At 40.8% G+C, this 288,358-nt stretch overlaps 12 protein-coding genes across 14 annotated transcripts; 9 read left to right on the top strand and 3 right to left on the bottom strand.

Annotated features, from left to right (window-relative positions):
• Positions 1-16,097: 16,097 nt before the first annotated feature.
• On the top strand, positions 16,098-17,424 carry hs3st1 (heparan sulfate (glucosamine) 3-O-sulfotransferase 1). Its single transcript, XM_083890704.1, has one exon. The coding sequence runs from the start codon at positions 16,125-16,127 to the stop codon at positions 17,040-17,042; it is 918 nt and encodes a 305-aa protein (XP_083746830.1). The 5' UTR covers positions 16,098-16,124; the 3' UTR covers positions 17,043-17,424.
• A 38,675-nt stretch (positions 17,425-56,099) lies between these two features.
• On the top strand, positions 56,100-63,838 carry clnk (cytokine dependent hematopoietic cell linker; the record flags this gene model as incomplete). Its single annotated transcript, XM_083891407.1, has 9 exons — positions 56,100-56,132; positions 57,241-57,367; positions 60,204-60,214; positions 60,281-60,349; positions 61,053-61,077; positions 61,440-61,534; positions 61,613-61,690; positions 62,530-62,685; positions 63,686-63,838. The coding sequence occupies 9 exons, from the start codon at positions 56,100-56,102 to the stop codon at positions 63,836-63,838; spliced, it is 747 nt and encodes a 248-aa protein (XP_083747533.1).
• A 2,498-nt stretch (positions 63,839-66,336) lies between these two features.
• Positions 66,337-68,784, bottom strand: znf518b (zinc finger protein 518B; the record flags this gene model as incomplete). The annotated part of the gene is made up of 1 exon (XM_083891406.1): positions 66,337-68,784. One exon carries the CDS (start codon positions 68,782-68,784, stop codon positions 66,337-66,339), a length of 2,448 nt encoding a protein of 815 aa, XP_083747532.1.
• Positions 68,785-71,985: 3,201 nt separating this feature from the next.
• On the top strand, positions 71,986-78,974 carry gsr (glutathione reductase; the record flags this gene model as incomplete). The annotated part of the gene is made up of 13 exons (XM_083891535.1): positions 71,986-72,047; positions 73,707-73,869; positions 75,093-75,119; positions 75,212-75,300; positions 75,560-75,629; positions 75,749-75,896; positions 75,995-76,049; positions 76,144-76,243; positions 76,337-76,591; positions 77,423-77,534; positions 78,146-78,277; positions 78,384-78,517; positions 78,662-78,974. The coding sequence occupies 13 exons, from the start codon at positions 71,986-71,988 to the stop codon at positions 78,809-78,811; spliced, it is 1,497 nt and encodes a 498-aa protein (XP_083747661.1). The 3' UTR covers positions 78,812-78,974.
• A 712-nt stretch (positions 78,975-79,686) lies between these two features.
• slc30a9 (solute carrier family 30 member 9) lies at positions 79,687-88,814 on the top strand. Of its 2 annotated transcripts, none has more exons than XM_083891198.1 (18): positions 79,687-79,867; positions 80,141-80,384; positions 80,970-81,161; positions 81,276-81,323; positions 81,405-81,504; positions 82,153-82,245; positions 82,358-82,440; positions 82,969-83,027; positions 83,556-83,626; positions 84,587-84,745; positions 84,946-85,081; positions 85,166-85,205; positions 85,300-85,371; positions 85,724-85,831; positions 86,029-86,194; positions 86,561-86,690; positions 87,272-87,385; positions 87,506-88,814. In XM_083891198.1, the coding sequence occupies exons 2-18, from the start codon at positions 80,276-80,278 to the stop codon at positions 87,548-87,550; spliced, it is 1,725 nt and encodes a 574-aa protein (XP_083747324.1). In that variant the 5' UTR covers positions 79,687-79,867; positions 80,141-80,275; the 3' UTR covers positions 87,551-88,814. The 2 variants fall into 2 exon arrangements, with proteins under 2 accessions (XP_083747324.1, XP_083747323.1); XM_083891197.1 differs by having other exon boundaries at positions 79,687-80,058.
• A 5,447-nt stretch (positions 88,815-94,261) lies between these two features.
• grxcr1a (glutaredoxin and cysteine rich domain containing 1 a) lies at positions 94,262-99,461 on the bottom strand (the record flags this gene model as incomplete). The annotated part of the gene is made up of 4 exons (XM_083891223.1): positions 94,262-94,441; positions 96,684-96,749; positions 96,845-97,084; positions 99,057-99,461. 4 exons carry the CDS (start codon positions 99,459-99,461, stop codon positions 94,262-94,264), a joined length of 891 nt encoding a protein of 296 aa, XP_083747349.1.
• A 6,265-nt stretch (positions 99,462-105,726) lies between these two features.
• On the top strand, positions 105,727-197,832 carry atp8a1 (ATPase phospholipid transporting 8A1). Of its 2 annotated transcripts, XM_083891713.1 has the most exons (37): positions 105,727-106,025; positions 117,388-117,502; positions 123,010-123,109; positions 124,074-124,172; positions 127,670-127,715; positions 127,934-127,974; positions 130,771-130,844; positions 132,444-132,513; positions 132,593-132,720; positions 133,243-133,354; positions 133,601-133,766; positions 136,763-136,890; positions 138,093-138,170; positions 138,254-138,342; positions 141,350-141,394; positions 144,313-144,385; positions 148,232-148,337; positions 150,137-150,219; positions 151,629-151,678; positions 152,108-152,177; positions 152,823-152,907; positions 154,362-154,501; positions 156,084-156,222; positions 160,162-160,226; positions 164,447-164,619; positions 166,319-166,502; positions 168,410-168,520; positions 173,876-173,950; positions 175,234-175,356; positions 179,369-179,447; positions 180,528-180,589; positions 180,815-180,871; positions 180,998-181,105; positions 189,400-189,488; positions 189,767-189,859; positions 191,575-191,666; positions 195,441-197,832. In XM_083891713.1, exons 1-37 carry the CDS (start codon positions 105,977-105,979, stop codon positions 195,536-195,538), a joined length of 3,495 nt encoding a protein of 1,164 aa, XP_083747839.1. In that variant the 5' UTR covers positions 105,727-105,976; the 3' UTR covers positions 195,539-197,832. The 2 variants fall into 2 exon arrangements, with proteins under 2 accessions (XP_083747839.1, XP_083747838.1); XM_083891712.1 differs by lacking the exon at positions 195,441-197,832 and having other exon boundaries at positions 191,575-192,389.
• Positions 197,833-202,071: 4,239 nt separating this feature from the next.
• shisa3 (shisa family member 3) lies at positions 202,072-204,833 on the bottom strand (the record flags this gene model as incomplete). The annotated part of the gene is made up of 2 exons (XM_083891545.1): positions 202,072-202,646; positions 204,563-204,833. The coding sequence occupies 2 exons, from the start codon at positions 204,831-204,833 to the stop codon at positions 202,072-202,074; spliced, it is 846 nt and encodes a 281-aa protein (XP_083747671.1).
• Positions 204,834-208,318: 3,485 nt separating this feature from the next.
• Positions 208,319-215,607, top strand: bend4 (BEN domain containing 4; the record flags this gene model as incomplete). The annotated part of the gene is made up of 6 exons (XM_083890959.1): positions 208,319-208,823; positions 211,976-212,536; positions 213,541-213,632; positions 213,784-213,810; positions 214,113-214,353; positions 215,375-215,607. 6 exons carry the CDS (start codon positions 208,319-208,321, stop codon positions 215,605-215,607), a joined length of 1,659 nt encoding a protein of 552 aa, XP_083747085.1.
• A 3,157-nt stretch (positions 215,608-218,764) lies between these two features.
• On the top strand, positions 218,765-229,134 carry rab11fip5b (RAB11 family interacting protein 5b (class I); the record flags this gene model as incomplete). The annotated part of the gene is made up of 6 exons (XM_083891097.1): positions 218,765-219,144; positions 221,307-221,860; positions 221,988-222,597; positions 223,264-225,681; positions 226,924-227,062; positions 228,874-229,134. The coding sequence occupies 6 exons, from the start codon at positions 218,765-218,767 to the stop codon at positions 229,132-229,134; spliced, it is 4,362 nt and encodes a 1,453-aa protein (XP_083747223.1).
• A 2,943-nt stretch (positions 229,135-232,077) lies between these two features.
• Positions 232,078-254,632, top strand: sfxn5b (sideroflexin 5b; the record flags this gene model as incomplete). The annotated part of the gene is made up of 14 exons (XM_083891737.1): positions 232,078-232,134; positions 248,465-248,533; positions 249,006-249,083; positions 250,304-250,330; positions 250,427-250,481; positions 250,586-250,611; positions 250,775-250,828; positions 251,021-251,077; positions 251,164-251,229; positions 251,438-251,528; positions 251,796-251,911; positions 252,611-252,696; positions 253,769-253,886; positions 254,225-254,632. 14 exons carry the CDS (start codon positions 232,078-232,080, stop codon positions 254,300-254,302), a joined length of 978 nt encoding a protein of 325 aa, XP_083747863.1. The 3' UTR covers positions 254,303-254,632.
• A 1,383-nt stretch (positions 254,633-256,015) lies between these two features.
• On the top strand, positions 256,016-264,655 carry smyd5 (SMYD family member 5). Its single transcript, XM_083891800.1, has 13 exons — positions 256,016-256,114; positions 257,113-257,221; positions 257,346-257,485; positions 258,027-258,148; positions 258,901-258,970; positions 259,955-260,059; positions 260,281-260,343; positions 261,082-261,152; positions 261,245-261,351; positions 261,556-261,612; positions 261,699-261,793; positions 262,682-262,752; positions 263,265-264,655. Exons 1-13 carry the CDS (start codon positions 256,022-256,024, stop codon positions 263,413-263,415), a joined length of 1,254 nt encoding a protein of 417 aa, XP_083747926.1. The 5' UTR covers positions 256,016-256,021; the 3' UTR covers positions 263,416-264,655.
• The last annotated feature ends 23,703 nt before the right edge of the window (positions 264,656-288,358 follow it).

The raw sequence follows: 288,358 nt of genomic DNA, 5'->3' as shown, positions 1-288,358 counted from the left end.
TACCTTGGCAGAAAACACACTAAGGTAATCACTGTTATAAACAGAGCTTTAATTAGGAAACAGCTCATGACTTTAAGTTCTCTGTGTTAGTTATCCACTTGTACTTGTTAATACCTTGTTTATTTATTTGTCATGGAAAAGAGGTGTCTAATCTCAATTGGGTTTATTATATTATTTATTAAATAATAAAAACATTGTGATTTTTGATAGTACACAATTCGACAATTTGATATTTTTACAAATGCATTCAGCCTCAGACGACCATCATTTGTCCACATTAATGTAAACACTGTATGTGTAAACAGTGTGGCAGACAGAAGTAAATGTGATTAACAACAGAACGACAAACAAAAACAGGTCAATCATAACATGGAATTCACTCGCAGTCAGGGGAACAACAGCAACACAATATTTAAACAATATTTAAACGACTCATCATCAACAACAATAACAACAGCAGCTGCTGCTGTTGTTACTGTTACAGCAGTAGCAGCAGTAGTAGGTGGTTCTTACCTGTGTGACGTAAAGCTGAGATCACCTGTGACGTATCCTGACAAAGAGTCCCGTGATTTCAATCAACTCCAGTAGAAGAACCAACAAACAACAACAAAAACAATTCAGTTCTACCGTGGGTAATGTTTTGTGTGTGGGTTTTTTTCGGTGTCAGCCGTAAAAACACTCAGGAACTGATCTGTTAGCAGGTTAGCTCCACTTTGCGCAGGCTCTTCTTCTTCTTCTTTTTTTTCGGAGGGTTTTTATGGCGGTTGGCAAGCAACGATTCTGCATATTACCGCCACCGTGTGGTAGGGAGTGTGATTCAAACTGTTGGCAATTCTACTACTGCAGAAAATAAATCAATCAATGATATATAATTTGACTGAATATTCTGTAACAGTCACTCAGGTTCTTTTGTATTATTGTCTTATTAAAACAAATTCTATTTTAATGTCGTTTACTTTTTGATCATCATTTCTCTTTATCTTTGATATTTTCACCTGCTCTCACATTTTCCTTTGGATTTAAAAAAAATATATAATATATATAATATATTAAAAAATGAACACATTAATTAAATCAAATCGACTTTATTTATATTAAATTGCAGTGTAATGGGGGGGAAACATTATTACTACAATGATGAAATAACAGATAACCATTGAAAATTAGTTGTCTTTTTTTATTACATATAAAAGACTCATTCCATGGTAATGAAAAATAACAATTCATACTACAATTATACATTTATATATAAAAATTGTCATTTTAATATTATTTTTATCTTAAATTTCTGCCATCTGAAAATAATTTGACCTACATTTTACATAGTGGATGTTTTAAAGGAAATAAAATACATAAATAATTGACAATAGTAAACATGATTGGTTTAAATGTAAAATTCTATCAATAAAATGATGTGAAATAATAGAATAGATAAGGTTTTCATGTGACTTCTTGTTGTTATTACCTATTATAATAATAATACTGAAAACCTGATTTTAGTCTATTATAATAATGAATATTAGTGTCATTATTAGTATTATTATTGTTATCATTATTGTTATCTTTAGAGGTATTTTTCCACACGTCCGCCCTTATTTTGAAGCCTCAAACCAGCATCAACTCAAGGAGTTTTTCTTTTTACTTTCGTGAACTGTTTAAAAACTGTAATTTCATGGTTTACTGGGACACTTTAAAAGTGAAGAAGGGAGCCATTGTTTCTGTGATCAGTCACCAGCCCCTGTGCCCGCCTGCCTCTGCCGACGATAAGACACAGATAAATCAAAAGACCTGGTTGTCACGTCACGTGTCCTCGAGTGACCTTCACGCTCCTCCTCAGACGCAGAGATGAAAGGTCTGTGCGCGATCAGTCAAGTTGCGTTTGGCCGTGAGAAGGTGTAAAATAGCAATGTCTCAGGTGACTGGCAGAGAGGCAAAGTAAACATGCAATTATTTTTAAGAGGAATCACACACCACCACCACCACCATGAACAAAAGGTCTTTGTTTTTACAGTCCTGCCAGTGTCATTCCAGGCTTATCTGTAAAAACACATACAGTATAAAATGAAAAATGTGCTTCTCAGGACCTGTGTCGACACAGGCTTTTTAATTTTTTAATAATTAAATAATAAAAAACACACAGTGTGGATCAAAAGAAAAACAAAATAAAACACTATAGACAGTTGGATTAACGTGGATTATTTGTATTGGCTTCCTGCATGACTATGAACCTGCAGAGAGTTTGAATGTTCAAACCAACTGAACAGAAGGTATTTGCTTTGCAGTCCTGGCAAACACGAGGGCTTCTCTCCAGATACATTAAATCAAGTGTCGACTACTGCTTCATCCTCCACATGATATCTACGCCGGTGCCAATCCAAGCTGACATATAGGGCAAAAGGCCCGGGTCAGAGACTGGACAGGTCGCCAGTCCATCACAGGACACACACACAGAGACAAACAAGCTTTAACTCTCACACCTATGGTCAATTTAGAGAGTCTGGTTAACCTTTGTATGTTTTTGGACCGTGGGAGGAAACCAGAGAACCCAGAGAAAACCCATATACACACGGGGAGAACATGCAAACTCTAGCATAAAGGCCAACCGTGTCATAAACCCAGGTCAAAACAAAACAATATCACTCAGCACTGAATAGGTACAGTATTATTCTCTGTGGTGACATAATGGTGACATAAGGAAACTTGAGTAAAAGTACAAGTATCTTACCAGAAAAAGACTTTGGTAGAAGTTTAAGTCACTTTTTTTGATTACTAAAGTAAAAGTATTAACGTATATATGACATTTACTGTACTTAAGTATCAAAAGTAATTTTCCTGATATGAAATGTATTTCAGTTTTACAAGTAAAAGTATTAAAAAAAAAGGGGAGGATTTGAGTTGTCTTTCAACTGGAAGGTTGTGGGTCTTCTTCTTCTGATTTTATTTGGTAGTAACGAGTAACAAAGATGCTTAGAGGGAATGTAGTGGAGTAAAAGTACACAGTTTCTTTAGAAAATATAGTGGAGTTTCGTATTCAAGTACAGCTACAAAGTATTTGTACTTACTCTTAACATTACAACACTGTATATATTGTGTGTGTTTCCACCAAGTGGAACAGTTCATTGCAGCAAAGAAAGTAAAGATAATAAATAATAAATAATAAAAATGCATTTCCAAGAAAGTACAATATAGAAAGATATTAACAACAAGACTATATAAAGTACAAATAGAAATGTACATTATAGACAGATTCCAGAATATGTACAGTATGGGCTTGATAGTTACAATTTAAACAAAGATTGAACTTGGTATATTATTATAATGTATATTGCACTTGGATGGATGAGTAGTGGACGAGTAGCCTGATTATATGTGTTTCCATGAGGAATAGTACCACAATAATAGGCCTCAACCGTTTAATTTTTCAGTACCCTTCCCTTGGTACATACCAGGTACGGTCAGGGTGGAGCTAGACCCTCGACAGTCAGCTGACTGGGCGACAGAAAAGTGTCACTCCCTTGCGACCGGTGTTTCTTCAACGCCCTCACTCTATTCTTAAACAAAGCTCAACGACTTACAAACAGCCACAAACCAAGCAGAAGAGAAGAGCTGCTGGATTCCCTCCTTTGTTGTCCAGTGGGTCGCGTTTGATGTTGTCAACGTCACGGCATTACACGAAGACTGAGGTAATTATATAGAGTTGACATTTTTCCAGTGAGATAAAAAAAAAACATTTTACAGCTGACCTCGTTTACTTTAGCATCATTTGTGGTTTCCACCTGACGGGTCAGCTCATGTTTTCAGGAATTTACAATGAAACTCAACCATCTGTAAACACATTTCCAGATGTGTATCCACCTTTTTTTTTTTTTTTTTTAACACATTCCAAGAGGCAGCAAGTTATTTTTCGGGAAATGTACATGTTTTTTTTTTTTTTCTTTACAGCGAAACACTTACACGGTGTTTAATTGCTTCAGGTACAATAACCTTCACCCTGACACCTTTAATTGTGACAGAACCTTTATCACTTTTCTTTTTTTCTTTTTTTTTATAATGAATACATAAGAGGTTCAACAAAAAGAGCTGGATATGAAATAGAAAATGCTTTCACTGGCTCCAGGATCACCAAATGCCCACATGTGAGACCCGCTGCTTGAATGACTGTTGTTGTGATTGCAGAGAGTTTTAAAATGCACTCAAGTGGAGTTTCCAAAAACATTTTTTTTTTTCACACCAAATAGCCACTAATCCTTCTTTTCATATGCTTGAAAGCTTACTTTTAAATGGAAAGAGCTTGCTGATTCAGACCTCACAGTAAACCTTGGCCTGTCTTGGAGAGGAAGGGGAAGCATTAGCCCTGGTGAAAAATGAGAGAAGATGAAAAATGTATTTCTTTTATTATTTTTTTTTTATTATTTAAAGCCACACACAAGCTCCACTCACATTCACATACAAACACATCTGAGCATCCAATTCCCTTTCTGAGGTGGAGATAAAGGTAACGGTTGGTTGCAGTGTAGTAAAAAAAAAAAATAATAATTCAACTGCAGCTGTGTCAGATTTTTTTTCCCTCCCGCTAATCTCCTGAGTTGAGGTTCTTTGAGTGGGAAACTAAATATCTGTGTCTGAGGCCTGTCACATAGCGCCGCATCACAGGATGATCAAAAACCCCTTCGGCAAGCTTTTACATTGTCTGTGGAAAAAAAGGGGGCTTCCTTTGAGGAGCGAGGGATGAGGAGCAGAGGGGTTGGCTGGTGGCGGCTGTGGAGGAAAGGCTTGGAGGAAGAGGGGTAAAGAAAGTTAAATACAGGGTTAATCCCACACTGTCATTATCCTCACTTCTGAGCCGCAGTCTGTGACTTTTTCCCCATAATGAAGACCATTTGCAAGCGTTTTGCACCTGCACAGGCACTGAATTACTGAAAAAATTGTCAAGTATTTGTTTGGATTTTTAAATAATGTATTTAAGCCTTAGAACACAGCATTTAGGCTGTTTTTTTGTTAGAGAGGGGATAAGAATGTGCAATATAGAGTGTCTTATATCCTTTTTTTCAGCACAACCTCTAGCAATTATATATATTTGTATATAGCAACAAAATATACAATTGGATTGAATTTGTGAAACTTGGAAATACGTTAGTTTTATGAACAAAAAGAAAAGAAAAACGCTCTAAATGTGTGACTTTTGCACAATTATTACTACTTTATATCTACTACTACTAAAAATGAATCATAACTGACTCAACAACACATAAGAAGATGCAAAAAAGCCACATTTTTCAAGCCTGAATATGTGACCTATAAACACACACCCCCAGGATGTCCATATAAGGAGTTGTGTATTATTCCCAAGGATTCGTGCTGCGTAAGCACTAGGTTAAAATATAAAAGCCCAACTAGCAAAAGCTATAAACTCTCTAGCTTCCATGCTATATATCTATATATTAGTGCTGGGTTACTGATTATTATTCCTCGTAATAACGCACGTTACCACATGATGCGTTCCCATGACGACTGACCGGCAAAAGAAGCGCACGACGTGCCACGACACCGGAGTCCAGGCACGGTTTAACAGTTAGCTCCGTTAGCTGCATTAGCTACTTTTAGCACCGGTTATCACGCCTACAGACGAACTGGAGCGGTCTGTTTATTAAACGAAAATAATAACCAATGTACCTGTGTACTGCGTATGCGAGCCTCTGTTTTTAAAGTTCAGCGTTACTTTAGAGACTCATTTTAACAATCCGGAGTCACGTTAAACATGACGTCACGCGCGTCTTTTTCCAGTCAGTCGTCATGGAAACGCATCATGCATTAGCGCGCCCAGCACTACTATATATCTATATTTAAATTGCATAAATAAAAATGATAAAAAATAAACAAATTTCCTCCTGACTGGTAATGACACAGATTGTGTTACTGATCAACCAGTTTGGCCTCCGCCTTCATCCACAGATGTAAACAAACACATGAGACTCATTTGTTCGACTCGTCATGGTCTATTTGTTCAACCGCTAATCATTTACACACACGAGACAGAGCGTCGACGCGGGTAAGCGTGAGAAACGTACGACGCGTTTATGTTCGTGTGCGTGATGGCAGCGGTGGCACCATTGCCGTGTGCAGTTTGTGGCAGTTGGTCACCTGCATGTGTGTGTGTGTGTGTGTGTGTGTGTGTGTGTGCAGAAGCCAGATGAGTCATTATGAAACACTCCTGTTTCCTGTGTTGCACCATGATTACTTTCCCATGACTTAACGTCACTGAGCACGCTCAGGCATGATGATGATGATGATGATGAAGCCCCAAAAACAACCTCCTCCTCCTCCCCTCCCTTTTTTCGTTTCACCCTCACAAAAGCCAGTGTTTTCCACCCCGTGGTGCACGGGTGATGCAAAAAACGACAACGGGGAAAGAATTTCCTGCCGGGAAATCGACCAAATTCACCCGAAATCACACAGAACTCGGTGCTTAAGTTTGTCTGCTTGGATGATATCTGATAAATGTTGAACTATATTTGTCAGCGCGTTTGTTCTTCAGTTTGCACGCAACTGGTTTGGCAGCTTTACTGAAAACCGATAATGTGATCTTAATTACTCCAACAAAATAAAACCAGTAATTTAGCTCGGCTGTAATTCTTAATCCTGTCAACTGCTCCCAAACAGCCTGATACTTGGAACTGTTTGAGTTTTTTTTTTTTTCTTCTTCTTCTTCTTCTTCTTCTTCTTCTTCTTCTTCTTCTTCTTCTTCAGTCAGATCTGGAAACAGTTCTGTCTCTGTCTGTTTAGCCACAGCGAAGCTGCATCAATCAGCAACAACACGTCCCTGGGTAATCTGTCTTTATGAGAACTGTTTACAGCGCATGCATCAAGGAAATTACATTCAAGATGGAAACCCAATACCACACACACACACACAGTGTAACATAGTGTATATTCTGAGGACATCTGCTCAGCATTATCTCCACTTCAGCTGCAGATGTCCGGATCAAACATAATGTGCTTGTATTAAACTTACTGTAGTGGCCTAAACCTAATCAGCTGGACTTCCTAATTCACAAATGAGCTCTTTTATGCCTCCGCATCGTACGGGAAATAACAGCAGAAGCAGAATATTAAAATGACAATAACAAATGCACCGACAGCAACAGATTATTCAGAGTCGTAAAGGGCTCATAACCAGCGTCTTTATCGAAACTCCTCTTCCAGTCGTCCTCAAGCACATCTTAGAATGTGATTATTCAGAATGCATTGCTAAGCAAAATATGATATTATGATTAAAAGTCTGCATTTTTTGGGATTTGAGAATTAGACATATCTTTTGATGACTAAAGCCAACGGTGGTTTGATCAAATGATATCTGGAAGCATTAAATGCTAAAGGAATGAAATATAATGCAAACTAGAAAAGCACTCCGAGAGCGCAGATATCCGCCAAGGCAGCTCAGCCCCCCACAAAATAGCGATAAAAATAGTGATAGCGTCTACGGATCACCAGAGGCGATTCTAGAGTCTGTAGGGGCCCTAAGCAAAAATTCCCAGGGGGCCCTTCCTTCCAACCAGTGTTCATCACCATTATGTTATAAATAATCTGACACCAACGAAAAATGTATGAGTTCAGTTCAGTTTTTTTTCCCCGTAATGAGTGAAATAACATGGAAAAACCTTTCAATTAAAAAGTATGTAAAAATATAAATGTAAAGAACAATAAAATACTGTAAATAGCTTTAAAAAAATTATATCAACTTAGCAAAAAAATACATGACACTGTAAAAAACCCACATTATAAAACAATGTAAATATATAGAACAATAAAATACTGTAAATAACTGAAAAAAAACTATATAAACTTAGCAAAAAAATACATTACACTGTAAAGAACCCACATTATAAAACAATGTAAATATATAGAACAATAAAATACTGTAAATAACTGAAAAAAAACATAAACTGAGGGAAAAGATATCATAAAATAAATAAAAGAATAATATGCAAATAATGCTCATTTTCCAACTTGCAGAACGGTAACTTCACAGAGTGTCGGGGGCCCCCTCTCGGCTCGGGGCCCCAAGCAGTTGCCTGCCTTGCCTGTTCACCAGCTGCACCTCTGCGGCTCACGCCCCAAAATAAAAATCACTTGTTCCTGGTTCCATTGCGGACAGAATCAAATCTTTGGATTACACAACGGTGAAGACGTGAGTCATTCCTGTTAATCACAAGCTCTTTTTCAAACTCTTTCCCTCCCCCCCCCACCACCAGTTTGATTTAAAGATTAAACAAGTATTAATGACTGCTGCGCAGCAAACAGTTCACATGGAAGAGAGTTTGTGTTGATGTCTCTGTGAAGGACAAAACCATCAGTCATCCGCTGCATCAACACCTGCGCGGCTTTCCTTTTACGCTTAAAGGGATAGTTCGGAATTTTGGACATAAGACCTATTTTCCAACTCAGCCGGTGTGATGGAGACGTCTGGAGACGTTTTTTCAAGAAATTTCATTCAGTTCTTCTAGTTGCCGAGTTCACTGATGCTATGGCGAGCGCAAGTCAATGATACATGTTAGCATGGCATTAGAAACACTCATACCGACTCCACAGTGCACCCGAGGCAAATTGATTGTAACGGCAGACTATCGATGTACATATCTGTGTTGATAGAATAATATTTGAAACAAAACTAACGTCGCATCGCATGAATTTTTGAGGGACTACTTTCTCAGCACTATACTTCCGCCGCTGCCGGAATTATGACGCGCTGCTGCTGCTACTGAGACATAAATCCTTCAAATTGCAAGGTTGGTTTTATTTCAAACATTCTATCAACACAGATATGTACATCGATAGTCTGCCGTTACAATCGATTTGCCTCGGGTGCACTGTGGAGTCGGTATGAGTGTTTCTAATGCCATGCTAACTTGTATCATTGACTTGCGCTAGCCATAGCATCAGCGAACTCGGCAACCAGAAGAACTGAATGAAATTTCTTGAAAACGTCTCCAGATGTCTCCATCACACCGGCTGAGTTGGAAAATAGGTCTTATGTATTATCAAAATTCCGAACTATCACTTTAATTCACAGTTCAAGTCACATTGGGGTTCGTGTTTTTTTTTGCCGCGTTATCCGCGGTCTTGGTTGTCATGGAGATACAGTCACTTACACGTCACTTTAGTATCACCGACAGTATTTTTAGGAGCTCGCATCGAGTTGACCTTACAAATTAGTAGTAGCGCTGCACTCGCAGGTCCACTTAATCAGGTGCTTTTGACTGTGTTAACATGAACTTTCATCAGTGAATAGATTTCTATTATATAGTTGAATCTCTTGGCCTGCAAACTCTTTCTTTCTTTTATTTATTTATTAATTTTTTTTTAAATAAACATAGCTGTTGATGATCTACATGGCAAACCCCATTGTTTCATTCGATGTGTGAAGCTGTAGAGCGAGCTCGATGACCTGCGGCGTGACACAAGTGGGTGTTGTGGCAGGCAATGATTCACAGCGCATATAATTAACAATGGAACCCGGTGATAGAAAATAAAAGCTGTTGAGTGGAAAAGTAACTGTAGCTCCGCTGGTGTTTCAAAGAGAACCATGATTGAATACATTTCCACTTCATAAAAAAAAAAAAAAAAAAAAAAAAAACACTGATTGAACAAGAGATTCTCATTCTTGATTAAAAATTGGAAATATTCATTCGGAGAATAAAAGACAAACAATATTGTTGTAGCACAGAGTGGTGCATGTGGCCCGAGGCCGTGATGTCGATGTCGTATCAAAGCAATAAAAGGAAAATGGCTTTGTGGGAAATTTATATGAAAACCAATATAATGGAGTGAAATTATTTACTGTTACACGAGTTACAGAGCCCGCAGGAAAAGTGAGGAGCGCTGCCTTTGCGTCCATGAGGAAGATGGACGCAAAGACACCGAGTGTCACTTTTTATACGAGCAGGTGTGAGCTTTACAGATGAGTGTTTGGACCATAAATTATCAACAGGAAATCAAACAGATCTAATCATTTTCATCTTGGACAAATAGAACGATTGATTACATTTCATCACTGCCGCTTTTCTTTTTTTTGTGTGTGTGTGTGTGTTTTCAAAGCTTTTCATCTCTTCATTCCTGCCAGGATATGAAGAGGATTTCAAGACATATGACAACAACAAAAAAAGCGTCGGAAATAGATTGCCGACCCTGCTTTTAAATATTTTATTAAGGTGAGCATGAGTATAGGTAAACATTCAAATAAGAGGAGGGAAAAAAAAGAAAGAAGCCACACATTTTCAGGTCTGACTGTAATGTTTCCAAAACAGATCGGTATCTCATCACACAGAGCGCCCGCGTATCGTATATATTTATTAAAACATTAAAACGTCTTCTGTGCCCATTTGTAATATGATAAGCCTGCCCGAGCCAAATAAAACCTGTTTTTTGGCACTTGTGATAAGATTTGTTTGACTTACAATAGAGGTGAAATGAATATGTTCTGAGTTAAAGGAAACACATTTAAATGTTATTTAAATCTATAGATGATCAATACTTTATAAGAATGTTGTAGTAAGAATTCTGTTGATGTTGCGCCACCAAAGCAGCGGAAATGTTACAATTCAGGTTTGCAGGTACATTTTTGAAATATTTGCTCTGTACTTAAAGCGGACCTAGACCAAAAGTTCCAATTAAAGCTGTTTTTTTGGTGTGTATCTGCATCATTACCTCGTTTACAAAGCCCTGAAGGTTCGAAACAAACAGTTCAGCCATTGCTGAGAACACTGTGTTGTATTGTAATCTCGGGCTCAGCGAGATCTCTGAAAAAAAAACCTTCTGGTTACGTAACCAGAGTTTCTCCTCAACAGCGGATCCTCCTGCTCCGGGCACTAGTCCGGGCACATCCGGTTGCGTACATTGTACCGCAGAAGAAGAAGAACATCCGTTGTGGAGGTGTTTCACGAGCAACAATGTCTTCTGACTCCGGGTCAAAGTCATAAAAGGGACTGCGTCGGGGAATCGTAACAAAGCCATTTTTAAACACTGTTAAAACAATGTTTTGATAATGAGTAGCAGTGCATCCACCGTTCCAGAGGGGGGAGCTGCGATTCTGAGAGCTGGTGTGCTAATTATGTCACTTCCGGGTACTGGCCAATCACAAGACAGTTGGGAAGGCTCTACGCTGGCTACCCAATCACAACACAGTCTGTCTTCTGGGTGTGAGATTTCAGTCTGAAACACCACGGCCGAGGAGAGCGTCAGTAAGGAGAGATTTCTATCGGCTCGTTTACAGCAACTAGGAGGTTTTTGACCATAAAAACAAGTTAATGTATGTATAAAATAAATGTTGTCACAGAGATGCAAAATGCATAGAAGTCAAATAATTACACACATTAGTGAGTGAACTGGTTAAGACTAAAGAGGAAGTAAAGAGTACAAAGGACATAAAGGAAAAAAGATACATGCATTCACACATTAATGTGTTAAATGTGTTTTTCTGCTTATACTCTCTGTTCCATAAATTTTCTTGTAATGTAATTGTGCAGAGGTCACAAAATAGATTGTTTTTCTTTTATTGTAGCTTTATAAAAACATGCCAAGTGAATGCTGAGATGTGACGTATCTCTTCCTTTCACAAATTCAATATAGGCTGTGCAGAAAAAGGGACATAAGACACTCTATAGTGCACATTCTTAAAGCCTCTGTATATAGTGTGTTTTGACATAATGGAAGCTAAATGCTCTGTGCTCTAAGGGTTAATAAAAAGCACTTCTGATTTCTGTGGGTGAAGTCTCTGAGTTTGTGGGAGTGTGTTTAAATTTTGTCACGGATCCTTGTGCTGATCCTCAGAAGTGGGATTACAGTAGACGGTGTGCATGACTTCGCTGAATTCACACTTCTGTGCCATAAAAAACGAGGACAGAATCTGAGGATTTACTTTAAGTGCGTTTTAAAAAATCAGCGCAATGCCACGTCAGCGCCGATCTAGCGTTTGCACGCCGAATAAATTGAACGCTCTCTGGAGGAAACAATGTATTTAAGAAGTGGTGTTGACCTTTCGCCGTGGCACCCAAACCTCCTCCTCCTCCTCCTCCTCCTCCTCCTCCTGCGTGAGAGCCCCGTGGTACACGAAGAGCACCGCTTTAATGTCCGTAATGGCCTTCAGTTAAAGAACTTACACAGCAGAAATTTCTGCAAACAAGACTAAAAATCATATTCATCCATATTCAATTGGAAAGCCCTTCAGCCAGCCATGGGTTTTGGAGACCATCTTTGCCTCCACCGACCAATTAACACCGACACGGATTTGCTCCGAATACGACAAACAACGACGTAAACAAAGTAGATGTTTGCATATTTTGTCACCGTCGTGTTTCAGTTCCTGTCACTGCGTTCTCATCTCCGTAGGACAAACGTGACACAAACTGGCAACCGTCCTTTGACATGAGCGATGATGACGCGCCGCTTACTCACTCATCTAAAGTCTCCCAACTCTCAACTGAGTTTCTCACACTGACTGTACACACACCAAGGTGACTCACAGAAAGTTTCGCTTTTTTTTCCGATTCAACGTCAGTAAATGTGCAGTCAGGGGTGTTGCAGGAGGGACAAGAAGCACACACACACAAAAAAAACCCAGGGGTTCCAAATTAAAGGGGCCCCTAGAGGGGGGGGGGGTGACGAATGACTTACTTTAGTCTAAAGCAATGACCGTTTAGATAATGTGACACTACAATGACGACACAACAAGGCTCCAACGGGCAGCTTCCTGCTTCGCGATTTCAGAGCGGCGACGCGTGAGACTCGGTTGTAGAATATTTTTGGTCAAACTGTTTGGCTCAACAGGTGGTGGGATTGTGCAACTTGGACTCGCTGTGGCCACTGTGGACAAAGGAGAGGGAGATTGCCAGGAATGAATAACTGCTCTGTCTCTTTTTTGCCATTGATTTCCCCTGAAAGCAGAGAGTGGACAGAGAGTGAGAGAGAGGGAGAGAGAGAACTCCTGGAGACTTGGATGAAAAGCTCTTTAGAATCCAAATCCTGAGAAGGCCCTCGCTCTTTTTTTGGGGAGCAGCTCATTTTCTGCACGTAGCACCTCAATCGCCGCGCCAAAACACAATTTCACCACACAACGGTGGAGTTCAGCAGAGTTCGGCGCGTTTTACGCTCGTGAAGTCACCCAGAAGAATCTGAACTCTGCATTAAGAAGCTTCAACCGGCACCGTGTGGAGGTTTTTCACCCATTGGACGATAGCGTCCACTCATTATATATAAGTCAGGAAAATGTTATAAATCATTGTACCATATACCGTATATTCATAGTTTCACCTGAAGAAGCTGAAAGACCATGTCCATTTTTTCCCATACAGTCTATAGATACACAGTTATCTCCATTTTGATTGTCAAAAGTTTCAGAATGTACAAAAAAAAACAGTCCATATCGTCCCCGTCGAGCTAAATTTGCTACGAACCAACTCTTGTTGTCTCTTCTACTGATACGGTGCCGTTTTGCTCTTAATTCCTCGCCGCATCGCTTCAAAAACCTTTGGTTAAATTATTTACTGACTGTATGTTTACACGGTCACATGCTTGATTTTCTCGGCAAGCCAGCCTGACTCCAGACTCTAATAAGCTGTCAGCCATGCAGACGCTCTACAGTCGGCGTCTGCAGAAGTTACCAACAGTGTTTAGCAGTGAATTTTAAGAATTTAGTGCTGCACTGTTGTCAGAAATCACACGGGCGTCTTTCCTCGGACAACACAGCGACCACGAAGAGAGTCACGAGCCGTCTAAACTGTACAGCACGTACGAAAACACTCGCTGTTTGTATCTTATCTTATAGCTAGTGCGCGTAGACAGGCGTAGATAAATCGGCAAGTTGTCCGATCCTCAATCTTAGTCAGACTACGGCCTTAGCTGGATTAAACTGTGCATGTTAAACTGTTTATTTAACCATTTTCTCTATAATAATCATTTACTATTATTTATTAACAGTTTTGTTATGTGTATTATGCACATATTATTCAATAGTATTTAATAGTCTTTATTATTTCCTTACCTTAGTTCTGCTTTTCTACCTTGTTGTGATTGTCGGCAGCTGTAGCACATTTGCACATTTCCCCATGTGGGGGAGAATAAAATATTATCTCATCTTATCTTTTTTTTTTGCAAATTTTGCTTGCAGTGCATCATTCCTCTATTGTAAACTTGACTGTTGACAACCAGCGTCTACTATTGTGTAGTGTTTTATGACTTGTTTATCAATGCAGGGACTGTCTGACGATCACAAGCATGTTTCACTTTTGGATTTATTTTGATTTTATGGCTGTAGAGTGAGTGAGTGAGTGAGTGGGTGAGTGAGCTTCTGACCCCCTTTTTTCCAAGATAGCTTTCACTTTCAATATCTGGCTGTTATTCAACCATTTAGGTGTTTACCTTACTGAGAAACTTAAGCTGGTGAATCTTATCTTTGATTGGACATTGGTCGTTCCGCGGGAAGTCCCGAGATGCTACCGTAATGATGAGTATGTGGGTGCAAAGCTCTATTTTCTCAGCTTTTTTTAGTATCCATCCATCCATCCATCTTATACCTCTTTAGGGCGAAAGACTATAGTTTGGAATTTTCTAGATATCACAAACAATCTAGGAGTCACGGTAATTTAAAGGGTTAAAACTGTGCTTCTAAAAACCACGGTTGTGACAGTGGACGGAGGGGGGCACTGAATCCCAATCTCGCCAAGGGCACCAAAATGCATCTGGCCGGCCCTGGTTAAGGATCATTTAAATCCAGTTTTGTAATGGAATAAATATTTGCAACAAATAGATGCAGAAGTTATCTTTTATTGGCTGAAATTTGTCATGATTTTGTATACGACTGTACATAACTAGACACCACCAGAATTTACTTTTCGCCCATTTCACACACACATAAACACACACACACACCAGCAGCGTTATCATTGTCCAACAACAAGATATTTTCAACAGTCTGAGTCACGGGAGGGGGGGTGGGGGGTGGAGGGGGGCGTGTCTGTGCAGGAGCGTGATGGAGGCGTGGGCTTCCACTCAACAACAGCTGACAGTCAAATACCGGCAGCTCTGCGTGTCTGTGTCAGACACAGCGGAGTGGAGCCTCTGTGGAGAAGTTACGCGCTTGCTTGGAGGCGAGTTTTTTTATTTTGACTGCGCGCTCAAGGGGGGGAAGAAAGAAAACTGCACGGACGGAGACGGTGCAGGAGGAGCTGGATCACAGGATTCATCCATTCATTCACTCATCTGCTCTTGTGGAAGTATCGGTGCTGTGCGGAGGACGAACAGGAGGCGAGAGAGAAAGAGAGAGAGAGAGACGCGCTGCACGGAATGAAATGTTCGTCGACCGGAGGAGGATTGTAGTTTGACCGAGGTGAGGCTTTCCACGCGTGGAGGAGACGCACGGCGCGTAACGGCCGAGCATGGAGCCAGACTGTTGTGACATAAAATATGTGCAGTTAAAACAGAGGAGCGGGTGAAAACACATGCTTCTCTGGTGTCTACCCTGACATTTTAGGTCTCTATAATTTGCAGTGTCAGCAACACCTGCCTCATGTTTTTACAAGTAAATGTTTTCCCTGCTCTGATGTTTGAACCATTTCGCCTTTACCATGTATTCACTAAGGTATAATATCCACACATGGCATTACATGCTTTAATATGTTAACATCTGCTTTTAAAAAAATCAGTTAATGTGTGTTAATTGCAAAGTTGTGGCTAAATAAATGAATTTCTGTATTACACGACATTTGACTCATGCCATGTTATTCCTGTTGTAAATGTTGATTGTAGTTTCACAACCTTTTAATCCCACCTTGTGGATTATATGCACAATTTGCATACGTCAAACGTGCACCTGAGTCATAAAAGTGTCATTTTTTTTAAAGCGTGAAGGATTGTGAGCCAGCATGTGTTTTGGTCTTTATCAGGTATCCTCTGTAACCACAGCTGTTTTCTCTCTCCCCCTCTCCTCTCGCAGTCACCGCTGACGGCAGAGCAGAGGCAGCTCTGTTGCTTTCCAGTTGGACCATTGTTCCCGAGGCAGCTGCTCTTTCGATGTGGGATACAGTTTTGGTTCTTTCGCCAGGCTGAAATCCCCCAGGTTCAGGACCTCCCTCATGGCAGCCGTGCTCCTCGGGCTGCTGCTTTTTGCAATGCAGTCTCCCCCCATCCCCTCAAGACCCACGACTGACACGGGGCCACCTTCGCCTCCCACCGCGACACCCACTGACAACGGGACCGCCGCCCACCCGAACGGGACTCTCCAGCAGCTTCCTCAGATCATAATCATCGGCGTGAGGAAGGGGGGCACGCGGGCGCTCATCGAGATGCTCAGCCTGCACAGCGCGGTGGCGGCGGCGCAGAACGAGGTGCACTTCTTCGACTGGGAGAGCCACTTCCAGAAGGGCTTGCCGTGGTATCTCAGCCAGATGCCCTACGCCTTCCCCGAGCAGCTGACGGTGGAGAAGACGCCGGCCTACTTCACGTCCGGCAAAGTCCCCAAACGCATCCATCAGATGAACCCGGACATCAAGCTGCTGCTCATCCTCAGAGACCCCACCGAGCGGGTGCTCTCGGACTACACCCAAGTGTTCTACAACCGCCTGCAGAAGCACAAGCGCTACCAGCCCATCGAGTCCATGCTCGTGAAGGACGGCAAGATCAACCTGGGATACAAGGCTCTCAATCGCAGCCTGTACTACGTGCACATGCAGAACTGGCTGCAGTATTTCCCCCTGCAGAACATTCACGTGGTGGACGGGGACGAGTTGATCAGGGATCCGTTCCCCGAGGTGAAAAAGGTCGAGCGCTTCCTCAAACTGGAGCCCCAGATAAATACGTCCAATTTTTACTTCAATAAAACCAAGGGATTCTACTGTTTGAGGGACCACGGGCGGGAGAGGTGTTTACACGACTCGAAGGGCAGGGCGCACCCTCGCGTGGCGCCGGACATCCTGCAGAAACTCTACCAGTACTTTCACGAACCCAACAAGAAGTTCTTTGAGCTGGTGGGTCGAACGTTCAACTGGAAGTGAACGTTTGAGACGCGTTGTAATCTTGGCGCAGAGTCGCTCGGGGGGATAATCTCCGATATACTAACAATGTCGACGACGGCACGAGGCTGGTGTAAATTTGAAACTAAATCTATTTTTGTACCTTTGTGACGGGAATATGATTGAGCCAAATATCAGGGCAAACTGCAGCTCATGACATGCTCCGTTATTGCATGTCTTGTTTGTTTTTTTGGAGGATCTTTCCGTCTCTCTCAGCTCGTCGGATCAAAGCAGGAGACTCACTCTGACTTTTAGACCAGTTACTCAAAGACAAGCACCAGGCTCTATTTGGATATTGTCACACTTTCTTCGTTTTTCCTCTTCACATAATAATGACGTGATTTAACCTGTAACCACTTTTCTTAGGGACCTGCTGCTATGATTTTTCTCCTCGGTCACTTTACTGAATATGTACGTGTTGTTCCTTTCTTGTAAGAGTCAGTCATATAAAAGCTACGAGAACATCATTATGAGTCATATAAAAGCTACGAGAACATCATTATGATGGACTGTAAATAGAGTTTTTTTAAGTGAAGAATTAATATCATAATAAAAGATGTATTTTATTTTTAGCATGTCTGATGGTTTTTCTTTTTTGGTCCATCCCCAATTTATCTATTTCCTTCGTGCTCGGATCTAATCTGAACAGGATTACAGGATGTGTCTATAGGTTGCATTTACAGCTGTGGATTATTCGATCACAGCTCTAATTTACCTTTATCAACGAGGCTTTTGTCAAACCTGTACGTGCGTTCTGTCACATGCACATTAAACAAAGGTGCGGTAAAATCGTTAAGGATCTTCCGCGGTGTTGAATTTCCTGTTTGTCAAGTGGCAGAGACTGTGCTCTTTGTCCATCTGATGACACAGTCCACCGTGAACAGTTTCGTCAATTTGGTTACGCACACACAGATTAAAATACGCTCTCCTGAATTGGGATTAGTGTTAAATTAAGAGCACACGAGCACAATCAAAACCAGGAAAAAATGTCTGCGTTGTTTATGCCCAAGGGTGCGATCTTCTCACTCCAAAAGAGGCAAGGGATTATTTATTCCAGTCTTCTCACTGTCTCAAAGACATTTAGCTCCAGAAACCCACAGTCGCGAATTTCATATTTGAACGTGGCCTAGATTCACTCTGCAGCTGAGCTCGTGTCAACCTCAGTGGCCCCGGAAATGCAGACCAAAGCAAAAAATCTGTCTTACGCTTCTCACCCTCAGAGCTAGGATGAATAAAATTCCCCTCATCTTTTTCTACTATTTGCATCTGCACGCACTTTTTTTTTTTTTTTTTTTTTTAATAATAATAACGATAGTGTCGACTATCAGCAGTCAGGAGAAAAAACAGGTTGGGCTACAAAGTGTAGGAGGAAATCAGGAGACAGAGTAAACAGAAACGAGATGTGTGGAGGTGAGTTATGAAGTGCAGCTTCATCTCTTCTCGTGTTATTTGGAATGGGCAGAGATAAAATAACACTGGTATGTTCGTTTTTTCTTCCTGTTTTGACGGTGTCATGTCTCCAGATTGCACTTTAGAACAGTGACCTTTGGACGGGTGCGCTTGGAGTTACTTACTCTCTAAAATCAAGAAAATAAACTGTCGTCTTTCTTTAGGGACTGGACTAGATCCAGCTCTTTGTTGCTCTTGAATCAACTTTGTATTATAGACTTATATAAAAGAGACTACATAAACTTTGTTTAACCCTGTAGGAAACAATGGATGTGGTTGTGGTGAAAGTTAGTGGTTTGCTGGTCCGTGAAGAGACATTTCCTCTTCAAACTTGTCGGATGCTTTCATTCCTCCTGTTTATAAGATCATTCTCTAACATTCAATCAAAGATTCTCTTAAGAAAATCATCACACATTTCCATAGCAGAACTTCTTCATAGAGAGGACATGACCCCCAGATTGAGAACCACTTGACTAAACTATGCCGCTAAATCACCGATAATAGATTGCTGCACCCGCACTCATCATTTTATTCATTTAACTATTGCGACACATTATTTAAAAGAGCCATTGTCTGTGGTGGTTTGGCTCCACCCCCTCCCATCCCTCCGCTATCCTTATCCTGTCAAAACTGCTGCTGGAACTGAAATTTCAGGCTTATTTAAATATTAGAAACCACTTCTGGAACTTCTTGTAGGTTCTTTTTTACTCTTTGCTCGGCGTTGCTATCGCGCTTCTGCTTTGCCTCCCATTGGTCGGGACGTGAAACAAGTCACTTCCTGTGCACGGTGCATGGAATGTCACCGGGTGACATGAGATCTGAGAAATGCAGTCCCTTAATGAGTCCCTTAATTAAGCAATGTGGGAACTCATTTAGTAATAGTGTGAAAGTAATGGACATTCATTTATTTTGAACAGTTTGGCTGCTGGGAATTTATTTTTATTTTATTTTGGTGCGTCGTCCAAATTTGCCTATGAGATATAATCACATCAGAAAACTTTTATTTTTAAATGACCTTGAGTGACTTTTTGTTGACACGTTCACATAGAAGATTCTACTTAATGCAGGCGTTTTACTTACATGTATTAGTACTGCATAAATACATGCATTAGAAGCAACATAGGCTTTGACTTTGCGGTTTTAAATATGCACTGCTGCAGTATCGAGATCAGTAGTGAAGCTGCAAGCCATGAAAACAATGGAAAGAACTAATAAGAACAGAATTGCTGTAGCGTGTATTACATTTACAAAATTTAATTTGATCTCCAACTAACTTTTATATATATATATATATAAGATATCGATCACAGCAGTAGTATGGAATCCTTTCTGATGAAAACACTCCCCGCAGCCCTCGCTGTTATTCTGTCTGTGCTCAACATCAGAGTAGCATCTATTAAGAGTTCATGAACGCCCCATTAGTCTAGTCAGCTGTGCAGCCCTCTAAAGTTTTACAGTCGCAGATTTCCCTTAACATCACCTAATTAATCTCAGCCACATAATTAATTTGCCTCCTCGCCCCACACGCAGCGAGCGCGGCAAAGTGGGGGCTGCGACGAGGATAAATCGTCCTCCTCCTCCTCTTCCTCCTCCTCCTCCTGCACCACTACGAGAAGTTTCTGGACCATCATGGAGTCGGTCGGCCTCCCCCACACTGCTCCTCCCCCCCCTCTGCCTCCCGGCCCACACTCGTTGTTCCTGAAGGGGCCTGTTTCCTTCGAATCACAATCAGCCATTCTGGGGTGTTTTCTAAGGATGATGTGAACCGATGGAGCACGGCCCCTTCCTGCAGTCGCCCGGGCTGCAGCTCACTTTAATTGGAATAGATTGTTTGTCCAGTCACTGTGTGAAACCCAGCAGAAATAACACATGCATCCACTCTTTCTTTCTTTCTTTCTTTCTTTCTTTCTTTCGTCTCCTTTTCTTTTTCTCTTCCTGTTCGCTGAAATCCCCCAGTTTGTACCTCGCATGTAAAATTTACAGTCACAACATTATTATTTCAGGTGGTTGTGGTGCCACTTCCTGACTATAAGCACCAGAAGGTTTATTTATGATAAATGCATAAGTTATTGAAGCTTTACAGCTCAATTAGAAGCCTTAGTGTTCATGTAAACAGCTTTTTCTGAGGTTGCCAGATTGTGGGAAATCCTCCTCCAGCATGATTCTGAATAAACTGACTGATCACTTATCTTGTGTTTAGGGGCTGCCGGACATGGATTTTCGTATTGCTGGGTAATAAAGACACACAGACAAAATTAAAATATAGATCCCTTGTTATTTTGTGCAGCGTTCAGCTCGCCATGGTACAGTTTGGCACGCTACGCGTTTCCAATGTAGGGTGCGTGTGGGCCAAATACGTAAATTAGCTGTTTACTACACAGGTGACTAATGTCACACGGTGTTGCACGCCAATAAATTCCAAAAGGAAAGAATAATTACACAGTAAACAGAAAGAAAGAATGGAAGACATCCAGTTGTTGTTACTTCTTCGCATGTGGCAACAAGAGGACAAGGTTTGTCTGAGAGAAAACTTCAGGCTGCTTGGAAAAACACTCCCTACCGTTGCACATATACAATATAAAAACATTTAACAAGATCTGTGTGGGGAAAAATCATAATATAATTTAAATTAAAAAATCAGAACAATGTAAAAACACACTTAAGAGAAACTAGTTACACTATACATATGCCAGGAATATACACAATAATAAGAGCACAAAGCGTCAATAATAATAGAAATACAAAGAATAAAGATTCTTAAAAACACAAATCCTTCTGAGACAAAGGTGAAAACTCACATTTATTATACAATTGCACACAGAATAGAAAAATGTGCATGAACTACAGGCCTCTATTTAAAATTATGAATGAAATGTGGGTTATTTAGAAGAAACTCGAGGTGTGACTGACTTTAACCCACTAATTTCATTAGAGTTGCCGATTGTATTGTCCCCCATTCCCCCCTTGCCTATTCCAGTTGCCCAGTAACTCTCATATTCGTTGACCCAGAGGCGAAAATGGACCTTCAATACACGAGAGCCTCAAAAAGGCTGAATTAGCACAAAATCTAGATTTCAATTTTCTGAAATCTCATGTTTTCAGATAAATTTAATACTGCTTCTTGTTGCATTTTGCCCAAGTTACCACAGGTTGGCTTTTACCGTACTGACTGCTGCCAGTACATCCATAAAAGATGAAACACTAAAGATAACATGTAGCTTTGCATCACCACACTGGCGTTAACACAGAGTCCCACATCAGATAACGCTGCTTCTTTATGACGAAAGTAACCTTGAAAACAAGCCATAACAGGTAAATAGATAGAAACCTTCCCATTCCCATGTTATCTGCAGCATCGACATCAGCCCGTTGCAAAGAGGAAAAGAATTGAGCTCTTAACAGGAACAGGTCGCCAATTCAAATCCCAGGAATGGAAGGAAGGGTTGAGGGGGCCAGAAGTTAACTGCTGTCTTCTGTGTTCACCACTAGTGTGTAATAAGGATGGGTTAAATGCAGAGGTCAAATTCCCTTTCACTAATTTAGTGTGTGTGCAAAAAAAACTGTACAAATTCTTTAATCTAACCTCAGCAGCGAGCAATGATTTGAAAAATGCATAACTGCACGTCGGTTTCCGGCAATGCAATTCAGCTTCAAATGGGTAACTGCTGGAAGTGAACAGGTCTGAAAAATGTTTTAAGGCTTTTGACTCCGTCGTCCATTCATTACCCTTTCAACGCTGAAGTGAAATGAAAGAGTCTGCGGGGCGGAACCGTTTACTTTGTGGTTTATATGAACGGCTGCCTGTATCTTTATCTGAACACCTTGAATCTCAGAGCTCAGGTAACTGTGAGATTTTCAGTCTCTGACAGAATGTGTATATTTTTTTTGTATAATGGCAGATGTATTATGCCTTTTTACATATGATTTTATTTATTCATTTAATTGATAATAATACATCTTATTTAAAAAGGCACCTTTCATAACACCCAAGGACACTGTTCATTGAAATTATTATCACTGGACATCTATCTATAAAGCAAGTTGCGTCTTCTGTGTGTCTGTGTGTCTGTCTGTCTGTGACAGGCATATATCACTGACCGTCTTAAGGAATAATTTTTATGAATTTTTGAAATTCAGGAAATGATCCATTTGCCCTGATGGACTTTGACGGTGAGCTGACTTTTTTTTCCTCAAAAACAAAAGGTATCTCAGAATGACTTGACATTTACCATCATAATAGTCGGCATCACCCTGAACAAGGATCCATTGAAAATATTTGTAAACCTCTTAAGGAATAATTTTAATGATTTTTTTGAAATTCAGGAAATGATCCATTTGCCCTGATGCACTTTGACAGTGAGCTGACTTTCTTCTCAAAAAGTATCTCGGAATGACTTGAAATTTACCATCATAATAGTCGGCAACGCCCTGAACAAGGATCCGTTGAAAATATTTGAAAATCTTTTAAGGAATCATTTTAATGAATTTTTGAAATTCAGGAAATTATCCATTTGCCCTGATGCACTTTGACAGTGAGCTGACTTTTTTCTCAAAAACAAAAAGTATCTCGGAATGACTTGAAATTTACCATCATAATAGTCGGCAACGCCCTGAACAAGGATCCGTTGAAAATATTTGCAAACCTGTTAAGGAATAATTTTGATGATTTTTTGAAATTCAGGAAATGATCCCTTTGCCCTGATGCACTTTGACAGTGAGCTGACTTTCTTCAAAAAAACAAAAAGTTTCTCCGAATTACTTGAAATTCACCATCATAATAGTCGGCATCGCCCTGAACAAGGATCCGTTGAAAATATTTGCAAACCTCTTAAGGAATATTTTTTATGAATTTTTGAAATTCAGGAAATGATCCATTTGCCCTGATGCTCTTTGACAGTGAGCTGACTTTTTTCTCAAAAACAAAAAGTATCTCGGAATGACTTGAAATTTACCATCGTAAGAGTCGACATCACCCTGAACACGGATAAGTTGAAAATATTTTCAAATCTCTGAAGGAATAATTTTAATGATTTTTTTTGAAATTCATGAAATTATCCATTTGCCCTGATGCACTTTGACAGTGAGCTGACTTTTTTCTCAAAAAAAAAAAGTATCTCGGAATGACTTAAAATTTACCATCCTAATAGTCGGCATCGCCCTGAACAAGGATCCGTTGAAAATATTTGCAAATGTTTTAAGGAATAATTTTCATGAATTTTTGAAATTCAGGAAATTATCCATTTGCCCTGATGTTCTTTGACAGTGAGCTGACTTTTTTTCTAAAAAAAAACAAAAAGAATCTCGGAATGACTTAAAATTTACCATCGTAATAGTCGGCATCGCCCTGAACAATTATCGGTTGAAAATATTTTTAAATCTCTGAAGGAATAATTTTAATGACTTTTTGAAATTCATGAAATGATCCATTTGCCCTGATGCACTTTGACAGTGAGCTGACTTTCTTCTCAAAAACAAAAAGTATCTCGGAATGACTTGAAATTTACCATCGTAATAATCGGCATCGCCCTGAACAAGGATCCGTTGAAAATATTTGCAAACCTCCTAAGGAATAATTTTAATGAATTTTTGAAATTCATGAAATGATCAGGAATTTATCATTTTTTTTATTTTTGCCTTTACTTTCCTTATCATGCATTACCATAACTGAAAAATCTTCTTCAGCTCCCACTATAGGAATACATACTTCCTACGGGCAGGTGGTACAGAGTTTCAGAGCTGAAAGCCCTGATCCCCATGATGGCGAGGTCGGTGGAGAGGACAATAACAATGAAGCATTTAGCGACTTACAAAAGAGGAATAAGCTATACATAGAAGACGTCTTGAAGAAAAAAATATAATAGATGAACGGTGGACTGACAGAGGGTGAGCGTGCAGAGGTAGATGTGGTGGATATAGGGGGGTTTTTGGTGATTAAACGGGCTGTCGAGTTCTGAACCAGTTGGAGCATATGGGGTGATTTAGCAGGAAGACCAAAAAAGAAGAGAGTTACAATAATCGATGCGGGAAGTGATGAGGCTGTGAACCAGAATGGCAGCAGTGCGGGGGCTGAGGGAGGGGCGGAGACGGTCTATATTTGTATTTAAGTAGAAAGAACATCAACATGTTAATATAGGTCACGTTGCGTTTTACTGTTGCCTCATAGCAAAAAGGTTGCAAGATCGAATCCCCATTGCACCTTCTTGTGTACAAGTGGGGTTTCTCATGTAAATATGCCAGATATAGACATTGGCTAAATTATATCTGCTGTCCTTAGACAGGTTGATGATGACAGTACACTAAAAGGCAACAAAGGCAAAAAAAACAAGTTAATCCAATCCAGACGTGCAAGTAACCTGCATTCTTTTGAATGGCCATCAGGGGGCGGCACTGTCAGTTTCTAAAAGTAGTCTGTTTTTAGCAGAATATTAGCACATTTCTTACTGAATTGATGAATCACTACGTTTAGGGTTCTTCTCAATACAGGATAATATCCATTTTGTAAATTATGGTCCCGTTAACAGTCAAACAGATGATGAATTAGTGAATGCTTTATAGGACGGGACTATATGGTGAAATCAACAGTGGGTGTCACTGGTACGATGCATCCCATTGCTTCTTCCTCAGCTCTAGCCCTTCATCCAAATATGGTCTCCTCCTGTTTTTACAGAAAACTAGAATGGCATCAGTCGAACTCCAAAAACTGGCCAAAAAAACACAACATTTTCACCTCGATCCATGTAAAATGATGCAGAAATAAAGAAATCAGTCTAAAATTAAACATTCACGTCTAACCCTACAACCTTTTAGGTTCAGGACTAAGCAGAGTGGTAAATCAAACATTCTGTGTATTTGTGCAAATTCAGTATTTCATTTGAAAAAAACTAAACAAATTAATCTTTTGGCTATAAAAGAAAATGAAGGATTTCAGGATCCTTCCCATTTCCCCCCGTATACACACAGAAAGCAATTCTGGTAGTAAATGACGACATTACAGGGAATGAATTGAATCAGCTAAATAAAATACCACCAGCGTATGACTCAAAGTTATGATTCTCTCTCAGGCAATTACACATGTCATCAATTTCTCCGCATGCTTATGAGCGTTTTTTTTTTTGTTTTTTTTCCCTGTGCTACAAATAACATTTATAATATTAGATCAGGAAAAATGTGGGTTTTACCTCAGAGTCAGAGGCTACATCAGTTTGTGTGTTTCTGAGCTAATGGGACATAAATACGCGTGTTATTGGTAAACTAGACTAAAGCCGGCAAAACTGGTGCAGCACTGTGTGATGTATGTACAGTATGTGCACATTTCATCTTTGGCTGGAGTGCTGCTGCTGCTGCTGCTGCTGCTGCTGCTGCTGCTGTTGTGTGTCACTCATCTCTGTGTTCCGTTATCACTCATTTCCTGGTATGGATTCCTCTGGCAGAGGGATAAGTCTCCATGGCCAAAGACAACGCTCACTGCTAACAGACACCTCTTCGTGGGTGATGCACGACATGGATCAAGGCAGGCAGATGGTCCTCCATACATGTGTGGTCCTCATGTTGTGGGGACCACACATGGGTGCAAGGTTTCAAAAAGGCCATATTAAGTATTGTGTCATAAAAACCCAGCAAAGGATGCCATTTTAAATAAAAAATGTAAACAGTCGACGAAGAAAGTACAGGCTGTGCACGATGTGCGTCATTCTCCTGAGGTTGGATGCAGTTAATGTGAAAGGTAAGAATATATAGGCAACAGACAAAAAGACACACATGAGCATAACATAAATAAATAACCTTCATAAGACACATGACATTGTTTGTGAGCCTGGATTCTCAGGAACTCAATCTGAAGAACAACATGAGCAATTCACTTAGATGAACCAACTCAACCCAATTCACTACATAACAAATATTGTGTTACTATGAATGAACGAAAGTCTCAAATATAACCTTTAAATACAAATTGCCGGCAGAGAAAAAATAAACACACTTCATATGAACCCAAAAGGATTATGAATGAAGTGAATTTACAAAGACGAAGACTAAGCACAGTTTCTTTGAAACTCTTGTTTGTTTGTTTTTTTTCAGTTGACGAAAATGTTCTTTCAATTTTAGTTGTAATTACTTTTGTTTAATATAATAACCTTGGAATGGAACCCACAAAGACAAATTTCTATGTACTCCTGTACTCTTGCCTACGCAAGAAGACTCAGGTTCACGACCCAGTTAGAACAAGGGGTTTCTGGGTTTTCTCCGGTTTCCTCCCACAGTCCAAAAACATGCAGATTAGGGGATTAGGCAAATTGGACCCTCTAAATTGACCATAGGTATCTATGTCCAGAGTGTACCCTGCCTCTCACCCTACGTCAGCTGGGATTGACACCAGCGCCCCTTCAACCCTCATGGAGGATAAAGTGGTCTAAGATGACTGAGTGAATAAACTATGGTTGGGTTTTTTGCACATAAAGCACCGAGTTAATTCCCTGCTCGTAGAGTCTGGCTCAACGAAGACTTGTCTGCAGCTGTCGTCGATCACGTTAAAAACGTAGTTGTATACAGATGTTGTACACAGACAACATGTCTATGTGCAACATCTGTTGCTGTATGCTTCCAGTGTTTACCAGAAAAATAAACAGCAACATTTTTTTCCGGGGCTGTTCAAATTCATCCGCCATGACGTTAACTTACAGCTTATGTGGACACGTTGAGTAATGTCCCAATGTAAGTTTTGCTTCAAAGAAAACATTGTCCCTCTCTCTCTCTTTGTCCAAAAAGACAAAACTCTGCTCGTTCTCCAGGCATTAAAACAAAATGTTCTTTGCATACATGTGGCAGATGGTTCACATCAAAGCTGAACGACATGCAAGATCACTCATGGTTCACGTTACATCAGTGCGGTTTGCGGTGTGTGTGTGTATCTGGTATTCCTTATGTTGTGGGGACCTGTTTACACAGTCACATTATGGAGACGTGTCTTCCTTATGGGGACAGAAATCAAGTTCCCATCACGTAAATTACAAAATTTTAAGGTGAAGACGTGTTAAAGTTAGGCTAAAGTTAGTCAGGGTTAGGTTATGGTTAGGATTGGGGGTTAGTAATTATGGTTAAGGTTAGAGTAAGTCTCCAGGAAATTGATCTAAAGGTCCCGGTAGACTTCAATGCGCAAATAGCACGTTTACGCTGCAGAGCAAGAGTCTGTTAGCGTAACTGTTAGCCAAGATGGCAGACACCAGTGTGGAACTTGCGTTGTGGTTTCGAAGGCTTGTCCACCGGTGACGCGCAATCACGTAAATAGCGTCATTTCGCGTCATCAGTGATTGGCACATGACAAAAAAAAGATATTTATATAGATAGATATAATATAAGATATTTCTCGATTGGCGCAATTTTTCGAAAATACTACTGCTATTCTAGTAGCTAGTAAAAGCTAAACGCTAAATGTAAATCGGTATTCCTTTAAGTCAATGATGTAAATAAAAGTACGCCAAAGTATGACAAAAAAAGAAGGAAGATATTTCTCGTTTGGCGCAATTTTTCAAAAATGCTATTCTAGTAGCTAGTAAAAGCTAAATGCAAATCCGTATTCCTTTATGTCAATGGGATGTGATGTAAATAAAAGCACGCTTAAGTATGACCAAAAAAAAAAGAAGGTATTTTTCGTTTGGCACACATTTTCGAAAATGCTATTCTAGTAGCTAAAGAAGCTAAACCCTAAATGCAAATCGGTATTCCTTTAAGTCAATGTGATGTCCCCTGAAGTCCTGGAAACCAGAGAGAGTGTGTGCTGCCTTGATCATAATAAGTAAAGCTGCTGCACATTGAAACCATGTGTTGGCTCGTCCCCTGGTTCTGCACCGTGTTGTGCTTCTCAACGCACACTCCTGTTTTAGGTCAGCGGAAAACAACAACAACAACAACACACATTAATGATGCTGTAATTAAAGCGAGGCTTCGCTCATAAAGAAAGAAGGCGATGACAGGGGCAGGAGCACGGGTGAATCGTATCTGTCAGCCCCGAGGAGTCTGACCCTCCCGTTCAACCTTCTGAAGTAAGCTTTTTTTTTTTCAACGCTGGGTGTGAGATTACATAAACACGGTTAAAATGAATGAAACAAAGGCTGCTTTACTCACCCAAATGTTGATTTGATTTGACATTTGGCATACTTTTATTTTCCTTGCAACACTCCGGTGAGAGAAACTGCAACAGTCAAGGTTAAAGCACACTTCTTCTTCTCTTTTTTCTTTACGCGGTTCATATCATAATGTTTATATCATATCCCCAAATGTCAACCCAGGAAAATAGAAAACAGGTGGTAAATGTGCTCGCTGCCTACGGACAGAATTACATTCAATCAGCGCACCCAGGGAGGGAAATTTCACTCCGCCTTGTGCCAGGTTCTGCAAATAAAGCGAGGAAAATCAATTGGCTGCTTCATGATTGACCAAATCCCTTCACCCGCGAGTCTTGAAATCCAATGACCTGCGCGGCTGATCTATTGCTTCTCACCTGGAGAGGGAATGATGCAATCTTTGCGCTAATTGAAACGCAATCGTTTCAAAAATCGCCTGTCATTCCAGATGCGTTGTACTGTGTAAAACCTGAGGCGCCATATCCGTGGATTCATTTTTGGCATGTCTTGTTCTTTTGGGGTTTACTGTGAATAAGATACAGCGTGGTCTACCAGAAAAAAAAACCTTTTCTGCAAACCAACAATTACATTTGAACACTGTGCACTGCGAGAAAGTTTGAATGTTATGTTTCGGCAAATTGTTTCACACCAATTTGAGGTCAAAACCTCACACAGACGCGGTGTTTAAGGCGAGTTCAGTGATTTTTAGAGACCAGCAGCAGCAGAAATACACTTTGTGACCATGTTTCAGAGGTTTTTTACAGCAGCATTTCAGAAACCACTGGTGATATTTACACCATGAGGGGAAAAAGCAGCCTTGGCCCCGGAGCAGCAGGTGCTTTGTATGCTTTATTTTGTCTCGGAAACATGAGCCGTTTCAAGTATCTGCGGTTGCTCATCAACTCTAATCAGGTTAAAAACAGGGAAACATCCCAGTAACTGGAACCTGATGAAGGGAACAGAGTAAACAGGACATTCTGGACAGATGGTGAAAAAATCTGGAGATATTTCCACTTCATTTGTGTTGCACTGTCTCTGTGACATATTAGGAGGATTTTATGGCCAGTTTCTTTAGATTTTTTACATAATGCACCTTTAACTCATCCTTATTACACACCAGTAATGAACAATCACAAGCCGGGTGAGTAGCACTTATCAGACCCCTGACCCAGAAACCTTCCGGTCCCGAGCCCAATTCCTCTCCTCTTGGCCGTGGGTTGTCCAAATACAACGATAACGGAGTTAAACACCTATAAAGACTCTATTCAAACTGCATCAACTGACGTCCTTGTTATAAATGCTTTTTATGCTTAACGACAAATAGACTGTTATATAAAGCGATCTTGACCAGACACAAATGTTCATATAACACATAGAATCAAAGATTCACTGAAGCGGCTTTCTATAAGATATTTTTCACCTGCTGGCCTTGGTCACAGCACGGAAATGCACACAAAAATACAAAAACGTCTGTCGGAGGCAGAATCTGAGCAGGAGAGCCTTCTTTCTTTCCCCCCCGTTTCTTACATTCCCTTTATTGTCGACAGCAGCCGAAACCTTGACTCGTCATCCGTCAGCCTCGCTGATCATAACACACTTACTTAACAGTCCTGAGGAGAAGGGGACTTTCTCCACAGAAGAACCTTCTCACACAATCTGTCAAACGTCTACAGGTCGTCTGTCTCTGCGTTGGCCAACGAGAACGAGCGTGAGCTTTAAAAGTCCCCCAGAGAGACAGGTGAGACGGGAGGAAAGAGGCAGCGTGAACACGGCATCGATCCGGTTGTGTAACACGGCCGCCGTTTGCCATAGGTCAATGAAATTCCATCAGCTCTTTCGTCCTTTTTGTCAATATTAATCTGAAAAGTCTCTGCAGACATTGTCTTCCCCCGTCTCCCTCGGCCGCTCGTGCTCATCTTCAGAGCAGGGCTGCTTTCAGTGAGGACACAATCACGGTGGAAGAGGAAAACACAGAAAGAACAAAACAAAAAAGAGAGAGAGTGAGAAAACACTTGATGAACATTGCATGTTCCTGGACAAATTGAACAATGCATTTTCTTCTGGTGTCCTCAGGATTATAGTGATTTTAAACTACCTAATCGCTTATCTCGCTTATCGGGATAGTTTAATTACACTTTTTCTCGATTAGCATCACAATCGCTTTGATTAAAAAAGTAGCACTTTTGCTTTTCCCCTCTCTCAACTTTAACTCCTCAAGTTAAATTACAGTTTTTTAAGGTCATTTAGGTGAGCAAAGCGTTTAAAAAAAAAAACATTCATTCTAATGAAGAAGAGGGCACCTTGTGATCGGTTTTATTCACTACACCATGTTGTTATTGGATCCTCTGGAATAAGTTCTCCTGCACTTGTTTAATATCATGCATCTGGAACATTGGTTTGGTTGTTTATTGCTTTTAAAGGTGCCATATGTAAGAATGTGGCCAAAAACAGTTACTACATTCAAATTCAAAATACCGAGGTCTTTTAGGTTTCGTTTTCTGACGTAACTGGCAACCCGTGGTTGCTCGGCAGCTGAGACTCTACTGATTGCAATGATAGGTAGACGGCGGTAGGTGGCGCCACATGCAAAAAACATGATTTCAAAAACATAAACATGATTTGCAGTCTGCAAAATATATTTTTAATGCAAATATTTTGTCTGTACTGTTGTTGTTGGTGAGTTCAGTTTGTTATATGAACATTATTCCTGAGTGTCTGTGACATATTAGGAGGATTTTATGGCCAGTTGATTTAGATTTATTACATAATGCACCTTTAAATTTTAATAATAAACAGCTGTCACGACATCTACCGTAATACCGTTAGAATTGTGCATCATATTTTATAAGATAACTGTTAACATAAACGTCGTTGAATAGAAATTTGGGTATATACATTTGAAGTAGCATAGGAAATATTGAAAAATGTCCTTACGCGCAATTCTGTGCCGTATTTTGTCGTTACATAACGTTCATTTTATCGTTTTATTTTGCAGTGCAGAGCAAAAACACACAGGCTGCTTATTTCCTGTCCGCAGGACTTGCTTCAACTCCTCTTGTCTCCATTTTGTAGGCGGTTCTCATAGTTTAACGCTCGGAGTCAATGAGGCCGTTTTGCATATCCCCTTGGCAACTGCCGTCTCCATCATTAGGCTACTGTTCGGATTTTTACTTAATGGTAGTTTCATTCAGACCAGACATTTGGTATGGAAATGTGGCTCCTCCCTGCTTTTGACAAAGCGAGGCTCTCGGCAGAAAGGGTTTTGTTTCCCCCGAACTCAAAAACAAGATCCGCATTAACATTTCAAGGAGTCGGGGGGGAAAAAAGGGAAGATGGGGAGATTCTAAACCACTTCCCAGTGGAGATGTGACAATAGATCGTCTGGGTTTTTGTTAGACTTGCACTTCAGACATGTGGATTTAAAGCACGTCGTGCTTTCGCTTACTTCTACGCCGTTTTAATCCTGTCGTTCAGGTGTCCAAAAAGTTTTTATTTGAATGGCACCGACTGCATCTGTGTTGTTTCTTGTCTCACATGTGGAAAACACCAGACAAAGCGGTGCCATGGATGTTTGCGCTTCCATCCCTGCAGGTTTAATTAAACCTGTAACTCACTCGGTGTCATTTTTTTTTTTGTTTGTTTGTTTCTATTGTCTTATTTTTGAAAAAAATGTTTTGTTTTTGACGAGCACACGACACAAAAAGTGCTGCTGCTGTGATTGCAGCGTCTGTGCCGCTGGGTTGGTGGTGGGTGTCTGCAGGAGAGGCGTTATGTCTGTCTACCTCTGTTTCCTTCTTAATTTCACACACTGTTGAGTCAGCCTATTGACTGACTGCTTATGGTGACGCTGGCGGTCCACCAACTCTGTGGCGGAGGCAGCGCGTATAACTCTTCCTCGCTGCTCCATTTCACCATGTCGAACCTCCACTTATTTAATAAGCCGGTGCGAGGCTCATTCTCGCACACGCGTGCATGTGTGCATGATAGAGCTCCCTCCCACACGGGGAGTGGGTGTCGACAATGCACTTATCAGGGTTGTAGCTGCGGGGATTCCCACAAGACCCGCATGCATGCTGCATCTTTGTGTGCGAGAGACGGCGAGAGGTGAAGTACATGCAATGTGAGGGGGGGCTCTTAGCACATTCGTGTCCCACGTGTGCTCCAGCCTTTGCATCAAAACCCTTTTTAGTCTTTTCCTCCCCTAAAAAAAAAGTGAAGACTATGACTGGAGAGGACTGTTTTTTTTCCACACGAACACAGAAGCAAGAGAAACTATTCTTATAATCTAAGGATGGCAAAGCATCACGGTTGCAAAGATTTAAGTCGGATTACGGGTTCAGCAAAAAGCGGCAAAGAGAAAATTCCAACATAATATTTCCCTGACCTGGGTCTTGCTATGTGGGTCATGCTGACTTTGCACCACCTCCAGTTTCCGGGGAGCTAACGGTGAAAAACTGAAAAGCTTTTCCAAATGACAGACACTTGCCTCTGTGTCTGTGATTGAAAGCTGCGGCTCTTGTGTGAGAGGCCACATGTCTATTTATGGTGCATTAAGTATGGTGTGCCTTCAAAGTGAAATACTGTTGGCTTTAAAGCCTGCAAGTGTAAAACATCTGTGGAAACTTGGCACGGGCGCTCTGAGCAATGTTTCACTTCCATTGTACGAAGAACGCCACAAATGTGTCCAACAGCATGAGTTATGCATTGTAATGACATTTTTATAATGGTTTTTGAATGTGTGGAGAGACAGAAATGGACGGACACTTTTCTCTAATGACGTGCACCTGCAGAATCTTCTTTGACTCTTAATTTCCAGCTGTGTTTTATCTTCAGAACGTCTCCCCGATGTTCTGTTGACTGTTTGATCTGACACACACTGACCGCCTTCCATTTCTTCTCCACCTGTTGTCCTCCTTCGATTCGCTTTCACACTGGAGTCAACGCTGCATACTTTGAGGGAAATTTGCCGTTTCCCATTCGATACAATCCGAACAATACCATATATCTGTTGCTGCAGCCAGACACCTCCAATTAGAAGACATGTTCTGATTCTGGAGGCATATAATGACCTATTCGCTGGACAGTTTGGTTATAGCCCATTTATTAGCCTTTCCAACGTGTAGCACGACCTCTGTTTACCAAAGTTATTTCTAGCAGTGCAGTGTTTGCAACTGCCAGATGCTGTTCATACCGGTTTCGTGGGTATAAATGCAACTGGACACTACTCGTAAATTGTGTGCACACTGCAAACGATGCGTTCCGCGGAGCAATTGCAACCTCTAGGCCGCCTCAGCTCGGTCGATTTGAGCCCGAACAGAGTGCGATTGTTGAGTTTACACAAACCTATTAAGGCGGATTTCCACCGGGCGCGTTACAGCAGCGGCACATCATCGGGGGCGGTTCTGCTTCGGACCTATGCCCCTAGCGGTATTCACGGAAGATCACGCGATAATCCCGAACGGACGCGAGTTTGCGAGATCCCGCGATAGACTGTGTGTATAAAGGAAACAACAACAACAGCTTCTTTCATTCTCCGACGTGGAAGAACAGTTGATCTGGTGTCATAAATGATTTTATGTTTCTCCACTTCAAAAATCTCTCGTCGTACATTATGACTCTCAGAGACTGTTGACCTGGTAGCGCCGGTGACGATGTAATGTTGATGCGAAGTTGCGATAGGCTACATGACCTGCGTATTGTGTTTTATTTTGAAAGGGGGGCGGAAGTGTTTTACTTTGATTCTGTGTCGGACTTCCTGTCTGGTGCGATCGTCTCTGTTGAAATTTACGCGGTTCAGCAGCGGCAACGGCAAAAATAGAACTGCTACCTATCGAAATCGATTCGGCGCGGCAAGACGCTGCTGAGACGCTCCGTAGCGTGCCGGGTGGAAATGCTGCAACGGCGACCACGGCTGTAACGCGCCCGGTGGAAATCCGCCTTTAGAGCCGATCTAAGGCAGAAACACTCCCAGTTTCAGAACAACAAGCTGGGCACCCTTTAAATATCTTCCTCCTTAACATAAACCTAAATGCAGTGAAAATGAACAAGCTGATCGCATTGATCGAGATTATAGAACGTTAAAAAATCTGGTGATTCTTTAAGATCTGTCCAATGTGAAGGGACCGCGTATAAATCAGGCTTCAACGTACCGAGATGAAACTGAATTGCAGATTTTATCATTTTAGAAAGATACAATCATTAGAACAAGAAAAAAACTACCACAATTTTCCTTTGAGATGACAACAAAATAAGAAAATTAGACCCTTTCTAAATCCCCTCAGAGCTGTGAGGTTTCAAAAATTGTTTTCTACGAATCCGGCGACTCTCACCTCCTTCAGTCTGGAAGCCAATCTTTTCTCAAATCACAGGAAGTTTACTTCTCAGAGGGAAGATTCAATAAAACAACATAGACAGTAAATTGAGTCTGCCACGGGCGGAACAGCAAAGTAAACCGAATCTGCTCTTCCTTTTTCTAGGTCACCGGAATAAATAAGGGGAAAAAAATCGGCAACTCGTAATCTGCCTGCTGTCACCTTGGACCACGACTAAAAGCCCTTATCGGCCACGTCAGTGCGGGAGCCGCTTTGTTTACGGCGTGTGAATAACGTCACACCGTGGTCATAAAAGTAAAATAAGGTGTTGGGTGAGAAACGAGCCGTAGATTTTTTTTTGACACGTGACTGATGCACCACGGGGGCTGATTTGGTTCGAGGGGGGGAAATGAGGTGCGGGAATATGTTCTGAGAGATACGAGAGGAAAATGGGGCTGTCCGTTTCCTTACCGGTGACGCCGAGGGCATCGTTGATAACGATGTGCATGTGCGAACAGCAGGGAGAAGCAAGCGACCGACTGTTTATTACACGCAAGCTTCATTACTTTTTCCATATAGCAATAAGTGTGATTCACCAAGACCGTTATCAGCAGACGAAGAGTGAGGAGATCAGGTTTTTCTTATGTTTGGAGGTGTCGTTTCCAAAAAAGCAGCACACACTCCCTGTTTGTCCACTCCTCTCTCCTTTTAATAAAACCCCTGGTGTTACAGGCCCTGTGGGGGAAGCTCCTCGCAATAGGTTTCTTGAACAGGAGAGAAAAACCACGTCTGCCCTCACGATTTGTTATTCAGTGAACCGCGTCTCTGGAGAAATGGATTTACTGGCGTGCCCTCTGCAGAGGAATGAAGGTCGATCCCCTACCTCGGAGATGTCGTTTGTTGGCGCAATGCAATTGTTAATGTGCAGCTTTCAGGCAAAGTGGGCAGGGGATGGGGGAAAAAAAAAAGCATTCATACCCATTTGGAATTCCAGTGACGGAGAGCGATGAATAGAGGTAGGGTGGGGAGGGGGATTAGAGGGGGCAAAGGCAGAGTTATGTCTTGCAGGTTATCTCTTTCCCAGTAGTGCGTCACAATTTCTGAGGCTAAATCCATACCATATGTTTAAAAACGCACACATTCTGATTTGTGTGCACCTGTGGTCCACAAGACATCTGCGTTTAAGAGCCCCCAAAATAAAGAAACAACACTCTGTTACCTGAATCCTGGCTATCAGCTGTTTTACTTTTAGATTAATCTCTTATTGGCCATTATTGATGCCTGAAGTGTACCTGAATGGTCACGTGGACATAGGTTTATAGGCGTGTTATGATGGATGCAGATTATGTTCATGTAAAATGAAAACACAGCGGTGTGGATTCTCCTCGCTGCTGGAACATCACGACTATAACACATTCCTGTTGTTCTCCCATCACTCGAAGGAGCGTTTCACCTTTGACCCCCGAGAATGTGAGAGCGAGAGTGGAGGTGACGCGTTTGTGTTTTTTTTACAGCCGTGCTTCGCCGTTTCGTGCTTTTGCATTTTACAGCGAACACAACCGGCTGCACGATGTCGACAAAGTAACCTACGCGCAATGTCACCGAGAGGCAACAAAGTCAGATTATTTCCATAGCGGGGGAAGAGTTTGATATGAAGAGTGATATGTTATGCATTCATTTAAGATTAAAGACAGCCTGAGTGGAGATAGTAGTCGTATAACGGTGTAAACAAACCCTAGTTTTGTCCAAAGTCATAAAATAAAATTGCTGCACCAATCACTTTATTTACACTTTGAGGTAGGTCCCTAGGATTAGCTGCTATTGGTCATCATGTTTGCTTTACTACTATACAGCACTGTGTTGTTTTAAATGAAAATCCCTCCCATTTTTAAATTAAATTAAATTTGGTAGCAACAAATTCATTTAGTTGACGTTTTCATGCGTCACAATCACAAGTCACAAACAGGCACACGAATCTGAATGGAATGAAAGTGGGCTGGTATATATACTCAGAGGGACTAATGAGCAAATGGACTGCAGGTGAGGAGATGGGTGGAGGAAAACCAGGTGAGGGAAATGAGTTGATCGCATGGCATGAAGGAAAGGCAGGATCTGAAACGACAGGAGAAGGAATGACAAGACATGGACACAAAATAAACTAAGAGTGAACAATTATTTTTTACAGCATTTCCTTTTATCTCAGAGCACATTAATCACCGTCCCAACTAATGATCGCCTGTGTATTTGTAAGTTAAAGGGCCAAAAACAATTTTTTTTTACTAATTTCCAGAGAGAAAAAAATTATTTTGTGATCAGACAGTAGATCTGAGACACGTGTCATTCCCACAACAACAGAGGAAGTTGGGATTGAAAAGAAATAAAGAAAATTGACAAAAGGTCGATGACCATGTCACTTTCCTCGAAGAAAATACACACTACACTGATATTTACTGTGTTTCTGTCAAGTTTTATGAGTAAAAGAGCTGGAAAATAAAATAAAATGAATGATAATAATAAAAAATAAAAAAAGATCAAAATGTATCAAATTCTGTCGACAAAACCAAACAAACAAAAACATACGTAATGGGGAGAACAACCTTGTCATCATCTAAAATTATAGCTAAGTTGCTTATTAGATAGTTATTAGTTTGCTAGATATGTAGCTTGCTAGCTTGCGAGATAAGTAGCTTGCTAGATAAATAGCTTGCTAGAGATAGATAGATAGATAGATAGATAGATAGATAGATAGATAGATAGATAGATAGATAGATAGATAGATAGATAGATAGATAGATAGATAGATAGATAGATAGACTGTGAAATTAGCGTCTTTGTCACTAGAGAGGAGAGAGTTGGAAAAGCGCCTTTCCTTTTTTTGTTTTTGGACATTGAGACAAAAACTCAAACAAATTTATTTTAAATATGTTTTGTACTGTTCAAATTTCACATTTAACAGGCAAAATCTGGTGTTCATGTACAACTACAGTGTTTTTTCTCTATAAAACTATTTTAACATGCAGTAAATTGTAAAAAAAAAACTGCCAGATATGATTAAAAAAAAAAGTCCAGACGGACATTTTCAGGCTTAGGTATTAAAGGGTTAATGTTCTCAGTACAACACAAGAACATGTCTAGCAACCATTTCCATTAGCAGTGAGTCACACAGTGTTGCAGTGGCTAGCATTGTTGTCTTACAGAAAGAAGGTCACCGGTGTGGATCCCGATTTGACCGAGGGCCTTTTGTTTGCATGCTGTGTGTGCATGGGTTCTCTCCGGGGTTCTCCGGCTTCCCTCCACAACCCAAAAACATGCAACATTGGGGTTTTTGGTTCACTGACTATAGGTGTGTGTGTTGGCTTTGTGGTGGGCGATCTGTGCAGGGTGCACCCCGCCTTTCCCCCGCTGGAGGATAAAGTGGTAGAGAATGAGTGAATAAAAGTCGACACCCCACATCCTCACCATACAAGCAGAAATAAGAATCAGTGCACCCTGATGTCTCAGTTTGATGTAATAATTTCACGGCTTTACGAGATGTTTTAAAAAATCTAGGACAAGTTTTTGTATGGATAACACAATGCAGTCAGTTTTTTTTTAATACTTATTATTCATCTTGTTGTGTGCAGATTAGGCCACAGTAGCATTTTCTTTCTTTTTTTTTTACCCTATTACATGATTGCTACACTGTTGCTACACTTGAGTCCCACGAGAAGCAGTGAGGAAACTGGTGAAGTATTAATCCAGGAGGGGGATGTATACTACTTTCAGATACTTAATGTGTCACAAATGTCGGAATCGGAAGAAGACGAGGTTTGCTGCTTTATCTTGTCATTAGACGTTTCTCTTCCGTCTGAAGTTTGTGTCGCTTTGCAAACCGGTCACTCCCTGCACTTAAGTCTGTGGAGAAAACGTGTGATTTTATACCATGGAACACAGTCATTGCAGCTTTTTTGTGGCTGGTGTTTGAAATCCTTTCCCAAAGAAAGGGTTTTTCAAAGGTTCTTGGTAACACTAAAGGTTCCAATAAGAACTATTTTGATCCAGAGAACCCTTTAAAACCCCTTTCCTGAATAAAGGGTTTTAAAAGGGTTCTTGGTGGAACCCTCCAAAAGGGTTCCAATTGGAACCTTAATAAAAAAGTTTCTACCTGGAGCCAAAAAGGGTTCTCCTATGAAGACAAGCCGAAGAACCTTATATGGTCCTACTCAACACTTTTATTTCTAAGAGCGTATGGACTTTGGTTTATGTTTAAGAGAGTTATCCATCCGGTTAGAAAAATCTGTCTAAGGTTTTAATAAGTGAGCCTTTAGGGCCAAGTGTAAGGGACTTGGGCTCGTAACCGTTCGCATCAATGGTTCAAATCCCAGAACAGGGCTGTGGTTCCCCCAAGCGAGATACCCGACCTGCATTCCACCCCAGGTGCAGATAAATGCTGCCCAGTGCTCCTAGTGTGCTCAGTTTGTGTCAATTATCATTATCACTAATTGCTGTGTGTGCAAATAAAACTAATTCTGCTTGTTATTAATTTATTTAATGGCTAAAACCCTGTTTACTCACATCCCTGCTGGCAGAATGTCTGTCTGGACGCACCGGAATAGTTCATGGTCCGAGGTGGGGGGATAAAAAAAAGTCTAGGCAACGCTCAAAGGACAATGAGACACAGGTGCAAGTAATGGAGAGCAATCACACAGGTGGGAAACTTGACAGGATGTTGGGAATGAAAAGAGATTACCAAATTAAAACAGCCACACGTAAGTAAATATCAACTAAAATACGACAATAAGTGCTCAGCATGAATCCTTTGAGCGTGTGTCCGATGTATCTTGAAGTTTCTGACATCCTCGTCATTTTGTATTCCGACACGGCCATTATCAGAGTTACTGCAACCTGTCTGTCAGCTCGAGTTAGTCTTCCCTGGTCGCCTCTGACCTCTGTTTAAAACACGGCCTTTCTGTCTGCAGAACTGTCACTCGCTGGATGTTTTATTTTTTTTTTACCCCTCTTCCTTTGTACTCCGAGTAAACTGTCGAGACGCTTGACGGTGAAAATCCCAAAGAGATTGAGAGTTTCGCTTGACAATCTCACTGCCACAGTCAAAGTCAGTGAGATCGTATTTCCTGCACATTCTGATCTTTTATTATGAAATAAGGAATTTGATTCACTAATCCCCATTTTGCATGTTTTTGGACAGAGGGCGGAAACCGGAGAAATCTGTCCACCATGGGGACCAGAGCCTTCAGCTTTCCTTGGAACTCCTTCCCCCCATTGACTGATTTTCCACTTTCAAATCCCATCTGAAAACCCACCTTTTTAAACAGTCCCTCTAACTCATCATTTACATTGTTACAAGTGACCTTGAGTTGACCTTGAGTGTGTGTGTACGTATATATATATATTTACTTTTTGTAACATTAGGTGTAATCATTACATCATGCACAGTTTATCAGCTCTTACAGGGCTGATCTGACTATTTCAGGAGCTGCTGATCCACTGGGACTCTTCACGCACGAGTGTATACAGAAAACGTGAGTGAGAAAATAAAATAACAAGTTGAGCCACTGTTTTCTGGGCGAAAAAAAATACACTGTCGATGCCAGAGATCAGAGGAGAAATGTCCTCGAATAACCACTCAAAACAACCAACGGTACACAAAGGATCATAGCTGAACCCCCGCAGCAAGTTAAATCTTGAAGCAGTTGGACGGCAGCCACGGAAGACCACACCGGCTGTGTGTTTGTGTGTTAGCGACTCTGACCCTCCTGGCTCCTGGTTCCAAACTGATTAGACACATCTGCCTTACATCAAGCTCATCATCCTGCAGTTTATCTACTCCAGCCCCTTCACTCCCTCTTCACTTTGCCAGATTGTTGTTTCGGCCTCAGCGGTGCAGTGAACGCTTCAGGCCTCTCTCTCTCTGACGTCCTGCGTGAACTTAGTGTTGTTGTTGTTGTTGTTGTTGTTGTTGTTGTTGTTGTTGTGCTTGGATATTTATAATCTGCCGTTCTTGTGCTCGAGGATCCATAGTAATGCTTTTGCTTTCCTACTTAAACTCCGTGTCACATGCTACCTCCAGCCTGTCCACCTTTTCCCCCACTCGTTCATTCAGCCTCTCCTGCCATCCCTCACTGGCCTCCTAACCTTTGCCTCAGTCACTTAGCTCTCCACTCTTTCCTCCTCCATTTCCACTACCATTTCAATAAATCATCGTCATTCATCAAACTCCAAAGCCTCGCACTGCATCGGCTGGATTGGTTTTTTCACCTCTCAAGTGCTTTGAGAGGTGAAAAAACACTATATACAACATATATATATATATACATATAAAGAGAAAATGTTCACTATAGTATACTATAATCTGACAGTGTCTGTACCAAGTACAATTAAAATGTTTAATTGTTGTATTATCAAATTGCTTCCCTAAATTTCATTGCCTGTAATTTAACTCCATTGTCTTTGTATTTATGTTGTGTTTTGATGTGGAGCCGCTGTGGACAATAAAGTTTAACCTCGTGTCACCCTGAAAACAGACATGTTTTACTGTTTTTGCATGTGTGTGTGTGTGTGTGTGTGTGTGTGTGTGTGTGTGTGTGTGTGTGTGTGTGTGTGTGTGTGTGTGTGTGTGTGAGTGCGTGCTACAGCCGTCTGCAGGTACACCAGGCAAAAATAAAACCCTCCCATCCTATTGTTATATTTTTCTTATTTTGACTTTATGAGAGTCCACCATAAAAGCTATAGTCATAAAATCCACTACATTTACAGAGCAAACAAGGAGGAAGTGAGAGATGTGTGAATACTGGCGCCACCAAGTGGTGAGTGGGGGGAAAAAAAAACATCTCTGAGAGGAGAGACACCGGAAAGAAAAGGGATCTTCAGTGTGCACAGTTTGATGCTTCCTCTTAAAATGATGACAACGTCTAATCTTGTCAAATGCACTGAGAAATTCAGACAGATTACCAGATTAACAAGCGTGAGAAAACACGAGTCACGAGTAAAACAAATACAGTAAAACAAAGTTGTAAAACAGTTTAGTCCTACTGATTGTAAACGTGTAATCTCTCTAATTAGAAATCGTCTTTAAAAATCTGCTCATAGTCCCATAAAACACAGAAAGTAGAGCGACGCGTACATATGATAAGCATTTTAACTGAGAATATACAAAACAAACAAACCCACACTTTTTTGGGCTCAGAATGCAAAATAATGGGACCATGCCAGACGAAGGACATTAAAAGTGTCAGAATGTTTACTGTGCTGCTGTCAATCAGTCTGTCACAATCCCCAAAGGTGACGTCTACGGGAAGGGAAAAAACAACAGCCTGTTGACATTTTGACTTCATATTTAACCACTATTTTTTGCTAAAATGTAAGATTTCTGGTGTTCCCCTTAGACATAGACTTGACTTTGTTTTCGAGGCATTCTTTGATGCCCTCACTTGGACACCTTGGGTGTTTCCGGTCTTACAAAAGACACCAGGTGTCTTGCCTGTGTCCAAGTGGCGACTACTAGCTCCACTTCTCTTTAGTCAGAGCCTGATTCTGATTCCAGTTATGACCCGGGGTTCCATAGGCGTTGTTCAGCCATCCTTTTCTCCGACAACCCTCCACCCAGAGGCGATTCTAGAGTCTGTTGGGGCAAGCAAAAATTCCCAGGGGGACCTTCCGACCAGTTTTCATCATTATTATGTTATAAATAATCTGACACCGACGAAAAGTGTATGAAGTCAAAAGGTTTTTTATTCCAAATGAATGAAATAACATGGAAAATCCTTGTAATTTTGAAAATTAATAAAGTATGTAAAAATTTATAGGTAAAGAATAGAATACTGTAAATAACGTAAAAACCTATGTAAAGTTAGTAAAGAAATATACATTACACTGTAAAGAACCCACATTATAAGACAATATAAATATATAGAACAATAAAATACTGGAAATAATAACTAAAAACCTATATAAAGTAGTAAATATATATATATATATTACACTGTAAATAACTTGCAGAACGATAACTTCACAGGTTAACGTGAGGTGGGATCATGGGATTGACGTGGGGCCCCTTTAGGGAGGTTTCCTACTGAGATGTCATTGCAAATCATCCATTGTTGTTTAAGGGGGACGGGGATGGGTCACTGATGCATTTGTGATATATTTCAGTAAAAACAGCCCTCAGACTCCGAGTGTCGGGGGCCCCCTATCGGCTCGTGGGCCCCAAGCAGTTGCCTGCCTTCCCTGTTCACAAGCAGCGCCCCTGCCTCCACCACCTCTTGATATTTCTCCCTCTTCCTTTCTCGAGCCTCCTCCATCCTCTCCCCCCAGGGCGCTATTAGCTCGAACAGTATCCGCTGCCTTGTAGCCTCTGAGACTAAGTTCAATTACCTCTCCTATCGACAGTCATCACCCAGCCTTGGATTGGAGACGCTCCATCAAAGGTCATGTGATTGGCGTCACCAGAAGAAAGCAAACCCTAACCCTAACCCTAACCCATTGATCTGTCTTTGCAAAGCATTTTTAATACAAATAGAATGTGACGCAAAGTGTTAAAGGGGTTGTTCTTGGGTCTGCTTGTAAAAATATCTTCCGTTTGCTCGTCCACACTAAGAGCAAGAGTCAATATTTTCAGTGCACCAGAAAACCATCTCTTTTGTATTCCCCGTTAGCAGCAGCGCTAATTGCAGCCGTGGAGCTCACAGTCACAGTGCGGAGGATCCGATGACCGCGTTCACACTCTTGCCTGGGATCACATCATTACAGTCATCGCACAGTCAATTAACTCCCATTCTCTGCCCCGTCGTGTCCTTTAAACCACTTTAACCTCACGAGCGGGGGGACACGGCACAACGACTCGTGTGTGGATTACGCGAACGGAGCGGGCTGTCGGACTCAGGTGCTGAGGGGAACGAGGATGAAATAGGCGCCTCTCGCTCAACGTTTAATGGGGATGAATTGCGTCTGAGGTGATGTAGAGCCACATTCACCGGAAGGGGCCGCAGCCTGAGCGAAGACCTGAGCTGTGAACCTGCAGCCGCTCAGGGAGACTGATGTCTGGTCCTCCAACAGGCTGAATGTGACCAAGGAGCTAAAGATCAAGGTTCAGTGCACAAGAGGTTGTATTAATTAGACTTGACCATTGTACCGCTCATCAATTATTCCTGGTCCCATTGGTTGCAGTAATGACTGTATATGTGTACACGTACAGTATATATTTAAATGATGACCTGAGGATCACGTTCCTTCAAGTTTTCTTCTGCAAAGTTCTCTGAAACTTTCACGTATTTCGACACAGTCGTGTTTTCGAATGATCAAGCTGATTCAGTGACCCTCTGGCAAGAAAAACGTGTTCTTGCGTCTCCGTTGACCTCCATAGTACATCATACAGCAGTTTCATTTCTTTGCTTTTGTGAAATAATGATTTGATCAACTGAGAATTTGCAGGAAACTAATTAAAAGATTAATATTTAAAAAAATAATCATCCAAGTCCACTCTTGGGGAACATGTCCAGCCCTTGGTGCGTGCCAAAACCTTCCCCAGGTCTATGTAACTTTAATGTAATTTTAATAAGGTTTAATAAGGTGATTTCGGCTCATTATATTGAGGTTAGATGTGTTGGATGCACAGTGAAGATGCAAAAAAAGGTAAAACCCAATGTTGGTACATACTTTGAACTACATTGGAAATTGTCTTCTTCTATGGCACAAAGAAAACAACACAATTTGCAGAAAACTACTGTAACATACATGCAGCCTCATCACCAGCACCAGCTGCTGAGTTTTAATGCCCACTTCCTAAGAAAAATGGAGGAGCTACAAGCTAAATAAGACCATACACAGCAACAACATTGCAGCTGCTTAGTGATGTTGAGTGTATAACACAGTGTATACCTGTTTTATCTTATTTTACCCCCAACACACAATGATGCTATCAGTGCTGATCATGATGAAGCGCTGATGAAAACGGCACAAACGTTAGCCAGGCTGCAAAACCTCAAACAGGAAATGAAAACACGAGATAGAAGTTCTTAGAAAAATGAAGAGTTTTTATCTGTTTGAACCTTCTTCTTTTTTGCATATATATATATATATATATATATATATATATATATATATATATGCATGTATAATACACTGTTCATGAAATTACCCTGAGATACCTTTGTGTGTTTTCTTTTAAATCCGTTTCGGATAGTGAATCTAAATAACAACATCACAACATGTACATGTACGTTTCACTTTGGAACAATAGAGTCCAGAGTATAAAACTTAAAACTTAATTATACTTCTCCGACTGCGTAATGCATTATCCCGACTGCGTAATCATGGAGATCCGCCGAGCCTTCATACTTCTCCGTCGTGGTGCCGGATACGCACTGCAATTTCCCGCCCGATCCGTAGGGGTCACTACGCAAGGTTGTTGTGCTTTTAGCTACAGTGAGCAATGGCGTCCGAGAGAGAAAGACTGTTGTTGTTGTTGTTGCAGCTGAATAACATTGAAACAGTGGCCGTTTCTCCCCTGAAATAAATATTTTTCTTTGTCCCAGAACAAAGCATTAAGATTATTTGAGGCGAGAAATTAGCCATTTAGAGTCTAAACATGTGCTGTGTGTATTAAGATATGACGTAATTATAGTTTGGGAGCGACGTTGTCGGCGGTGATCAGCTCCGCCTCTGTGGACGCTCGGTGCGCACAGTGGCCGGCACAGAGCAGCATTATCTCGGCCTGTCCTGAGGACCAATCGCAGCCCTTGATGTCCCTGTTGTCCCTTGACGGAGTGACGGACACTTAAAAAATATTTTGTGCAGCCGGAGACGACGGAGAGGCTCTCCGACAGGCTCTGCGGCGACGTAGAGCACCTTACGCAGGAGTATAAATTGGGCTTTAGGAGGGTGAATTTGCAGAATTTGACTATACGACACATAAAAATGCAAGAGCCCAGCTTTACGGTGGCTACCATCTTGTGCCGTTGTGCAGGACAGATAGAAGTGCATTTGGTATTATGGAGGAGTCCTCCTTTAAATGCACTCTACATTCTTACCACTAGAGCCATGTCATATTTTTGCGTATTTTACGCTAACCCTCTTGAAATTGTGAAGTGACTGTACCCTTCCCAGACTCGTGCTCAGTTTCATATGAGATTGTGATGCAGTCTGGCATTAGCCAAACAAGTTTACACACCAGATAATCTATAAAGTAAATGACACTGCAAAATACAACGTGAGTACGCTACGTGAGCCTTTATCAGATGCACATTTGGGTGTTATGTCAACATAAACAAGGCAGCGAACGCCTCGACATTAGCATCGCAAACATACATATTCCACCGAAGGAGCTACTGTGCCGGTGATTTTTTTTCTTCTGAGCGAAACACGGCTCCTTCCTCACAATCAGCAGGCAGCAGTGCTCAGCTCATTAGCCTTGGTTCGTCTCACTCAGACACACATCTCCCAGAGACTCAACACCACAGTGGGGGGAATGACTGGGATAAATAAGGAATAATCAAGGAATCATTCTGGCTGTGAGTTGACCTGAAAATGGGGCTTCGTTGCCATTGTGGAGGCTCCGGTGACACACTGCTACCATTATAATGAATGGAGCGGTGGAAGGAGATGACTGCGAAAGAAACCTGCCGTGTAAAATCACACTAATGTTCTGGGAGGAGGAGGAGGATACTCTTTTGAGGTCGGGTTCATACAGAGGCTCGTTTCAACTTCTGCACACTGGAGCCATATATATATATATATATATATTTATATATATATGGAGCAGCATCATTTGCAAGACAAACGGTGTGAATTTTAATTTTCACCTATTAATAATATTGAGTGGGAAGTAGCAGATTGCAGAGGGACTGATTTATCATATCAAACACATCATCTTGCAAACTTGCACATCCAGGGCTCAGTCAGTGAGCAACAAGAAGAAAAGAAAAACGATGATATTAGAGAGGTGAGAGGACAAGCAACTTTCCATCCTTCCACGTAAAACAATCAAAAAAGTAGGACAGGAAGTCACATTTGTGTCGAACTTATCTACAGTGTACAGTGCTTCCTCTGCTAATGAGGATACAAATGCATTGCTTCGCTCCCACCTCTGCTCGTCACAAACCGAAATTTCCATCTAATGGACGACGTCTTCTCACAAAAGATCGCAAAGCCGTGACACGTTTTGCTTCAGGATCAGATCGGGTATCTTCCTCTACGAGGATAATGTTTCATGTACCGGACATTCGTTTTCTCGTCAAAAAGGCAGCGGTGATTCACCGCCCCGGTCCTCGTCCCATCCGTCATCTCCTGACCTTCAGCTTTGTGCCCTGGCGGCTGCCTGGGGGCACGGAGAGAGTGACTAATGTCATCGCAGCCACCACCTCCCTGCACCAAAGCCCCCTGATATCCATCCAGTATTATCCGAGGCCTGGCGTCTACAGATTCCTATCAGTGCTCCCAGCTTTAATTATTCACGCCGCTGAATCGCACTCTCATCAGAGAGATAGCCAGACCGGCCAGACTATACCTACTCCTCCCTCTTTGGGATCTTATCTCACCATATGACACTATCTCATCCTTCTCTTATAAGCTTATAGATTAGAAAATACAACTGCTACTGTGCGCTTCTACATGCAGTTCACCAAGACACAAGTGGCTGTTATTGCATCCATAAATAAGTGTGTGTATTAACATCTTACAAATAACTTAGAAAAGCTGTGTTTAGAAGAATGTCCACATTGTGATGTGACGACCAGGTATTATAGTAAAGTGAAAAAGAGAATGAAAGAAAGACTTCCATTTTTCTCCATCGTATATCAGGCACAGAACTGCGGTTCTGATTAACAGTGACCTGAGTGTTATCCCATAATTAAACAATTATCACAGCTGCAGACTCACCGCGGTGATAATGCTGAATTCTCATTTTCACCGGAAGAAAACAATCCCTTCCCGATTCACCTTTAGCTGGTGTTAATACGATTACAATTTGCATGAGTCCTCTTAATTCTTAATCCTTCCTCTTTACTTCTACGGGGACTTGATGTTCGAAATTTGAGGAGACAGGCAAACCAGGCCAAGGTTAGCGTCATATATACATCATTTGAACTGCAGAGCAAATGCTCACGCTAACGCTAGCTATGACGAAAACTAACAGGCAGATGTTTAGCTGACCATGTTTGCTATCTTGGCATGTTAGCATGCTAGTTAGCTGTCAAATAGGAGGTCAGTGGGCGACCTGAGAAGAAAAGTCATCTATTGTGGGTAAAGTTGGTTGCCAATTCAGTGAAATTTGAAGCGGACCTAGACCGGAAGTTCCAATCAACGCTGTTTTTTAGTGTGTATCTGCGTCATTACCTCGTTTACGAAGCCCTGAAGTTTCGAAACAAACAGTTCAGCCATTGGCCACAGCATTTCTCCTGAACAGCAGATCCTCCTGCTCAGGGCACTAGTCCAGGCACATCCGGTTGCGTACATTGAACTGCAGAAGAAGAATAACGTCCGTTGTGGAGGTGTTTCACGAGCGACTGTCTTCTGACTCCGGGTCAAAGTCATAAAAGGTGTGCTAATTATGTCACTTCCGGTTTTCTGGCCAATCACAAGACAGTTGGGAAGGCTCTACGCTGGCTGGCCAATCACAACACACTCTGTCTTCTGGGTGTGAGATTTCAGTCTGAAACACCACGGCTGAGGACAGCGTCAGTAAGGAGAGATTTCTATCGGCTCGTTTACAGCAACTAGGAGGTTTTTGACCGTAAAAACAAGTTAATTTTTTGTAAGTAGACCTCCATAACTAACATATAATATATGTTAGTTATATATATATAATATATATATTATGTGCAACAGGACCACTCTATGTGAGCTTTAATAAGAACATAAGGAAATGATCACATAGGAAATGTCCATCCACGCGTTTCTTTCTGTGTACGAAGGGCTTTTCTTTTTGTGCCACTGCAGCTGTTTGACACGTCATCGTCTTGAACCTAGCGTGGTTTAGGGGGTGATGCAGCCTTCCTGTGGAGAATTTAGACACTATGACTTAAAATGCAATACACAAGACACCCATGTTGAATGTTGTGTAACTTGTGTCGATGTTGTCGCCCACCTGTTTTAAGGTTGTGCCCACAGTGATGGGTTGTAATGAGTGCTATTTTGAGATACTGCTGTGAGTTACTCTTTCCTGTCAATGTTTTTGAACCAGTTTGGTCATTCGCCGCCGATTGCTGGCTTTAAATATTGTTAACATTTTTGTTTCAGGCCATTCTCTGTAATCCCTGGAAGTAGCTGTGGGTGGAAAATCTCAACAAATACTCAACAACCAACAAGTCCCTCATGTTTCTCCCCCATGATGTTTGCACTCCACCAGGTCAACTTGGCCATGTCTGGCTTGTTGTATTGAGTTGCCATATGAATGGCTGATTAGATGTTATTTTTATTTATTTTTTTAAAGCAGTAATAAAGTGGCTGGTGAGTGGATGGAAATCCTACAGGTTTTGCCACACACCATGCACACACACACACACACACACACACACACATATCTCACCCATATCCATATCCAACTCCATGTTCCTCACCCCCCAGGGTGAGACTCTGGATGTTATTTCTCAATGACAGGTCCGAGACGGAATGGGGGAAACTGTTCATTTTGCCTGCTGAGAGGAAGACACAGGATGAGCTGCCAGATTGACAGGCTGATGGGGGCTGTTGCCTTGGGGGAGGGCCAAGGTGTCGAGATGTTCGGGGAGTTGGCGTTTTGTGGCTCGAAACGATAAGCATCAGTGAGAATATGAGAGGCGAGATGGTAATCTTTTCACAGGAAGTCAAGCTATACCATTGCAGAAGAAACCACAGGAGAGAGGCTGACCTTGTGTGCTCGTCTGCGCTCAGCTGCTGCATCTCTTTTTTTTTGAAAAGGCCCTGGAATACAACCGAGACAGACAGGCGAGAGACAGCGTTCCGCTTTACAAGAAGACAAAAGGCATGTCAGCTCAAGAGTTTTGTCATAACTATAGCTAATAACAGCTGTGTGTATGACAGATTGTACAAATCCTCCTTAAGCTCCTGCTTTTATGGGCCTTTTCCTCTTTTGGTCCTCACATTTCTGTACATCCAACTGGATTTTGCTGGATTCCAACAAATTCTTGTGCATTTTTAACTTGTTGTTGTGCTTATATGTCTACCAGGTTCATCATCATTTTGTCCAAATGACTCCCGTCTGTCCATTCTGTCCAAAATCAATAATTAAGCCCATTAGAGTGCAGGTAGCTCAAATCCCAGATTCTATTGTAATCGCTGTTTCCGCACAGCAATATACTTATACATACATATATTTTGTCAAAACTGAGTTTTTTGGGCCCCAAAAACCAGAGGTGGAAAGTAACGAAATACATTTACTCAAGTTACTGTATTGAATACTTTTTGTGTGTATTTTGTATTTTTTAAGTACAATTAGGATTTTGTATTTTACTTGAGTACGTATTGACTCAAGTGTTGTACTTAGTTACTTTATAAATCCTATCCGTTACTGAGTAAAAAATAAAAATTCAGCACAATGAAGACCTACAGGGGGAAAATATACACCGGAACCAGACGAATGATGACGCATTGGCGCGTGAAAAGAGAGTTCATAATATTTCTTGACGCAGTAACTAAGTAACCTTTACTTAAAATACATTTCAAATGAGCTACTTTTTACTTCTACTTGAGTACATTTTCAGATAACTACTTTTACTTCTACTTGAGTAATAGTTCATCAAAGTATTGGTACTTTTACTTGAGTACAATATTTTAGTACTTTTTCCACCTCTGCCAGAGACACACATTGTCAGTTAATTATTCAGGTTCGAAACGTGGTTGTTTTAATCTGAGCAGAAAGACAACCACTGTGCTGTTTAAACACCCATCACATAGTTTATAGACCAACTTCCTGTAACAGTCGTTTCCGTAGCTGTGCACACTCAAGGTGTCCCTGCACACTGTCGGATCATTACAGCTGCTCTGTCCGATATAATACGTGTGATTCTCTGACTGCAGTGATTTTTATGCTGATTTCAAAGTCGCAATTTTTGACCCCAAAAAAACAACCATACATATATAATACATTTCTTTATACTGTCGTTTAAAAAAAATGACGGTAAGAAACCGTGACCAGCAGTGCTTTTATTATCGAAGATCACGCCTTTTTGAATATTAGAGGAGGATGCTTTTAAGCAGAACATCACCTGGACTGGTTTGAAACTCTTCACCGCTATAACTGCTGTCACTGTGTCCTCTACACCGGCCAATAAAACGCGGCCTTACGGTCCAATAAGAAAATATTCTCAGCATGATTCAGCAGATTTTCTGCCCCATTTCAGATGTTATGAGGGCTAATGGCTTCAGTTAAATGTCCCTCATTGTCTGCATTTTTTGGTTTATGTGAGTGTAACCCAGCAAAGTACATATGATTACCCCTGATTCAATGGAGTGCTGAAAAATTGGCTCCTTTAACTGTTTGAATTAGGAAATGAAAAACTAATATTAAATGTTATTTAAAAGTTTAAGCTTGAATAAAATATCAGACTTAATTAAAAAGAGAAAATGTCACCCTGCTTCTTTTTTTTTTTTTTTTTTTTTGCACTCGGGAGAGCAGACGCTGAAATGTCACCGTGTTCCTCTCTCTTTCTCAAACTTGGAGAAAATACCTAAATTCATTTGACCCTGATTCTCACAAAGATGAGGATCGTCTTTGCATTTGTTTGCTCCGCGGTTTGCACGAAAACAAAAGGTAAAACAGGAAACAATGATCTCACACCTCAAGGACTTCTAAACTCTCAAAAGGTCGAGGCTGAAATTAGCCCCGCGAGCATTTTAAACAACAAACTGTGTTTGTGCGTGTGTAGTCCGCGCACTGTACTGACATGCACAGAAAAAACCTATGAAATCCACGCAAGGATGCACAAAAAGAAGAAGAAGAAAAAAAACATTAACAAACAAAACTGTTGAGACATGTAATAGGCCAGTTATTCACCACACAGGAAGTCATTTTGGGTTACTGCAGTGGGCTGTTTGACTCTGACTGCAGGAGTTTAAGTGTCTCTGTAAGAGAGAGAAAACACAAACCGTATCCTCGTCACCTCTGTAACCAAACCAGACAGACACTTCTGGACACGCAACGCCGCAGATGTGCTCGCCGAGCGTCTTCTGAGAAAAGGTAGGTCAGATTAGGAGCCAAAAAGATAAAGATGCTGCTTTGTAGTCGTAAAAGTAGATGGAAAAAAGGCAGAAAATATCAAGAGGTGATTGAAATGTTTCATTAAAATTCAAGAATAAGCCTCAATTTGCTGTTTAATTTAATTTAATACACTAGATATATGCGACATTAGAATTGGAACACATGAAGTGGGTATTGAGGAGGCATCTTTTTCGCCAAGTCTCTAAATCGAGTGAAAGTAAAATTCTGATGGACTGAATTGGGTAAATTGGCTGTTGCTGCCTTTACAAACAATATGAAACGTTTTATGAAAGTCAAACACGTTATGTGAAGTATTTGAGCCCTTACAAACTAAAATTTAAATTCGTTCTCGATGCCCACAGCAAAGCCAGGTCACAAATCTTTTCAGCAGCGCGGTGTTCCGCGTTTGCCACAAATCTTCCGTACCCAGTTTCCAGTTTTATTTTCTACACTAGTGACTGCTCAACCTCAGTCGCTGGCTCCGTGCTCCTAATCTAATTCTTCTTTGTACGTCTCTTCCAACACCTCTTCCCATTCGCCGTCTAAGCTCAGCAAAGTAAACAGACAGCTCTGCTGTGTGTTGGAGCAAAGAGCCAAATCCAATAGTGACTTTGACTCTCCCTGATGGGACTGTGAGTTGGTAGCCTGTAATGTCTTCTGGCATTTTTTTTTTTTTTTCATTTTTCCCTCAAGTCTCAACTTCTATTTTTGGGGCAAGTTTCCTTCCTGCTTCCTGTTTTGCTTTCCTTCACAGTCGAGGCGGATTCAAAGTCCATAAATATGTCAATCAAAGAGTGATTGATTGGCCGTGACCTTGCGCTTCTCTTCCTTTTTCGTGTCCCTTTCTCTGGAAACAGGATTTTAAAAAAAAGAAAAAAAGGATCCTCAGTGTTTGACAACTGGAGGATGTGACTCATGTGTCCGAGTCGGCATAGTGTAAATATGGAAGTCCATTTTTCATATTATATTTATATTTTATATATATATGCATGTATATATGTATATGGAGCCTTAATTTGCTGCTACAACAACTATATTTTAACTAGCAAATAATGCATTTGACTGTTATTTATATGATATTTTTTGCTGTTATGAATTGTTTCTTTGTGCTGCGTATTCTGTCTAATGTGGTTAATGTTAGTGTGTGATGGCATCTATATGAAAATGTATTTCTTATACAACAATAATACTAATATTAATAATAATACTTTTAGTCATATAGCACTTTACAACAAAAAAGTTTGCATAGCACTTTGACAGGCAGAAAGCAAAAAACACAGTACACGCACAGCATAAATAATAATAAGAACAAATGTCAAAATAAATCAAGGCAAAAGAACCACACACACAAAAAAAGACATCGCACAAAGCAACAAAAGAAACCTGGTTATAACCAAGAGTGTGTGTGACTGTAAAATTCCTGAGTGTTTTGATTTGAAAAACTATGCTTTATAGACCCTGAAATTAATGTGGGAGTAAAAACAAATATTATCATTATTATTATTATTATTATTATTATGCAAATGGAAATATAAGCCTAATGGAAATAAAGTTTCCAAAAAATAAAAACTGAAATAAAAACTGACTAAAAGAACAGTCTCAGAACTAATTTTATTCTGTTCCTATTAACAATTAATCTGCACCTCGGGGATGTTATAGGGATTAACCAGTGATAATCTCATAAAAGTGTAAAAACAAGCATCCGTGTGTGTTTCTATGTGACACTGTCTTTCATCTTTGTGTGAAGTGGAAAAGGTCCAAGGACAAAGTGTGTGTTAGAAGGCCACGGTTTTCAGTGACTCCCTAAAACTAATGATGTTTCCCGTTTTTGTTTCCCCCGCTCATTAGCTGCACAGAGAGAGAGAGAGAGAGAGAGAGAGGGAACAGCCTTGAGTCGACGGTGATAATGGTGAGTTATTGCTGCAGCGTCCACACCGTGTTTCCCCTGCCGGTTCCACTTGAACGTTCCCTGGGGGGGAACTTTGGGAGTTTGTCGCCCAATGATAATGACCTTTTTAGTACAGAAATGAGCAAAGAGAGAGTTTCTGATCTGTCATTGTTAGTGTGCAGCCACAACAACACACTGGGACACTTTTATGATCATTCACAAGTGCAGGTTCTGGCTACATTCAGAGCTAAATAGAAAGAATCATTCAACATAAACCACTTAGACTGCACGATAATCACCTCAATAATCAGCTCGTAATGTAAATAAACTGTGAGTGAAGGAAGGTTGTTGTCACTGGAGTCTGTTCATTCTATTTATTCTATTTCTATGAGTAAATAATGAAACTTCACATACAAAAAAACCCATTGAAAAGCAAATTGTCAGCAAAACTCATTCATCTGCTTTCTTAAAATAAACATCCATGATCCGTGCAATAAAACACCAATTTACATTAGTTTTTTTACAACATCTAATAATAATAAGATACATTAAAGGTGCCATATGTAAGAATGCATTCAAATTCAAAACACAGAGGTCTTTTAGGTTTCGTTTTCAGACGTAACTGGCAACCCGTGTTTGCTCGGCAGCTGAGACTCTACTGACTGCAATGGTTGGTAGACGGCGGTAGGTGGCGCCACGTGCCAAAAACATGATTTCAAAACATAAACATGATTTGCAGTCTGCAAAAGATTTTTTTTAATGCAAATATTTTGTCTGTACTGTTGTTGTTGGTGAGTTCAGTTTGTTATATGAACATTATTCCTGAGTCTCTGTGACATATTTGGAGGATTTTATGGCCAGTTGCTTTAGATTTATTACATAATGCACCTTTAAGCAAGATTTAACTCCAAAAAATTTAAGAGTAAAAAGACAATAAACCCTCAAAATAACTCATAAAGGTCATCGACCCCTGGCTTTGCTCCCGTACCCCATGAAAACCAATTCCTTCCACCCTTCTTTAAACTGACGTATGTATTCTTAAACAGCCCATAATGAAAGTAGTGAATATTTGATGTCGCCTCTTTAATCTGACGCTTTCACTGTGTTTCTCAGTAAAAGCTCTCAGCGCTTTGCAGGCAGGGTGCTGTAAATTCGGCCCGATATTGTTTTTTCCTGCCTCCAGGGACCGTGTCACGCGTGACTCTCTCAAAATAAAGCCATTTGGTGCCGCGTCCTTGTAACAAAAGATTAAAATCCCACGCACAGCAGACACAAACACTTAATGTGAGGCAACGCAACTGCGCGCCCCTGTACGGCTGCGATGATACGTGCATCTAAAAGCACTTTGAAGAGTTTTGAAGGCCGAGCGCGCGGCGTAATTAAACTGTTAAGTGACACGTTAATGTGAGTGTTAATGCGTTTCCCGTAATTGGACTTGGTGGTGAGTTGTGACAGCTTCCTAATGGAGTTAAAGGAGCATAGTCAGAGGAGTTCTGCCGTTATAATGAAAAAATAACACATGAAATGAAATGTCTGCGCTAAAAATGTAATACGTTTAGCTGGTTAGGGAGATGATTAAATCACATAAATATTCATCATGAAGTCAAAAAAATCAATGTTGACACACTCAAATTATAGCCTCTGCATTTCTCTCTGAATAATTCTGAATAATAACCTAATAAATATGGAATGGTTGAGCATGCGGTTACTTTATAAACTGTTGCGTCTTTGCACGTGGGTGTAGACTGAGTCAAGTTGCTCAGTTAATCCAGGAGGTTTTAGTTTGATTGGCCATGACTTATAAACCCACTGATAACACAATTCATCCTCATCTCATCGCGTAATCCAGCCTCTCCACGGAATATTTGACAGATTTTTTTTTAAACTTTAAAGATCCTGTGTGCAGATTTTCCTCCTCCTCACACGTTTTATTAAAACCTTTTTTATACCAAGTACCACCTGAGAAAATATCAACACCATTAGGAGGCAGATTTATTCCCTATAGGATAATTTGCTCTCTCGTCATCCTCCTCCTCTTCCTCACATATACTTCACACACTGATATAGTGACATTAGGTTAAGATGGAGCGACAGATAAAGTGGCCTTTCCTCCAGGTACCACCAGAGGAACACATGGAAAAAACTGTGAAGTAAAGAAGGAAAACTTTATCGACTCTACAGTTGTTCCCCCGGAGCCATAGTTACTGAAACTCCTCCTCAAACACCGTAGCGTTCTTTATCAGTGGTTTATTGTTCACTCGTGAGTAAATGTATTTTCTTTGCTCAATATCCGAGATGTCTTTGTCTCGAATAATGTGTCTCACCTTGGGAACAAAAACACAAAAGAAAAGCTCTGCTGCTTAACAAGTGCTTTAATACCCGAAGCATTTATTCTGTGCGAACAATGAGAAACAGTGACGTTCGGCTGCTTTGGTACCCACTAAAACGTGTGTGTGTGTATTGGCGATTTTCCACTATACAGTTTCCACTATACGGCACGGCACGGCACGGCACAACTCTACACCGTAAATTTTCTATATTATAGGTCGTCATAGCATGGCTGCACGAATGTAACCGAATCATTAGAATCAGTGAACTACAAAGATTAGTTCAGTACTTCCTGCATGACCGTCACTGAACTAAGTCTTTTTTAACCGATCCGCAGTTCGGTTTGATTCCTGTGTCGTATACGTATCGCGCTCATGTCGCTCTCTGACCAATCGGTGGCCGGCAATCTGACGAGGTCGCATTTTAGCATCGGCTCAAGTCGCTCAAATAAAGTACCAGGTATCACCAGGAACTATCGCTAATGGAGTTCCTCCTGCAGAAACACACACACACACACAGACACACACACACACCGACACACACACACACACGCTTCATTGGGAACCAAAGCAGCTGAACAGGAACAGGAAATTTGATAACATTTACATGTGCGACTTATTTTAATCATTCAAATTTGGTTTCCTGTCACAGAGTCGTCTTCATCTGCTGTGCACGTCCTTTGTAGTATTTTTGTGTTGTTTTTTCCCCCCATGTCTGACTTTAAACGCGAAGGCGAGCAGTGGGTTTGTGTTGCAACACACACCTCATAGTCGTGCCCTAAGCCAAGACAGTTTATTACAAGTTATGCACACACAATATGAAGTGAAGAGCCAGTGAGTGATCTCCTGGTATAAAAAACATATTTGTGTTTTATGTGTGTGTGTCCTTCACACAGGATCGAACACTCAGAAGCAACAACCAAAGGTGTCTCAAGGAGCATAAATACGACGTGGTGGACGACCAAGAGGAAGCGCTGACGGTGCGCATACTTCCTGCGAGGCCCATGAGCGAGGACTACGCGGGTACTTTATTCATAGCGACTTTCATTTCGTTTGAGTGATTTCAGTCTCACTTCTCGCGAGGCTAATTGTGTTTCTCTTTAATCGGATGAGGTTTGGTAGGTTTGTTTAAAATAGATTGACATCAAAGCTGCATTAGTTTGTATTCGCACCTGCAGAACAACAACATGATTACGGTTTTTAAAGTAATTTATCATTAAAAAAAAAGAGCATTTTAATAAGCATGCAATGTTTTATATACTTGCCAGCCAATTTATTAGGTACATCTGTTCAACTGTTTGTTGCTGAGTTCAAACTTGAGCACCAGAATGAGGAAGAAATGTCATTTCAATAACTTTTGCATGGTTGTTGTTGCCAGATGAGTTCAGAAAACTGCCGCTCCGTTGGGATTTTCCCCAGCATAATAATATACAGAGTTTACAGAGAATGCTCCACAAATGAAGAAATATTAAGTGAGCGGCTCAGAGAGTTCAGAGATCAGAGAAGCACCAGACTGGTTCAAGATGATAAAAAAATAAATTTAAATAACCACTTGTAAGGATTGCAGAGAAGAACAGACACAGCATGCAGCCTGTCTGCTTATTAAAAGCAGATAGCTGCCACTTTGTGTCCTCTGTGCATCATAAATAGCCTTTGAATATTCTGGATTTAAAACATGACCAAAGTGTAGTGCACTTCTCAGAAAGGTTTGCGGGAGGCATAATTGCAAAGAAGCTGAATGAAGGAATCGTGAAATAGAAGAAAACCCCCACAAACTGTGATGACAATGAAAGCAGTGGTGGATCTGAGAGCTGGAGCTCACGCTGAGCGACCATGATCTGCCAGTGGGTCTCCAGAGCCATCTGTCGGCTGAGTCAGACAGCGGGAGATTACAATTATCCAGGAGCTGACGGCAGAGGGAGGGAAGCATGTAGTGTGAACAGACCGGCTTTACTCTCCTGCGTGGATGTGGCCCACAGCCAGGAGCCCCCTCACAGCTGCACGTCTACACAACTATACATACAGTTGAACGTGGGTCTTAAATGGGCTCCTAAATCTCTCTCTCCGTCTGTAATCAATACATTCTGTAGTCTTCAGCAGGAGACCGGCAATTACCAAGTTAGCAGGAATGACGCAGAGTGTGAAAGTGTGAATTCTAACTGTTTGATCAACATTTCTTTTGCCTTCAAGACCGAGATCCTCCGAGGTCGTCGTCGTCGCCACAGAGCCTGTCGTCGCACTTAACTGTGAGGTTTTCCTCTTTTCAAACAAAGGCTCTAGAACTGGACAACAGTCAATGTCTGTGTGTGTGTGTGTGTGTGTGTGTGTGTGTGTGTGTGTGTGTGTGTGTGTGTGTGTGTGTGTGTGTGTGTGTGTGGTCTGCTCTCCTCTCCTCATGTGAAAGCACAAGCTTCCGCCAAATCTTTTGCTGTACAAACACATTTTTAAACACTCGCTGACGTGTATCTGTCACGGTGCATCTACAGCACAATGTTCCTTTTTCATTGAACTGCTACATTTGGCTGACACTGTCTATTGTGTTGTGTTGACGGAGAAAGTGCTGCAGGAAAATGAAAAGAAAAGAAGATGAATACAGGCTCTCATTACATGACACGGCAACAAAAAATGAACATGCTTCAAATGTCTTTTCAAAATAATGCAAATAATTCTGATTAACTTCCAATTATCGTTTTAAGGCAAATTGGCGACTGCAACTTTAAGTCTTTTTTAAATCATTTATAAATCTATATTTAATTTTAGTTTTTCCCCTGTCCGTATTGATTTTTCTCTTTTCTGCTACTTCTGCTTTATTATTATGTATTATTGTTCTGCAAATATTTTCATATAAACCTATGCACGCCTTTACACTAATGTGTATGTGTATAATTAATATATAACATGTTTTTCATTTTGTTATTTAGTTTCCTTCATCTTCTTCTGCTTCTTGTCCTCCTCTTGTCCTCATCATTTTATTTGCATTCTTTATTATTAGGTTAAGTCCAACAACCTCTGTAGAAGTCCTCGCAGAGAAATCCCTCAAATTGCAGGTAAAGTGGCCAATTTTATCAAAATTTACTGACTCGTGGTTGTGGAGGAGGTGCTTAAATATATCAGATGAAAAGTTAAAAACACTAGTAATACAATCCACAGCAATTTGTTGTTGTTTTAATATGATTTGGCCCATCAGAAGTAGTATGAGGTGACTCACATGAGTGAACTTTGAATAGACATTGGCTCATTTCATTGGACGGATCAGCACCCTCTAATGTTGCTGTTTTTTATGCATGGTTGAGTCTTTTAACCTTATTCAAGCAATGAAATATTGAAAATAAGAATATAATGACAAGAAGAACAATTGTTTCATAGTATTATCTGCAAATGTGTAGATTATTGTCGTGTTTTTGTCTTTGTCAGGTGACCAGAAACACGAGTCAAGGCAATTGCTTTATTTATCCTTGTACATGTTTGTCATACTTTGTACTTTTTAATAACGTTGGTTATTTTTTTTAACAGGTAGACTTAGGAACATATAGTACTTTTATACCATGTGATAATGGACAAACATCTCACTCTGCGTTTGTTCTTTTGAATTCACAGTGCCTGCTGTAAAGAGAGACTTGAAGCCTGGCAGAAGCAAGATTACTTTAGGTAACATTCAGTAAAAAAATACGCAGATTTGACCACAACAGTATGACACATGTTAACATGCTGATTTTACAGACGCGAGGTCCGTAGCTGTGCAGGCAGAAGAGCGGGTAAACACCTGTAGTTGTACCATGTAATGTTTCTGTGTGTGTGTGTGTGTGAATTGCATCGATTATAATAACGTCTTTTTCTTTCTTTTTTTCCCCCCCTTCAGCGCCCACGCAGGTAATCACTACTATTTAAGTTATACATCATCAGTGGATTATAAAAGGTCTTGGGTTGTTCTTCCAGGTGTTGTCCGTCACCTCCACCTTCACCTACGCTGGAGTCAGTGACTCCTCACAAACCTTGCTGGAGAAAGTGAGTGCTGTTTCATTCTCGTTTTTGTGTCAGAGCTGTGATATTGCTCTATATTCTGTATCTGACCACAAATAATATCCGTTAAATGAAGGGTTAAAGGTTAGAGGATTCCCCTCTGAGAGTCCAGATTGTGCTGTGCAGCTATAGCACCATCTGCTGGATAGAAAAAAACAATTACAGCCAAGGCTGAGGCCTGTGATTTTATTTTTATTATGTACATATTCTCTTTTTTTTTTTTTCATTTTTCTATTTCAGTGAACAAGAAAAAAGCCCTCAAAAGGTAAGGAGTAAAAACAAGTCCTATCTTTGTATATCCTGTTGTGAGGCTGGGAAGCAATCGGGATTCCATCATTGTGACAGGACCAAAAGAGTTGAGCTGGAGGCCATCACATACACACGCATGGAATTAATTAGAATAAAACCTTAAAAGGGGGGAGTTAACGAAGGGACGCTTGGATCTGATGGGAGAGAGCCCAGGTGTTTCCTGTTTTCTGGAGTGTGGGGGAGCCAACAAACATGACGCCATTGTCAAATTCTGTTTATTTGACTAAGACTGTTATCTTTGATTCGGGGACGGTCGTTCATCTGCCCGAATAAATGTTTAAAATGGCGTTTTTTGCTGGGATTTTATGGCACAAACAAACAAGAGGTATTATTTCAGGCTCTCATGTCACGTCTCATGTCCTTTCATTACTTTCGACAGGACGGGTTCAGCTCACAGGCCACGGGTAAGAACTAAACGCTAAATATCTGAGCGTCATTTTGCTGATAAATGTCTTTAACGGTCGTGATAATGTCGGCTTTCAGGTCCACAGAGCGCAGAACCCGTTCCAGACCTCCACGTAAATCATAAAAGACACTTCCTGGATCAGGATACACGTCATATATCAAGGTGACGCCTCCATTTCTCAGGATCTTCGCGTGGGTAGTAGCAGTTGCGTCGTGTCACGACATGTATGGATTTACACTGTGCCCCTTTCCACCTCCGCTCAGGTCTCGGCAAAACCTGGGTGAGTACCGTTACAGATCACTGGTGGTGTCAAAACACAGCTGAGGGGTTTAATAAGTCACCACTGACGTCTCCTTAAAGAGAGGCCGCCGTCGAAACATCATCACCACGAGTGGCCTCAAACCAAGAGAGACTTTGATCAGCATGACTTTGTTCCAAAGGAAAGGCCACAACAGGTAAACACACCTTAGATACTGTACATAAACACGTTTTCTCTTCGAATAAAGTCACTAATCGTTGAACTCTGCTGGTAGATGTATTGTGAAGAAGACTGGTACATCGGGCCTTGTAATCGAACAGATGCTGAACATGCCTTACACCTGGTGAACAAGGTACAGTATCTCTGGATGTATCTTAAAGTCCTTCATCAGACAACATGTTGACTGAGGGAGTGTTTGTATGTATACAGCAGCAGATAGCCGCACGGGCGGGGTCAAGAATCTTACTTACTTAAAAGTGCAAGGTATCTTACCAGAAAATGACTTTGGTAGAAGTTGAAGTCACTCTTTGAAATATTACTTCAGGAAACGTCTTAAAGTATATTACATTTACTGTACTTAAAGGTGCCATATGTAAGAATGTGGCCAAAAACGATTACTACATTCAAATTCAAAATACAGAGGTCTTTTAGGTTTCGCTTTCTGACGTAACTGGCAACCCGTGGTTGCTCGGCAGCTGAGACTCTACTGACTGCAATGATTGGTAGACGGCGGTAGGTGGCGCCACATGCCAAAACATGATTTCAAAACGTAAACATGATTTGCAGTCTGCAAAAGATTTTTTTTATGCTAATATTTTGTCTGTACTGTTGTTGTTGGTGAGTGCAGTTTGTTATATGAACATTATTCCTGAGTCTCTGTGACATTAGGAGGATTTTATGGCCAGTTGCTTTAGATTTATTACATAATGCACCTTTAAGTATCAAAAGTAATTTTCTGAAAAGAAGAAAAAGTATTAAAAAAGAGAGGATTTAGGATTGAGCCATGGTAGTTCAGTGGTAGGGTGAGTTGTCTGACAACTGGAAGGGTATGGGTTCAATTGAATGGGTGAAAACTGTAGTGTAAAGCAGCTCATGATTTTATCTGGTAGTAACAAAGATAGTTAGGGGAAATGTTATGGATATGCATTTATCGTGTCAAACTGCTGAACTCCCTTTTCGTCGCGACATCAGGACGGGGCGTTTTTGGTGCGCGACTGCTCCGTCAACACCGACAGTGAACCCTTGGTCCTGTCCATGTATCACGAGAAGAAGGTTTACAACGTGAAGATTCGGTTCCTTGAGAGCACCGGCAAGTACGTACTGGGAACAGGACAGCGATCCAATGACGTGAGTGGACAGAGTCGTCGCGCTAATGTGCGTGTTTCCACCGGCTCGCCTCGCCTCTACGCGGCACGGTTAAGTTGCGTTTCCACTAGCGGACCAGGTACTTTTTTAAGTACCTGCTTTTGCGAGGTTCCAAGCGAGCTAACGGCGACGCTATCAGAACGCCGTCACAGGAAGAGACAAGAATCAAGCCGAACAATGTCGACCTCTAGATCAGTTAAAATGACTTAACAATCCTAAACATGTGGGTTAATCTCCAACAATTACTAGGGAAATATATTTAACGGAGGAGTCTGATGTATTTAGCGACGGCACCGCTGATCGCGAGCGGCATCACAAACCCTACTCCGGTCATGGAGGAAGTACTGAACAAATAGTTCTAATTAGTGCTGTCAAACGTCAACGGCGTTTAACTGCGTCAACGTTAACGCACTGCGCTTTTCCATGACGACTGACCGGAAAAAGACGAGCGTGGCGTCATGTTTAAGTGACTCCGGGTTGTCAAAATGAGTCTCTAAAGTAACGCTAAACTTTAAAAAAACAGAGGCACACATACGCAGTACACAGGTGCGCTGGTTATTTGTAGCGCTGCTCTTTTCTTTTAATAAACAGACGGATGCAGTTCGACTGTAGGCTCGCTAACGCCGCTAAAAGGAGCTAACGCAGCTAACGGAGCTAACTGGTAAACGGTGCCTGGACTCCGGTTTCGCGGCACGTAAACATAACGTCATGGGCGTCATTTTCCGGTCAGTGGTCATGGAAACTGAAAAAAGCTGCTTTACAAGTTACTCATCACTCGTTTGGGTGTGTCGTGTGTAAAAGGAAGTCACGGCTGACTCCGCCCACGTTGAGTAGGTACTATTTTGCAGTGGAAAACCAACTTACACCGTGCTGAGGCGAGGCGAGCTGGGACCGTATTGGAAAAGGGCTATTATTTATTCAACGACATTCACTGTGGCTAACATACATTTTTTTACTATTATTATTATTATTTTCTCACTAGAAGTTTGACTCGGTGGCAGACATCATCAAGTTTCACACCATATTCCCCATCATACTCATCAGTGGCAGAAATCTCCCTGGGAGCAAATCTGCAGAAAACTGTGTGCTGACGTACGCAGTAACAAGGAAGGACGTGGACCAGCTTCTGCAGTAACATATCCTGTTTGTTCACCCCGGGCACTGCCCATGCCACTTTATTAGGTTTACCTGTTCAACTGCTTGCTAATACGAATATCTAATCTGTAATTGGAAAATCTAATTTGTATTAAGGTATTTAGACAAGAGAACATTTTGAATTTAAAATGAAGCGACTTAGCTGTTATTTTAGTTTAAATTGACTATATTTACCAATATTCTGACACGAATCGTTTTAAACAATAGTAAGAACATTAATCTGTGACTAATTTAAATGAATAAATGGTTGTCAATTGCGGTTTATGTCATAGTTCATTTGGACACTTTGGATCAGGAAGTTCTTATATAATACGCTGAACACAATCGACGACGTAGTCGGTGAACTTTTCAACCATATTTACTTTGTTTTAATAGAAAAAGGAAAAGTTACACAACTGTTTTTATAAAAACATGAGAACACGGTAATAAACACGGTCAATCAAATGAAAACAAAAGCATATTTAAGTGGAACAAAACACAAACACACACACACACACACAAATGAGGGGCGAATGAAAGGCAAAAGTCAACACACTTAAGAAATATTGTACATGAAGGCTGTAAAGCAGCTTTAAACACTGCGTGAGTAGAAATTAAAGCACAGCATGAATGTTGCTGCAGAAGAAGAAGGAATATTAGTCATTCCATTTCCGAGAGAGTTAAACAGGTCATTACGTTTGATACTCTTAAGTATATACACAATAAAATCTGCGGGCAAACCAAAACCTATTACTTTAATCATAGGTCTAGCACCTGCGCCTCATACATTATGATTACATTATGAACAAAAACACACAGGTGTAATAACGCTGCCAGATCTGCAAAGAATCAGGACAGAGGTTCGCTTACTACAACCCTCTAATGTTTCTTTGGACGACAACAACAAAGTGTATGAGCGCCCAGGAATCACCACAGTCACCGAGTATGTTCTATACGTGGCAAGGAAATAAAAATGTAAATAAAAAAATAAACACATACACATGTGTATAAACAAATAGTACAGTGCATGGCATTCTCAAAAATGGACCAGTTTGATTTCAGGCCAATGGCTGCAAACTGTTATGGCATCAACGCTCGTTTCTAGGGCTGACAAAGAACAAAAACAAGCCTAGGATAAATTACACATTCTCATCTAGTAATATGCATTTGGGTTTATAAAAAGTATATATATTTTAAGTGCAGGATAAGATGAGGTGTGGGACGGGGGTGAACATCAAAATAAACATTTACAATTTTATCTGTAAGATTCTGCTGTTTAAATCTTGAGGTGAAATGTGAGTTATACAGAAGGAAGCCTTCACTGAGGTCACTTTTCTATTTCTTTTCTTCTTTTTTTTTGGATCAAGCTTTTCAGAAACCAGACCCAACAACAGCTGCATTCAGACACTCTCAACTTAGTGTTAACTTCCAAAACTTTGAAGTTTGTCATCAAGAGCCAGAGAAATACTAGTGGTCAAGTGTGGCATTTAACCTTTTTTTTTTTTTTACAACAAGCGATTTGACATCTGGTAAAACTACCATTTTGGAGAGGGAATGTAAAGTTTAAGGCAAAAAAAAAACAAACATAGGAAACCCACACATGCACACAGATGTATTTACACATTAAGCTTCTACTGGGTTTGTCATTGGTCCAGTTCATTTCATGGACCAATTACTGATGTAATACTTCTGAAGTTTGCAGAGTGCCTGACTGGAATGTGCGGCCAAAAAGTTTTGAAGGTCACTGACGGACATTCTCCATGTAAAACACTGACTGACTGATGCTGTGCTACAAGGTCATGAGCACTGAAATGTTGGCCCTTGAATTGGGATGCCAAATAAACATCTGTACATGAGGGGAGTCAGGATGTGCTCAAAGTTCATACATAAATCTGATATGTGCTCACTGAAGACAAACAGGCATTGATATTTGAACAAAACCTTGTTGTTGGTGCATTTTCTGAGCTGCATGTGATATTTTGCCACGCAAGAGATATTACACAAATATCACCACAAACATTCAATCATGGCACATAGGGATTTTAACCATGAATTAAAAATGACTAAATCCATGGCCTTCCTTTATACTGTTTGTATTTTTGAAGTGACTCTTAGATAATCTGGGTTTGCAGCACATATTGTATAGCAGCTACTTAAGCTTGGATCGTTAAGGGACCAGATGAACCACGAGACATTACGGATGCAACGGAAAAAAATAAATTAAGATATTATTTTAAATAAACAGCATGCTTGAATGCCTAAACGCTGGCATATCTACTGGTTTCCCAAACTTCTGACGTATCGGTCTGTCACAGACTGCTATCTACTACAGCATATTCAAATAACCCCACACAGTCTCAAAAGCATTGCACTTTATCAATCCATATCCCAGGCCATCCATAGACAAACGGAGAACAAAATGAAGTATTTCCCGATGGTAATACTACTTAGTTTCTCATGAATATACACATCCTTCCTCCGCTACACCGTCCAACACATTCACGGACAGACTCGAACAGTGCAGCCCTTCACCTCATATTTCTGCCCCATCACTTTACTCAGCTTCATTTTGAGGATTTGGCACTTTGGAACCACTACAGAGGCTCCAGTGTTGGCAACAGTGTCCGCTCCGGTTTCCTGTACAGGGGCCCGGGGCTTTGGGTGGTTGAGTACCACCACAGGCTGGTTCAGGCCTGGTCTTTTCACCAGCTGGTCCACCTTCAGTGGCATCAGGTAAATAACTGCACAGTCCGTTACACTGGCCACAGGTAAATGAGTCTTGCATTTGGACATATGGAAATCTGATTCTTTCGGTCTTTTCCTGTTGTTTTCCCACACGCCTACCTGCACCCTTCTCAGCGAGACGGTGAGGAACTTTGAGGGAACGTCATGCTCACTTTTTGCAAATTGCCGTAGATCGGCTGTAGACACAGACGCATCCATGTGCGATTTTTTGATTTTGGAATCGGAGCCCTCATCAGGGGAACATTTTGGAGCAAGTGTTGGACTGCATTTACTATCATTGTCTGTTGGTGTACTGCTGTTCTTTTCCACCTTCACATGGATATGGTGGCTGGTCAGTACAGGATGGTGCTGGACACCCTTTTCCGGCTCTTCTACTTTTACAGAGTCGATGGACCACACTTTGACGTCAGAGGATTCCACTTTGGCAGCCACCTGAGCAGGCCTGGAGGTTGGTGCCTCTCTCATCTGCTCCGTGCCGTTTGTTATCTTGATGTGGTCTTGAGGGGAACCGTTGCTCTTGTCCATCACTATGCCACGCAGAGCCATCACCAGTGGCTGAAAGGAGGTTTGGCTCATTTGTTGACTTAATGAAAACACTGAAGAAATAACGGGAAAACTCTCAGGCTCCGTCACGTGTCTCTCTCCTGCTCTCTCACTACATCTGACATTATGGCTCCAAGCGGAGACCTTTGAATGTGCAGGATTAGAAAGTGCATGGCCATTAGTTGATGGCGGCTCATTTAAAGTCCTGTGTGCTGGAAAAGACTGACTTACAACAACACTATTTTTACCTGCCGAAACAGCTGGAGGTCTCACTTGGGCAGCAGTGGTCACGGGAACACTCAAAGGAGCAGGAGCTGATTTCAAACACGGCTGATTCAAGCTCACTGTTTTAAAATCAGTGTTTCTCCTGGGGTGGATCACTGTGGATTCCTGCCTCAAAGCTGCCAACGCATCTCGATGAATGCTCTTTGTGTCACTTGCCCTCTGGGGTGGAATACTCTTGGAATGTGCTGGAATGAAGTCTCTCCTGTCCTCCACTGTCCTGTTGTCTGGATGCAGGTTGTTAGACAGCCTGTTGGCAACCCTGGAGGAGATGCCTGAGGATGAAGATGCATTAAGATTCACAGGTTCTCTTTGTGCAACTCTGATCCCACTGGTTCCTTCACCAACAGGTTTGATGGTGATTTTGGGAACCTTACTTGGAATGACCGTGTTAGAATCCAAATTGATTATTTCTTGCGATATTCTCTTGAATCCACTCTTTTCGTTGCTCACTTGACTCGGGACGTTTTTGGAAACGGGAAGCTCTACATTCACTGTCTTTGTTTCAAACTGTCTCCTGTTAACAGTGCACCTTCCCATACTCCCAGTTTTCACTGTGCCGATCCGGTGATTTAGTGTTGAAGACAGTGGCTTTCCCAGTGCAGCGTTCTGAGAGACTGTGGTCCTCGCGTCTTTGATCACCGACTTGTTTTCCTGTTGCGAGACAAGCCTCAGTTTCAGTTCCTTTGTCCCGTTTACAGTTTTCACTTCAACAAGTTCAACCAAGCAGCCAGCAGGGATTGTGGCAGATACTTCTTCTGGCAGAGAAACCGTTAAAGCCCTGTTGTGCTGTATGGGTCCATTTAAAGGGGACGAATGTTCTGTATGTCCATTGGTGGCGTTTGAAACATTACAGTCTAGCGCTTTCACTCTTGGTTCATCTTTATTCAGTCTTACTACAGGTGCCCTCTGGACAGGAACTGACATCCGAACTGCAGGTCGAAATGAAGACGAATCAGCAGTGGACACACTTGATAAGGCACTGGAGACAGGCACGTGAGACGTTTTCACCACGTCAGGCTTAGCAGGTCCTTGACTGATGTTCTTATGGAGGCGGTCAATGTGCTTCACAAGGCACAGCCTTCGCATGTAGCCTTGTCCACAGTACTGACATTTGAACGGATAATTTGTAGTGTGCTGCTTCAGGTGAGCGTTCAGGTCGGCTTCGCTGTAGAACATTTTGTTGCAGTAGAAACAGTAAAACCGCGTCCCCATGTGCTCCAGCATGTGCTTCTCAAACGCTGCAATATCCTTGGAAGGAAATCCACATTTGCCACAGAACATCACATCCGACTCGCACCGCACACGATCCAGACCCAGATTCTGGTGTCCGCCGTTCACAGACGGCGGGACGCTGTGATAGCTGACGGGTTTCATGTTGTGCCGTGTTGTCAGGGGGTCATCTGGGTCAGCGGGGGGGGGGGGGGGGGGGGGGGGGGTCCCACAAATGCAAAAGCTGCAATCACGTTATTGTGTAAACATCCATCTCCGTCTGTCCTCCATTCGCCAGGGGAGTGAAGAGTGGGAAGATGGTGGACTGAAAACAGCGGTGTTTTGCCCCCCCTGGAAGAAGAAAAATGTGAGGGAAAAAACGCTTTATTGACATGTCTGTAAATGAACACAACACACACAGAGATTGAGGCCCATCGAATTCCCCGCCCCCCCCCCGCACACACTCGGTCGCTTTGATATACGCCTGCAGCCATATCCACTGCACAAAACGGGTTGTTTAATAAAGCTAACAGACAGTCTGAGCGGTTAACTAGTCTGCATTTATCCACCTCCTTTAACATTATTCCTCCTAGCCTCCTGTGAGCGCACAGGAAAGGCCCTACCTGACCACAGCGAAGGGTCGCAGACACGACGGCCCGTATTTCAGCTGGAAAACCTACAAAACAGACAAACCTCACACGCACGTACCTGCTCGGGGGACTCAGCACGGGCCGCTGTGATATGTTGTTTCAATGTTTTCGAGGCAGGAATCCCTTAAAAATCCTTTATTTGGACGTGATAGTAGTGCTTGTCAACACTACCAGCAAAGCCGTTTTTATTTTAGCTCAGAATTACCCCTCTGTGCTAGCGACGGACGGCGATTCCGGACATAGCTGCTGCCGCCTTCAAAATAAAATGTCAAAAAAAAAAAACACGACCGTTGAACCACAGCAATGTATCACATTCTCCCGTTTTATTGTAATAATATTGTGAATTTCAATTCCCTTATGAAAGTACGGAAGAGTATTCGGGCCACATGTAAAAAAATAAAAATATTCTGAGATCAAAGTCAGATTTCTGACTTAATTTCAATCTTTTTTTCCCCCCCTCAGATTTCTGACTTTTATCTCAATAATTCAGATTTTTCTCAGAATACTGATTTGTATCATCAATTCATGCTATTTTATTTTATTCTTTTTACATGTTGCCCTAATACTCTTCTGTGTGTATGGGCTTTGCGGCTACAAAACAACAAACTGTTTTTGTGAATGTTGTTAAGAGAAGGAACATTTGCTGCTGGTGAACTTCTACCGCTCTTCCATAGAGAGCCTGCTGCTGTACTGCATCACAATGTGGTACGCCAGCTGCACTGAAGCAGACAGGAAGGGTCTTCAGAGAGTCATCAACGCAGCACAGAGGATCATCGGCTGCACTCTCCCCTCCCTAAAGGACATTTACCACTCTCGCTGCCTGAACAGAGCGAGGAACATTGTTAAGGACAGTTCCCACCCCGGCTTTCATCTGTTCGACATGCTGCCCTCTGGCAGACGCTACAGGTGTGTCCGAGCTCGGACAAATAGACTTAAGGACAGCTTCTTCCCCAGAGCCATAACCACACTGAACATGGACATGCACTGACCATCCTACCTCTACCACATACTCTCACACATTCTGGCATGTGCAATACTCTACATTTCATGCTGAAATGCTTATTTATTTAATAATTTACTCCACACTAGGCAATACTTATATACTGTGCACTACTTATATTGTATATACAGATTTTTTATCCTGCTTAAATTACATTCCAAACTGTGCAATATCTATATTTTTAAATGGTACCCTGCTAAAATCACTTTCATACTGTGTAAATGTTTATATTTCTATTTTTATATACTGCAAAATTACATTTCACTCTGTGATATTTATATTCTATATGCTGCTAAAATCATATCTCTATTTATATTTCTATATTTCATATACTGTTAAAAAAAAAAAAAAAAATTACATTTCATACTGTGGAAATAGTCTTATTTATTATTTTTTATACCCTGCTATGGGTCACGTCTCATAGAAATGCACTTTTTATATTTAAACCCTGCTACAGACCTGCTATTTCATATTGTGCAATAAGAATTTGATGGCTGTATATCCTTTTAATGTAGTACGCTGCAACTGAAAACCCACCTCACGTTAACTAGGGTCACTTTTTCTTTTTAATGTCCTTGACCCATACTCTGGTTGTTGTTGTTGTTGTTGTTATTGTTCTTCGTTGTTAGCTGTATGCACTTTCAAGGTGAAGTCAAGTAAATCTCGTTGTACAACTTGTATAATGACAATAAAGGCATTCTATTCTATTTAATCTGAAATCTGTATGGATGTTATTTTCTTGATAGGTGATAGAATAGAATGTGATTGATTGTATATGTATATGTATATAATATAAACGTTTGTGTCATAATATAAGATTTCATATTGTTTCCTTTACATGCGAGAGCTATCAAGAATTTTTTTTTTAATTTTGCAGGTTTCTACTATGTATACATGTATTCATTGTAACGTGTTGTTGTTTTTGTATTATAATGTTTGTTATTTTATTATTTAGTAAGTGTACATATACATAATACATTTAGTAGACGACCAGCCAAAGCCACAGCTGCCCTAAATGAACAGTAATGGTAATTATCATATCGTTTGTATGTTTATATAACGGTTAATACACCATGTGAAAATGTAATTATTATTGTTGTTATAATCTATTAATTTTGAAATGTACTGTTTTACAAAAATATGACGAAAATGATGAATATACTGACTGTTTCATTGTTGTCTTCTTCAGTTTAACAAGTTCGGTTAATCAGTTTAACACGTCCTCCATTTTATGAAATGTGCCTTTAACAGTCTATCGTGTCAGTCGAGGGAAAAACACGTTCATGTATTTACACTCCAATGCAGCAGGTGGCAGTAGAGGGTGTTAACGCTCGTGCCAGCCGCTTAAGGTGGGGTGAAAAGTCAGACAAATGTAACGCCATGTCATTATATTATTTTGTGATTTTACGTTGTTAACCCTCTGGAACGTTCCCACCTCCCGCCAGCAATGTATAAACTACTATGTGCAGCTTTCTCAGTAATCCGTCAACACTGTGCTCTTGTTTTGACACGTACCGGAAGCTCGGGTGACTGTGTCTCCCGTTCACCCATGGATGCACCAGGAAGGTACCAGGAAGGCGTTGAAAGCGGTTGTAGTTGTGGTGAGAAAAAGACACCGCAGGCGTTATTATACCACAGTGAGGGTGAGACAGACAGACAGACAGAGAGGTGTCAACAAACAATTCATGCCGATTAAAATGTACTAAAACAAATAACATGCTGTTAATAAGAACCTGCAGACTGAAGCCCACTGTGTCAGTGTTTCTGGCTTTGCAGAGGTGAGTGATACACATGGTGCGAGACTTTTAGACACGTTTTGATGTTGTTAAATGTCACTAAATCATTCTTACACACTGAACCTGTTAGAGTTTATGTGTGTAAGTGTTTAAAACAATGACTGTTGTATGGAAATGGATGTAGACTTCCAGTTTGAAAAGTTAAGAAATTAGCAGTTAGCAACAAGGGGATGACCCCCACTGGTTGTGAAAAAAGAAAAACTACAGAACAATATTTAAATGTAATTTGATCTATAATATCAGGGAACATTTTCCTCAAGTCTTCTTTAATTTAAATTTGGTACAAAATTCTAAATTAGAATTTTTTGACTTAGATTTTTACAGTCTATGGTTGCAGTTTGCAGCCTCACCTTTAGATGTCACTAATTCTCACACACTGAACCTTTTAGGAATTATGAATTCAAATAATGAATAGTAGTAGTCATTTAATGTAATTAGAATGTTGTATGTCATGGTCTAATTTACAAAATTTGAAGACTTTTACTCCTTGTTTTTTTATTTTTTTATTTTTTTAATATACCGTCTATTATTGTAGTGTGCGGCCTCACCATTAGATGTCACTAATTCTCACACATTGGACCTTTTAGAGATTATGAATTAAAATAATGAATAGTAGGAGTCATTTAATGTGATTTGAAGTTTGTAAGTCATGGTCTGATTTACAAAATCTGAAGACTTTTACACCTTGTTTTTATTATATATACCGTTTATTATTGTAGTGTGCGGCCTCACCATTAGATGTCACTAATTCTCACACACTGGACCTTTTAGAAATTATGAATTCAAATAATAAATAGTAGTAGTCATTTAATGTGATTTGAATTTTGTAAGTCATGGTCTAATTTACAAAATTCTAAGACTTTTAGACCTAGATTTTTAAATGTACCGTCGATGGTTGCAGTTTTCCGGTCTCTCCATTAGATGTCACTATATAGATTCTCACACACTGGACCTATTCGGAATTATGAATTAATATTCTACGGAGTCATATTTGCACACACACACACACAAATTATAGATAGTGAACTTGACCTCTGCATTTACACCATCATTTTTTACACATTAGAAGTGACCATACATAAACCAGGCTCGGATGCCTTGCTCAGGGGCACCCCGGTCCTTAACCCGTCCTAGGATTTGAACCAGCAACAAGGCCAATTCCCTTTCTTCTTGGCAGTGTGTTGCCCTTGTATATGTTTTTAAAAAACATGCATCAAATGTTGATGTTACCATAGTCGAGGGGGAAGAAAAACATTTTTGCTTAGTCATGGTGTTGTGAGCTGAGTCATGCTAATTTATCATCTTTTAAAAGTGGTTGCCTAGCTAAAAAAAAAGTTAGACGCACAGCCTTACAATACGTTTGTAATCATTTCACCTATTACATAGTGCCTTCGTTTAAGTGCCCTGTTGTTTGTACGTTAAAATGTGCTTTAAATTTACCGAAAAGTTTCAAAAAATTATTATTGCAATTCACAATGACACAGCAGTGGGTTTTCATTGACCCTCCCATGGTCTGTACGTCACACACACACACACACATACACACAGTGTCAGCTTCCTGGTAATGGCAGTTTTAGTCCAGTTAACCAGACGAACACAGACTCGTCGCCGGTTTGAGTCGCTTCTCTCGTCCTTTTGCAGACAAACGGTGCTTCGACGCAGCAAAATGTCCTCAGACGCGACGACCCGCTTCGACTTCCTGGTTGTCGGCGGCGGCAGCGGAGGTTTGGCCGGAGCCCGGAGAGCGTCCGAGCTCGGAGCAAACGTCGCCGTGATCGAGGGTCACAAACTCGGAGGTACCTGCGTGAGTACCGGCCAAAAACAAACGCACCGCTGCTGTCCGAACACTTTACTAAACGTCAACGGCGTGGGACAAACATGCCTAAAATGTAGTTGGGTTTTTTTGTTTAATCTCAGATTAGTACATTTGAATGTGTATGTTATTGTCACATTTCTGTATATTAATCATACAAAACATGTTTGGTGTCGCCCAAAAAAAAGTTGTAGCAAATGTTGTATAGTGTTATGAAAACATGTCAGTGTCTGTAACATGTTTGTGACATTACAAAGTTAGTAATAATAATAATAATACTAACATTACAAAAACGTCAAAACAAACCCCAAAAAAGCAGCTTAAGCCAATAAGATGGTTAAAAATCATGAGCTGCTGCCTTGACTATAAATCAGGGGTCTTAAACTGGCGGCTCGGGGGCCACATGGGGGCCCCCCAATCGATTACATGTGGCCCCCATGTTAAAATGAACAGCTGCCAGCGAGGTGATAGAATATATAAATGTTTGCTAGCAATATTTTTTATAACAGTAATAATAAGACATTTGGTCATAATTATACCATTATTAAATGTATCATATACAACATTCAATTACATATATAAATAAGCTTCTTAGGGCCCGGGCCACGAATGGCAGTGGCCGAAACGGCTCCTGGCAGGAATTGAAATTACAGTTGTCCACACTATTATTTATGTAATTAAAAAAATAAATGTCTGTTTTTGATATTAATACATTAATTTTGCAGGCCCCCCCTGTGGCACTTCCAAAAAAATCACTAGGACTGCATACTGGCGATCAGTGTTTTTTCAAATCAGGAAAATTTTTATTTATTAAAAATATTCACATTTAAGAAGCTGGAAAAAGTCACCACATCAAAATAGTTGACGATAATTTCAGTCATTGCACAGTTCACTGTGGACAAAGCAAAGAAGCAAAGAGCAAAGAAACCAGAAGATATTCACATTGAAGAAGCTGAAACCTCTGTTATTATTGTGTAATAATAAAAGTGTTTTTTCATGTAATTATTGAAAAAACACTCAATCACTTAACAACTTAATCAACGATTATTTTGGTAATTGATCAGTCAAGTAATTGTTTTAGCCCTAGTCTTTATGTAAGTTTTAAGCTGTACATACTTAATCAAAACATTACATTTTCTTTTCTGTACAACATACAGTTACTGTTTGGTCACATTTACACTGAGCTAATTTGCTGCATTTGTATGTTTTTTCAGGTCAACGTTGGCTGCGTCCCAAAGAAGGTACATGATGATTGTCTTTTCTCTCCAGGCATAGTTTTAATATTTTGTGTTGCCCATGCGGTTAACTCCCGTACCTGTCGCTGTCTTCGCAGGTCATGTGGAACGCAGCGGTTCATGCTGAGTATCTCCATGACCACAGCGATTACGGCTTCGATGTGGACGTTGTCCGTTTCAAATGGGAGTAAGTTACCGTTTCTTCTCTTTGTCACTTTTTTTTTCTTTATTTCACTCACAATGAGCTCTTTTGTAACATGTTGGTTTCTTGTTCCTGGAACAAAGATGGATCCATTTCACTCACTTCCTAGTCTATGACATCTTTTGTTGCCTCACTCTAGTCTTTGTGAACAGCTTATTTCAGTCTAGGGAGAGAATGTTTAGATAAGACCATGGAAGGAGTGGCCGCATGCCTGTGACGATCTTTCTTCTGTTTGTGTTTGCAGAACTCTCAAGGCCAAAAGAGATGCTTATGTGAGTCGACTGAACCACATTTATCGCAGCAATCTTGACAAGGTAATTTCAAATTCATGTGTCTCAATCTTCTTTTTTCCACAACTCTCATTTCTAGACCAATAATTGACTTTCACATTCGAATGGATAACAAAAATAACGTCATATTCTCCTTTTTACAGGCTAAAATCCAATTCATTCAAGGTTTTGCCAAGTTCACAGATGACCCTGAGCCGACTGTGGAGGTCGGTGGGAAAAAGTACACAGCGCCGCACATCCTCATTGCCACTGGAGGGCAGCCTTCTGTTATGAGTGACGCTGAAGTTCCAGGTCAGACTCTATGCTTAGTTAAACAGCAATCGTCTTTGTGTTAAACACTATTTTTGTTTTATTTATCATTCTAAAAAGCTATTATTTAATAATTTCAGGGGCAAATCTCGGTATCACCAGCGATGGCTTTTTTGAACTTGAAACTCTGCCAAAGTAAGCTTATGTTATATTCTCTGTTCGTAGGGTTTATTGAAAACCATTTATTCGGAGCATTTGTGTATCTTAACTGAAGTGCTGTTTCCAACAGGCGCAGTGTGATTGTGGGTGCTGGTTATATCGCAGTGGAGATGGCAGGCATCCTCGCCACGCTGGGCTCCAAAACATCGCTCATTATCCGTCAAACGGGGGTAAGAAATCACAACACCAACTTTAAAAAAAACACTGAGCTTTGCGATTTTTCAGCAAATCATCATTTGCGCTCGTCTTTCTTATCTCTGTAGGTCCTGAGGAACTTTGACAGCTTCATCAGCGCAAACTGCACCAAAGAGCTGCAAAACTCCGGTATAGACATGTGGAAGTACTCGCAGGTGAAGTCCGTGAGTAAGACGGACAAGGGACTGGAGGTGACGCTCGTCACCAGAGACCCAGAAAAGAATAACGGTGAAGAGAAGATCAGCACCATCCAGGAAGTGGACTGTCTTCTGTGGGCCATCGGCAGGAAGCCAAACACCTCGGGCCTCAACATCGGCCAGACGGTAACTTGGCTGTTAGCGAGACGTTTTCAGCATTGAGTGTATCGTTAGTGTTTCGTCATAGGACCATCTCTGGTACGTTGCTTGTCAAAGGTGACAACATTAGAAGTTAACGATGGATTGAGGGGACAGTTGACAGCATTTTGAAGCCTTGCATATGTTTGATAATGCTGCTGTGGAGCATTTTTAGTCTGAACTTGCTGAAAACGTTGACGTAGTTGCTTGTATTCACTTAGTTTCTGGTAGCTGTGAAGTTTTTGTTTAACCTCAGTATCGGCCTTGTACAAGAAATCCCTGGCGTCTGTCTCCTCATTGTTAGTGCTTTGTGAAACTAAGTAAACAACCGGGCCCAGACATGCCCAGTGTACCTGAGTGGTCACACAGTATGAGTTTTTTGGTGTGCTAGTATGTACTTCTGATACAGAGCCCAAACTTTCACCTTCACACAAGTCGTTTTTATCTAAAATACTTTTATGTAATCAAATAAAAAACACAGTGGTGTGGATATAGACATTGATGGCAGCAGAGAGAAGTGAGTGATCGGATTGTCTATTAAAAGGAAGTAAAATCAAATAGGCTTTTTTAACTGATGCATAACTACCACATTAAGGGAAACACTAATATGAAGTGATATGACCTGTTATTGAGTATTTATGACCAACACCATAATTTTGTTGTTAAAACTAAGATTAATGTCACCACTGTGTTCAGCGAGGAACCGTTTTCCTGTGTATTCTGGTTCATATGAGCCTCTTCAGTCAGCATCGTGACTCACAAATTCATTCAAATGTGCACAAATTAATCTCCATGACATATTTCCAACTCGTTTTGCAGGGCGTGGATACAGATGCAAGAGGTCACATTGTTGTGGATGAGTTCCAGAACACTAATCGATCTGGGATCTACGCGTTAGGAGATGTTTGTGGCAAAGCTCTTCTCACACCCGGTAGGAAGATTCAAATCATTCTGCACACTTTAAAACCACACGTGTAGCAAGTACTAAATTTGAAAGCTGATGCTGAGGTTTTCTCTGATTAATTTTTGAATAAATTTTACATTGATTATGCAAAAAAATACAGTGTTATTCAAGTGGCCTGCAGCTCATTATTAAGTTATAATTAGTTCTCTGTTTTTTTTAACTAATGGATTCATTTTGCATCATAAATACCTTTTATATTGTGGACTATTTATCGTTCCATATCAAAATAAACACTTTTATTTTGAAATTATGTGAAATATCATCATGAATATTATTTATTTTTTCTCAAAAAGTTGCACTTTTTTTTCACTTGACTGGCCCCATACTGACTAAACTAGACACTCAGTGGCCCCCAGGTATTTTGATTTTGAAACCCATGTTTTATTTAGTCAAAAAACTAAATATTAAACAATACTGGCTCCCTTAGATTTAGAATTAGTAAAGTAATTTCTCACAAAATACTGAAGATTGAAACACTTGGGATTAGGATTAGTTTGAGATCATTTGTAGGCAGATTAAATGTTTTTTATGCCATTTATATGAATTTGGTTTATTCATTATGTCGTATGTGTGGGCAGTTGCCATTGCTGCAGGCAGAAAGCTGGCACACAGGCTGTTTGAGGGCAAGGAGGACTCCAAGTTGGACTACTCCAGTATACCCACAGTGGTGTTCAGCCACCCACCCATCGGTACAGTGGGCCTCACAGAAGGTGAGATCGTGGCTTGGTTCCTCAAACCGATCAATGGACTATCAAAAAGGCTCATGGAAGCGTCATATTTTTCTCATAAATGTTTGTGTTTGTGTTTGTGGAACAGAGGAGGCCATCAGCTCTTGGGGAAAGGAGAATTTGAAGATCTACAAGACTTCTTTCACTCCAATGTATCACGCCATCACAACCAGGAAGAGTCAGTGCATAATGAAGCTGGTGTGTGTGGGCAAGGAGGAGAAGGTAGGAGTCGCCTGTTCTCCACATAACAGCAACTATAAAGAGAAACTGTTAAACCTTAACACATCAGAAAGGGTGTCCATATGTTTGCCTCTTGTACACAACAGCAATGAAAAATACAGAATTTGACTTGTCTTGTGTCCTCAGGTGGTGGGCCTGCACATGCAGGGCCTGGGTTGTGACGAGATGCTGCAGGGCTTTTCTGTGGCCATCAAAATGGGCGCTACCAAAGCAGACTTCGACAAGACTATTGCCATTCACCCCACCTCATCTGAAGAATTTGTCACCATGCGTTAATGCAAACATTCCTCATCGCTCTCACTACAGCTTGACAAAATACCTGTATACTTCCATTTTCTTCATTTGTGAACACTGAATCCTATATTTCTAAATGGACCAAGAGTCATGGCCTCCTTGAACTGTAAATTTGAGTGATTGTGAAATTGTGAAGTGGTGGATCTGCCGGTATTGTTGTCAAGTGAATGGGAAGTCAGAAGACCTTCCTTATATTGTGTTATGTGTTTTGTGATTTGTCATGTTTGAACACTGCTGCTTCTTGTGGCCCCTATTTACTACCAATGAAAGGTCATAATATATCTAATGCACTGTTTTCAAGATTCAATAAACCTGGCAGGTTTTTCTTACTTATCTAAAAATCTTTTATCCTCTTGTGTTCGACTTGGCTTTTTGTTGTTTTAACTGTGTGGTATGTTGCTATGGCTATCCCACAACTGCCCCTCCCTTTCTGAGTGGGTTGGGAATTTTGCAATGATTTAAGTATGTGGACAGAGGGAGCTGTGACACCTGGTTAAATTCAGTACAAGTGTCTATAAAGATACTTAAAAGTCTTTTAAAACATCTTGATATTTATACATGAGTATGTGCAGTCTGTGAGGGCTTTACAGACACTTTAAATATCTAAATATAGTCTATTATGAACACTTTATCTTTGTGTTTAGTCATGGAACAAAGGTGACCCTTTCGCAGCGGTTTATCTAATCTCGCGATATGAGTTAACGTTCTAATGAAACGTGATCGCAACCCATGACGGTCTCACGAGAACAGCGGCAACGTCAGTTACGTGTGTGTCACTGGTCACGAAAGCTGAATTACCCTCGATTTATCAACAAGAATGAAGTCGCGGGCAAGTTATAATCGCATATTTGCACTCCAGAGCAGAAGGCGGTGGCCTTGCGTCTAATACTTGTTCTACACCGTTAAAATTCGAAGAAGAAGAAGGAGGAAAAAAAAGGTCACGTGTGCGTGTGTTTATAGCCGAGTATTACCCATAGATTTGGTCATAGATTCACAAAATGGACTCATACGATGCGGGACATTCTTCACAAACATAAGGTAATGTTTTTTTCCGAATAACTTTATCTTGCGCTACACAATAGTCGGTGACAGGTGTTTTTTTGAGTAAGTTAAATTGTTAAAAACGGCACTTGTTAGTTGCGGCGGCTAACGATGTTAGCATACTGAGCTAGGTAGCTGTAGCAGCGTCTGAGGCGTCATTAGCCGAGCAGCAGCGGGACAGATTTCAGGTACAGAGTTTAGTGTCAGCCGTGTTGAATGTCCGAATTTGCTTGTTGTCGTGTTAACGTGTCTGTTTTATGGTGCTGTCAGGTGTGGAGAGGCGAGGTATGAACCGTCTCTGAGTGACATGCGAACTCATGCTAACGCGGCACAGTGACCGGCGGCTGTTTGTGACTCTGTCCAGCAAGTTCTTGCTCTTCGGAGCCGAGCTCCGACACCGCGAGGATGTTCCCGAGCCTGGCCCATAGACCGTGGCATGTCTTCTGCAGGGTCTCCATACAGAACAGGGCGTTCCTGTCACAGCGGTGCCCGACGTTTCCCCAGCTGTGTCACGGTGAGGACGCTCACATCCAGCGGCTACAAGACCTGAGCTACACATTTGTGACACACTATGTGATGCTATTACCCTGCTAAAGTTATTACGTTTTTATAGTGCATACTTTTTTTTATAATTGACGACCAATTCAACATCTTATGGTCGTCAAATGTCTATGTTTGGAATTGGAACATTGCACTGAATTATCTCTTAATAACAGTGATTTATCAAGAGATTCACCAGAAATGACAGTCATGTTTAGTATAGCCGCAGCAAGTAATCATTTAGAACCGTGAATGAACAATTACATAATTTAACAAACAAAAGCAACTTCTGATTTGAGCTTTTGAAATGCAAAGCTCTGGTTTCTCTGTTATGACTGTAAATTGAACAAAATTGTAAATCTTATGATTTAGAAAGCATGGTTATGAGCAGCTTAGGCTTTTAGAACATGTGACAAAGATTTTTTCTCAGTGTTTGTTGTTTTGTTGACTGTGATTTAGCATGTAATGGCTAGTTAATTTTATTTAGTTATTTAAAAAAAAAATATTATTATTAATCACCAATTATCGATTCACTGAAGTTGAGTGTTGTGTCTGACAGGATGGCAGAGCAGAGGTGTACACTGTCTGTGGTTCAGCCTTCCAGACTGTCGAGTTGCTTCTTTAGGACTGAGCAAAGTGCAATACTACTCTACCTCCTCTGGCGACAGCAAAGATGGTCCTCCGAAATCCACATCAGATGGTGCTCCATCAGCAGAAAAGATCTTGTCCAGTGCTGCAAAAACTCCATTAGGTAACAAAGATCTGTTGGTTAGTTCTGATGGTACTACACCAAATTACCGTAAAATAATATTTTATTTACAATTTTTGCTTCTTTCTATCTCTTTATGATTGTCTCCCTGTGTAGGTTTCACACCGCAGGGCTTGACTAAAGCTGAGCAAATTCAAGTGAAAGGTATTGAACAATGCTTTGTACTTTCACACTGAGGGTAGGATTTTCGGGCTTGCCTCATTTTCCCTCTGTTTTTCTATGCAGTTCGGGCAGTGCTGAAAAAAAGGGAATATGGAGCCAAGTACACTCAGAACAACTTTATCACAGTAGTCAGAGCCATGAATGAGTTCTGCCTCAAACCAAGGTAATACATGTGAAGTTTAATGTGAATGGAAACGCTGTAATGTCAGTGCCTAGATGAATGAAGAATATTAAATACTGTTTGCATGCACAGTTTAATTTCTGAGGAGAAAATCCACTTGGCTGTAGGTATCTCTCAAAAGCGTTTCCAAGTGGTGAGGTGGATGTTTCGTACCTGCTGTGCATGTTAATCGCGATGCAAATTAGACGGAGCATGGCTCTTGTGGTTGCTGTGTTGTCCGTCAAAAGACGCCACCGCAGTATTATTTTTTCGGCAACAGTACTGCAGTTTATAAGTCGTCTCCTTCTACTTCCGGGTCAAAAACCGGGGACTAAACAGTGACCAATCCTGTCTCCAGTCTCCTAAGCAAATACATGCAGAAGTAATTGGATTATGAATCGCATTATCCATTATTTAGTTGGACTAACGTGTTTGCATAACAGTAAAAAATATTGTCTTAATCCGACTAAAATTGGACCACTGTCTCTTTAGGTTTGCTAAGATGCAGACAGCCTTCAACCGTAGAACACATTCCTGTAGTTGATCAGTAAACATGCTGCTTATATTAACTAATGAACGACTGGCGAACATCATTTAACCAAAGTCTTCCTGCATCTTTGTTCCTCACCCCCTCTGCTCATGTGTTCACAGCGATCTGGAGCATCTCCGCAAGATCAGAAGACGCAGCCCCCACGAAGACACAGAGGCTTTCACTGTCTTCTTGCGGTCGGACGTTGAGGCCAAGTTAGTTCTGATTGACCTCTACCCGCACACAGAATACATATTCCATACTGTTATTCCTTAAATCAACACTTTCCACTGCTGTTTACCTTTTATTACTCTTTGTGATTATCAGAGCACTGGACGTTTGGGGAAGCCACGAAGCTTTAGCCCGAGAGAAAAATGTCAGGAAAGAGGTGGAGAGAGAGTATCACGAAAGTATGTCTCTTTTCTTCTCTTCTCTTTCTGGCTGCATGCACCTCGTTGTGAACGTGATTAAACATTTAGAGAAACATGTCACAAAGTCAGATTTTGATGTGGATTATGCTAAACTGAGGTAATTGGATGTATGCATGAGTGTATGTTGTTTCAATCCCATCCAATTCCAGGCCACGTCAACTCACTGACCTTGACTGTCATTGTAGTGACGGTCAATGTTTTTGTGCAGCTTAATTTCACCTAAACCCCCCCCCCCCATATTTTCCTTTTGCTAAACCCTTTAAATTTGTTACTTACGACAACAAGAACAATCGAAACAAGGTACAAATTCTCCTTCCTTGAAAAATATCTCCAAATATTGATCAGCTAATTATTTTATTGTCTAGTAATTGCAGCAGAAATGCTATATATTTTCCTTACCGCATTGTTATATAATGTCAGATTATAGTGTGTGTGTTTTTTGCCCCACCCCCGTTTTTGTTTTTTTTGGCGAATTGTATCATTTGTATTTCATTCTCTGATCTCCAGACATTTTTCGCAATCAGCAATTGCTGAAAGAATACAAAGACTTCTGGGGAAACACAAAGGTGATGACTTTTGTTTCTTCCCTGTCAGTTTGGTTTTTTTTGATTATGTGATGAAGTCGCCCTAAGTGTTTTTTTTTTAAATGTGAAAGGGAAAGTAGTGAGGTGGGTGGTCGTGTTTTGTGCTCTAATTACAGCAGGTGGTTTTTGTATGTGACCTTTGTCCCTGTTGCAGAGGTCACTGCTACTGTATGACAATGGCATTGTCTGCTGACATTCGTGGACGTTCCATTCTATATAGGCTGCAGTTATTTCTGTGTTCCTCTGACATGTCATGGTTATAGCCTTTACCCTGCTGGCTTGTTTATGCTGGCTTGAAATTCCCAACATCATAACTATTAATTAATTCCAGGCCCAAAGGGACTAAATTAGGACTTTTGCACAGTACAGTTTTACACTCAATAGTCATGCAAAAATGTTTTTGTTTCATATGCATATTGCTCTTTTCATTTTGTCAATGCAGAGTTTATTCAGTCTGAATTTGCACATTTGCTCCACATTTTAATTGTCACGTTTCCTTGTTTCCTAAAGCCTCGATCAGGCGGCCAACGGGCAACATTTCTGCAAGGACCAGGGAAGGTGGTTATGGTCGCTATTTGCATGTAAGTTTTGTAATCCTCACACCAGTTTGCCTGAGTGCTTTTTACTGAGCTTTAGCTGTGACACACACATAGTGGGGGAGGTATTGGATTAGCGAGAAAGACAAGTTAACGATTTTTAAACTTGAATTGGGAACCGTGTCAGACTTCATCTCACATGAGGTCTTGTGGCCTGTCGGATTAGGATGATTGCGTTAGTGGACATGTGCAGTCACATGAACAGCAGACGAAGACACACATGACTTCGTTAGTGAAGATCACATTTCAGGAGATGCCAGGTCTGTCTGTAAGAGCTGTGAATGGTTTTTCACAAATTTGAATCAAAAAAGAAAAAAAATTGTTAGTGTAAAAAAAAAAGTGTTAAAAATTTAGTTGTTTTCAGTGCAGATTAGGCTACATTCGCTTTTTGTATATGGTCCTCGATCAGATTTGTCTTTTGTTTATTAGTATCCGACATTTGCTATTGCACTCAAGCATCTTTTATATCCAACGTCCACAAACAACTTAGAATATAATCATATTGTACAACAATAAAACACAAACGCACATTCTTTTACAGCATTCTCAGTGATGAAACTTATCACAGCTAACCTCTAAACTTTACCATATCCCTAACCTAAAGTTTATTCTCTAATCCTATCCATAAAACCAAATCCTATTACATGCGTGTACACACACAAGCTCCTGGTGTTACATTACTGTAATTAATGGTTCAATTTGATGTCTCTGACATTGTTTACTAAAACTCAAGATATAAGATGCTGCCTTTCTTGATACACCTAGGAAGTTAATGACATTCGTGCATAGCTCTGTACATAACCATTAATCTGATCACATCTGGGCATGTACATAAATCAGAGAGAGAAAAAAATCTGAAGCTGCTCTGAACCGCTCTTAAAACATGAAATGTTTCTGATAACAAAACCCTGACTGCTCCATCCTCTCGTTTTCCTTTGTCCTCAGCAATGGGCTGAACTTCTTCTTTAAGCTCCTGGCTTGGGTCTACACCGGCTCTGCCAGCATGTTCTCTGAGGCCATCCACTCTCTGGCCGACACCTGCAACCAGGGTCTGCTCGCCCTGGGAATCAGCCAGTCCGTACGCAATCCGGACGCTGGGCACCCGTAAGCACCACACCTTACTTTTTTTCACTACTGGAAAGACGATGAGTAGTCTGTATTGTCTACTAGGGCGGAGCAATGAGATGGTGCAATTGTCAAATTGTAAAAAGCTGCAATTTATTTCTTCTATTTTTGATGGTTCACATGTAGCCCCTTTAATAAACACAAATAATATAGAGATGCTTTTTGTGTGTGTTTTTCAGGTACGGATTCTCCAACATGCGTTACATTGCCTCCCTCATCAGTGGTGTGGGCATTTTTATGATGGGAGCTGGCCTCTCGTGGTATCACGGTATCATGGGACTGCTGCACCCAGAGCCCATTCAGTCGTTGTTATGGGTGAGTGTGTGTGTGGGGGCCGGCTCTGGTCTATCGGAGAACATCTTTGACGGATAGTAATGATATTTGTTTTTTGTGTTACAGGCTTACTTTATTTTGGCGGGTTCTCTGGTGTCTGAAGGAGGTGAGTTATCCAAGATGAACTAACTGACTTTTGATGTACTGAATGGGCGTGTGCAGAGTTTTAATGTCTTTGTTTGTTTGTTTTCCTTTCTCAGCCACGCTACTTGTAGCCGTCAATGAGATAAAGAGAAGTGCCCTCCAGCATGGGCTGTCTTTTTATGAATACGGTAAGAACAACACAGAATTCTTTGTGACATTAATACCTGCAATGCTGTGTCAACGAGGAGTTATCTGTAATGGTCACGTTTCAGATTACTAAGGTGCAGGAGGCATGAACTGAATTCTAATTGAGTTGAATTACATGTGGCATTGTTTTTGAACGACCTTTGCATATAACAAGATGGCTGTTAAACATTTTTTTCCTCTGTGCCAGAAGTTGCTCATGCTTTGTTGAAAGAAATATACATCCAACAGCTCAGGACACAATTCTAACAAAAATCCTTGAGTCTTGAAACGTGGACACAAATTGTTTGCTATTCCAGGCGTGACTGTGTCCTTGTGTTGTTTTGTTATGTGCAGTGATGCAGAGTCGAGACCCCAGTACTAACGTTGTGCTGCTGGAGGATGCTGCTGCTGTTATAGGAGTCATCTTGGCTGCTGGCTGCATGGGACTCACCTCACTCACAGGTAAGATCTTTATGTTAAATCTATACCCACTGGCCACTTTATTAGGTACACAATAAATCTTTTGCTGCTGTAGCTTTACTGTCAATTCAGACCAAACAATTACGCCACATTGACTGTCACTTAAATGCTCTTGCTTCCTCACTCTGATGGTCTCATTCTCATTTCTAAACTTCTTTATTCGTCGTGCGTTTTCTCAGGTAACCCGTACTACGACAGCTTGGGCTCTCTCGGCGTGGGCACGCTGCTGGGCACCGTCTCAGCCTTCCTCATCTACACCAACACAGAGGCTTTGCTGGGACGTTCCATACAGCCCGAACGTGTACAGAAGCTTACAGAGTTCCTGGAGAACGACCCAGCTGTAAGGTAGATAAACACACACATGCTGTCACGGCTATAAAACAGGGACAGCTTTCAACGGGGATTAATGCCTCTGTCACAACATGACCGGGTAAACAGGTCAACACTTTATATTAGAGTAATCATTAATTATATTATTAAGTAGCTACATGTAAAAAATATTATCATATCATCATAATATGCGCCTTGCGGCTGGCAATTTCTGTTTACTTTGGGGGAAAGGGGAGTAAATGTAGCTCTTTGTCTCTCGGGTTTGTGAAACTCAAACTGCCTTACCCCAATCTTTTTAATTTACCCGTTTTAAACTATTTGCATATTTTCATATATTCACATTTATTGTTATAAACTCACGTTTTCTTTTATTGCGTGCAGAGCCATCCACGATGTGAAAGCCACTGACATAGGACTAAGTAAAGTGCGCTTCAAGGCTGAAGTGGACTTTGACGGCCGAGTTGTGACGCGCTCGTATCTGGAAAAACAAGACATTGACCAAATCCTTAATGTAAGTGTTTTTTTCTGAAGTCCAGACATTTCTACATATTCTGCTGACAAAAGCATCGGTGTCTCTTTCTATGTGGTTGTGACTTAAACCAAGGTTTCCTCTTTCACTTTTGAAGTTTGATGGTAAACATTTGTTCAAGAACTCTACAAAGTACTAAAGAAAACCATCTTTTTAATACAAACCTCCTGTATTCATATCATTTATAAAAACGTTGTATTTAGGCTGAAATTCACACGTGAACACTTTGTTGACAATGTTGATGTTTGTGCTTCTGCTGAGGTTGAACAATCTGCCCAAACACTATCAGACGTCTCTCTCTTCTTTACCTTGAAGAATCACTTCGAGACTCCTCTCTATTGAGAGCACGTACTCTACGAACACTTACTGTGCACTCTGGGGTGCACCGCTTTGCCTGACCTCCTGCAGTTACACACATTTAGCACTTAATACTCACTTCACTTTACTGCACCGAACGCATTGGATGAACATCTAACATCGACCGAATATTCTGTATTTGGAAGCAAAGTTTAACAGCATTATTGTATGGAAGGAAAATGAATGAAATCAGGTTGTCTCTACAGGAAATCCAGCTGGTCAAGACTCCTGAGGAGCTGGAGAACTTCATGCTGAAACACGGGGAGAACATCATTGACACTCTGGGAGCCGAAGTGGACCGTTTAGAGAAAGAACTCAAGGTACTGAAACATAAACCTGAAAACACTTGATTTTGTTGGAATTTTGTTTGCATATCAACGTTGTACTTTTAAGCATTGTCGGATACGTGCACATCTTCTTCCACTTTGCTCCTTTCACAGCACCGTAACCCAGAGGTTCGCCACGTAGATTTGGAGATACTGTAAATCCTCCCTGGCGTCTGCTGGGGGACACTTCCCGGTCTATGAGAGGGGGAGGAAGGAAGGAGTCCACCTTCACAATCTGCGACAGCCTTGAAACAAGCATCTGTCTCTGCACAAGTCATCATGTCCTACTGTTAAATAGTCTACAACCTCCGTTCCTAAAAGACAAGATCTGTTACTTCATCTTCAGTTAGCTACCACTCGAAGTTCAACCTCACGCATTCAGTGTGGGTGCGTCTCAGACTGAGAGGACTGTTAGTCGTCTCCCTGGATTTTAAGAGAAGTGTAAAAACTTTGCATCGCTTTGAACTCGTGTTCCTCCATGAATGTGTCTGGATGTGGTGGAAATGTGTTGAAATCTAAACCAACAAGGACCAGTAATCACGCATTAGACTTTATCTGACATTAAGCTTGAACTACACTAACAAGGTTCTCTTCATTAGAACAAAGGAAACCTGAGAGCTACCTATTTGTGCTGAACTATTTAATTACTAGACGATATTAGATTTGTTTTTCTTTTCTTTTTAATGTAAGAAGTGAGGTGCTGACAGAATTTACGATGAATAGATTTTATTGCCGTTACAGGAAAAAGTATGCAAAGTTGTTGAGATTTAATTTGTGTAATAGAGGTAAGGACTGAACTGATGTTTAATACAGAAGCACTCCAACGACGAGCGTCTCAGCTTATGCAGAAACAAACAAAAAAAAAATGGAAGGTAAAAGTTAAAAGTCAAACTAACCTAACTGTTAAATGAACACGTAGTGGTCGTCTTTATCTTTGCAGAAGTTGAAATCATCAGTCTTTCAATCCCTCATGACATACCTATGATATACAGCAGGCAGTTGAACGCAGATGTTCTCCAAATTTAGACGTCTGGTCGCTTTTTCCCTGGTTCTGGTCGGCTGCTGATCGACAGATTATTGAGTTAATGAAGGATGCGCTCTGTAAATAAGCAGCCAATGAACACAGTAAGAACTATAGCAGGCAAATGGACCCCCCTTTTAATCAATGAATGCCATTTTCCAGGGCGTCACAATATGTACCGTAAAACCAAAGTGTTTCTGCTGTTAAACACGCACACGATTCTGCTCTGGTTTCTAAAACATCAAACGACAACAACAACAACAAAAAAACTTAGCTAAACATCTCGCTCCAGGAGGTGGCCCCCTGAGTCATCTCAGTGTTACTGGAAAGGTGGACTTGTATTTTTGAAGGTGTGAATAATTTCATATTTACCTTTTGGGTACTACGATGTTGCCACTGCTGAAGGACTTGGAATAAATTTGAAGTAATTTATTAAATTATATTGCTTTCCCTCACTGTTACTGACGAATTTCTTTCTCCTGTTTTTGCACTCATAAGGTTTTAGGTGTGAATGTCAGTTCGACTTTTGTCAGATTGGGGTTTTTGGACGCATGTAGGTCTGCTTGGCGTCCTCTTTGTGGCCACAGGGGCCCGAGGCAGCCACGTTGTTTGCGTACGTGTTGGTGCTTTGGTTGTTTTCTGTGTTGACCTTGTGATAAGATGATGGTGACCTGTGTGCCGGTTGTACCTTGGCTCTCAGCTCCAGCTCTCTCCATTATTTGTCTGTGGGGCCATCCACAGGAGATTCCCCTTTTTTAGACATCGTGGTTGGATAATATAGCCTAAGGGGCCCTTTAATGACATTACATACAGTAATAGCCTGTGTTATATGACTGAGAGGCCAGATTAAGCTATATCACATGATATAACCTTCGTTATTTGACTGAGGGGCCCCTGTCAAGGCATCAGTCGTAGATAACATAGCATAAGGGGCCCTTTAAAGACATCACATACAGTAATCGCCAGTGTTATTCGGCTGAGGGGCCCCTTTAAGACATCAGGGTTGAATAACAACCTGTGGTATGTGACTGAGGGGCCCTATGAAGCTACATCACATAACATAACATTCGTTATTTGAGTGAGGGGCCCCTGTCAAGACATCTGGAGTTGATAACATAGTCTAAAGGGCCCTTTAATGACATAACATACAGTAATAGCCTGTAGTATTTGACTGAGGGGCCCCTGGCAAGGCATCAGGGGTGGATACCAGCCTGAGGGGCCCTTTTAAAGGCATCACATACAGTGATAGCTTGTGTTTTCTGGCTGAGGGGCCCCTTTCAGACATCAAGGGTGAGTAACTTAACATGTGTTGTATGACTGAGGGGCCAGATTAAGCTATATCACATGATATAACCTTCGTTATTTGACTGAGGGGCCCCTGTCAAGACATCAGTTGTAGATATCATAGCCTCAGGGGACCTGAAAAGATGTCCCATCCAGTAATAGTCTGTGTTATTTGGCTTCAGGGCCCCATTGAAATATCAGGATAAATAACATAATAGATAGTAGTTTGGGCTTCCGGGGCCCCCTGAGCTCTTGGCCCTCCCTTCATTAATCCATCCTTTATGACCACATGTGGACACCCAGTGAAGGTTTTTGGATGAGACTGGGATGTAAAACCCGAGTCCATTAGATGGTGCAGTTGTAGAGAAGAGAGAGAAAGAGATGGGAGGGATGAAGAGGAGGAAGAGGAGGAGGAGGAGGAGGGGACTCGCCTGTGCGCTGACGTCAATAAAAAAAACAGTCATTTCCAACCAGTCTGCGCATTGACCGACCATTCAAAACATTACGCACAGGCATCGCGGCCGGACCACGCTATAAACCACTCGACTGAAATATGCTTTTGTTTTGGTTTTTGTTTTTTCGCCGACAACCCCGGAGCGCGGAGACGGTGCGGACTAAAAACAGCAGTGCAGGTTTTTGACCATTCCGTGTTGTCTGGTTGTTGCACGAACATTATTCTCAGTGTCATGTCTCGTCATACCATTCCCGAGTCAGTCAGTCAGTCAGTCAGTGCCGCTGCCCATCTCGTTTCAGCTCCATGTCTCCACACAGGAAACCAAAGGGCGCGCGTGTGTGTGTGTGTGCACGTTCATTTAATAATAATATTTGAAGAAAAAAAAAAATCACAAAATAATCAGCTGATTTTTTTTTTTTTTTTTTTTGCTTCATTATTATGATTATTATTATTATTAATATAAGAGGGAAACGCCTGACAACACAACCCACTCCGCACATCACATCACCCGCTGTTTCTTTTTCACATTTTGGTAAATAAAGGAAAAACAGACGTGTTTTTCGATCCTCTTTCTGTTTCTTTGTGTCCCCCCCCCCCCTCCTCCTCCCTCCATCTCCAGTGTGATGGGATGAACCTCCAGCTGCACACGGATGGGGGCGCAGTGAAGCTGCACAGTTGGGGACTGAGATTTTTTCTTCCTTCATCATCAACCCTGAACAAAAAAAAAACCCTCTTGTTTTATTGTTTGCTGCAGAACAAAACAAAATCTCGAGATTTTCCACAACGAGATTTTGTGCAGCGGTGTCACACACATCCCATTGTCCATATGCACAAAACATGACCTCAATCACCTGTGTGTGTGTGTGTGTGTGTGTGTGTGTGTGTGTGTGTGTGTGTGTGTGTGTGTGTGTGTGTGTGTGTGTGTGTGTGTGTGTGTGTGTGTGTGTGTGTGTGTTCTCCTCTTAAGGACAATTTTCTCATAAACACAGACCATGTCAGGACCAGTAGTCTTCAAGGAGACCAAAACCTGGTCCTAATGAGGTAAAACCTGCTTAGGTTTAGGACTAAGATTTGAATTGATCGTGGTTAAGGTAAGCGTTAGTCATTAAAGGCTTTGTTTAAGGCTGTCCGAATGAATGGACGTCAATGCTGTGTCCTAAGAAGAATAGCTACACCAACCGTGTGTGTGTGTGTGTTAAGGACCTTTTCAGGATTAGTAGTCCTCATCGAGGCCAAAAACCTGGTCCCAATGAGGCAGAACCTCATTTGTGAAGGTTCAGGTTAAATGTAGGACTAAGATTTTGATTGTGGTTAGATTAAGGGTTAAGGTTAGGATTAAAGGGATAATGCTTTGTTTAAGGCTGTTTTAAATGAATGGAAGTCAATGCAGTGTCCTCAGAAGAATAGCTACACCAACCGTGTGTGTGTTAAGGACCTTTTCAGGAGCAGTAGTCCTCATTGAGACCAAAAACCTGGTCCCAATCAGGCTGAATCTCATTTCTGAAGGTTCAGGTTAAGTGTAGGACTAATATTTGAATTGTGATTTAGGCAAGGGGTTAGGGTTAAGATTAGGATTAAAAGGATAATGCTTTGTTTAAGGCTGTCCTAATGAATGGAAGTCAATGCAGTGTCCTTAGAAGAATAGTTAAACCAACCATTTGTGTGTGTGTGTGTGTGTGTGTGTGTGTGTGTGTGTGTGTGTGTGTGTGTGTGTGTGTGTGTGTGTGTGTGTGTGTGTGTGTGTGTGTGTGTGTGTGTGTGTGTGTGTGTGTGTGTGTGTGTGTGTGTGTGTGTGTGTCTGTTTCTGATGTGGTTTCTGTGTTTTTTTTCAGTCACAGGTTCAGGATCAGGTTTAGTGTGTGATGGCAGAGAAAGTCTTCATGGCAGATGAGCATCCTCCTCCTCCTCCTCCTCCTCCTCCTCCTCCTCCTCCTCCTCCTCCTCCTCCCAGCTCTGTGCTTTTAGCCTCTTTACAGTGCTGCCTTGTCTTATCATGTTCAAGCAGCATTGTACAGGGCTATGACAGCACAGAGAGCTAAGCTGCGTCCCCCCCCCCCCCCCTGACTCCCTGGTACGGCAGACAAGCGAGATGACATCATCCGTTTCAGAGGGGAAGCGACGACTGTCTGTGATCTTCAGGGACTCTGTGCACACTGCACTGACTTTGGTTCTGCAGTCCAACACTGAGAATCCACTGAATCCTCTCTTCTTCTTTTTATTTTTAAGGGTTAAAAGAAAACGGGAGCACATGAAGTTCCCCCTCGGATTGAATTATTCAGCGCAAAGCCACATCCCCCTTTTTGCAGCCACTACATTATTGAACCGATTAGTGACACTGCACTGTGCTACTTCGGGATTAGCCGGCGTGAGCATCTCATGTCACAGAACAACACTCTGACATTTTAAATAAACAGGCTTATGTCTGAATAATCCACACAGTCTTCTGAACACATCACATCGCTCTCATTGACTAATCATCTGGATTTAAGAAAATATTCATTTTTTAATTATTTCCCCTAAATTGCAGCCTTAATCCAAACAAACGTATCCCTTAATGTGTCCATGAGGAACTCAAATCAAGATGTTTGATTTTATAATGATTTATAATGTGTAGTTAATGCTCCTGTGTGGTCTATTAAAAATGTGGTGTTTTTTTTTATAGCTGACATTTTTATGTGACAATCATTCTATCACAGTAGTTAAAATGAAATAATGAATTATTCCATGCATCTGTTAGTGAAGCACTTGATTACTTGTTTGAAAAATGTAAACAGTTTTTTAATAATTTTATTTTACGGTCGCTGATCACTGATCGTGTTCAATATCAGAAGAGTAATCAGTGTTTTACTTGCATCGACCAAGTAAACTGGATATTTTTGAGTTTTTGGATCAGATTAAAATGTTATTTGAGAAATTACATAATTAATAAATTTAATAAAAAATTATTTCAGCACAGATTTCCACCTATAATTGTATCATTAAGACTTTTGCAAAATTTAGATTTCCCCTTTTATTTATTGTTCATCTGTTTAAGTGAGTATATGTGTTAAGACAAATATCTATGTACATGTCTATAGGTTTAGTTACTTTCAAAAAGTATTCTTCCCACTTTTCAGATCATTGGTCCATGTAAGTAAACTCTTAGAAATAAGGGTTCCAAAAGGGTCCATCTAAAAAGGCTAAGGTTCTACCTGGAACCATTTGCTTCTGAAAATCCCTTTCCCCGAAGAAAGAGTTTTTCAAGGGTTCTTGGTAACACTAATGGTTCCGGTAAGAACCATTTTGATCCAGAGAACCCTTTAAAACCCCTTTCCTGAATAAAGTTTTAAAAGGGTTCTTGGTGGAACCCTCCAAAGGGGTTCCAGGTGGAACCTTTATAAAAAAAAAAAAAGGTTCTACCTGGAGCCAAAAAGGGTTCTCCTATGAGGACAAGCCAAAGAACCTTAAGTAGGTTCTACTTAGCACTTTTATTTCTAAGGGTATAGAGTTAATATTGAATCCAATGACTGTCTATGTTTGTTTAAAGAGCTATTAAAAATATCTGAAATAACTCCTATAACCTGATTTATTATTTATTATTTACATGTGTGTGTGTCACACTACTGTACAATTGATGCAACTTTAACATGAATGACTCCAGTCTCCACTTTCAGGCCTTCCACCAGCTGCAAATTGAGCTCTTGACTTTCCCTCTCTGTCCTGAGTGTCCTCTCTCTCTCCGTAAGTCTGTCTGATATGGGATTAGTGATGAGAGCATTGTTAACGAAGGAGCCTCGTCACTAATTCACAAACAAGCTGCAAGGTGACGCTACAGTTCATGACTCCTCAGAGTTTGACGTAATATTGGAGAAGAAGGTCAAGAAATGACCCATTTATATAAAGAGACAGATTTTTATTACAAATGTGTTTTATTCTTCTTTTTTTTTTCTTTTTTACTAACAATGGCCATGGAAGAAGAGTCCTGCTGTGTGTGTGTGTGTGTGTGTGTGTGTGTGTGTGTTTCGTGTCTCTGCCTGTGTTGCAGTTCAGTTCAGTTCTCCTAAGGTCCCAGAGAAGTGAGGGTGAGTGACTGAGGGATTCTGGGGTTCAGGCACATGACAAAAAAAAAGTCTCACTGGCTGCAGCTCACGCAGGCCTGCAGACCGTTCTCGTTGCAGGAAGTGCACTTGAGGGCTTTGAAGGAATCCGTGAAGCAGTTGCGGAATACGGACATTTTGCTGCCATGGCACATCGGGCATGGGATGAAGGCGAAGCCCCCACAGGTCTGGCACGTCTGGGGATGCTGTACCCTCTGGGAAAGTAACGAATAAATATCCTTTATTTATTTTTTTTGACGATTCACAGTAGAAATCCAACAAAACACAGGATTTAATTTTGTCTGAATGATTTAAAAGTTAGGTGAGACGATCGGTGACTCTTGAATTTCGGCACAGTAAATATACATGAACGTACCAAGTATCCAGTTAAGTTGTAAACACCTCATAAAAAGCATAACCCCGCCTTTTTACCACATTTAAAGGTGCATTATGTAATAAATCTAAAGCAACTGGCCATAAAATCCTCCTAATATGTCACAGAGACTCAGGAATAATGTTCATATAACAAACTGAACTCACCAACAACAACAGTACAGACAAAATATTTGCATTAAAAAAAATCTTTTGCAGACTGCAAATCATGTTTATGTTTTGAAATCATGTTTTGGCATGTGGCGCCACCTACCGCCGTCTACCAATCATTGCAGTCAGTAGAGTCTCAGCTGCCGAGCAATCACGGGTTGCCAGTTGCGTCAGAAAACGAAACCTAAAAGACCTCGGTATTTTGAATTTGAATGTACTTATATGGCACCTTTAAAGCCCCAAAAATGGTAAATCAAAGTAAAAATCAGAAGTCTTTCATTTGCGGTGGTGTTACGACCCCAGGGTTGGGTGAGTGTGAGATGGGTTGCAGGTGTGCATGTTTGACTGAATGACATCTGTGAGTGTTTAAGTGGATCATGGGAGATAATTGGTCCTCATCATCATCATCATCATCATCATCCCAGCTGCAGAGGTCTTCCCTCGAATCACTCACAGTCAGACTGCCAGCAGACATTTTGTCTTTAAAACAGCTTATTTTATATTTTCCTGGAGTTTTCTTGGGAGTTTGGACCTCACGACTCAACTCACATGTATCCTTTTTCTCAAGTCTAAACTGATTTCTTTTGTTCAGCTGTGACATCCTTACTGAGACTTCATACTGTGTATAAATTGGGAGATAACCCTCAGTTTTAACTAAATTTAAGGTTTTGAGCAATACAAAGTTAAGCACAACAGAGGTTTATGCTATGGCTCACTAGCATTGATTTGCTCTGTTTAACAGCACTTAGAAATACTTTGAAAACAATAAATACTAGTCCTGCACAGTTTTTGAAGTTAACAATTCAAAAAATATAGTAAAACATAACTTTTAGTTTCTTGTTTACTTATATTATGTTCCAACACATAACACAAAAAAGTAAGATACCTACGCAATGATGCTAGCAGCATGCTAACGATGCTACATAGTAAGCTAACGGGGTCGGGCCCTTAGCTAACCACACTCCCAACTCAGAATAACAGGATGTTTTGTCTTTTCTTTTCCATATTGTTGGCATTTGTGTTTCCACACTTTGGTTTTCCATTAATAAAACAAAGCGTTTATTAACTATAACGTGTTTATCAAGTAGCTTGAAGGTTGCTGGTAGATGAGCTTTGTTGTTTTCATCTTTGTGCTAAGCTAAGTTAAGCTAACCGCCTCCTGCAGTAGCACATTTAAGCAGACAGAGAGCAAGATGACATCTAAGTATGTTAATCTGTGTTACTTTCCAAAATGTCAAACTGTTGCTTTGATTTCTAACATTGCAGAGATACTGCACGCACAAATAAAGCCATGTTGCACAGATGTAGACAGGACTAATTAGCGAATCCAATGACCTTTCACAGCTGCTTACGTTAACAGGCTGCAGTGAGTTAAATGTCATCACATTGTTCTCCCTTATTAAGACTTTTGTTGGATCTAAATACCAGATTAAGAAGTGAAAGCCACAGAAAATGCCAGTGTTTGTGATTATGCGACTGGCTGAAAACTCGGTTCTGTTCCGCAGATCGATATCACTGGAGTTTGGACAAATGTGTTGCAAAGCGCGATCAATAAGAGGCCCTCCATTAGCGACGGTCACGCATTGATGTACGTGCATGTGTATTTTGCTCATGTTTTATGGATGACACGATAAGTGCGTGGGAACGACTGCTCTGCCGTTCGCGCCGTCTTCATCTTCATGGCTTTGGGCGAAGTGTTGATTTATTATTACGACCGTATAATCACCTCACGGCTTTAATATTACATGTGCTGCCGAACAAACATGACGTCCGGTCAGTCTGACGGTATGAATAATTGAACGTGAATATGTGTCAAACCAAGTGCTTGACTCGACCTGATTCACGGGGAAATCGTACGTTTAATAGTCGTGAATTATTCAGGGTGTGACTTCCAGTGCAAACACTGACACCTACCTCAATTTTCGTCAGAAGGTCTTGAAGTTCTCCCGATTCATTCATACCAAGTATTTTCTCAGCACCCTGCAAAAACAAGTGCAATCCCATAATATGTCGTGAACTCGCTTAGACAATGGACTCATAACAAATATCGTAAGGAGGGCGTAACGTTGACCGACCCCAAGGTAGTGTCCATCAATGAACACGACCGGTAGTGAAGGAGGTTCTCCCACCCGTTTGCACCGCTCCTCCAACTCCTTCCCGTACTCGATGTCCAGAGCGATGTTCCTCTCCACAAACTTGATCCTGTGGTTCTGGAAAATCTTTCTGACCAGCTCGCAGCGCTCGAACGTGGTCCTGACCACGCGGAAACTGGTCGTGTAGATCACAATCCGCCCAAACTCAAGTGACAACTCCACCTATATATATTAAAAAAAGGGTCTTCCTTTAATACAGTTATATCTGCACATATGGTTCAGATTATCCAAGACTAGATCATTGTTTTTTTTCTTCTTCATTGTGTAAATTTTTTTTACGTTAATTGACAAAATAATAGTTTAATAGGAAAATCCCATAGAAAGTTCACAGTGAGCGAGTGCCCTGACTACAGACTACTTAAATCCAGACACTATAAATATTCTGGAAATGTCCTGCTTTTGGAACGTACTATTATCTGACCCAGACAATCTCCTGGTGACAGGAAAGAGACAGTTCTTTTAGGCTGGTGGGTATTTCGTACCTCTGCTTATATTAACCTTATATGGTTCTACTTAGCACTTTTATTTCTAAGAGTGTAGACTGTATTCAGCGTGTTGAATTGTTTGGAGATTGGACAAGAGAAATTGATCATATAATTAATGTTTTTCAGAGGTTTATCGTGATGTCAGACATGGACTTGACATTAAAAAGTAGACATTGTAGTCTTCCTGTTTGCTGGTTGAAACCAAACAGGAAGTAAGATACTTTTTATAGAGGCACCAACACGGGGTGACTCCCCTGGTTACAAAAAGTTTGTTTGAATACAAGTCGGTGAACATTTTTCTTCTCAGTCACTAGTTTCATGTCTTCAAAGGAAAATGATTTCAAGTTTGTATATTATGTTTCCCATTTATAGGAGAACAAACAATAAAGAACAGCATGATCTGCAAGATACTGTCGGTTACACACCTATGGTCCGAAATCCCTATGTTACGAAAGCCCTACGGAATACAGAACGCTCACACTTACCCTAACCCTAACCCTAACCCTAACAGACGTTGACTGATGCCGGGTCCATCGGGAACATTACGCTGGGGATAAATCCGCGCTTCCCCCAATGCGTATGGCTCGTTCCGCCCTGCGAAACACTTGCCCTCCACTGTAAAATGCCCTCCACTGAAAGGCCAGGTCAGTATTTGAAATGTGGAGGTTACTACGTTGTAATCTCAAAGCGCTGGTCGGAACAGGGCAAGGAGGTCAAACCTCACGGTGCTTTCGGAACATAGGGCTGTCCCCGTTACGGTCAGTTGGTATTGTCCGCTAGATGAAGCCTTCCAGTAGATCTTCCTGTTACAAAAACTTGTCGCTGGTCAAAATATCACAAATCTCAAGGCTTCAAAACAGGAGTTCACATCTTCATCTGTGTTGTCGCAACAGATTGCCAGATTCTATCAGTGTGGTAAAGTTATATTATTTTAAATATAGCATAGAGTAAGAATGTTTCTACAACAATTTTCTTTGTCTAAAGTATATAACACACTGGCTTTAGCGTTTAATGTTAATGTTCAATGTTCGTATTGAACACTATTGCAGCAGGTGGATGAGTGGATTAACTTCGTAAATATGATGGCCAATATAAGTTGATTAAAACATTAACGCGCGCTCAACTTTTCCACTGAGGCCAGCTGACGCTGCTTCACCTTGATAAGCATTCGAACTTCACCCTTAAAGAAAGATAATCTGACTTAATCACGATGAGAAGCTTTATCTCGTCTACAAAGCATCTCCACCTCCTAACCCTCAGCAGAGGAAGTGTTTCTTGGCTACGACCTGTTCCTCCACCTCTCCGTAAGCGTACGGGCCCGAGACTTAACATCGGAATAACAAACAGTTCTTTGTCCGCGGACGGTAGAAAGCGAAGTGCTGAGAATTCATTAACCTGATTAGTTTCTCTTGAAACTCGGAGCGAAATGCATCATTAATCTTTAATTGCTCTGCGACCTTGTCCTCTATTGTGAGCTTTTATCTCAGTCATTCCCGCTTGTAAGTCCGTACCTGTAACTAGACTTGAGGACAAGGACTCGCACTGACGGGAACTTCAGGAAAACAAAAGAAGGTGATTTCATGAAGCAGATCATGTTGATTTAAGCTGAATTAGATTAGACAAGGTCCAGTCAGGTGTAAACTACTTACACTGCTGCAACTGGGAAGGTTTTCAAACAGCGTCTGACCTGCGCTGACTTTGTGCTTGACCCCCCTCACGGTCCCATTTTTACTGAGTATGTTGACCCTCTTTGTGTTGAACATCCAGTCCTTGGTGGCCCCTGCGTACGTGAGTAGCTCATCAGGCTCACACTCACTGTCATCCAGCTCCGAGCCCAGGTATCCGTACAGGTGTCCCTGTGGATCTCCGCTTGTGGATGGGGTGCTGGCCCGTTCGGCGTCCGAGCTGCTGGTGCAGTCGGACTCCAGTGAATCCGAAGGCCCCTCATCCTTGAACATCTCCTTCAACACCCGGCCACTGTTCCCCGAAGCCACGCGGAACCTCACCCGCTTCTGTGGCTTCTCCTGCTCCGCCGTCAGCATCGTCTCGTCCATTGCGGGAAACCCCCTCGGCCGTTTTACATGGTCCACGACGCTGCTCTGTAGCTCCCTGCTTCTCGTTCGGAAGTGAGCGCACAGCTCAGACACACGACTTTGTTTCCCATGGATTACAACTATGTTTAATCCTGGCTGCTGCTGCTGCTGCTGCTGCTGCTGAGGGAACAGATCTAAAAATGACTTGAGTGTCAGTAAGCTGCCTTACAGTCAGACTCACACTGCCAGTAAATAATACATGCATTTCCACCATGGCAACCCGGCAAGCTAAGCTCAAGTAAAATGATCGTTGTCTTTGAATTATTCATCGCAGTTTACACAGTTTTTTTTACCTAAGCTAAAGCGGAATATTGCTAGCGACAGAAGTTACACAGTGATGCTTTAAAGAAGAAATAAACAGCCCATAACATGACACAGTTAAAATGCTATTGCTGCTTTTTATTTATTTATTTTTTATTTATTTATTTTTAACATTACATTGATATTTAGGGTTTTATTATTCTGATATGCAGTTATTTTTTTATGATTATTGTATTGCTTTAAAAAAAAAAATATGGTGAATGAATGTGATTTTTGTTTTCATTGAAAACAAAAATCAATGAATGAGATGTCAGATATAAATGTATATATGTATTTGTATATATATATACATATACTTACATATAATATATGTAAGTATATGTATATATGTATATATATATGTATATATATGCGTACATATATATATGTACGCATATATGTCAGAGAGACAAATGTTTGCATAGATATACAGAAAACAGCCCAAAGAAAAGTAAACGCATACAAAACTAAGACTAAACTAAAAAAAACATTTCTCCACTAATTCATTTTATGACGATTAAGGCTCTATCTTCAGTGTTGTTGTTGTATGCAAAAGCAGCCAGTGACCTATTTGTTTTTATTCTGACGTGAAAGTGTGACATCTTCCACGTGTCGTGCATGGATTCATGACGTAAGTGTGTGTGTGTGTGTGTGTGTGTGTGTGTGTGTATTCCCTGACTTAACTGCTTTACTGTATTACACGCAGAAGAATGGGAGTGCAGGTGTTCGCCTGGGCGTCGTCACCGAGCAGCAGCAGAAGAGAACCAGACCGTATAATGTGTCACACTGACACAATACAGACACGCCTCAGCCCCCCCCCCCCCTCTGCACCTGTGTCACAGGTGATGAAGCAGCTTCCTGGAGATGACAGCAGCACGTAGCAGTGACACTGCTGCTCTGTGTGAGTGCTGCAGTTTGTCTCCTGGGTAAGACACACACACACACACACACACACACACACACACACACAGAGAGAGTGTTTACATCACCCCACGCTGATCATTAGACAAAATCCATCTCAAGTGTCCGGCTAAGATTTAGTGACATCGTGAGGCTGTAGTGGTAATATGAGTCTGGCTGCTGCTCCAGGTTTTATTGATCCACGGTGACCTTAACTCTCCTTTAAAGTCTCTTTCATTTTGACAACTTTTACAGCAGCTATTACACTGTGGCCTGCAAAGGCTCACTGTACATTAGTGCTGCCATTAGGTAATGATAGAAACCATTCTGGTGTCTGGACTTTGCAAGGACTGTCTGAGCGGCTGAGTGGCAAAAGTTGGGATGTATTTACCTTAACTAGTTTTCTACACTCTTAGAAATAAAAGCGGAACCATATAAGGTTTTTTTAAAAAGGGTTTTCTAGATCAAAATGGTTCTTCCTGGAACCGTCAGTGTTACCAAGAACCCTCAGAAGAACCCTCAGAAGCAAATGGTTCCAGGTAGAACCTCAGCCCTTGTAGAAGAACCCTTTTGGAAGATTTTGTTGATCTTATAACTTTCCTATGTCTTCAAATGCAGTTTTTGGCACTATTTCTGCCAAAAAACATGAATAGTTTTGTTTTTTTCAAGGCTTTATGACACAAATGTCCCTGCACTGATGAGGAATTAGCATAATTTGGATTAAAGATAATGAAGCGTTGGTTAGTTCTTCACTTGAAAACAAAGTTTAACTAAATTAAATATACAACTTAAATAACTTGTTAATTTAGTTGATAGTGATATTTTAATATTGTATAAGTTACACTCGCTGGAAACGGATAAAGAGTTACAAATTTCATATATAACAATGTTATATCCCTAAACATACTGTTCTTATAATTGGAATACAAATTAGTAACTGGCTTTACATATTATTTTCATTTTAAGTCGTTTTTTAATGTCATGGAGGAGCAGTCTCTCAAACATCCATCTCCCAGAGACCTCATCGATTATAATTCCTAAGTATATTTCTTCACTTGTTTCAGTCAACAAACGTCACACGAACACATTGACGGCGACACAACAGATGAGTAGATGAGTAACGATGCATCAAATATACATGAAAACAAGCCCGACATGTGTCTGCCCTGCTGTAAACACACGACAGGCTTATCTAGGCTTTAGGGGGGAAACACACCCATTCCTAACCCTCATATTTTTTTATCTCATTTTAGCACATTCAGACACCAGATCACTGCTTTCACTGTTGTATTTTCTTCTGTTCAACATTCTAAATAGTCTAATCAAGCGCCAGAGTTTATCTCTCAGTCTCCTCATCAGCGGTGTTAATGTCGCCTCGCCCCGTCGCCTCAGCTGCCATTAGAGAAGCCATTTGAAAAGATGAATTCTTTCACTGCTGTTTGTTTTGCGCGGCTGAGTCGAAGAAAGCAGGCTTTGATTTTTGTGCAGCTCGAGCAAAGGGACGTATTTAATGGATTGCCAGTGCGATCTTTATGTTTACCTCATGACTCATTTGTCACCTCTCAGTTGTTGCAATAAGACAAAATCACACTGAATATATAGTCAACCCTTCTTGTGATTGGCTATTTGTGATTAACTGTCCATCAGACTCAGCCTCATGCTTCCCTGACCATGGATCAACATCCACAAGGAGGCACAGTATACAGACAATTCAATTACAGCTGAACGACCTGCTGCCCGATCACTCCCTGCAGACAGAGGGAGGCAGCTGCCGGGCCTGATGACTTGGGTTTGATCAGTCCTTACAAACAGTGATTCATCAATCATGAAATGCTGATTTTGATCTGGGTGCCACTCATGGATGCTTGTGTTTTTCCCACATGTGGTCCTCCGTGGAATGGGGTGGGCCTGGTGCTGTCACTCATGGGGTTCCTGAGGGTGTCCATGGTCCTGGTGTTGTCCCAGAGCTGGACCAACTTGGCCTCTCCTTGAGTTTGGGTATGTGGTTCACTGCTCAGACAGGAAGCTGGCACCCTAGATGTGTGGTCACCCCATCCACCCTGGGGCCTATGCTTCAGGGCCTGCCCTTCTCCTGTTCCCCTGGGACTCCCCTGGCTGGAGGGCCCCCTGTAGGACAGAAAAGGTACAACAAAACCAAAAAAAAGAATAAAGACTCTACACACAAGGACACATTTGATGACCAAAAACGGACAAATATTATGAGTTTATTAGCCATTTTTGAGCAGTGCTGAGCCATCAGTCTTCCTGCAGCTCTGCCTCCACAACAATTTTTGCATCTCCAAATGCTTTTGAATATTGTAATATAATGCAACCAAACCACTTTATGGCTATAAAATGATATTTTCTCAACCTGTGAAAGAACACTTAGTCCTTCAGTTTCCCTGTAGGGGGAAAAAAGCAGCTGAAATCCACAGATGGGGGTTTGAGAGTTGCAAAACAAAAACAGAGAAAATATTTGCCGACCTATAAATGCATTTAAACTCTTATCCTTTTTTTTTGTTGCACACCACATGTAAGAGTCTAATGTTGTTTATATTTGAAATGTTCTGTGCGCAGAAAAAAAAGGGAAACGCTATTGTACTTATGAAGTACAATAGCAGCTGTATGCGTAGGTCTTTCACATGCTTTGCAGCAGCCAGCCAAAGTAAATGTTGACAAGGAAATATTATATCAAGGAAGACTAACAATGGTGAGAGAGGAGATGATCGGTGTGTTGTTCTGATTTAAAAAAAAAAAGAAAGAAAGTCATGCTGCGTGTAATTGATCCATCTTTCAACAGATGTAGAAATGTGTGCAGCCGGTTGAACGAGTCATTGTCAGGTCTGGATATGCTACAAAACACAACAACCAGCGTGCGCACACACACACACACACATACATACATACAATCGAAGAGGCAGGCTTCTTGCCACTGTTGCTTAGCAACGGTGGGAGCTACAGAGCCAAATCCCCATGATGGTGAGCTGATGTTGAATTAGGTGGAGTGGGGGGAAAAGAAAGGTTTTTTTTTCTTTTTTTTCTTTGGTGAAGATGAGTCTGTAGCAGACACAGGAGGAGGAGGTGTACATGTTCAAATCTTCATTTTTTATTTCTGGATGATGCTATGTAACACGAAACCAAACCAAATCTCTGTGTTTATGTTTACATGTTTTTTCTTTTTTGACTCAAAGATTCAAAGAAGTAGGTTTGTTATTGTAAAAATAAGCACAGATATCCCATTTTTCTCTGTCACACCAATGTTATATCCCTTTATAATATAAAAGGGATATAAGAGATTACATGTGCAAATAAGGAATCTACCTGTGAATAAAAATGCAGGACACGCAGCATTATGAAAACCTGCCAGTGCAAAAATATACACATGAGAGAGAGAGAAAAAAAAAGTGCCGTAAAACTGCACTTCTCTCAGGCAACTGCAGTGGTGCTGCTGCTGCACAAATGCTGTCTCCATGTGTCATTTGCATTTCAACTGCAGTGGCTATGAGAACCCCCCCTTTGATTTATTGAATGCACATTGACAGCAGTGCAGAGGAGAAGGCTTTTTTCTTTTCTTTTCTTTTTGCAGCTTCCTTGTTTCGATTTGCACGTATGTTTGTTTTTCATGCGTTCTATTTTTGGACACCTGTGTGAGTGACACACACCGATGAGGGATGAAAAGCAAGTCACCCTGGATTAGACCTGCTGCTGAGCTATTCTCTAGACTATAATCACATAATAACACAGTGACTGATCCAAGTGTCTACTTACAACTGCTCTATGCCACTGCAGTGGCTACCCAGGCCTGTTTTCATATGTTTTTGAGTTTTTATGGGCAGGACTGATCATTTTATTCCTTAGTCTATAGGCACCTTAAGAGGCAGGTGTCATATTTTTCCCACATTTTATATTCAGAAACACCCCTAAACAGAAAATGTAATGTAGAGTGACCCCTTTGAGTAACATGATATAGGAGTTTTGATGACTGACAAACACATTTTAAACCCCAAATAGTCAAATTGAGGTTGCTCTAATGTGCCTTTGTTGTAACTCTGTGGTCAATAAAGTCTGGCAAAGTGTAGATTATGATGTTATTAATTTAATTTGACCATATCCCACCTTTACCATGTAATTTAGTCATACAATGTCAAGAATATTTAACTCACATTATATTGTAAATATGTGCTTCGTAGATTAATTTATACATATTTTATTCACTTATTGTGTTTTGCATGCAATGTCTGAACCTGCATTGTAAATAATCGCTATAATAGGTTTTATTTACCTCTTCAATAAAGTGGTGTAAAGGTACACATTTGCATTAAATGGACACACTTAAGTATCTCAAAAATGCACCATACATAGTGAAGAAATTTGTTTTAAATGTATCCCCTCCAAAAAACATCACTGCATGGTTTTACTTGAAGAAATAACAATACCTATAAATAGTATATCCCAACAAAAAGGGAGTGGTTAGAAAGGTAGAAAATGAAAGTAATTCGAATCAACAAACGTAGAGGAATTGATGTCAGTATACACGTATTTCCTGCATGAAAACTAAGTGTTGTCATTTTCTAACACCGCAGTAAGTATTGAACATTAAACTACATTTTGTATATTATATATATACAAAGATTCAGTTGTGGTAACCCTACTCCCACCCACAGAGTACTATTGTTGTGTCTTCGACCCGTGAACGACGCGTACTGCAGAGGGGGGATTCACACCGAAAAATAAATTGTTTGTCGCTTTTAAAACCTGTACGCGTCTCAGTCGTTAATGGACTCATTAATAACCGATATATCACTGTAATATGTTTGTGTGCATGAAAACAAAATTCCCCAGCAGCGGTGAAATGTCGATGTATCTGTTTGTTCGACACCCCTCTCGCTGCGGTGAATGTGGTACAGTCCATATTGTGAATCGGCACCATCCCTCTCTCTCTCCAGTGTGTGGTAAATCCGTATCCACTCCTCCAAAGTGACGGCGTGTGTGAACTCCTAACTCGGCCGTGTGAACCGGGATGCAGGGGAGGGGAACCGTGATGCTGCTGGGCTCCTGAACATGGTTGTCTTACCACCGGGAAACCAATGTCGGCTGTATCTCTCAAAATAGCAGTACAGCCCGCATGATAGAGCTCCCTCTGCTGAATTTTTGCCGGTTTTCTTTTGTTAATATAAAAAAACCCTGACGTCTGAGTTGGAGCAGCAGCAGCCCCGCAGGGAGAGGAGAACTATCGGCCGCTTGACAGGTGCCGTCGCCCGGCTCTGCGTGGAGAGATGCCGCCCGTCCAAAAAACCGTGTCCGATATTCGCACGCGGGCGGAGGGTATGTAGACGCAGTTTTACTTGGGTGTTTATGTCTGAGTGATGTTTGAAGACCACATTCACCATTTTACCTTTGTTATACGGGCTTATAACAGAAAGAGGGCCGACCGGCAGGTCACTGGAAGTACACTAACTTGCTAGCTAAAAGCCGCAATTATAAACGGAGCAGGGGTTCAAGGAAACCCCGAGGGCGGAAGCTTTCTAGCACGTTTTCCAGGAAAAACAAACAATCTCCAATTTTGTCGTCGTTTTATCAGACGGTGAATCACAGGGGCTTCCCCCAGATATATGCCCTGTTAGAGGGGCATCTGCAGCCTGTGTGAAGCTTCGTGGACCTGCTGTAGGTTATGGTGCTCCCTGGCCAGCAAACCTGGTACCCATAATCAGACTGGGACACCCCACCCAGCCGCTGTGCCCTGCCAACTACGAAAGATGGTAGCTGATAAAAGTGAATAGGCGTTTAGTTGCAGGAAAACAGTGGTGACATGTAGAAATGTTCTGTTACACATCAAATTGATGTGGTTTTTTTAAAGCAAAAGCTGTAAAATTCTACTAGATTGCCTGTCTAATGCAATAATGAATTTCAATTAGTGCATTTAAATTGAAATATCGCATAAGAATTTAACGCTTGAGATGTAAATATGGCATTTCGATGAAAGCTAAATTCCTATAAGAGCAATAGAAACATTCAGTGGGTAATATGTGATTTACATTTCATTCATGTGATGCATCACTCCAGCTTTTGCATTTCACTACACAGGGAAAATGGTGGATTTGGCAGATGAGAGGATGTGCATGAGCTCCAGTTGAACAATGTCAACTTTGGTGCAAACTTTCGCCTGTTGCAATGATGGGGAAAACCAATCAGCATTGAGATTCTCCGACTGATGTCACGTGATGTCTGTGTACGGTGGCCTGTCGGACTCAGTTGGTTCTGTGTGTTCACACCCGGAGCTCTACAACACAAGTTTTTTAGAGAAAAAGCTTGGAATAGTCAGCGAGAAAGTCCTTCTACCTCGTAGACGCGATGGATGTGAATGCACACAAGAATACCACAACATGATCTTGTGGTGTGAATGAAGATCTTGTGGTGTGAATGGCGCGTATGCTGAAAATTCACATTCGATGTGACTGCAGCATAAGTAACAAAGGTTACTGGGATATTTGATGAAAATTATCAGGAACTGTTGCTTTTTATTTACATATTTTGTGGTGAACCGGGGTTGAGACTCTGCCGAAGGTTTGAGAATTTGGTTGATATTTACATTACATTGTAAACGAGGCTTGTAATGCACTACTAACTGTTATCATTTTGCTGAATGTTAATTTCAAAATAGTATATATGTACATGCTAAACCTATGCATTCATTGTTGTGGATCACAAGATGATTTTCCTCCACTGACAATAACAAGTGTCCTGGCATCTATGGTAGCAAGGATAGAATAATCTGTCCATTGTCATTCTTCTGGGTCCTTCTCCTCTTCACTGCACCAGTAACTTTCCACTGCATCTCCGTTGTTTGCCAGTGAAAGTGGCTGCGGATACATACAGTATATTGTTTAAGTGATTTTAGTACTCATTCCAGGACGTGTTGATTTTATGGATTAAAGGCTGGGATGCAGTTTAAAATGTTAAGGTGTATTTGTTTATCCAGGAGAGCACATATGGCTTGACTCATGCGCAGCCACGGCTTATTGCAGGCTGCAGGTGTGCAGTCTGCCAGTGTTTCTTTATGAAGTCTTTAAATTGCTCCTCTCACTGTTTTGTGGCTGTCCCTGACCTTTGACATCTCTGGATATGTGAAATAATTTATCAACATGGATCAGTAACATATCACAATATTAAATATGATGCCCACTGCATCCTCAGTCTCTTTCTCGCCACAGTAAATTGAATGGCGCTTGTGTGGTTTGATTTTAGATGGTCTGGATTTGATTAATTACAGCAGGGCTCGGTGCTAAATCCCAGTCTTGAGTTATAGCTCGTGAGTCCATATTTTCTGTTGCCAAAACAGGCAACCTATCATCTTAAAGTGAATTAAAAAGAACTAGTTGATTTACGTTGAGTAATGCAGCAACTTTGCTGTATGGGACACTCCAGTATGTTTCCTAACAGGAAGTATTTCTGACGTTTGACAGTTGACTTGAGAGAGAGAGAAAATTGAGACAGATGCAACAGGCATTTGTTATCAGAATGACCCACCCATCATGACCCAAATAGGCTAATTAAAGATGAAGTCAGTAACTCTATAGACAAAATCAGAAGGAGGTTTTGTCAAGTAAATAAACCCTAATTTAGCAGCTGAATATGCCTGCCCAGACAAATGTTAGTTATTGCTGATCATATCAAAACATGTAATCAATCAGTTGATAGGGATCTGTGTTTGTCAGGTCATCTTAGGTTATCCAAACCAGTCAGTATTGATCATTTCTACTTGTCATCCATATTTCCAGCACATGGCCTTGTTTTCATCGTCCCAATTACTTCCAACTACTAAAAATATAGCAGTGATTTTTTTTTTCTTTTTTTATGTGACAGAAGAAGTTACGTGGTGGCGAGATCATTCATTTCTAGTTTATAGCTACAGGACAGTTATGTGTGATTGGTAATCAATATCTCGTTAAAAGGTATGAAGGAAAAACTGTTTACGGTCCAGGGTCGCCCCTTGGTCTGTTAGTGACATACCTACATTTAAATACAGTAGATGTTTGTGCTGGTAAGTTGAGTTTCTCCTGAAATAATTATTTGTTTATAAAAGGTGTGAGCTGTGTGCAAGTCCGAGTAGAGTAGTATGTCACATCATCCTGTCATTGCACTTGGTGGTGTGTTGGTTTTTAAAATGCTACTTAAGCTCTTGTACATATGAACACATTTGTCGCCCAGTGCACCACGGGAGAAATCCTAGTGTTATTCCAATGAAGACCCACATATCCACCTGCTTGAGATCTAAATAATTAAACACGAAGATAGATTCCATTGAAAACTGTTGATCAATGTGGCTGCTGCATTCACAAGAGCAGACGCATGAATTATGCAGTAGCTAATACCGTCACCCCAACCCCCAGCTACCATGCACAACCTTTTAAGATTACAAAGAGCAAACCAGTTTTCCATTTGGTGTTCACCATCGTCCCATCTTTCACCACATTTTCCTCACAAGGATCTTTCTGACGACAGGTTTCGATCACATCCTTTAGCCTGCCAAGTTCATGACCTATGCTAATGCTCCAATATCAACATTTCCGGCCCCATGGCGCCATGTCCGTATTTATTTGGCGGCTATATTATGTCTTCTTTGCAACATTTCTTTTTTTGGCTGTTTTGATAACAACCCAAGCGACCTTCCCACCTTCACTTTTATTTTTTAATCACCACAGTGCATCAGGCAGGCTTCCATCTGTAAAGGGCAGTCCTCTGCCAGGCTTACCACTTAATCCATCAGCCTGACTGTCGGCTCTCAATGCTGCACACTCCCCAATCTTGCCCACCACGTCCTGCTCCAATCCTTGTCACCCTCCACTTGTTTGCTGTGGAAACATCTGACATCACTGCCAGCCTCTGCCTGTGTGTGTTGCCAAAATAACCTTATCTGGGACACTTGAGTTCGCAAGCAGGTGACATCAGTAGCTATCATCATGTTTTATGTGTGATGCTTCTGTGACAGACGGGCACCTTTAAGACAATGATGACAGGCAGGAAGGTGCCTAATACTGGCTTCCACTCACAAGTTGGGAAAGCTGACTGACAGAAGCCCCTCAAGTTAATGCTAAACAGATGGCTGCAAGCTTCCTGTTTGCTGTCTTAGCTTGCGTATTTATCCAAAGACAGATCAAATCCCCTCTCACAATTGACACTTAAGGTGAAGATAGGCAGGTAAGCCTGTCCGGTGAGAATATATCTGTCTCGTGATGGAATGCTTGTCCTTTTATGTCGGCAGATGGTAGAAGGTGTTCTTGAAATTCTGATTGCACACATACAGGTTTCGAAAGACACCAGTCCGCTTCTTCTCTTGGCTGTAGATGCATGTCAGTCATTACATGTGTATTCCAATATCGCCAGCTAAGCCTCAGTCTGTCTAAAGAGTGGTAACAGCATTGGGAGGGAGACTGGAGGGGATAGAATGCTTCCTTCTGAAGGGATTGAGGGCTGCCCGTGTGCCTGGTGGATCACTGGCTGATAATAATGTGGCACAAAAGCCCAACACACCACTAAATCCCCTGTCTGGGGCTGCCGGTGTGTAATATCAAGTCCCCTTAGGCCTCTCTATTCTGTCTATGTGCAGGCATGGGATATCTCCTCTGCTATATTTTCTGCCTCCATCACTTACCTGCAGCCATTCTAATATGTGTAACTCCAGACACTCATTTTCCCTCGCCTCAGTGATTCTGCCCTGTCCTGCGAAGCAAAGTAGATGTGGCAGGTCACCACGAGGAGGGCGATGTTAAAAATGCTCTTGTGCATGTGTCTATACAAAGATGGACAAAGCATTCCACTCAATCTCATCAGAGACAACGTCATGAGGATTACCAAAAATTGCATTGCCGTATTCAGGGCTGCAAGAAGCGATTCTTAGGGAAGCCCCAGCTTTATGTCTTGCCAGTAACCTAATATAAAGCCAAAGAGTCAAATATAATATAGGCATTCATTGGAAGTGATAAGATACTCTGGTCTGTAGGTCAAGTGGAGATCCTCAGTAATGTTCTTTGATGCATTACTGTCAAATGAAAGTGTGATTAGGCATGGAAGAAGCCCTAGGGGCTGTTCATGTGCAGCACCCAAAAAGGCATAGAAGCCAGACGTGTTTTTAACCGAGGTGCTTGAGGGATGTGCTCCTCCTGTTGCTTTCATCATTACTGCGACCCAAACCGAGGATCAGAATTAACTTTATAGTAGACCCGTTTGACCTACTTCTCACTAAGTCCTCACTGTATTCAAAAAGTTGAGATATTTCAATCTTGATGAGAGTGTTGTGGCTGTGTTGTTGTTATTTGTGTGCACATCTGATGCCCGGCTCCATAGAAAATAATGTGTTTGTTCACACAAAAGATGCTGTATTTGCTGTCTTGCATGTTCCAGGAAAAAGGTCAGATGGAGAGAGGTTATGTGCTTCTCGACAGGAACACCTTTGGTGGTTGGTAAGATGAAACTCTTGCTGCCCTTCACACCTATAATCTCAGGTTTTCTATAAAACTGAGGGGGGGGAATATAGAAAACCTGAGATAGATGGATAGATCTTAAACTTACATCTAAGACATCAGTGTTTCTTTTGGCTTCTTCCTTCGGTGGTCGCCAAAGTGGATCATCTGCCTCCATCTTACCCTATTTCTTGTCCTCATCAGTGTTTGACATTATGCAGTTGTGTAATAATGTAGTTTCCATGCAGCTCTTTGAAATGATCGGAAATTGTATACAATCATACCTGAAACCATCAAGGAGTGGTCAGAGATGGTGCATCACTAATCCACGCTCTGCTTTTGCTTTTTATCTGACTGAAAACCGATCGATGTGGTGGTACTCTAAATATTTGACATTCGTCTTTTTCTAGTGGTTGTGCCAATGAAACAGTACTTTCATCAATGCCTGTGCTCCTACCATGCAAGCCATACAGTAATTGATATGGCTTTTAATAGACGGTCCAAGCACATTAATGTTGTTCAAGACTGGGGCCTGAATCAATAACAGACGAGGATAGCATCCAGGATATGATTTCCTCAGGGGATATATGCTGTGTGTGTTGGGTACATGTTGTTCTGGAAGATGGAGGTGCTAGTTTAGCCTGTTATGCTAACACGTCAAACATGTCAGATCAGGTCAGTGAGCATCACTGAAACACTAGGACGGATTAATTGTCATTGCTCAGCCATTTGGATATTGCAACAGTTTTGATAGAAATTTCTACAGTTTTTCAGTGTTGATTATTTGTCTTCATTAGGGAGTTTCCTATTTTGAGTTTTGTCGGATGTTTTAGTTGGATTTAAAAAAACAATTGCACATTAAAGGACTATGTCAAAGCAGAATGAATATTTAAATGTAGGATGTATCAGCCTTCATCACAACAAATGGGTGATTTGGTTACTCTTCAAAATCTCCCTGTCAATGGGTCGCCACAACGGATTACCTGCTCAATGATCGACATATTTGATTTGGCAAAGAGAGTTTAGGTCGGATTTATCCGGGCTTCCGACCAACCAGCACTAGGAGCACACTGTATGTGCCTCAATGTTGACATAACACTATGAATGACTGATTGACTGCTATTCACAAGATCTATTTCCTGTTGAACACCACCTGCCCTTCCTATCTGCCATTCATAAAGTTGCACTCCATAGAAAGATTTAGGTCCCTGCACATCCCACACCAAACTAAACCAGGTCAGGCCAGTTCGTGATGTCACAGCAAGCCCGAGCCCTGCGTGTTGTTGTCCCTGGACTGTCCGTCCTACTGTAGCCCGCCTGAGCCTATGGGGAGCAGGGCAAGGAGAAGGATTAATTCCGCAGCTGTCCTGTTGTTGTGCGTACTGCTTACAGAACTGTGATCTCATAAGCGACTTATGTTACTGTTGCTTCGGAATCCAGATCCTCCACCAGGTATTCTCCCCATTCACAAATGTTGGGAAATATCTCTTGGATTACCACAAGTAGGCTGTATGTTTTCTGTCGACTTAAATATTTATTCGAAATAAATAAATCATATACAGATCTTTCTTTGATGGCGATGAGCAGATATGAATGGTGGATTGTGAGATTGAAAGACCCCTCTCCCAATATTTGGATGGAACTGAGATGACAGGAATAAGTATATGAGATAACCTAAAGGTGAACACTGACGTTGCTGGATTTCATCTTATGTGTTGTGTGAGGCTTTTCAGTGTTGAGTCGAGGCACTCGATATTCATCCACATCAAGTACTTGGTGCAGTTTTCTTCACAAGCCTCTTCACTGTGGTGTGGTTTCTATCCATTTGTCCATGATAGATCAATGTCAACAACCCCCAAGCTGTCTGCCCCCACCCTCCCTGGTATTATTGACCAAATCACATGGCAGCACAGCTCTGGCCAGATCACATGCCTCCTCATCACAACCCTTTACTGGCCAGCCTTCTGGCACTCTCAACACTAACAACAATAAGCCTTCTTATATATTGTTTCCTGATGTACTTCATGTGTCTTGTTATAGTGTGATGGCCCTGAGGCTTAGTCATGGAGCCAGTTGAATCTTTACTGTGTAATCATCAAAAAACACAGACACTAACCCAAAGAAGTTGTAAAATGCAGCCAGCATGTGACATGGTATATTTTATGATTTGCCGTAAAATCCTTTCTGATGTCACATTCTGTGATGATATACTTTGTGTAGTGTTGATCTGTGCCCTCACAGATGTTTTAATCTGTTTAATATTTAATCCTATTACGTCATGTGCTAGGTAGTATTCTTGAGTATCGGGTCAATAATGTTTCTTTTCCTGCTGACATTAGAGGTGTTAAATCTTGTTAATGTCGATGGCAGCTATAATTTTCCAACCCACCACCTCTGTCTGAGTTGACATGAATGAATGTATTACTACCTAGAATAGTAGATCTACAGAGGAGGGGGTTAGTCTTTATTCAGTGTAATCTTTATACTACGACTGTATACTAGATAAGCTTTATCTATTTATTTTAATTTTTGGAGACAGTGCTGGCTATACGAAGACACAGAAATTGATGATGGAACAATGAAGTTCTAGTCTACAGAGATGCTGTAACGGATTTAAAGATAGACCCGGGGAAGACCGACACTCCTCGTCCAATGCCAAGCCATGCTGGGCCGAGTTTTTTCCCACTGGGCATTGTCTCCCCCCCAAAAAATACGTGTCCCCTCGTGACTATTGTTCCACCTGTCTCTCTGTTGGCTGACACGAGCAATAATCTGACACTTGGCCTGCATCCAAACTCATTACAACACTTGGTGGCATTAATCCCTTCCCTGGAGTCCTACCCTGAAGAGTTTCTGTCTTCCACTGCTACTAAGATTTATTTGTTTGCTTGTTGCTCTTTCCATGCCTCTTAGATAGTTTTTATACAGGGAGTCGGTATGGATGATGTGGTGGGTCCATTAATAGATGAAAGATGCTGTTGTTGTGAAGCCTAATATAACACAGATTAAGAATTGTGTTGGCAGTGAGTATCGACATAGTTTTCCATTCTTGTCCTCTGTATTCATGTCAGGGTAGCCGAGCCTTGAGAGGCTTGCAGTTAATGAAATTAGTGCAGCGAAAATGCACAGTGTCCACCAGGGAACATTAAGAGTAAATCCCAGTGAGACATTTGTGGAAGTGGCTGAGTACATCATCCAAACAGTGTGTTAGTATCTGGAACTGGATACGGGGGGAGGGAAATCCATGAAATGCTTCTGTGGGGGGGAAACGTGGAGGCTATTTTGATGATGGAAACTCCTCCAACCACCTCTAGCCTCTTGGACTGTGGTGTTACCCCATCAGGTTTGGCCTTGTGTGCTAATTTTACATTTGGATACAATTACAGGAGGTTGCACACGGAAGGTTCTGTTGTGTTTTGAACTTTGTACCTAAACGTTATGAGCGGTTACCATAAAATAATTGTCGTAAAAGTTGATTTTCAAATGGAAACGTGCCAAGATTCAAACTGCTACAGCTAGTTTGGAATTGTATGTCACAGTTATTGTTTTGTGTCACAGTTACCCATTTTCAGTCGTAAACCAATAATCTCTCAAATGTTATAGATGAATGAAAGAGTCAGAGAAAAATCTATTTGTTATCTATTTGGATATCAAATATTTCGACACCATACTAGCATAGTGTGTATTAAAACACAGAGCATACAGTTTCCTTTGTCACCAGCGTTACATCAATCCTTACAAAGCAGGGAGAGACACAGGACCAAGTTCAGCAGTAGCATGAGTAGCTGCAACTGGTGCATTGCAGCACCTGGCCTACCCCAGCATCAAGTCTCTCCTGCTGCGAGGGCTCACTCTCAACACAGAGACGCAACATCAGTCACAGCTGCTTATCCTGCTCCTCTGGCCTGTTGTTTTCACATGGGCCTGATGCCGCAATCTGTCCCCTGTTTTCATTTTTGTCATAGCAGACACTTATCCCTTGATTACTCGAGCATCATCAAGATTTTGTTTTTCTGGCTGGCGTTTCTTTCATGGCGACATCCCTCCTTGCATGCCCCCGTGTTGGTCATGTGCCTCCAATTCAGCATGTTGAATCACGTCTAGCATCTGTTGGTGAGAGAGCTCACCAGTAATCGGGCTGCTTGGCTCGAGATAATCAGAAGATGAGAAGGGACATGGAAATGATATGGCAGGTAAACAACTTGCAAACATGTCACGCGTCGCATACAGTATGTGAACCTTTTTGACATTTGGGCAACTGTCGGATGTGTCCCAGGCTTAAAACACTGGCCATACTGCAAATTCTAAAACATCACACCTATCTTTGTCTTTCAAGATCATAAAACCTAATACTTTATGTTGTGGACGCGTATAAACAGTAGTTTGATCCTTTATGAATAGCACATGTCATAATCACCAGCAGCATGGTAGGTTTTCCTACCTAAGCACCAGTCATCACTGTTTAATCCCCTGTAGCTGCCTGGATCCACTCACCCTTTTGCCATCATGCTAATCCAATAAACCCCTATACTGACGTCTTGCATAACAGGACCAGGATAGCCAGCCTATGTTTTCCCCGGTGACCAAGTGACTGCAGGGTGCACTTTAATTTTAGCCCTGGAGCATGTGCTAAGGAGAGAAGCTATCCGATGCTTGAGATAATGGTTGGAAGAAGCAGTAACTCTTTATGAAGTCGAGTAGATCATTAAAATAACAAGAGCTGTAATTTCAAGGTTTGTGTAACACGAGTTACTATGAGCAGAGAGTAAGGTGAGAATAAAAAGAGCAGAGAAAGTGTTACGCTGAAGCCAGCCTTCTACTTTGTTTCCTCTTGACATGACAAGAGAGCAGTGCTGTGGGCACGGGGTCAAGGTGCAGGTTGCAACTGGGGCATCCGGTGGAGCTTCTCGTTACACTATCCCATGACACTGTGTTTTGTTGTTGTTGATCTTTCCACTCTCCCCCCCCTCCCCCCGTGCCTCAGAATGGACAGTCGTTCAGTTTTTAAACTCCAGGATTTATCTGTAGACGTGGAGGCTGTGCTGTGTCTAACCTTGCCTCATAACCCCAAACACCACCACTACTACTGCAAGTTAAGAAAGGCCATCCGGCACCCACTTGATCACATGCATGCAATTTGAGACCGTAGGTATCCTGATGAGTTATGGATTTTACAGTAGTGCTCTCTTGGCAGTGCGCTTGAAGGGCATAATCTAGACGTATAAATTAAAACAGGACAAGGAAATCATGTTTTTTACCATTCCTTATCTTAAAAAACGAGGTGACGTCTTTTGGCCTTTAACTTATCTTGGAGACTGCTAGCTCATGTACATTGCTGTTTACTGAGTCTTAGTATTTCTATTGTATTTTTTATCTGTGTATACTTGGGTAGATTATGCCATGTACTGTGTAAACTTTTGCCCTGTGTATTCTACTGGATCACGTCTAACCAGTCTGTTCACTGTGTTTTTATAAGATTGAATCTTTTGTGTGTTTCATATTTGCCATGCTGCACTGCAGTCTGCAGCTACAGTCAAGGTCCCGAGATATTTGCAACATCCCCTGACATTCTTTTCACATGACACAGCACCTCTCTCTGCAGCATGGAAGGCAGGCATGCGATTGAAGAAGCGGAGCTGGACAGGGCACATCCCTGTGATGTTGTTGAGTTGACTTTTGGCAAGAAAGAGGCAGGAATGCATATGATCTGTCCAAAAAATACTGAGGGTTTGTCATGTGAATTCCTCTTTACTCTAGTTCTGACTGCACACTGCTGCTGCTGCTGATCCCCACAGATAGGTTCTATCCTCTGCTGCCAGCAGGATGTTTCTCTTTACAGGGAATTCCCAGCTTTAATCATGACACATTTTCCAGTAAATTTTTTGTCCGGGAAAATTCTCAGAGGAGGTCCCTGAAATGTGAGCTTTTAAATGTTTTAGATAATCAGACTGTGAACTGCACCCTTTCCACTGACAAAGGCTTGTTATATCACTGTAACAGAGTTGCAGTGACACACATTAAATACTTGTGCTGATAAACTGATGATGAACTGTTCTGGTTGTCAATGGGTGAATGGCAAAAAGCAGCTTTGAGGTGTCATGAAGATGAGCAAAGGCCTATAAAAGTATGAGGACATGCAACAACTCAAACCGTTTTTCATCGTACTTTTGTTTGTGTTCAAAGCAGATTTTTGTCCCTGATTGAACTTCTTTTCTCCACATCTGCAGGATATGAAAAGACAGAGGACACATCAGAAAAGACGTCCCTAGCTGACCAAGAAGATGCCCGACTAATATACCTCAACCAGACGCAGTTCACAAAGTTTTGCTGCAATCGAGTCAGGTAAGGACATCTTATCTATGGAAACCAGGGAGCTGCTGTGTGAACTGGACGTTTGTAAGTTTAAAACTGTTTGAGGAAGAGCCACAACATGTGGTCACAATCAAATGGGAAATGCCGGCGGTGCAAACTCTCGTGCTGGCAACAGCCTTGTATGATGTAACTCAAACCCCATTTTAGCCCTTACACCCCCTCCTATCTTGGTGGCATTTCTACTGGAACTACTCACTCTGAATCTTCTGCAGTGAGGTATTTGTTTGGGATTTTTTAGTTTTCAGTGTCTGAGTGGTTAACTGTCACATGTACATGTGGTCTGTCGTTGATTTGCAGCCCTTGTAGTAAAGGTTTTGTCCATATTTAGGTTTAAACCTAGAGTGCCACCCAAGCAGGAGCAACGTGTGTGACCCTGAAGAGTGTCTGTTGTGGTCTGCATGAACTTTGCCTTTCTAAGGCTGTTCGCCTCCACATCAGTCTGCCTTGACAGTTTCTTCCTCCACAACAATTTCAAATGACTACAGCCATATCTTTGCCCTCTACCAGTGACCAGAAAGGAAATGACACAATGGACTCTTAGATTTTGTCCACATGCCTTGAAATCTCTAGTCTCCTCATTAAATTAGTAAGGGATAAAGTGAAAACCTTGGGGAGAATAATGCAGAATATCTCGTCACACCTTGACCTGTATCATTAATAATAGGACGAACAAGTTTTCTCCTAGTTGATCTGTGCTAAAATTTTATCTCGGTTGCTTTAGATTAGTTCACATTTAACTTTTATAGCCGCACACTAGATTTTACTGCTAATGTGAAATTAGCAGTAACAGCAGTCCAGAAGCTGTTTTCATGGTGACCCCACATTAATCTTCAGAGTCAAAGCTGCTTCAATATCAGCCCTGGTACAATTTTGTGAAAGCAACAATTTAACAGATACTTTTTTAATCCTTATCGTGTCTGATTACAAACAATAAACACAAGACCTGCTGTATTTTATCTTCTCTTGATCATTTCAAATTCAGCATCTTTAGATGACTTTTGATCGTGCTTTATAGTCAAACACTGTGCAGTGCCATGGTTGCAATGTGGGCTATTATTATCCACAACTTTTGAAGGCTGCACTCTGGGTTCTGCTGTAAAAGCATCCTTACCTCAACCATATCATATTGGAAAAGTACCTTCCAAGATTTGCATCACCTGAGGTGCATTAGTCCAGATCCCACAGTTTGACCTCTTTATCCTGTTTTTGTCTTTGAAAGGACTGCAGTGCTTTTAGTATTAAAGGTCAGGATTTTTGCATCAGGCCCATTCTCTGTGTCAGGATATCATTGTTGGAATTGTTGCTGCATGAGCAATTTGAGACCCATATTCTATGTGCTTACAAAGCTATAAACTAAACGGTAATAATAAGTGAATATATACACCATACATGCAAGTGTGCCTTGTGATGATGCCTTTTGTGAAGTCAGCTTTGTGTATCGACGTGATGAATAAAGGACACGGGAAGTGTACAAAAACAGGTTTTGCTGCAGTTTTTTCGACTGTAAGAAAATAAGTAAGAGTTAAAAGTTTGGTCATGAAATATTAACAGGCCCTTGTCAATGAAATGGTGCAATCAAGCGTTTTTGAGTCGGTTTGGAGCGCCAGATGGTTGATGTTTGAATTATATTGCATCAGATTTTAGGTTAGATTGCATCTGCTCTGCTTATTTTCCAAACAAAGTACTCTGTAAGTCTGTAGTTGCTCTGCCTCTGCTAAAAAAAAAAAAAAGTGACGACAAGGAGCACATAAGTGTTATACAGCTGAAGCTCATGTTGTAAATGTGTCAGATAAACAAAAGGCTGATGATATTAAATGTTCTGCAGTTATCCATCTACTGTCACAAGGTGTGGCAATACGTGTGAGCTAGAATGTCACAAGTCAGAGACACTGGCCTTTGTTTACCAAGCAGTCAAGTCAGTCAGTGCAAGTTATTATTGTACACAACATATCTCTTTGAATAATTTATTAAAAAATTATAATGAATATAATGTTTAAATGCCTGCAGCACAGCCTTAACAGATAAAAACTACAGCAGACATAATGGATGCTGGCTTCTGTGTTAATGTCCAGTGCATCCAAGCGGTGTCTTTTATTTTAATGATTTCACAACAGTGATGCAAAAGTGTTACTGCAGTGTTTTAGCGGTGGCGTGCGACAAAGACTTCCTCTTTCATTTGTCCTTGTGGTTTTTTTGAATTCTGAATGTGCCCAAACATTGGCCTCGGGCCTCAAAGGCACAGGCTACAGGCTGCTCGCGAGATCTAATTTGTTCAACAGGATTGCTCGCTGTCTCAAAGTGACCTGTGGAAGCCACTAACAGCAGCCCCGGGTCTGTGATAAATGGTGAATCTAATCTTACAAGAATACAGAAAGCGTTCACCTCTGCCTTTCTTTCATTCGATCTTATTCTCCCTCTTCGGCTTCAGACCCGCAGAACATGTCGGTGCTCACATAACACAGATGCGCACACGTGACTCCTGCCTCATAACACACACATGCACCTTGATTGTTCTATTATCTGTACATGGATCTCCATGTGCATTGTTTATTCAGCTGTACTGGTTTCTGGCCGATGTGACTGTAATGTAAATGCGATTATTCGCTGTGATGTTGGTGGCCTTTCGAATAACGTTAGCCTTGTGTTGCCGTGAAAAACTGATAAAGCATGCGTGTTGTGTGGTAAACGAGGGACAGCTGACATGCACATGACACATGGACACTACAATTGCACTTTTACCAAACTTTATCAACACTTTTTAATACATTTGCCACCGCGTATTGTAGCCTTTTAAAGCACATTTAAATTTCTCATTATAATGGCAGACAATAAGTCGATGCAAAATCATGCTGGTGACACACGTCACATATTTAATAACTGATATAATAATTAACTGGTGAAAGCAGCACAGAACCATCTTAAAAGGATGACAACTTTCAGGCCCAACCGACTTAGTTGAAGGTATTTGTCCACATGTGGACACTTGCGCACCGCGATTGTCATCACGACAGTCATTTAATCATTGCAATCTGTTGCTTTGCAGCGTTCCTGCAAGTTTAGCGTGTAGCGATGCAAAGCGAAACAGACTGATTCCTTTACGGAGTTCCTTCAGGTTTGCTGTTGTCTTTCTAAGGGTAAATGGTGATTGATTTCTTATGTTTATCATTTTTGATAATGAGAAAAATCAAATAAATTACCAACGCACACACAGCTACTCATTCACACATTGTAGTTCACTGTCAGGAGAGAAAATGTCAATAGGTGTGGCTGAAAAATGACAACTTGGCAAACACAGATGCTTTGTCGGCTTTGTCTACTTGAGAGACAAACCATAACAAACCTGTATATGGACAATTTGACATACTGTAATGTCAAACGGTTCCTGCTACAGTGTTCAGTTCTTCCGATCACTGCTGCATTGCTCTAATCTGGAGAATTGTGAGCAATCAGGAGGAAGTCCTTCTCTCACAATGTCTTGGTCCTCTGGGCACAGCCAGGAAATGAAATGTAAGAACCATTATCATCCATTAAGACGAGAGTTAAACAGGCTCTCTGTGGACGAGAGTAGGACGCAGCATGCTTTACTGTTTTACCCACATGAGTTTAGAAGGACGGAGAGAAGGAAAATAAACTAATGAGGAGAAACAGCGGGGTCATCTCAAAGACGAGATGACAAAGGAAGGCCAGGTCTTTTATTGCCTGACCTGCATGAGAGCTTCCCTACTATTCTTTGTATCTCAGGGAATAGACTGAGCCAGTAACTCCACAATAGTGCTACCACCGGTGTCTAATACCCAGTGGGGCCACTCTTTATAAATGCAAATGCACCGAGCTGACATATTTAATTGTGTCGAGACTGAAGATAAAGATAAATTTGATTCTGCCCCTTGTTTTTTACTTTCTTTCTTACTATTCCACTTTCTGTCGTGGAATTGGTGCAGCAGTGGACCAAACTACAGGTGTGGTGTTATGTGGTAATAATGGCTATGTATTTGGCACTTGTCTAAACAATATTATAAATATAGTTTTGGTCAGTAAAAGACATGAGTCTAAATCAGGCCTTAAACTTCCTTGTAATTACATAACTCACTAAACATGTTTATCAGCTTTCTCTTGTGATGACGACGATGTATTGTACTGCAATCATAATTCTAAACACCGCATACAAACCCATTCATTGTGATATTTCAGGCTGTGCAGTTTTAAAATCGCTTGAGAATTCCAGAAAGGAAAATAAGCAGAGCTTCATAAGGAGTGATTAGACCTCTCTTTTGTTCTGGCTGTCGGTTAATTTGCTTTCATAAGTAATAATAAAAACAGGTTTGGGGTTGACTGATTAAGGTTTTTTAAAATTAGTCAAGACTAAAGTCTAGACTTTGTTGAATGAACCAAACCTGTTCCATTGATGACCACTGTCCTGACGTCACTGTTACGCTGTCAGAACAATGCCTTTCCCTTTCTCGCTTGCTTTCACTGTCACAGACCCGGGCAGCCATGGCGACAGCTATGTCATGTAAACCTCGTCATTTTAATTAACTCAAACTACACATTTCCATAACCTGCTGCCATTGTGCTTGCGAATGCGAGTCGAATGGAAAAAAAAAATGCTAAAATGCGCTTGTCAAATAAGATTCGGGCCTTTCAGGTTGTCTTCCATATGCTTTGCCCCCTTCAGAGGAGTTTGAGGCTACGTTCTCTGAAACTCTGCTTGTGTGTATGTGACAGCTTTCGCGCACGTTTGAGTAAGCAATGCGCTGCCAGCGGCCTGGCATACATCATGGCATATATCTTCTCCTAAAGTGGCTGTTCTGACTGGCCCTTTAATGCAGCTGTAAATCAAGACTGCTGGAGGTCTGGATGTGAAGCTCCACCAGCCTCATTCTCCCACCATCGCCACCCACCTAACCTGCCTCCCCCCAACACCACTGCAGCACAGGCAGCATAGCTCATATCTGCCAGAGCTCTTTACTTCCCCTGCTGCCAGCTCCCTTCTTCCTCCTAATGATTTTTTATGATCACCACTAGTCTCTCGCTCTCTCTCTCTGCTTTTCATCAGTAGTACACAGGTGTGTCTGCAACAGCAAAGGACCTGATAGAAAAGATGCACTAAAGGGGCAAAGTAGATGTTTATTTCGAATATTTGCAAGGGATAAGCCGATACGATACACGGTATCGGTCCGATACTGGTCAAAAAAAAGAAAAACAATCATGGATTGGATATCGTAAAAGCTAAAAATACAAAGAATATTTGGAGAATTAGTATGCATTAGCACACATTTGTTGGTGTAAAAGGTGTAAAATGACTATCGGCTTGATATCAGTATCTTTAAATACTTGTGGTTGGTATTGAGACATGACGTTTGCATTTTCTAATGTCAGTGGATTGTATGATGACTAACCATCATGTTTCTTCTCTCTTTCCTCCTCCTCCTCCTCCATCCATCGCCGCCCTGGTCTGCTGCTCGATCCGTCTTCAGCACGGCTAAATATAATGTCCTCACCTTCCTCCCCCGGTTCCTCTACTCACAGTTCAGAAGGGCAGCCAACGCCTTCTTCCTCTTCATTGCACTCTTACAGGTAAGATGTAGTGTCGTGTTGTTGTTTTTTTGGACTGCTAGTTCTGACAAATTACTCGATATACATTTATATGTACTGATAATGAATAATACATGTCATATTATGTGTTCCTCCTGAAAGTAGACTTACAAATGCAAAGGTAATTCCACTGGTGGGGAAAACACGGGCCGGGTTGGGAGGAGGCAGGGTTCTGAAGTGACAGCAGATTAGTGCATGTAAATAACTGGACTGAATAAATGAAAGGATGAATGAGCAGGCTGAAACTCAAAACCACACCAGGAACGGGCTAGCTGGCTCTCGCTCTGCTGTGACCTTGAAGTAGCTGCTTTGAAAAGCAGCCACTGTGAATCTTCATTACCTGCCCTGTCAATTCTGCGACCTTGAATAAAAGGGCTATGCAGATGAGGGAGAGATCTATGTCAGTCAAGTTTCCTTTGAGCTGCTTTCCCTCGTTTTATGGCATATATATTCACAGTATAAAGAGGTAATGTCATGTCATAGAATAAACAGGTGAAACGTGTTGCTGTTGTTTGTACTGGTCACTCTCATGGTCTGAATGGGTTACTGGCTCGAACATGAACATTATGAAGTTGGAATTTTCCAGTCAATGCGCCCTTCACACAGCAGCCATTTCAACAAGTTCACGGGGAGGCTAAATGGAACTCGGCCATCTTTATTTGACTGTTTTACCTTCGGTGAGCTGTCAAAATGGCTACTGATGTTCTGTTATTTTAGTTTTAGTCAGCAGATGTTAAGTTGAATAAATCTCAACTCAATCCTATACATTTTGTGTCAAATAAGCTCCCAAGTCATTTAATTCAGGGTAAGGATTAATGTGTTGTGGAGCTAATGTCATTCCTTAATTGCAAACGCCTTGGGCAGCATTATTGCGTTGGAGGAGTACCAGAAAATATTGATTCTGCTTTACAGAAGTCAATTTTCCCCTTGTTTGGTCTTGTTTTAGCAAATCCCAGATGTGTCTCCTACTGGGCGCTGGACCACACTGGTGCCGCTGCTCTTCATCCTGGTGGTGGCCGCCGTCAAGGAAATCATTGAAGATCTGGTAAGATGATATTCAATCAAATTTAGACTAGCATTGTGAAGAAGCATGGTCTCCCTCAATTTTATTAAATTTACGTCATGTCATCAGTCAAGTAACTGCGTCTAACTGTCATGAACTTTAATTTAAAGTAAAATTTAAATGCTTTGTGGACTATTTTATTATGCCATTTAAAGTCTTCGGGGTGACATACATTTACCGTCCTCCTGCAGAGCTCGGGCTTTTGTTTCGCCTCTCGCTGTACAGCATGTCCTCTTGAGTGCTGAACTGTTCCCCGTGGAGCAGACAGGAGGCAGCAGTGATGGTTATATGACCGCAGCAGGACGCTCTCCGAACATATAGACACAAGAGTCGGACACAAACGCATTCATACACGCACTGACTGATTTCAGAGGTCACAGCTGTGCCTTCTGCACCCAGGGTACTCTCTAGGTCAATTAACCTAGATGCTGAATGCTCATATACAAAGGCAGTTTGTACTAACAAAACAACTACATGCCCTCAAGCAAGTCTGAGCCGTTATACAGATGCATGTGCAACCCATTTAAAATGATTTGAGTCTGCTTTTATTGAATTGTTCGATTGTATGAATGGAATTCTTGTTTGACGGCTTTGTCCACATTGAAATGTGCTTTAAGTCCGTCTGAACTAAGTGAAGGAATGTTTTCTTTTTCTTGCGGGACTTCGAGAAGGAGATGTAGTTGTATACTTGGTCGCAAACATGCAGATAAACTGCATCTGTACACACAGCTATTGAACCAGAGAGCACTGAGTATCACTTTATGTTCAATAAACAGACAAAAAGTAAACTTGAATGACGCACATGCTATGCTTAGGTTGTTATACAGCGGGATTCCCCAACTACCGCCCATATTTATAGTGTTTTCAGTCTTAAATGTCATTCAAGGTGGCATTAAAAGGTCTTTAAAAGTCTTAAATTTGACTTGCTGAAACCTGCAGATACCCTGTGCAATGTGCATTCTACTGTATTGCAGTGACCCTGCAATGCGATCCTCTGTACAGGTCCCAGTGGACAGTTACTCTATACTATAAGCTTCTGTCTTGTGCCAAAGGGACCAGCGCAGCACTTTCTTTTTTTTCCTTTCTCCGAGCTTGTTGTGAAAAACATGGGAACAGAGTGGCGACGACGACCCTGTCTTTATTACTGAAGGTCACCTGCGCCCACGTCTGTTCCCTGCGCTGCACTGTCCCTCACAAGTCTGAGCTGACGGGTCAACATCGACCCCTAACTTCATGAATCATGCACCATGGACACGCTCACTGCACCATGTGTATCTTTACCATGTTGCTGCTGCAGCACGTCAAACCGTTTCTCTCAGCTAGCTCTCGTTTTAAACATGTTACAATGTGTGAATCAGAAACTGCTGTGAATTCTCACGCCAGTACTACAGGAAAAACAACACTCAGAGTGTCAAACTGAAGCGATGAAAGTGCGCGTAGGCTTCTTTGCTCACTGCTCACTCTCTCATACTGAAGCTATATAAGCAATTAATCAAGGTGACGTTACAGATGCTGTACATTGTTATCTCTTTTTTTCACGCTATAGCTGAAGTCTACAAAGGCCTGATGCTGCAGTATTTATGCATACTGCTGTGAGCCACTTGCTCTCCACTGCACTGTGATTACACTCATCATCTAAATACAGTACGTCTCCTCTCTTTCACGTCCATCGGGACAGAAGGAGCAGAGAGGGAAACTGTTTTTTGTCTGTAAGCAGAATACATTAAAAAGTTAAGGAGAAGTTTTTTTAGGGGATGTAGGTTACGGCCAAAAGAAAGAAAAATCTACAGTGACACTGAAGAAATTATTCAATTTTTGGTGGTGAGCCAGTCACAGATTGAGTGCACGGACACTAAAACTGAAACTGAACAGCCTTGGCAGAGGTTTGCGCTATCCGAGTGCTTTCTCTAGTTTATTTTTTTTAATGGAGCCGAAAATCAATTGAAGTGTAAACTAAGAATAAAGTGGCATTGAACCAATATCGTACTGTATCATATGTGTCGTGGCGGCTCGAGAAATCTGGCCTCTTCTCCTGTTAGCACGCGTGTATTAATGCAAGGTACATGCATTTGAGGCATATCCTCAAAGTAAAGGAGCAATGAAAGGAGATGCGTCTTCACTTTAAACAACCGCACAGTGGTTGTTTAAGTGCGACGGACTCTGCAACACGTTATTACTCAGCATGATGCCAGTTGACAGGCTGTCCCTTGGAATCAGGGGCTGAAGTCGCAGTCGAGCGCATCACTGTGTAGCAGACAAGAAGGACACGAGGGGATTTTATATATATGCTGATCTGGATTTTGATGCGGCCTTGCAGAGTCCCAATAGTAAAGCATGTTGTTTAATGCAGTACACGACACCTCTTTTTAAAACACAAAGAGGTACAACTTGACTTAACTGTATCTGAGGTCTTTACGGGTCATAATACTTAACCGTATTCTGTAACCGTTCTCACCGTTTGTTTTATTTTTTATGAATTTTTTGTTTTAGTGCGTCAGCAACTGGTGGTGATTGAAAGTCTCAGCAGTGGAGAAATATCACGTGATGAGAGGCGACAATAACAGACTGTATAAACATAATGTACATCAAATATTCACCGTCAATGAAAATACACGTCTGGTATTAATTATTTTTCCATCCATCTTATACTGCTTTATCCTCCGCATGAGGGTGGCAGGGGGCACTGGTGCCAATCTCAGCTCACATAGAGCGATAGGCAGGGTAAACTCTGGCCACATACACTTTTAGAAATAAGGGTTCCAAATGGGTCCTTCTACAAGGGCTGAGGTTCTACCTGGAACCATTTGCTTCTGAAAAACCCTTTCCCGAAGAAAGGGTTTTTCAAGGATTCTTGGGTTAGGGTTACCAATGGGTAACCATTTTGATCCAGAGAACCCTTTAAAACCCCTTTCCTGAATAAAGGGTATTAAAAGGGTTCTTGGTGGAACCCTCCAAAAAGGTTCTCCGATTGAATCTGTAACTCATCATCAGCAGATGTGGTTTGACTCATCAGCTGTTGGATTTTAACTAAATGGGCGGTTTGGGATTCGGCATCGGATCTCCGTGATCTCATCCTCATGTAGGGTGTTCTGGATAAACGCCATACCACATGACATTAATCTGCAATCTCTATGTGTGTGGGGGGGGGGGGGGGTCATAGTGAGACGTATTAACAACCACTGTGGAGTCAGTGCAAAGGTGTTATCCTTCTCCAGCTTGTAACGGCAGATTTAGATCTGTCAATATCACTCCCTCGCTGTAGTTAAGTCGCGCGATAACGTGTCAAAGTCTTCACGCTATTTCCTGCTTATAAAATCGGTGGTGGAGGCTCCTGTGTTGCAGCACAGTCTTGTGTGTGTGTGTGTGATTACTTTGTAACTGTAATTCACTTGTAATTACATTGTAAATGTACTTTTTAAAGTAATATACGTGTATATCAGTGGATGTGACTCTTGTTCTTTATTTTCTGCCCCACACAGAAACGTCACAAAGCTGACAATGTTGTCAACAAAAAGGAATGTCAAGGTATTGAAAACCATTTCAAGTCTGTTTTGTTTTGCCACAGTCTTCTTGTTTATTAAGTGTAGCAGTATGACATTTGCCCTGTGAATGAGTACACCTTAGTAAACAGGAACAGGACTAAAGCAACATGGATTTGAGTCAAAATTTGTTTTCTAACAAGTCTTTTTTTGTCTCCAACGTCTTATTATTATAACCCTCCCCATCTCTTTCACTACTGACAGTATTGAGGAACGGTGCCTGGGAAATCGTGCACTGGGAGAAGGTATGTTTGCAATAATTATGTCACGAGTCGTAATTTTTATACCAGTTCACATTCGTTTGTTCTTCTTTTGTCAATAAGGAGAAGAAATCTCGCACACATTATACTCGACACACACATACATACACTGTCTGACCCCTCAAGTATCCAGCTACTCATTAATCTGGTGTTTTTGTGTGGATGGTCATTACACGACAATGCTGCAGGACAAAGAGCAGCTTCCTCTCTTTCCTCATTATGAGGCTTCTTCTTTTTTTTTTTTTATTACTGTGGAATAATTCAGTTAAAAGCAGCATGTGTGGAGACTAAAAACACACCAGACCAGTGCAAGAAGTGAGGTAAATGTCTGCCGTTACATAATTATTCATGCATTATCATCCATCAAATGGGAGACTGTAGCAGTTTCTTCTTTCTACTTTTAGAAAAATGAGCCATGCAAGGAAAAAAAAAAAAGATTTATTACAAGACACTTTTGTTGCTTTGTTCTTGTGAATTACAGTAAATTAAAAGCAGGAGATGTAGTGGCTGTGCAGACATGTTGCCATTTCAACTCCTACTCTGATAAGTGCGCTCGTATTATTTCGGTGATGAATTTATTATACATTAAGACGTAGAGATGGATGGTAGGAGTTAAGGACGCACAGTATTAGCTTCATTATCGGAATCATAGATCGACTTAGCTCCTGCAGGAAGAAAAAAAAAAATCACTTTAAATAATTCATACTTTTACATCTTCATCATGCATTTTGTAAGAGCAGCTTCTCTCCCACATTTCTGTTTGGTCTCCATGTTCTTTTAAGTAGTAACATCTTGAATGAGGCTAAATTTCTTGAATTGTTTGGTGTTTTGGCTATAATTCATGTATTATAGACATAATAGAGTTTAGGCTGCAAGGCTAGCTCTAGAAACTCAACCACTGATGACAGTCAGTTTGTTAACATGGACTTTAAAACTCTGATTTTAGTCGGACTAAGACAATAATTCAGTTTTAAAAATGTCATATAATAGTCTGGCTAAAATCGAGCTAGTCTTAGTCAGACTAACATACCTGGATAATGCACTTAGTCATACAGCAGTCGGATTTCCTCCCCAGTCTTTGACCCGGAAGTAGAAGGCTATGTATAAACTGCAGCACTGTTGCCAGAGAAGAACAAACAACGCAGTGGCATTGGCGAGAGTGATAGCTACGGAGAAAAGCTACACTTTTGGACTGACAAAGAGACACATACAGCTTCATGGTCCATCTCGCCATTTGCTGTTTGTTTTTCTGTCACATAAAGATCAACAGGAACCAGTACGCACTAGCTTATAGAGATGCAGCACATCCTACAGAGGCGGAGTCAGAAGTACACGGCCAAAACATTGATTTTCTCCTCCTCATGTATACACTATGCAAGTGGTCCGGTTGCCTGTCTTAGTCCTACTGTGGCCTTAGCTTGATAAACTGTGCATGTTAATGTACTGACTGACTGATTGGTGTACTGACAGCTGTAGTATTTGCGCGGAGTAGAAGAAAAACAAATAGATTAAGGGCTGAAACCTGCAGACGTGTGGACAAATGCTTATTCGCGTTTGTCATCATGTGCCACGTAAAACCTTGTTTGTTGTGACTTAATGAACCGAACCTACTGTTCGAGTTTGAAAACAGGTCCTGCCAGAAAAAAAACCATACTCTGTTTTGAATAAGTTAATCTTGAATTATGTAATGAGTACGTCATCATTTCTCACCATTAGTGGCTACAGAAATACAGTATGGAGTATATCTAGCATGGAGTTGTATGAAATTAATTTATGAAATGTTTTTGATGTGTGTATGCTGATTGGCTACATTTTTGTGCAATGAAGAAAAAAAAATCCAGCTGTTTCCTTTACGCCGTTTCATCAGTATTATACAATGTGCAGTATTTTGATGTACTTGACTTCTGTCTTTCCAGCTGTGCATTTTAACTCCCAGTGTTATGCTCATATTTACTTCTTTTTTTTAATGCTGTTTTATAGCAGTGCACAGCAGTAACCGTTTATTTTCGCAGGTTGAAGTGGGCGAAGTTTTTAGAGTAAATGCCAGTGGTTTCGTTCCTGCGGATGCGGTCATTTTGTCGTCCAGGTATAGGAGTTCAGTCCACCCTGCTGCCAGACTGTGGGGGACATCTCTTCATTTATCCTTACTCTCTCCCTCCTTTTCTTTCTCTCTATCAGTTCTCGCTAAAGAAGTGATGGTGATGGAAAAGAAATATTGCGAAAAACATGTATTCAAAATGTTTGTTCTTAATTCGTATGAGAGTCCAAACAATGTGCTCCTATGAATCCTTATGTAACAGCCATCATTTCTTTAGGTGGGACAGTGGTAATGTGGATTTTTGATTAGAAATGACCGACCATGTTGAGCATAAACCTACATACCTACCGACCTCCTTCACCTTTTCAAAAACCATTTGGACCTGTGGGTCAGGCATTACACTGGCTCCTTGTCCCCTGTTAAGGAACTTTTTGCTTAAAATCCAATCACTATTATTATTGTTATTATACTTCTCTGCAGTGATTTCTCTGAATGGTTTTGTGAAAAGGAGAACAGATGACCAAACACAGGACTGATCATTGTGCTCTTCTCATTTCCCGAAAACTGAAACCGTTGTCTCTCTTCCCTCTCTCCCTCCCCCTTATGTGTTTGCTGTCCGTCTCTGTTTTGAATCCTTTTTACCTCCCCACCTTGTCATTCTCTCCTCCCTTGCTCCCCCTGTGCAAACAACTGCCACACTTCCTCTATCTCGCCCCCTGCTGGCGTGCGCTTGGTAATATCAGGTGGCTGTTGGCGAAGTAGTCAGAGCTGCAAATGGGGATCACCTACCGGCTGACCTCGTCATTCTGTCATCCAGGTCAGGAACCAGCGACATTACCAACAAAGATAGGGGCTGTGTGTAGCCACTGGGACTAGACATTACAACAATTATTCTTATTCTTCACACTTTAGCAAAGGAAAACAATCGGTTATTTAAATGCCACAGTCACAATCTTCTATAATGTGCTTCCGCAGCCATTTTGGCTTTACAGTTTTACAGTACATTTTTTTGTGTCATGTTTTGTTTTTATCATAACATTTAACATGCATGTACAGTAGTCACCTATAGGCTCCTTCTCTGAGCATGTCTTTAAGGGTGTAATATTAATTCCATATAAACTCCCCTTGCATGGCTTGTGTGACCACCTGAACGCCACCGTTTTATTTGACGTGACCACATGCATGCAGTCACGTCCCAAGATGACCTGGTGAAGGTCATCTTGGAATTATTGTTTGTTCAGTAGTTTCATTTTAGTACTTTTTTCCCCTCATTCCGTAGATGAATGATACAGATTGTGATTGGGTTCCAGCATCCAGATTTCACTTTGAATTTCCCCCTCTCCTCGCCCCTGTTTGTGTTTGGACCAGCTTTCTGTATTAATAAATCACTCTTTTTAAAGAGTAGCTAACCAGTGGCCCAGCTCACCTTAATCACCAGCATGCTCTAACTCTCTGTCCCTGTGCCCAGAGTCTGTCTGAGGCCCATTTGTCTGCTCTGTTTGTTGTGCTCGGCATGCCTGCTTGCTCATGTCACCCCATTTCTTCTCTCTGTCCACTTTCTGTCTGTAGTTTGCACTATTTATTCATTTATTTAAAAAAAAAAAAGATGTTTTAATTCTGGGGTCACGGCAAACAAAGATGATATCAGTAAAACTTTAATTATAATTGAAAGATCCTGTAAAGCTAATTCTTGTCTTCACACATTAGAAAATTGTTTATTTAAAATGTTTTAGGCGCGTCTAAAATATGGCTTCACGATCCACAGGAGAGTAACACCTCCTCAGACACGGTGTCTATATAAAAACTTTAAATGTCTTTTCACTGCAGCCATGAGTCACTGCACCTCCTCCTCCACTACTGCCTTTGTTTTGCTAGCTAACTAGAGGAAGCTATAGCTGGCTAGCTTAGATGTCTTTGTCGCACGTGTGTCTTACCCAGGTGTAAAAACGCACAGAAAAGCTCTGACGCTTTATCTAAAATTCCTAAAGATGAGGAAATTAAGTAGAGAAGAGGAACAGAAAGAGGCTTCAGGTGCTGTTTATAAAGAGGAAGAGGGAGAGGGGGTCGAGGACTGCGGCTAAACTAGCTCTGTTTATGTGCAATATGTCGTTAAAGTAGCACTAAAATGGCGTTATGTAGTTTCTCTACATCTTACCACTTCTTGAATCACTCACAATGTGACACATTTTCCCGTGAGAAAGTCGGAGCTGATATTTTTGTATTACTTTACAGGATCTTTAATGTCCCTGAGTGGACTTCAACATCTTTGTTTGCAGTCCTCTAGTCTTATAATATAAAGATAGTTTGTTTTAGAGAATAATCAGTAACATTTGTTCTAGTAAGTTCATAATAATGTAAAATTACAAATAAATTACGTATACTATAGAACGTTTCTATATCCTTTCCTCTACAACAGTGAACCACAGGGTATGTGCTACATCGAAACATCGAACTTGGACGGAGAGACGAACCTGAAAATCAGACAGGTGATTTCCTTCATTTGCAACACAAATGGATGAATCATTACAAATTGATGCTTTAATGGAGCTGTAACTGTATCAACAGGGTCTCCCAGTGACCGCAGACATAAAGGACATCGACAGCCTGATCCGTATCTCGGGGCGGATGGAGTGCGAGAGCCCTAACAGACATCTCTATGAGTTTGTAGGAAACATCCGCCTGGATGGACACAGGTCTGTTAAAGTGCTCTCTGTCCCTCTCAGCATCTCAACAAGCCCTTAAGCCAGGAGCACTTGCCAGTGTATTATGAGATTTTAGGGATTTTTTAATCTTCCTGTTGGATAAATGGAAGCACCTGCTTCGATGATAGTTAATTATGAAGTAGGTCGAAGGTCATCGCACTGCATGCACTTTAAGTGCTCTCAACTTACAGTAATCCATTCAGTTTGTGACAAATAAACACCTGAATAAACATTGGTACCTTGGGTTTTAGTCGGTTTTTATGTGTATCAGCAAGTTATTTTCAGATAAATTAAAAACTTTTTAAAAATACTTTTGCCACAACCTTTGTAAGACGATAAGTGCCATTTTATTCACTATGTTAATTGCTTGATTAATTGCATATTTAAATATGTCAGCAGTCACTTTCGACCACTGACAACATCAACAAATAACAGTTTCATCACCCCCTCTCAGAACATTGTCACTCTTTATAACTCTTCCATTTTCATATTTTCTATTTTTCTATACAACAGCACTGTACCACTGGGTCCAGACCAGATCTTGCTGAGAGGAGCGCAGCTGAGGAATACGCAGTGGATCCACGGTGTGGTGGTTTACACTGGACATGACACAAAGCTCATGCAGGTAAAAACATGAAAAACAGAAAATAAATCTGATGAAACAGATTTCTTTCTTAATGTCCAGTATGTTGTCAAACCTTCATATAGTTTCTCCGTAAGGTCAAAAGAAAGAATAACAAGCGATTTTTTTTGCAGTCACACATATATTTTGTCCTGTCATTGTGTTGACGCCACGGAAAGAGAATTTCACGGTTTGTCGCACTTCTTTATTTTCTTACCCTCTACCGTCTGGTCACGTGTTTCCCCCCAGAATTCCACACGGCCTCCTCTGAAGCTCTCCAATGTGGAACGTATCACCAACTTTCAGATCCTTGTGTTGTTTGGCTGCCTGCTGGCCATCTCCCTGGTCTGCTCCATTGGTCAAACCATCTGGAAGTACCAGTACGGCAATGATGCCTGGTACATGGATCTCAACTGTAAGAGTCTCTACAGCTCATGCTGCGACACATTATTCCTCATATTTTGTCTCACTTGTCCATATCAGCTTATTTATTTGTCTTTTTACGTTCTTAAATGCTGGTATGTGTCGTCTCATTTTTACTTTGCCTCAGTTAAACAATGTTTCGCATTACAAGTGAAATATGTGGCAATGTGGGAATAAGTCAATTCCCTGTTAACTGAGAAAAGTCAGCTGTGACATGCAAAGATGTGTTGTGAATGAGTGAAAAAAAACAAAAAAAACACAAATGGTTGAATATCACTGCGCTGCTGTACTTTTTTGTTCATTTCTAATGTTCTGTTTGATTTTGTTGTTTTCTTTGTTGTCGTTTTTTAACAGCTCCAGGTAACAACCATTTAAAAGCCTTGGCCATCCGTGAATGACCCTCCCTTACTAACCCCTTACTGAAGCTCTGCCTTTGCTAAGCAAATGAAGCCCCCTACCCTCGCCCCCTATATGGTTGCCCTTCTTTGTATGGGCCCATGCCATGGACAAGCACATACCAGGGATCCAACAATAGGTTTTTCCCCTCCAGCTCTCTTATATCTTCTTCTAGTTATTTTCAGTGCCTGATGCAAACAGTGTCTCACTTTCCCTTCATTTTTTTGTGCCACGTTAAACGCTTTGCAATTCCCAAGCTTCAGACCCTCATCTTGTTTTTGTTTTTTTCGTCTTCCCCTCATTCTTTATAAGAAATAAATTGCAGCGTTTACTTTGGCTGCAAGGGAGATTAATATTATTATTATTTTTTTTTTTACATAGGAAGCTTTTCATAACAGGAGGCTTATATGTGTTTTATTGCTTGACCATAACATGTGATGCACGCCGAGGGGCAGGAGCTGACATTTTCTAAATGCCTCTGCTGTCCTCTTTTTCTGGTGTGGATTTTTTTTAAAGGACAGGCAAAGAAGGGAGGGAGGGAGAAGAGGTGAAAACCTGTTTATTTTTACACATACTCGTGGTGGAAAGCAGCTCTATTTTAAGCAACCATTACAATACAGAAATAAAAAAGCCTAGGCTGCTCTATTTTTGTCTGATACACTTTGTCTGATACGATGAAGCTCTGAACCTGGTATGCAAAGTACTTATCGTGACACTCTGGCCATTACTCTGTTCCTTGATAGGCCTGTGTAGGAGAGGTTGTGCCCTGGTCAATTTCAGCCCCGCATTACGACTTGCACTTCCCCTTTAACACTGGATGTTGTTTCGGCTTCTATTGGTTTTTGCAAGGGTTTTGATACTTGTCCACAGAGGCGACAAAACCCTCATTTAAAAGACCTGACATTATACCGACGAGGGGTGTGCAAGTCATAAAGCAGGTGTCCATCTTGAGACTGACTGTACTTCCATAAGGAGTTGTTGAGACTCTGTCGAGTGCATATTATCCAACCTGTGTCAAAAGAGAGAGGTGGGGAGTTTGTCGAATCTTTAAACGTCCGATTCAGTCGCCAACATTTGGACGGTAAATGTCGTTACGAGCAGAAGAATCAGTGTTTAGACCACCACGCATCGCGTAGGCTCATATGTCACAGAAGCCTGTGGTTATGCATGCCCAGTGAATAATTCATGTGACCTTGACCCGTTGCAAAACGCTGACACTGCTCATTGCTGGCATTTAGCCTATACATTGTGTAGCAACTTAATTTTATGCAGATTGAGAGCAACAAAAATATGCCCCCGTTTCGACAATTTATTCCATTTATTACAGGTGCTTTTTTTTGTGCAGTTATCTCCATATCATTGAATTTATGCTGACTGTTCATAAACTGCTGATGTCTTCATTGACATCACAGTTATCACACGATTGATTGTGAAACACTTAAAATCATACAAAGCCAACCAATCTGCAGTACAAGTCCTGCAACAACTTGAAGTGAATTCATTATTAGAAATATTTTAATGCTCACTTGCTTGATTATAAATATATATATATGGCTACTAGCGCATGGTTATTTTGTTTTTTGCTGGTACATCACAGTGATCTACACAAATATCAAGTGTACATCTGCACCTGTGTGACTTGTGCATGTCCTGGGTTGCTCCAGTTTGAGTTTGAGTTTTAATGACTCTCAACTGATCCAACATTGTGTCACCCTCTCATCTGAAGAAAAACAAAAAAAAAATGCTTTAAGTCACATAACAAGCTGGCTCATTGAAAAGTGTGAAATAAGGTGATGGAGTGATCATCAATAACACCCAAACATTTCTGCTGGCATAATCCACCCACTCTTTTCCACGTCTTGTTGGTTGAGAATGTGCCCTGGACTGACTCTCCCTCCTTTGTCTTGAGAGCATCCTTTGTCTTTTCTTCCCTCATCTGAAAAAAAAAAAAAAAAAGTGTTCCCTCCTCTGTCTGTTGTCGTAGAAGTAGCTTCCATTCTTTTTAAGCCATTCCAGTTTTTTGTTTTTCGCAAATTGTTCTATCATGGGGAAGGGCTCTCCCTCTCAACTGCAATGCTAAGATCAAGGCTTGGGTTGAGGAAGGTAACATTTGCACCTCCTGCAAGCTGAGGAAAGGTAAATCACATCCCTCCTGTTTTCATGTTTGGTGTCAGTGGGGTTACATGTTGATCATTGTTTGGGGCTTTTTGGGGGGGGGGGACCAGCATCATTTTTGCATAGTGCTTTGTGGAACTCATTGCCTGGATCATGCTGGATGCCAAGGCTGCTGCTGTGACACTAATGACATTCAAGATACCCAAGTCCCTGTTCGCCACTTTGAATCTTTGGGACATAAAATTGGACTGCTAATCGGTTAAGGATGAGGTTGGCTGGGAAGAAGTGGTTAATTCCAGCTAATGTACAACGTTGGCCCAAAACATTCTACTGCATTGGGATAATGTTGAACAATGGCTGGAAGTAGCTTTGGGCATTTTTTATTTTATTTAACTCACCGATACTCACCAACAGTCACTGATGAGTCCTCTGTTTATCATTCCCCCTCTGTCCATAACTCGTTCCCGACTTTGACAGATGGCGGGGCGGCTAACTTTGGCCTCAACTTTCTCACCTTCATCATCCTCTTCAACAACCTGATCCCCATCAGTCTCCTGGTCACACTGGAGGTCATCAAGTTCATCCAAGCCTTTTTCATCAACTGGGTGAGTTGAAGCTCACAGTCTAGATGTGTGATAGATGTGCTAAAAAAGTCTTCTTCAATCCTGGTCCTGGGGACCAACTGCCCTGTCAAATGTTCAACTCATCAAGAAGTTCTGCAGACGCCTCATAATTTCAATCAGGTGTGTTGGAGCAAGGAAACTTCTAAAACATGCAGGGCAGTGGGTCCCCAGGACCAGGATTGAAGAACCCTGGTCTAGTTCCCAAGTGCATCAGGAAACTACGGTGCATTTTCTTTATTGGTTTATGTATCAGGTTTATATAGACGGAGCCATTCCTTGTTTGCAGTATAAGCTTTCGCTTCTTGCTGCTGTAGACACAAGGCGGCCTCCGTAAAAGCATGGACCTTGCCTAAATAACATAAAAAATGCTTAATCTAATGCTATACAAAATACTTACGGATAGTCTATTCAATACATGCCAATAAACCACCCTTAATGTGTCACACTAGACCTTTGAAGTGTGTATTTTAACCTGTGTTTACATGAGTCACACGCAGGCGTTGGTGCAGCACAGTCGATGAACCTTGATGGATGTTGTTATATCCTATAATCACAATTTCCTCATGGGTGGTGACGCACTGTTCTGTCATTGAAGCAACTATGTCTACACATGCAGTATCAAATAACACGGTTATAATACTTTTGGTTTGCTTTTAAAGCATCTTGCAGCTAAAATGAGTTAAAAGGAGAGGGAGAGCCAGTTGAGACATTAATAACCACATCACTTTTCTACTAGGTGATCATTTGCTAGTTAAATGTTTACAACCTGGAAAAAACAAATTGGATTAAACAAAAATACATATTGTTGAGCAAATAACGTGGTTACGATTAGCCACAGACTATTTTTTAAGACACCACAATGTGTAAAGAGATCTGTAACTGCATTGTCAACACGTATGTGAAAGTGAATCCAGACTGACTGATGAGATTACTGTGCTGTTTTATCTATTAACACAACTAGGTCAACCCCACTGACTGTCAGCTGAGGAATTGTTCTCTCTCTTTTTTTTTTTTTCTTGCCTGAAGTTATTCTGAGCCCCTTTTATTCATTCATTTTTAATTAATCTTTGCGAGGAAATTTTACACTTCTCCTCTCACATCCTCCCACAGGTCCAGTGTCTTCTTGAGGGAACATTGACCCAATATGACCTGTCTCAGCAATTTTTTTTATGATTTGTTTTTAGGACACTGATATGCTCTACGAGCCGACAAACACACCCGCCATGGCTCGGACGTCCAATCTCAATGAAGAATTGGGCCAGGTGAATTATACTTCATATTGTGTTATTGTTGTGAGATCTTTCTCTTACGCTAAAGCCAATGTTCTGCGTTTATCTTCAAACAGGTGAAATACATCTTCTCTGACAAGACTGGGACTCTGACTTGCAACGTCATGCAGTTCAAGAAGTGCACCGTAGCGGGCGTGGCCTACGGGTACGTACCTTTTTTTTCCCCCTCCTCCTCCTCCTCCTGTTTAATATTCCCTGCCTCCTCCTCCCCCCATCACCTTCATTAACTGCAGTGTATGCATCGCCGTACATCTGGCGTTTCTCTCTCTCTCCTCCCTCGCCTTCTCATTAGCAGCTGCATCAGAGCTCTCCTCTCAACATAAACTATAAATAAAAGGCTAGACGTTTGCAAGCAAAGGCACTTTGCTCTCTCTCCTTCACGATCTTCCGTCCGTCATTTTTCAACGTGAAGATGTTTGTGAAAACAGATAATACATTTCTGAATGGACATGCACTTCCCCTCAGCTCCTCTGACATTAAAGCAAATTCTGTAGCGCTCTAACATTTTTATTCCATGAATACAATCACTTTTCTTTTCATGGAAGTGCCTCAGTGGATGCAAAACAAGTGGGAGAGCAGAGTATCTTTTTAGAACCAAAGCAAGTGCAGGCGTGACAGTACATGATTAATCCCATTAGGATTCAATTAAAAGCCTGATTGATGAAGTGCAGACTGAAGGACAAAAGAGGCTATTTTATCTTCAGTTCTTGGTACCAAAGCTCTCAGAAATATAGTCACTAAGTAGTCATACATATACATGCTGACGATTATGAATATTTCATTTTTTTTAAACTACTGCTGTTTGCCGATGAAAGACAGAAGCGCCAATTTTTGGTGTTAAGATGTTTTGTTCTGCTGTCTTTTTTATGTAATTGGGTCAGGCCTGCTGGTCATCAGGGACACACTCCTCCCTACAAACGATTGAAGTTAGACAGCAGTAGTTTCTCTCTGTGTGCTTCATCCAAAGTGAAGATGTTTTCCTTTTGATTCCGTGAAAGCGTGAATGTGTTAACAGCGAGGTACAAAAAAAGCTATTCAGTTTTTAAACGGTGTATGTTGACATTATTGGGTCTTGAATTATCATGGCTACACCTTTATGTATTGACTTGGAAATTTGAAATCTTTTTATGAATTTATATCACATCAGATTGCAATTGCAAGGCCAGTTTTGGATTGTGTTTTCTTAATAATCTCTAAGTATTGCACAAACAGGGACAATCCTAGTATTCCTTTTTTAATTAATGGCCTGTGTTATTTCTGTTGAGATTAAAATGATTTGAACCCACTAACAAATTCACATCTGTAGCCAAAAACGTGACCGGTTTTCTACCTCTTTGTTGTATTCATGTACTGTTGTGAAAAAAAACAAAACACGAATGCGTCACACTGTTTGGCGTTAAAGTGGGTTATATATGAGAGTTTATTATAAGCTTCGTCCCAGTAACTCGTGGCTGAAAATACTCTGCAGCAAATGCCCTGTTTGCTATTGTTGGGAGTTGTGTCTTTTAAAAGCAAGTGAGCACAGCTGTTTCTGAAAAATATTCTTCCCCTTTTAGAACTAAAAATATAATTTCTTTTTTATTTGTTGACAGTAATATACATATAGAATATCTCCTACCTCATCTAGTCAATTTATTTTTATGTTTACGCTTGACTCGTTTCTATGACAACTGACCGGAAAATAGACTGATGTGACGTCATGTTTACGTGCCGCGGCACCGGAGTCCAGTCACTGTTTACCAGTTAGCTCTGTTAGCTGCGTTAGCTTCTTTTAGCGCCGTTAGCACGTCTACTGTCAAACTGGAGCAGTCTGTTTATAGAGCAAACTGTTTAAAGAGTAGCGCTGTTTTTAAAGTTTAGCGTTACTTTAGAGACTCATTTTAACAATCGGGAGTCACGTAAACATGACGTCACGCGCGTCTTTTTCCGGTCAGTCGTCATGGAAACGTGTTAATGTGCGTTAACGTTGACGCCATTAACGCGGTTAACCGCCGTTAACGCACATTATTTATTCCTTGTCATCACATCGATGCAACAGTAGAACAACAGGAATCTGTCTGATAGCTGGTACTTCCTCCAGTCTAATCAAGATGGCTGCTTTATTAATTTAGTGAATGTATTTTTGAAGCAGATGTTATGTAATTACATGTTGTGTTCACAGAATTATAACTCTCTCTTTTTGGCACTTAAACAACACGAGCAAAAGCTGATTGTTTGAGTGAGTCAAGGGCACAACATTCTGTCCTTAAATGCTAATGAATGAACAATGACCACACTCTGCACTCAGTCAGCAGAGAGATTTGTAATGGGTTAGGGTTAGGGTTAGCTAACCCTTTAGTGCCAGTGCACAGACAAAAATCCCCCCCCCTCCCATCCACGACAATGCCACCTACATTTGCCTTTCACCACAAATTAAGCGCTGCTGTAATTAATATAACCAACCCCAAGGGTGCATACATTAATTAATTCCACTGGATTGGAGTCCAAATCTCAAGATGAGATGTTGGTCAGAGATTCTGATCCACAATCCTCCTGGGTGTTGTTTGTTGGGGGCCAGAGTATAAGCATTGCTCTTTAGATGGTCCTCAAGTGACAAAACGAGGAAAAAGAAGCATTGTTGAACTCTGTGTTTATTATATTTCACCATAAAGCACTCTGACAAAATGTCCTCAGTGTGTTATCTTTAATTTATTATTACCCCACTTAGATTTTACAACCAGAACGCTTACATTTTACAAATTAAATGTATGAAATAAAGGTTCTGCTAAGTCCTCTGGATGAATTAATCGGATGAAAAGTGCTAATGCTGAGTCACATTTTTCTTAAAGCTAGTTTAATGAAAATACTTTTGCTATTTTTGTCAGGAAGTAAGTTTGTTTTGAATTTTACACGAAAAGATCGTTGTCATTGATGACTGAAGGCGTTTGGCAAAGTGCATATTAAGTGCACAGACATGAGAGTTACAGGAGAAAATGGTTGTCGGTCCTTCTGCAATCACTGCTGTCACCGTAGCTACCGCTCTTCCTTAGCATTTTGAGTTGCCATACACCTCATAAGCAATCCCCCATCTGTACTCCAATCCCAGCACATGTTAAATGGTAGACTCTGGCAACCCCACGATGATGTTTGTTCTCCACCTTCGCTCCCAACAGTCACGTCCCTGAGGCTGAGGAGGGTAGTTTTGCGGAGGACGACTGGTAAGCTTACTCGGTGTGAAAATGGTGGTTGTTTTGTTGTTTTTTTCCGCTCCCCGCTTCTGTGATGTAGTGCTGCCTTGCCCTTGTGGAAAATCGTGACTTGTACTCACACAAATACTTACAGTATATATGTCGTTTGCTGTGTTTGTGTGTGTTCCTTGCATTTTGGATGTGTTGTATGTGGCTGTGGCTTGTGATTCAGGATGTATACTTGTGTGATAGAGTTTTTAAAACAAATGGTTATTTGTTGGCCTGTATTGTAATAGAAATGTCATTGAATTGTTGGCTTCCTAACAGGCACTTGTGCATTTAAGCATTTATCAACTTTGATTGAGCATTGACTTGTGGTGTTAGATTAGGGCTGAATCTGTGCACCATGTTCTCCTAACTTTGGAAATTGCAGCTACACACACACACACACACACCCCCCCACACACACACACACACACACACTTTATTGTCTGTTTGCACGCAACACACACTTACACAGTCATACATCTTAGAGCCATCTGCTATAGTGTGAAGATATTCAGTAACAGCATGGGCAATTGGGACCTTTCTGTTAGTGCCTATTATGACACAATGGTTGCTGCTTTAAAGGAGGTTTTTAGCCTATTTTTCCTCAACAAAACAACTGAATTTGAGGCTTTATTTATACAAAAAATGGATCAAGGATACGTGACTAAATGAGTACAGTATCGTCTGTTACTGAAACAGAAAACAAGCCGATGTTTGTAGAGCAGGGAAATAAATCTGTTAATAATAAACGAGTTAAAGATATAGAGACATATAAAGATCCAAAGATATTTGTGTAATTATAAAGAACAAAAGTGAGTTTTTAAGGATTGACCCCCATTCAAATGTCTTAATTTTAAATCAATATGCACTATTCTCCTACCTTGGCACAGGGCAGATGTAAATTAATTATTTCCTCCTTCCGAGTGGACAACACGGTGCGTCTGGAACCAGGCCCCGCCTGTCGACTGTGAACAGCCAGCACCCGTGTTCCCATAGTGATAGGACCTTTGTGCGCTGGCAGATAATCAATCACTGATCGTCCTCCACAGGCGGCCATGTGCCACAGAGATTCACTCCTGCAGCAGAGAGGAAAGCTCGGCACGCTCTTATTCCTGTGCAGGATTTGTAATGTAATAAATTAATGACCTCATAGATCGACATCTGAAAACTAGCATTTGCAGCCTTTGTTGCAGGATTTTGTATACGTTTGTATGTGACGTATAACAATAGCTTAGATGTGTGGATACGTAGAAACCATGCTTGGACACACCCGGCACATTGTTGCATGGAAAAACACTCCTACATACTACATGTACAGTATTTTGCAATATATAATGGAAACTATGCTGTAGGGCTGCAACAATTAATCAAATAATCAATCACTAAATTGGCAACTATTTTGATTATCCAGCTTCTTACATGTGAATATGTTTAGGTGTCTGTGTTCCTTATAGCAAAAAAACTGACATTTTTTGATCAGATTTTTTATTATTTGAGAAAATATTCATCATTAGTTGCAGCCCTGCTAAGCTCAGTTGAGGCTTTGTTTACCAGTTTCTCCCCGAACGTATCTTAATAAAGCCTTTGAGTGTGATAAATTGAATAAACCTTCAGTGTGCGTATGAAGGTGTAACACAGTATTGATTGCAGCCCCTGGTTTTTAATTGCACTGCTGCTCTTTCCCACTCTATTCGCCGGCAGTAGATGGAAGTATTTTTTGGGGCTGGCCAGAGTTGGTCGGCTTTTGGGTGTTCTGGACAGTGCGTCTTGTGGGATTAGGAAGACTAAATGCTTGCTAATGGCAGCCTGGGTAACACTTCTATCAAGGCTCGAGTGCCACAGACACAAAGCTGCCGTCTTCCTGATCTATCGAACTCTATTTATCAGAGAATCTTGAGTCGATTTCACTTGGACCAGCAGTAAGCAGCTGACGGCAACGTTCACAACACAATCACTGCACTGAGCTTTCTGTTAAAAGATGAAATCAATCCTTTTCCTTTATCCATTAAAAGTTGTTCTACGATTCAAAATCCTTTTCGTTTTCCTGTTCAGCATGACTTCCTATGCTAATGACTGTTTGTGGCCTTTTTCTTTTGCAATGTCCCCAAAGGAATTTGAGCTATTTAATTATTTTGCATCTTGCCAGTAACATAAAAGTACAAAGGATTAATTGTATTTTCATTAAAAGTTGTTTTTTTATTTGGTGTATGAGTCATGTGGCCTTTTTTAAATTCAGCCTGCCTGCTGCATCCCTGTATGAGCACAGTCCCCTCACATTGTTTTAATTTCTTAAGCAAAGAGAAACTCAATTTATTATTTATGGCCCAGACGGAACTCAAGACAACGTGTTAAGTGGAAAATAGATAATTTATGCATCGTAAACTAATGTCCTGTTTCAGGAGGTCTGCGTGTGCCAGCATGGAGAGAGTCCCAGTGTCCCACACATCACATTTACATTCACATTTACATTTTCTCTGCATTGCAGTCGGTTCTTTACTCGACAAATGCCGGTAGTTTTGGCACAAAGCATGGCTGCCTCTGTTAATGCCACTTTGAGACCTGTTTGTTGTGCCAGTTTTAAAGTAGAAGATTTATTGGGTCCCAAAACTGTTGACAGGTGAATTAATGATTTGGTTCTTTACAAAAGAAAATGGATTTATAGCTTTTTCAGGAAAATTATATTTATGACATTGTATTTTGGTGTATTTTAAGGAATTTGAACAATAATAGGCTGGGTATATTCTCGTTTTTGTCTGCATTGTGGTTGATACTTTTTCCCCCAACAAATGTTTACTTTACCAGTCCGACGGTCACCAGTCATGACGACAGTGCGAGTGTTGTGCTGTTTGTGTCCCAGTGTGTTTCTGTGTTGTTTTGACTGTTCCGTCTCTCATTTCCAGGCACAGCACACAATCATCGGAGGAGGCTGGATTTAATGACCCGAGCTTACTGGAAAACCTCCAAAGTAATCACGTAAGTAATGTCAGGGCTCCCCGTCGCTTGCCTGCGGTGATGGCTGCTGTTCGGGACAAAATTAAGAGGGATTTTTTAGATTGAAATGTGTGCGGTTACATAATGCCTTCTTGCTACTTTTGGTAGACCTCACAGTAATGGTGTGCAAACTTGAGTGTTGGTTTGGATGCTGTGTCCTTCAGTGCACTTTGTGTTACATGGTTATTTTTGCTTCAGATTTAAAATTTTGATATATATAAAAAAAATTCTCTCTGCCACAAGACTTCAAATGGAGCGTTATGGGTCACCTGTTGAAATGAAATGGGTGAACACTGTGATTGATTAACTGTATGAGTCACTCAGCTGCAGAAGAGTGTGGGCGAGCCAGAATGTCACATGTCATCACGTACAGGAGCGCTGCCCTGGGGGGGAAACAGTCATCCATCCCACTTTGATGTTTGCTTTATTCTGACAGTAGAATCTCTCCACACGTTGAGTTTGTCTACACTATTCCTTTACTTTCATATTGATAAGTCCGCTAATTATGCTGCATAACAAACTCCTCTTTAGAAAACCACAGCCTCTCTACATCTCTGGTAATGTGACTGTGGTTTTGATGAATGTGCAGGGGTTGCAGTTGTGCTGTTGCTTTGCTATTGATGGATATATTTGTTGTATCATCTTCTGTGAGGTTAATGCTAATGAGAAGAATGTTTAGAAATGATTTTTTTTGCCTTCTTCCAAGAGGTAAAGGACTCACATTATACCCTATTTCTCCAAGTTAACCTCACTCCCTGTCTGTGACATGCTTTGGTCAAAATACCTTAAGGATGAAGCACCACAGCAGTTCAAGCAAGCTGCCAAAACAGCCCTGTTCGGAACGCTCGCTTTTGAGTGCCTGTCTTTTTCAAATGCAAATGAGACACAGTGAACTACGTCTGCGTCGCTGAGGCTCCGGCAGCTAACAGCAGTTAGCATTTGGAAAAGCCATCATTGCCGTCATATATAAAATGTAGCCACTGGACACGTAAATCCTCTGAGGCTGGAAGATTGTGTAGAACTCTGTGCTGCACAAGAATAGAACACAGTTCCGCTCTTACTGATACTTTTGCCCTCGCCTGCACTCTCGTGTTTTTTTTAGGGACAAAATGGAGCTCTGCGAGACAACAATTCCAGGAATTTGTCTGACGTCAGATACTCTGTGGAGGTCAACGTCGCATGTTTTATCTCCTGTACTTAGACGGCGGCAGACCACAAAAACCTGACCGAGTCATCTTTTTTCAAACTTTGCCTACTCACAGGGCCTCCAGAGTCTCAAATATAACTATTACTTTGATTAAAAAAAGTTGATTTTGCATAATATATCCCCTTTAAATACAGTAATGTCACTTGGGTTATGTGGAGCCCACAGCTGGTTGGGGTGAAATCTAAAAACATGTGGAAACACTTAGCCTGGCTCTGAGCCAAAGGTTACAAAAGTCTCCTACCAGCACCTTCACAGCTCACGGATTTACCATGCAACATGTCGTTTGTTCATAAAACATCACATTACTAATTTTAGGAATGAGCCGGACTGCATCTCACATCTCACTGGACCACATCTTAGCACCTTTAGAATACAACCAGTGGAGGTATTTACTTCACGAGGCTGAGAAATAGTTGATATGACACGTTAGATTAAATTTAAAAAAATTGACTTGGGGTTTGAAATATGAAGCCTAGGATGGACGTAACACGTAGCCACTAGGGGGCAACTTTGCCATTTGCAGAAAGAACTTTGTTTCAATGGAAGTTAATGGGAAAATTTGCTTATTCTTGCTTGATTTTAATGTCCGTCAACATTTTTTTTTGATGATTTAATTTCTCATTTGCTAGTTTCAGCTCTTCTTCAATAGCACATAACTTCAGATGTGTACATTTTCCATTTAAAGGGGGGGGGGGATATACTATCAAGCATGTGCCATGCCTAAGGAGCTCTCTGTTGACCCTTCCACTTTAACAACACTGGTCATGTGTGACGTGATGAGTGTCCGTCACTGCTGCTGTGACACTGATTACTCAGGAGTTAGTGGGTATAATAGTTGGCCGCACAGTATTAGCTGTCACAACTCATTCAGCGCCATCGGAGTAAAGGTCGCGACACGGCCTACAGTGTAGTCTCCACACTCTGCCGATGTCACGGCACACGATTCTGTCTGCGTTAAATCATCCCGTAACATTTTTAAGACTTTGCAATTACTCTTTAAAAGATTAAGTGTAAAAGCAACTTTTATGAGGGTTTATTTTTGGCTCACCACATAGATTTACTATATAGGACCTGTTGTATATGTCCTGTCATCACCTTAAATAGGTTTCCTGCCAAAAAGTGGAGACCACCAGAATGTAAAAATAAACGAATAACCGTATCCCTTACAGTAGAGTAAAAATCAATCAAAAAATCAACACATACCACTAAAAAAAACATGTTTTTAAAAAATAACACTCAATCTCATCATGACGTGAGGATTGGCCAAATGTTGACGCCTAAATATCACTTTGTCTCTAGGACTCTGGGTCTAAAAAAATGCATGTGAGAGCGAGAGAACACACACATCTTTCAAAGGGATACCTGTCAAACTAAAGCAGATTAGCATATTGCTAGCAGGCAATAGGGACCGCCTCGGCCTAGGCTGTAACAGACTCTTTGTAATTTCATTTATAAAAGGTCGTTCGATTTGCCCTCTCATTCCCATTCATCCCTTCCTTTGTTCCCCCGTTAGATCTCCCATCACAGCAGCCGTGGACTGACTGACAGAGCGATTTGAATAAAACTATCTTCGTGTGCACAGCTTTTAATGTCGGAAAATGGGGAAAAGCGCTCACATTGTTAACAACTGCAGTTCCACTTCACGCTGCTGTATCGTATAGTGTAGTCGAGGCCTGTCATAGCCCTGCAGGCGGCAGATTCCTCGGCATCAGCTGCAGACGAGGAGCTGGTGGTCCTGCAGTCTCAGACGGGAGCCTCAGCAGATGCCTGTCAGAGTGTTCCCCGTGGCTAGTTAGTCATACGTTTTCCCCTCATTAATTTGAAATGCCCTCAGTATATAGGTTAGGTTCTGTTTTTTTTTCCATTAACTGATGCATGTTTGTATGGAATGAACACGCATGAGTAAATGTTTCAGCAGCTGGCAAGTTGTGAGCGATCCTCCTGGCGCGTTACCAGCAGTCGTTAGTTTGGATGAACCTGACGGCTTAACACTGGAGCCACCTGTGATCCACAAACTGACGCACGCTCGCTGATTTAGCAGCTATTTAAAGACGAGTTCAACCGCGTGAGAGATGCTTTTGAGGAAACGTCCAGGAATATTTTCTAGAGCTGCAACTAACGGTTATTTTCGTAACCGAATCAGTGAAGTTTGTCAAATCTGGAAACAACGTTGACGTTGTGACGATGTTCTCGAAAGTCCACAAACCAAATTGACTTTATGTGGAGCAAAGAAACAAAGAAAATCTTCACATTTAAGAAGCTAATACACTCAGAAATCTTGTTTTGATAATGAAAAAAAGCTTAAAACCGATTATCGATTATCAAAATAGTTGACAATTGATTTAGTAATCGATTAATAATCGATTAATCCTTTCAGTTCTAATATTTTCTATAAATTTGAATAGAATTGTTTTGATTTTGATGAAAAACAGACTTGGATAGGAAACTCTTAATCAAGCTCAAATAGCACATAATGTGCAGGATAGGATATCAACACTAATTTAATAGTCGGAGTCCGTCTTTGCTCTCTCTGTCTACAGTATCACGAAGAGCTGTTGTGTTGTTGTTTTATTTAAAAAACAAAACAATAAAAGTCAAAGTGCCCTATCCTCTTACTATAGCCTACAGCTGCTGTCATCCTGGAGTTCATGACCATGATGGCCATCTGTCACACTGCAGTCCCGGAGCGCACGGAGGACAAAATCACCTACCAGGCAGCGTCTCCAGGTACTTCACACACGACTGCATCATAACATCATGGTATGGATAGAAAAGGGTGTGGCTGAGTGTCCTCTTCTGTGTCTTTTCACAAGAAAACTTCCATTATTGTATAACCCTGTCCACGATTTAGATAAGGTGACTACCAGTTAAGGGTGAAAAGTATTTCACCCACAAACGTTTGACTATTCTAAAAGCACCATCTGGGTACAAACAGTGTGTGCTGCGCGTTGATATGAATGTCGTGTACACGCTGCTATTTAAAGCACACAGTTCGTCTTAGTATTCAGAAAATATGATGATAATTCAGGTAAGACACTTGCGTTTCGCAGCACGACAATGTGAAAACCTCAATGAACACACACACACACACACTCTCGCACCAACTGCAGTTCACTGCAACACAACAGCAGGTTTACCAAACTGCTGCACCTGTTACTGTTGTTGTCGGTGAGGTGTGAAGCACGTCGGATGAAAGCTGCAGGTCCTGAGTCTGTGGATTTTCAAATTGCTGGTGCGGCAGCTCTGACTAGACCTTGATCCAGGTGCTTTTACATCAGTGATGCTGCGTGTCCTTGATGTATTTTTTTTCTTCTCTTTGTTGAGACATTTAATTTTCCATCCAGGGAATGGAACACACACACTAACTACCACAGCCTCCAGGCACCGGTGCTTCATACAGGCATTTATATAATCACCGGTGCGTAGAGTAGCAGCAGTCGTATTTTTGAAAATGAAATATCGTATTCACACCTTGCTTGGTAGATTATATGGTATATATCGCTGTGTGACTGGGGGATCACACTTCAGTGGAGAGAATATGGCCTAAAACACATTTTGTGGATGTGAAATTAACTGTTTTCTTTAAAGGATACTGCAGCTTAAGGTGTGCTCACATTTTTGCCTCAGCGTTCAGTCTCTTGTTGCTTCATGGAGCTGAAATACACACCAGATAATTAGTTGTTTTTATTTTGGACACAGATAGATAATTCCTAGTCTGCAACTCGGTGTTTGTTAATGTTCAAGTACAGATTTATTCTGCTTCTTACAATTATACAAAGTCATGCTGCTCACATTTTGCTCTTTTAGAAGTTCATCTTTTTTTGTCTGATTGCATAAAACAATCATGTTCCCTTGGGCTTTAAAGCAGAGTGGGGTGGAAAATGGCTGCAAAGCTGAAGCTCGTCAAGTGAACTGTAAAAAACAAGCAGAGAGCTTTTTCTCTCTCTCTCTCTGCAGCAGCAGCCTCATGCAACTTGTAAGTTAGTTGTGGACATGAACTACTTTTATACACCAAATATACCTCTCTTTTTTTTATTATTACAACAAATCTGGATTGTGTTTTCTCTATAAGTGTCTTTTAGTGTGACTTGCTGAGCGTTTCAGTCATTTTTCTGTATAAAAGGTGAATTTTTCCCATTTCTCTTGACACTGATCCTCTCGAGTCCTTATTTTATGACTTAACTGTTCCATATCATGTATTTCAGTCACACTTTTCAGCCGCTCTTCTTGTGTGGGCGGCTCTGCTGTGCTCCCATCTCTTCGTGATGGCTTTTTTTTTTTTTTTTTTTCTTACAGGCTGCTAATAAAAGTTTTAGTAGATATCTATCTGTCTCGTCTTGACACAATACCTCCTGACATATTACCAGAGTACAGTGTCATACACGACCTTGGTATGTCATAGCAGGAGTGCAGTTTTTGTCACACGTGTCAGAGTCAGATTCACAGTTACGGTGTATGACAGCAGTGCAGGATGTGTGTCTTGTGTGATTGTCTGTGATAACGCTGGCTTTCTGTTTGCTTTCCAGATGAAGGTGCTCTGGTGAGAGCAGCACGGAACCTTGGCTTTGTGTTTTCGGGCAGAACCCCAGACACCGTCATCGTGGAACTGGTGAGTTGGGAGCTTGTGTCCTGATGAATGGATCCGCTTAATCATTATGCTAACGCTGTGGTCGTCTCAGAGGCCCTTTTAAGTTCCAACAGCTGTGATTGATGATTGACATTAAACAAGGATGTTTTGGTCATTTAGGAATTAAGGAAATGCAATTGCAGGTGTAATGCAACTATGTTGAGGAGAGACATTGTCCTCTTTTACAATAAGCCACAACTTCTAGAGAAGATTTTTTCAGATATGTGGCCAGCCATGAGGGACCTTTTGAGTTATTTACAGATACTGAAAGTGTGATTTCTAAGCTAAGATCAGAGACTATTTGAAGAAGATATGGTCATTTGAATGTAGGCACTCCTCAAACTGCTTTAGGGAGAATTTTAGCCTCAAAGATTTACATAGCGATCAAACAACCCTAATTCAAATACAAAGTTTATGGTTTGAAGACCCACAATACTGTGGCTTCTATAGTGGCTTCTTTGAAACTTCAACTTGAACAATTTAGAAAAGAACGAAAATCATCATTTTGGGAAAAAAACTTTTTTCTATTTTTTCTTGTTTTGTGCTGGCCTGACTTGTGCACCCTTTAGCCGTGGCGGGCCACATATACAGTAATCCTTAAGACAAAAATTGTTGTAACAGAAGGTATCGGACAAGATGGAGGCACCTAAAGGGAGACATCAAAAGAAGAAGAGTGTGGTTCATAAGCTGCTTTTATAAACTGGTAGATTTTGTCAATTTTAATGTGAAGCAAAGCAAACCTAACCACACTCTACGTCCCGTTTATTTCCTTCCCCCTATGACGTGAATCTGCACTCTGTGGAATATCTCAAGGCTGCAACTTTGCTAATTGATTCACTATTTTGTTATTTTGTTCCCAAACAGACCTTGTAATAAAATTGGAATGCATACTACCTCAGTGAACTCAGCATTTATATATTCACATTGACTGCCGTAATGGAAAACAGGAAACGCCACACTCACTGTGATTATATCCTGAGCTGATGCACTGTGTCCTCTCCAAAGCCGCTCTTGTTGCCATAATTGGTTAACCTGATAATTGTGCATCGAAGCGGGGGCAGAAAGGCCACATCCATTTTTTTTTTCTTTTTTCCCCTCTGCTGAGAACATGTCCTCTCCAAGACATTTGTCCAATTTCTTAACCTTTATTAGGTTCCCCAAAGCTCTCAGCGTCTATTTAATCACTCGGCCTTGTACCCGGCAGTTTCTACAATTAAGGAAGTTAATTGAATTCTACCTTGTTGTTCTCCCTACATCGTCTCAGTGCAGCCACCTGATAAACAAATTGCAATCACGCCTGATTGAAGTGGGGGTGGCGGGTGTTGGCGTAAGATGAAGTTGACTTGGAAGATATTTCTGAGTTTTTCCAACTTGTCTTTTTGTTGGTTTAGCTCGGAACTGAGGAGAAGTACGAACTGCTTCACGTGCTGGAGTTTACAAGGTAAACTTTTTCTTCACTTCTTAGTAGGGATGAGTATCATTTATTGTTGATTATTACTTGTACTCTAACAGATGGCTTCTATCATTGTTTACTTTCAAAATAAACATCAATATTGTCCAGATGCTGGTTTTCAATACTTGTCCCTCCTTAATAAATACAGTAAAATCCATAATTTTCTTCCTTAAATCGAATCATTTGCTTCATCATCTGACTTTGTCCCTTGTGAATTCTTCTAATTAACCGTGGGTCTGAGGTGTGGCTTATTCTAACCCACCTCGTTCTAATTTCAGACATATGCCAGCTCCAGCAGTACACGATAATTAGCTGTAGCGGCTGTAACACCTCGTGATGTGATTTCTCTCACTTGCTTAGTCTCAGATGTATCACCCTCTTCTCTCTTTTGACTCTTTTTTTTTTTTTTCCTCTCAGTACGAGGAAGAGAATGTCAGTCATCATGCGCACCCCATCTGGGAAGATCCGTCTCTACTGCAAAGGAGCTGTGAGTGTCCGTCTCTCTCCATGGCAACGCTTGACAGCTCGTCGCCATTATTGTCGTACACAAAGGACGAACTTTCTACTCCTCTTATTGCCTTTCTATCACTCTCCTGTCAGGAAATTATTTTAATAAGCAGCATTTCACACACACACACACACACACACACATGGGTGGTGTTTCTCCAAAATAAGAATATATTTCATAGGCAAAAAGGCACTCCACTGCTACAGTTTAACCAACTGGCCTCATTTCACAGCTGGACGTGCATCTAGATCTCTGCTGGATGTCGGGGCAACATCTGATGAATTTTTGATGACGCGTGTTTTTCTGCATTCTATTTTTTAATGAGCTAATAAAATGGAGTAGTTTGAAAGATAATTGTTGCATATTTAGCTCGCCTTTTGAAGCGGTATAAACGGCACCTAAAAAGTTATTAACTGATTTAGTTCTTAAATTAAAGGCTATTGGTATCATGATACTTAACAATAACCCATCTCTGACTCTAGATGTACTTTCAGAGCTGTAAAAGTATATTATCATTTCAGTACACAGCCTGCGCTGTTTAACTGCAGTTGCAGTGCAGGAGGTTTTCTTTTCTTTCTTTGCCTTCCGTTGGTCAGTAATCAGTGACCGTTTGTTTCTCTTCAGGACACAGTGATCTATGATCGCCTGGCAGACAGCTCGCGGTACAAAGAGATCACACTGAAGCACCTGGAACAGTTTGCCACTGAGGGTGAGTGGACTAGTGTCGCCCCCTGTCTGTTTCAAGTAAAACATCTTTTATTTGGATGCTTGTGTTTTCCATCATTTCTCTCCGGTCACTATCTCTACTTCATCACCAAACTGTAGCAGAAGTAATAAGTGCATTTAAGCCTTTTATTTGACGAACAGTCGGTCAAAATGCACAATTACACTGGATGAATATTAGCGTAAGGCAGTGGTGCTGAAAGACACTGCATCAGAGACTCTCCTTCCTTCCTGTGTCCACACTGCCCCCTTGTGAGACACATGCAAAGTGATGTCATAGGGGATATTTGATACGGGGGCTAAAAATAGCATTCAGGACAGATTGTGAAGATGTTCAGTTGCGGTAATTTCGGAGGGACCTAAATAATAGATTATAACTTATTTTAAGCTTCACCCAACAAGGAAACGACACACAAAACTAGGCTCTTTATTTGATCTCTGTGAAATAGGTTTGCTCTGATTTAAACGTTGTTTGCACTGAACACAGAATCAGAGTTACAACAGAGAGCAGATCTACTGTGTGTTTATGCCGCAGATACGAGTACTGATTAAACAATCGTATGCATAATATGTGTGCACTATACATATTATGAATATGATTATTTAATACAGTTCACCGGTGTCAGAATTTGTATTCAACCTCCTCGACAAAATGTCAAAAAGAGTGTGCATTATGCTGCATTAGCATCGTATCACATGCTGCTGGTGAAAGAAATGATAATGAATTATTCAGAGTTGTTCTACAGTGATAACCAGTTGTCATCTCTTACCCTCAGTCCATTGTGGACAGGATGTCTCAAAAAGTGTATACAGTGTGTATGACAAATGATGCACATGATAGTACATCATTTTCTGTTTTCTCTGGGTTCTCCGGTTTCCTCCTCCCACAGTCCAAAAACATGCAGATTTGGGGATTAAGCAAATTGTACAGGGTGTACCCCACCTTTCGCCCTATGTCAGTGCCAATCCCAGCTGATTCAAAGTCTTGATACTGTTAGGAACTTGCTGCAATCCTCATGTGGAGGATAATGTGATAGAGAATAAATAAATAAATGAATAGTACATCATACTTTCACCCAAAAGACACATAATCGTTCCATCCATCGACTTCCATCCATATTGTGTCTACATGGGAAAACAGCATCCAAATTTGCACATAATTCAAAAGAGCAGGAGAAATAAGTATTTTTTACAGAAGCTATTGTCAAAACACAACATTATTCATGTGTATTTTGTATTTTTTACATTATTTTATACTGTGTTTTGTATTGTTCCATGATGTGAATGAGAACCGCACAATAATTCCAATGCATTTGTACTTGAGCTTTTGCAAATGGCAAATTAACTACATACTTGAGTCTTGATACTGTTAGGAACTTGGAATGAAGTGAAGAAATTGGAATATTTCACCCCTCTTTTGTTGTTGTTTTCTTCATCCAGGCCTGCGCACTCTGTGCTTTGCCGTGGCTGACGTCAGTGAGTCGTCCTATCAGCAGTGGCAGGAGCTCCACCACAGGGCCGGCACCTCTCTGCAGAACAGAGCCCTCAAACTGGAGGAGAGCTATGAACTGATAGAGAAGGTTTGTTAGAACGTGACATACTGACATATACCGTGAGATATTAATCGAGCTAAAAGCTTTTGTGGAACAAAATAATCACACCTGGAAAACTGAACAAGTTCACAAATGTGTTAGTGTGTGTGTGTGTGTGTCAGTACGTGTGAGCGATTCAAGCTCTGACCAGCAGGTAGGTTTGCTTTTCTGTGAGGTGGGCATATGTGGAAGCACTAAGTCAAACACAGGAAGCCACAGTCATAAATCAAACTGCTTGGCATGTTCTCCGTGGCTGCTGCTGCTTGTCCAAAACAAATGGGGGCAATCAATCATCAAATGAACACAAATGCTCTCCGAGAGGTAAATGTAATGTGCGTTGCCTAATGAGCAGAGTGTGGCACTGGTGCTGCCAGGGGTTCTTGCTTTTGGGCAACTTGAAAAATGCACACGGCGCTACTATGCCACATGGGGGCACAATAGAGTCACAGTACAAATTAGGACTCATCTGAAGTTACTCTCCCAAACAACATACTAATAATAATAATATTTAAATTATAAGACACTGTTAAAATGGCATTAATTCCTTCATATGTTGCCTTCATATAACCTTGTTAATTAGTTAGGATTACTATTCCTTTTGTATTTAAAGTGTGTTAATTTTATTTTATTTTAAATTGTCAATGAAGACTTTGAGTGTACCAGTGTCTTAAAAACACAACTGATTTATCTAAGCTTCAATTGACTATATTTGGACTAATCTCAATTGGGCTTAATCTTAGCAGTCATTTTACTAGACAAGTGATATAAGAAGCTACCAGGAGTCTTCTCTCCCACTGTGCAGCCCCAGATCTTAAAGTTGTAACATCATACACGTCAGAAACTGAGCAAAACTTTCAGTAAACACCAGACAAAGTCTTCACCCGTGAGGCTTGTCATTGATGTTATCCTTCCGCCTTGGCTAGAGGGTTGAAATCCTGATCCAAGTGTTTTTTTTTTGTTGTTGTTTTTTTACATACCTCAAACAGCAACAGGGACGATAGAACAATTCTGAAAAAGAAATGGCAAACAGGCCATCCGATACAGTCATGTTTTTCTGTGCTGGTTGGTTTCCTATGATTAGCGAAGACAGAGCTACAGACGCACAGGCAGCACAGCTCAGGTCGCTTCCCCTGCTTTTCCCTTTGCTGCTGGCTCCTGTCTCCTCTCTACCACTGGGTCTTGTCAAAATCGTCGGCCCTGTGATGGGCCAGCCTGAGCACACCACAAGCAGCCCCAACAAACCGCTAAGTTTCCTGGGAAAAACACCAACTGTATTTTGTGGGTGTGCTTGTGTGGGTTGTGTGGATTTTGTCTGTGGATCCACACATAAACAGGGGCAGTGTAACTGAACCAAAACCCCTCTTAAGCCTGCGGTGTGGGCTTTTTTTTTCTGGGTGTTAAACAAGAGCAGCTGATGAGGGAGGGGGGGAGGGAGGGGGGGGGACATGGCAGAGTGAGTGACACAATCCCGACTCACATGTTTCTCTGACACTTGACATTTTAAAGGCCTTCCTCTATTATGGTCACCACTTACTGACTTTGTTTTTAACTAACTTTTACTCTGATGCAGAACCTGCAGCTCCTGGGGGCCACGGCAATCGAGGACAAACTCCAGGATAGGGTGCCCGAGACTATAGAGACTCTGATGAAGGCTGACATCAAGATTTGGATCCTGACCGGGGACAAACAGGAAACGGCCATCAATATTGGTGAGTAGGAACAGTAAGATGATTGTATGGTCTCATACACGGTCTCACCTATACCCTATTTTTTTGAGTTTCCCATTAAAAGTCACCCTTTTATTCATCAAAATAGTTGCAAAATGAATAGAAAATATAGTCAAGACATTGCCGAGATTAGAAATAATGATTTTTATTCAAAATAATAATTTTGTCAAAGATCCAGCAAAGCTGCTGTGCTAGCATAATTGCACAAGGGTTTTCAAGAGTTTTCTAATCATCCAATAGCCTTCTAACGCGATTAGCAAGCACATGTACCATTAGAACACTGGAGAGATGGTTGCTGGAAATGGGCCTCTATACCTATGTACGTATTCCATTAAAAACCAGACGTTTGCAGCTAGAATAGTCGTTTACCACATTGTATAGAGTGTATTTCTGATTAATTTAATATTATATTCATAGAAAAATGTGCTTTTCCTACAAAAATAAGGACCTATCTAAGTGACCCCAAACTTTTGAACGGTATTATAAGTAGTAAAAACAATGGTGAAATTGCAGTCCTGGAGGCTTCGAAAAAAAATGCCTTCAGTTTGAATCCAAGCATATTATAAAGTTTATTACAGATTGCGGTGTTGTGACTGACAGATTTGCCTCTTTGCCATCACAAAGCGCACCAGAGTTATTATAAATAGTCATGTTGCTCAGACGACATATTATAATCCTGTGTCTTGTAGACACAACGATGGCTGAAGCTATTATTAAGCAACCGTCACTACCACCCACTCCTGGCAAGAAAACGCGTTCAGCTGCAGATATGTGATATTGTGTATGCAAGCAGAAAACTTAAATATATCGTCTCTAAATGGTCACTTATTTTAAGCCCCATAATGCCCAGCTTGCAATAAAGGTTTCCTGTTAAAACAATGAAAATAAAAAAAACTCTTCTGATGATTCAGCATTGCAAATCCTAAAATGATTGTAGGACGGTGAAGTCTGTTAAAAATTGATCACAGCCTCGCAGCCGGACACTTTTTTCTTTCCAAGAATTGAAAGATTTGCGTGTGCTACACAAGGTTTTTGAGACACTTAAGACTTGTGTTTGCATTTGAGGTAAAGTCACTCGTTGACCTGATGTGTGAACTGAGATAAGTTCAGATCCTGGAGCCTGTTTCGAGTATTCCAGTCACTTCTGTGCTCTGTCTTCACCCAGTGAGACAAACTACTGACAGGCTGAATGCTTTTCCGTCACACATATCTAGCAAAAGCATCTGTCGCAGAATGCACGATGATGTATGAGCATACTGCACTGACGTGAAGTAAATAACATACTTGTGTACATAAGCAGGCACCAGCTCATGTATCTAGTTACCACAGAGGTTGCAGATGTTATCACAAAGTTGGATGTCTAATTCTGTTTTTATATCCTTTTTCTTCCATCAATAGCGCTGATATTACTGTTCTTAGATGTGGCTAATTTTGGTCAAATGGATCCACAATAGAGGCAAATTGGTAACATAAAATCCAGAAAAACACATCTCCATTAGTGGCTTTTACCTACCACTGTGGCCTGACTGAATCGGCCCTTTGTGCCCACTGTGCCCAGATGTGAGGCGGCTCTGCAGAAGCACAAGTATTTTTACAAGTCCACGATTTGACTGAGTTGCTCTGTAAAAATCCGTGTTCAATATTGACTTTGTTTTTTACCATTTTCCTCACTGAAAGACGATATCCATTTCCAGGGTTAATGGTGCTGCTTTCTGACACGTTGGAAAGGTGAATTCAGCCCATCCTAGTTGGGTTTCTCTGCATTTCCAGGTGGCCCGAAACCACCCAAATGCTGTGCTTGGCAGAGAGTGTGGGACATATTACATTATGTATTTATGATATTCAAGTGTGCAAGTTCGGTTTGACCTGACGCTTGCGAAGATTGTTATTGTTTTAGTGCGCTCGTAACGTTGAACTATCATGACATAATGTAGAGTCGGTGCCTACTCTGACACCACGTCTGTCTGCCTGTGGGGGAAAGAGCAGTGTTTGCTCTGGGACGTTCTCCCAGCGCTGTGAGGTGTTTGTTGAGGGGAGTTGTGCGTACGTAATGTTTAGCGCAGGCTCGAGCCAGAACTCAATGAAAGGACAGGAGTCTACTGAGTAACTCCGTTGGGTTCTCGCTTCACTGGAGGTACCACGTACGAGAAAGCGCACAAATATTTGGTGTGTCATTTTTGGCCAGAGGATGCATCATCCTCTTAAGCAGGGATAAATGAAACAGTAAACACAACCCCCTTATACCGTAGCCTCTGCACATACAGCATGTAAGCCAACCTTTCCACTTTGACATTTTGAGCAAAGCAAGTGTCAGGTCTGTTGGTCTTAAAATTAGGTTTAGACAGACAAAGTATAGGTGCGTTGTCGTCTTAAAGGTCCACTGTGTATGATTTAACATTTACATCTAAGGGTGAGACTGCAGAATCCACTCACACCTCTCTTTCCCCAAGCACATCAGGGAACTATGGTGGCCTTAACATGCTAGAAAGGATGTTTTCCTAATTTACGTGGTAAGCTTCTGCTTCGAAAAAGTGAAGCTGGTGGTTTGTCTGCTGTTGGAACGTGGAGGCTCAAATGACATGTCCATTTTTATTTATAGTATATTAATTTTCTAAATAACACACTGGTCCTTTTAGGCAGTTGTGCGACTGACGAACAAAAGCCTGGTCTGAAGTCGAGGGTGCAGCATGTAATTGCATGCACGCACTTTAACCTTTCACCATTTTTTCTCCATACAGACAAGTGTCTATCCTTGTTATAGTAATTCACCATGATGCAAGTATAAATGGAAACAGGAGATGCACTCAAAAGACACTCATGATTATGAACCATGCGTCCGGTGCAGTGACCTTTCTTTCCAGCATTTGAACAAAGACAAAGCGAGCTTGGACGCGCCCTAAATGTGCTTCTGCCAAGTCGGAGATCATTAAAAAAAACGTTTTACTATCCTTAAATTTGTACTTCTTAATTGTTTCATGTGAGACAACAAGTGTCGCTGTTATAAATTCCTTGGTTCCTGTGGGAGCGGTGTTTAGTTCGGCCTGATCTGGAGAAAGCCAAGGAATCTAACTTCCTCTGATGAGAGGCTGTTCAGCTGCACTCGAATGAATGTAAGATAAACACATTAAGCGGAAGGGCTGTGGCAAGAATTGACAAGGAGGGGGGATAAAGTGGGGGTAAAGACAGTGTTCAGATGGGGGGACATTTTCCATACCTTGGCAAGTTTTTTTGCACCTTTGCACTTAAGAAAACACTCTGCCAGATCCCAGACCCCAGCCCTGTTTGGTTTTGACTCTGGGGGTGGGTGAGCCCGACTCACTTCCTCGTGCAAGTTCTCCCGCCATATCTGTATACAATTGAATTTGAGCGTGTGTTTTGTGCATTATTCTTATCTTGCCACCCATGTATTTAGTAATCACGTGCTTTGCGGTGACCGCCTTAAAGAAACACAAAATCTCTTTCCAGACAGAAGCAAAGTGTGGAAGCCCACAAATATTTGTGTGGTTATACCACAGATGGCAGCCTGTTTTTTTTTTTTAATACAGCCACCGTATGAAATCGAGGGCTTCATTCTTGGTTCATGAAACATTTTTGTTTTCCCCAATGAGAGGCTCGCTCTACCACCTTGCTAGTGACCCTGAGCATCTGTCCCAGCCAAGAGCTGAACGGAACGCTCCCCAGGGAGCCATGTTGGGTAACACAGAGTTGTAACGGCCTATTTAAACAGGAAACTGACAAACCCTTATAAACCCAAGTCATTAGTCATGTCCTGAGACACCGGCTCTGAGCTGTAACTTTTTAATTGGAATCCATTGCTGCATCCTGTAGTATCCTTTATTTTATTTTTTAATTTTTTTGTATGTGTTTTATGTGTGTATTTGTTTGCTTATATGCTTAATGTTTTGCTCTATTTTATTGTAGGACATTCCTGCAGACTGCTGACCAAAAACATGGGGATGCTTGTGATTAATGAAGACACTCTTGATGTAAGTATTTAACATTTCATGCTACTTTAATAACAATAGCACACTCGGTAAATCAAATGTTTAACAGACAAGATGCTAGGGTCGGAGCAGTTTACTGAATTCCTTTAACTTATCACTGATTTTAAAGGTCAAAACACGACGCGAGGACCCTCCCGAGTATAATCATCCCCTTGCATAATCCCCATTTAGAAACTGAATAGATACGTCCCGAGGAAGCCTTTTCACACTCCTGGCCAACACACATCCTTAAATCCACCTTCAGTATCTTTAAGAAACCCAGCAGAGAAGTCTGTTGACCCCCTGGCAGGAGGCCCTTGTCTGTTGTTTCTTAGACTGAAAAGAGAGAGTCCCTGCACTTCCATGGAGGAGGAGAGCTAAGCAGGGTGGACCGCAGATGGAGGAGAAACCCAACTGGTTTCGTTTGTCGGACAAGAAGGGGCCAAATAGCGAGAAAAAGTGGATAGAGGAGGGGAAAACAGCGGGAGGTTGTTTGGAGTTGATGACGGACGGCTGTCACTCTGTCAGCCACTCGTTAAGCTTGATAAATAGAGCAGAGGTCGAATTTTGGGGGCCGGTGCCTTCGCGAATGCACACGAACCGGTGCTTTGAAATGTCAGCTCCCATTCTCCTGTAGTTGAGCAGATGCTTACACAAGGCAGTTTGTTAAAACATGGCGGGAGAACGCTCGAACAATGCACAGCGGCTAGAAGACCAGGCGGCAGAGCTGCTAATTCTGAGTGCCCTCGTGCTACGAGTGAGAGAGAGAGAGAGTAATTGGAGCATGTCGTCGTCCTTTGCTGTGTGGTTATCAAAGGGTGGACAAAGTCTTAGACATCCTCTGCACTAAATCTTACTTGAACTACAATTCCCAAAGTGAGACCCGGTCTCAGAGGCAGGATTAGGTCATTATTGAAATGCTTTGTCCTACAGTCAGTGTTTAATCATCAGGAGAACTAACAGCACACAGTGAGCAATAGTATATTAATCATTAGCCCCAGATTAATTGAGGTCATTATTTTCATATTTTCCTCAAAAAAAAAGTTTACAAAAATACAAAAATCCATAAATTCTAAAAAAAATAATAATAAAAAAGGAGCATTTTAGTGCTTTTGAATGTTCATCAGTGAGATGGAGTTCAGAAAATCGAAGAACATATGATGTGGTGGAAAATCCGCCCCTATGTTTAAGACAAGACGATGACATTACATCCACACAAAATGTCTAGATTCCACATCATGTGTGTCATGTCCCCTTGGCTATATCACTCAGGGCCTATATCAACAATGGAGCTCAGTCTTTATGGGAAACTCCTGTGGATTTCTGAATGGATCCTGCACCCCGTTCCAAAACCAAACACTAGCGAGTCACATGGGCTAAACTGCTCATTATAGCCATAACAAAGAGGTTTTAAGGGGAGATGTTTAGCACTAGCGCGGAGATTCCTCAGTGGAAATTAGGGGCAAAAGGCTACTTTATTTGTGGAAGTGGTAAACTTAGCTTATCACAGTGTGTGATTAATAGATTGTGCCCTAAACAGGAAAGTCTTTCCCATGCAGATGGTATAGCAGTTTATACAAAGCACACACATACCCAGACTCACTGACACTGTGATGTCATCTGAGATAGAGAGGTTTTCTTTTTCGTAGGTTGGTGCAGATGTTTTTAAGGACTCTGTATAACTTTAACCATAATCTCTCACACTTATCTAGCGCTGCAACTAACGATTATTTTCACGATTAATCGAGTAATCACTTAGGTCCATAAAATGTCAGAAAATGTTGATCAGTGTTTGTCAAACCTGGAAACGATGATGTTCTCAAATGTCTTGTTTTGTCCACAAACCAAAATGATTCAGTTTTTAATGATTTCTTTGTTTATATGGGGCAAAGAAACCAGAAAATATTCACATTTAAGAAGCTAAAACAATCAGAAATCTTGATTAAATCATGAAAATAGCTTCAAATCGAGCAAAATTGTTGACAATTGAGTAATTGTTTCAGCTCCACCCTAATATTAACCTAACCACAATTCCCAAATTGCACTAGTTCATCAAAAATGAGTCTCATGGTTCTGGTCTCCAGAAAAAGTCCTATAGAGGCAACACACACACTAATATGATACTGGCCTACACTAATTATTACCTACAAACCTGCATAATCTTGACCAGTCATTTCCAGAGACTGGGTTTGTTGGGTTCTCACCAAATACATTTGCTGACATATATCTTTTTGGGAATGGCTGCTTTATCTATTCCAGCTTTTATTAGGTGTGACAGAAGTGGCAATAAAATGGTCCGAAGCCTTATTTTATGCACAAATTTGCACTTGACACGGTTTTACTGCACATTGTGAATTAAGTACTACCTGTCTAACATTAACCCTAACCTTACCTCAGCATAACATTTTAGAAACTTTTATGACATATGCTGTGGGGACCTTTTTCTTTTTTCTTTGTCCACATTATGTGACCGTAAACACATTTAGGTTCTCACGGCATGAGTAACACCTAGACCACACAGACATCGGCGCACATTAATACTCGCTCCCCATCTTGCGCTGCGCTCTGCGCGCCATCGGGGATGGCTAAGTCTCCGCAGCTGCTCTCTGCTTGTATCCTCTTGCTCAGTCTCTCTCCTCCGTTAATCCATCATCTCTTTTCCTACGTGTCTCTCCGTCTCCCGCTCTCGCTCGGTGAAACATAAAGCTCCTTTCTCCAAATATTTCCTTTAAGCTGGGGTTTCAGAGTTTTGTTATGCCAAGCGAGTGGCTGCGTGGTCCCCTGGAACAATCTAAATGCTTTGACATATCTGACCTTGACATCAGGCCGTGCCCCGCTCCCTCCACCATTCCTGTTAATGATCACCATTTTTTTTTTTTTTTTTAATGATTACAGCTGTTCGAGCATCTGCTTTGCACATTGTGTTTGTTTCCCTGTATTGTAAATAATTTTACCCAAGTTTTATATATATATATTTGACAGTATTTACATACAACTATTAAGCAAGGATTCAGAACCAACTTTACCTGTACACTTTATTAATAGTGCTGGGCACATTAATGTTAACGCACAACGCGTTTCCATGACGACTGACCGGGAAAAAGACGAGCGTGACGTCATGTTTACGCGCCGCGGCACCGGAGTCCAGGCCCCGTTTATATATTGGCATGTGGCGCCACCTTCGGCCGTCTACCAATCATTGCAGTCAGTAGAGTCTCAGCTGCCGAGAAACTACGGGTTGCCAGTTACGTCTGAGCTAAAATGGTGGAGAAAACGAAACCTAAAAGACCTATTTTGAATTTGAGTGTAGTAACCGTTTTTGGCCACATTCTTACATATAGCGGCTTTAAACGAAAAGAGCAGCGCTATAAATAACCAGCGTGGCTGTATACTGCGTCTGTTTTTAAAGTTTAGCATTACTTTAGAGTCTCATTTTAACAACCGGGAGTCACGTAAACATGACGTAATGCGCGTCTTTTTCCGGTAAGTTGTCATTGAAATGCGTCATGCGTTAACGTGCCTTAACGTTGGCGCCGTTAACATGTCCACCACTATTTATTATTATTTCTAACAAATGCTCCTCTTTTATTTTTGTGCGTCAGAGTCCGAGTCAGAGATTTACTGTAACTGTCCACGTAGTACGTCAACCTATACCTCCAAAAATGACGCCATGTTAAAATTAGTTTCATCTTCTAAATGGCTTCACCATCTGTGGGGGAAGATGATTGAATGATGAATACAAAGATGATCTCACCACTCGGTCCACACGACTGTATACCGGACACTAAGTCTTCACGTCAGTCTCATATTTACAGATTTTCATCATCAATCATCGTCGTAGCTGTGTGTAAGTTTATAAGCAAAATGTGATCCTTTGTCAGAGCTTGGCTGTGTTGTCACCTTATGGTTCGAGGTTTGACTGTAATAAGCGTGAGAAACATAATAAATGTATAAAAAGCGAGAGCAGCTGTTCGGCAGCATTTGGGGGATTAGACGTGGACAAATCTGGCTCCATCGAGATCACGTAGGAGCTCAAACTATGATTTTCTGTGTAGAGATGAATTAACTTATACTAGTTAAAAGTCCACCTCTAACATTATACATAATAATAACACTACATATCTCATTAAGTCATCCAAGTATAAGATTATGGGTTGGAAATTTTAATGACCCATCACACAAGTCATTTTAAAATTTAACTAATGTTTTTTATTATCACACAGGGAACAAGGGAATTACTCAGCCACCACTGTGGAATGCTGGGAGATGCCCTCTACAAGGAAAACGACTTTGCTCTCATTATCGACGGAAAGACTCTCAAATACGCGCTCACGTTCGGAGTGCGACAGTACTTCCTGGACCTGGCCCTCTCCTGTAAAGCTGTCATATGCTGCAGGTAAGATTTACCCCTGAAAAATCAAAATAAACTTGAAGTAATGATGGGAGAATGATGTAAATAGTAAATCATTGTCCTTTATACATCTCAAGAGCCCAATCTGAAGTCATCTAATTGCTCATTTTGAGAAACTATTCAACCCATAACCTGAGTAGTTTCATTTTAAAGTGATACTAAACCGAAAAGCAGCAAAACCTCAGCAATGTTCAACATTTTGGGGACTTTAATTAAATCATAAAAGCTTTATGGTTGAACTATAATGCCTTTGTTACAAAGGTCAACTATTACATTTATGGAAATAGTTGGTGAAAAGTTGGGAAGGTTATGAATTTCAAATGGCAAGTTTCAACATTATGAGGGAAGACTGTTGACTTGCCCAGGCCACATAAATAACGAGAGGTACTTACTCAAGCAACCGTGAAGGGGCCTGGGGCCAGGAGTCAGGACTCAGCACCGTGTTGTTTTCAGACTCGCAGCAAACCCTCAGGTGCCACACCACGACACGAAATGAAATGAAATGCCTTTGCCCTGAGCACACATGACGGACACTGAGAGACGAACAGTTCCACAGCCAAAGACGGACATGCAGTTTACAACATTGTCTCTGGGGACAGTCTGTACTGTACACTCCTCCCAATTTAGTGGACAAAGAGGAGGCTCCCCCCCGTGTGTGGGAGGCCAGGCCTCATGCTTTTACTCTCTGTAGCTCCTTTAATGTTCGTGTTTTTTTTTCATTCCCATAAAAATCACTGTGAAGATTTCAGCTCAACTGTTTACACGGGATGTAATTTAATATAATCTGGTGTTTACATGCACGGGTGCGTTTAATTAAAAAAGGCCGAGTTGAATGCACAAGCGATGACGTTTGTCACGTTTTCATTTTAGTGGGTGCTGTCGCTCTTCATTGCCTCATGCTGAGTTTTTTAAGATTATGTGTGATAAACAGTCTCTGCATAAGATTCAGCTTGTAAACTTCCCATAAATCATATATTGTACATTTATACTCTGGATTTTGTTAGGAAAAGGTTAGAAATTCTACTTAATAATAATCTAAATATGAAGCTCCAAGTGCTACATGTGCTACAGCCACTACATAATGACTGGGTCTGCCTCAGAAAAGTCTTATGGTTTCCTGAGAGGAGGCAAAAACAGGGGGAAGTCGTCTCCCAGACTATGACAAGTCGTTTTTCTGGGAGCATTTCCCAGTTCACACAGCTCACTCCTTGTCACCGTCAACTCTGAACTCTACATGGCACATAGACATTCATTCCCTTTAATAGGACACTCCTAAATCATGATGTGTGCAGCCTGTTGTGTTTAGTTAAATGGAAACCACCTGTGTTGAAGGTTTTCATCCCGGCATTGTAAAACGGTGGATCCTTTTGGTGAGTCCGTGTCCTGGATTGGGAATGAGGATGAGGAAGGAGTCCTAGCAACTGTGTAACTGGTGATGCGCACAAACATGTGTAACCTCATGTACAATTATCATTCTCCCTGAGAGATGATACAAGTATGAGACCGCCGTCGGTGTGCCTAAAGCTGTCTCAAAAACTGACCAAGGACCCTACAGAGTGCTGTACGTGCAGAGATCGCACATTCGTTCATGCATTCATTCAACACGGAGACTCGATATCACTGACTGTATTACTAGTTTGATAACTTGATTAAGTTCCTGCATGTTACTCCTCCCCCTTTTCAGAGTATCCCCCCTTCAGAAGTCAGAGGTGGTGGAGATGGTCAAGAAGCAAGTGAAGGTGATCACGCTGGCCATCGGCGACGGCGCCAATGACGTGGGAATGATCCAGACGGCTCACGTCGGAGTGGGAATCTCGGGCAACGAGGGCCTGCAGGCGGCAAACTCCTCCGACTACTCTATTGCCCAGGTGAGCAAGACGGGAGGTCCTTTCAATAACCAGGTTTTTGGGCTAATGTAATGTTTAAAGCATTATTCAGAGGGCAACAGACCTTTTCTTTTTCACACAGCAACAGAGATGTATGTATTGTTTGAATGCAATAGAATGCAAGGGGATAGTGTTTTTTTCCACCCTGAAATGCGGTTTCCAAAAATAGAGTTTTAGGGCTCCCTAAAGGCTGCTTCCGTGTGGATAAAAAGCAGATTCTGTACTAGCTTTTGCAGATTCTACTAAACTCATTCTTGTGTGTATGGGCCTTAAATCTGATTTAAAAAAAATGATCAGATGATGTTTATTTGCCAAAATCCAGATTGCACCAGTCGTCGTCAGTCCTGTGACTGACATCTCAAGTGTAAATACGTGATTATGTGTCAGTGATACGTTGGCAAATTGTTCCGAGTAACAAAAGATCTTATGTCTGCCAGGCTATTAGCTTGTACAGTGAAGGAGTAACACCTGTAAAACAAGCATCTGCTGACACCCAACTCCTATTATAACTATACAGGTTTATATCCCGACAAAATGCTACTTCAGTACATTATGTCCCGGTAACCAGTTTGTCTGAAATTCTGTAGTGTTATACTGTAATGAGATACTGGTAAACAACAACTTGTACACTTGTCACGCTTCTTCACCGCACGCCACTCACTCAGTGCAGCATTTTTTCTTACAGCCGCAGGGTTTTTTGAATAAAGGAAACCAATACTGGACTAGAACATGGTCCACTCTCCGTTCTGCAGCATGCAATTACCATTCAGGAGACTTAGATTTGTCTTAAGTGCCCCCTTCAATTCACATGACATGAAGAATATGCATGTCTTTCAAAGACAAACAAGTGGCCTCTTATAATCCATTTAAGCCGTGTCCCTATATCAAATTAAATTACACCTCCAGACTCGCAGTTGTGTTTTCCATACGTTTCGGCGTAACGGTACATTAACTGTAATTTGCAAGGCTGCAAACTGAAATCAATCCTCAGAAGGTGTGTAACATTCCCATACATGGTTTTAGATGCTGAAAACCAGATGAGCTCAATGCTGTTGGAGAATATTCGAGAGCTCGTTTCTTAGATTCTGTATAAGAAAGGTTGGAATTATCTGTCGAAGCGAGAGGTCAGTACAGAGACTCTGGGCTGAGGCACCTCTGCTGTCCATCTGTCATCAGCTCTGGTCAGTGTTAACTGATGTTTGAACTAAGCGCTCGAAAGGGTCAGAGAGATGCGGTGCTGCCACTGTGCTTTCATTTTTAGGAAATAATACTGCAGTGCTACTGAGAAACAAGCTGAGTCCAAAAAATGCAAGTTTGATTCTACACGCTCTATCTCCTACGCCACATCAAGAGATTATTTTGAGAGCTTTTCCTTTTGTCACATGATAAAAGTATTGGATGTAGATTGCGTGCTTTTGTTTTATCAAGTCTCTGACAACCAAGATGAAGAGCTTACTGTACAGCGACTCCGCTGCAATCACACTTATCAGCCTGAAATTGCACCGAGTTCACCACAGGCACTAAATGGTGCTGTAATTATAAAGCAATTTAACTATTATTCAAAGCCCTTAGAGACAAGTACCACCATATGAACTCCCTTTATTTTCGGCAGCTCAAAGCTTGGGTCTTACGATCCTTGAGTCGAAAATCTCTGGAATGTGTTAGTGAAAGCTTTGGCCACAAAGCCTCATCAGTCTTTAAACGCTCTGCTGAGGAATGACCAAATACTGTTTGCTGGCTTTAATCTTGAAGTGCCTGCAACTGCTTTAGTGTTCAAGCGCTGATCTCTGATTATGAGAAAGCCATTAGTGAGTGTACTGTACACAGACGTGGATTATTCATTCATCTTGTCCTTTTTTCTTTTTCTTTTTTACTTTCCTCCCACACAGTTCAAATACTTGAAGAATCTGCTGCTCGTCCACGGGGCGTGGAATTACAACCGCGTCGCAAAGTGCATCCTGTACTGCTTCTACAAGAACATTGTCCTCTATATCATTGAGGTAACTCTCACACAGTGTGTTTTTTTTTTAAAGATTGTTGAGTTTTTCATGAGTGACCGGCCTCTCACATTACCTTCCACATTGTCCATCTCCTGGGTGAGTGGTTTGAGATTTGACATGCGTGGACAGAATGTACCCAGAGAGAGAAGCCTGTTTTTAGGAAATCAGCCAGTTATTTAACCCAAAAAACTCATCTGAATGACAATTAAAAGTTAAATACGATACTGTTCAAAGGTTTGGGGTCACCAATACAATTTTCTTGTGTTTTCCATTAAAACACACACTTTTATTCATCAAAAGAGTTGCAAAATTATAGTCAAGACATTGACAAGACTGTTTTCAGCTGTTTTAACATAATAGCACAAGGGTTTTCAAGGGTTTTCTAATGGGCCTCTATACACCTATAACTTTTTATTCCATTAAAAACCAGACGTTTGCAGCTAGAATAGTCACATTAACAATGTATAGAGTGTACTTCTGATTAATTTCATGTTATATTCATTGAAAAAAAAGTGTTTTTCCTTCAAAAATAAGGACATTTCTAAGTGACCCCAAACTTTTGAACAGTTATTTTCCATTTATTTCATTGCAATTCAATGTTTTTCTGCTCAAGATTTCAAATGTGTTAAGCTCTCATGAATGAATAGATTTTGGGCAATTTTTACTGATGTATTTTATTATCAGTAGACGAGTGCCCCTCTCTGTAGGCATCTAACGTCACTCTCTGCATATCAATGGTGTGTTGGTGTGCGGTGGGTACGATGGCATTTGACAGACACCAGACCCATCCCTGATTGCCGGTTCAGAGCTTTGACTAAGACTGATCTGACAGGTTAAGTGCTTCCTATCAGCGGCAGCTTTATCACTGGGAGTGCTCAGATGTTTTTTGAACCACCGACCGTGCCCCTTTCTCTAACGCGGAACCAGAAACTTTGGTTTCTGCGTCCTCAAAGCCTCTACATCCGCCGCTGCCACTGCTGCGTATGAGGAAGCTTTCCCTTCAGACACGTTTGCTGCTATGACTAATATTTAGTTTAACAGGGTTTTACCACAACCTGCCCAGGGTGTAACCTGCCTCGCACTCCCGTGTCAGCTGGAATTGACTCCAGCTGCGGTGAAGAAAGTGGAGAGATGGAGGGATAAACCCAATTTCCAAGGTGTCTTAAGGTGGACTTAGTGTTGGCTGCGTATTTCAGTTACAGTATAAGTCCTGTACATTTTATGTGTTCATAATTGTTCTTCAGATTCTGGAAGCTGTTTAAATTAAATAAAAACTATACACGCAAACACGGAACATAACGTAACACAAGTGGAAAGAACAAAAGACAAATAAATCACTTGCTTTTCTCTGTGTCCAACATCCACAGAGAGCAAACGATGTTCAGGAAGCACTTCCTCTGTGTTCCCTCTGTGAAAAGAGGACAATGTGGAGAGATGTAGTGGCAGCAGAGGGTCAACCACATGTTTTTAAAATATCATCACCACATAACCTGTCGAGGATATATGACCACTTAGAATTCTCTTTTGTCCATCGTCTTTCTGTCACACTTGACCTCTGATCCCCTTTTCTCGTCCTCATTCTACTTGATACGCCATGGATAATCAGTCGACTACCTTTTTACATTCCAGCGTGTCTGCTCCTGCCTTATAGTGACCTTAAGTGAAAAAAGGCGGTTGGTGTCTGTCCAGGTTATAACTGCCATTGTAGGCACTGCAGCTTTTTGATCATTTCCCATGTTAAAATACCTTTTATATATCCCACGTTCAAAATATAATTGAATTTGCACCAAATTACATTTTCTCTTGGCAAACCTCTTGAGTTCACTAAAAATTCTAAAAGACGTGACGACGATTTAAGACGACGTCTGCCTTTTTCATTCTCTTCTCTGCCCTTTATGTGAACATGTGCTGCAGACGCATCAAAACCTGGTTACAAATTCCTTTCCATGTGTCTTAAGATCCTCTTTGAAATACACCAGGTCCCTTTTCAAAGCAGGTCCTTTTCCTACAAGTGGAACTTAACATCTATAGTTCTGTCTTCAGGGCAAGCTTCTGTGTCTAGCACACTTTTTGTTACTCTCTGAAAACATAACCCATAAACCCCCCTCCATGCTCAGTCCTTCGGGGGATCTAAGGGATTCAATAGGACATTTTTCCCTCTGTTTGGCTGCTTCAATATTTCAAATGTCCCCGTTTTGTTAGACCCTGACATGTAACACACCAGCAACCCCAGGGTACGGGTAAAAGCTACATTTGTTCCACTAATAGGTTTACTTTTGTGCTTGCATGTTTTTCTCATCGACTCTTGGGTTACCTTGCACAAGAATTTTACCTTTTTTTGTTCACAGAACCATTGTCAGCAACAGTGTGTGTGTGTCACAGTCTGAATGCCGGGACTGGGAGCCTGTGTTTAAGCCTCTTTTCATCTCCATCTTTTTCCACTAGGTCTTTGGTTCCTCTTGAGAGACATAGAGTAGGAGGGTAAAGGATTCCCCAGCTATTATAGGAGAAGTGAATGTGAGCACAGCTCGGCATGGAACAGTTGTGATAATTCTGGATTTCCTGTGCCTCACACCGGGTTAATTTTAATTCAGACAGTAAGGTTTTAACCCCAGTCGATGACTGACTGGCAGCTGGTGGTGCTTTACAGTGTTTCTTTTGGCTTCCCCGACAATAGTGACTATATTTGACGTTCTTATAGCTAATCACCTCAGCATGATGTCCTGTGCAATGGAAAAAGAAAGTTTAAATGCTAAAAAAGCTGGTGTACAATGTCGTTCTCTGTGTTTGGAAACGCTAAGCAGAATACAGCGTTTTCAACTTTGTTATAAATCATGCTGTGAACCAAAGAACTGAATTCAACCACATTAAAGAAAAGAGAACTTCCCAAATCAATCCATAGCAACACGATTCAAATGAGCTCTCCAGCTGGCCAGTCATGTTTGACAGACACATTGCCAGGCTGCTGCAGAGGGGCCTGATGGACAAGTGGCATTTATGAGGCAATTACATGAAAGCTCATTCAGCGTGGCTCAGAGCAAAGCTTGCCGATGAGAATCGTCCCTGAATGAAACCTCAGAGGCCGTGCGTGGCATTGTAAGACGGCTTGTGTTTTTGTCGATCAACATATTCCCAGCATATTTTTCAGCTCCTTCTTTATTATGTCTTTGCTTTATTCTCCGCTAGCTTTGTGGATGAATTCCATTAGCAATTCTGCAATGTTAAGCTTAAGCGTATCAGGGTTCACATTGTTGGCTACGAATGGCATGCACCCCCCCATCCTAATGCCACAGCCACTTCTTAACTTGATGGAGCAGCCTTGGAATCAATGATTTTGTGATTCACTGATGAATATGCAAAAAAGGCCTTCTTATCGGCGAGCCACTGCCCAATCCCTCTTTTCTTGGCTCCCGCTCTCCTCCATTACTGGTTTTCATGATGTGCAGTCGGGGAGAGAGGCCAGCCACACCCCTCTGCTGAGTGGCACTCAATGAGGAGAAGAAGAAAAAAAGGGGGAAGAAAAAATCCTGCCTGGTACTTCCCCTAATGAGCAAATCAATGCATCTGTCCCTCAAGAGATGGGAGAATGAAGAAAGAGAGTGAAGCTATTGGGAGCCCAAGGACCAGGCCAAAACACTTACACAGAAGCAGTTACCACATGCTATGAATAGGAACCCTTTTTAACTGGGCACAACAATATATCAGCCCAGAGCCTCTCATTGAGCAGAGCTGTAATTAATTCAGCAGTTTGACCTACCCGCTAGCCGCTCATTACCAATGCTTGAGCCACATTAATAGTTGAACCTGCCTCATGGCTTGGGCTCCTTCTACACATAACCCATAGCAACTGCATCTGAATGTATTTCTCAACAAGCCAAGACCCAAAACATCCAAAACTATTATCATACTGCCAATAGATGTACCGTCCACCTTCTGATTCTCATGACTGGGCCACATGGTCCATCCATCCCATGTGAATTTGAAAATGCCCCCCCACCCCCTGCTCAATAATATAAAAGAAACAACATCATGGTTGAGTGCACCTGATGGAGTGTAGGTTGGTCTCTGATTGGTGGGTGTCACAGGGAGGGGATGTGAGGGGCAGGGTTTAGGGGCGCATTCATAAACACAGGCCTCCTATAGGCACCCACCCTCTCCTCCTTGACTGAGGGAGGGGGGGTGGTTGGCAGACATTGTTTTTCATACATATGCTGATAAGTTTTAATCGGAAATGCTATTAGCAGATTGGTAGTGGTCGTTTAGACTCTTTACAGAGGTGGCCCTTAAATAGGCTTTGTCCCAGTCTGAGAATTTGTAGCGGTCCATGTCTACATAATGAAATGAAATTAAGCAAACTAATGCTCAGTAGGACATAATAGCCATAATACACACCCATGATGTTCTCTAGACAGATTTGCTGTGAGCGAGAACTAGTTCTGAACCAAAAGTGTCAGAGATAAAACAATGGCCAGGGATATTTATGATCTGCAAGCACTTTTCATATTGTTCATGCAATTTGGCTGCAGGACGTGTCAGACTATTTTATTTATGTTCCAGTTTTATCCATTAGATATACAGTAACTCATTCAGACTACCTGGCTTCTGCCCATCTCAGAGGCAATATTTTGTTCAGATTAGTATGACTAAACAAGATATAGTGATAAGCCTCATCTCCACCCAGCATATGGCTTACATTACCTCCGTCTCCCTTTGCTGACACGATATATCAAAGTATCCATCATTCAGAGTCCCACAGGCCCGACGGCCCCTATAACTAACCTTCTCTGTCACCCACATGTCTTCAGGTAGATCATTAAGGGAAACAGTGGGCTTGATAAATGTTTGTAAGTAATCCTACTATAAATCCAGGGGACAATTTTGCATCACAGAGGTGACATCTGAAGATCTTGAAAATTCCCACTGTCGCCAATATTTCCTTCGTTTTGCCTTCTGCGTCTCTCCTCGAGTTGAAACTGGACAGCACTTCAAACAAACGCACATAATTATAAGGATAATCAAGTTGTTGTTCTTCACATTGACAGAAAACATTTGTTTTTCCCTCCCCATTTTTACCAAAGTATCTATTATAGCAAGATGCATCGCCTTTGCAATAATATATTAGCAGGAGCTGTTTCGCTCTCTGATTAGTTTGTACAAGACTGATAGATCCTGCTGTTGTGAGACAGTGAAGAATTGAGTGTGACTGAATAATTGAGGGTTAGTCTGTAGACAGTGTTGGTTTTTTTTCTCAAATCAGATAATGGTAACCAGTCTTATTCAAGAAAGTGATATGACCTTTTTTTCCCAGGCCTGTTATTACGGTTTCTTAATTCTTGTATTTTTTGTCTCCCTCAGATCTGGTTCGCGTTTGTCAATGGCTTCTCTGGTCAGATTCTTTTTGAACGCTGGTGTATCGGCTTGTACAACGTGGTGAGTGTTATTAAAATGTGTTTTCATAAGAGTCCATTGTACCCCTGTCATTCGTTGACGCAGCATTCATTTGCCAAGTGACCCCAACTTTAAAAGAAAACCCTAACGAATATGAAATCAACATCCTGAAAAAAAGGTTCTCCTTTATTTATGACCTGTTGTCAAGTCCTTATTCCCTCTGTGCTCGGAACTATGCGCTAAATGTGAAAGAACAACAGCGTAGCTTGCCCCAAAGAGTGTAGTTAGCATGGGCAGCTAAGTTTGAATGATAAAAAAAACAAGAAGCCTGGAAAAGCAACTGTGCTGGCTGCTGATACAGGGCGTCCCACAGGGCTCTATTATGGGACCACTCCTAATGAAGCCATATTTCATCTGTCGTGAACTTAATAGAACAGAAAAATATGCGTCTGCATGTCTGATCTTTCCACCACACAGTGAAGCCCACAAGGAGTTGATATGTGGTTTTAAACAGTTTGTTAAAATCAACTCAATTGACCAAACTAAATCAAATAAGAGAAGTGTGAAGTGACGTTACCCCATATTCCCACATGCAATTTATGGTGGAGGCGTCCTGTTAAGTCAGAAGGACATTTCCACAGTCATTCATTTCATAATAAAACACCACCTTAAAGAACCAGCGCTGCTTTGGGGGTGGTTTCGCTTGTACCTCATCCAAAAACGGTGAATTCCTCTGGATCAGTGGGAGTCTGTGGAAGCCAGTGGGCTGAATCCTCCCCTCAATGGAGATCTTCCTTGGTCTGGCTCTGAATGAGGAAGGAGCCCACTCAAGCATGTCCTGTGGCCCACTGGTCCTGTAGACTAAGGCTTGCAGACTCCCACTCCAGATGGGCCCACAGGGAACTCACACCAACTGACCCACTGAGCCTCCCCCCCCCCAGCCACACAATACCACCGCTGCTCTCTCGGCAGCTGCAACACAAAACAACATTACAACACCACTTAGAAATTACACTTCAGCAGGCTTAAATACCTGCTTCTCAGTCGAGAGTATCGCAGATGTTCATCGGAGATGGGTTTTGCATATGAACGGACGTGAAGCATGACAAATCAAAATAAGTAACCCTGTAGGGTTTTAAGGTCAGTGGTTGCGAGTGAAGTAAAAACACAAGACGGGAACAAGTGGAAAAACGAAATGAAATGTACACTGTGATAGAGACGCATGAATGCACACGCGCAGATAAACATACATATATGTTTACAATTTCATTTTGTTGACATTTATATTGAAAACTAAAAGGATGTTGTTGTTTTTCCTCTTGTAGCTCTTCACTGCTCTGCCTCCACTCACTCTGGGGATATTTGAGCGCTCGTGCAGGAAAGAGAACATGTTGAAATACCCAGAACTCTACAAAACCTCCCAGAATGCCATGGGGTTTAATACCAAGGTAACGCAAGTCTGTATATGCATGCATGCTACCATTTCACACGCTGTAGACTCGACTTCTATACTATTACGTGTCAGTTTTATGTATATTTTCCAGTTTCTGTTTTGTCCTTGTTTCTTCAAATCTAGTGCAGTATTACAAGCAAATGCCCCTCGGGTTGTAGGAACCTAGTTATCTATTTCTGTCGCCATGGCCTGTATTTTTCTGTTTACAAACTGTATATCATTTCACCACCTCTGGAAGAAGATTTTATAATCAAACTCTAAAAGGTGAATATGAGTACCAGCTGCTTTGGGAGTTTTCATAAAACTCAGGGCATCAAGTTTCAGAAAACACTCACAAAATAGGTTATTTTCCATTGTATTAATAAAAATTGAGAAATCATTTTGTGCTCTGCCACACACACACTCAAGAAAGGTCAAATGTTCCAGCTATTATAACCAATTAACATCACGTTAATGACACAAGTCGCTGTCATGTTGATGCCAGTGACTGATGTGTCTCTTGTTTCAGTGACCTGGCAGCTGTAGTCAGGAGGTCTCCACTTCTAGGTTTGGTTTGGCCTGGTTTGACCTATTCCGTCTGCTTGTGGAGACTATTTGTTAGCTTTCTCCTGCTGGTAATAAAGATGTCGCCTCCTTTTTCCACGCAGAGCCAGGGACTCCTGGACCCACCTCTTAGGCGTGGTGACCTGGTTAGCACTGCATGGAGATGGATTAAAGACAGATTGGCCATGGCGCTCAGGGGCAGGGAAGGTCAGATAGGCTGGGGGGGATGCAGCAGAAATAATCGAAGAAAAGGGAGAACAGCGAGAGTGTGTGCTGTCATTGTGTGACGGCATTTGTTGCGGGAAATTATACAATTTGTTTAAGTGGGAAAGTTGGTTGTTCTCCGAGCGAGACTGTCAGATAGAGTTTAACCCACACGAGATCAGACCGAGTGACAGTCCAGTTCCTTGAGATTCCACTCCAAAGTGACAGGCGTCGGTTTCCAGATCAACCAAAAACAATGAAAGTTGAAAGTTTATTAGTCACAGGAGTCAAACTTTCCTTATCCTAATTGTACGTGTCACAATGTCGGATCAATTATTAGGTAAATATGTGAAAAATGATTTAATTCTCAGGCACTGGCATCTCATATTATGGGAATCTGAAGCCTCTCTTTTGTTATGTGTAATAGTAAACTGAATTTCTGTGGGATTTGATTGTTATCCGAGCAAATCGTTTAATTTAAACATAATCACCGTGGGCTGTAGAAAATCACAACAGACATTTTGCTTATTTTTTTCCACGTTTTATCGACGTTATAGACGAGGGAAATTGGTAGATTAATCTCTGATAATAAAAAATAATCTCAGCCCTCTGGATATATCAATAACTGTTTTATTAACGATAAAAATGTGGTAGAACAAGCCTGTGCCAGTGCTAATAAAAAAAAAAATGAATTGCAGATTGTGGAATGTGAATCCATGAAAAATGCTGACAGCTGATATGCTGTACCAAAAGTGCTAATGGTTTGTGCATACAAAACATTTTTTGAAGTGCTGATTGTATCAGGTGTTTTACTTATTCCAGTACAGACACTACAGAGAAGATTAGAGACATTTATCCTCCCAACTGCTTATTTAATCATCCAACCTTTTGGCAGAACTCAGCTTAAGGTGCGCTTTCTCCTCATTAACCTTTTCCAGAACACAATTATTGCCAAAAAAGGGTCACAAAACTATGCGTTTGATATTTAGAAGAAAATTAATCTCAATTTTGTTTGGGCCACGTTTTCCAAGACCCATAAATGATGACTCGGCCAGGTCAGCAGGTTGTTTTTGCTGGCTTGTTCCGACACTTTTCCCGAGATATTTTCCTTGCAGCTGGCCTGAGGCGAGGCGAGAAAATCCAGCAGGAATTTGGCCCCTCAAAGCCTGTCTTTCTGCACGCCTGGCTCTTTTGTACACAACAGATACTGTCTTTGTGAATTAAAGCTGTTTGTGTTGAGGTGAGAGGAAGGGAGTGACCGAGGGTTGTTAGAAACAGAGGGCGTGGCTTCAACAGTCGCTTTACTTTTAATTACAGATTCCCGACACTTAAGTCACTCGTCAATACAGTCGTTTACCCTCAATCAACTCTTTATTTCTTTATCTTTCGTTCTCTTCTTCCCGTTTTGCAAAAACGATGCAGGAGAGGGGGTTGGGCAGCACTGGAAGTAGTTGGCTCGATATTAATTACTGGCTTTCATGCGTTTCTTCTTCTTTTTTTTTTTTTTCTTCCTCTTTTGGCAATTAGGACTTCCTCAAAGAGCTGAATCTTTACAGGACAGTCTGGGCATTCATTCGGATGGGATCCTTAGCAACTCGCTGGGATACACGGGGGGGAAAAAAAGAAAGAGAGCAGGGTGGCTGCAAGGGTGAAAGGGAGGATCCCACTGTGACAAATGATTATGAACATTTATTGATTTCATTAGCATTCATTATTGTGGAGGGAAACTTGATGTCTGGGGAAGGGGGAGGCTGATAGAGAGCTGAGCCTGTCAGTGGGAGGCTAATTGGCATAAATGTGCGATTGTTACATTAGTGATAATTAAGTTCACATTTGAGTTAGAGGTTTGCTTTGGGAAACCCCTCAGTCAGTGTATTGGGCTTTGTGTACACAGTGAAGGGGGTGAGGTAATCCTTGGTGAGGGGGGGGGGGGTGGGGTTGGTTGGTGGCTGCAGCAGGACTTTGTTTGGTCTGTAGTGAAGGTGAGGAGGTCGTGCCACTGAGGCCAGGCCTATATTATAAAGGCTCACAGACTGAATTAAGAGTTTTTTTCTCTTCCACCGTAGTCTGCCTTGCTTTCCCCTTTACTCAACTGTTTCCTTTCCTGGCAGGATACCTGCATAAACCACGCATAAAGAGAAACTACATTAAGTTCTCGCTTGACACGGTGTCCACTTGGTCTTAAATAAGTCATGTTTTATGTTTTAGTGGCAGGCTTTTAAAGTTGGTGAAAAGGGGTGTTTTAATTGGGGGAGAAAAAAAACATGCCTTCAAAATTGTCATCTGCCAAGATTCAGTGATTAAAAGAGTCTGGAAATTAAAATAGTAATGTTTTTCAGCTCTCAGAGTTAACACCAGCGTCTGGGTCAGCACTGAGGAGGAAAAGGGAGCACAAATGTGAAGTGGTTTTTGGCAGAATAGATTTCACGGCTCTTTCATGCTACATCGCCCATTAGTGTTTTATTTGGCTTAGCTGTTGCATAATGTAAATTTGAAACAAGGTGCTTTTTTGGAGTTTGGGAGTATTGATTTAAACAACACGTCAAAAAGTCTGCATGCTTTTATACACTGGCCCAAGCAGACTGTGTTTCACGGCACCTTTTTCCAAGCCTGGAATAATTAACATAAAAACACTTTAATCTCTGTCAGACCTGTCAGTCTCCGTGTGTGTGTTTCTAGACTGATTTCTGCTTGTTTAATCTCTCCTGTCATTTATTTCTAGACCAGTTAGAATTCTCACTTGAAAGCAGCGAGGCTTAATGAAATGTAACGAGAGAAAACCCACACTGCCAGCGCATACTGTATAATGTTCTCGTTCTCAAGGTGAGGACTTGTATTTCGCAGTTTCCTGCGCTCATTTATTTAAATGATTCTCCTAAATACAGTTTTATATTCCCCCCAAAAAATAGACAGACACCGTGGACTAGGCTTTCACTGCTCTTACACACAGTCGGCAGCCTCTCTCTCTCCCCACATAACACACACAGAGGATATACAACGTGTCTGTCAGCGGGGTGGCCATTCAGCGAGGAGGCCCCAACAAAACCGCCACTTAGCCTAGCACTGGGATGGCACAAAGGGCCCAGGTCAGGGGTCACTTGGAAGACTGGAGCTCCCCACACCCTATTTAATGCCTTTTTTCTCTCCGTCTCTCCTTCTCCCTTGGAATCCCCTGCCACCACCCACCCCTTTCCCCCTCTCCTGCTCCTTATGCCTCCTTCCCCTCCATCCTTCGCCACTCCTTTTTTTTTTTCTCGCAGGTCTTCTGGGCCCATTGTCTGAACGGCCTCTTCCACTCCGTCATTCTCTTCTGGTTCCCCCTTCAAGCCTTCCGGCATGGTAAGTGTCTCCCAGAGACTCCTCGACGGGGCTCTCAGTTGGATGAAGAGGGAAGACAGTCAAATACACATACTTTGTCTTAATTAGTTCTCTCTTCAGCCGTCCCAGTCATGAATTGCAAACATGTGTGCGTTGCTCTCCGACAAGAGCGACGCACACTAACAAGCGTGTTTTCGTGTTTGCATCATTCGCACACGGTGATGACCCGATGAAATGCATTTGCCAGCAGTTCTAGTTCTCATATGCACACCATTTTTCGTCCTCATACACGAATAACTGAGTAGTTTAATTCACAGTGACTTTATTTGACTGCGTGTTTGTGCGCATCGAGATGCAAGGCTTCTGTGGGCGCAGGCACAGAGAGAATAGGGATCTTTTTAGCTGGTAAGTCTTGGCTGGACAGAGCTGAGGACCACACAAGCTTGGGCCTGCTCTCCAAACAAAGGCACCGAGACCCATCACTCTGACTGACAGGCTGTCAGCAAAGCCTCAGTGCACACAAGACATGTGACCAGCCGGAAGTAAAAGGAAAGGGAGCCTCTCTTTCTTTCTTTAGAGGCAGTTGCATATTGCTGATACTTTAGCCTAAACTTATTTTTAAATATTCCTATTTTATTAATTCTGAAACTTTTTCTCATCTTCGTGGTAGGGGGGGAAAAGTGGTTTTCAAGAAGTTGAATTGCCTTTTAATGGTTTAATTAATAACAATTTTGTAAGGGAAAACAAATCTGTTCTATTGCAGTAGTGAATTAGCCGGATATTTAATCTCTGACGATGATTAATGCACATCATTTCTGCCCCTGGATTTTTCATATAAACATTGTTAAGTAATTTTTCCAAATGGCAAAATGAACATTCCATTCCATTCCAATGTGGCTTTCACATCATGTACCCAGGTCCACTTTAAATCCAGCACTCAGAAAAGGGAGTTTTACACCCAACATCGTGCTGCGATGAACTTAAATGTGACGTGTGGTTGTTTACTCTTCACATCACCTAATGGAGACTCTGTGTGAAACGTAACAGCTGAAAAGTGACAGCTTTGGCTCTAAAAGCTCCTGTTGTTGATTCCCTTCACAGATACGGTCTTTGGCGACGGAAAAACTCCCGACTATCTCCTCTTGGGCAACATGGTTTATACAGTGAGTATGCCGGTCCTTCCTGGCCAGGAAGTGTTTCTGCTGCGTTAAACAGTTCTGGTGTCCAGTTTCTTTGAGTAAACATCCATTATATGTCTTGTTCCTTTGTGCCGTTCATATTTTCTGCTGAGCTTTTCAAATTTTATACCGTATGTAAATTCAGACGCGAGGTGTGCACTTCCTGTGACTTTTGGTTTAATGTCCGTCTGATTTTGTGTGTGTTCGCAGTTTGTAGTCATCACAGTTTGTCTTAAAGCCGGACTGGAAACCTCATCCTGGACCATGGTGAGTTGATGGCTCTTTCCTCTCCTGCTCAGGTTCTATTATCTTTTCCCAGTTCCTCCATTTTGACGTGACCACATTATCTCTGAATGTGACACGGTTTCCTCCCTCTGGGGTTATTTCTCACAGTTCAGCCACATCGCCATATGGGGAAGCATCGGCCTGTGGGTGGTGTTTTTCCTCATCTACTCGTCCCTGTGGCCTCTCATCCCTCTGGCTCCCGACATGTCGGGCGAGGTAAATACACCCGCAACCACACGAGCTGTGTTCACACCAGTGCCATTTCAATTGAAACCATGATTGATTTTAGCTCTGTTATCGCCGTTCGTACCGGCATTGAGTTACACTGGGATTCTGTCTTCTTCTTTCTCTCAAAACTGATAGTCGAGTCGTGGCGGATAGGAAGCAATCAGGCAGTGAATGAGGGCAACTGCATCTTTGTTTTTACCCATTCAAATGAAAACACGGCTTCTCAGTTTTAAAACTAAAGTGGAGTAAGTGACGTCATTGAATGTATCAATTCGTGGCTCTAAAGTGGCAAGAGGAGCATAACTTAAGCGTTTTAAAACAAAAAAATGGAGTAGAATGGATTGGATGCAGCCAAAGGATCATGTGATAGGAGCTTGTCGAATTGAAGGCCGATACATGAAAGTTTCTGTGTCATGGTTTTCTGAAAAGTCTCCATTTCCACCCGTCATGAGTGAAACACAATTCGTGAATTTCTAATAATAATAATAATGATAAAACGAAACAACATCATAATGGAGTCAGCAGTATTTTTTCAACGATCTCCATTTAAGGGGAATGAAAAGCCTCCAGTAGTGCGGATGGGAAGCTAAGCGTAAACATACCGAAGGTGATTTGTTTTGAATATTTTAAACATTAGAGGGGATATAGCAACGCTGACACAAATACACACACACACACACACACACACATATGCATTCACTTTCACAGCAACAACTTCCTCCAGTACTAAAAGAAATTGATGATATAATTGTCAATCACTGACAGACGTGCGGTGCCCCATAATTTATTTTCTTCCCAGATGGTGGTGGGAAAAAATTCCGAGTCGAACTTAACACAGGTCTTTTTTTTTTTTTTGAAGGATTGCCAGAGGAGTGTAAACTGTCAAACCTCTGGCTTGTGTTGCATAATGACTTAATTGAGCCAATTAGCCCAGTGTTTGTGTTACATTGCCCTCCCTCAGCTCTGAGTATCCACAGGTGACATGGAAACAGTGAGGTAGTCAGGAAGCTAAGCAAAGAAAGTTTCAAAAGAGTCAATCTGATTTACAAAAAAAAAAAAAGAAATCCACTCAGCAATTGCAAGGATTATACAGTAAATTGACCTGATTTCCTGATTTAACATGTTATTTACATGTGAATAAAGGCTGCTGCTTCTATGGGTCACCGCAGGCTGTCAACGGGAGTCTGTTAACCACAGGCCTGCAGTGCATTCTGGGGATAAAAATGCGGCATCCTTTCTTCAGGAAACAATAACTCGGCGGGATGTTAATAGAAGACAGAAACTGCACAGCCAGTGCAGTTTCCCTACTAGAGTACAGTGCAGAGCCATATGCAAAGCACAAATCAAAAGAGACTAACGGGCAGATTTTGTTCGACGTCAATTCACGTGAGATTTATGAATTTTACAAACGGTTTGACATTTTGTGTCCAGTTGAGGGTTTGGGGAGAGATTTGATACCACTAACCTCTGTGTCTGTCCGTTACATTGAGGGCTTCAGCTAACAGGCTTTGGCTACATAAAAAGGCAGCATATTGACCTACCACAACTGCTGAAACTCAATTAGTTGCATGTTATATGCCAGATTACAGGATGTAACAGATTATTGTTTGACTCAGTTTGAAATAGTGGGGCACATAGTAGCTTCATCTAAAATCATTTTTACACTTAGGTTTTTGCATAGATGAAACAAATTAGATTATTCCTGTTTTATATTATGAGAGAGCCAATTAACAGAGTCAATATCACCCTGTTAACACCCCGATCTTTCCAATCTTTATGCTAATCCAAGATAACTACTACTAGAAATTCTGCTAGAGAGCAAATAATGATAGTTTTCAAAAGTAAGTAGTTATGTTAAAATGTACCTTATTGTCATCGGTTCTTGTGGTTGGAAAACTTTTTTTTTTTTTTTTTTGTACACACACCGATGCACACTCACACAGTCGCACAGGCCACAGGTTTATTAGCGTCATCTCATCCCCTTGTTTGTGCGCCCGGTGCTTTCATCCACGCCCTGCAGCACTTGACTGACAACAGTAATGGTGTCCTTTGGGTAGCTGGTAACCCTATGCCCCTGCTGCAGCTCGGGGATGCCAGTACATCATCAAACGGGAACACATCTCTCTGAAACCTTAGAAGGCATCAGAGACACAATCTCCACCTCCAAGACCTCGTAGCCTCTGAAGAGTAGAGCTATTCTCAACCCCCGACGAAGCTCCAGCGCTGCAGCCCATGTCCATGTGCACTCGAATCCTGAAATATTTCTGTGCTCTCCGTCGTTGCCTCTTTTTTCTTTCACTCCTTCCCTTTTACTTGATGAATCAGCCTTTTTTTCCTCTTTGTTCTCTTTTTGTTCGGAGCCCCCCCCGCCCCGCACCCCGCACCCTACCCACCCACTCTGCCAGTAGAAAAACTGCCGGAGGGCCAACAACATTAACAGACACCAGAACTCCCCTCTCCTCCTGTTTCTGTTCTCACTCATTACTCAGCTCAGTGCCTTTAACAAGAGACATCAAGTAGAACTCGGCTCCATGCGAACGCATTCATCAACGTCGAGCAGAGATATTTTTTTGGACAACTGACAACAGAGGTCCGCGATCCGTCCATAAAACTCACCGACAAAGTCAGTCTGATGTCTTTTCCTCGAGGACTCCCACGCTGGCTCGATTCCAAACCACATATCTAATCACATATTTTACCCGACAAGATTCTTGACACACAGATATCAAAAGAAAACGTCAAGATTATTCTGCCGCAGTGGTGTAATCTACTACGGTAAGCAGCTTTGCTTCACCTCAGGAGGCGTCTCATGTAGCATCTGTCACACTGACCTGCTCTGGTCGGCTCGCTCGCCCCTGATATCAACACAGCTGACTCCAGTACAGTTGATCCCCGCTCGCTCCTTACTCCTCAAAAACACCTTTTGCTATTTTCCAGTTTCTGCTACTGCTGCTGCTGCTGCTGCAGCAGCTCTCACTCTCACACGGACTGACGAGCTTATCATTGGCACATGGGCTTAACACTTGGCGAGTGTGAGTCTTCTGCTGTTTCTGCTCAGTGATAAGAAACATTTTCTCGGAAAGGAATCTTTTTTTTTTTTTACCAAGGTGAGATTGAGAGCAGGAGGAGAACGAAAACGGGCATAGACGGTTTGATTGAATGAGTTGGCGTCAGATTGATTTAATATAGCTTGTGTTCACTGACAGAATCGTTGAAAAACAGGGATGAACCGCTTTCTTCAGTGGTCCAACAGGTTTCATTTGGACTTTCCCAGGCAGTGGAACATTGCTACTCAGCATAGGCGCCAATAAAATATCAACTTTTGCAATTCGGTCGATAAATTTGCTTGAAACGGATATTAAAAAACGTCTTTGATATTGCTTTTCATAAAGGACAACACCACTGATCTTCTATGTTTTACTCCATTACAGTACTTAAGACTCTTTTCCAAACTACACGGTTGTTGTTTTTTTGTCTGGTTTTACTTTTGTACGCCCTCCAGGCAGTTTAGAAATTTGGAAAACAAACTCAACGGGTAACGTGAAACTCGCTTTAGACAAGTAATCTATCAAAGTGAACAAGACATCTTTATGTTTCAGTCACATTTGCTTACTGGTATTTGCAACGGTCTTGAAAAGGCATTTAGATTTTGAAAGTCTTTCCCTTTTTTTAATGTTGTCTTCAAACTAAAATTTGATGGAGATAATGTAATAGGTCGACAAGGAAACTGGAGGTCTGGCTATAATCTCTGTAGTTGTTATTCTCCTGGTTTGAAGGAAGTTAGGCTCCCTACCAGAAATAATCCTGGTGTGTACACAATACTTCTTCATTATTCTAGTATCTAGAAGGTGCCCCTCATCATTCTAAACCCTTGTATTCAAATCCCTCCATTCTCTCTGGACATGACTGATAATAACACTTGGTTAGTGTAGTAACTGATCATAGTGTGGGATCGGTTTTAATCTGCTGTAAACACAACGTAAATCATGTGTGTAGTCATAGCTGTGAGCTATGAGTTATACGTGTTTATGCAAAGCTTTTATACTCCCTCGTGTTTTCTAGTGCACGTTTTGTTGTCTTTGTGAGGTAACACATAAAGCGGAAGAAGTTTGTTTTCCTTTGTGGATGGACTTTATTTTAGTAGTGTTGTACGTAGGTTTCTATTCTCTGTCTCTAATGGAGTACACTCCTGTCATCCTCACTCATTGACTCCTTAACTGTTTCCCAGCTCTTTATCCATAATAGGCTCTTAACTTGTATCCAGAATAACGGCTGCAGGTTGTTGCAGCCCCATTTGGCCTAATTTACAGTTTCACCTTCAATTTCCCACCCCTGCTTGAAGCTGACACCGTTGTCTGAATGAGCCAAGTAAAATCAGCCAACTGGAATTCTCTCAGTTTATGTAATAAAAGGTTTTATACTAAGAAGCTCTGGGCATTCAAGAACCTATGAATAACAGCATCATACACAGCTACTGGAATATTGGATCCCCTCAACTCATATTTATAATTACAATAATTCAATTACTATTAATGTTATGGCAGCCATTGATGAAGTATTACCAGTTGGGAAAAAAACGCAACTGGTACAAAGAGTAGTTATCCCCAATGTTTTCCTCAATCAAGTCCTGACCTGAATTTACTTGTCTTGAAAGTCTCTTATTTTGAAACCAGGTTTTTCTAGGACTTGCACCGGCTGGTCTTAAGACATCTACCACCCCATTCTGTTGTGTTCCCACTTGTCCCTGAATCAAAGCCAAGAGACACAATGCAAAACCAGCATTGCATGATCATCTGTCCACACATCCCAAATAAAACAGTCCTGTTGCATTTTTCTCCGTCGTGCTCTTGGTTCAGTGATGTTTAAAAGACCACATTCACCAGCCACAGTCTGCTATATAAGCAGTGCTATTGTTCGTGGGTTCTTATGCGAGGTATAGCCACAGTAAAATGGTTTGAACCATTGACTGTGTATAAGAATGGACATCGTCTTCCAAAAGTCAAACCTAGAAATTATGACAGAACTAGCCATGGAGCTCATCCTCTACCGCTTTATCCTCCACATAAGGGTCATTAGGGGTACAATGGTGCCAATCCTAGCTGACATAGAACCAAAGGTTGGGTACACTCTGGACAGGTCACCAGTCCATCACTAGGCCACACATAGAAACAACCATTCAATCTCACACTCAAACCTATGGTCAATTAAGAGTGTCCAACTAGCCTAATCCACAAATCTGCATGATTTTGGACTGTGGGAGGAAACTGGAGAACTCGGAGAAAGGACCTTGTTCAAACCGGGTCATGAACCCCCCGGGTCCCGAGTGGGCCAACTACACTGGTTGCAAAAAGAAGTTTATGAGGAAATAAGCCCTTTCTCTCTTGATTTATACGGTCAGTAAACATTTCCCTGAGGAGTTCATGGTCTCAGATGCTAGTTTCAGGTCTTCACGTGTTCGACGTGTTGTCAATTGAGTAAAGGATGTTCCCATTTAGAATAAAATAGATGATAAAGCATGGTACCTAAGGTTCACTAGTGTGATCGGCAGCTACCGTCGTTCAGGTCAAATTGAGAAGCTTAAAGCTTTAGAAAAAAAGACCATGTCCACTTTTTTATACATGTCTATGATGCAAACAGTGGTGACATTCTTATCAACCACTGATTTATTAGACAACGTAATTTACAATTTTGGATGCACTAGCCGGCAGTTTGCTTGAATATACTCCTGCGACTAATGAGTGCTTCTGTTGTACTAGCCTTGTGTCTTTTGTGTGTGTCTGTGTGTGCGCGCGTGCATGTGCGGCCATGAAAGAGGTCAGTCGTCTGTCAAAACACACTCCTCCATGCCATCGGACACTACTGTCTGTCCAGCCAGACAAGTTTATTAGTTTGTCCTAAAAAATACAGCCTTGCTTCCCTGGACCTCTCTGCCCCTGACCAGCTCCCAGGGGCCCCCTGGTATGAGACATCGCTAACGTCCTGGCCCAACCCCCCCTGCGCTCAAAGTCATAGAGGCTGTCCAGATGCCTGAAGACAAACATTTGTTGATTGTAGCAGGTCAGATTTGTTTGGATTGCAAAACTTTGATGTCAAATTGAAGAAAGTCTAGTTTTGCATTGAAAGTGTCATACAGTTGTGTAGAGCTTTCACAGATGTGCATAAATTATTGTTGCCTAATTTCAGGGCCATTATTACCTTGTATGACAAGTTGAGTTTTTAAGTATTGTGTTGCTCAGACACTATACAAACATTTGTCATAGATGAAACTTCTGGAAGACTAAAAATTTTTTATTTTTCATCTCATTTGACTCTCGATTTGAAATGTAGAGTGGTTTATTTTCCAAAGACTCTCAAGACAGCTTAAATGTGCCCATTAAAATGTATCATACACTGGATGAAAACAAAAATAATTAAAGTGCAAAAAAAAAAGAAGAGGCAAACGTTTCCATCGGGACTGCGTAATTTCAGAAACTGACATGAAAATATCCCCATGCTTCGTTGCGATTTTCCCCTCCCTATGTCCTACATTTTCAGCCTCCGGGGGCGACACAGAAAAGCTCTATTCATGCACGTTCCATCGCTAACTGTAGGGGGGGCGGGGGGAGCCATTTTTGATTTCCTGTCATTTGGGATTTCCTCCTCGACCCGGTGTTTTGTCAGACATCAAAGTCAATTTACAGGTAATGGCGAACAGATTAGCTAATTTGAGCAAACCTGAGCGCTTTGATAGTTTTGACACTGATCTGTGTGTGTGTGTGTGTGTGTCTGTGTGTACATGTGTGTGTGTGCATCGTAAGAGCCCTGCCTGTGTCACATTACAGGAAGGACACTGTCGAGGGGGGCCCCAGCAGTTTAAACAAGGGGCACATTACAATGCTAGGAGCGTGAGTTTTGCACTTTGACATGTAATGACAGATAGTTTCAGTGCACCGAGCCAAAGCAAACATTGTCCTCACACACGCAGCTGAAAGATTTCACCCCCACCAGGATGATCCACTGTTTCGTTTTGCCTCTGTGGACCCAGAGCGGTCTTTGTGATTTCTAATTTCAGTCATTACAGGCAACTGTCTTGTTCTTAATGAATCAACCGACATAAATCTGCATCGGATCACGTCCAAATGTGTTCTTCCAGAGTGATGAACGAGTCTCACAGAGGTTCACATCTGTCTCATTCGAAGATTTATTTTCCCCGTGAACTCGATCTGAACATTTGTGAATTTGAAAAATAAAACATGAGCATGTTTTTTCATCTCCCTCTCGAAATTCGTGATGTTTCAGAATCTCTCATAAGTGTTTTTTCACCTTCGCCAGGAGGTTTATGTGTTTTCGCCAGAGTTTGTCTGTTAGCAACATAACTCGAAAAGTCACGGACAGATTTGGATTAAATTTTCAGGAAATGTCCGCAATGGGACCAGGAACAAGTGGATACATTTTATCATTGTTTTCATCGCTATTTTGCGGGGGGCTGAGCTCCCTTGGTGGAGGTCTGTGCTCTCAGAGTGCTTTTCTAGTTTTTACATTTTAAAAATATAAAAACAACACAAATAAACAGGTCATACAATTGAACTATAAAAAAAATACATAATGACTGAGTACAACTGTAATGTTACATTTTATATACTTGGATCAACTAATTATAATACAATTAAATCTGCCTTAATCTGTTCATGTAAATAAGATCTAGTTAACTACACTGACCTACTGACAACTTAAAATATTGACTTTAAAAACAAACAATTCACGGGTTTAAGATAATTTTTTACTGCTCAATCAAACATTAATAACCATTAGTGTTAAATCTAAATGACAAATCTAATTACAGCGTCTGATGCTTGATTTAAAGCACCTCTCAGATCATCGGCCCCGTGGCTCCTGTGATGTATCGACAGGACAATAAACAACACACGGTTGAGGTGTTTTCCTGTGAAAGAGATACCACTGTCTAAACACTTCACAGGTATTTCCTCCGCCTTGAGGGGGGGGTGAGGTATCAAAACAAAACCATGGTTTCATTTAGTCACGGAGGATTAGCCCACTTTGACCCGTGTTATTTGGACCCATCTCCTCTCCATTTCCACAATGCGACTGTTTGTTTTGGCTGCTTTTGTCATGTATTGTTTTTATGATGTGGCCACTACAGAGGCGGGATAATGACCCCCTTCTTTATCAGGTGTTTCTCTTCTCAAGAGCTCTTCTTTTTTATCTCGACACTCTATTGTCTGCGGTGACCTGAGAGTAAGTGTATATGTGTGTGTGTGTGTGTGTGTGTGTGTGTGAGACAGGCGACCACGATGTTCAGTTCGGGGGTCTTCTGGATGGGCCTGTTCTTCATCCCGATCACCTCGCTGGTCTTTGACGTGGCCTACAAAGTGTGAGTGTCTTCTCTTTGCTCTGCTCGCTCATCACTCCTCTTCGTCTTTCAAAGAAGTAAGGCATTTCCAATTCTGTTAACACTCCATTGAAATCGTTGCACCCCAACCTGAGTCTGGTCGACATCAGCTCACAGCAGATTCAAGGCGTCAGGAGCAATTTGCAAAGCACAAAGTAAAATTTCCTACTTTGAATCAGTCCATCGGGGTTTCTTTGGAGGTTCTCTTATGGGAAAGCACCTGTCATATGGTTATGATTTGGTTTTTATGTCATTCACAGGGTGAAGAAGGTGTGTTTCAAGACTCTGGTGGACGAGGTGCAGGAGCTTGAGGCTTTATCCAAAGACCCAGGAGCAGTAGTGCATGGAAAGAGGTAAAGGCGGACATCATTTCACCACTTTTACTTTCTTTACTCCAAAATTATATACACTACCGTTCAAAAGTTTGGGGTCACCTATACAATTTTCCCAAGTTTTCCATTAAAAGTCACACTTTTATTCATTAAAAAAATAGCAAAATGAATAGAAAATATAGTCAAGACATTGACAAGATTAGAAATAATGATTTTTATTCAAAATAATACTGTTTTCAGCTGTTCTAACATAATTGCACAAGGGTTTTCTATTCATCCAATAGCCTTCTAACGCTATTAGCAAACACAATGTACCATTAGAACACTGTAGAGCTGGTTGCTGGAAATGGGCCTCTATACACCTATGTACACATTCCATTAAAAACAAGACGCTTGCAGCTAGAATAGTATATATTTATTTGAGTATTTCTGATTAATTTAATGTTATATTCATTGGAAAAAAGTGCTTTTCCTTCAAAAAATAAGGACATGTCTAAATGACCCAAAACTTCTGAATGGTAGTGTGTATATAAACTACCTGAAAAGTTATAATTTTTTTCCTCGTTTAGTTGCATGAGTAAAATAAAACTAATAGGAATGTCCTCTTCTTTTTACTTTTTGATTGAATACTTTTAGCTGCTTGTTGGGAAAACAGTGTCTCAGGTGAAGTCTGCTCTGAGAGAAAAGCAGAGAAGCAAGTAAAATTGCATCTCCGCCTCGTCTCGGTTTTGGGTGTCTTAATGAACCCGGGCCAGATTTCTTCATATGAGAGCTGCTTCGTCTAAACTCTGCCAAATGATCTACAAAACCCCACATTGTTTGCTGGACACGGCCTCGACAGCCAGAGGTGAAATGACGCCATGCGAGCGATTCATGTCATAACTGGTCAGATTCAGTCCAAAGAAAACTTACCGAATCTGATATTGTCGTTGCGTATTGGGTGCGCGGCGCGTACACTGATCCCCAACGTTCGTTCTCTAACCTAACAAATTGTCAACCATCTTGGGAGAAGAATCCATCTGTAACCTCCACAGATTCTTCAAATAATCACAGTTTCTGCTGAGAAAATGTTCAAATTGCCGCTAAATTGCTGGAGTTTCAGTGTAATGTCAGTAATCATGTCATGAGACGAGATCCCCACCCCCCTTTTTTCTCCCCCTTCCCAAATACTGAACATTTCCTTTTAGAGCAGCAGTCGTCTTATATTAAAGCCATACATTATTTAAAAAAAAAACGTATTAGCTGCTCTGCTCTCTGGGGTCTGAGGCCTGCAGCAGGCACCGACACGGAGCAGATCAGTGTGAGATCTCCTGCCGGCTGAAAGTGATCCTGCTGCCTGGCCACTGTCCCAGAACCAACACACACACACACACACATACACAGAAATAAAACACAGATGCACGGGTGAGTTTTGCATATTTGCACGTAAAGACATGTAGGTATGTGCAGTGGATTCTCGTACATGTTAGCTTTACTGTACCTGAATGCCTTCTGGTTACCATGCTGTTTCTCTCACACACACACACACACACACACACACACATGCATAGTTTCTCCCGTGGAGTCTCCAGAGTCTTGACTGCCCTACGTGGTGTTTGTACCAGCAGGTAGAGCCGTTTGGCAGGTCCTTCGACTCCGGAGGTGCTTGGACAGAGTCATGATGTATGGGTCATTAAATCTGCCTGTGGTGCTCAGTGTGCCGCTAACACATGCCCCCTTTTTGTGTTTGTGTACAGTTTGACGGAGAGGGCCCAGCTCCTGAAGAACGTCTTTAAGAAGAGCACAGTCAGTTTGTACCGGTCCGAGTCCATGCAGCAGAACCTGCTACGTGAGTTTTCCCCCCCAAAAAAGACTTTTGCTTCTTTTCTTTCTAACCGCGCTCTCCAGGTGGAGACAGTTCGTTTATCCGCATTAGATTCACTCCCTTGTCAGGGGGAGCACATCATTATTCCTTTTTTTTACTGCTACATTCTGTATCTCCAGAGTAGCTCATCCTTCAGCGGTTACACTCTGCCCTCATCTCTCATCTCTTCATAAATACGTTGAGCTTTGACAGGACTGGATATCAAGTATCCACTTTCAAGTATAAACGAGTGTGAGGTAGCAACGGTTGACAGCGAAGTATCTCTGAGAACGAGCCAGCCTTGTTCTCCACTTTTATTTTCTCAGATAAGATTTTAAGGATAAGGGACAACGTACCAGTGAGTAGGGTTGCAAAATTAAAAAAAAAAAAAGTTGGAAACTTTATGTGAGAATTAACTCAATATACTAAAATTATTATTTCTATTTGCTAAATGCTAGAATAATGAGGGAGATAATTTTTTTAGACCGTTTTTTAATTACTTACAGTATTGAAAACACACATTTGAGCCAAAAGGGAAAGGAAAGCTGCTGTAATTTTACTTTTTTTTTTTAGACGGGATTGACATTGATTCAAGAATTGAGTGTTCGATGAAAGAATGAAGCGTTCTACGAGTTCTACGTACAAATAAATATGACTCGGTTTCTTTAAATGATCCCAAATTCCCAGTTAATTCTCATTAATTCCCATAAATTCCGTAACAATTCCAGAATTCCTGTGGAAAGTTCCCAATTTGGAACATTTCCAAATTCCCAAACTAAAGTTTCCATGGAAAGTTTCTGGGAATTTACCAGGAATTTTCCACCCCTTTGCAACCCAACCAGTGAGCGACAGTGACTCTCACTGGTTCGTTGGTTGTCTGCTAAAGTCTATGATAGCTTAAGAATGTGTTCACTACTTTCTCCCACCATTAGACAACCTTTTTCCACCTGGAGACTAAAGTTTGTAAACTGCTCGCTCTTCCATACCCGAATCCCAGAGAGAAAAATCAAAATTTTTCGCTGAAAGCCAGTTTATCAGTGAGGACGAGTGTTTTCCGGGCGGGTTCACGAAAAACAGCGGTGTGCTTGGCGAAGTCAGTGTTGATCATGTATCAACAACACTGACCTTAAACCAAAAAACATGAGTCATTACATATTAAATATATCAGCGTCTTAGTACGTCGTAGTACGGCACAGTTTAAATTCCGGGGAGTGCTCGCAGACGAAAGGCAGGAGACGTTTACAGATTTATAACGTTGGTATCAGCCGTGCGTGGACACACGTCATTTGCATGGGTTTGTTTTTCTGTTCATTTCTCTCTCTTGTTTGTTTGATCAGTTTGCTTTTTTGTTTGTCTCATAGGTGGGAGTGAGACCTTTGTTGTGTGATTTTTGTGATTTCTTTATTTTCACTATTCAAACCTCACCATGTTTACATCTCCGCCCACCCCCCTCCCTGTAGCTCCCTCATAGATGCCCCCCCCCCCCATCTCTCTCTCCGTTTTCTGTTTTTCCCCCTCTCGACTTCCTGTCCTCCCACTCGTGTGCCCTGAGTTGAGTTGAGTAGAGCGAGATAACGGTGAAAATGATGAAAATGTTGCGCTGTTATTCCCCTCACTATGCACTCGCCTCAGCGGGGTCCTTTGAACTTGCCCTCTGGTCTCCAGGTACTGACCGAGTCATTTGACACCTGAAGGTGAGTCAGGAGTCAAAGGTCAAGAGTGGAACCCTGTAGGGAAGTTTAGGTGGTAGATCATAGAAGTTGTTTTATACTTGTTCTAAAAAAAAATTGTTTATTGTTTTTATGTTAACTTCTTTTTAGGCTGACATTATTTTTGAGAAAATGTGCTGGTTTGCTTTCTTGCGTTACATGTCATGACTGATGCCACTCTGGTCAAGTTAACCGGCGCCAACTTTAATGCAAAACCTAGCTTAACGCACGACGCGTTTCCATGACGACTGACCGTTAAAAAGACGCGCGAGATGTCATGTTTATGTGCGGCGGCACCGGCGTCCATGCCCAGCTTACCAGTTAGCTGCGTTAGCTCCTTTAGCGTCGTTGGCACACCTACAGTCGAACTGGAGCGGTCTGTTAATTGAACAAAAAGCAGCAGCGCTACAAAAAAACAGTCGTACCTGTGTACTGCGTTTGTGTGCCTCTGTTTTTAAAGTTTAGCGTAACTTTAGAGCATTGGTTCTCAAAGTGCGGCCCGGGGGCCAATGGCAGCCCACAGAAACATTTCTGGCGGCCCACAATGAATTAGAGTTGATAGTTTAAATCCAGGAGCGACTAAGCTTGTGAAATGTTTATTGGACATTACTGGATACAGACCAATAAGTGTAAACTGTAGAACTGCAATCTGGTCATTAAAATTATTACAAATGGGATTTCTTGCTGTTTTTTTTTCTTGTTTTTTTCCTTTGGCGGCCCTCAGTCCAACGTTGGGTTCCTAAATTGGCCCTCAGGTATCAAAACTATGAGAACCCCTGCTTTAGAGACTAATTTCTGCGTTGCGTTGCACATGTATTTAACCGCCGTCAACGGGTAAGCATGCCCAGCACTAGAACGAGCAGGTGTATGACAGTAAAAACCAAGTTGTCGTTTTAGTGCAGCTAAATCAGACTTTTTAAAATACACCTCAACATTAACATTTTTCAAAGTCTCAAAGAATCTACCATTTTCAGCATGTTACTAACTTGTCACCACCTCAACCAGCCTTATACCAACAACCTAAAAAGAGCTGAGCCCATTTGTGGAGCATGTACAAACTTTGTCAAATTAATGGATTCACAGATACGGCTTGTAAACAGGGACAAAGACAGTAGTCCAATGAAATGGTGGCGTCCAACTGTACATGAATTATTAGCTTTTCCACAGTCTGAACTTTGTGCCTCTCTCTTTCAATATACTGAGACATACGTTCTTGAAACAGGTGGTGGCTGCTGATCACATCTTGGAAAGTTTTTTTGTTTTTTTTAACCTTTAAATTCCCGTGTTTTATTTTTATCCAGATGTTTAGAGGAGTTTGGGGGGGATTTTGTGTTGTTAAACCAACATCTGGGTTTTTCCAGTAGTCGGAAAAAACCCAGATGGGAATCTTGGTCTTTCAGAGAAAATAGTGTAGATGCTTGATGCTCTGTGATTGGAATGTGAAGTGTACCCAGTTTTGTCTGCGAGAAACAAAACTGGGTAGTAGCAGCGGCTTTAGCGTCCAAGCTAGCTCAGTTTAGCGTGACACTTATTTTTTGTCTATATTTAGCATAGTTCTAATAGAGTGGTGTCAATGTTAACGAACTTTAACGCACGATGCACTTCCACGACGACTGACCGTAACAAAGACGCGCGTGACGTCGTGTTCACGTGCCTCGGCACTGGAGGCACCGTTTAGCAGTTAGCTATGTTAGCTCTTTTAGCGTCGTTAGCGCGCCTACAGTTGAACTATAGCGGTGCACAATCACTGCTGTAGTGCTATTATTAGCACACTATAGTCCTGTTATAATATTCATTTGTTCATTTATTATCCACGAGGTTGCTGGTGCTAATCCCAGCTGACAAAGGGTGAAAGGCAGGGTAGACTCTGGACAGGTAACTTATTTAGCGTAGCTCTAATAGAGTGGTGTCAATCATCTAAAGCAAGTAAGCACATTTTCCCAAAAATTTTACTATTAAGTGTTTTATTTGTTTTATTTGCACATTTTCTTTGATGATCCGAGCAACCGTATTCTTGTTTTTTTAAAACCTGCTTCGATCCTTCTTTCAGACGGCTACGCCTTCTCTCAAGACGAGAACGGAGTGGTGTCCCAGTCCGAGGTGATCCGAGCGTACGACACCACCAAACAGAGAACCAACGAGTGGTGAGCTGACGGCCTTCTCGTTCCCGGGGCTGTCCAAACTTGGAGCCACAGCGGCCTACAGTTTTACTGTGGCGGTATTTGAATCTTAACAGAGAGAGAAGCAGAGGTGCGAGCGCTTGCCTCCACCTTGATGGGGATTTTTTTGGACATGAAGAGTGACTTTTTTTTTTTTTTTTTTGAAAACAAGGAAAGGGGAGAAAAAAAGAAAAAAAAACAAGGAATCAACCGCGTTCACTATCGGCTGTCGTTGTGTTTCCAGCAGACGTGAAGAGCACTGTGCTTTCTTAGCAGTCTGTGGTTTTAAAGGTTCTTCACTGTTTTTCTCACTCGCGCTCGTCACCGAGCACAGAATCGCTTAATCCAATTGAAATCAAAACACTGTTATCGACAAAAGTCAAATCACTGGACGATTATTATTATTATTATTATTATTATTATTATTCGTTTTTGAAAACTTGTGAAAGATTGCCAAAGAGCAGTCGTGTATACAATCTTCCAAGTACTCGTGAATTGGGAAAAAACTCCAAACCAAATGTAATCACTCCTGAGTGTTTTCCAGCACTAAACGGACCACATCAGAGCCGATCAGTCATAATTTAAACGTATTTTAATTTTTTTTGCACTTACTGAAGCATCGCTTGTGTAAAGCCTTACATTTTGCTCATGCCTTCGTCCTTCGTAAAAAAATCTATTTTTAGGTTCACATTTAAAAGTATGTAGATATTGTGCCTGGTGTTGTTTACATCTTCTTCTTTTCTTTCCGGTTAGACGCCGTCGTCCCGTGTCCTGTGTCGTTTCCACCGTTTTTACAGCAGAAGCGTTCGCTTTTGACTCTTGACAATGGCATTCCACACGTCACCTCTGTCTCAACTCTCACGATGGTGCCTACGTAGAACTACTTCTCCCTCCCCCACATACGTAGCCAAGAATAGTTGAACCATGCTAGTTTAGACCAGTCGCTCCGCAAAAATCACCCCCACCACAGTTATTGCACTCGTACGAAGTGAAAGCTGCAGAGTGCGTCACGTGGCACACGTTTAAAAAAATAAAAATAAATAAATAAACAGGTGACGATGGTCTTGTCGAAGCTTAAAAGTCCTGATAGTGTTTTCCCTTAAAATTTTATCCTTATAACATAAGTGCCATTATCTTAAGGGAGAGAGACATTATTAGCCAGATTAAAAAAAAGCTCCACGACATTATCAAAACTACTTTGTCTCTATAGTTATTTCGTGGATTTGTATTTTTATATTGGAGATGTATGGATTTTTTGCATCGACTGGCTTTGTAATGACTCGTCCGTGTAAACGTTCTGTTTTATTATTTTTTTTTCTCTTCTGACAAACTTGCAGGTTAGTGTAGATCGAAAACGAGGAAACTAAGCTTTCGTAAAAAGAAAAAATGTCTCTTATTATTATTATTGTTATTGTTGTTGTTGACATTAATATCGCTTGATTTATTTATGATTGACCACTTAATGTAACGTCTGCGTGATTGCGTTCCTTCTCCCTATGGGAGATCACATGTTCTGGGCAGTGCATGTGCATGTGTGCGTGCGTGCGTGTGTGTATGTGTGTGTGTGTGTGTGAGACCTGAACAAAGGACAGATTCTGTGTATGCACTGCATGTCTGACAGGGAGTTTCTTTTATGTGTGTGTGTGTATGTGTGTGTGTGTGCGCTTGCTCCAGTTGTTTGTCTGCACGACTCCAGTTATAGCTATGGTGTACTACTGTGTGCTGCTGATGCATGGTTTTTATGGGAAAGTGTGTGTTTGTGTGTATGACTGTGTATGTATGTATGTGTGTGTGTGGTCAAACTCCCGACTGTGAGAATTTCTGACGCTTAGCTCGCTTCAACAAAAGGAGATGTTGCACAATGCACTCAATGTACCTTTTTCCAGTAGTGGATGTTTGGTATAATCTGGTTTTTGGTAAATTATTTCTTTTTCTTTTTTTCTTTTTTTTAGTGTACATGGCTGTTTAAATTTCTTTATGCACTGTTCCTCTGCTTCACAGGGGAAGTTCTTTTGTGTTACTCCGTTCAGTGAGGGTTTCTTTTCTCTGCTGGTCTTTAATGTTAAAACTTTACTGGTCGTCATCTTTGTCCAAAACTTTCCAAACCACTGAATGTGGATGTCGTCGTCGCCGTCGTTTTTCGTCGTCGTGGAAGGCTTTGACTGTTTTTTTTTTTCTTTTTTCCAGAAAACATGAAAAACACACACACTGTTGTTGTCTGTGAAAAGTGGTGGGGCTGCATGAATGGATAAACACAGCAAAACTGTTCTCTGGAGTGTTAACTGTACTACTTTTGATTCTTTTCTCGAGTGTTGATCACTTTACTAAAGAGAAAAAAAAAAAAAAGAAGAAAAATTGCACCTTTTTAAAAACCTTTTTTTTTGTTTGTTTTCGACATTCTTTTTTTCTGTCGTTTCGTTCGATGATTGTTCTGCATGTTGGCGACTGCAAACTTGTAAGTGTTGTCTTTTACTGCCATGAAGGACAATGAAATAAACCTTACGACGATGGAGGAAAAATACATGTGAACATCCTTTTTTGAATTCTTGCGTATCGGAGTAATCGTCAGCCGTCATCTTGTCCTGGTGTTTGGCGACAAACAGGACAGAGAACCCTAAACAGGAAAAGGCAGGGAGTGACGCGACATTCCTTATTTATTATTATTGTGACGATGTTTACCTTCCACTTTCATCCATGATCCTGAACAGACACAAATATGTTCCTGTGTCTGCGGGCGAGATGAAACGTGAACCACGTACACGCTGACTTCACATCCATATGGTTGTGATTAATAAAAACATTTGTTTTTGAGTCATTTTGGAAAATACATCTTCCCGATCGAGCCAATTTTGACAATTTTTTATCAAGAAAAACTACCGTTTTCTGTTGATATCGTTGTAATTTATACGTCTTTGGGTTTTGTGGACTGTCGGTTGTAAACCAGAGGAGCATCTGCGTAATCCGTTTACATCCAATAAAGACGTCCGTCAAAAAATAACTGCGAGCTCGGAGCAGCTGCTGGATCTGTTTGCCCGCCGTTTCATCCCCCTCGTGTCCCTAGGCTCCCTGCAGAGAGGCCGTTTTCTTGTTTCCGTGATGAATGGTAGCGGTCACGTCTAAACCTCTTTAATGACGGACACTCGCTGCGGCTTCACAATAAAAAGCCTGCCCGTGTTTGGCCGTAGTAGAGCTTTTATTGTGAAGCAGCAGAAATATGAAATGCCAATTTTGGATTCGCAATGGTTTGCAGCTCTCGAAAACATGCTGCATGCAAATATACAAAGGTTTGATTCGTAAAAATTTAAAGCTGCAGTATGCAACTTTTGCTGATTGTTGTTAATATTATTTTGCCTCGATTTTCGTCAACAGAAACAACGCAATATTGTTTGTAGGCTGCGTTCTTTATCTGTAAACCACTTTTGTCATGCAATACTATCAGACCTGACTGGGAGCGTTTGTGTGTATACAGCAGCAGTGCAGGAGCGAGGGAAAGTAGTGGCTATGCCATCAAGACTTTCTGAGCAGTAGAATTAATTTCTGAAACTTTTGATGGCTGCTTCTTTTAGCCTTTAGGTTCCACAATCTAATTTAGAACCTAAAAAGTTGGTTCTCAGCTGGTAGTTTGTTCTCCCTCACAAACGGTGGCATCATCAGTGGGCGTGTCATACTCTGGGTCGTGAGGACAAGTGGTAAGTAGAAGGACTATTGAGACTTTGCCAGTGTTGCGTTTACTTCCACTGGCGTAACGCAGAATAACGTCCTCCCACTTTGGTTCCTCTTAATCTGGCGTGAACGTGGGCTGCTTTCTCGGAAAGAACCAAGGTTCTGAGACTCAAGAACCAGAAACTGTGTCTGTCTGAAAGCACCATTTGTGTTTTCAGTTACACTCCAATCTGTTTGCAGCCGCCTCCCTGCTATCTTTATATCACTTCCTGTGCGCAGCGTGGGAATCTGAACACGGCTTTACGGAGTCATGTGGAGCTGAAGGTGTGACGTTTGATTAAATTTACCAGTTACACACTATAAAACTAATAAAAAGCAGATTTTTTTTCTTCCCCCGACAAGACAAAAGTAATGACTGCATTAAAGTTAAAGTAAAGTGAGAGCCTTCAGTGTGAGGAATAATAACCACAGAGACTTCCATCTTCCTGGATAACCGGGGGAACAGAAATGCGAGACGTCTCTCGACGCCTGGCAAAGACATAAAAAAGATTAGAGCGGTGCGAAAGATTTAGGAAGTGTCACGGAAACATGTTCGCGAGTCGTGTTTTTTTTCTTCTTCACGAGCAGAGCGTGGAATGCGACGCTCGGCAAGTGTTGACAAGACCCGAGGACGTTAGCGCCGCGATCTGATGAACGCTAAATCACAGAGTTTGTGTTTCTGTGATGGAGCAGTGACTTTAAGAAAGATTAAAGGAAATCTCTGAAAGTTATTGGACCCCGACTGCCAAGTCGAGACGATCATAAAACAGAACCGTCTTTGTGGAGGTTTTCTTCTACCTGTGTCGGTGCAACCCAAACCTCTGTGTTCTGGGCCCGAGTTGTTTTTAACACTGTGACCATGCCATGCTCATTGAACACTGACAATGACTGATCTCAGCGCCGCATTCCTGCTGTGAAGTCTGGCGCGAGACTGAGCGACAGGTAGTGAAGCTGCCGTTCAGACCCCCGGGGCCGCTCCGGTTTCCTGTCTGTCCGTCAGTCTGTCCGTCTGAGCGACAGCGAGGCGTCCTCCTGGACGTGTGCGTGTCATGTTGTCGAAATGTTCTCGTCACAGTTTACCAGAGCAGCAGAGCTACATTTATCAAGAGACATTTTATTTTCTTTAGAAATTGTACCACATGATATAAAAGTCCACATCTCTTTTTTTTTTATTTTTCAAAAATAAAATTACAGTTGTATATAGGTCTTTGCTATTTATGTGTTTTTGACTGAACTTAGGGCTGGGTTTTAGAACTTCAAATGCAGTATCACGTTTCAGAACTAGCGCTGGGCACGCTAACGCGCTAACTGACCGGAAAAAGACGCGTGTGACGTCATGTTTACGCGCCAGAGTTCAGACACCGTTCACCAGCTAGCTGCGTTAGCTCCTTTAGCGCCTATACAGTCGAACTGGAGCGGTCTGTTTATTAAACGAAAAGAGCAGCGCTACAAATAACTAGCGTACCTGTGTACTGCGTATGTGTGCTCTGTTTTTTAGAGTTCTGCGTTACTTTATGTTTAGGCAGAGTCATGTTTATGTGCTGTGGCACCGGAGTCCAGGCACCGTTTACTAGCTATCTCTGTTAGCTGCGGTAGCGCGCGTACAGTGGAATTGGAGCGGTCTGTTGATTAAACGAAAAGAGCAGCGCTACAAACAACTAGCGTACCTCTGTACTGCGTATGTGTGCCTCTGTTTTTTAAAGTTTAGCGTTACTTGAAAGACTCATTTTAACAAGTTTACCAAGTTTATCGTTACTTTATGTTTAGGAAGAGTCATGTTTATATGCTGCGGCACCAGAGTCCAGGCACCGTTTACTAGCTATCTCTGTTAGCTGCGTTAGCGCACCTACAGTTGAACTGGAGCGGTTTGTTTATTAAAAAAAAAAAAAAGAGCTAGCGTACCTCTGTACTGCGTATGTGTGCCGCTGTTTTTTAAATTTTAGCGTTACTTTAGAGACTCAACGTGACGTCACAGGTGTCTTTTTCCGGTCACGCGTTAGCATGCATTAGCGTTGACGTGCCCAGCGCTATTTAGAACCTAAAGAGAAGATCTCATCGGCGTCAGTGAGCCAATTAGCATGTAGCATGTTGTTTTAATGAGATCTAACGTGCAGGAAGTTATAACTAAATAAGACTAAATGAAGGATCTTTAGTGACATGACAAATTTAAATAAAAACTCAATGGTGAGAGCAGAAAGTTGGGTGTTCGACTGCAAAAAAAAAGACGTGTAACGTATCGTTGAAGAATCAAAGTCCATATTGTGGCTGTATTGAATGTGTTTAATAAATACCCAGCCCTAGTTGTGTATCAGGACTTTGCGATTGTCAAAAAAAAAACTAAAAAATCCCTGATTTCCAACATCTACGGTAAAATCTCTCCACGTGTGAGAAGAGTCAGTGTTGCAGAGTCTTGTCTTTATGTCGGAAAGGAAGGTAACGTGATAAACCGGCGAGATTTCGGTCATTAGAGACCACACAATTCTGTTTACAAGACGATATAAAAGTGCGTTAGATTGTTGCCGTCTCTAATGGGTTGCGCGTTTTGAACTCTGAAGTGTTTCCGAGCTGCTGCTGCTGCTGCAGAGGCAGCAGGAAACGTTTCACAGGCCACATGTTTGGACCACAGCCGCAGCAGCGTTTGTTGCACTTAATCGCTCGTCCTGCTGTCGAGCCGCTCGCATGTCCCGCTCTCGGCCCCCGGCTTGCGGTCTCCACCCAAACACCACCGGCTGTGTCACGGTGTGTTCGTCTCCCTCGCCAGCTCACGCTCTCCAGCTAGACATGTCGTAAATCCCTCCACTTCCTCTCGTGGGAGAACTGTCAGCTCTGGCCGAAGTCGGCGAAGCCCTTGGCTGCAGCGAAGGCGTCGGGCTGCAGGGGGAAGAAGTACTGCTGAGGCAACAGGAACCCGGCGCTCTGGTGAGAGGGCTGATGGAGCTGCAGTTGTGCGTGGGTGGAGGGCAGCGGGTGCTGCATGGGCGGGGACGTGTAAGGCGGAGGAGGAGGTGGAGGCAGAGTCTGAGGCGCGTGTGTGGGTGTGGAGGCCGAGGAGGAGATGGTGGCAGACACCAGGCAGCTGTGCTGCTGCTGCTGCTGATGCTGCTGCACCTGACCCCCGAGAGAGAACCTCCGCATGGAGCTGCCGCCTCCCGCCGAGCTGGAGCTGGTGGTGGCCGTGCTGGACTGCCGCGACGGGGCGCGGAGGCTCGGGGGAGCCGCGGTGAGGATCATGGGGATGGTCTCGCCCTGGCAGCTGCGCAGGGAGAAGCGGATGGGCTGCTGCGTGGGCTGCTTGGGCCTCAGGCAGGTGCAGCAGTAGACGGCCACCAGGGAGCCGACCACGATGAAGGCGACGAAGATGCTTCCCACCATCAGGAAGGGCACGTAGATGGGCTCTGAGGGGAGGTCAGGGTCGACAGGGAGAGCATTAATGACATTTTCGTGAACTTAAATGCACAGTATGTCATTTCTGGGTCTCAAAAGATCTAGTTTGGTGACACTGCAGCAGCGAAGGATCATGGGAATTGTTGTTTCAAGTGGTACTGCTGTGTTTTTTTAACTTCAACAGCAGAATGAGCAACTTTTTGGGGAAATTTGGGGGGGAAAAAAAAGTATTTCTTACCTCATTCTCATATTTTATCAGGGATTTGCCTTGTAAATTATAGATGGTTAAGCTTATGTTGTCCAAAATTAAACATAAATAGAAATCTGATATGGTTTAAAAGAGTGTTTAAAGAGACATTTTGGATCACGCAAGTACACTTTTAACAAAATATATACAACATACGAACATCTTTAAAGGCTGAAAATGTGCAGATTGCAAATCAAAGCATGTTTTGCGTTTGAATTTTCAAGTATTTAGTTCAACCAAAGACATTTTATAACATTACAACTCCACAGGAGTTGTAGTTATATAAATTTGTATACATTTTAGAAAACGCAACATTTCCGCTGAAAACTCAAACGGCTCCGGTTACAACTTGATGAAGCTATTTTTTTTTACTCTCTTGAGGAAACTAATGTTTATTTATTTTAGAAAAAAATAGGAAATTGTGTGCACGCAGTCCATTCAGCTACAGACTTAAGAGCTTAACCATTCGGGAAATTGAAAGAAAACTGGTTAAAGTGACTTATTATTGGTTTGGCGCTTGTTGAATGAGCTTCTGTGGATCCCTCACTTGGCTGATAATCGACACGGCCACATGAATGTGCTTTCCTGATATACTTTAGCCTTGTGTGAGGAAACTTTTTTTTTTTTTATTGTGATGCAACTTCCATTTTTGTGCATTTGATTGAGTGACACTCTGTCTGTCAGGAGAAGCGCCTCCATTTTCCCCTTTGGACGCTGATAACCATCTGCAGTGAGCCGAGGAGGTCAAACGACGCAAAGCGAGATAAAGTCTTGACTCTGGAAACTGGACACTTGATTGATTAATACTGGATGGACCTCAGACCTCAGACATTTACCGAAACACATGCACACATTTAGGCACAGAGGCAGTGGATTAAACAGTAAAATGTTGGTGGTTGATTTTGGGCACTTGGTTTTCTCATTTTAGGACACATCAGTCATATTGTCCTACAGAGGAGACAATTGCTGCATTATATACATCATATTAAAGTTGTTTCCCAACATTTTATATGGTGACAGTTTTTTTAAGATGACAAGCCAATTCCCAAATTACATTTGTGAGTAAATTTGTGCACAATATAACATTTTTGACTCATTTACTGCTTTTTCTGTAAGCCCACATGCTCAAGAGATATATTTGATACATTAAACACAACTTCTTTTTACTAATGTGTTGCAGCAGATTCTTTTGGAGACCCATCTGTGGCTCTTAAGTGCCAGTGAGCAAGGCATTAAAACCCCCCCAGTCCTCTTTCTGAAGTGTCTTTGTCTCTGTCTGTAGAGGACAACTTTCCTAGAGTTCAATCACATCAAACCTGACATAAATCGGATTGAATAATGTGAAAATATGGTGCGTTTTTTGATGGTTGCATGATCCATATTTGGTGCTTTATTCCCAAAGGTTTTGCTGCAGTCAGTGTTGCTCTTCATGGATACCTGAGCAGATCAGCTAAACATATTAATAATAAACATTACATACAGCACATTTGTGACTGTAGTTGTTGTCTGCCAGGGATGAGAATAAAAGTGCGCACAATTTGGTGCGTTTTTAGGACTGAACATTCATTTTGTGGTGCTTTAAAAAGACAAGTGTGACCCTTTGTTGCAGCGACACCACAGCAGAACACTTTCAAGAGGAATTGAGTAAAACAAAATTAAAAACAGTGAGTGGAAACCTACGCGCAGCAAACTCCGTGTTCTCCACCTCCCTGTCGTTGGTGCAGCTTCCCTGGTCCAGTCGCGCGTCCGCGGCGGCGCAGCAGTAGCGCAGCGCGCAGGAGCCGCAGCACACGGTGGCGTCCATGGTGTCAAAGTCCTCCGGACACTGGAAGCCCTCGTGATAATTTCCATTCGTGTCCAGCCAGCCGTGGCAGTATTCTCCCTGCGCGTCCGATATCCGCAGATTCCAGGTCAGATACCCGAGCAGCAGGCAGCTCAGCAGGCGCACCATCCCGGCGAGCCCGCTGCAAAGTGGGCTTCCACCACCACCACCACCACCACCACCACCACCACCACCACCCGGCGTCCTGTGGACTTTTAACACCGTGTTAAACTGCGTGTCAGCCCGGGTTATTTTCGCTCACACGCTCTCTTCATGGAGATAAAGTTACTGCAAGAGGAACTCTGCGCAAACTTATGTCACCTTCATCCTCTCACTCTTCAAAGTTGCTGCGGTGCACGTGACTAAATCCTTCATTTGGAAGCGTTTCCTCTGGTCCAAACTCCGCAAAATAAGACGCAAACAGCGCCTTGTTTCACCCTCTCTGTGGCCGTGGAGCAGCAGCAGCAGCTGTGGTGTTTGTGCCGCTGCAGCAGAAGTTGTGTGCGTCCACTCCACTGGAGATTTGCTGCTTTTGTGTGTGGCGCGCTCTCTCTCTCTCTCTGTGGGTGTTTACGCGCGCACGTAACCCCCCCATCAACAGGACGTGCGCGCTCACGACGCGCAGCGGTAAGTGATGGAAGTAATTACTCGTCATTATAAACCGTGAAGGTGCCCGAGATAACGTGCGTGAAATATCTTAATTCGTCACGTTTAAATCAGAGAGATTATATTGCTCTGGAAACACAGAAGCGACCAATCTGAGGAAGTGAGTCACGATTAAGATTAACATACATTTGTATTCCATTTTGAAACATAAATGTCTACTTTTATTTCATATACTGTTAGAATGTGTTTATTTATTTCTTTCTTACAGTGTGGTTTTATATTAACTGGACATCCAGGTGATTTGGAAACTAAAAATAATTGTATTTTACTTGGACAAGTATAATATACAGAACCAACATTATACATTGATACAAAACAGCACATTGAAATACACAGACTGATCAAAATATCGTATAATAATAAGATTTTAGGGGAAAACTTGTCATAATGACTCAGTAATGTTGTTGTTGATTATCAAATTGAGAGATTTACACAAAGAATGTTAGTTCCACTAGAAAATGATCGATCTTAGTGAAAAAAAGTGTTTCCATATTATTTTCCTTTTTACTCATTCTTTTTTTCCCTATTTACTCACTCGCTATTACGTTGTTGTTTTGTTTACGTCACTTCCGGTGTTTGGCACAGAGGGGGTGTGGCTTTCATTGATCGCGTCACCTGTTCACGGAAGTTTCGAGAAAGAAAGACGGCTAGCTCGACTCTGTAATGTTCTGTTGACTGTTAAATACATCTTTATTTTGTGTATCCTATGATCCTTTTTTCAACACTTCTACTTTGCCATTAATAGTTCGATTTAATAAACTGCATTAACTTCATTATGGACGTTTTGTTATACGCACGCGTCACAGTTAGTGGTGAAGTTAGCTTCGTAGCAGCGTTTACATTTAGGCTTTATAGTCGCTACAAATGTTGTTTTTTTGTTGTTGAAACAACCCAACTTCTTAACTACGTGTGTGTTCTAATTCCACAGGTAAAGATCACCTTGACTGCTCAAGTGAGTAAATATAGAATTCTTATTGTACTTGTGTCTGTGGACAGCATTGTTTTTACATTAGGCGAATTAAGGTGTGTTATAGTAAATGTTAGCATTGTATATTTAACACCTGGTGGATGAGACTACAGTTAAAGCAGGGGTGTTTCCACAGACGTTGGGACTCCAGATCAAAAAGGACCTATTTCTGTCAATAAACTCCCCTAAATATCAAACACTGGGCCTTTAATAAAATGTATTTGTGCGTATTTCCTTTCATAAACATATATGTATTTATTTTCTAAATACGTCACATTTTTCCTATCATATTTTACTACTATCTTAACAGCTTCTGAGTTATTGTGATGGATAAATGGCTTGTTATGGGCAGTTTGTGTGGGGGGGGGGGGGCTGTCTCCACTGCCCCCTACTGTCTGTTAGAGGATTAGCAGCCTTGCAAGATCAGGGCCACTCATATTATGACACTTCACTCACACCCTAGCTAGCTATAAGATCAAGGCAGCAATATCGTTATTTTAGACGTTCATGGCAGAGTCTGTGGAAAAGTAGCAGAGAAAACTGTTGTTGGAGGAAGCGATGCAAAAGAAAAGACCGTTTGATCAAGCGAGGGGCCACACACAACAGTAAATCACTTGTGAGGATAAAACTGTAGAAGATGGAGGGATGGATGGATGTTTACGGTGGTGTCGTAAGTTTTTATGTTGTATATTTTAATGGTTAATGAAAGAGAGGAAAGATTAGGAAACATCTAAGTTAAAAAGGGATTTACAAAAACAACAGGACACAGATAATAACAACATTAAATCTATTTAGGTGTTTTGAATCCCAGGAAATGTCCTGCTTTGTCCACTGTGTTAATTCTAAAACCACAAATACAAATTATGGCAAATAAATAAAGTCTATAAACATTGTTGTGGCCATTGAGCTCATTTTAAATTGTAAATAGTCGACTGTCATGTGTCACACACACGTAAACTTATTTCCAAAGCCACTGACCTCACACCTCCACACACTCCTTCATAGAATCAGCTTCAAACTTCCAAGTTTCAATATTTATTCACTTATTCAGCCTTTCATTATTGGCTCGCTGCCACGTTTAAGTCGGCTCTCAGAGGAAAAATATTGACCCAGCACTTGCACGTGTGTTTTCAAGTCACACGGCTGCAGAAACCTGTTGAAGAAAAAAGAAAAACCACAAACTTTTAATGGCAGCAGGTTACTTTCCTTTACAGCCTCAATAATAAAAGCCCTCTGTGGTTGCATTTATAACCCATAGATGTGGCGCCCCCTTGTGGCGCTGCAAAGTTCTGAGCCTGTGGGCAACAAAACGGATTATGATTTCACATGTAAGATCAGTTTTAGCTAAATTCTTGACATGGCATTTATAGATTTTGTTTTAATTCTAAATTCCAAATGTAATTTAGCCTTTTGATTCCAATGTTTAAATCTGATGTGTGGGAAGTCGTTAGTTAGTGGTTAGTTAATCACTAATATGACATTATCATTGCATATGCCTATTATTTATTGGTCATTTATTTGACTCACTCCATAATGAATTAGTTAATTAACTACTCGTTCTTGCCATTTATTTACTCTGCATAATATTATTATTATTATGTCTAAAGCTGTATAATTTGTGTTATTTTTTTCTTATTCTGCTGCTAAAGTGCGCGTTGACGGCTGCGTGGACGTGGATGTGGGCTACAAAGGAGGCAGTGGCGCACAAGTCCCGCCTGTATTTTCCTCTGGAGGAGTCTCAGTATCTGGGGATTGGAGCTGCGGCATGTCAGTAGCTGAAATGGCTCATCCTTAGCTCACACACAAACACACACACACACACACTGTGTGTGTATGTTCATGTGTGTGTGAGAAACCGAGCCAGACGGTGACGGATCTGATCTCCCTGCTCTCGTTAGCTGCCTGTCACACCGCACAGGCGCGCAACAACAGCCACCTGCAGCCATCCATCCATCCATCTATCCGTCCATCCGCCGCCGGGATGGAGAGAGAGATGCAGCCGGCAGATGAAGGACCGTGCGCCCCGAAGATGTGCCGAGAGGAGCGCGGTCCGTTCAGCGCTTCGAAAATCTTCCAGAGCAAACGCTCGGCGGGCAAGTCGCGCTTTGACAGGTCCGCTGTGGTCGAGGCGCCTCTGTTTGGCGACGGACATCACTTCACTTTTCACCCCGAGCAGCCTCATCATTTCCAGCCGGTCCATGTCCGTCATCACCACCAGCAGCAGCAGCAGCAACAACAACAGCAACAGCGCCTGCAGCCGCTCCACCAAACCAGCGTCGCTATCAGCAGTAGCAGTCAACAGCATCACCCGACGCCTCAGCAGCAGCAGCAGCAGCAGCGTTTCCCATGTGAGGTCAGGCCCAGCAGCAGAGTCCCGACATCCACCTCTGTGGTTGCAGCGGCGGCAGCGTCTCCCAGTGCTCAGCAGCGACGCGGCGGAGCGGAGCCCAGATTCTCTCCAGACTGCACTCACGGTATCAGCTCAGGTGGGTTTTCAAACTTGTGCACAGTGGGTGTGATGAGAGTGGGGATTCTTCTTCTTTTACACATGTCGTCACATTGTCCCGATTCATGTGCGTGTTTTTGGGCTATTTTGCTGCTAAGAGTCAATGAACTTGAATGGAAAAGACATCAGTGTCCAATTAGCAGAGGCTGTGTCTCCTTTGTTTTGTCAAACAAAACGTCACCTGAGATTTGTGTTTGTCTTCTGCCTTCTTTCCTCTTTTTCCTTCTTGTCAGCAGTGATTGATTTGCTGCTGTAATGAGAGCAGCCATGATTGAATCTCCAGTGTGCATGTGCAAAAATTACAGTGGGTAATTGTCTGTCCATAATTGTGTTTATGTGTGTGTGTCTGCTGTTGAAACACATTAGTCCCTGCTCATTTTTTGTTCTCCTCAGCTGCTGCTGTTCATTAGTAGGCTGTATATCTGTTGAGGAGGTGGAAATGTGTTCCTTGTGTGCAGGGCATGAGTCGATGGGAACATGAAAGTACTGAACCCTAAATCCTGGCACTTTCAGAATTAATCCCAACATTATTTATATAATCCTCTAATTAGATGTTAATCTCGTTATTGTTGTGTTTTAGCGCCGTCTCAATTTGCTGCCACTTTAAGTGTTCACCGTGAGTTAGGTTTGCACTGTGGCCCTTCCTGGAACTCACCTATACACAGATGTGTGCATTAGTGCTTTAATGGCAGTGCAGTCCACTGTAAAGCCCATGTTTGAGTGGAAATGATTTCACCTGTGAAATAACAACACAAACTCATATTTCCCCTGCTCCTATTACACAAGACGTAATCCCTATACCAAACACCCCCATCGCTCCGTAAACCAGTAAATGACACATTAAAGTGTTTTGTCTGCAAGGCACGAGCAATATAATATCACAGGCTGATGATATTTGCACCCAGGTGTCTGTAGGTAACAATGTTGTTTGCTTGCGGGGGAAAAAAGCCAATGTTTTTCACGGTGTCTGTTTGCACCCAGAGGAAAATAGTCACATAGCAACTATTTGGCTTTTTACACCCAACCACTTTGAGAGTGTCTTGTTTTGTTAGTTGTTATGGAAGCAATGATATGTAACACACGCAAATGAAATCATACTGCCAGCTATAACTTTACTGACTAGTTTATCTTCTATAAATTCAGTTCTTAGTGCCAGTTTGGTTTGGATTAGTCAAAATATTCCCTTTTTGTAATGTTATTTGCCTGAGTTTCTTCCATGTGACTCACTGAAATGGTCCAAGAGAGTCTAAAATGTGGGTGTAAATGCCCACCTTGGCCGCCTGTCTCAGGTGCAGACAGCATTAATGGCTTCACACACCTGGGTGCAAAAAAACACACACACACACAAAAAACCCCATTGATGTCCTCCTCATGCAGAGAAACATTGGGGACTTGGCAATCAGTTGGGCACACAATAGCACAAATTGCTTTGAAAAGCCGTTCCCAAAGAGTTGTGATTAAAATAAATGGGGCTCATAAATTTGCCTCTGCAGAGCGTGTTGTTTTTTAATGAAATTTTATGAGGCTCTCAGCTCACAGTGCCACAGAGCTGGTGAGACAGGAGGGGGGGGGGGGGGGGAGCGGCAGCAGCGGGGTGAAGGGGAATGATATCAGATACATCTCCACGGGTAAACAGAGACGGCACGCATATTAATAAATGCGACACATCTGCACCAGGCAGATAGACACGTCTGAGCGAGTGGCAACGCAGCAGTGGTAGTCGAGAACTCATTTTGTCTGTGCGTGTGTGTGTACATTTGTGTGCATTTGTGTAGACTAGTGGTCTGATAATCAGTGTATGGAAGTATGTGTGAGATCATCTCACTGAGACGTGCCCAGACTGCCAGGGGAAACCATACACAGAGGCATGTTTTCTGGACAATGGCTGCACACACACATTTTCTCCGCTTGGCCGAGTTTGGTCACAACAGATAATTCCGACTTCACAGTTTATTGACATCTGAATGAATCGACACAATCAGGCCCAACATTTATATCAATAAACACCAGAGCGCACTGAACGCGTTGCTACTGTAATGGAAAGCTTTTGCCTCAGCGAGACGCGGTTAAAAAAAGAAGAAAAGAGGAAAACAGAAACTAGTGAAGCATAAAAAAATAATTCACATTGTCTCCATCACTGTGCATCAGGGCTCCGCTTGCCTTTACCCCGTTTTTCATTCCACCGTACATTTCACAGGAGAATGTACTAAATGTTTGAACCAATCTACATTTATTTACCAGCTTTGGCTTCATTCGGTTTACTTTTTGATTTATATGCAGTGAAAACATCGTGAATAGTTCAGAGATGATAGATGGAGGAAGAAAAGAGCAGCAAGAAAAAAATCTTTCTATCTAGCTAGATAGATAGATATAGAAGAGACGTTGAGAGATGTTGATATGTAAAATACTGGACATTATTCATTCATATCCGGATAAGAAGATGACTTAGTCATGTTTTATGTCTGCACAACAATTGAGCATCTGCTAATGAAGTTAGCTTGCCATACAGTTAAAACAACTACTCACTGAACCAATCAGATGTTGTGTTTTGCCCCTGAAGAGTGCTGTTTTTAAACTTCTAATGGGCAAAAAACAATTGTTAAAGCACAGAAACATTTATCATATCTGAGGGGGAAAAAAAACAACTTGCATCACTTATTCCTTACATCTCAAATGGTGTTTGCACAGTGCATATGTTTGTTTTGTTGATATTGAAGAAATTCGTATACATTGTTACTGATTTATTGCCCAGACCTCGGTGAGCGTTTTGTCTTGCTGCTGATTCCAAGGTTACATTTGAATCTTTTCATTACCCTTATCATTCAGGAAGACAACAGGCCAATGTGATTATAGCATGACAGAAAGCACTCAGAGAGGGCTATCCTGTGTCAAGGCCACTTAGTTTCCCTCATCACTACCAAAATGGTATCATTCATTCCGTAGGCCCTAACCTACATTCCCAGAAAATGTAATCAAAATCTGTCTTTTTTATTTTTTGAGTAATGCTGCTCACAAATAGAAAATGCACCCAGAAACATAACCTTGTTGGTGGAGATAATGGCTGACATCTAGAAAAGAATAATTTTGTTTCATTCTCACAGCATCTGACATCTTCATTTCTCTTTGCCACAGAAAACCGTCTCATCTTGGATGCCTTTGCTCAGCAGTGCAGTCGCGTCCTCAGCCTCCTCAACAATGGCCGTCTCCTGGATCCTTCGTCCTCCTTTACCTCCAACATCAAGCTGGAAGACACTCAGGGGCTTCACTGCTCATCACTAGGGAAGTCCAAACCTGAAGAAAGCTCGTCCACCACTGACCCAGAGGAGGAGGCTCAACCAAGCCATTTCAACCAACAACAGACCTCTGCCGTCCTCCGCATCTTCACAGACTCCCTACAGAACTACCTCTGCCCGAAACCTCAGCAGCAGCAGGTGCAGCATGAGGCTGCAGGTCTGGAGGACGAGCAGTGTCCATTAGCTGAGCCCGGTTCTGGGGCGTCTCCTCCGAGACACACCATGGGAGGCTGGGGCTCTCCGACTCCATCCGAGTCCTACGGCCACCCGTCGTCCACGCTGCCCGAGGAGGACGAGGAGGAGGAGAACTGCTGTCCACGTTGCCTGGAGCTGGAGCAGGAGGTGCTGTCTCTGCAGCAGGAGAACGAGGAGCTCCGCAACAAGCTGGAGAACATCCCAGGTGGAGTATTGAAAGCAAAGACTTCGCAGGGTTCAGGTGTTTTATTAACTACTCAACAATGCTGTATTGTGGGTGGATATTCCAGATTTTAAACTTTTGGTGGGTTAAAAGCTACACGCTACGACAATTTGTCAAGTAAAATCACTCCAATTAGAAATTTCTATATCTCCGTTTACAGTGACAAAAATAAGTAATCTGATTGTGACATACATCAATTGCTAATTCAGAAAAATCAGTAGGAAGTTTCAGTTCTGTCTGTTTTGTAAAGAAACACTGTTGCTGCTGTTTGACCTCAGATATGTCTCCTCTTCTCGTCCCCTCCTTCTATGTGCATCATTGTTTTAATTTCCCTCTTCTCTCATGTCTGTGACTTTCATTTATTTCCCCCCAGAAATCAGTGCTTTGTGTGAAGTTCCTGTTTAACCCGGGTTTAATATTTTATTTTAAAAATGTATTCACTGAGGCGGTTTTCTTTCATCTACAGTACATCTGACCTACTTATTTATATATAAATATTACTAATACATCTTTTAAAGATTTTAACCTTTTAAATGCCAGGTTTTTGTCATGATGCCACCATGTTTAAAAAAACCCCAAAAAAAACCAATCATTTTCATATTTTCAATTATTACAGCCTGGGATATGTCAATGATTAGCAGCAACACTTAACACCCAGTTATGATCAAATGCATGTGTTATGCTTTAATGGAAGTGAGATTAAAAACAATTTGCAGGTTGAAAGGGTTTCAAAGGCACGAGTGTAACACTTTACTCAAAGAGCTAAGCTCGACATAAGTAAGGTTACAACTTAACATGAACAGACAAAAGCAATCAAACTAATAATGCATAACTAAATGATGCCTTCATTTGTTGTTTAACTGTGTATCAGATAGGTTGTATTTCTGCTTGTTGCAAACTTTAACGCTGTGTTTGATTTCCTGGTCACATCAGCTTGTTTTTGTGTGTGTGTTGTTGTTGTTGTTGTTGTTGTTTTTTAAACACAGTTCCCTGTCAAAATGTTCTCGACTACTTCAAGACTGTTCTGGATTTTCACAACCAGCTGATCCCGCCGATGCCAGAAGAGCAGCTCACAGAGGTGAAGAAACAGCTTCCTTTACAACAATCACACCTCACACTTGTGTGTGTGTGTTATAATTACTATGATGTTAAAAGTGTGAAATAATATTAGTAATTAATTCATTTCTTGAGTATGTGGCTTATGAACTTAAAGAGAACTGTCTCTGCAGGAAGAAGAACGGCAAACAGTCTTCGAGGTTGGTGTTTTCATTTAAACCCTCATACAAATGTTTGCATGTCATTTTGTTAGATTTTCGCCACATTATGAAAATTGGCACTAGATGTGTCCTGCACAGCCTGAAAGAACAGTCACGCAACATTACGCGTCATTGAAAAGACTAAAAGTCAATTTCAGAGATGATAAAACATAAGACGCTGCAGTCAGGTTTAGAGTGAACATGAGGCTGCATTGTGAATTCAAATTAGAAGCTTAAAACGTGGTGCGGTAAAAATCACCGACATGGCTGAACTGTCCTTGATCCTCACATCCTCTCTGCAGGGCAGTAAACAGCTCCTGGAGAACTATCCTCTTTTCATCACTAATAAGCAGTGGGACGAAGCTGTCAACTCCTCGAAGAAAGACGGCCGGCGGCTGCTACGTTACCTGATACGCTACATCTTCACCACAGATGAGCTCAAGTTCTCCTGTGGTTTGGGCAAAAGGAAGCGTTCAGTCCACTCAGGGGAACCGGGCCTGGAGAGGCGACCGCTCAACCCTGTCAAAGTCAGCTGCCTCAGAGGTACGATGTCGATCCCAGTTTTACTTCAGTCTCAAAGTGTTTGGATTATTTGAACTGATTTAAATGTCCTTTATTTGTGGCCCCCCTTTTTTCACATCCAACAAATTACAACTCATATTTATGAGCTCATTAACTTGAAACAGTGGTTTGACAATAATCAAATAATGAAACGTATGTGGAAATAAGTTGAACTTGTTTACATGTGGACTAGGATCTGATTGAAATATAGTATCAGAGATGGGAGTAAGTCACACATATGCAAGTCTCAAGCAATCTGAAGTCATTCTTGTTAGAGTCAAGCAAGTTACAAGTCAAGTTGTATGAATAAAGAACATGAGGATGATTTCCCAGATATTCCACATTTAAATATGCTAACAGTCATTTCGAGTCATTTTACTCAAGTCTAAGTCAAGTCTAATGTCAATTTTCCCAACATTAGTCATCAAGTCTCAAGTCCTCAAATTTGCTTCTCACCTTGTGTCCTCCAAACTCTGGGACTGGAAAATTTTTACCAAAAAAAATACACAGACTGGAAAAGCGCTATATAAATACAACACCATTACCATTTTCTGGACCAAGATCTCAGATTTTGTTCCTGGAATGTGTTGGAGCAACTCTCCCAGTTTGAGCTCCTCATGCTTCTATCACCACAGGGACCACAGTTGCTTTTACGCCCCACATCGTCTCTTGCTCCTATTCTCTTAGCCCTTTTGTTTTTGTCAATCTGGATACTGGGTTTCGAAGCATCCATAGGTCCCACATTCTCTGTATGTGTATCCCTGTCTTCCTTCCTTCTCACCGGGGTTGATCTTTTAGATTCCTATTCTCTGCTGTCGTTCGTCTATGGCATGAGACTACTTCTCATCAGGTTGGCCTGGTTCCTCAACACCTCACACGGATCTTGTTGACCCGGGCCACGTTCGAGACAATTTAGACCATCAAATCTAACTTTCTTTAATTTGGAATATACAAAAAAAACTATCTGTAATCTTTTTTTTTTAATTCAACCTCTCTTTGTCAGAGTTCATCCGGATGCACTGTGCCTCAAACCCAGACTGGTGGATGCCGTCAGAGGAGCAGATCAACAAAGTGTTCAGCGACGCCGTTGGTCACGCTCGCCAGGGCCGAGCGGTCGGCACGTTCCTGAGCAGCAGCTGCAGCAGCACCAGCAGCCTCTACATGGACAGCTTTGACGGACATTTGTCACAGGACGAACTGTATCTGAAGGGCTGCCAGAACGGTCAGTCAGACTGAAGTTACAGGGGGAAACGAAGAGACGAACGCCAGATATGTAGCTGTACAAACAAAAACAACAACATATCCCAAAATCACTGACCTTATTCTGTCACTTTACACAGTGAAGAAAACATTCCAGAGGACGTTATATATATATATATGTATATGTAGAATATAACTATAGTCCTCTTTTCAAACTGTTTTGTAGCCATTTTTACAACAAATATTTTCTTTTAGTGTTTTAAATTTAAAACATTTTAAGTCTTCCATTTGCTGCTTTTTTTTTTGTGGTTTGATGTAGGGTCACCATCAGAGGAATATTTTTCTTCATTTTATTTAGATTTTTGCGGGGTTGGAGAGACTTGACAATGCAGCCTCCATCACCTGCGTCATGGTTCGTCAGCGTCTCTGATGAAGCACCTTTTACTTTGAAGCCTTCTTCAGTGAGTGCCTCTGGGAAAGTCCTGTAGTTCTGCACTTTGTATCCTCACATTTATCTTCATTTGAACTACTTTTGTCTATGTTTATCACTTAAAAGGCACATTTTAAATATTTTTCCAATGTGCTCAATAGGTTTTGCACAACGCTGGTGTTTTTGGACTTCCTGCAACTGATATTCATTATATTTTTAAGGGCCAGTGTGTAAGATTTGGTAAAAATTATTTTCATTTGTTGGAAGGATCTAAAAAAAAAATCTATCAACAGATACGCATTGAGTGTACAATTACATTTCATCCCTAAACACCTATTGCGTTTTTTTTAAAACTAAAGGGAAGGGTGAACCTTTCAAACCCAGTTCTTAATTTCCTCACCATAAAATTGAACCAAGCTTTTCATCATCAGCAATGACATCTCTTCCACTTCTATATGTGACAGTAACGTAAAACCGAGACCTAAAATCATGTCATGAATAAGCACAGACGTGAAGAAAAGACTCAAATTAATAATTATACAAAAACATTTGTAGAAATACCCCAAAACATTCCACATAGCACTCAAAAACAAACTTTGTAGGCCTTGTATTATTGTTGGGTTTTTTGTGTTGAAGGCAGCTGCCATATAAAATGCCTTAACCATGTAAAGTGTTAAAAACCGTGTGTTTCAGAATTCATGTAACGTCGGTCGTTTGGTTAGGTTTGACTTTTGGAAAGTTTCCGTTCCCTGATAATGCCAGAAACTTTGTACCAGCTATATTTTGACCCCTAGTTGGATTACAATTGAGCACGTTTCTTATTGAAGCTCATATTTGCACTTTCGTTTGTGTGTGTGTGTCTCATAGCAGCTGAAGCTGTTCTAGAGGTGAAAAAAGTCCTTGAACAGAATTCAATTTTCATTCTTTGACTTTGTATTGGTTTTGTTTCACACTCGGTGACCTCCCGACCCCACAGCATTGTTTCCCAAGTTTTAAATGTAGCAGGTTTATTAGCTCAGTTTTGCCCATGTTGACTGTGCTGTGTACATGTGTATTATAAAGTACAGTAACTGTGTGAGGTGTTCCTCCCTCTTTTATCAGAAGCCAAGTAGAAAAAAAAGTGCCACAGAAACCTTAAGAAGGTTGGATTCTGTTGTTGTGATGCTGTTGCTGAATGTGAGCGTTTGTTTGTTTGTTTGTTTTTACTCCTTTACCCTCAAAATGGCTGTTATCAACACTGTGAAACATCAGTCTGATTTTTACACATATAATAGTTTATGTTTCCTTTTTTTATGAATAATAAATAAAACAAGCACTGAAGCTGGAAAAGTGTTGAACAGTTTTCTACTCCTGGACTCTTGTGACTCTGCATTATACATTATTTCATGAAGTAATCGTGTGTTTTGTTTGTAATCTGAAAAGTGACTCCAGCTGTCAGGAAACTCCACTGCAGGAAAGAAGTACAGAACATTTGCAGCAGTAACTTTGATTCTGTGGCAGATGCAGCTGCGTGGGAATTGAATCAGCCGAGTTCTGCATGTGAGTCCAATATTCACTCTTTTAATTCTCTTTTCAAAAATGTTGCTTTTGATGTTAATGCCTATTAGAGCTGCTGAACTAATACACATGTTCTGTGTGACATTTTAAAACACATTAAAAAAGCTGCTGCTTTAATTAATAACACACTAAACAATATATATATATATCAAAAAAAGTTTTTTAAATTTAATAAGAGTCAAGTGTTCGCAGAATTCTTGCAATAATTCACAAAGGGAACAAAAGGCTATTTAATGATTTCCTCTGTGCTGTTGCTGGTTATTTTCCACCAGATGGCGCTGTAGTTGGGAGAAAGTAGTAACAGTAACTGATGCAGTCATTAAAATATATTAATATTTGAATTTACCAGACCTGACAATGAATAGGAGCAGTCACATGTGCTCAGATATTAATATTTAGAATGAAATTACTCATGAAAAAGTAGTAAAATAAGAAAAAAAGAACATATAATGACTTCATTACTTAATATATACGTATATATAAAAGTGTTACTTGCACATTCACTGCATGTTGTTGGGCTTGAGGAGAACTGACATTTTTGGAATTGGCTGCAGTTCATGAAACAAAAACAAGATCTGTGAAGGTTCCGCCCAGAAACTTCTGCAGTTTGTGTTTGTGGACCAGGATCATGAGCAGCACCAAAACCAGGACCAGCAGCTGAACGTGTGTCTTCAGATGACATGCAGTAATGCCCACACTCCTCCACAGCATCAGCGCGCGCGTGTGTGTGAGTGTATATGTGTGTGCGTGTGTGTTTAAGGGGAGCAGCAGCAGCAGCAGCAGGAGGGTGTTTCTCTTTAAACTCTGCGGCATCTGCCTCACTGTATGCGGGCCTGTTGTGGTGGTGGAGGGCGGGCCGTGAACAGCTCGGACAGTAACACACTGATGCAGATCTTGCTCTAACCAGGTTTGCATTGATTGGATTTGGGAACGTCACGCAACAGAATGAGCAGCAGAGCCTGAAGTTGAACAGAAAGACCAAACAAAAGCCCGTGTCTGCTCATGTGTGTGGAAACTGACCTCGGCTAAACTCTGCGCACTTTGGACACATTCTGCAGAGGTTTTTTTTTTTTTTTTTTTGCGCAGAACGGAAACTCTGGCGCAGCGCGGATTTTTGCGTGTTTTTTTTGTTGGAATGATCAAGTGACAACGACAGCGAGGCCACATCTGTTCAGGGGGAAACGTTCACGACACCACGGCGCCACAATGATGTCGTTAATAGACCTGGATGATGACCAGCGGTGGGTGCCCACGCACGTGAATGTCACCGTCCTCCGCGCGAGGGGACTGCGCACCAAGGGCAAACACGGCAGCCGCTATCTCTACACCATCATGCAGGTGGCGAAGGAGAAGTTCACCACCGGGCTCGTGGAGAAGGCGGCGGTGCCACAGTGGAACGAGGAGTGCTGCTTCGAGCTGCTGCCCGGGATCCTGGAGGAGGGAGGCCGGGGCGACTACCCCCCGGGGAGCGGGGACCTGGTCCTCACGGTCATGCACCGGGTGCTGATCGGACTGGACGTGTTCCTCGGTCAAACCGTCATCCCGCTCGATAAGATATTCCAGGATGGCGCGTGTCCAAGAGACGAGTAGGTTGTGTTTACGTGTTACTGCAGCCTGTGCCTGCATTGTCATGTCTGAGAACAATAATCATCATAATCATATTCATCATCCAGCAAATCAGCGCCTCCCAAGGTTAAAATGAGACATAAAATGCTTATTATCAAGTCATATATAAACAAACAATATATAGAAGCACATTATAGAGGAACTGAGTCAGTACTTATTGATATTGGTCCAATTATTGCCAAAATTACTGAATCAGATTCAAAGTATGTACAAAAGAAAAATATATATATAGTAAAGTAGCAAAATCTGGTAAAATCCACAAATCCTACCATGAATATAGGCCCTAGGTGGCGCTCATGCACACATTAGTGTGTGGGTTATGGAATTAAATGAGTACTTAATAAGTATAAGATTCAACTACTGTATTTAAAAGAAAGAAGAAGAAAAAAAAACATTTATGAAGAGGGCCTTTTTCCACTTAAGCCCCTGGTCCCTGAAATATCTGTGCGCGCCACTGAACCCTGTATACGATGTTAATGGTAAATGGTCTGTATTTAAAAAGCACATTTCTCATCTTGATGACCACATAACAGCATGTGCATCACATATCTTTCAAGTCTTCCATCTCAATTTCAAACACAATATTCAGTACCATGCCATGCGTTGAAAGTTGATATTGTTTCTTATTGAGTTGCAGCTACTATTTCTGCCACACTTTTATCTAATTTTAACGCGTGTTATAGAACACTAAAGACCTTTCAGAGGGACACTGCGTCCTTTCTGTCTTGAACCTCTTGTGTTATGGTGCTCCTGTATCCAGGTGTGGCTCTTGAGAGTGAGTTAAAAATACACATTCGGTGTCTCAGCTCAGTTATAAATAGAGCTGTCGGTGCCACTATAGTGATGTTTCAGCTTTGTAAACTGCAGGTGAAATAGAGGGGGAGGGGGAGGGGGGACATGTTAACAGCATTGATTATGAAAGGTCAAAGTTCATTGGAATTTGTGAAGTGAATTAATTTGAAGGAATTTTGAGCCAGTAGACAAGCAGCTTCAAACTTCAAAAAGCTGACACGATGACTCTGTGTACAGACAGAAATCAGTACCTTTTAAATATCGATCTCACTTTTAGCTTTCCGGCTTTTCCTCCTCAACAGAAACCTCACAGGCTCAGGTGACTCTCAGACAAACACAGTGAGTCTGGAGATGTAATTATAGACCAAACGCAAGGTGAGCAAAGTTAAGAGGCAGAACTCTTTTATTATTGATGAAAGTTTCCTATCAGATAAGTTGCTCTAAAAGGTTCGGTGTGTAATATTAATGGGGATTTGTTCCCAGAAATCGAATTAATGACCCGAATGCGTGTTTGTTTAAGTGTAGAGTCACTTTAGAACATTTATAACTTGATTTATGCAGCTTTAGAAAATACTTTTCATGTGTATTTTAGTCCTACTTTGTTGCAATCTGCAGCTTCACCATTAGAGGCCACTAATTCTTACACACCAGACCTTTAAGTATTTTCATTGGCTGAAACAAATATGTCACACACAATGTGTAGCAGGTGTGTTGCAAGTAAATATCTGGTCAAGAATCCAGCAACTACACCACATAACATTTCTGCTATTTACTACAAGTACGTGATGGAGCTACAGCTTGTTGTTTACTTCTCTGTGCGTCTTGAAAATGTGCCTCCGAAGGCCTCGGCGGTGACATAACGGTAACTCGCCAGTAACATGTGAAACATCACCACTGTGATCAGTTGAAGAGCAGAGTAAAGCAACGCAACACATCTGGCTTTAATTCTGGCTTGTCCGCCCTCTCGCTCTCTCTCTCTCTGCCTCTTCCTCCACACACACACACACACAGTGGAACTCGCACTAAATTCCCTGCTGTTAGCTTTGGCTCTAACACTTTCTCTGGTCCACTCAGAACACACAGGGGGCCGAGTTTTCATCGCTAATACTCGTCTCCTGTAGCACATACATGCCAGGTGTAGGTGGGCGGACTTACAGGAATATGGCTTTTGTTTTCCTCCTTGTAAAAATGGTTTGTTTTCAAAGAAGTATAATCCCTGAGCATTTCTTCCAGATTATGCAATAGAGTGTGTGGAGATCACTGTGGGGGGTTTGTCGCAGGGAATGTCCAGATAACAAGTCTCGTCTCCTGTCTTTTTTTATTCCTCCAGATGGTTCAAGCTCAACTCCAAGGCAGGACGGAAGGAGAAGGAGCGCGGCGAACTCCAGGTGACGGTGCAGTTCACGCGCAACAACATGACGGCGAGCATGTTCGACCTCACCATGAAGGACAAGCCCCGCTCTGCTTTTGGGAAGCTGAAGGATCGAGTAACGGGGCGGAAGAGGGGCGACATGGAGTCGTCCTCGGCCATCGTGCCGGGCCGGTACGCCGCCCTGTCGGGATCCGTGGGCCAGCCGTTTGGAGACGAGGGCGGAGGAGGAGGAGGAGGAGGAGGAGGAGGAGCGGTGGAGCCGCAAGACGTGGAGGTGCCAGAGGAGAAGAGGAGCAAGATGAAGGATTTCTTCAAAGGGAAGCTGCGCAAGTCGTCCGACACCAGGTCGTGCTCGTCACTTGCGTCAGATAGTAGTATGTCTTCCGTGGCCAGTGATAACCCCGGCCCTCCACCCAGTCTGGATCTGCTCTCAGACCCTCCCAGCTCCCCTATCTACACTAGCAAAGTGAGAGTGGACACCCACTATGGAGAGACGGATCTCGCTAAGAAAGGTAAGATTACTTAAGTGTGTGAGAAATCAGCATTCCCCACAGCGTTATTGTGAGCTAAAGATTACTGAAGAAACGGAGGTTCTATTTCCACCCATTTTCTAACTCAGCTCTTCCTTCTGTCCGACAGTGCTCACCAGCCAGCACACCACAAAGGTCCTCACCCACAAGCGAGCCTTGAGCGACGAGGCCAGCAAGATCACGACAGCGCTCCCTCGGACAAATCTGGCAGTGGATTCCCTCAAGGGTCAGACCATGACTCAGTCCAAGTCGTCGCTGTGCATCAACGGAAGCCACGTCTACGACTCCGAGCCGTCCGTACCAAAGAGCTCGGGTACCCTCCCGTCCAAGCTGGTCCTGCTGGAGAAGTGCTCGCCGCTCTCGCGTTCCCTGCAGAACCTCACCAAGAGAAGCGAGGACAAAGGTTCCTTCTCCGAGGGCCGCCGCTGGTCCTTTGATAAGACGAGGAAAGAGGAAAAGGAGGCAGAAAAAGAAGCTGGGGCGTCGTTTTCTCCCGTTCAGCAAGCTCAGACGGAGGGTTGCACCGCGCAGACCACAATGCCGATCGTCTCCTCTGGTGTCGGTTCTCCTGAAAAGGGGAGAAAACTCAGAAAGACATTATTCTCTGGAAGCAGGAGTGAATCTCTACCTGTGAAGTCAGACCTGAACCAGGCTGCGTCCACATCTGAGGGGAGGCTCAGAGGGTGGTTTGGCTCCAGTGACTCCCAGAACAAGCCAAGGTGAGTCAGGGTCATTTGCAGGATCACCTCTGGGCTCCAACCATGATTGATTAATGTCGTTTATCCAGAAATAACAACAGGCTCATGAGAGGACTGTATTCAGTTGGGTGGGTTGAGTTTTTTGTGTTTTCTCTCCTTGCTCATTTGAAAATGGAAATTGATTTAATGCATATTTTTCTCCATTTTACCACCACACCGTGTCATTACCTCACTCAGCACTACAGTATTTGTATTTTCTTTTCCAGTGTGCGTCGTCTTTACTTGATAAAAGATGCAACATCGCTGCGGTTTAGAGAATTGCTCTTGTGAGAGGATGTAAGGAAACTCATTCCATGCTGATATGAGCTCACCCAACAGAGATGGTCTTGAATGGCTACAATGCATCATTACTATTACTTTGTTTCTTTTGCTTGATTATTTTGCAAATGTGCTTTGCTTTTTATTTTTTATTTAATCTGTTTTACTCTTTCCACAATTCTATTTTTTGTTTTTTTTGGCCAATCTTGTTTTTGAGACTAAAGTTGGTTGAGCAAAACACTTTGTTGTGAAATATCAGCCGTTTTTTTTCAGTTGTGCTTTTGTGTTTGTGTAAGAAAGATGTTCACCATTCGGTAACCTGGCACATCATTAACTAAGAGGACTATTGTGCCCTATTTTCTTTCACAGGCTGGAAGTTTCTCCTAAGGTAGAAAGCAGCTCAGATGTACCCCCTCACTCCCTTATTCTCCCCCCTCAGTGCTCCTCTCCCTCTGCCTCCCCCTGTGGTCACGTCTCACCTGATGACTGCAGTCAGTCTCATCCCTTCACTCCCTCCAACTCTCCTTCCTCAAATCCCATCTCCCCCTCCAATCCTTTCCTCTCACACATGCAGCGCAACCCCTTCTTTGAGGAGCTCATAGCGGAAGAGTCGCAGAGATCCCCTACCTTTGCCCCCTGTTCCTCTTCTGGCTCATCCCCCTTCCATTACACCACCCTGCCCTCTGAGCCTCACACACCCAGCCCTTCTCTTGCTGCAGATATAGCTTCTATCAAGCGGGAGCGCCCCAGGCCTGTAGCCAGACAGATATCTCTCCCTGCATTATTACCTAAAGCACCTGCATCTAACTCCCCGAACCACACAGCCCATCGATCCATGTCAGAAAGTGCAAGAGAGTGGGACGACTTTTTCGACGCCTTTGCTTCGAGCAGACTCAACACACCGAAAGGGAATCTGCCTCAAAAAAGATTGAGAACTAGTCCAACGTCATCTCACAGATGTAGCTATCCGCTTAATACTGTAAATCATGCACAAAAGCTTCAAACACATGAAGGGCAGCCTCCACCTCTACCTCCAAGGAGGTTGTTAAGAACTCCTGTGAATGAGATTTACTCCGACGGGTGGCTGCACAGAGGTCAGGAGCTAGCCGTGCACAAAGAAGCCTACCTCCTCTCACAGACCGGCGTGGCCTCGCTACAACACGGAAGAAGCAGCGTCTCTCCAGACCTTCAAGCACACAGTGAGACCTCGGACTCGCTCGGCGTGACCCCCGAACAGCAAACAAACATTACAACACCGGGATTCACCTCTGAAGAAAAGCTGAAAAAGTTCAAATATGAACCTTTAGAAGACGAAGCCGACCGATGGGGAGGGATGCTGTTCGAGCAAGACTTGTATGGACGCTTGTGCAGAGTAAACTACGGAAAACCCGTAGAAAAAAATCATCGTTTGTCATTAAACACAAAGGAAACTCCCGGAAATAACGTCGCATTAATGAACTCCACACACAAAGTGCTGCTTGAGAACGAGAACTCTGTTCAAGACATTTTGAACATGTCTACCACTTCCCCTGACCCAGACGTAAATGTACTAGATGGTACTCCTGGTCCAGGAGAAGAGGCAGTTGATTCTAATCCAAATGAAACATGTATAAACAATAACGTGTCTTTCTCACAAACGTTAGGAGACCTGAACATGAATGTGAATAACCTGGACTTTGGATTTATTGATTCCGACGGCTCCTCTCAATCCGAGGTACAGGATACTCTCCGAAGCATCGTCAGTTTGGATGGGAACTCCTCACAACCAACAGAAGACGCAGTGGCGGCTGTTTGCCACAAGGAGACCACACCTGAGGACATGTTCCCTTTGAAGGACACCTACATACCAGAGATGAACTCCTCTTTTGAAATAACCGCTGCTTCGCGGAAACTGTGCAGAGTGTCTCCAGTTTGTCAAGGCAGTTGCCAAGAGTGTCAACACGAGCTTACTGAGTTTGCACCACACGGTCAATCCAGGGTCAACGGCAGTGAAGTTGCTGAATCTGATTTTAAAACGGAATCCAGTGAAGATACAATGGCAAGTAGCAATGGTTTTAACAAAGAGACGCAAAGAGACACTGACGATAACGGCAACCCACAAGCTAATCAGCAAGCCACAGTGACGCAGACGGAGCCGTTTTCCGGAGTGGTGAGCGCGCGTTTTAGACCGAAAGGCCTGTCCAGACAGAACAGCAGCGGCAGCCCGAACAGCCAGAGCAAAAGTGGAGGAGACAAAGAGTTTGAGCAGCTTTTGTCCCTCATTCAAAACTTCACAGAAGTTTGCGAGGGACCGATGTCGTATCAGCCCACCAAATCTTCCATGCTGGCGTTAGATAAACAAACGGACGCGCACGTAGTCGTAGACAGAACCAAAACAACGTCGCAGGTATCTTTCAAAGAGGACATGTCGCGCCTCACGAAATTCTGTCTGACAGGGAAACCCTCTGCGCTCAGTTTTCAAGACCTCCACGACAAAGTAGCGCCAGACTCGAGGAGCCCTTCTACGTCAAAGATTGCACAATCTTTGCAAGAGTCCTGCTCTCCCTCCATCCCCTCCACGCTAGAGGCTAAGCTCCATCCTCCCCCTGTCTGTTGCCCCTCCATTAACCTCTCAAACACGGCGCCCCATGTCGGTGCCAGCACTACACTGGTCGTGGCCCCCTACACCTCCTGCACCTCCTCCTTCTCCACCACCTCCACCACTGACCAGCACCTGGTCGATGCAGGGCACTCACTTTTGCCTGAGGAGACACAACCAGCTAGCAGCCTGCCCCATCAGGAGAGCAGGTGAGAATCCTCACACTAGGTTATTACTTATAATCTGTAGTCGCAAGAAAATATTATTCCCCCCCCATACACACAGTGATTGTTATTTCTTTTACATTTTGTTGCTCTTGTTGCTTTGTTTATTGTTGCCGTGGCTTGATTTGGCGTAGAATGTATTTGTGTATCTCTAAGTTGTGCCTTTTTTTTTTTCCACATCCAAACGTTGGCTGGTTTGGATGAGAGCTGCTGTGTGCACTGCTTTGCATTTATGTTCTCCATCTCATGTTCCAGTGTCTCGTCGGCTGCTGTACTTTGTTGTTTTCTCACGCATTGTTTCAGCTACTTCTGCTGCTATTTGACCGCCTGCTGACAGCTAATCTTATCTATACGTATATATATGTCCAGACAGCTGTGATGTTATATCACTAGAATACACAATATAAGATAATTATCAGGTGAGGTAGTGTATAATTTAAGATGATTTGCAGCGTAATATTAGATACAAAAGAATGGGTTGCAGAGATGCAGGAGCATGACTCGGCTAAAGAATATTACTAAATACTAAATTATTCAAAAGACGCAGTGCCAGTTCACTTTTTAACATTTTACGATGGATGCAGGGCAGAACTTTTTAAAAATGTAGTTTAGCAAAGTGCTTTTAGTACAAATAACAAACAAACAAAGAGTCATTCAATCACCTGCTGGGCTGTTCTCACCCCATTTTCAGTGTTGCACTAATAATTGCAAAAAGAAACTAGAAAATGTAGTTAAAGTGCAAAAAAATCCACCTAAATATACATCGCCAGAAAATGCAATTAAGTTATTGCAGTAACACAGCTTTTCTTCCTGTTGTACATTTAAATTTCAGATTTGTTCTAATTCTCTGTGTCTAAACATTCCCTTGTTGTTGTTGTTGCTGTTGTAAAGTGAACCCTGTGTTCCTCCCAAGATGTTTCCCCTCCCGTTCTCAAGGATAGGACGGAAACAGGATGTTCCAGCACTTTAAAATGCACCAAATAACAGAAAGTATGAGATTTAAAAATGTGCCTGCAGTGCTCGCTAAACCATCCACGCAGAATCAGCATTGTTCTGGTTTCGTCAAAGCACACGAGCAACTCGAGATGTCGCAGTTAACGGCAGATTGCACCGAAACGCGACGGTGACTTATTGTTGTCACTTGACCGTATACGCCGACTGCGCTCGCGGCAAACATACCGTACACGCGTGTCGAAATGTGCGAGGCCTGACCTCTCTGCTTTGCAGACCTCATCCCGTGAAGCCGCTGACCTCCAGCCAATCGGAGAAGAAGGAGGGCCGCTCGGTCCTGGAGAAGCTCAAGTCCACGATCCACCCGGGACGCTCCGCTGCACAACAGGCCGTAGCTGAAGCTGAGAAGAGTCAGGTAATGTGTGGGGGGGAAGGAAATCTTTAGTGCACACTGTCAAGCTTTATTACTTATTGCACTGAAATGGTGATGGAGACATAAACTTATAAAGTCCACTAGCTGAACAAGAAGAACACATGTAAGTGTGCAGCTGCACCAGCTCCCTGTTAGACCGAGGTTCCTACTTTCAGCACCTGGGAGAGAAATGCTGATCCCATTACTCCTCTGTAGCCTGACACCATTATCTGGCCCAGAAAAGAGTTTCCAGGTCCTAAAATGATGTTCTACTCCCCTTCATTTCTCTAGCACTTTGGACTCTTTGGAGTTTCCACATTGCAGATATTTAATATGCATAATTTTGTCATTTCTGGTTATGAGCAGGACTAGGTTTGAGCCGTGTGCGGGACAAACAACCATTTCCCCTTAATTGTGGTGCTTTTCAACAAGCAATAAATTCCATAAAGAAATGTCAAATGTTACCCATAATGCTGTGTTGAGTCTCGCTGTGTGAAACAGTCGAGAGAAGCTATTACGGCGTCGCTCTAAATCACAGAAAGCTGTTAGGTTCGATGTTCATATTTGCCACCTGCGATTGAAAATCTGCCCGTTTCACTTCCTGACAAAGTGAGACATTTAATCTTGCGGGAGTAGAAACTCTGATCACAGCTTTGATTTGGAAAACACATGGATTTACATGATATTACTCTCTCATAATAACGCTATACTGTACTTCCAAGAGCTATCACTGATCTACAGTGTTACTACGGTTACAGTAATGTGGTTTTCTCAGACTGGGACAGAACATCTTGAGGAACATCTTACAGGAATAACACTTAATTCAATCAAGAACCAGAACTCAACAAAGAGTTGATTCTTCTTGCTCCATTAATGTGTCTATTTATATTAATCGAGTAATCGTTTGGTCCATAAAACGCTGCTGAGAAATGTTGATCAGTGTTTGTCAAACCTGGATGTTCTCAAATGTCTTGGTTTTGTCCACAAACCAAAAATGATTGAATTTCTAATGATTTCTTTGTTCATATGGAGCAAAAAAACGAGAAAATATTCACATTTAAGAAGCTAAAAAAACAATCAGAAATCTTATTTTAATCATAAAAAAAAGAGTCAAACCGATTAATCAATTATCAAAATGGTCAGAGGCGATTCTAGAGTCTGTAAAAAATTCCCAGGGGGCCCTTCCAACCAGTGTTCATCACCATTATGTTACAAATAATTAAAGTATGTGTAAATATAAATGTAAAGAACAATAAAATACTGTAAATAGCTTTTAAAAAACTATATAAACTTAGTAAAAAATACATTACACTGTAAAGAACCCACATTATAAAACAATATAAATATATAGACAATAATAACATATTGTAAATAACTGAAAAAACATATATAAACTGTGTAAAAAAGATGTAATAATATGATAGATATGCAAATAATCTTCATTTTCCAACTTGCAGAACGATAACTTCAGGTTAAAGTGAGGTGGGGCCCCTTTACGCAGGTTTCCTACTGAGATGTCATTTGTCGGGGGCCCCCTATCGTCTCGGGGCCCCAAGCAGTTGCCTGCCTTGCCTGTTCACAAGCTGCGCCTCTGAAAATAGTTGCCGAATAGTTGTTTCAGCTCTACTCATAATTGTCGGAATGGCTAGATCAGGAGCAAAATTTGGCCAATTGTCCACTTTAGGCTGGTTCTCAACATGGAGGACCAGCAGGGGGCGCACACAGCTCAGGAAATGCTGACTGTATGTCAGTAATGCATTCAACCTGAACTATAAAGCCTTTAAATGACTCGCCTTCCCGATTCTCTCTTGCAGGAGGCGACTGTGGACAACTCTGCTCAGTACCAGCACCTGACCAACATGGAGCTGATCTCCCTGCTGCTGCAGCAGGAGATGGACATGCAGAAGCAGCAAGCGTCCTCCGACCAGCAGGGGGCGAAGCTCGGCAAGTGCGAGGCCGAGCTGAGAAAGGTCAAGGCACAGGTGCGAGACCTGGAGGACTACATCGACAACCTGTTACTGCGCATCATGGAGCAGACGCCGACGTTGCTTCAAGTGCGAAACCGACACAAGTGACGGCCGACGTGTGATCGAAGACTGTTTCCTCACTGTGGAGGCATCAAAACACAGGGTTATTCTGAGGGAAGACTGATAAACACACTGTTAAGAGAGTAAGTTACAGTCAAACAAATGCTCCACAAATCACCCAGGTCTTCTCACTGCTAATACTGCCCTGTTGATGTAGACACAATATTAGCCGACATGCATGCACTTTCTATTTGGCACGCAAAAAGAGCTTCAATCCACGTTAAATGCAAAGAATTCTTTTTGCAGACGCTTACTAATATAATTTCAGGTAAATCATAATCTTTTGCAGTTTAACCTCATCGCTTCAACACAACCGTAAAATAACGCACAGAGGAAACTGTTAAAGTTTGTTTTTCAACTCAAACGGTGCAAAAAAGTGCAAATTCGAGCTAATTCAATATAGGAAAATGCGACATAACGTGCATCATATAATGTGAATACGACAAAGAGAGATGATTCTGCGTTAACAGAGTTGCTGTATGATAAGCAAAAATAAGAAAACACAAGAGGATGGAGTTTCAGTATTATTATTATTATTTTCTCAGCTCCTTAACTTCCTGATTGTTGTCACGTTAAAACCAGAGAGAATGTTTTTAATATATATTTTGTATGTTTTTTCGTCCATCCTGGAAAAAAAATTAAAAATAACGCAGCATTTTACTGTAGAAAACAATCCGTGCCGTAAAAAAAAAACCAAGAATATAACTTATTTCTATCAAAAAATACTTTTGTCATGATAATATATTCTCTTCTAATACCACTCCAGTACCACTGTAGCTACACCCGCAACGCTTTAGATGACCGCTGTACTGTACTGTTATAAAAAATAATAATAATAATAAAGTACTCATGGATCAAGCGAGAGGTTCTGACTTGTTATTATGGACCTGACATTCATTCATCTATTCATCTTCTACCACTTTATCCTCCAATTTAGTGTCTAATTCCACAAATATGCATGTTTTTGGACTGTGGGAGGAAACTGGAGAACCTGGAGAAAACCCACGCACAGACGTGGAGAACATGCAGACTCCATGCAGAAAGGCCCCAGGTCTGAGTGCTGACCACTACACCAACCTTGTAGCTCCTTGACCTGACATATACTATAATTATACTGACTTACTGCAGCAATGCTTCCTTCTTTCCACTAGAGAGCGCTCCTCACATCAGTGTAGGTTGCACAGCCCACCGACCTTTGGTATGACTTCACTAGAGGTTTATGGCTCCACAGAATATTATTATTATGTGCCTGAAATAATGCTGAAAAAGAAGTTTTCTCCTGTGACACGTCTTCTCTTGCATATAAAAAGATTTAATTACTAAAAAACAGCCAAATCTGAGGGATTCTCGGTGCCGAATGCTCTCCATATGTTTGCTTGTGTCCTTCTCAAAACAGATCCGTACCAGATACGGGATGTACATCCAGCCTTTTAGCCTCTGGTTCTGGCAGTGGACGACATCCGGCCTAACGTAAAACACAGGTCCACAACCTCAGATCAACACACCAGACGCCTTCTACTGCAGCTTCACGATAAAAGGAAAAAGAAAAGAGATGCACATACAACAACAAATCACAACACAGGGTGGAGGGTAAAAAGGAAAAGGCTGAGTCAAGGGGTTAAAACCACTGTTTTAACTTTAAAATCAACAAAACATGCAAATGAAACACAACACAGGGTGGAATAAAAAGGAAAAGTCTAAAGTCAGACAGTTTTAAAGGTGCATTATGTAATAAATCTAAAATCCTCCTAATATGTCACAGAGACTCCGGAATAATGTTCATATAACAAACTGAACTCACCAACAACAACAGTACAGACAAAATATTTGCATTTTGCAGACTGCAAATCATGTTTATGTTTGAAATCGTGTTTTTTGCATGTGGCGCCACCTACCGCCGCCTACCAATCATTGCAGTCAGTAGAGTCTCAGCTGCCGAGCAACCACGGGTTGCCAGTTACGTCAGAAAACGAAAACCTAAAAAGACCTCGGTATTTTGAATTTGAATGTAGTAACAGTTTTTTGTTGGCCACATTCTTACATATGGCACCTTTAAGTTTGAAATAAAACAAAAGATGCAAATAAAACACAGGGTGGAATAAAGATAGGAAAAGGCTGGAGTCAAGGGGTTAAATCCCCTGTTTTAACTTTAAAATCGACTAAAAATGCAAATAAAACACAGGGTGGAATAAAAAGGAGCTACAGTAAAAAGTTATAGGTTCTGTCTTCTTTTAACTGCTGTGTCTCCTACAGCATTTCTTTCAGGTGTTCTTTTACTTTAATGTCTGCTCAAAAAACAAAACCTTTCCACATTTGAACTTGTTTTCCTCAGGGCAGCAGAGTGACAAGTTGATGGTTGATGGATGAGGAGGAGGAGGATGAGGAGGATGAGGAGGAGTAGGATGAGGAGGGCTGTTATCTGTCATGATCTTCCCGGCTCCTGCAGCGCCACCTAGAGCTTTCACAATAATAACACGCACCATCTGTAACAGACATCATAATGTTATTAAACATTGACGCACGTTTTCCTGGTAAAGTAGTCCAGGTCCAGAGGCTGATCATTACTCCTCTGCAGACACCATGCACACGCTCCTCCTCCTCCTCCTCCTCCTCATGTAATTATTGATCACAGCTCATGGGCACATCAGCTGTTATCTCTCCCGTGATCGTAGCCAACTGTTACGCAACAGCTTTCACCTCATCGACTAGTCGGGGGACGCGCGCGCTTCAACTTTGCCAGGCGTTTACGCGCAGGAGAGAGAGAGAGAGAGAGAGAGAGAGAGAGAGAGAGCGAGAGAGAGAGGACTCCATGTCCCAGCAGACTTTGCGGCTCACCGCTTTCACCAGAGTTGGCACAGTGAGTGTACTTGGCTCCAGTTGACACTCGGCTCATGATCCACTTCATTAATAATAAATAAAGAGTTGGGTGTCATGGCGGAATCCGCAGCGTGTCCTGCCTTCCAGCTCGGCAGACCCAGATACGACCAGGTGAGTCGAGCGCTCCTTATTCTCCGTTAGTCCCGTTATTTTTCTTCTTCTTCTTTCTTTCTTTCTGTTGCTGAAGGGTTTTTTTTTTTGCGGTGGAAAAACAGCCTCCTCTTCCTCCCGATCCTCCTCTTCCTCCGCCCCGCTCGTGCTCTGGATGCTCTTCTTCTTCTTCTTCTACTCTTTGTGGATAAAGTTGCCTCTGATGAAGCGATGATCTGTGGTGTTGCAGAAAAGCCACAGCAGCAACTTTGAGCTGTGAAAGTTGTCAGGGACAGAATCGCTTGTTTTTTTTTTATCGCAGTTCATCATCATCATCATCATCATCATCATCTCTCGGTGCAGCGTCGCGAGACAGAATCACTGTGACTGTGACTGTGCGCGTGCAGATCTGCAGCTCATGTGTGGATCATATCACGCGCGCACATCTTTGTCTTGATTTCTGATTTTCTGTCAGCTTTTGTCGGTCTGTGAGAAGACACCAAAGGTGTAGAGATATCTGTCAGATGTGGATGAATTCACCTTTTTCATATTCTCCATGCGGTCTCCCATGTGTAGTATGGAGGACGAGACCTAACATATTAATAAATAAATAAATAAATAAATAAATAAATAAATGCATCAAATAAATAAATAAATACAGGAATAATTAAATAAATGTAAAGTATGTATTTATTTATGCATTTATGTATTTATTCATTTATTATTTTTAAATAAAAAAATCCGGTCCTGGAATAACTGGAAAAAGTCTGTACCTGTTTATGTCAAATTTTGGACGACATAGTATGTTGTTTTTGTCAAATTTGGACCAATTTTTATTTTTTTATCGTCAAATTTTGGACGACATGGTATAGTATGTTGTTTTTGTCAAATTTTGGACCAATATTTTTTTTTTCAAAAAAATTTGTCGAATTTTGGACAACATGGTATAGTATGCCGTTTTTGTCAAATTTTGGACTAAATTTTTTTTCTCCAAAAAAATGTAAAATTTTCGACGACATGGTATAGTATGTTGTTTTTGTCAAATTTTGGACCAATATTTTTTTTTTTTTATCGTCAAATTTTGGACGACATAGTATAGTATGTTGTTTTTGTCAAATTTTGGACCAATATTTTTTTTTTCAAAAAAAATTGTCGAATTTTGGATGACATGGTATAGTATGCCGTTTTTGTCAAATTTTGGACTAAATTTTTTTTCTCCAAAAATTTTTAAAATTTTCGATGACATGGTATAGTATGTTGTTTTTGTCAAATTTTGGACCAATATTTTTTTTTTCAAAAAAAATTGTCGAATTTTGGATGACATGGTATAGTATGCCGTTTTTGTCAAATTTTGGACTAAATTTTTTTTCTCCAAAAAAATTTAAAATTTTCGACGACATGGCATGTTGTTTTTGTCAAATTTTGGACCAAATTTTTTTTTTTTAAATCGTCAAATTTTGGATGACATAGTATAGTATGTTGTTTTTGTCAGATTTTTTTCTCCAAAAATTTTTAGTTTTGGACGACATGGTATAGTATGATTTGTCAAATTTTGGACCCAATTTTTTTTTTTTTTAAATCGTCAAATTTTGGACGACAGTATAGTATGTTGTTTTTGTCAAATTTTGGACCAATATTTTTTTTTTCAAAAAAATTGTCAAATTTTGGACGACATGGTATAGTATGACGTTTTTGTCAAATTTTAGACCAAATTTTTTTCTTCCCAAAAATTGTCCAATGTTGGACGACATGGTATAGTATGACGTTTTTGTCAAATTTTAGACCAAATTTTTTTCTTCCCAAAAATTGTCAAATTTTGGACGACATGGTAAAGTATGACTCATTTGTCAAATTTTCAACGACATAGTATAGTATGATGTCCATACCCATGTATAAATAAATCACACTATACTGTGTGCTGGTGAGATAGATGGCATTTTCAAATCCCCCGCATTCACCACCCAACACCCCATAAAAATGAAGCACAGGTCAAATTGAAACACCTGTACTCATGTAAATTCAACAAAAATAGAGATTTATGCTATTTTAGCGTCAATGATAAACGTGTTCCTTTACTGACAGATAGCTGTAGCTAGTATAATCCTAGAAACACCACGTGATGTATGGTATGACCTGTTCCAGACAATATAAGTGTGTGTAAAAGGCTTCAAATGTGCAGAGAAACTGCCGCCTCAATTCTCAACTCTGCTATATATGCGAATTTATACATATATATATATATATACAAATATATAAGATAGTCTAGTCTAATTCAATAGATCTTTCTGCATATTGAGTTCTGATGGAGATGAATGGCCTGGTGTGTGTCTCCTGTGTGAAGACTATTCCTCAGTTTAATCTGCTCCGATAAATTTGCATTGGTCAGCCTTGAAAGATAATGTGACCTTCACGTGTCTGAGCTCAGGCGAGCACATTTACTGCGGCCGAGCTTCCCTTTTTTCTTCCTCTCTGACAGCAGCTCCATAGGAAATTATTCACCCGGTGATGGCACGGCACAGGTTGAAGTCCGACGTTAAGATTGTGTGTAAATCAGTCACCGGCATGTTGTTTATCATCAAAATGCAGGATTTGAAATTCGAAAAACACAAAAGGCACAGCCAAGGCATGGGATGATCTAATTTGATTTGTATCGGATTGGCTCTTGGAAGACCCCTAAATATCACATTCTTAAGCAGAAGCACGTGCTATAACGAGAGACATGCGCTACCTCCTTTGTCATGTGACAGGATTGTGAGTGTGGAATGCACTACTTCTGCCACGCGGACGACATTAATTTTAAGACAGAAGAAGAAAACAACTGTGAAACTGACCACAATTCATCCTGCGTGGATGCAAGAAAACCTAGAAAAGATCACGAAGAACCACCAAGGACACACGACAAACTCAAACGTCCCAGCGTGACCTCACATAGACATAAAGTAGGCGTGTACATGCTTACTGTTGAACTCATGATTTACAGTCATATCACTGTCATTGTAAAGAAAAGTGAGTGTTTGATAGGTTTCCAGCTCTTTGTCGCTGCTCATACATATTTCCTCTACCTGGAAACCTCGTCAGACAATCTTTTTTTGTTTTGTTTTCCCCTTTAGCAGCCAGTGATTTGTGTTGATTAACAGTGCTGTAATACTTTTACTTCTTTGTGTCGGAGCAGTTTAAATTAGGTCAGTCCTTGAATCAGCATAAATCTTGCCTGGTTTGTGTGTGTGTGTCTGTGTGTGTGTGTCTGCTTTCTCGCTGTCTCCAGCTTCAGCCTTGTTGTGTACTCTCCAGGGAGCTGAAACTCATGCATAATTAAAGCCGGCTCCTCACACGGATCCTCTCTTTATCCGGCACTGCAGCAGCACATAGGGCCTGTCGATGAAGAAGAAGAAGAAGAAGAAACGTGTGAAAAACCTAGAGGCACGATGTAGAGCGATGCTTCATCTTTAGGTTGTTTTCCATTAGGACCCGGTGCTGGAGAGATATCTGAAACAGAGAAAGCCGTCGCTTCCGCTGTTTTCCGCCGCTTTCATAACTGATAAACGTGTCAGAGGGAAACTCAGAGGAAAGCTGCCGTGTTTTTTCGCCCCCATCTGGCTCGCCAAACAGACTCTTGGCGTAAACTGCTCTTGGGCCTTTTCAGATTGCTGGCACGCACGGCGTTCTTAGCAATTGGCATGCCGATGTAGACGGCAGAGGGAAACAGAGCACAGAGAACACTTCAGCAGAAGCTCCAAGCTTCACTCTGAAGAATATGCTCAGCACTTAGACTGTTAAGTGTTTGTCTCAAATGGCACGTTTTCCAGCAGTGTTTTGTTTCCCTTGTACAACAAAGATTTTTCCTCGTTCGGTCTTTGTACTTGTTAATTGTTGTGATATTTCACATCTGAGCGTTTAACAGCGCCTTTGTTGGCATTTCACGGTGTAAATATATCGATTTTACGCCGACATATCAATAAATTGTGTATGTTTTGTTATTTTTTGACCTTTGGAAACAATGAAAAGGTGACGAGAGGATAAAATCAGATTCTCAAGCTGTGGTAAGGTGTACATGAGCTTCCTCTGGTGGTGCTTGGAGGAAAATCAGAAATCCTGTTCTCCTGTATAATCCAGGGTATGTGATTGGAACTTTGACTTTCTAATGTGTAGAAAACAAACCAAATAACAAAGATCTTTGTCTAATCTAATTTCACTATACCAGTGTCTGAAGTCATACTATGTAAGAAACGTCATACTACACTATGTCGTCCAAAATTTGACTATTTTTTTTGAAAAAATAAAAATGTTTAGTCCAAATTGTGACCAAAACGTCATACTATACCATGTCGCTGACCTCAATGTCGTACTACACTATTTCCTCCAAAATCTGAAGATTTTTTTGAAAAAAAAATTTGGTCCAAAATTTGACCAAAACGTCATACTATGTCCAAAATTTGGCAATTTTGTGGGGTGGCATTTTTGCCTTTTTAACGGATAGTATAGTGGAGATATACAGGTGGCGAAAGACATGCAGGAAAGACTGCTTGGTGTGGGATTTGAACCAGGGTCACCTGAAGCGAGTACTATAGCCTCAACACATGGGGCAGGTTGGGTGCTCTACCATCTGAGCTAAACACAACGTGTTACTATATTGTGTCGTCAACCTCAATGTCATACTACACTCTTTCGTCCAAAATCTGACCATATTTTGAAAAAAAAAATTTGGTCCAAAATGTGACCAAAACGTCATACTATACTATGTTGTCCAAAATCGGAAAATTGAAAATTATTTTTATTTTTGTCCAAAATGTGACCAATACGTCATACTATACTATGTCATTGACCTCAATGTCATACTACACAATTTCTTCCAAAATCTGACAATTTTTTTGAAAAAAAATGTTGGTCCAGAATTTGACCAAAACATCATACTATACTATGTAGTCCAAAATCAGAAAATAAAGGAAAACATTTTTATTAGCCCAAAATGTGACCAATACGTCATACTATACTATGTCATTGACCTCAATGTCATACTACACTATTTCTTCCAAAATCTGACAATTTTTTGAAAGAAAAAATTTGGTCCAAAATTTGACCAAAATGTCATACTATACTATGTCATCCAAAATCGGAAATTTGAAAATAATTTTTTTTTAGTCCAAAATGTGACCAAAACATCATTATATACTATGTCGTTGACCTCAATGTCATACTGCACTATTTCGTCCAAAATCTGACCATTTATTTGAAAATAAATTTTGGTCCAAAATATGACCAAAACGTCATACTATACTATGTCGTCCAAAATCGGAAAAAATGAAAAAGAATGTTTTTTTGTCCAAAATGTGACCAATGCATCATACTATACTATGTCGTCGACCTCAATGTAATACTAGACTATTTCTTCCAAAATCTGACCATTTTTTTGAAAAAAAATGTTGGTCCAAAATTTGACCAAAACGTCATACTATACTATGTCGTCGACCTCAATGTAATACCAGACTATTTCATACAAAATCTGACATATTTTTTGAATAAAACATTTGGTCCAAAATTTGACCAAAACATCATACTATACTATGTCGTCCAAAATCGAAAAAAATTTAAAAATAATGTTTTTTTGTCCAAAATGTGACCAATGCGTCATACTATACTATGTCGTCGACCTAAATGTAATACTAGACTATTTCTTCCAAAATCTGACAATTTTTTTGAAATAAAATGTTGGTCTAAAATTTGACCAAAATGTCATACTATACTATGTTGTCCAAAATCGGAAAATAATGAAAACATTTTTTTTTTTTTGCCCAAAATGTGACCAATACGTCATACTATACTATGTCTTTGACCTCAATGTCATACTACACTATTTCGTCCAAAATCTGACCATTTTTTTGAAAATAAATTTTGGTCCAAAATTAGACTAAAAAGTCATACTATTTCTGCCAAAATCTGACCATTTTTTTGAAAAAAAATGTTGGTCTAAAATTTGACCAAAACGCCATACTATACTATGTTGTCCAAAATTGGAAAATAATGAAAACATTTTTTTTTTTTTGCCCAAAATATGACCAATACGTCATACTATACTATGTCGTTGACCTCAATGTCATACTACACTATTTGGTCCAAAATCTGACAATTTTTTTGAAAATAAATTTTGGTCCAAAATTAGACCAAAAAGTCATACTATTTCTGCCAAAATCTGACCATTTTTTTGAAAAAAAATGTTGGTCTAAAATTTGACCAAAACGTCATACTATACTATGTTGTCCAAAATCGGAAAATAATGAAAACATTTTTTTTTTTTTGCCCAAAATGTGACCAATGCATCATACTATACTATGTCGTCGACCTCAATGTAATACTAGACTATTTCTTCCAAAATCTGACCATTTTTTTGAAAAAAAATGTTGGTCCAAAATTTGACCAAAACGTCATACTATACTATGTCGTCGACCTCAATGTAATACCAGACTATTTCATACAAAATCTGACATATTTTTTGAATAAAACATTTGGTCCAAAATTTGACCAAAACATCATACTATACTATGTCGTCCAAAATCGGAAAAATTTAAAAATAATGTTTTTTTGTCCAAAATGTGACCAATGCGTCATACTATACTATGTCGTCGACCTAAATGTAATACTAGACTATTTCTTCCAAAATCTGAAATTTTTTTTGAAAAAAAATGTTGGTCTAAAATTTGACCAAAACATCATACTATACTATGTCGTCCAAAATCGGAAAAATTTAAAAATAATGTTTTTTTGTCCAAAATGTGACCAATGCGTCATACTATACTATGTCGTCGACCTAAATGTAATACTAGACTATTTCTTCCAAAATCTGACAATTTTTTTGAAAAAAAATGTTGGTCTAAAATTTGACCAAAACGTCATACTATACTTTGTTGTCCAAAATCGGAAAATAATGAAAACATTTTTTTTTTTTTGCCCAAAATGTGACCAATACGTCATACTATACTATGTCGTTGACCTCAATGTCATACTACACTATTTCGTCCAAAATCTGACCATTTTTTTGAAAATAAATTTTGGTCCAAAATTAGACCAAAAAGTCATACTATTTCTGCCAAAATCTGACCATTTTTTTGAAAAAAAATGTTGGTCTTAAATTTGACCAAAACGTCATACTATACTATGTTTCTCCAAAATCGGAAAATAATGAAAACATTTTTTTTTTTTGCCCAAAATGTGACCAATACGTCATACTATACTATGTCGTTGACCTCAATGTCATACTACACTATTTGGTCCAAAATCTGACAATTTTTTTGAAAATAAATTTTGGTCCAAAATTACACCAAAAAGTCATACTATTTCTGCCAAAATCTGACCATTTTTTTGAAAAAAAATGTTGGTCTAAAATTTGACCAAAACGTCATACTATACTATGTTTCTCCAAAATCGGAAAATAATGAAAACATTTTTTTTTTTTTGCCCAAAATGTGACCAATACGTCATACTATACTATGTCGTTGACCTCAATGTCATACTACACTATTTGGTCCAAAATCTGACAATTTTTTTGAAAATAAATTTTGGTCCAAAATTAGACCAAAAAGTCATACTATTTCTGCCAAAATCTGACCATTTTTTTGAAAAAAAATGTTGGTCTAAAATTTGACCAAAACGTCATACTATACTATGTTGTCCAAAATCGGAAAATAATGAAAACATTTTTTTTTTTTGCCCAAAATGTGACCAATACGTCATACTATACTATGTCGTTGACCTCAATGTCATACTACACTATTTGGTCCAAAATCTGACAATTTTTTTGAAAATAAATGTTGGTCCAAAATTAGACCAAAAAGTCATACTATTTCTGCCAAAATCTGACCATTTTTTTGAAAAAAAATGTTGGTCTAAAATTTGACCAAAACGTCATACTATACTATGTTGTCCAAAATCGGAAAATAATGAAAACATTTTTTTTTTTTGCCCAAAATGTGACCAATACGTCATACTATACTATGTCGTTGACCTCAATGTCATACTACACTATTTCGTCCAAAATCTGACAATTTTTTTGAAAATAAATTTTGGTCCAAAATTAGACCAAAACGTCATACTATACTATGTCCAAAATTGGTAAAAAAAAAATTTGGGGTGGCGTTTTTGCCTTTTTAACGGATAGTTTAGTGGAGATATACAGGTGGCAGAGAGGTGGGGAAAGACATGCAGGAAAGACTGCTTGGTGTGGGATTTGAACCAGGGTCACCTGAAGCGAGTACAAAAGCCTCAACACATGGGGCAGGTTGGGTGCTCTACCATCTGAGCTAAACACAACGTGTTACTATGCTGTGTCGTCAACCTCAATGTCATACTACACTCTTTCGTCCAAAATCTGACCATATTTTGAAAAAAGAAATTTGGCCCAAAATTTGACCAAAACGTCATACTATACTATGTTGTCCAAAATCGGAAAATTGAAAAAAAAATAAATAAATTTGTCCAAACTGTGGCCAAAACTTCATAATATACTTTGTCGTTGACCTTAATGTCATACTACACTATTTCTTCCAAAATCTGACCATTTTTTTGAAAAAAAATTTGTCCAAAATTTGACCAAAACGTCATACTATACTATGTCGTCGACCTCAATGTAATACTAGACTATTTCATCCAAAATCTGACATTTAAAAAAAAAAAAATCATTTGGTCCAAAATTTGACCAAAACGTCATACTATACTATGTCGTCCAAAATCAGAAAAATTAAAAAATAAAGTTTTTTTGTCCAAAATGTGACCAAAACGTCATAATATACTATGTCGTCGACCTCAATGTAATACTAGACTATTTCTTCCAAAATCTGACCATTTTTTTGAAAAAAAAATTTGGTTCAAAATTTGAACAAAACATCATGCTATACTATGTCGTCCAAAATCGGAAAATAATGAAAAAAATATATTTTTTTAGCCCAAAATGTGACCAATACGTCATACTATACTATATAGTTGACCTCAATGTCATACTACACTATTTCGTCCAAAATCTGACCATTTTTTTGAAAATAAATTTTGGTCCAAAATTTGACCAAAACGTCATACTATACTATGTCCAAAATTGGTAAAAAAAAATTTGGGGTGGCGTTTTTGCCTTTTTAACAGATAGTTTAGTGGAGATATACAGGTGGCAGAGAGGTGGGGAAAGACATGCAGGAAAGACTGCTTGGTGTGGGATATGAACCAGGGTCACCTGAAGCGATTACTATATCCTCAACACATGGGGCAGGTTGGGTGCTCTACCATCTGAGCTAAACACAACGTGTTACAATGCTGTGTCGTCAACCTCAATGTCATACTACACTCTTTCGTCCAAAATCTGACCATATTTTGAAAAAAAAAAATTGGCCCAAAATTTGACCAAAACGTCATACTATACTATGTCGTCCAAAATCGGAAAATTGAAAAAAAAAAAAAATAATTTGTCCAAAATGTGGCCTAAACTTCATAATATACTTTGTCGTTGACCTTAATGTCATACTACACTATTTTTTCCAAAATCTGACAATTTTTTTGAAAATAAATTTCGGTCTAAAATTTGACCAAAACATCATACTATACTATGTCGTCCAAAATTGGAAAATTGAAAAAAATACTTTTTCTTTTTAGTCCAAAATGTGACCAAAACGTCATAATATACTATGTCGTTGACGTCAATGTCATACTACACTATTTCGTCCAAAATCTGACCATTTTTTTGAAAATAAATTTTGGTCCAAAATTAGACCAAAAAGTCATACTATTTCTTCCAAAATCTGACCATTTTTTTGAAAAAAAATGTTGGTCTAAAATTTGACCAAAACGTCATACTATACTATGTTGTCCAAAATCAGAAAAATTAAAAAATAAAGTTTTTTTGTCCAAAATGTGACCAAAACGTCATAATATACTATGTCGTCGACCCCAATGTAATACTAGACTATTTCTTCCAAAATCTGACCATTTTTTTGAAAAAAAAATTTGGTTCAAAATTTGAACAAAACATCATACTATACTATGTCGTCCAAAATCGGAAAATAATGAAAAAAATATATTTTTTTAGCCCAAAATGTGACCAATACGTCATACTATACTATATAGTTGACCTCAATGTCATACTACACTATTTCGTCCAAAATCTGACCATTTTATTGAAAATAAATTTTGGTCCAAAATTTGACCAAAATGTCATACTATGTCCAAAATTGGTAAAAAGAAATTTGGGGTGGCGTTTTTGCCTTTTTAACAGATAGTTTAGTGGAGATATACAGGTGGCAGAGGGGTGGGGAAAGACATGCAGGAAAGACTGCTTGGTGTGGGATTTGAACCAGGGTCACCTGAAGCGAGTACGAAAGCCTCAACACATGGGGCAGGTTGGGTGCTCTACCATCTGAGCTAAACACAACGTGTTACTATGCTGTGTCGTCAACCTCAATGTCATACTACACTCTTTCGTCCAAAATCTGACCATATTTTGAAAAAAGAAATTTGGCCCAAAATTTGACCAAAACGTCATACTATACTATGTTGTCCAAAATCGGAAAATTGAAAAAAAAAAAAAAAATTTGTCCAAACTGTGGCCAAAACTTCATAATATACTTTGTCGTTGACCTTAATGTCATACTACACTATTTCTTCCAAAATCTGACCATTTTTTTGAAAAAAAAATTGTCCAAAATTTGACCAAAACGTCATACTATACTATGTCGTCGACCTCAATGTAATACTAGACTATTTCATCCAAAATCTGACATTTAAAAAAAAAAAAATCATTTGGTCCAAAATTTGACCAAAACGTCATACTATGTCGTCCAAAATCAGAAAAATTAAAAAATAAAGTTTTTTTGTCCAAAATGTGACCAAAACGTCATAATATACTGTCGTCGACCTCAATGTAATACTAGACTATTTCTTCCAAAATCTGACCATTTTTTTGAAAAAAAAATTTGGTTCAAAATTTGAACAAAACATCATGCTATACTATGTCGTCCAAAATCGGAAAATAATGAAAAAAATATATATTTTTAGCCCAAAATGTGACCAATACGTCATACTATACTATATAGTTGACCTCAATGTCATACTACACTATTTCGTCCAAAATCTGACCATTTTTTTGAAAAAAAATTTTGTCCAAAATTTGACCAAAACGTCATACTATACTATGTCCAAAATTGGTAAAAAAAAATTTGGGGTGGCGTTTTTGCCTTTTTAACAGATAGTTTAGTGGAGATATACAGGTGGCAGAGAGGTGGGGAAAGACATGCAGGAAAGACTGCTTGGTGTGGGATATGAACCAGGGTCACCTGAAGCGATTACTATATCCTCAACACATGGGGCAGGTTGGGTGCTCTACCATCTGTGCTAAACACAACGTGTTACAATGCTGTGTCGTCAACCTCAATGTCAAACTACACTCTTTCGTCCAAAATCTGACCATATTTTGAAAAAAAAAATTTGGCCCAAAATTTGACCAAAACGTCATACTATACTATGTCGTCCAAAATCGGAAAATTGAAAAAAAAAAAAAATAATTTGTCCAAAATGTGGCCTAAACTTCATAATATACTTTGTCGTTGACCTTAATGTCATACTACACTATTTTTTCCAAAATCTGACCATTTTTTTGAAAATAAATTTCGGTCCAAAATTTGACCAAAACGTCATACTATACTATGTCGTCCAAAATTGGAAAATTGAAAAAAATACTTTTTCTTTTTAGTCCAAAATGTGACCAAAACGTCATAATATACTATGTCGTTGGCCTCAATGTCATACTACACTATTTTGGACAAAATTCTGACCATTTTTTTGAAAATAAATGTTGGTCCAAAATTTGACCAAAACATCATACTATACTATGTCGTCCAAAATCGGAAAATAAAGGAAAACACTTTTTTTTTTAGCCCAAAATGTGACCAATACGTCAAACTATACTATGTCATTGACCTCAATGCCATACTACACTATTTCTTCCAATATCTGACAATTTTTTGAAAGAAAAAATTTGGTCCAAAATTTGACCAAACGTCATACTATACTATGTCGTCCAAAATCGAAAAATTAAAAAAAAAAAATATGTTTTTGTCCAAAATGTGACCAAAACTTCATAATATACTTTGTCGTTGACCTCAATGTCATACTACACTATTTCTTCCAAAATCTGACCATTTTTTTGAAAAAAAATTTTGTCCAAAATTTGACCAAAACGTCATACTATACTATGTCATCCAAAATCGGAAATTTGAAAATAATTTCTTTTTTAGTCCAAAATGTGACCAAAACGTCATTATATACTATGTCGTTGACCTCAATGTCATACTACACTATTTCGTCCAAAATCTGACCATTTATTTGAAAATAAATTTTGGTCCAAAATGTGACCAATACGTCATACTATACTATATAGTTGACCTCAATGTCATACTACACTATTTCGTCCAAAATCTGACCATTTATTTGAAAATAAATTTTGGTCCAAAATTTGACCAAAACGTCATACTATACTATGTCGTCCAAAAATGGAAAATTGAAAAAAATACTTTTTCTTTTTAGCCCAAAATGTGACCAATACGTCATAATATACTATGTCATTGACCTCAATGCCATACTACACTATTTCTTCCAAAATCTGACAATTTTTTGAAAGAAAAAATTTGGTCCAAAATTTGACCAAACGTCATAGTATACTATGTCGTCCAAAATCGAAAATTAAAAAAATAAATATGTTTTTGTCCAAAATGTGACCAAAACTTCATAATATACTTTGTCGTTGACCTCAATGTCATACTACACTATTTCTTCCAAAATCTGAGCATTTTTTAGAAAAAATTTTTTTTCCAAAATTTGACCAAAACGTCATACTATACTATGTCGTCGACATCAATGTAATACTAGACTATTTCATCCAAAATCTGATTTTTTTTTGAAAAAATCATTTGATCCAAAATTTGAACAAAACGTCATACTATACTACGTCGTCCAAAATCGGAAAAAATAAAAAATAATGTTTTTTGGTCCAAAATGTGACCAATGCATCATACTATACTATGTCGTCGACCTCAATGTAATACTAGACTATTTCTTCCAAAATCTGACCATTTTTTTGAAAAAAAATGTTGGTCCAAAATTTGACCAAAACGTCATACTATACTATGTCATCCAAAATGGGAAAATAATGAAAAAAATTTTTTTTTAGCCCAAAATGTAACTTATATGTCAAACTATACTATGTCGTTGACCTCAATGTCATACTACACTATTTCGTCCAAAATCTGACCATTTATTTAAAATAAATTTTGGTCCAAAACGTCATACTATACTATGTCGTCGACCTCAATGTAATACCAGACTATTTCATACAAAATCTGACATATTTTTTGAATAAAACATTTGGTCCAAAATTTGACCAAAACATCATACTATACTATGTCGTCCAAAATCGGAAAAATTTAAAAATAATGTTTTTTTGTCCAAAATGTGACCAATGCATCATACTATACTATGTCGTCGACCTAAATGTAATACTAGACTATTTCTTCCAAAATCTGACAATTTTTTTTAAAAAAAAATGTTGGTCTAAAATTTGACCAAAACGTCATACTATACTATGTTGTCCAAAATCGGAAAATAATGAAAACATTTTTTTTTTTTTGCCCAAAATGTGACCAATACGTCATACTATACTATGTCGTTGACCTCAATGTCATACTACACTATTTCGTCCAAAATCTGACAATTTTTTTGAAAATAAATTTTGGTCCAAAATTAGACTAAAAAGTCATACTATTTCTTCCAAAATCTGACCATTTTTTTGAAAAAAATGTTGGTCTAAAATTTGACCAAAACGTCATACTATACTATGTTGTCCAAAATTGGAAAATAATGAAAACATTTTTTTTTTTTTGCCCAAAATGTGACCAATACGTCATACTATACTATGTCGTTGACCTCAATGTCATACTACACTATTTCGTCCAAAATCTGACAATTTTTTTGAAAATAAATTTTGGTCCAAAATTAGACCAAAACGTCATACTATACTATGTCCAAAATTGGTAAAAAAAAAATTTGGGGTGGCGTTCTTGCCTTTTTAACGGATAGTTTAGTGGAGATATACAGGTGGCAGAGAGGTGGGGAAAGACATGCAGGAAAGACTGCTTGGTGTGGGATTTGAACCAGGGTCACCTGAAGCGAGTACGAAAGCCTCAACACATGGGGCAGGTTGGGTGCTCTACCATCTGAGCTCAACACAACGTGTTACAATGCTGTGTCGTCAACCTACATGTCATACAACACTATTTCGTCCAAAATCTGACCATATTTTGTAAAAAAAAATTTGGTCCAAAATTTGACCAAAACTTCATACTATACTATGTCATCCAAAATCGGAAAAATTAAAAAAAAAAAAAAATGTGTCCAAAATGTGACCAAAACTTCATAATATACTATGTCGTTGACCTCAATGTCATACTACACCATTTCTTCCAAAATCTGACCGTTTTTTTGAAAAAAATGTTTTGTCCAAAATTTGACCAAAACTTCATAATATACTTTGTCGTGGACCTCAATGTCATACTACACTATTTCTTCCAAAATCTGACAATTTTTTTTGTAAAAAAAATTTTGGTCCAAAATTGGACCAAAACGTCATACTATACTATGTCATCCAAAATCGGAAAATTGAAAAAAATTATATTTCTTTTTAGTCCAAAATATGACCGAAACATCATAATATACAATGTTGTTGACCTCAATGTCATACTACACTATTTTGGTCCAAAATCTGACCATTTTTTTGAAAATAAATTTTGGTCCAAAATTTTACCAAAACGTCATACTATACTATGTCGTCCAAAATCGGGAAAATTGAAAAAAAGTAAAAAATGTGTCCAAAATGTGACCAAAACTTCATAATATACTATGTCGTTGACCTCAATGTCATACTACACCATTTCTTCCAAAATCTGACCGTTTTTTTGAAAAAAATGTTTTGTCCATAATTTGACCAAAAAGTCATACTATACTATGTCATCCAAAATCGGAAAAATTAAAAAATAATGTTTTTTTAGTCCAAAATGTGACCAAAACGTCATAATATACTATGTTGTCGACCTCAATGTAATACTACACTATTTCGTCCAAAATCTGACCATTTTTTTGAAAAAAACATTTGAAAAAAACATTTGGTCCAAAATTTGACATACTATACTATGCCGCCCAAAATGTAAAAATTTTTCCACAAAAAAATGTTCCGTCCAAAATTTGATAAAAATGTCATACTATACTATGTCGCCCGAATTGGAAATTTTTTTGACTAAACACTTTTTTTTGCTTCAAAATTTGACCAAAACTGACTATACTTTGTTGTCCAAAATATCACATTTAAAAAAAAATGTAAAATAAAAATGTGGCCCAAAATTTAACAAAAATCTCCTTCTATACTATGTCGTCCAAAATTTGACAATTTTTTGGTCTAACGTGAGAAAACAGTACAGTAAAATGACTTGATTTTTTCTATAATAATAGTCATGATAATTTACGATAAGAATACCTTGAAAATATTTGCAAACATTTAACAAAAGTTTAACCATTGGACCATCTATTGGCCACTTTGGGCACCTGGACCGTAAATGCAGGAATAGATGGGCTACAGATTCCAAGTGGTGGCCGGATTGACTGGGTTTTTTCAATTGGCGGCTGGTGTGACCGCAGTGGAAAATCACCGGAGTAAATGATCAAATGAATGATGGCTGAGTTCTGTGTGTGTCCTCAGTTTCAGTAACATCAGTAACTTGAGTAACACGTGTGCTTTTCCTGCTGAAACATTGACCTTTGGGTAAAAATACTGTATCTACAGAGTTGATGTTTAAAAAAATGATTTTTAAATCAATGATTTGGTTCCCGTTTTAGCAGTAATTCATTGTCCTGCAGGGTTTTTACTTCACAAATATATTTCCTAGAGTACCTTTAAATGCTAACCAAATTTTGTTCAGTGTGCAGCATTGTGTGGTAAATTACGAGTTTTAAAAAAAAAATACAACTGAGCAGTAAAATTAATGAATACCATGTGATAAAAATGAAGTAGTAATTCAACCGTAATCCCAGCTGTGCGGCTCCGTGGATGTGAAACAATAAATTGTACCTGTACATGATGCTTTTAAGCACACAGTGACTTCATACTTACTATTTCACAGCGGCTGTTGGAGACAGATAAAATTCCATGTTGTGCGGCAGTGAGCGGTGATAAATAAATGCAGAGGACTCACGGGAAAAATCATTAATTCACAGAGACGAGGGTCTGCTGCTGCTTTCGGAGTCTATTTTTCACTAAGTATGAACTTGTCTTTTCCAGGGTTCCTTCCTTGGTCGTCTCAGGCACTTCATAGACATCATTGACCCCAGCACCCTGTTTGTATCAGAGGTAAAATCAATCTGTCAATATTATAAATGCTAATCGATGTATACACAATATGCAACTGACAGGAAGTCAATACATCGTTTTATTTTTCAAGCAAATATGATGTTACAGCAAAATATAAAACTGCAGTATGGAACTTTGGTTGATGTTCTGTTTGGTCTTTGCGATCAGAAATGATGTAATATTATTTGTAAACTGTGTCCATTGAATGATTTGACAAAGGTTTGAATCGAACAAACATTTTCTCAAAACCAAAAAAATGATGAATTCACAAGCATTTAAAAGTGTTTAATACATAATGTGAATACAGCAACTGGTCTCTGCAGCCTTGGACAAGCAAAAACAGCCAATTCATAAATGTATTATGATTTAAAATGTCAAAATACAATCCTTGTATCTGCACTAGTATCACAACATGTCTAGACTATTAATTCTGAGTCTAAAAAATCCAGTTTTCCTTGTCATTTGTTTACAGACGCAGCTGAAGGAATGCATCAAACTCCTCGATGATTACAAACAGGGTTTTCTCCCAGCTGGAGTCACTGATCTCCAGGTGAATATGGTAACATTTGATCCTCAAAGGAGTTTCAAAGTCTGTGAAAAAGTCAGAGTTCTGACTTTTTCTTTAATCCCAGAATTTCAGAATTTTTTTAATTTCAGAATTTTTTTAATTTCAGAATTTCAGAATTTTTTTTATTTCAGAATTTCTGACTTTTTTTAATTTCAGAATTTCTGACTTTTTTTAATTTCAGAACTCTGATTTTTTTTAAATTTCAGAATTTTGACTTTTTTTTTATTTCAGAACTGATTTTTTTTAAATTTCAGAATTTTGACTTTTTTTAATTTCAGAATTCTGACTTTTTTTATCTCAGAATTCTGACTTTTTTTTTTCATCTCGGAAATTCTGACTTTTTAATCTCAGACTTCTGACTTTTTAAATCTCAGAATTCTGTCTTTTTTAATCTCAGAATTCTTACTTTTTTATCTCAGAATTCTGACTTTCTTAATTTCAGAACTCTGATTTTTTTAAATGTCAGAATTTCAGAATTTTTTAAATTTCAGAATTTAAGAATTTTTTTAATTTCAGAATTTCAGAATTTTTTAAATTTCAGAACTCTGATTTTTTTTAAATTTCATAATTTTGACTTTTTTTTAATTTCAGATCTCTGATTTTTTTTTTAAATTTCAGAATTTTGACTTTTTTTAATTTCAGAATTCTGTCTTTTTTTTATCTCAGAATTCTGACTTTTTTTTTTAATCTCGGAAATTCTGACTTTTTAATCTCAGACTTCTGACTTTTTAAATCTCAGAATTCTGTCTTTTTTAATCTCAGAATTCTTACTTTTTTATCTCAGAATTCTGACTTTCTTAATTTCAGAACTCTGATTTTTTTAAATGTCAGAATTTTGACTTTTTTTAATTTCAGAATTCTGACTTTTTTGATCTCAGAATTCTGACTTTTTTTATCTCAGAATTTGGACTATTTTAATCTCAGAATTCAGATTTTTTTTAAATCTCAATTCTGATGGGAAAAAAAATAATCAGAATTCTGATCTCAGATCTTAAAAATGTTTGAATTTGACTTTGGAAAGGTTTTACAAAGCCTGAACCCCGAACACAAACAAACACACTAATGAAACAAACTATTCAATCATAAAGAAATGCCCTGTGTCCAAAAAAACCCCATTGTTTTACCCTGTTTTTGAAAACAGGAACCCTAATCATTAATTGTTGTTAACTTCTTTCTTCACAATGTGCTGCAAACCTGTGCAGCTGTGGGAAGCCCAGAAGATCAAGCAGGTAAGTGAGCACAGGTTCCTGTAGCTGCACTCTCCCACACTTTCAAGCCTCTGGCTGCTGACAGCATGAGGATGATGCCATGCTCTCTGCACGCAGGCCATCATTCATCCTGACACAGGAGAGAAGATCTTCATGCCATTTCGAATGTCAGGTACGACCTCAGATGAAGATCTTTGCTGAACTTCAAGTGTTTGGTTCATTTAGCCGTCGTTTTTTTTCTTCCTTTTTTCCTTTTACATTGTTTTCGTTGTGCAGGTTATGTGCCATTTGGAACACCGATTGTAAGTCCCACATTCAAATCACACAAATGCACATTTTATTCATGCATTTCATTGAGAAAGGTTCATTCGTGTGCTCATGGTTTTGGGGATAGATGAAATGAGACTGGACTTATTTTGCTATTAAAAAAAATAAGATCTTATTCTCTGGTTTCATCTACTGTAGGTCATTGGCCTTCTCCTCCCAAATCAGACTGTGGTGTCAACCATTATATGGCAGGTACTGTAAATAGTGTAAAACACCTTAAATCCATTGCATTTAGCCTGTTGTGCATTTTGGTCACATCTATCTAAATAGCTATTTAGATAGAAAGCTCTCTTTTCTCCTGTTTTATTCATTCATGTCCTCCATTTATGCTTATGCCGTATTTTAAACCCTGTGTCTCCCTGTTTTCTTCCTTATTTCCTGCAGTGGCTGAACCAGAGTCATAATGCGTGTGTGAACTACGCCAACCGCAACGCCACAAAGGTAGGAACTGGTATTTTTTGAACATTTCTAACTAAGAAAAACAAAATTTTAGTCTGAAAATCAGTATTTCTTTTGTCTCGCTTCAGCCCACGCCTACATCTAAGTTCCTTCAAGGCTACGTAGGAGCTGTGACGAGTGCCGTCTCCATCGCCGTGAGTTTTTGACGGATTTCTTTGAAAATAAGAAGTGAATTTGTTACAAGTTAGAATGTTTTTAGCTCTTTTACAAATCAAATCTAAATCACTACTAATATAATATTGCTCAGATATGTTTCTTCCATTAGTTCAGTCTGATGTCTGTTACCAAAGGTGTTTTTGTGCATATATTTGTCATATTTAGGTTGATTTTGTGTTTTTATAGGTCGGGCTGAACGTGCTGATTCAAAAGGCAAACAGGTTGTCCCCCGCCACCAGAATGATAATACGGAGATTAGTCCCGTTCCCAGCTGTAGGTAGGTTTGCTGAAGACATTTGTGTACCATTTAAGCTGACTAAGTTTGTTTTCTTTCTTCTTCAGTGGTTAGGGTTATTTAAAATAGTGTAAATTAGGGTCTCCATGTGCCGGTCCCAAGCCTGGATAAATGGGAGCGTTGCCAAATCAAATATGCAGACCATCTGCTGTGACGACCCCTCGAGAGGAAGCAGCTGAAAGACACATTTAAAAAAAATAAATAAATAATAGTGTTAATACATTTCTTTTCTCTCCCCCTCCTGTTCAGCCTGTGCAAACATCTGTAACGTGGGGCTGATGAGGCACAATGAACTGTCCGAAGGCGTCGACGTGCTGGACGACAACGGGAACGTGGTGGGATCGTCCAAAATCGCTGCAAAACATGTTAGTAGCTTTTTCAGATTTGGTTTTACCACATAGCAAGACGAAGTACAATCGGGGATGAAATCTGTCCTGAAAGCTGAGAAGTTGCACGCCAACATGTGGTTATTACGGTAATTTCACTCGTGCTGTTGTAGGAAGCTGGCGAATCTGCGTCTTTGTCACCCGGAGAGGATTTTCTGGTTAGAATAAGTAAAAAAAAAAAAGTCCAGATGGATATTTTGAGGCTTAGGTGTTAAATGGTTAAAGCAGAAATAAAATATCTAACAGTAAGATATGTAAAAACAAGCAAATAATAATAATAAAACATACAGATATGACCAGGGAATAGAGATTATATACAGCCTTAAACCCATCTTGCACATTTGAGTCTAAACATAGATGAGAAACGTAAGCTCGAATGTAAAAACTGTAGCTTATATAATGTGCAATGCGAATTCTGAAACAGAATATCAGTGTTTATTGATCATGTCCTTGCTCTCTCGGTGTCCATGTTGCTTTATAACCGTATTGAATAACTTTGCACTCGTTTGCTGTTATGTGGCGTCTAATAGTGAAAAATGCATAATTTCCTGCTCAGTTCATTTTATTCAACTCCCATCGGAATTCATTAAAGGGGGAAAAAAATGAAAAAAGCCTAACTCGGCACAGTGTTTGAAATGAAGCGTGTGCACAATGTTCTCATCTTTTTTTCCCCCTCAGGCGATCATGGAAACAGCCTTCACACGTGTGGTTCTCCCCATGCCAATCTTTGTCCTGCCCCCCATCATCATGTCCTACCTAGAGAGGTTTGCACATAAATATACACAGTTTCTGTATAATGAGTAATGAGTAAAAAGTGGCTGCAAAATGGTGAGAAAGTCACGTCACAGAGTCCCGGGCCAGAATCTGACACCGTTTAATGTATTATTTAGTCCCAGGAATAAAGAAAATCAAACTTTACAGGAAAAACAAAGACAATTTAATTGATATGAGACGCATATAAACAATATATCTTTGCACAAAATGTAAAATATCATGGATATCATTGTCTATTAATATAATATTAAAATAACAAATCAAGTACTTGTTCTTTCCATTTTAAAACACTGCACACTGAATTACACCTGTCATTGTTGAGGGAAATGTGAGGAACAAGTAAATGCAAAAATCTGAAATGTCTAACCTGTTGTTGTTAATCATCCAGGAAATCTTCAGATAAAACCTTAATAAATGCAATTAAAAAGAAAAGGGTAATGCCAGCAACATCCTGAAGTCCTGAAAACTCCCCAACAACTAAATAAATGTGACTATTACTCTTTAAAATCTTTCTAAATCTGCAATTAAAATATACAATTATATAAAAAGGTCCATATTTTCTGATATAAATGAGATAGAAACTCCTGAGAAAAGATTATTCACCTAGTTAAGGCAGAATGTAAAATAATCTGCTTAAAAGTGTATTTAATTTGTGATTCACCCACATTTTTAAGTATTGCAAATACTTAAATAATAAATAATCAGTAAAAACCTGCGTGTATTGAATTCACGTTGTGCTCCAAAGTGAATCTAATGTATTTTATTCAAGCGGTCCCTTAAAGAAAACACGACAAGTGTAAATTGATATGTGAAAGAACTAAAATCGAGAGATATGAGGGTGCAGTATCTGCAGACTCTGACTCATAAACCCACAAGTGTAACTTTCACACAGACAGGGCAAAAAAATAAATCCCACCCACTAATTGCGTGAAGTCGCTCTCCCAAATCTGCAGAAAGACGTTTTTTTTTTTTTTTTTTTTCGGTTCTCAGATCTATAAATAACGCTGAAACTGCACCAGCTCACCGCGCCTCTGTATCACTGTCTTTGACCCCCGTGTGTAGGCTGAGGTTCCTGCAGAGTCACCGCAGACTGCTGCTGCCCGTCCACAGCTTCGTGTGCCTGGTCACGTTCGGCCTCTCGCTGCCTCTGGCCATCAGCCTGTTCCCGCAGATTTCTCAGGTACGGTTTCATCACGCTGTCACGCAAACTCCGTCTGCTGCTGATTCCAGGGCCCAGATGGCTCAGGGAGCAGCTGGGGTAAAAAAAAAAAAAAAAAAATCACATTACACATACACCACTGGACATGAACAGCCTGGACCCACACGGCTCGTGTTTACATACGTCTTATAATTAAAAGTCAAGCTGATTTCAGACGTCGTAGATGTCTGATTTCGCCCTGCGTCGGCTGGGATTAGCACCGGCGACCCTCATACGGAGGATAAAGTGGTAGATGATTGAATGAATCTAGAGCTAAATTCAGTTTTTAATGTTTTTTTTTTTCCCTCCTCCTCCTCCAGATTGAGGTGTCTCGCCTTGAGCCGGAGATCGTCATGGCAACTGATTGCAAAGTGGTGACCTACAACAAAGGTTTATGATGGAGAAGCGAGGGATTGAGAAGCTACAGGAGAGTTCCTCCTCCTCCTCCTCCTCCTCCTCCTCCTCCTCCTCCTCCTCCTATCGACGGGGTTTAGGGACGTCGTTCTGCAGCGTCGATCGTCACGCACTTACACGGGGGTTTCTAAACCTTTGATTTGAGCCTCAAATTCTAATGATTCTTTTTAATGTTTTCAACTCCAACTGAAGCAGCTCTGCATATAGAAATTAATATATATTTACTGTTAAAAAAAAATCTGTTTTTAGCATTTAATGAATTAAGATGATTTTAATATATACAGTACAATACAGTGTTTATCAGCCATTATGGCTTATGAAGTGTATTTTGAGCCTTTTTTTTAAAAAGACACTGGTTCATAAATGCAGTAAATGTAGTTTCTTATTTACACATTTGTTCTTAAATCTCTGGTTATTTAGCAGCTAAAATACTCAGTGGATTTTTTTTTTATATTATAACAACAGCTGCAGCCACAAAGAACAGTGATGTGACAGGGGTCATGAAATGCTGCCACAAGGGGGCGATCCAGGTGTTTTGAGGCTCCACTTTTGGACGCTTCCACATTGTCCATCCTCATATTACACATGTCAAACCTTTAGATTTAGAGGCTTGTTTTAGAGCCTGAATAATAACGATTTATCAGCTGTTTGTTTGTTTTTATTAGGTTTCCTTTCCAAATATGGTATTGAGTAACTGTTGCCAGTAGCATATTAATGCGCTAAATTGTATTGTTGTGATGGAGAAAGTGGCAAAAAGGACACATTTTTTACTGATGTACTGTATCATCGTCATGTTATATAATGACAAACCTTCATAATGAAAGAATCACATGGGAATTGATCACTTAAATGTGTTAAACCACAATCAGGGGCCACGTAGAGACTGTACTGTAGATTACATTATTTTTTATTTTTTATCAATGATCTAATGTGAAGTACTTTTGCCTAAATAATATGAATCAACCACGTTTCCTCGAGTAGCCGCAAACTACTGTCTGACAGGGATTTGACTCCACTACTGACTTCTTACTCATTTTAAACTGCAGTATTTTAAATGTTAAACGTATAACCTGCAGTGTATATTATACTTCTGATGATAACTATGATGTTTTTTTGTATAACAGTTTTTATTAGCATTGCAATGTTTACAATGTGAAACACTGACAGTATAACAGTTTAAAAACACAAAATAAATAATCTCTCTATTCACCTTGTTTTGTGAAGGTTTTATTTATATTTTTTTAGCGCTGTAACGATTACTTAATCAATCGATGAGCACATTGACAGAATATTTGACAACTTAAAAACCAAACCAAGCCAAAAAAGTATATTTTTTCACCATTTCTACACAAATATTTTTATGTAACCATTGTTTATACAGGTAACCATAGAGAATAGAAAGTCTATACAGTGTTTATTACACCACCACACAAAGCCACAGCTGCCATGAATTAAAAAATACATATAACATAATTATCATTCAATGTTTTCTAGTTCTTCTTTTGTGCTTTTTTCTAGTTCACAAGTTCTGGAGCTTGTGAAAATAAACGTCACTTTCATTATTTATTTTAAATCTCAGCATGTCCTAATTCATGGAAACAAGAAAACAGGTGCTCTTGCAGGACTCACCGGCAGAGGGCGCTGCAGTCATACACGCCAAGCGTCTGTCTGTCAGGGTTGAAAGTTGAAAGGTCGTGACAAACATGGCCGCTCCCGTGGATGACATGTTTTCCCTCTGCGTGGATCCCGGCAAAGTGTCCACCTGCGTGGAAGTCACGTTTATCGACAATGTTAAGGTAAAGCGCCGTTGTTTTTTTCTGTCAAAAGTGAAGAAGTATTTAAAAATAAATAAATAAATAAAAGCGAACGGACAGAGAGCGGTTCTACGGCGGCGCAGCTGCGGGCGCGTGTCGCCTCTCTGTGCGGCCAACAACAGAACCAGAACCACGTCATCTTCGTTGTTATTTTTTATTAAATCATCACACACACAATATGACAACAATGGACATTTGTTATTGTTCAAAACCTAGTTTATTGTGTCTATATGAACTGTGCTCTGAGAAAACTAAAGGAGCAGGGATTTATAGCTATTAACTAGCATTTCTTTTTACATCCTCTGTGGTGGTTTGTGTATATAAATGTCACATTTGTCGTCAAAAAATGTGACGTGTAATTATAATTGTGACACGCTGTTTTCATATTGGACCGTGTTTTTGTCGAGACTGAAGCTGCAGTGTATGACAGGCTGTGTGATTACAGGCTGTTGCATTATTGATATTATTATGACTGAATACATGAGTAAAATACACTAAATATTGTGAATTGAAGTATTTTTCTAAAAATATATATATATATATATATATAATCGCCAGTATTGCATTGAAAAAGCCACTAAGTAATAGTAGTACTTACTTAGTACTACTATTATATATAGTATTTTAAGCCTAATTATTTAAATTTGACCATGTTTATGGGGAATATCATTGTTTATAACACATGTAGATATCCTCCATTTAAGCCAAGAAATTAACTAAATTAAATTTACTAGAAATAAACTAGGTATTTTAAGCATGTAATTGTAATAAACATTATATATTTTATTTCAGAGTTTTTGAAGCTGCAAGCTTTTCATGAGCCCAAAGAAACAACTCGTGTGCAGCTTTGTAAAACGGCTTAAACAGAAATATTGCTTTGATTTATATCGTGATGTATGTCAAAATTGAATTATATAGAAGATAGATTTCAGCCCCGACTTGTGTGTAATGTAAAGCTTTTTCCCCTCTTTCACATTTAGGGCAAAGGTCTCTTTGCGAAAAAGAAAATCAAGAAGGGAGACGCCATTTTCGTTGAGCGACCTCTCGTCTGCTCCCAGTTCTTATGGAATTCTTTGTATAAGTATAAAGGTGAGATGAAAACATCATCATCGTCAAGTCACATTTTCCAGAAGGATGACACTTATCAGGGCTTTTGGAAGAAGAGATGGTGTTACCTTTGCTCACTGTTTGCCGCTACTGTTTGCTATCGCAGCCTGTGAATTCTGCCTTCGTGCTCTGGAGACGGCCGAGGACAACGCGAGGAGACTCAGCGGCAAACCTGGACTCAGCCTTCCTCACCCTGAGCTCTGCCGCGTACGACCAGAGCTGCACCAAGCCTGCCCTCAGTGTCAGGTTAGCTGATCATGAACTGAATGACTGATGTTGTATTTGAAGGTGGTCAAATCTATATTCTGGAGGACAAGAAATGTATTGGGAGGTCACAGTTTTGTGTGATGATAACTTTCCACACTCAATTATCCATTATAACAACTGACTAAACAGGATTTGGAATGGCACACACACACACACACACACCTGGTTATACACAGTCTCACATAATGCTGCTCTAAACTGATGTATTTTCAGGAAATGGCCTTGAAATAGTGTGTTCACGTCTGCTTTATTCAGTTTAGCAGATGTGAAACCTCACCTCTCGCTACAACTCACAATATTTCCCTGATTACATCTACCTCACACAATAGTTGTTGCTAAGCAATGTTTTTTCCCAGTCTGTAGTGAAGGAAACGGTGCAGTATTAAGTGGTGCAGCCTCACAGAGGCACCAGATGTTGAGTATTTGTTCGTATGGCAGCACCTGTCACTTAAAATTATTTAAATTTCTTTGTGTAGGACATCCTCAGTATTTCATAGTCTGAACGAGTGTGTCTCTGCAGGTGATGTACTGCAGCAGCGAGTGTCGACAAGCCGCAGCAGACCAGTACCATCGGGTTCTGTGTCTGGGTCCCTCACAGGAAGATCCAGACCACCCCATCAACAAGCTCAAAGATGCATGGAGGTGAGACTGCATTGCAGTCCGAGAGATCTGCTCACTTTTACTGGACAACACTTTTTTCCAGAGGTAGCGATGATGTCACATCCCATTCTCAAGTTTAAATTGATCGGGGATCAGCAGTGGCAGCTGTGTGTGTTATTATATTTTTAGTAACCAGGTCCTTTGTGTAGTTCAGCTGTGGACTGTAGCAGAGTTTATTTAGGGCAGAATCATAGTGGAATTAATCTCATTAACTGTGTTTAATTGGGCATATTTTAATTTGATTTCTTGTTTTGGTCCACTCCACTTCACTCTGTCCTCTTTGCCCTGAGCACTAAAGCAAACACACACTTTTCACTCTAAGTGAGGACACGGTTTGTGAACGTTGCTGTAACTTAAGTTTACCGTTTACACAGAGTATAAATGTAAACACTGTGGTTTAAAACCACAACACACGTGTTGAAAAGCAACATTTTCATAATTTTGGTTGCAGTAAAATGACATGAAAATGACTCACCCTCTTCTTCACGTCAGTTGTCTGTTCTTTTCTTCCTCTCGAGTATCAGATTGGGATTCTGTATTAGCAGATACTGGATAGTAAAAAAGTCAGATTGGGTTATGGTGTGCTTTATTACAGTCTTTTACCAATGTATTTCCTCCTCCTTGCTATTTACATACATTAGAAACATTGTAAATGTGTTTCTGTTAAAGTGGCTACTTACTATTTTTTAAAAACTCATATACATGCATTGATTCTCATTTCGTCTCCTCCTCAGGAGTATGCATTATCCTCCAGAGACCTCGAGCATTATGCTTATGGCCAGAATGGTAGCTGTGGTCAAACAGGTGAGTCTCTAGTTACTTTTTTTTGTTATTTTGCATAAATGATTATGTTAGGTGTTAATTCATCCTGTTGTGCATGTCTGGGAATATTGCAGATATTCACGCACATAAAAAAAAGACGGCATGTGCTGCATGGAATTTTATGGTTTTTTTATTGCCCACTCCACATTATTGCATACATACTTTAAATTCAAAGTTTATGGGTTTAAAGCTGGCTTGGAAGCAAGTGAGGTGGTTGTGAAAATAATTGTATCTAAAATGAGAAATGGGATATATACATATATATATATATATATGTATATATATATGTATGTATATATATATATATATATATATATGTATATGTATATGTATGTATATGTATATATATGTATATGTATATATGTATATATATATATATATATATATATGTATATATATATATATATATGTATATATGTATATATATATATATATATATATGTATATATGTGTATATATATATATATATATGTATATATGTATATATATATATATATATATGTATATATGTATATATATATGTATATATGTATATATATATATATATATGTATATATATATGTATATATGTATATATATATATATATGTATATATGTATATATATATGTATATATATATATATATATGTATATATGTATATATATATGTATGTATATATGTATATATATATGTGTATATATATATATTGAAAGCAAGCAAATGTGTATATACATATCTATATATATATATATATAGATAGATATACATACATATGTGTATATATACATACATATGTATGTGTATATATACGACTTGGAATTTAGATGAGGCAACTTTGAATTTCTTATTGTTTTCTAATTAAAATGTAAACAAAATACAGTTACTCACACGCGGACACCATGAGTACATTAATGCACACTATAAAATACACCATAAAAACCGAGTGACGTTTAGTATGACGTATTAACGCTGACTGTGTTACTCAGGCCAAAGACAAAGCCCACTGGCAGAGGCTGTTCTCTCACTTCTGCAGCCGAGCTGCAAACGAAGAAGAAGAGATCGCGCACAAGCTCCTGGGAGAGAAGTTCAGAGTGAGTCACCGTCGTGTTATTTCCGCTGGAGAACAGTGAGTTTGTTGAGGTGCAAAAAAATTGTGTCGGAGTCGAAGGCAACTTCAAAGACACACGATCCTCTTTCGCTCTTATGTATGGGTCAGTAAGCAAAGCAGGACGCTATCAAACTCTCCCTTGACACGTTTTAATCCCCACAGATGACTTTTGCTGTTATGTAAAATGTAACTTTGTTTCTGTAGGGGCAGTTGGCCTTGTTACACAGCCATTTTACAGCAGCACTTTATGATGACCATCTCAGTCGGGTAAGAACCTCACCATATGTTGTTTTCATTTATGGTTGTTTTTTTTACTTGAGTAACCTTCAGTCATAAATTACCTTTTTTCCCAAAGGTTGAGCAGCTGCCAGTAATATCTCAGAGTTTGTAACTCAATGCAGATAATTAGCGTTTTATGATTTGGACTGATTAGTCTCCATAAATGTTGTCCAACCCAGTAAATCATCTTGGCTTCTTGTTATTTCAGGCTCAGTAATTCAATTAACTAGGTCTAATTGTTGAGGAATGTTTTCATTCATCCATTCATTCAACAAAACACAAGTTCTAGACTCTTAAATATGAGTATTGTATCATTACAAACCGCATTTTCTGTACTTTCATTAGGCAAAACAAGAACTTGATAAATATATTATTTACTGACATATAATGCCCTAAACTTATAATTGCAGATTCAAGCCAGTCTCCAAATATCATTTATAATGTAAAAAAAGTAATAAAAGCAACAGTTTCTTACACCGAAAAGGTTGACGCCAGTATATTTTCTAATCAGAACTAGAAGTTATTTTGATTGACCAGGTGCTTAGTCAAATAATCCTGAGTGGGCTTCAAATAATAACTCTAATTATTGACTAATGTGCTGATTAAAGGTTGGGGGGGGGAAAGTGGCATTGTATTCTCTCAGAACAGAGCTTCATGTGAGCTTAAAAAATGATAGGTGGATAATAATAACTAATATTGATCAGTAAAGATGTGATTATTTCGCAGTGGTTCACTCCTGAGGGTTTCCGCTCTCTCTTTGCTCTGGTGGGAACCAACGGACAAGGCGTCGGCACCAGGTAAACGCCCTCCTCTCACATCACATGCTTCCAGATGCCAAAACAAATCTCTCATACCTGTTGTTGTTGTTTTTTTACCTGTTCAATTGCAGCTCTTTAAGTCAGTGGGTTCACGCCTGTGATGCACTTGAGCTTGCTGTCCAGCAGAGGGAGCAGTTGGACTCCTTTATTGACCAGCTGTACAAGGACATTGAGAAAGGTCACCGTTTTATCTCAGTCGTGCAACATTTGGCAGATTTGCATTAGTCATTTTATACGAGTGAGTTTTTGAACTGTGAGTGTTCCAGTTTTGACGTTGCTGGGATTAAATTACGGTCTGTGTGTAGATCTAACCCTGAGGTCAGCAGCGTGCATGATGTCCCTCTCTCTCTCTCTCTCTCTCTCTCTCTCTCTCTGTGTGTAGAAACGGGAGACTTTCTAAACTGCGAGGGCTCTGGACTTTTTCTGCTTCAAAGCTCATGTAAGCGCAGATGATGTTGTAAAGTGTCACCTTGCCTCGTGACCCCATTTTTCCCCCTCCTCATGCCGCCTTCTCGCCCTCTGCAGGTAACCACAGCTGCTTACCAAACGCGGAGGCGTCCTTCCCCGACAACAATTTCCTGCTTCACCTCAGTGCCCTCAGTGACATCAACCCAGGAGAGGTCAGCTGACATACGACTGGTTGTGGGATGATAAATTCTGGCCGGGGATAGACGAGGCAGAACATCCCTCTCTAGCTTTGTGTGCTCCCTTGTCAGGCAGTATTAGAAGGCTGAGACTTTGAGGATTGGAGTGGGTTTGTCAAGCTGTCGGAAAGATTGAGATGCCTTGCATCTGCGTGGCACAGTAATGTCATAGCAACAACACTACTTTTCACAGCAAAGCTCCCCTTTGAAAGCTGGATAAGGAGGGGGGGGGGGGGGCTGCTCCTCACATGCAGTGTCTAAAAAAGATTGAAAATTACATGGAAGAAGCCAGAGATGCCGGGGGGGGGGGGGGTTTGCACTCCTGTTTCGTGTCCGTCATCACTAAGCAACCACAACCTGGAAGCTGCAGAGATGACGAAGGTTGCTGCTGCAGCCTCACTAAATTAATTATGTATTAAAACATCAAAAAAAAACAAAAAACAACCTGAACACGGATGGCGGATTACTTTTCCTTCACCACAGCTTCGTTGTTTGATACCCAACTGATTCAGGAGCATGATGGAGTCCAGTTTGACCTAAAAACAAACGCAAACAAAAGTTGTGATGTGTGATTCACCCTTTGAAAATAACGTAAACTAGAAAGGAGAGAGCAGGGCACTAACACACTGCGATAATGTGGATAACAGGTGTAGAATTTATGCTTTTAAACAAAGCAACGAGTAGACGTAAACGTCCTTGTGTAACATTTCAAGGCTCAGCGTGAGCAGAAGGAAAGACATTGGAAAGAAAAACAGTATCGTGTTTTTTTTTTTTGTTGGACTAAACCTTTAGACGCCTTGGCTCGCTGACTTCATACTATAAACGTTGGGTCGACTTCAAGTGTTTTCTTTCTTCAATTTCCAGGAGATCTGCATTAGTTACTTGGACTGCTGTCAGCGGGACCGAAGCCGCCACAGCAGACACAAAATCCTGAGGTAAACATTTGTAATCTCTCAGATGAATCACTTGAATGGGGCCTCGCACTGGAGCAAAAATCCCATCTGGATCAATAAAAAGCCTCCCAGGCGATAATGGGCAGTCTCGTGGCAGAAATGTTAGGGGGTCTGATGGCGACTCCTGTGCTCGAGCTCTTCATTGATCAACACGATGTCATGTCATCGTTGAATTACACTCCAGCCCTCGGGGCGAGAGCAAGTTTGTTTTGCAAGTCTCTGAGCTGCATAAAGTTTTTTTTGTTGTTGTTGTTGCTGCGGCTGCATCCTGTGGTAATGTTCAGCCTCTGCCCCCATTCCACAACAGCTTGAAGTATTAATTGCACCACAAGTGTTAATTACTGTATTAAACATTAATTTGCTTCGGTGCACAGAGGTTGCTTAACTCCAGATTTCTCTATAAAGCCGACTATAAAAAAAAAAAAAAAAAAGCCTCTGGTTAATTGTTCGGGTTTCAACAACACAGTGACAGTCGATGTGTCGTCTTCACACAGGGAGAACTACCTGTTCGTTTGCTCGTGTCCAAAGTGCGCGTCCCAGATGGACGAGCCGGACGTGACGTCGGAGGAGGACGAGGAGGAGGAAGGCGAGGCGGAAGGTGAAACGGAGGGGGACGAGATGGAAGACGAGATGACGGATGTTTGATGAAAGACTTGCCCGCGTTGTTCTCTGCCGTTCTCATCCCTGACCACTATGCCAAGGAAGACGGAAAGAAGAAGAAAAAAAAAAAACGGTTCAAACCACAGATTCACGTTAATCAAGCGTCTTGTTGTAAACATGTTTCACTCACTTTGTCCAGGTACATGTAGGCAGCGTGTTTCTTTTCGTCTGGCTTCACTTAAACACTAAGGGGTTCTAAATCCATCAAAAAGGTTTAAGTGCTCGCTTTGAAGTTTGACGCTTATAGAGTTTCACGTCTATATCAGGACACCGATACTGGGCTTAAAAACAACAATGTCGTTGGCAAAGTTCAGGATTTTAATCAGGTTTTAAATCAGGTTTGTCGTTTTTGCCAACGACATTAAAAACAACAATGTCGTTGGCAAAGTTCAGGATTTAAATCAGGTTTTTGGTAAAGTTTGATGAACTTGTTTGGGACAGGTTTACAGTGTGAGCAGCTTGCACCATATATTTTTATTTCACTTATTGTCATGTGAAAAGGCTACGAACATGTTTGTTTTTTTGTTTTTTTTACATATGGACATTTGATCTTCATTTTAACAATACTGGAGAAGTGGATGTGATGCAACGAAGCAAATAAAACGGAATAAATGACTCCTTTAAAATGTAGTTTATAGAAAAACTATTTAATGTGAGGAAAAGTAGGGGCAACCTCAAATTAATTTACATTTAAATTAAGGTTGACTAGAACACTATGTTGGCAGATCCTGTCTTATTTAAACCTCAGACATTTGGTTGTTAAAGTGAATGGTAGGAGAATGAATCTGGAAAGGAATATGAATGATCTTGGACTCAGTCATAATTTACATGTGGGAAACAACTGCCAACATTGTCAGGTTAGGTCGTTCAACCAAGAACCAAGAAGAGACAGCACAAAAAAAACTGACGTTTGCCAGAGAACAACCTGGAACGACCAGGACTTCTGTGTTTTTCGGATAGATTAATCCAAAATTGAAATATTTGGACAAACACTGGATCTCAGGTCAAACCCAAGGACAGAATTTTCCCAAAAAATACTTGCAATCATAAAATCTGCTTTTAATTCTTCATCATGTCTAAGGATGCTTGAGAAAAATGAGGCAATCTATCCAAAAATATAATAATCGAAGGGCAAGTGGACTGACCCGTAATATTCCAGTAACTCTACCATCAAATGTCTTAAAAGAATCCGAGGGTTCTGTAACGGTCAAGTCAAAGCCCCAGATCTTTATCCCATTGAGATGCTGTCAGAGACTGGTAGACTGAGGTTGTTCGAGCCAAAGAGGGAAATAATAGCTCATCATCATAATCATAGAGCGCTCTCACTTTTTCCTCGGCAAGAATTGGCACATTTTTCTGTTGGTAAGAAAGTCATAAAAACATGTACTTGTTGCCTTTTATTCATAGAGAACACGGGGCCACACTAAATATGTTTATGTTAATACCTTCAACAGATGAAGAACAAAATATTTCACATGAAAAAAGTGATAACAAAATGGTTACAAACACAGACTCGCTGCCGTTTACAGTAGTTGCGTCTGGCTTTGATTGGGCTCCAACTGAGAAAATGGGGCTTGTGCAGTTTTATATTTCACATGGGGGAGAAGTTTAAAGGCTCTTCAGTCGTTTCCCTTTTTCAGATCTACCCCCCGTTATAGATAAATGTTAGTGATTGGCTGTGCAGCGTGGGATATGTTATATGAATGGGAGGGAAAGAGATGTGAGGTTTCCAGGCCAGAGAGAACTGCTGTTCAGTGATAATTCTGTGGCTTTGTTACGATGAATGGGCCCCCTTTACATTTCCCTTCCTGGTTGGTATATAAAACACAGATAAGAGGCAGCTTTAAATTCAACGTGAGCGTCGGCACTTTATCCTCGTAAGTTATTGTGTCATTTGAAACCCAGCGTGCAGCAGCAGCAGCAGCAGGAGTGAAGAGCCAGAGAGGAACGTAACGTGTCATTTTACCCGCTGACTGCACTCTGTCTGACTGTGTCCAGGTTCATTTCAGTAAACTCTTCAACAAAGCAAAGTGATTAATCAAAGGTTAATTGGGTTCTCAGGTGTTTTTGCGTCAACTTGTACGTTCCTTTCACGACTGTACATATCGTATCAAAGCGGCTTTAAATGTATATCCAACTCTAATTACAGCCCTGTCATAGACGAGGCACGCAGCCAGTGAATATAGTTTGATCGCCTTACTTAATGCATTATGGAGACCTTGAGTGGAAAATTGCTTTGTCAGTAACCATTTGCCCTTTGTTGAAAACAATATTCCAAACAGCAGTTCCACATGAAAGAAATTGCTGTTGTTGCCCACACAGGGATCGATCTCACGAAAATGACTGTAATCACAAATCCCAATATTTTCAGCTGCCCCGAGATTGGAAATATTGAAAGAGCAACCCCGTTGTTTTTCAGTTGACATTCAGCACAGTGGACACAACGGCCGTTGTTATTTAAAAAAGGAATAATTAAAATATTACAACAGCAGCAAACGGAAGTTTTTTTTGGTTTTTTTTACTACTTTGGCAAAAAGCTCTAAACAAACTCGACGTCTGTTGACTTGTTTATCTGGTTTATTCACCTCCTGCCTTTTCTGCACAAGATTACACTGTTAAAATATTTGCTCAGTCTGTTCTAGTCAGTCTGGGGCTTGACTCTTCACTTTATTACCATTTCATTTTTTTTAAATTGTTGCCCCACATACGTGATATCTTATTTTATATCTTCATCAGTCAGAGAAGTGGATTTAATACGTTGCTCTCCTGCCCATCAGTCACAGTCGACGTCGTGCTAATGGCATGCACATTTTAATTACAGCCAGCAGGGTATTATGTATTTGCACTGTTTACATAACCTTGTGCTTTCCCTCCAGTTCCTCCCCATCATCTATGGTTGACATTTCTCTCCGTTTACCACAGTAAACCGCATCATGCGAATGCCGTCGACTTCTAATCCGCCCACTGTAAAAAAACAGTACACACCTGGGATCCAGCATTGCAGGAGGCCGTACCTCTGGACTCATCCTGGAGTTGAAGCTCCCCAACCGGCGGATGTCATCCTCAGAAGCCATGCCAGAATTCCTGCAGGAGCGGTCCAACTTTGGAGCGTGAACTCGGGGTGCGGCAGCCCCCCCCGCTGCAGGGGTCGAACACGGGCAGGCAAACATATAGCACAGCGTGACGCTTCCGTGTAGGGGGAGATCAAAGTGTCCACCCTGGGAGAAAAGTGCGACGTTGGGGGGCTAATTCGAGCACCAAAGCAGCAGGAAGTGATGGGAATGTTTTGAGTGGGGGAAAAAGGAAGAGGGGGCGAAGGGGGTGAGAATTAACAAAGAGCAGTTATTGCTATGCAGAGAAAGAGGCTTTTATTCTGACGGTCCCAAGTACAAGGCAGTCTATATGCATTTGAAAGACGACAATGATCTAAAAGTGGCACATTACTGTCGCTGCTGGTATATTACGCAGCGGGGGCAGTTCTTCGCTCTCTTTAGTGAGATAAAAGTCAGCATGTTAACGCTGCAGTGTATAACTTTTAAAAATGAATGAATGAATGTTACATTCAAGCCAGTTTCCAAAAATAACGAGTGAACAAAGATGTGAAACAACTTTTTTTTCTCCTGTTTTAATAATGCATAATAAGGAATGTAAAGGCTAACATAATACAAACACTGTGCAACCTCATTAGGCACAACGCAATTTTTTTTTTTTAAATCATCAATTAGCACTAGCGTAGATAGCTGTTTTGTGACTGTCGGTCAAGCCCTACGCTAATACTGATCTTAGCCTCGCTAGCTTATCTTTGGAAACAGGTTAGCCAAGTTAGCCGCAAAATAGTAGCATGCTAATGCTAAATAAGTATGTGACTTCGTTGTTTCAGTGCAACACCATGTTCTGCGTTGAACCGCGTGAAATGAGCCTCTGCCTACCCGTTGTTGACACTCTGACAATCATGACGCCCCGCCTGGTGTATCGCGATAAATCGGCAAATATTAAAATTACTCCAAAAAACATGAAAATCAAGGACTCGCACCATGGGGTCATGCTCAACCCATATCCAAAAATTTAGGGCGATCTGACTATCGGTCAGCGAGATATGCCCGTCACAGACAGACACACAGACACAACTTGCATTATAGATAGATGACAAGTGGTGAAGAAATCTTGCCTTTGCAGCAAGAAGACCTCGGTTAACGACCCGATCGGAACAAGGGCCTTTCTGCGTAGAGTTTGCACGTTCTCCCTGTGTGTATGTGGGTTTTCTCCGGTTTCCTCCTACAGTCGAATAAACATGCAGATTAGGGGGGGATTAGGCAAATTGGACACTATAAAATAGTGTGCGTCCCTGTGATGGACTGACGACCTGTCCGGTACGTACCCAGTCTTTCATCCTATGTCAGCTGGGATTGGCACCAGCGACCCTCATGTGGAGGATAAAGCGGTGACTACTGGTGATTAAATTACCGGGCGGTCAGGTAGTTTGACCTTAACATGATAATCCTAATTTCTCCCGAGGATTTCTCGCACCTGTTTTTGATTCATAACGCCGAGGTTAGAGGTGCGCTGCTCTGTTTATGGCTGCGAGTGTGAAAGTTATCGAACTGTTTCATGTTTGTATGAAATGAAAGCCGTTTTCTTCAAACCAAAGCAAAAAGGACTCCTCTTGAAACGGGGCCCCCATATGGAAACATTCTCCAGACGGCGTTAGTGCCGTCCACATCGGTTACCGCAAACGGTTACCACTGCTGCCTTAGAGGGCGGCTCCAGAACCCCAAATGATGGACGACTTCTCCATGCGAAATGGGACGACCTTAGGTGAAGTTCTTGCACTTTGGCTCACCCTGAATAAAATAAACAGCAGAGACAAATACGGTTTAAGAACACAAACACGGGCTGCTGAATGAGCTGCTGGGTTTGATCAATGCTCCAGAGTTCTGTGGTCAAGATCTGCTCAAATGATTTCCTGGGCTAAAATCAAAAAACTGTACAAATTGTCAACAGTACCTTTGCCACATGGTCACCGGGGACACTTTTTTTGAAACATTGCGGGCTGCACAGTAACCTCGCATTCATCTTCGGGGAGAGGGGGGGGAGAAACGTTTAAGACCGCAGAGGCGTCATATAAATCTTGTGGGCCAGGCTGAGCCAGTGAAACAGAACATGAAGAATTGAGTAGTGAATCATCCAAAGAAGGCTCGAGCATCACAAATGTTACAAGAGGCTGTGTAGTAGAACAGTGTGTTTGTAACTGTCTGACAGAGAGGACTCAAGAGAAAACGCTGCGGTCTTTGACAAACAAGACCGTCTTTTAGTTTATTTTTTATTATTTGGGGGGTAAAAATAGAATCGCTGAAGCAACAATTACTTTATATAGAGTGTGATTTTTTTTTGGTTGCAGCACAGGAGATGGTAATATAAGTCTATCATTTTCAGACTGAAATAATATCAACAATTTAAGAAAAGACCATTTACAAAATGAGGGAAGTAGTCTTTTGTTTTGCTTGATGCCAACTCGGAAGTAAGAATATACTCTATAGCCACCAGGGGGCTTGACACTTTATTGATTTACAACATCTGTAAACATTTCCATGGTAATATTATGGTTTTAATTGCTAGTTTCAGGTCTTCTGTAATAGAGTTAAATGCCAATTTTGTAAATGTTGGCCCACTTTAAAGGAAAATAGATGAAGGCAGTGTGATTGACAGCTGGAAATTAGTTTTTAAAACCTGAAACCTACTATATGTCAACTTTTAAACACAGTCTGTGTTTTTAAGTAATAAACAGTCATTGGTTCAGGGGATAAAAATCTGTATTCATCCCTGATTTGTCATCTCGTGCCACTAACAGGCCAAAGTTGTTATTTTTTTCGTTGTTTTTTTCCCTAATCTAATCTAATCTGACATAATTTACATAATGGAGTCACTGATGGTCACCAGAGGATGACTCATACCACACTATGGCTTGATAAACGTACACACCGTGTGGTTGATGTTGAAGGCTAATCAGCAAATATTGGCATGAAAAACACTTTTAAGACCCAAGAGTTGTGTTAAGTGTCAACAGTTTTTGTGATTAAAGGTCAAAAAAAGCAAATTACAAGCAAGTTACATTTGCCATTGCCACAGTACCATTCATTTAAAACATCTGTGTAGCCCAGGTTGAAATATGAGGTCCTTTTTTTTATTCCTGTAGTTGCAGTTTTAGACCTAGCAGTGCACATTTCACTCTCTCAAAACCATTAAGTCTAAGGCTTAAACAATTAAAAAGAGACCATTGTGCCAAACGTGTGAGGGGTCAGCTGTGAATGCACAGATGAATTCTTTCTCTAAGGTCACGCCCGACACTCCCTCAGAGACCAAACATGGTCTGACTCATGTAGTGCAAATGAGGCATTTGAAACACTTTGACTATTCAGCTTTATCTCTCGCTATCTCATTTCCACATCTATCGCGGGACATTCAACACGTCCCATTCTGGCCGAGGTTAATGCTTTCTTTTTTGGCTTTGGCATTTTCAAAGCCTGGAAAATCAAAAAGGGGTAACAGTATCCAATTATGTTCATCTTATTCTCGCCGGTCAGAGGCACAAATGTGCAAAGCGAGATAGCCCGGTTAGATAATAAGGCACTTTTCAATATCGAGAGATTCTTTCGTTCTGCCGGGCAGCCGGCTTGACGGGGAATAAAAGGTCACATTCATTACCAGCTACAACAGGAACACACAAAAAAAAGCACAGGGACGAGATGAGTTATTAACATTTTAACTAAAGCAGACATGAATCTGTGAATACGACTGTAATCACAACAATGAAATACACGGAAATACATTGTTGTGAGTGAAGCCGTGAAACCAAAGAGTCAGAGTCAGTCAACCTAAATAAAGGCAGTAAAGTCATTTTGACTTGTAATAATAGATATGAAATCATTGCAAAAGGTTGAATATGAGTTTGTTTTTTTTACACTTCCTGCTTCAATAGAATTTATATTGTCTTTTTTTATTGTCTAATAAATACAGTACGACATAAGCAGTCGTCTATCCAACCCTACAGATAAGACCAAAAGATTAAATCTAAGTGATGATGCCCACTAAGGTTTTGGACAAATCAAGTAAGTCTCAGAGGATTGTCTATAAAGTCTATACACTGTCAGAAAACTGTTAAAAAAAAATCTGAATATCAAAAAGCCAAAGCTTCGGTCCAAGTAATGATCAAATCCTCACATTTCAGAGGCCGCACATCTAAGACAAAATGTGATAATTCATTCATTATCTTCACCATAGTCTCTGAACAATACATGTAGAATGTAGAAATGGAATTTTTTTTTATCCCTTTGGCCTTTACATATTGATCTCTCAGTGTGGCCCCTGTTTTGTGGGCCCCCGTGAGAATTTCGCCGTCCCATTAATTTGACGAAAATGCCCGCGAGAGACGCAGGAGCCTCTGCGACGTGAATTTAAAAGCAAATGACCCTTCATCTGGAATTTTCACTGCCCTGTCCCAAATGGAATTGCCTGTGTGTGTGAAAGTGAGCAACCCCCCCCCCCCCCCGCCCCAATCACCATATAGCCTCGGGACACCAGTGTATGTGTGTGTGTGTGTGTGCGAGGGGGGCGGGGGAGAAAGGAAGCCCAGGAATAATGTGTCGAGCAGTTATTTGAGGTCCTCACAACCTCCGCTGATTACACATAAAGACCACATAGAAGCCCTGATTTCACAAGGCTCCTTCAGTGTGGGACAATAGCAGAACTGTCCAGAAAAGTGAGGACATCACTGGGGAAAATGACACACATTCTTATCGTGTTCAGTGTAAAAAAAAATTAAGCATACTTCATGAAGAGAAGAAACATTTTAAGAGAAGAAACTATTTTGCACATATAGGATTATTTTAGGCTGTGTGAATCATACACTGCATGTGTGAAATCTACCTTTAGTTCAAATTAGGGGAACTGTGACGGTTGATTTGAAAGCTTCAGCCTGACATTTCATGACATTGATTTTGTTTGTGATGTTGTAGTTCCTGTAGTTTCTTCTAATTGTCTGGAAACAAAGGTTTGTTTTGGGGGGTTGTAGCCTCTTGGGGTTGTAGTTAGTCCATATAATGTGGTTAAAGTTCCTTTAGCATCATGTAAATTGAGCAGCAAGAAGACCCAGGATCATGACCTGGTCAGAACAAGGGTTTTTCTACATGGACTTTGCATGTTCTCCCCGTGTAAGGTTTTCTCCGGGTTCTCCGGTTTCCTCCCACAGTCCTATAACATGCAGATATAGGGATTAGGCAAATTGGACTAGTTGTTTGTCTCTATATGTGTCCCTGTGATGGACTGGCGATCTGTCCGGGGTTGTACCCGGCCTATCGCCCTATGTCAGCTGAGATTGGCACAGCTCCCGCCCGTGACCCTCATATGGAGGATAAAGCGGTAGAAGATGGATGGATGGATGGTAAATTGGATGATCTGCACCTCCCTTGGCATCAGTTTACAGCCTTAAAGCTAAATCTGTGGCATCGAGGGAGGCTTTGATCGATCAGACCACACGGCAGCTCAGAGAGTGACAAGGTGAATTTGACCAATCGTAGGGAAATTCAGTGCTGAAGGAACTTTCTATTCAACCCTGCAAAAAAAAAAACAACTAAAAATTAGAAACAGTCTCAAAGAAAGTTAAGAAATAAACTTGTCCGGAGACGTCTGAAACGAGCGATGTCTATCTGTGCTCATCTAACTGACAATGACAACTGACAAAACAATTTTTCCAGGCATCAATCCTTCTGCAGCTTTAAAATAGTGCCGAATAAACACCTTTACCCACACAAAAACCAACATATTTCTATGTCGAGGTTGACCTTTTGATTTGTTTTTTTCTGCAGAGTCATTAAATAAAAAGCATAAATAAATAATTATCCGACTTTATTGCTCACGATAATCCTTGTGCTACAGGCGGGGCCCTTTTTTTTTTATTGGAGAAAATGTCGTCGGTTGTCAAACATCGCCTCAGGACATCATCTAATTAATGAGCAATGTCTTGGCTGGAACAAACAAAAGTATATTATCTTGCAGCGGCTCCGCATCCTATAAAGCGTGTCGACAAACGCGCGTTATGGGCTTAGATAAAGCATTTACGCGGGAACGCGTCGCGAGCACCGACCCAAAAAAAACTACGCAGAAATCCCCAAATGACTCAGCGACACGGTGAATGACGTCTTCTCAGAGTGGACGCGCCGTAGTCGAGGTCCAAATCTGGAAAAAGTTTCACGACTGAGCTCAGACGGGGGGGGAAAAAAAAAAAAATCCACCAGGAAAAGAAAGTTGGATCCGTTGCACAAGCTGGAAACGTGATTTAAGGCTTGAACCTCTGTGGTGATAGATTCCACATAACAAATCCCATAATTCTGCACTGGCTCCTCGGGAGACATTAAGCATTTTGTTAATATAAACCTGTTTAGTGTGACATGGGATGAAGCCCCCTGAAGTGACAGATGTTTCTGAAGTCTTTAAAGCACGGGGGTTTGCGTGGTATTTTTTGGGCTTGAGCGAGAGATGCTCGGGTCGCTTTGGGCTGTTTGACGTCCTGGACTGACGCAGACTTTACTCACAGTCGGGATGGAAAAACACCTTCTCCATTTTTCAGCGAGCAGAAAGTACAGCACTCCGTCTCTTTCTTTCCTCTCCTCTCCAAATGAAGAAAACGGTGAGTTTGAGTTACTTCACTGTAGCCTCAAGCAAGACACCCGTCAAATGAGACCGTTTCACATATTCACTAAAACAGTGGCTGCTTAAACAGAAAAAAAAAAAAAAAAGGTAATATGAACTCCCGAAATGGGTTTTATGCTCATATGAGTAATTTCTAATTAAATTTAATGGCTTCTGGGATTTGTGAAAACACGTCTTCGCAACGAAACGACTGTGAGCGGAAATAGCTTTTTTTTCGCTTCCACGTTCTTCATCTGTATCTGCAACAGTGTCGTGTTTGTTCAGTCGGGATGGGAAGGCTGGAGCTGGAGCTGGAGCTGGAGCTGGAGCTGGAGCAGGAGCGCGGTGGAGGAAAAAAAAAAAAAAAAAAAGACAAATACAAAGACTTCCCTCATGAAGCTGTCAGTCTGTTTGTGTGGCTGGTGGAAGAGTCTTGAGACACCAGAGGGAGAATCCAGCAAACCTTCAAAGGCACAGTGCAGCAGGGAGTGTTGGCAGACTGCTGGTTTGGACAGCTTGCATACCTTACAACACCGCCCCCCATTTATCAGAGGACACACACATAAACACAGCATCGCCCGCCATTATGGATCAGCAAGCACAAAAAAACCCCCTCAAATTACAATTAAATAAAAAGTCCATTACTCTGCTTGTAATTGTGTGAAATTACTCCCACACGTTAAAAGCTATAATTGTTTTAAATAAGTGGTTGAAAAAAGTGAAATTAATTAAGAGTGGAGTGGGTGGCAGTCAAATTTGCTAAAAAGCAAATGGCCGACACACAGTAGTATTTAGCTTAAAGTGGGCTATTAATGGTAAAATAAAGAGAACATTTTGTATAAATAGATAATTGCACTTAGAATAGAATATCATTTTTTATTAATCCCCCACTGAAACTGACAGCCACCCACCATGGGCATGTTAATCCCAGTCAACAGATTACCAGTCAAAATGAGTAAAAATAACTAAAATGTAGAGCTGAAACAATTAATCGATTAATCGATTGTTAATTACTAAATTAATCGTCAACTTTTTTTGATAATCGATTCATCGGTTTGAAGCTTTTTGTTCATGATTAAAAACAAGATATCACATTATTTTAGCTTCTTAAATGTGAATATTTTCTGTATTCTTTGCTCCAGATAACAAAGTGAACATCATCATCAACGATTACGCGATTAACCGAGAAAATAATCGTTATTTTGAACAGATTGTGACACAGTTGGATAATGATCTTAAAATGAAACGGTTCCACAATAGTCAGGTGATATTAGCAATAAAAATAAATAAATAAATAATGGACACATAGTTAAGGATTAAGTACAGAGCAACTCTTGTATACGTGTATAATCAATCTCACCACTAGATGTCACTAATTCTCACACACTGGTTCGAAACTTTAAAAAAAGACAGGTCTTTTCACATAATTAGCTTTTATAAAACCATTGGTGGGTTGTTATGTTACAACCCCTGCTTTCCACCGTGATTAAAGCTTAAAATTGACAATTTTAAACATGTAGTATAAGGAATATTTCTGAGGATTTAATCCACAAGGACGCACACACAGGAAGCCACTGAATTATGGATGCAGAAACAGGAAATTCCTCCCTTTAGCCTGTGTCACTCACGCTCCGTCCGACCTTGCACTAATCAATTAGTAGAGCTGGAGGCAATCGGCGGACCTTCCCCAGAGACTCCATGAATGTTTCTCTCATTCACAAGGGTCTCCTCTCGGACCTCGCTGCACACCGCCCTATACCTGATGGGTGGTCACTGCTCCCGTCCGCTCAAACACGACGAGTCATTTCACGCTGTGTAAATCAAAAAAGCAGTAGCGGGTTGTGGGACCGCTTTGTTTCCTCTGCTGTGTAACATCCTGTGTGTCCCTGTGACTCAGTCACAGCTGTGACAATCCCATACTGTGCTTTTTTCTTTGGTAAATTGTGCACTCATACTTTGGGTGGTATTTCTTTATTTTGTCCAGTTTTTTTTACATTACTCTTTTGGTGTAATACAGTTCTCCATGATTATATATATGATCTATAATGTTCCTGCGTAGAGAACTCATCCAGCCATTTATTCGCTATAATCTTCTTCTCTCGGCTTCTCCCTCTAGGGGTTGCCACAGTGGATCATCCGTCTTGTCCTATCCCTTCTGTTACACCAGCTGTCCTCCTTCACCTTCTCTGTGGTCTTTCTCTTTATCTCCTGCACGGCAGCTTCATCTTCAACATGCCTCGTCCAATACAATCACCATCCCTACTTTGCACACGACCAAACCATCTCAACGTTGACTCTCCTACTACGTCTCCAACCTGAGCTGTCCCTTGAATGTGCTCATTTCTAATCTAAGGGTGAATTCCAATTCTTTGCTTAACCCTCAATCTTAACCCTCAATCTCAAAAATGCGCGCTCCCTCTAGTGCAAGTGCTGTCCCGATTCTCAGAAAAATTAAGTTGAGGGGCGAGTTTAAGGGCTGTATCGCCCTCAATATTGAGATTTTCCGAGACCACCCTTGGGAGCAAGGGCTACCCAGAATGCTTTGCATGTTTTCACATAACAAAGATGGCGCCGAAGGCAGCGATACGAGTACGCTACAAATTAAGTATTTTCTTTGTTAACAGAGATATAACAAATGATGAAAACCATTGTATTATCTTAGTTTAGGCCCATATTATGGATTACTGACATTGTTCATTGTTGCGTAACATTTATTTTTATTTTACGATCTTTTGTCAATAGCCGGCCGGTGCGGACAATCGATCGTTTGCTATGGTTTACTTTTCAATAAGTCGTGGTGTGTGGTAACTGTCAGCTGAATATGTCCGTGGTTGTGGTATTTGTATGAGTATCATCTTATAACTAACTGACAACCTAATAACTTGACTGACAAACAAATCATAATAAATAATCATGACGTAAATGTGTTCTTCTTCTTCTTCTTTTTTTGGAGTTGACAGACTGGACGCAGCTTTGGCGTTATTCTGCCCCCCACAGTCTGAAGGCGTATCTGCATTTAAGGGGCGTCCCATTTCTAAGTGACAAAATAAACCCTCAACACTTGGTTTTGAGTGCCAGTTAAGATTAAGGGTTGAGCTTGAGGGTTAAGATAGGAATTGGAATTGGCCCCTAGTCCATCCTGGTCACTCCCAACGAAAAATCTCAGCATCTTCCGCTCCAGCGCCTCCTGTCTTTTAGACAGTGCCACTGTCTCCCTCCATATATCACAGAGGGTCTCACTTCCATCTTGTAGACATTCTTGCTTCTACTAACCTTCATTCTTCTTCGCTCCAGTGCAGACCTCCACCTCTTCAGGCTCTCTACTCTACTCTCACTACAGATTACAATATCATCTGCAAACAACACAGTCCACGGAGACCCCTTTCTGACCTCATGTGTCAACCTGTCCATCATCCATTGCAAACGAGAAGGAAAGACGCTGATCCCTGATGTGATCCCACCTTCACCTTGAACCCATCCATCACTGCAACGGCACAGATCACAGCCATCTCACTGTCCTCACACATGTCCTGCACCACCCTCACATACTTCTCTGCCACTCCCCATTTCCTCATACAGTACCACAGTTCCTGTTCTTGGCATCTGATCATAAGCTTTCTCTCGATCCACAAAGACACAGTGCAACTATCTCTGACCTGCTCTCAAAGCAAACATCTCATCTGTGATACTCTTTCTTTGGTATGAACCCATACTGCTCACATCACACAACATCACCCTTGTTCTTCAACATCAGTGCCCTCCTCCTCCTTTCCTCGGGCATTTTCTCGCTCTCCAATATCATTTATCATTAGCTACGATGCTTATCCTTAAAGATGCACTTTTAAATGTCAGGTCACTTGAAACGCTCCTGCTTCAACAGACTTTACAGCAGTTCAATTTGTACTGTACTGTAGTTACGGTCTTTTAATGTCCGTGTCACCTCTCATTTAGATTAAAGTTACGAAACGGAACTGATAAATTAAAGACTGATAATCAATAATGTTACGCATTTGTACCTCTTTACTTCAATTTATTTCTCATCCACTGTTAAAGGCGCCATATGTAAGAATGTGGCCAAAAACGGTTACTACATTCAACTTCAAAACACCTCGGTCTTTTAGGTTTCGTTTTCTGATGTACCTGGCAACCCGTGGTTGCTCGGCAGCAGAGACTCTACTGGCTGCAATGATTGGTAGACGGCGGTAGGTGGCGCCACATGCCGAAACATGATTTCAAAACATAAACATGATTTGCAGTCTGCAAAATATTTTTTTTAATGCAAATATTTTGTGTGTACTGTTGTTGTTGGTGAGTTCAGTTTGTTATATGAACATTATTCCTGAGTCTCTGTGACATATTTGGATGATTTTATGGCCAGTTGATTTAGATTTATTACATAATGCACCTTTAACATTGCGGACTAAAAAGTCACATATTTGCTACATTCAAACACATTTAAGAGTCCAGTATTACATTAACTTTCAATGCCAATAAAGTTTTTGTCAATCTAACAAAAACAACGATTTTGAAGAAGTGTTGATGCCCACCCAACATTATTGTTCAAGACCCTCATAATATGAGACCACACACTGTGTAGGAAAGGACATATAATTTAGCAATTTCTGCCCATTATATTGCAATGGGAAAAGTGTGTAAATACTGGCAAATAGCACATAAGTTGTGATAATTGCACATATTCACCTGCAAAGCTTCCATGCATGGCTCCAAACTTCATCCTGTCTTGGCATTGCTGTCAGTGGAACCTAACACTGACTTGAGCTTTCAGCCGTTCACTGATTATCAGCAGGATCAATGCAGCATCTGTGTGTTTCTCCCCCTCGAGACTCTGTGGGATGTATTTCCTTATCAAGCTGAGCACATTCTCAAATCTTCCCATTCACTCTCATTCTCAAGAGGACACGGGGGCCCATTTCCCATGGACCCGAAAATCTGCGCATGCTGTTTTCTTTTCCAAATGCGCTGCAGCACATTTGTGCCATGAAATGCCTAAAATGCATGTAGGTCAGATTACCTTAGCAGCGAATCTATCGTGATCCTCAGTGAAACACAGAAGCTTGTCCTTAAATTACCGTGTACCTCATGAGGATACTGACGCCTGCATTTACCACAAAATCCTGTGGTCTTCTGTGTTTCATGTGATTTTCAACTTGTGATACACCAATTTTCTGTCTAGGAACTCCAATTGACAACACACTTTTCTCTTCTTCTTCTCTTTATTTCATCTAAATTTGACGGTGTCTCCACAAAACTGTACCAGTTTACAGGACATGTGCTCACTCAAACAGATCTCAGAATTAATAAAAAAGGTGCTTCAGGTTACCATAGGGACCATGTGTTGTACAAATAAAGTGAAATCCTCTCATTATTAATGAACTGCAGAAAATGTTTGGCCAAAAATGCCATAAATGTTCTAATATGGTCTTCAATCATCATTCTTGTTAGGTTAAGTTCGAGCTGTCTTTTTGAAATTCATCATCCTCAGCAGGAAAATGATGGGTTTGTTGTTGTTCCTTCATATTATATTATATTAAATATGAAATATAATGATGACGTGTCTTCTGCAGAAACAGACCGATCATTTGTAATATTTTCCTGAATAATATCAAACCAGTTATAACACGGGATTTAATAAAGTTTATAATCAAGTAATCATTAATTTTCAAACCAGCTAATGGCTAATGAGAAGAAAAATCTATCATTTGTATTTACATTTGTGAATGAAACTTGGGTACAGTCTGTCACATTTCAGTTGGACCTGGTGTAGCCGCCAACCTTCTTCCAGTTCTCAAGAGCATAATGGGACCAATTATCACCAAAGTCAATGGATATTACCCAATTATTTCAATCAGCTTTAATTATACCTCCACTTAAGCAGCACTTCTAGAAACCATTGCTGTAGTATGTTTGAGGTGACATTAAAAATGTTGTGTGTTGTGAATTTGCCGTACTGCAAAATGCTAGGTAGAACCATAAAATGTTCTTCGGCTTGTCCTCATAGGAGAACCCTTTTTGGACCCTTAGTGTTACCAAGAACCCTTTAAAACCCTTTATTTAGGAAAGGGGGTTTAAAGGGTTCTCTGGATCAAATTGGTTCTTGACTGGAACCATTAGTGTTACTAAGAAAGGAAATGGTTTTCAGAAGCAAATGGTTCCACTTTTGGAACCCTTATTTCTAAGAGTGTACTCGTAGACTAAAAGTACGGAGCCCCTGAAGTGACATGAGAAAAAAAAAAAAAAGACAAGAAAAAAACTTGAAATCTCGAGTTTCAAAGTTGAGATCTCGAGTTTCCAAAAAATTATGGTTAAAAAAATGCTTTTTTTTTCGTCATTGTTTTGAAATCTCGAGATTCAAAGACGAGATCCCGACTTTGAAACTTGAGATTTCAAAAAAATGACGAAACTTTTTTTTGTAATTTTTTTGAAATTTCAAGTTGTTTTTTTTCCATAATTTCTTTCAAGCATTTTTTTCTTGTCATTTTTTTTTCTCATCTCACTTCGGGGGCTCTATATAAAAGTTATTAAAAAACAAAATAAAAAAAGATTGGTCTCAATCAATAGTTTCAGGTCTTCTGTAACAGCATGATGTCCGTTTCATACACGATGGTCCCATTTATAGTCAAATAGATGATAAAGTAAAGTAAGCCTCATCATTGGTGCACTGTTTTACTGGCTGACACTTGTTTTCAGTGGTCAACACCCAAAGAATTGGATATTTCAAAGACAGACATCTACAAAACAACAACAACTACAGCCTCCACGCAAAATATCTGACTAATTTTTCATTTGGTATTCTTCTAAAATGCTAAATCCACACCATGATTGTACCTGAGCACTCAGACACAGGCATAAATTACATTCATCAGTACTCTTAAAAGCAGCTTGAAAACACACGCGAACAATGCAGCTATCAGAACAGGTAGCCACCTAGTTCGTGGAAGGGATTATTTGGTTGCGATTACTTGGTTGCATAATGACTAAATACTCCTAACTGAATGACTTTGATTGTGATTGCTAGGTGACTATAATCAGACTTACAGTCAAACACTTGTATGTACAAAGCGAAAGTGTTTCCAGAAACGTGTGTGAGTTTTCAGCCTCGTTAGTCAAGAACTAACAACTGCAACAGTAACTGTCTCAATATCATTTTCTTAAACGTATATCGAGGTCATGTTTATGCATTGTACAAAAACACTTCATTTTTGAAACTATTTTGTTTCACAGAGAAGTTTCAAACAAGTCAATGTGTGATTATCTACTGATTTGTAGAACATTTTTTATTGTCCAGCCCTAGATTTAGTTCATAGATTCATGGGAATAAGAGACTGTGGATGGAAGTGAACATAAACATGTTTAGATAGGCAATTTGTTTATCTATGGGTATTTCCGTTCACTCATCTTCTACCGCTTTAAACTCCATATGGTGGTCGCTCGCTGGTGCCAATCCCAGCTGACATAGGGCGAAAGGGCGGGGTACATACTGGACAAGACACTAGTCCATCACAGGGCCACATAAAGACAAACAACCATTCACTCTCACACTCACACGTATGGTCAATTTAGAGTGTCCTGTTTCCCCAAATCTGCATGTTTTTGGACTGTTGGAGGAAACCGGAAGAACCCGGAGAAAAATCCACGCACACACAGGGAGAACATGCAAAACTCCATGCACACAGACCCTCGTTCTGACCTGGATCTCTTGAAACATGTTTTCAAAGTAAAATCAATGAAGTTGCCGTTAAATAAAAACTCCACTAAGAGAAAATCTAAGGACAGACTCAAAAACACTGTTTTATCCCAAACCAAGACACCGACTGTTAACAGCGCACCATCAGTCAAAGAGCCACACTCGAAAAATCTCACAAACATTCTGCCAAACACGTCAGTTGTGATGAGGCCGCGTCATACTGCACCTAAACACTCAATCTTTCTGCTCTGTCAACAATAGAATACACCTACTGTATATGCATGAATCATAGCCCAAAAAAAAAAAAAAAAAGAGTCTGTAACAGTCATTTATGCTGAGGTAACAAACCACCAGAGAAAAGAGTCTGCAGGGAAAACTGGAAGACAAGAACGAAGAAAATGGTTCTACATTTCTTGCCACAGTGAAAAGACAGAGTAAAGCCTGTTATACTGCAGTGATTTCCAGCTTAACTGCGAAGTGAGGGAATTGTGAGATCCACGCAGCTGAAGTTGGAGCAGTTATTTTTTAAAGCAGGAGCAGTTGACACCTACTGCAGATTGCCTTATTATTTATAATAGTTGCTACACGTTATGTGAAAGCTTTTCAAGTGACAGCTTATGAAAGAAGCACTGTGTGTTAAGTTAAAATCATGACACACTGACAGGTCATTTATTAGAGGCTGTATTAGCTTTGTGTTTTTTAACTTGTAGTTATTTTATACACTTAGCTGTTCCAGACTTTCTTTACATGTAGAGGCATGAAATGTTTTTACGTGCGATATTTGAAAGTGATGAGGGGCCAAAAACGCCAGTTAATAATATTCACCGAAAAAGGCTGCTCGGACTTTTTATACGCAGTGCTGAAAAATGAGAGATCTGCAGATCGAGATCAAACGCATTCGCAGATACTGTTGTTGTCCAACAAGGACAAAAACCACTGAAAGGGACGCCTCACGAGCTTTTAATCACCAATTGCATCACCACACTGACATGAAATCATGCCATATGCAAAATCTAAATGCATGTTTCTTATGTGGTCATTTCACTACTTTTAGCTGCAGCAGCCTAAACTTATTGTTTCAGCCAGAATCAGATAAAAAGTGACTCCTGTGTAAAAGAATGACCATGAAGAGGTGGTGAATCAGTCACTGCTCCGAACCGTAAACAGCAAGTGTATACAACTTAGTGAAGGGTCAACCATCCATTATCTGTACAGCTCATCCTTTGAGGGTCAGGGAGGGAGTCTTCTTTCCTCACTGATGTCAGGTTCTGATTGTAGAGAGAGACAATGTTTTTATGTGTGTGTCTGTCCAAGTGAGAAAAGGGGGCGAAAAAGCTCACGTTGTTGGAACATGAAATACATTTTTACTATTAGGGGGGAAAAAAAAGATAATTGAAAGTCAGTGCTAATGTTATGACAGTTATGAAATGCTGTGAGTTCAAGAGTCGGGACTGGGTTCATGCATGCTTGGGAAGTTGGTCAGTTGGCAAATTGTGAAAAAAGATGACTCAATCATGTTTTTGTGGTCCTCCTCAGTCTAAGTACAGGAGATAAACCACACAATGTTGACTTCCGCACTCATTGGGACGTCACAATGCGCTAAATTCCTGGAATTGTTGTCTCGCGGAGCTCCACTTTGTCCGTAAAACACGCGAGAATGCTGGCTAGGGTAACAGTTTTCAAAAACAGGAAGTCCGCGAAAAGTTCTATTCTTGGGTCCACAGTGCAGCACAGAGTTCTACACAAACTTCCAGCCTCAGAGGATTTATCTATCCAGTGAATACATGTTATATATGACGGCAATGTGCCTGCTAGAGCCTGCAAATTATCACTTTTTCAAATGCTAACTGCTGTTAGCTCCCAGTAGCCTCTGTGGCTGATGTCAGTTCCTGTCCCTTAAGTTTCAATTTAGTTTTTTTTAAGGTGGACCAAAAGAGACACTACTAAACCGAGCATTGTGAACAGGGCTGTTTTGGCAGGGTGATTGAACTGCTGTGGTGCATCATTCTTATGGTATTTTGACCAAAGCATGTCACAGACATGTTCATTAGGACACCAGGGAACCAGGTTAACTTGGAGAAATAGGGTATAATATGAGGCCTTTAAGTGGCGCAAGTTTGAGACCTCTGATTTAGAGTCTCTATTCGGGGGAACCTGGAGTAAATCTAAGCACACACAGAGAGAACAATCAAACAGATTCAGACCTCACAGATTTGGTTGGATTTGGTACAACCCACTTTACCACAGCATCACCCCTAGTGTAGGATCAGCAGCTGTAAATTCATGTGATTTTCAGCAAGATGTGGAACTACATCCTTACGGTATCTACGTCCAGCGCTGGAACACGGGGAGGTTTAAAATTAGAAAAGAGCACTGATATCTAATTGGTGATTGGCATCTGGAAATACACTGGGTTTACAGAATCGGTCCTGTTGAGAAATATGATCGGTCAATTCCTAATCTGAACTCTGCCATAACCTTCATCTATAATTCACAAAGTAATTGGATACACTGCATAACGACATGGACTTCACATGGAGTACAGTGCAGTGCAAAAAAAATTCATGGAAACGTCAGTAAATATGTACACAAGCAATGCAAGGCACTGTGAAAAAAAACAAAAAACAAGCTGAATAGTGCATGAGCTGAAGGATCAAATCGTTTTTGCCTAAGGGCCCAAAATAGAGTAGGCTACCATCACTTTACGCATACCATTATGCACACATACATCACACATACTGTACGACCTGAAGCAAAAAAACAAAAAAAAACAATTACAACATGTGTTAGAACAATGAAATAATCAGCGTCGCAATATTTTAATTTGCCACAAATCCCCTCACAGCTCCTCCTCAAAACACAACACGCTAAATTCCCCGTCAACACAAATCAACAAGTAACACAAGCATTACGAAGAACCGAGATAGCTTGGAAGGTGTGAATTTACACAGTCGCATCAAGCCGCGCTGCCAAACAGCTAATTTCGTGAATAACAACTTGGATGGAAGCAGAGCTCATTACAAAATGCAAATTAATTTCGCTGCCGAAGACAAGACTTCAACCATTTACTCTGCAGCCTATTAAATGAAATCACAACGTGAATTGCTACTTCAGCTTTTTTTTTTTTTTTAAAAGAGAAATGAAAGTGATGATGTCTTCAAAGAGTCTGCGATAGAATACACCACGGAAATTATGTAAAATAATAAATTGCGTGCAATTTGTGCACTTGAGCATTCTGGTGTTTGTCAATGCATTCGCTCTCGTGCGGAGTAATACGCTATGTTCATACGAGGGGCAACTTGAGATAACAGCCAAAGTAATAGGTTTTCACTTTAAACCACTAGAAATAACAGTGCTGCTGAGCTGTTTGTCTTTACAAACTGCATAGAAAACAGCAGCAGATCCCCCTTTTGACCTTTGGCCTCACCAGATTTTGCCTTCTAATTTGGCTAATTGGGTTTTTCCCAGGGGGATTACATACATGGTCTGGCATTGGACAACATCAGTGGAGAGCTGCCCAGGTCAAGTCAGAGTTAAACCATACCAAAGACAGAGAATGAACCCCATCTCTCACATGGTGGAAGCCGTTTGTTGACTTTCAATTCCTTTTTTTTTTGTGAGAGGAGCTTTTTACATGAAAACACACAAGTCTAAAGGGAGGGAGTGTCCACACGTTGGTCCAGTTTTCAGGCTGTCTATCTCCCACAACAGGAGCCCTTTCATTCTAACCAACACAATTACAACACTTCACTGGTTTCCTTTACTTTCCCCCCCAACCTAAAATGCCCTTTTATGCTTTATGGCTACATTTTCAGGAGACAGATGGAGAGATGCTGATATGTTTCTTCGGCAGAGCAGTCGGTTCTAGATGTTATTTAATACAGCAAGGTTGGTTGCCCAGTCACTCAGCTCTGACCACTTTGGTTTGGCTACATGCAGGAGATAACAGGGCGTCTCTGGGGTTTGATTTTCATGCGTGTGTGTTAACCCTAACCATACACACTGATTACCTAAAAGTAGCATCTTTAACCGTACTAAAAAGCCTTGGTTACACATGGAAATTCCATTTCTATGAACATAGACGCAGGCCTTCATTTAACCATTATTTAACCAGGTAAAAGACCCACTGATATGAAGATCTTATTTGCAAGGTCAGTAGCATCCCAGGGATAGTCTCGCAGACCCCTGGTCCCAGGGATAGTCTCGCGGACCCCTGGTCCGAGGGAAAGTCTCGCGGACCCCTGGTCCCAGGGATAGTCTCGCGGACCCCTGGTCCGAGGGAAAGTCTCGCGGACCCCTTGTCCCAGGGATAGTCTAGCGGACCCCTGGTCCGAGGGAAAGTCTCGCGGACCCCTTGTCCCAGGGATAGTCTCGCGGACCCCTGGTCCCAGGGATAGTCTAGCGGACCCCTGGTCCCAGGGATAGTCTCGCGGACCCCTGGTCCCAGGGATAGTCTCGCGGACCCCTGGTCCGAGGGAAAGTCTCGCGGACCCCTTGTCCCAGGGATAGTCTCGCGGACCCCTGGTCCGAGGGATAGTCTCGCGGACACCTGGTCCCAGGGATAGTCTCGCGGACCCCTGGTCCCAGGGATAGTCTCGCGGACCCCTGGTCCCAGGGATAGTCTCGCGGACCCCTGGTCCCAGGAATAGTCTCGCGGACCCCTGGTCCCAGGGATAGTCTCGTTTAGATTAGGTGCAACTATTCTCGTTTCTAGTTCAGTTGAGGGCCAAACGTTTGGACCAATGAAAACGTCTACTTATAAATGATTTCCAGCCTCTATGCAGTTAGAAAGCATGCATTGTTTACTGGCTCCACCCTTAAACAGGCTCTTTAGGATCAGTTTACACCTTTTGCTTTGGGATTCAACTCAATATTACCTAAGGCAAAATGTTGATCACAGGAGCACAGATAATTAAAAGTTAACACATTGCAGTTACCAACATGGACTATACGGAAAGTTTAGAAACAATAGGTACTCTGTTTTCAGAGGGAATTTACTTCAGCTACATCCACAGTCAGATTGTTCGAATCTGATTCATTGCTGACTGGATTAGAGTTTTTTTTTCATCTGAAAGTAACTGCCCTCTCAACTGGCACTCAACTTAACGGCACTTAACAAATAACCTTTTTTTTTTGCAAAATGTCATATTGGTGACCTCTCACAATCAATCAATCAATACGACAGAAGGGTAATTCAGGAACAGGAGCTATTGCAGCAGATTTACGGGTGTGATCTAGCACTAGAGAACGACACTCCTCCATTTTTTTTAAATTATGCCGCACTTGTCACCTTACAGGCTGATGACGTAAACCATGCATGCTGCCAGTGCAGGCGTAAGCAGTGTTAACAGGAGTAGGGTTAGGTCTAGGGGACGTTGACAACATTTAGAAATTGGTATGTAATGAATTGGTATGTAATCAGATTGGTATGTAAATCTGGAATTTGAAAATAAATAGAGGTTGAAAGAGCACTGGAATATTCTACTTTAGTATAAGTACTACGATTTTGATAACATTTTATTTAAGCACAAATAAAAGTAGTGGTCTAAAAATGTAATTAAGTTAAGAAACATTATGTAATAAATCCAAAGCAGCTGGCCATAAAATCCTCCTAATATGTCACAGAGACTGAGGAATAATGTTCATATAACAAACTGAACTCACCAACAACAACAGAACAGCCAAAATATTTGCATTAAAAAAATAATTGTTGTCGTAGTCAGTAGATTCTCAGCTGCCGAGCAACCACGGGTTGCCAGTAACGTCAGAAAACGAAACCTAAAAGACCTCGGTATTTTGATTTTTGAATGTAGTAACCGTTTTTGGCCACATTCTTACATATGGCACCTTTAAAGTAAAAAAAAGGACAAGGGGGTACAAATCTCACTAATGTTTTTAATTAAAGGCAAACCTTTACAAATTAAAGTGCTGACAAAATAAAATATGTAATGTATCGTAATGAACAAAACATATTTATCTTACTTTAAAAGGTACAAGTACACAAAAAAACCTACTCAATTACAGTAATGTGAGTAAATTACTTTCTAAGTCACTTCAGCCTGGTAATCCAAAACAGCAGAAAATGTGTCAAATCAATACCGTCAGCAAACTGGTTTCAGGGAAGCATAATTTTCACATCATGTTGTTGATATAGCTTCACATTGTTGCGCAGACTGTGTACATTTAAACGTTTCCCAGCAGTGAACAAAGTGATTATGACTGAGGCATTTGGAGCGCACGTTCTTAAAGCTGGAAATATTTCGGCTTATGCTTCAAAGTGTTTTCTACGGCAGCATCACGTCCAGTGAACATCTGTTTTTGGTGCTTCTAGCTTAAAAAGATGAGCGGTGAACAGCATAAATTCTCATCCAAATGTCAGCAGCAAAGACCAAATTGCCATTTTAAAAAAGCACAGCGATCTGAACACACACATTAAATTGTGCTTGCCCACACATTTTTTTTGTGCGCTCTCACATTCACAAAACCCCAGGAGATGAGTTATGGATGTTAAAGCGCAGGGCTGTTGATCCAGGTGCCATCTGATTATTTTTGGCCACCAGGAGAGTCAGGAAATCAGTGATAGATGTTCATGGATAACCTTATCACCCGTCTAAACCTACCACAGAGAGAGATAGCCACTTCTGGAGGAGGGCGGGGGGGGGGGGGGGAAGAGGAAAGAATTCATGAATTTCACATCTGTCAAAACTAGTGTAACCTGATCTTTTGCTTTTAAAAAGTTTTACTTCAATTACAAAAGTAAGAATCGCTGAGACATGAGGTGAAAAAGGAGAAATCCTTTGTGAACAAAGAGATGAACAGATAATGAGTCAGTTAGATAAAGGAAAGTCTGGGAAGGAAAAACACCCTTTGGTCTATACTATAAGAAATTCTTTGTGGTCATATTTCCACCTGTTAATGCTCACATAATTTAGCAGTGCCCCACTTCCTCCCCACGTATGTGTCTTGGCATGCAGGTCTGCGTGTGCGTCTGTTCACGCCTGCAACTGTGCGGTCAAAATTAGGTTTAAGATACGGCACGCAGCCGCAAAGCTGTAACACAACCCCACACACAGTATGCAAGAGACACACCATCTGTTGTTAGTGAGAGGTAACGGAGTCGCCGTCTGTGCGAGCGGCCGCCGTGCAGTCTTGCACCATTTGAGCGTCCGCTGCGTTTCGCCTGTGAAACACCCCTCTCATGCCGCTTTGGCTACATGAAACCAAACTTCCCAGCAGGTCTGATAATGCTGGAGTCCCGATTTGTCACAGTCTGAGGGTGTCGGGGTAGATGTTCTTACTCTGACATTTACAAGAGAGCAGCTTGTCAATATTGGCAGTCCCGCGGGACTAAAAGCTTGATTAAATCACGCTGAGCCTCCTTGAAGATTAAAGAATGAGACATTCGGTGTGTTTACATGACATTAAAATGACAAACGATTGTGTCTGATTAAAAAAAGGGGCATTTAAAATATATATATAATAGTGCTGTCAAACGTTAATGCAAGTTCCCATGACGACTGGCGGGAAAAAGACGCACGT

Source organism: Microchirus variegatus, assembly GCF_963457635.1.
Source record: "Microchirus variegatus genome assembly, chromosome: 6".
NCBI classification, from domain to species: Eukaryota; Metazoa; Chordata; class Actinopteri; order Pleuronectiformes; family Soleidae; genus Microchirus; species Microchirus variegatus.
Note: the sequence above shows the minus strand (reverse complement) of the source record. Positions and strands in the feature narration are given on the sequence as shown.

Coding starts and splice junctions, on each gene's coding strand:
- slc30a9 (XM_083891198.1), top strand. CDS start 80,276: ATGTTCCCGAGCCTGGCCCATAGACCGTGGCATGTCTTCTGCAGGGTC. Junction 85,372..85,723: donor GCTGTCTTTTTATGAATACG/GTAAGAACAACA, acceptor TGTTATGTGCAG/TGATGCAGAGTCGAGACCCC. Junction 86,195..86,560: donor GAGAACGACCCAGCTGTAAG/GTAGATAAACAC, acceptor TATTGCGTGCAG/AGCCATCCACGATGTGAAAG.
- hs3st1 (XM_083890704.1), top strand. CDS start 16,125: ATGGCAGCCGTGCTCCTCGGGCTGCTGCTTTTTGCAATGCAGTCTCCC.
- atp8a1 (XM_083891712.1), top strand. CDS start 105,977: ATGCCGCCCGTCCAAAAAACCGTGTCCGATATTCGCACGCGGGCGGAG. Junction 106,026..117,387: donor TATTCGCACGCGGGCGGAGG/GTATGTAGACGC, acceptor CCACATCTGCAG/GATATGAAAAGACAGAGGAC. Junction 133,767..136,762: donor CTGGTACATGGATCTCAACT/GTAAGAGTCTCT, acceptor CGACTTTGACAG/ATGGCGGGGCGGCTAACTTT.
- smyd5 (XM_083891800.1), top strand. CDS start 256,022: ATGGCCGCTCCCGTGGATGACATGTTTTCCCTCTGCGTGGATCCCGGC. Junction 256,115..257,112: donor CGTTTATCGACAATGTTAAG/GTAAAGCGCCGT, acceptor TTTCACATTTAG/GGCAAAGGTCTCTTTGCGAA. Junction 258,149..258,900: donor AAGCTCAAAGATGCATGGAG/GTGAGACTGCAT, acceptor TCTCCTCCTCAG/GAGTATGCATTATCCTCCAG.